The 267,344-nt window shown below is 44.5% G+C and overlaps 6 protein-coding genes, 4 long non-coding RNA genes, 2 other non-coding genes and 4 pseudogenes across 25 annotated transcripts, besides 1 other annotated feature; 11 read left to right on the top strand and 5 right to left on the bottom strand.

The window, feature by feature from the left end:
* Nucleotides 1-35,926: 35,926 nt before the first annotated feature.
* Nucleotides 35,927-36,004, top strand: Mir1945 (microRNA 1945). Its single transcript, NR_035466.1, has one exon. It is a non-coding gene; the product is annotated as a microRNA 1945 (primary transcript).
* Nucleotides 36,005-36,046: 42 nt separating this feature from the next.
* Gspt1 (G1 to S phase transition 1) lies at nt 36,047-74,132 on the top strand. Of its 2 annotated transcripts, none has more exons than NM_001130008.1 (15): nt 36,047-36,729; nt 49,532-49,567; nt 49,665-49,706; nt 51,276-51,500; nt 52,808-52,841; nt 54,929-55,006; nt 57,660-57,840; nt 59,381-59,535; nt 59,722-59,862; nt 61,070-61,163; nt 62,177-62,257; nt 65,779-65,952; nt 67,071-67,160; nt 67,619-67,787; nt 69,493-74,132. In NM_001130008.1, exons 1-15 carry the CDS (start codon nt 36,375-36,377, stop codon nt 69,543-69,545), a joined length of 1,908 nt encoding a protein of 635 aa, NP_001123480.1. In that variant the 5' UTR covers nt 36,047-36,374; the 3' UTR covers nt 69,546-74,132. The 2 variants fall into 2 exon arrangements, with proteins under 2 accessions (NP_001123480.1, NP_666178.2); NM_146066.2 differs by having other exon boundaries at nt 51,273-51,500.
* On the top strand, nt 36,736-48,142 carry LOC115488671. Its single transcript, XM_030249388.1, has 2 exons — nt 36,736-38,147; nt 39,450-48,142. The coding sequence occupies exon 2, from the start codon at nt 40,872-40,874 to the stop codon at nt 41,892-41,894; it is 1,023 nt and encodes a 340-aa protein (XP_030105248.1). The 5' UTR covers nt 36,736-38,147; nt 39,450-40,871; the 3' UTR covers nt 41,895-48,142.
* Nucleotides 64,576-86,989, bottom strand: 2610020C07Rik (RIKEN cDNA 2610020C07 gene). Its single transcript, NR_038156.1, has 3 exons — nt 86,625-86,989; nt 67,017-67,135; nt 64,576-66,247 (listed from the first exon to the last, which is right to left on the bottom strand). It is a non-coding gene; the product is annotated as an RIKEN cDNA 2610020C07 gene (long non-coding RNA).
* Nucleotides 86,990-87,079: 90 nt separating this feature from the next.
* On the top strand, nt 87,080-97,335 carry Rsl1d1 (ribosomal L1 domain containing 1). The gene is made up of 9 exons (NM_025546.2): nt 87,080-87,221; nt 87,915-88,054; nt 88,942-89,077; nt 90,653-90,801; nt 90,886-90,987; nt 93,806-93,899; nt 93,976-94,098; nt 95,661-95,912; nt 96,635-97,335. The coding sequence occupies exons 1-9, from the start codon at nt 87,117-87,119 to the stop codon at nt 96,890-96,892; spliced, it is 1,359 nt and encodes a 452-aa protein (NP_079822.1). The 5' UTR covers nt 87,080-87,116; the 3' UTR covers nt 96,893-97,335.
* Nucleotides 97,336-98,079: 744 nt separating this feature from the next.
* 4930509G22Rik (RIKEN cDNA 4930509G22 gene) lies at nt 98,080-112,196 on the bottom strand. Its single transcript, NR_151506.1, has 4 exons — nt 110,860-112,196; nt 110,601-110,737; nt 110,044-110,239; nt 98,080-98,890 (listed from the first exon to the last, which is right to left on the bottom strand). It is a non-coding gene; the product is annotated as an RIKEN cDNA 4930509G22 gene (long non-coding RNA).
* Nucleotides 99,113-100,119, top strand: Gm6305 (predicted gene 6305; annotated as a pseudogene).
* On the top strand, nt 104,476-105,247 carry Gm7638 (annotated as a pseudogene).
* A 1,782-nt stretch (nt 112,197-113,978) lies between the features above and the next one.
* On the top strand, nt 113,979-153,778 carry Zc3h7a (zinc finger CCCH type containing 7 A). 5 transcript variants are annotated; one of them, NR_027502.1, is given in 23 exon segments: nt 113,979-114,152; nt 125,679-125,780; nt 127,693-127,732; nt 129,171-129,368; nt 131,248-131,406; nt 131,609-131,689; nt 131,780-131,818; nt 133,811-133,844; nt 134,072-134,352; nt 137,109-137,313; nt 138,442-138,506; nt 139,047-139,233; nt 139,616-139,777; nt 140,965-141,161; nt 141,827-141,927; nt 142,922-143,103; nt 143,929-144,005; nt 144,593-144,726; nt 145,087-145,130; nt 148,601-148,709; nt 149,522-149,655; nt 151,188-151,351; nt 152,887-153,778. NR_027502.1 is itself a non-coding variant. In NM_145931.3 (23 exon segments), coding segments are annotated over 22 exon segments (2,913 nt in total). In that variant the 5' UTR covers nt 114,031-114,152; nt 125,679-125,712; the 3' UTR covers nt 153,077-153,778.
* On the top strand, nt 123,105-123,267 carry Gm24145. The gene has a single exon (XR_003951998.1). It is a non-coding gene; the product is annotated as a U1 spliceosomal RNA (small nuclear RNA).
* Nucleotides 153,779-155,726: 1,948 nt separating the features above from the next.
* Txndc11 (thioredoxin domain containing 11) lies at nt 155,727-215,461 on the top strand. Of its 8 annotated transcripts, NM_029582.2 has the most exons (12): nt 155,840-156,104; nt 161,669-161,885; nt 167,605-167,702; nt 173,448-173,577; nt 185,713-185,806; nt 196,444-196,556; nt 198,586-198,786; nt 201,803-202,595; nt 205,479-205,621; nt 206,055-206,164; nt 210,588-210,668; nt 214,730-215,461. In NM_029582.2, exons 1-12 carry the CDS (start codon nt 155,863-155,865, stop codon nt 215,352-215,354), a joined length of 2,847 nt encoding a protein of 948 aa, NP_083858.1. In that variant the 5' UTR covers nt 155,840-155,862; the 3' UTR covers nt 215,355-215,461. The 8 variants fall into 8 exon arrangements, with proteins under 8 accessions (XP_030104771.1, XP_006521722.1, XP_006521723.1 ...); XM_030248911.1 differs by lacking the exon at nt 196,444-196,556 and having other exon boundaries at nt 155,727-156,104; XM_006521660.4 differs by lacking the exon at nt 161,669-161,885 and having other exon boundaries at nt 155,747-156,104.
* Nucleotides 212,622-213,913: an enhancer, named in NCBI's record as "nonconserved acetylation island sequence M94 enhancer". NCBI's record gives its function as "enhancer in mouse EL4 T cells" and the evidence as "EXISTENCE:reporter gene assay evidence [ECO:0000049][PMID:17135569]".
* Snn (stannin) lies at nt 215,387-224,074 on the bottom strand. Its single transcript, NM_009223.3, has 2 exons — nt 223,925-224,074; nt 215,387-218,140 (listed from the first exon to the last, which is right to left on the bottom strand). The coding sequence occupies exon 2, from the start codon at nt 218,051-218,053 to the stop codon at nt 217,787-217,789; it is 267 nt and encodes an 88-aa protein (NP_033249.1). The 5' UTR covers nt 218,054-218,140; nt 223,925-224,074; the 3' UTR covers nt 215,387-217,786.
* Nucleotides 224,075-224,103: 29 nt separating this feature from the next.
* Gm9861 lies at nt 224,104-236,833 on the top strand. The gene is made up of 2 exons (XR_003951968.1): nt 224,104-224,374; nt 232,680-236,833. It is a non-coding gene; the product is annotated as a predicted gene 9861 (long non-coding RNA).
* On the bottom strand, nt 242,440-243,437 carry Gm18724 (predicted gene, 18724; annotated as a pseudogene).
* On the bottom strand, nt 252,300-258,540 carry Gm10832. Of its 2 annotated transcripts, none has more exons than XR_003951970.1 (3): nt 258,495-258,540; nt 254,267-254,535; nt 252,300-254,175 (listed from the first exon to the last, which is right to left on the bottom strand). It is a non-coding gene; the product is annotated as a predicted gene 10832 (long non-coding RNA). The 2 variants fall into 2 exon arrangements; XR_003951969.1 differs by lacking the exon at nt 258,495-258,540 and adding an exon at nt 258,209-258,416.
* Nucleotides 253,034-253,885, top strand: Gm3919 (predicted gene 3919; annotated as a pseudogene).
* Nucleotides 258,541-267,344: the final 8,804 nt, after the last annotated feature.

Here is a 267,344-nt window from a genome sequence, read left to right as displayed (position 1 = left end):
GGAGTTGAGTGGGAGTTTCCCCACTAGGTTCTTTCAGTTCAGCAGTGCTGGGCTGGGACACCTTGTACAGGGCCCTGGGTTCTATTCCCAGCAATACAGTAATAGTACTCTACTACCAGTTGAGCTACCTCCTCAGAGTTTGGTTTGTTTGTTTGTTTGAGACAGGGTCTCATGTAGCCCAGGCTCTCCTCACACTCAGGTAGCAAAGGCTGACCTTTAACTGCTGATCCTTCTACTTCCGTCTCCCAAATGCTGGAATTACAGGTATGTACAACCACCTAGCTCAACACAGCACACTGTAACCACAGCACACTGTAACCACAGCACACTCTGACCACAGCATACCCTGACCACAGCACACTGTAACTGAGAAACCCTAAGGGTTTTTTTCCCAGTTCCACACCCTCCTTACAGCTTCCCCCTCTCCCCTGAGGTCTAGGCTAGGCCAAGTTCTATTCTCCACCTACAAGAACATTCTTGAGTATAAAATTCTCAGAATGTATTGACTGATGGTCACCTGACACTCTGGAAAGTTCCAGGTAGAGTTCAAATGCCTGTCATGCTTGCTAGCCAATAGATTTAAAGGTCAGCATGCTTAGCCAATTAAGTTTGAACTGTAACTTTGCTGAAGTAACTTGTGCCTCTAAAGAGTATTAAAATCTGCAAGCACAGAAGTGGATGCTCACAGTCAACTATTGGATGGATCACAGGGCCCCCAATGGAGGAGCTAGAGAAAGTAGCCAAGGAGCTAAAGGGATCAGCAACCCTATAGGTGGAACAACAATATGAACTAACCAGTACACCCCAGAGCTCGGGCCTCTAGCTGCATATGTATCAGAAGATGGCCTAGTCGGTCATCAATGGAAAGAGAGGCCCCTTGGTCGTGCAAACTTTATATGCCTCAGTACAGGGGAATGCCAAGGCCAAGAAGTAGGAGTGGGTGGGTAGGGAAGTGGGGGACTGGGGGGGGGAGGTTCTGGGGGACTTTTGGGATAGCATTGGAAATGTAAATGAAGAAAATACCTAATAAATTTTTTTTTTTTAAAGATTTATTTATTTATTATATGTAAGTACACTGTAGCTGTCTTCAAACACTCCAGAAGAGGGAGTCAGATCTTGTTACGGATGGTTGTGAGCCACCATGTGGCTGCTGGGATTTGAACTCTGGACCTTCGGAAGAGCAGTCGGGTGCTCTTACCCACTGAGCCATCTCACCAGCCCCCTAAAATTTTTTTTAAAAAATCCTTACAAACGGAAAAAAAAAAAAAAAAAAAAAAAACCTGCTTGTAATAGCTACTCCCGCCGCCTGCCTTCTCGTCACTCGCCTTGAGGGACTAATAGGAGGTCAAACCCAATATGCTGGAAAAAAACCTCTTGCATTGGTCTGTGTTTCAGTGTCTCACTCAGGGATGTCTCAAAGTAAGTGCCACTCACTGATAAGAGTTGAGGGTCTTACATAACCACAGCATACTCTGACCACAGCAGCAGTCATTTTGGTGTCAGTTATACAAAGTTTCCCCTTGGTAGCCCATGTTGGCTTCAACTAAGTACAGGAATTAGAGATATGAGCCATTATTCATGGCTGAAAATAGACAATTAACTTTATTTTTACTCTAGTTTGCTTTCTGATGCTATGATAAAACCCTGATCAAAAGCAATTTAGGGAAAGAAAGAGTTTATTTGACTTATGGACTACAATCCCTGCTCAGGGAAGTCAAGACAGAATTGTGAAGCAGTTAAATATGGAGGAAGGTTGCTTAGTGCCTTCCTCTCCCCTGCTTGCTCACTTAATTTATTCAACCCAAGACCACCTGCTCAAGGACTACACCGCCCACAGAGGCCTGGGTCTCCTCCATCTCTTGGCAATCAATACAAAGCCCCCAGAACATACGACAAAGTAATTCCTCCATTGCAGTTCCCTCTTCTAGGCTAACAACCAAGATTAGCCACCACAGTTCCTCACCCAGACCACTGGGACATTCACTGATTGTGAAACTCTCAAAATCACAGACCTCGGGATAAACAGCAGTCCTTTGAAAGGCAGCAGAATACCATTAGGTCCTATTGCTACCCAGGCAGTAGCAGCATCAACATCCTGCAGAGTAGCACAAGCCTTCACCTACTATCTACACCCTAGCATCAGCCAAGGCCAAGCTTGCGTTTTCAATCCTTCTAGATACACTCCTAAAACTGTTGCCAAGCAAATCCTGATAGCTTTTTAAATTTTTTAATTTGTTGAGTAATGGTGGTGGTGCGTACCTTTAATCTAGGACCCAGGAGGTAGATGCAGGCAGATCCCTATGACTTGGAGGTCAGCCTGATCTACAGTATGAGTTCTAGGATAGCCGGGGCTACACAGAAACCCTGTCACAAAAATAAATAAATGAATGAATAAATAAATAAATGAAGAAATAAGTGAATAAATAAATAAATATGTATATATGTATGTATGCATGAATGTGTATGCTATAGAGTAAGTGTTGTGTGTGTTGTTGTTGTTATAGATGGAGTTATAGGCAGTTGTGAATTGTGCTGCTTGGGTGCTGAGAACAGAACTCAGGTCCTTGGGAAGAATACCAAGCACTCATAACGGCCAAGCAATTTCCCTCTTCAGGTCTCAGGGTTGTATCTGTTAAATGGAAGTATTCCAATATGTACCTCTGGGGCTGAGAATTATAGTGTATGTCTGTAATATCAGAACTCTAAAAGGCAAAGGCAGGAGGAAGGGCCACATGAGTTCAGAGTCTATCTGGTTCTAGACCAGTCAGAGGTTTTCTTTTTGGTTTTTTGAGACACGGTTTCTCTGTACAGCCCTGGCTGTCCTGGAACTCACTCTGTAGACCAGGCTGGCCTCGAACTCAGAAATCTGCCTGCCTCTGCCTCTCGAGTGCTGGGATTAAAGGCATGTGCCACCACACCCAGCTTAAGTCAGAGTTCCTTAGGGAGCTCCTGTCTCAAAAACAAACTGGCCAGGGAGATGAATCCACAGGAAAACTTGTTTGCAACCAAGCCTCACACCTGAGTTCTGTCTCAAGAACCAATATAAAAGCCCCATACAGAGTCACACGTATGTAAATCCAAAACTCTTACAGTGAGACAAGGTGTGTGTATGTGTGTGTACAGAAGCACTAGCCAGAAACTCACAGGCTGCTAGCATGAAGAATACTGCATGGTGACAGAAACCCTCTCAGCCAGGGAGAGTGTGGGACCAACTCCTGACGATCATCCTCCAAGCTCCATACAGGCTCCTGTCATACTCACACATGATCATTTTTAAAATGATCAGGTGTACTACTCAGCAAGGCCTCAAGGCAACCAAATGTATCTCCTTAGTTTGCTTTTTTTTTTTTTTTTTTTTGGTTTTTCGAGACAGGGTTTCTCTGTGTAGCTCTGGCTGTCCTGGAACTCATTTGTAGACCAGGCTGGCCTCAAACTCAGAAATCTGCCTGCCTCTGCCTCCCAAGTGCTGGGATTAAAGGCGTGTGCCACCACGCCTGGCCTTAGTTTGCTTTTTAAAGACAGGGTTTCACTGTGTAGCCCTGGCTGGCCTCAAACTCACAGAAATTCAGCTGCCTCTGCCTTCCAAGTGCTGAGATTAAAGAAGTGTGCCACCACCACACTTGTTCCCAAATAAAACTTTTCAGATTAATAATTAAAAATAAAATTATAGGACAGGTAGTGCTTCCCTTAGTAAAGTGTTGGCCTAGCACTCACAAAGCCTTGGGTCGGATCCTTGGCACTACATAAAGCAGGCCCAGCCATAAAGCAGGCCCAGCTGGGAAAATAGGTGATCCGGAAGTTCAAGACCATCCTCAGTTCTAGGCCATCCAGGGATACAAAGAAGACTCAGAAAAGTACCAATACCTCCAAAACAAAGAATTCCTGGCCCAGATAGATGACCTTGCAAGTGGATTCTAAAGCTATCCATAGCATACAATATATGTCTATTCTTGATTCCAAAATGAGATTAAAAAAAAATAAGAGACTAGTAAGACTAATTTTCTTATGAGAAGAAAAGCTAAAGTCCTAAATACAGTATTCTAAGTAAATCTAACAGGTTTTAAGGCTACAGTATAGGGCTGGGAAGATGACTCAGCAGTTAAGGCTCTTGCTGTCGGGCCAGATGACTACAGCTCAGTCCCCAGAATTAAGGTGCTATAAGGAAAGAACCAACTCCTGAAAGTTGTCACACACACACACACACAGACACACACACACACGCAAAATAATACATATAGTAGAAAAGCCCCTCCTGACTCATGGTTTCACTCATGGTTTCACTTTCCAGAACAGTGACTCATGGTCAATTGTGGAAAATATTAAATGGAAATTCCAGAAGCAAGTATAAATTCTAAATTACAGGCCATTTTGATGAGCTTAATGTGACATAATCCAGGTGTTGCCCCAAATATGACTCTGTCAAGTGTATCCGTGCTGTGTAATGAGCTGCCCACGGGTTACTTAATAGCCTTCCCAATCTGACTGACCACCACAGCATTACAATGCTTGTTCACCTAACACTTTCATTATCAATGGTCCCTAAGAGCAAGAATGCTGGTGCTGTTATCTCACACATGACAACAAGCTGCCATACTATTCTCTTTAAGAGAAAAGGCAAAAGGGCAAGAACATATTTTGAAAGAGACCATATTCATATAACCCCATTAGCACACATGGTTGTCTTACTGTCATTTATTGTTCATCCTTGTCCCTATTTTGTAAGTTAAACTTTAACAATAGGTATGTGTGAAAACGCCCAGCATGTACTGCATCAGTACTGTTCACAGCTTCAAGCAAGCCCTGGGGGACTGTGTACCACAACACTTCAGTGTGGTGCCGGTAGGCATTAGCGTCCCTCTGAGCTGGTGGGGAGCAAGCTCTGCCTCTCTGGTTCCTTGTTCTTGTCATGGGCTCATTGATTCTCACATGGAGTGTTTTTCTTCCATAGTTATGGTTTGTTTTGTCTTTGTCGTATTGGAGTCAATGTCAGATCCAACACAGGCCAGGAAAGTACTCTCCCACTGAGCTATGCAGCACACCCCTTCACAAGTGTTTGTCTCTCACAAGAAAGCCAGTCATACTAGATTAGACCCTGTCCTAATGGCCTCACCTTAACTTGATATTATCTAAGAAAACTGCAAATGAAGTGACAAGTCACAATGGCAGGTCCACAGGAAGGAATTGGAGCTTCCACATATCTTCTGAAAAGAAACAGCTCAACCATAATTATCTTGATAAACGGGGCCCATCTCAGGAAAGCAAGTGGAGCTACTCACAGGTTTACCACTGAAGATCACCGCAGTGATAGGCTAAATGGGGAAACCATGTTTGCCACAACTAAGACAGAGAGAGGATATGGTTCATTTAGTCCACAGTGTTTTGAGGGCCAGCAAGATGACTGAGAAGGTAGAAGCAATTGTTACTAAGTCAGGTCACCTGAGGTTTGTTTCCAGGACCTTTTAGGTAGAAGGAGAGAATCAACTCCTGCAAGTTGCCCTCTGACCTCCACACAGGCACCATGGCATGAACACACACACACACACACACACACACACACTAAATAAATCTAATTTCAATAATTAAAAACAATGATTTAATGCTGGACAAATTGGTGCATGTCTTAATCCCAGTATAGAAGCAGAGGATTGTAGGTTCAAGGCCAACCTGAGCTACATAGCAAGATCCTATCTCAGGCAGCCATCCTTGGTCTACTCCAACTTGGCAAAAATGCTAAACCCTCCAGAGACTGAGCACTGTGAGGAGTCCCCGGTGGCTGTTTCCCAGGAGTATAGTGGGAAGGATGGGAGCGACAGGAAAACCCCCAAGGCCGAGTTGTACACCTGCAGAATTCAGAGCTGACAGCCTTCACAAGGGAATAGAAGGATCCTGGTGTTCTTCACCACACGATGAAGAAGCTGAACTCCCACAGGGGTAAGCAGCTAGAATGACCTTCCAGGAATGTCTTAATCGTGCTGGCCACTTAGCTGTGCCTTGCCATGACTTCTGCTTCAAGTGTCCCTTTCCCTTCTGACCACCTGGTCATCACATTCTCCTGAGCCCAAATCAACACTCAGCCAACCATGCCCTCTGTGCCATGCAGCAGCCTTCTGGTGATAAAAATGAAGTGTCTTCTTTTTTTAATTCTAAAAGAAAGGTAGACAAAGAACTAGCCTTGCCTTGTGCCTGCCTGTCTCCTGAGTGCTGGGATTAAAGTCATGTACAACCATGCTCAGCTTTAAAACATCTTACCCGAGGCTATCCAGTCATCTCTACACACAGGTGCACCTGACCTGCACACATACACATAAAAATGTTATTTTAAAAGTGAAATATAGCCGGGCGTGGTGGCGCACGCCTTTAATCCTAGCACTCAGGAGGCAGAGGCAGGTGGATTTCTGAGTTCAAGGCCAGCCTGGTCTACAAAGTGAGTTCCAGGACAGCCAAGGCTACACAGAGAAACCCTGTCTTGAAAAACAAAACAAAACAAAAAAAAAGTGAAATATGAAAAAGAAATAAAAACAAAGACTAAAAAGTGGACATGCTTATAATCTCATGACTCTAGAGGCTGAGGAAGGAAGATCTCACTTTAAAAGCCCATCTGACAAATCTAATAGCTAGTCTCTAAACAAACTACTAAGCATGGTGGTGCACACCTTTAGTTCCAACATTCAGGAGGTGGATCTCTGTGAGTTTGAGGACATCTTCATTACAGAGTGAGACCCTGTCTCAAAACACAAACTCGGAGAGAGATGTCTCAGCAGCACTGACAGCCTCTTGCAGAGAACCCAAGTTCAGTTCCCAGCACCCACAAGGTGGCTCACAACCTTCCTTAACAGTTCCAGGGAATCTGAGCATTAACAGAGTGAGAATTCTCTGGAGTGAGAATTCTCAAAGGGCACCAAGCACACATGTTCTATACATACGTACAAACAAGCAGAACATTCATACACATAAAATAAAAACAAATAAAATCATTTATTTTAAAGTTGTAAGCAAATACATCCTCCTTGAATCACATCGTAAAATGCTTTCATTGAACACGTCTGTGTTGCTAAAGACTATGCTCCACACCCTTCTTATATGGGGCCCTGTGCCCTTCATGAAAGCCTGTTTGAGGGGTTCTGTGATGAGCCCCACATACACAGGCACAGCATAAAGTTAGCTTTGCCTCTGTGAGCCACAGTCCTAAGGCTACAATCTGCCTCTTGGCTCTGCTTAGCCATGGGAACAATGAGTTTGCTGATCTCTGCCAGAGGCTCAGGAGGGCATTGTTCCCACTCACTGTGCCAAGACACAAGGGTCAGCAGAAACCAAGTCTGGACATCAGCAAAGAGGAAGGTTGGCAAGTTTGGGCTGTTACCACTGTTCTCGCCTGCGAATTCTCACTCTAGGCGGAACCCCAACTCTATTATTGACAACTCTCAGATCACCAGCTTGGGGTGGGTGTGACAGCTCTGTTGATGTTTGTAGAAGAGGCAGCTGAAGTCTAGAGAGCGTCTGTACTGTAGTTAGCTGTCAGGAAGTGAAACTGATGACCCCATGTCCAGAAGCAGAGCCCTCATAGACCATGGGGAGATGCTAGAAAATCTAGGGCCCTGCTCTTAGAAATACCCATAACTGAGGTTCTAACCTTGATTGTTTTGTTTTCTGAGTCTCATGTAGCCCACACTGAAATAGGTAGCTGGGAATGGCCTCGAAGCCCTGACCTTTCTGCCTCTGCCTCCAATGTGCTGGGACTACAGGGTAGCATCACTACTCCTGAATTGGTTCTGTCTTTTTTTGTTTTTTGTTTTTTTGGTTTTTTTTTGTTTTTTGTTTTTTGAGACAAGGTTTCTCTGTGTAGCTCTGGTTGTCCTGGAACTCACTTTGTAGACCAGGCTGGCCTCAAACTCAGAAATCCACCTGCCTCTGCCTCCTGAGTGCTGGGATTAAAGGCTCGGTTCTGTCTTTTTTTTTTTTTTTAAAGATGTATTTATTTATTATGTGTAAGTACACTGTAACTGTCTTCAGACACTCCAGAAGAGGGAGTCAGATCTCATTATGGATGGTTGTGAGCCACCATGTGGTTGCTGGGATTTGAACTTAGGACCTTTGGAAGAGCAGTCAGGTGCTCTTACCCGCTGAACCACCTCAACAGCCCCTGTTCTGTCTTTTTTTTTTTTTTTTTTTTTTAAGATTTATTTATTTATTATATGTAAGTACACTGTAGCTGTCCTCAGACACTCCAGAAGAGGGCGCCAGATCTCATTACGGATGGTTGTGAGCCACCATGCTGGGAATTGAACTCAGGACCTTCGGAAGAGCAGTCAGTTCTTTTAACCACTGAGCCATCTCTCCAGCCCCGGTTCTGTCTTTTTAAAGGATCTCTACACACACACTTTATCATCCATGCTGCAAGAATACAACTATTCCTGGCTTTACATCTTTCCTCAACAATCCAACACAGGGTTCAAATCCAAGCTCAAACAAATCTAGTTATGTGGAAAAAAAGACAGTATCTCCAGGGGGTCTCAAACTTCTAATCCCTCCTGCCCCCCTTTTTCCCAAGTGCTGAGATTATAGCAAATAACAGTCTGGCTTTATGAGGTACTCAGGATGAAGAAGGATCCCGGGACTTCCTTCCACATGCTAGGCAAGCCTTCTACCCACTGTGTAGAAGTTCTTTTAAATTAGCCATCCATCAAAAGTCACACAGAGAGGGCAGGGGGACTAAAGGGGTGAGCCTTGATTGAGAAGCCCACACTCACATTCCTTGTTGGATGTCTTACTTTCTTCCTAAGCGCTTTTCTTTCTCTTAACCAGAGGGCTTAAATTCTTTTTTTTTAAAAGATTTTTATTTATTATTATTATATATAAGTACACTGTAGCTGTCTTTAGACACACAAGAAGAGGACATCAGATCTCATTACGGATGGTTGTGAGCCACCATGTGGTTGCTGGGATTTGAACTCAGGACCTTTGGAAGAGCAGTCAGTGCTCTTAACCGTTGAGCCATCTATCTCATCAGCCTTCTTTAAATTCTATATTAAAATATCTTAATAAACTCCAGGAGCTGGTGAGATGCTTCATCATGTAAAGATGCTGTCCTCAACACGAATATCTGAGTTTGGTTCTTGGTAGAGAGAGAAAGTTTCTTTCTAGCCACATGAGCACTATGGACATGCACACCTATACAAGTACATACATACTCAAACAAAAGAAATAAAAATCTAAATTAAAAATGTTTAGACCCTGTGACTGGCCCAGTCTGTAGCTCTTGTCCTTAATCAGAGACTCAGATGAAGACTGTTGCAAACATTCCTACCTGGTCAAAATGTAGAGTAAGGAACTATGGGGTGCCCAAATCCAACTGATAGGTCTGCAATGCAAGCCCTACACCGAAGGCTCAAGGAAAATCACCAAAGGGGGCGTACAAGGATTGTAAGAGCCAGAAGCCTAGAACACTTGTTGCTAGATGGAGCCACCTAAGCATTATGGGAAAAACACACCCATAAAATCTCAACAGTGTGGTTGCCTGAACAAGACCGGCATAATGACACCACCAGTTGAGGTGCTGAGATGGACAGAAAAAATTCTACACCGTCTTATGCCTTTCTGATAATCAATGGCTGCTGACATGTTCACAGAAGCAAAGCTAAAGGAACTGTCTCCTGAGTGTTGGGATTAATGGCGGGTGTGTGTCACCATCGCCCAGGAAGACAGTGAGTTTGGGATGGAAAAAATGAGAGTTTGGAAGGAACAGAGGGAGCAAGAATAGTGTAGATGTAGAAAGCTCTCAAAAAAGAAAAGAAATAAGCCGGGCACGGTGGCGCATGCCTTTAATCCCAACACTCAGGAGGCAGAGGCAGGCGGATTTCTGAGTTCGAGGCCAACCTGGTCTACAAAGTAAGTTCCAGGACAGCCAGGGCCATACAGAGAAACCCTGTCTCGGAAAAAAGAAAAAAGAAAAAAGAAAAAAAAAAAAAAAGAAAAGAAAAGAAAAGAAATAAAACAACAAAAAATTAAGCCCCCAAAACTAATTAAAAATGATGAAAATAATAATAATAAATAAAAATAACTAACCTCCATTATGTTTAAAAAAAAAGGAAAATTAGAGAAGCCCAATCAAAAAATTTCTCAGGCAAGGAAGATTTGAGAGGAATGTCAAGGTGTTGGGAGCCCAGTTGGAGTGGTAAAGTTATCCAGGGTGTGAATCCTGTCAGTGATTGAACACTGAGGGTCAGTAGATTCCATATGAAGCTTTGCTGGAGCCCCTCCAGACATTTTCCTAGAAGCTTCCTTGCCCAACACATGCAATGATGTGTCTTATCGGTCCTGATGCCAGGAGGCAGGATGGCACAATAGCCGTGGACAGTGAAGGAACAATGGCCATGGCTGCAGGGCAGTCCATTTGGGAGAGCATGAGCCTCTGCAGTTCACTCTGGCCAGCCAGGAGTCCTGACGTGGGGCCCAGCTCCACAGACAAACAGGATTATTGTTTATTTCTGTTGTTGTTGTTGTTGCTGTTGTTGTTATGACAGGCTCTCTCTGTGTTGCCCTGACTGTCCTAGAACTCACTATGTAGACCAGGCTGGCCTCAAATTTTCTGTGTCTGAAGGTGGTCTTGAACTTTTGGTTCTCCTGAGGTCGCCCGTGAGAGGGAAAGACAGTGCAGGGGTTCCTCCATATTGTCTTCTTCCTGAGGGCATGCAGTAAGAAGGTTTAACTAGAACTGGATCTCCTTGATGGCGCCCATGGAAATCTACCCCACTCCATTCTAGGAGCCAGCTGTCAAGGTGCCCCAGCTAACTCATCTCAGTTTCAGTTAAACTGCCTGCTTGTGCAGAACTTCCATGTAGCTGCTCACAGAGATGACAGGATTTGGACTTTGCCTTCCAAAACCCTGTGCTCTAGACATTTGGGACCACACATAGGTCCCCAAATTCCTGAATGTGCTCCTAATCAGCTGGACTGAAGATTTTCACTTGTCTATAAACTGGGTCTGAGTGTTCATCTCTAGTGGGTCACCTGTAACGTACCTCCTGAGTTCTGGAATTAGAGGGCTGATCTTCCACATCTCCTTTATGTGATGATGGGGATCAAACGCAGGCCCTTCTGCGTGATAGGCAAGACCCCAACTTCCACCCCATAGAGGTCTTTGTAGCCATCTCTAACCCCTCAAGAGTGACAGATGGCATAGTGAAGACAAGCACCCCAAGCTTTGTAAAAAACAGAAACCGCTGAGTAACAGCTATGCAAATATTGACCCAGTGTCAGAAGTGACCATGCTCCAAACCTATGTTTAATTAGAAATTAGATTATAGAAGCAGTACATTTATTATGAACAAACAAAATTTACCAATGACTACCGTTTGTCTAGTCAGTTAATGGGAAATCAGCTGGTCTTTCTGCCCGGCGATTATCATCAGCTCCTAATCGTCCTGCTGGAAATGAAGGCTATCAGGGCCTGGCCTCAATACTGTGCTGTTATTAGCTCAGTAACATTAGCAGTATTTAGTAACAGCCTTGAGGATTAGCGGCCACCAGCTGGGCTAATCTGACAACACAATTTCAACCTCAAAGAAACAGAATGTAATTATATTTGTAGGGGATAAGTAAAAAATAAAAATGTGTCTCTAAGCACTAAACTAGTACACCACCTCCTCTCTAACAACATGGGAATAGTTGGTGAAGCCGTGTTCTGGCTCCAGGAAGTATTAGACAGTGTGGACAGAAAAGCTCTGAAATGTGGGCTGGGGGTGTGGCTCAGATGGTAAAGGGTCCGCCTTGTAACCCTGGTGTCCATTCCTAGTATCACATTGAAGAGATCTGGTGGTGCAGGCCTGCAATCGCAATATTTGGGAGGTAAAGACAGGAAGATAAGAAGTGTAGTGAGCTTTTTCACTCCTATTTTACGGGAGACCTTATCTAAAAAAAAAAAAAAAAAAAAAAGTGGAGGAACCCTGGAGAGATGGTTTACCATCAACAATGCTAGAGGACCTAAATTCAACCCCAGGGCCCTCACAGTAAAGGAGGCGAACACCCATAAGTTGTCATCCTACCTCCACATACATGCAGTAGCTAGCACACACACGTGTGATACACCAACATACAATAATTGTCATCCTACCCCCACATATATGCAGTAGCTAGCACACACATGTGTGGTACACCAACATACAATAACTGAATGGCTTTTTCTTGTTGTTTTTGTTTTTTGTTTTTTGAGATGTGGTTTCTTTGCATAGCCCTGGCTATCTTAGAACTAGCTCTGTAGACCAGGCTGGCCTGGAACTTAGAGATATGCCTGCCTCTGCCTCCCAAGTACTTCCCAAGTATGCACCACTATGCCTGGCTGAATAGCATTTTAAAAAAAAAAAAAAAAGATTTTTAGGCCAAGCATGGTGGCACACACTTTCTGTTTGTTTGTGGGTTTGGATTTTTGTTTGTTTGTTTGGTTGGTTGGTTTGCTTTGTTTTGTTTGTTTGTATTTTGTTGTTGTTGTTGTTCTTTTTCGAGACAGGGTTTCTCTGTGTAGCCCTTGGCTGTCTTGGAACTCACTCTGTAGACCAGGCTGGCCTCGAACTCAGAAATCCACCTGCCTCTTCCTCCCAAGTGCTGGGATTAAAGGCATGCACCACCACACCCGGATTTTTGGTTTTTCGAGACAGGGTTTCTCTGTATAGCCCTGTCTGTCCTTGAACTCATTCTGTAGACCAGGCTGCCCCTGAATTCAGAGATGCACCTGTCTCTGCCTCCGCACTCAGGGCATGGCACACACTTTTAATCACAACAGTCAAGAGGCAGAAGCAGGTGGATCTCTATGAGATCAAAGCCAGCCTGTCTACAAATTGAGTTCTAGGAACTGTGTCTTGAAAAACAAAACAAAACAAAAAAGATTTTTAATGTTAACAATACAAAGAATGTCTGAAGGACAGCTATACTAGTTTACCCTGATCTGGTTGTTATAAATGTCATACATGCACTGAAGTGCTACACTGTTGCTGTGTATTCAAATGCTAAATACTGGCCCCAAACATCCTGTACACCAAGTGACACTATGTAAACTTTGCTCCCCAATTTAAAATTATTGGTTCAATAAAGGTGGCTACAGCCAACAGGGGAGAATAGAAGAGGTGGAGTTTGAGTTACCAGGCTGGGGTTACAGGTAAGGACCACGAAGAGAAGAAAGAGGAGGAAGATGGAGAGGACAGGAGGTCTCCAGGTCTTGATAGACCAGGAGCATGCACCCAAGTGAAGTACCCACCCCCCCAGGACAGACTGCTGGAGCAGAAGTAAGCCCGGGGAGACTCAAACAATAGGCACTGAGTAAAGCAGCGGGGAAGGAGACAGTCTGGCCAATAGAAATGCAGATTTAGGGGCAATTCCCCAGTAACTGTGCAAAAGCTAAAGAATAAATCATAGCCTGAGAGTCATTCATTTGGAAGCTAACAGGAATAGAAATAAACCAATTAACCTACACTATTCTGTGCTCCATAAATACCTACAAATGCTACATGTATCAACTAAAAACACATACATGACTAAGTATGCTGACTTATACATGAAATTCTAGCTCTTGGGAGGCTGAGGCAGGAGGATCATGAGTTTGAGATACACAGGGTGTTGAGGGTCCAGGAGTTGCCCCACCAACCACTCGAACACTATCTTACTCAGACAGGGATAGGTTATTGAGCACCCATCCCAGGACTGATTGATCATGGACACAGCCTGGGCTCAGAAGCTAGACTGTGACTCCAATCCAGAATCCCACAGAGATTTTAAGCCTGAAATCCATGAACATCTGTGCCAAGTTACTCCACCAATCAGCATTTAGTGATAGGGGACTTCCTTAGGAACATGTCTTGGTGGTACATTTAACCTGTTCTCATTGGTTGGGTTATTCAACTGTGGGCAACTTGACTTGCCTGGCATTCATGTCCCAACTTGCCAACCAGGATGTCAGTTAGCCAGGTAACATGTCTCTTTCTGCCAAGTAAGATGTTAAATCCCAGGGAGGTATTGGGTTCAAGCCTATTGTGACTATTTATACAAAGCAGCTCTAAATGACCGCTATTGTGATTGGTTTCCAAGTACACCAAAGCATAGAACATAACAGAATTTGGGTTAGCAGTTAACTCAGGCACGAAGACGTTCCTAGTAATGGAACATGAGAAAGTTTCCTTGTAACAGCATAAAATGGCTGGCAGCAGTTGCCCAGGCCTTAATACAGGGAGATCTTGTTTTGTTTAAAAACAAAACAAACAAACAAACAAAACACATGGCTAGGGGGCTGGAGAGATGGCTCAGTGGTTAAGAGCACTGACTGCTCTTCCGAAGGTCCTGAGTTCAAATCCCAGCAACCACATGGTGGCTCACAACCATCCATAATGAGATCTGACTCCCTCTTCTGGAATGTCTGAAGGCAGCAACAATGTACTTACATATAATAAAAAAAAAAAAAAAAAAAAAAAAAAAACATGGCTAGCCCTTATTAGTATAGTGGTGACTATCCCCACCTGTCTGTCACAAGGGAGAGTGGAAGCTACCCACTGGATTTGCTGGGCACTGGTGTTACACAGTGTTCAATCCCAGCACTGAGGAGGCAGAGGCAGGCATTGAATCCAAGGTCACCGTGGTCTACAAAGTGAGTTCTAGAACTACACAAAGAAACCATGTCTCAAAAAACAAAAATAAAAACAAAACAAACCAGAAAACAAAAAAACAAGCCAGGCATGGTAGTGTATGCTCCTCATCCCAGCACTTGGGAGGCAGAGGCAGGCAGATTTCTGTGAGTTTGAAGCTAGACTGGTTTACATAAAGAATTCCGGCCCAATAAGGGCTCCATAGTGAGATTCTATGGAGGAAGGAAGGGAGGGAGGGAGGCGGGGAGGGAGGGAGGAAGGGAAGGGAGGGAAGGGAAGGAGGGAAGGAGGGAGGAAGGGAGGGAGGGCTTGTTCAAAGTATTTATAAGATGATTAACTCATAAGATGTAACTGTGCTGGATTCCAGGTCCACATTATTTATCTAAGTATTTAACAAGATGTGTCAGCTCCAAAATGTGCTACTTCCTTCCTTCTTTTCTTTGGTAACACGTAGCTCAGGCTAGCCTTAAACTCACTGAACATTGGATGATGACCTTGAATTAATGATCTTTCTGTCTTTACTCCCCAACTGCTGGAGTGGCAGACATTTGACACCACGCCCAGTGTCTGTGCTGCTGGGGATTGAAACCAGGGCTTTGTGCCTCCCAGGCAAGCACTCTGCCAACTGAGACACATCTTCAGGTCACAATGGTATTTTCAAGGTGGGATGTGGTGGGAGGCTGGGAGGTATCAACCAGGAAAAAAAAAAAAGCAAGCAAACGAAAAACAGTTCCCACCTCAAAGAGAATAAGAGTTTGTTCTAGAGCTAGACTTGAGTGACAATGGCCTGGGAACACAGATTTTGGTACCCCAAATTCCATGGTCTCATGTGGAAGCAGTCCATGGAGTTTTCATAGTGACAGAATAAAGAAAGCCATAAATCAAGACACATTCCAAATACATTGGTAGATACACAAGAAAGGAGGTTACAGCAAGATGGGGACGTTTTCCTCTAGGTTTCAGATGTTATCTGATGACATTCTTACCTTCTAGGTTAGTGGAAGCTAGAGATCTGCTAAATTAATATATTCCAAAGGGTGTGTCTACCAGTTACAGGATATTCTGACACAGAGGTAGGCAAAGAGTCTAAAGCTATGCAGGGATCTAAGCCTAGCCCAAAATAAGGAAATTATCCCCTTGACCTGTAACATCCCAACCTTTCTTTGTCTTGTTCAGATCAGTCTCTGGAACATAGTTTATGTCCAGAATTTCTCACTGTCAAAGAACTGCTATGGGTTCAAGCCAACTTGGACTGCATAGCAAGGTCCTTCCCCCCAAACAAAACAAAGCCTGAAAATCTAGAAGCCAATACTATCTACCAGACAGAGCCAGGTCTCCATCAGCCTTGAAGCACCATGCCAGAAAAATTTACTAGCAATTCCTCCATCCTTCCTCGCAGCTTCTCTTCCTCCAGTCAAGAACTCTTGACAGATATCCTCCTCCTTATGACTCATTTTCAGGGCTTTTCCTTAAGGAGCAGGGTAAAAACTACTGCCTTCAAAAGTTTGGTTGTGGGCTGGCGAGATAGCTCAGCAGTTAAGAGTGCCGACTACTCTTCCAAAGGTCCTGAGTTCAAATCCCAGCAACCACATGGTGGCTCACAACCATCTGTAATGAAATCTGATGCTTTCTTCTGGAGTGTCTGAAGACAGCTACAGTGTACTTACATATAATAAATAAATAAATAAATAAATAAAATATTTTTAAAAAAGTTTCGTTGTAGTATTAAATCTTCCTGACTTAAAAAAATGCATGCTGACAAAATATATAACACATAATTTGCCAATTTAACTACTTTTTAAACATTTTTTTGCATGTTTCAAGTAGTCCAGGCTGACCTTGAACTTATGACCTCCTGTCTCCTCAGGAGGTCATAAGTCTGTCTCCTCCCCAGGGCCAAGATAACAGGTACAACACCCTATTTATGCAGTAATTGAGATGAAACCCAGGGCTTCATAAACACCAGGCAAGCACTCTGCTGATCTATATGTCCAAGTCCGTTTTAACTACTCTCTCTTTCTCTCTCTCTGTGTGTGTGTGTGTGTGTGTGTGTGTGTGTGTGTGTGTACACTCAAAAGCATGTATGTGGAGGCCTGAGGTCAAGGTCAGGTTTCTTTTATATATCACTCTCCACCTTATTTATTTGAGGCAGGGTCTCTCAGGCAATCCAGCTACTGGGATCCTCTGGTTTCTTCCTCTCTAGCTCTAGAGTTACACCAAGACCATTTCTTTATGAGAGTTCTGGGAGCTGAACTTCGTGCCTGAATGGAAAGCACCTTGTCAAGTTAGCTACATCCTACTTTAACAATTTTGTACATTTATACAATGTATATCGATTGTATCTACTCCCTCATTCACCCCCTATACGTTTCCTTCAACCTTCCTGTCCTTTTTTTTTTAATTCATAACACTCTGAATTCAATTAGTCCCGCTTGCTTCTGAATAGACTGGAACCATTCTCTTCCAAAGAAAAATGACAAGCATTTGTTAGGGACAGAGACACGGGGACTAACCATTTGAATAATGCAGGATTTCCCAGGCCCCTAAGTAGAACCCTGTGTTTGAAGAGAAGGGGGAGGGGTAACCACATCTGCTTGCAGTTCCCTCCAGTTGTCTCAATCCAAGGAGTCTTCCCTATTCTGCTCATTTGCTAGAACCTCCCACTCTCACTGGCAACCACAATCTAAATAACAATCTAAATAAATTAAATTCATTTAAATAAATATTCGATTTCTCAGTGTCTCCAGCCACATTTCAAGCACAGTCCACTTGGCTACTGGCACATCTGGCGCATTTCATCGCTGCAGAAGTTTCTAGGACACCTCCCTGGCTTAGAAACATGCGTTTAAAAAGCATCATGGATCACTAACAGAAGCCAGATACTGAACTGCAAGAACAGCTGTTAGAACACAATCTGCAGAGGAAAGGTTCTCCTGATGATGAGGGCGATCCTCATGACTGTTCTGATGATATAGCTCTCTCCTCATGTGTTCCTTGACTGTGATCCCTAACTGCTCTGGAGATCTGAATGAGCATCTTTCAAGTTGAAAGCTGTCATTTTGGGATATGGTTTCCCCAAGTGATGCCTTAGGATGCTTTTTTGAAAAGAAGACTTTTGGGCTGCGAATTTTTAGCATTTGCCTAGTATGTGTGTGAAGCCCTCTGTTCCATCCTCAGTACCAAAACCTAAATTAACAATAACAACACAAATAAGCAGAACTCTGGCTTTCCCACCAGCAGGTTCCTGACCCAGACTTGGTATTATTCATAAACGCTTAGGGCAGTTTGCCTGTTGATAGGAACCGGTAGCCAGAAAGTTGGAGAAGACCTGCACTTTCCACAGGTATAATGCTACAATGTAGCAGGTTGTGGGGAACAGTTTAAATAATGCACTCCATCTTCTAGATGAGTGTTTTGTGCTCTAATTGATGTTAAAAGACAAATTTTCAGCCGGGCTGCTAGGGCACACCTTTAATCCCAGCACTTGGGAGGCAGAGGCAGGCAGATTTCTGAGTTCAAGGCCAGCCTGGTCTACAGAGTGAGTTCCAGGATCGCCAGGGCTACACAGAGAAACCCTGTCTCGAAAAACCAAAAAATAAAAATAAAAAAATAAATAAATAAAAAGACTGCTAGGCACAGTGGCATAGGCCTTCAATCCTAGCACTCAGGAGGCAGAGGCAGGTGGATCTGTACAAGTTTAAGGCCAGTCTGGTCTACATATCAAGTCTGAGACTACCCAGGCTACATAGTGACTATGTAGTATGATCATGCTATGATAGTAATGATATTATCATTATTATTAAAATAAAACAAAAAATCCAACCAATTTAGCTTCCTGATCCAGTTGTTTGGGATTTGTGAAGCAGGTATAGCTGTCTAATCTGAGAATAGGACAGTCTGAGTCTGATGGCACAGGCCTATAGCCCCAGTGCCTGGGGACAGGAGGAGCTCAGCTTCAGCCTCAACAAGTTAGAGATCCTGTCCCAAAACTGACCGGAAAAGAGGGCCTGATTGTTGCTTAGTGGCAGAAAATTTGCTAGTATATGCAGACTTTGGGTTCAGTCCCCAACACTAGATGAAGAAGAAAAGAAAAACAAGAAAAAGTAATGAAAATGAAAAGGGCAGAAGCCAGACCTCTCCTTGTGTTGTCTTGTCACACACACACACACACACACACACGAAAGTTTGTACATGCACATACATGTAACAGGTGCCCAAGAAGTCCAAAGAGAACATAGGATCCCCCAGAATTAGAGTTAGAGGGGGTTGTGTATCATCAGATATGGGTATAAGCACCTGAACTCTGGTCCCCTGGAAGGGCAAAAACCATTCTTTTCAATTTTTGTATGACTTATGTCATTTTCAGTGTGTGTGTTAGGAGGGTATGTGAGTGTTGGTGCCCAAGGGGCAGAGGTGTCAGATCTCTGGAGAGCTGGAGTCACAGAGCTGAGAACTGAGCTCAGGTCCTCTGGAAGAACAGCACACAGTCTCCACCTTTGACCTCTCTCCTGCCCCATAGAGCTTTGTTGGTGTTGCTCTTGGGTTTAGTTTTTCTGCTGATTTTGTAGTGGTAGGGGTCACACCTATGGCCTCCTGAATGTAAGGCAAGGGCTCTGTAGCTGAGCTATAGTTCCAACCTGACTTTGGGGTTTTATTTCATTTTTTGTTTTATTTATTTATTATCTTATTTATTTACTTGCCTTATTTTGTAATTGTATTTGACACTCAAGTAGTTAGTTTTCATTGACTGTCGGCTTTTGAAAACAGTGACAGGAGCCCAGCCCAGCCCAGGCCAGCACAGAGTATATTGCTGAGTGACTGTAAGTTCCTTACCCCTTTAGCCCAGACAACTCATTGCGCTTGTTGAACTGATATCAGTGCACATGCTGGCTCCCTCTCCACCCTCCTCTTCTCCTTTTGGGGGAAAAAAAAATACAGCATAGGGCTGGCAAGATGACTCAGCAGCTAAGGCACTTGCTGCCAGGCCAGATGACTACAGCTCAGTCCCCAGAATTAAGGTGCTATAAGGAGAGAATCAACTCCTGAAAGTTGTCACACACACACACACACACACACACACACACACATGCACACACATGAACACAGAGACACTCGCCCCTACATGGAGCCATTCTTCGGGACCCAGATTGGAAAGCTTCATTTTCTGAAATTATGATAAATTATCATTATGTAGAAGAGACTTAAACCAGGGGATCTTGAGATTGAGGCCAGCTTGAGCTACATGGAGAGACCCCCGTGAGAGGGAGGGAGGGAGGGAGGGAGGGAGGGAGGGAGGGAGGGAAGAACAAGAAAGAAAAAACCTTTCCCAGACATACCTGTGAATATCTATGCACAAAAAAATAAAATAAATCTAAAACACTTAAAAGTTGTACACATGTATGTGTGCTCCTGGGGGTCTGGGCATGTGGCTGAGGTTCCTGTAGAGAACAGAGAGAGACACTGGATCCCATGGAGCTGCAGTTACAGCCCATTGTGAACTGCCTGAGATGCGGCTTGAACTTAGGTCCTTATAAGAGCAGGAAGTGCTCTTAACTATTGAGCCATTTTACCAGCACCAAACTTAAAAGTTTTTATTAAAATTAAGAAAGAGAGAGAGGGCTAGAGAGATATCCCAGGACAGGCGAGCTGTAAAGGGCAGCAACTTTGCAAAGACGGAAAAGAAAAAGCCAAGCCAGTTGAGCAGGCCAGCATAGAGGTCAGAGGTCAGCCACACGTGGACAAACACCACAAGGCAGGCGGGAGCTCTAGACGAAGGGAGGAAGGAAGCCGAAAGTACTGGCAAAAGCATACATAGGCTCTGGCAAGCATCTACTAGAGAGAGGCAGAAGGAAAGGAAAAGGGAAAGTTACCTTTCTCAGTCAGGACCCAGAAGGCAGACTCAGCTAAACCTCAAGGCAGCTCATGGGGGCTATGCTGCCAGGTGGGAGCTCGGAGAAGAAAGAGCACCTGGAAAGTGCTCTGAGCCATCTCTCTAGCTGTGAGATTTTAAACTTTTATTAGTATATATCAATCATACATAATAATGGTTTTCACTATGACATTCTCATGCACATATATATTTTGATCTTATTTACCTCCTCTTACTCTTGAGGCTTGTCTGGGTCTGCCCACTTTACCCTGAGCTATCGTGACTTTCTGTAGTGCGTTTTAAGTAAAAGCACACCTATTTAATAATGACTGTGGGGGATGTTGACAGGCAGGATAGATGGATTAACTTCAACTCCCCTGCTTTTCTCCTCATAGTTGCTCCAGTAGTTTTCCCTCCACGCATCCAAGCCACTCAGTTCTGACTTCAAGCCCTGGGGGTGTGGGACCCACTCCACCCCTCCATATGCTCCTCTGCATCACCGTGCACTGTCAGGTTCTCGACCTCCAGATCTAGGAGCCCTGCACTTCTCGAGACCTATAACCACCTCCTCTGTACCTCTGTCCTCTTTGCACAGTGAACACTTTGATTTGTCCTTATGGGGTCTGAGAAGGACACCGACAGTGCATTGAACTGAAGACTTGATGCTGCTGTGTTCAGGAAGGCTTCTCATAGCCAGTATCTGTAGTGACAATCTGGGCATTTTGCTTTCTTTTAAAAACACAGAAATATCATAAGAATATGTTTTTGCTTTAATCCCAGGTGTGGGATATGGCACTGCTTCGGATTGTCCACAGCAGCTGACTATGATTTGCCTCATGCTCTGGTAGGGGCATGATTTTGCCAGGTGCAGATAGTTTCTGCAATTGAGTGACATTTGGAATTCTGGGAACTTTTCACAGGGTATATGAATGCTAAGGCCCCAAGAGGCAAAGTGGGTTACTGGTTGTTTGCTGTTGGCTATGGTTTTAAAGTCATTGTTTGCAAAGAAGAATGAAGACGTTAGATATCCTGACAGCAAACATCAAACTTGCCCCCAAGGAACTCAATGCTGCTAATCAGCAGAAGTTGTTGGCTTAGATCTTTCAAAACCTACTTTCAGGGATGGAGAGATTGCTTAGCGGTAAAGAGCGCTGACTGCTCCTCTGAAGGTCCTGAGTTCAAATCCCAGCAACCACATGGTGGCTCATAACTATCTATAATGGGATCCGGTGCCCTCTTCTGGTGTGTCTGAAGACAGCTACAGTATCTTCTATTCTGTGTCTTCTATCCTCCTGTCCTGGCCTCATGAGTGCTGGAATTACAGGTGTAACCACACTCCTGGCTACAGCTGAAACTCCTGCAAGGCAGTGGCATAGTTGGCACTATCAGTCATTTCTGGGCCCAGCTGATTGGTGACAATGGGTCTATGAAAACATTCAAGGAGCCTTTGTATTGTGGGGCTGCCGCCAGAGAAGACTGCTAGCATGTGGGTTTCAGCCAACAGAAAGTGTTTATTAGCTGGTCGGTGAGTACACATGGGTCTTTGGGATCCCAGTATATCTCTGTGCCTTTCTCAAGGCGAGCTTTTAAGCACAAAACCATGTTCTGTATCTACATACCTCGGTTAACAAGAACAGTTAGCCAGCTCCAGAACTACAGAAGCTAAAAAGGAAGGTTAAGGACTAGAGAGATGGCTCAGCAGGTTAGAACACTGACTGCTCTTCCAATGGTCCTGAGTTCAAATCCCAGCAACCACATGGTGGCTCACAACCATCTGTAATGAGATCTGATGCCCTCTTCTGGAGTGTCTGAAGACAGTTACAGTGTACTCACTGTAAATAAATAAATAAATCTTAAAAAAAAAAGGAAGGTTAATGCATTTGGAGACTCTCCCAGAACTATAGACTTCAATGAATTATGCCTTTGTTTTCATTTTGACAGGTGGTGCTGTTGAATCTGATTTTACAGCCTGCATGGCACTTCTATCATGGAGTCACCGGTCTCAGTGAATGAGTCAAATAGTCTACTCAGCCTGCTCTAAAGAGGTGTAGTTGGTGCTGGGCAGTGGTGGCGCACACCTTTAATCCCAGCACTTGGGAGGCAGAAGCAGGCGGATTTCTGAGTTCGAGGCCAGCCTGGTCTCGAGGACAGCCAGGGCTGTACAGAGAAACCCTGTCTCAAAAAAAAAAAAAAAAAAAAAAGGTGTAGTTGGTCCAAGGGAACATTAATTTACTAAATTGATATATAATTGACCATGTAGTTTAAGATTCGGGGCCCATCCAGTGCTGATAGCAGAATGGTTAGTCAAGGTGACCAAGAGAACCATTAACTTTATCCCTAGGGTTCTTTCCTGTGGCATAGAGTCTGAGTCCCCAGGTTTTTCCTGTTTCTCAAGGGCCAGAGAGACTGGTACCAATTATCTGATTTCTCTCTCTCTCTCTTAGCTTTTTTCCAACAATGGCAAGATTTTTAAAATTACTCCTAATCAATTAGCATAAATTAGAAACAACAAATTTCCCCCAAAGCCATATATAGTTGTCTTTATCTCGTGAGGAGTAACTAAGCCTCTCCAATTCTGTAGGAATTTTTTTTTGTAAGGGAATCTAACAGTTGTTTTAATTCAATAATGGAAAGGTTCAGCTCCTATGGTCCTCTATGTTTATCTGCACTGCCCCCAATCACTGCGAGTTTTGTCAGTCAGTGGGCTGACAGTCTGGTTACTTCCTATCCCTAGGTAGTACAGGGGCCAGGGGTCTAATTATAACCGGCAGTCCTGGCTGACTTCTGGCTGGGGATAATTAACTTTATCCCTAGGGTTCTTTCCTGTGGCATAGAGTCTGAGTCCCCAGGTTTTTCCTGTTTCTCAAGGGCCAGAATGTTTTCAGGAAACCTCAGTTTCACAAACCTTTCTCCAGTACAACTACACACTTAAAAGTAGACATCAATGGGCAAAAGTCAAGATGAATATGGGTTGCTGGTCTGTAGTCACATTAGCTTCCCTGTATCTGTCTTCTCCAGTTTCTGGTCCAGGCCTGAAAGGGGTGGGGGTTGGACCATGACCTATAGTACAAAACACAAGGCTCAGTCAGAAGGTGGCAGAAGAGCAGGAATGAAACCTTAATTTCCATGGGTCCATAGTACAGAGAGTCCATTTGGCAGCAGCATCTGTGGCTTTCACTTGTTTAACATTGGTGTGGAGAATCCATGGTGCAAGCCATGGAGTGTTGGAGCCACAGCGTAGGAGTGGAGAGAATCAACATGACTAGGCTTTCCAGGCTAGACCCAGCGCCCCCTTGGCTACCCACTTGTCCCAGATGGACTCAAATAAGCTGGGTTTCTCAGATAGTCTGATGAATAGCCTATATGGAGAACTGGAGGGCCTGTGGTGATTTGAAAAAGGAATGGTTACAGAGTTCTGTCAACTGCTGGTCTCTGAGCCTGGAAAGGAGTGGAGAATTCCAAACATAACCTCCCAGGGGATGTGGTGGTTTGAATATGCTTGGCCCAGGGAGTGGCACTATTAGGAGATGTGGCCTTGTTGGAGGAAGTTTATCATGGTGGGAGTGGGCAATAAAACCCTCCTCCTAACCACACGAGGACCAGTCTTCTCCTAGTGGACTTCAGGTGAAGATGTAGAACTCTCAGCTCTTTCTGCACCATGTCTGCCTGGACACTGCCATGCTCCTGCCTTGATGGTATTAGACTGAACTTCTGAACCTGTAAGCCAGCCCCAATTAAATGTTGTCTTTATAAGACTTGCCATGGGGCTGAAGAGATGGCTCAGTGGTTAAGACCACCAACTGCTCTTCCAGAAGTCCTGAGTTCAAATCCCAGTAACCACATGGTGGCTCACAACCATCTGTAATGGGATCCGATGCCCTCATCTGGTGTGTGTCTGAAGACAGCTACAGTGTACTCGTATACATAAAATAAATAAAATCTTAATAAAAAAAAAAGACTTGCCTTGGTCATGGTGTCTCTTCACAGCAGTAAAACCCTAACTAAGACTTAAGACTGGGGGGAAATCCATATAGATGGGATACAGGGTACGTGAAGCAGAGGAAAAAGGTCTATCCACACTTCCCTGAACTGTAATGAGAGTTCTATTAAAATTTCTTTTAATGTCCTATTTATTCTTCTTACTTGCCCAGAACGCTGAGGTTTATTTGCACAATGAAGTTTTCAATCCATGTATAAAGATTTAACTATTAACTGAAAGGTTTTGGCTATGAAAGATAGGCTATTTTGACTCCATTGCTAGGGGAAGACCAAATTTGGGAACAGTTTTTGGAGGAGCTTTTAAGCTACTATTTTAGCAGTTTCAGTCCAGGTGAGGAACATTTCTACTTACCCAGAAAAGATATCTACAAAAACTAGCATGTACTTTTATCCCCCCCTGGCAGGCCAATCTTAGTGAAGTCAGTTTTCCCAGAGTTTGCTGGGGTATTGTTCTCTCATCCAGGCCCCTTCGTGGGTGAGGGTGCTCTGTTTTGAATATACTTGTGCACAAACCTTGCACCTGGCTGGGCAGTGGTGGCGCATGTCTTTAATTCCAGCACTCAGGAGGCAGAGGCAGGTGAATCTCTGAATTCGAGACCAGCCTGGTCTGCAGAGTGAGTTTCAAGACAGCCAGGGCTACACAGAGAAACCCTGTCTTGAAAAAACAAACCCAACAAACAAGACCAAAGATCAAACCTGGAATCTGGCTGAGACCTCCTGCACTAGGCGGTCTGGTCTAGGTATGACAAACCTTGGTCCGAGCAACTCAGAAGGTTTTGTAGCATCCAGCTGAGTAGCCTGATGAAGGTCAGCTACATGGCCAGCTGTTTCTGGGAAGTTGATCTTTCCCTCTGCTGTCCTCCATCAGCCTGTGGTTAAGCTGTCCATTTCTTCTTTACCATGGAGTCTCAGCAGTGTCACATTGGGCTAACTCTCAGGATGTCAATAACCCACTGGTCTCAGGGCCATCTGTCAGGCAGCCAGGCCAGTGGCCCATTACCCCTTGCCTCAAGGGAGTCATCTTTTTTATATCCTCCACCGTCGAGGGTAGAAATTTGTGGGGGAAGCCAAATCTAGGAGGATCAAGATTCCCTAATGTCCTTTTTCTCAACAGTGACAGTCTTGGTTTCTCTATAGATGATGCCATGGGCATGCCCAGAAGTAGAAACACAGTGACTGTCCAGGTGCATGGTGGTGGACTTTCCTTTCCCTGTCTGAGAGCCTGGGTCAGATTCATCTGTTCTGCTTTCTGGGCTGAGGTACCTGGCTTGGGCCCAAATAATTTCAGTTAAACTAATAGTGCAACTCCCACATTCCTTGTTTTATCTTCCGTCTGTGACAGTCATGGATGAGCACTTCCAGGTTGTTCTCAGGTAAGAGGGTAGCAGGACCGATGGTGGTGGGTTTCTCAAAAAGCAAAGTTAGTACATTTACAGACTTACCCAGAACCACTTTGATGGATTAGGCCTTTGTTTTCATTTTGGCAGGTGCTGTTGTCTGTGTGCTGAGTTTTATGGCCTGAATGGCACTTCCATCATGGAATCAGTTGCGCTGGGGCCCTGTTATACCTAGCATGAGAAGAGTAAAAGTCAGGCTCTTGGGCATACAACATGAACAGCAATATGTCGATGACTCGGAATCAACTGTCAGGCTGTTTCTGTGCTCTCTATTAAGGGCTTGTGCATGTAAAGAAGGATACAGCACACACAGCGACAGCCATTGCCAGCACAGCACTGTTTCCAGGGTGGTCATGTGCTACTTAGACATCTTTTTTTTTTTTTTTTTTTAGATTTATTTGTTTAATTTAATTTTATTTTATGTAAGTACACTGTAGCTGTCTTCAGACACAGCAGAAGAGGGTATCAGATCCCATTACAGATAGTTGTGAGCCACCATGTGGTTGTTGGGAATTGAACTCAGGACCTCTGAAAGAGCAGTCGGTGCTCTTAACCGCAAAGCCATCTCTCCAGCCCTTCAACATCTTTCTTTTTTAAAGATTTATTTATTTATTATATGTAAGTACACTGTAGCTGTCTTCAGACACACCAGAAGAGGGAGTCAGATCTTGTTATGGATGGTTGTGAGCCACCATGTGGTTGCTGGGATTTGAACGCAGGATCTTCAGAAGAGCAGTCGGGTGCTCTTACCTGCTGAGCCATCTCACCAGCCCTCAACATCTTTTAAGAGCTCATTTCTGCTACTACTGGGCCAGAGCTGGGCACAGCTGGTCAGGTTCCTAGGTGCTATTTTAAAACCATGATCCTTTGAAATACTAAAGACCCAGGGAGAAGTACTGCCTACACTTTAGCTCCAGATGACACTGCAGTTCTATGGCTTCATCTCACCCTTATTACAGAAAGGAAGTGTGCTAAGTGAGGAGAAAGGGTTGCTGTGGGAAACCTCCCTGATCCCTGGGGAAACCAGAACAACTGGTTTTTTTGCAGGAGTTCACTGACAGGCTGCTCACCCACAGACATGTGTGAGGAAGCCAGTGGTTGGTGCAGTGTTCCTGTGGTTACTATCCTGGCAGTTCCTAGTCCAGCAGCAGCAGCAGTACTTGCTACCAATCCACCTACCTTACATTTTTGTTTGTTTGTTTGTTTGTTTTTCAAGACAGCGTTTGTCTGTATAGCCCTGGTGGTCCTGGAACTCACTCTGTAGACCAGGCTGGCCTCAAACTCAGAAATTTGCCTGCCTCTGGTTCTCAAGTGTTGGGATTAAAGGTATGTGCCACCATACCCGGCTACCTTACACTTTTTTTTTTATATAAATTTTTTAAAAAAGATTTATTTTATTAATATATGTAAGTACACTGTAGCTGTCCTCAGACACTCCAGAAGAGGGAGTCAGATCTTGTTGCGGATGGTTGTGAGCCACCATGTGGTTGCTGGGATTTGAACTCTGGACCTTCGGAAGAGCAGTCGGGTGCTCTTACCCACTGAGCCATCTCACCAGCCCTACACTTTTTTTTTTTTAAAGATTTATTTTATTAATATATGTAAGTACACTGTAGCTGTCTTCAGACACTCCAGAAGAGGGCATCAGATCTCATTATGGATGGTTGTGAGCCACCATGTGGTTGCTGGGATTTGAACTCTGGAAATTCGGAAGAGCAGTCGGGTGCTCTTACCCACTGAGCCATCTCACCAGCCCCGCCCTACACTTTTTATAGATGTATTTTGTAAATGTTTTTCCTATGGATTGGGCAGGAATGAGACAGGTCATATTCTGTAACTCCAACAGTCCTGGAACCTACTATGTAGCCCAAACTTAACACATACCTGAAGCCATCCACCTGCTTTAGCCTCCTGAATGTTGAGGTCATGGGTTTGTACCACCACACATGGTCTTATTTTGTGGCTCATTAAGATCAGTTTTCTCCCCTATTTTCCTGCTTACTGTCTACTCTAACAAACTGTATCTCCAGTGACATAGCTTACAAATTCACCCCAGTGGAACTGGATTTGGTGATGCTTAGACAACTGTGACCGTACGAGAACCATTGATTTGACTGAAGTGGGTGAACCATGTAGCCTGTGAATGACAGCCACACTGAGATGTGAATAGCAACCCATATAAAACCAGAAAGTTAAGCCAAATACAGGACCAAGTTATCACAGTATTTGTTTCTTACACTGGCAAATGTTTGCTGGGTTAGGAAATTAAGTAGCAAACACAGAATCCTCTGTTCATTCTAATATTACTAATATTACTCTGGTCCTCATAATTCTGTATGTCTTTCTGTGCTCATGGATGCAGAGATCAGAGGACAACCCTACCTGTGTCCCTTAGCTTACATCTTGCACATGACAGGGTCTCTATAGACCTTCAGTCTGTCTAGTTCTAGAGCTTCTGGGAATTCTCTGGTCTCCTCCCACATCGCAGAGGATACACTGGGATTACAGGCTAGAGATGAATGTCTGGACTCAGATCCTCTTACTTAGATGATAAATGCTACATGCACCAAGCCACTCTCCAGACCGCAAATGTCTATGAAGAGTTCAGAGCAGACTTTATAAAACCCTGACTGAGGGGCTGGTGAGGTGGCTCGGCAGGCAAAGGCACTTGCTGCCTAGGGCCAACAACCTAACTTACATCCCACAACTGACCTGAGCCTTGAAAGTTGTCCTTTGTCTTCCACATATGTGCTATGGCATGCATATGTGCACATATATAGGCGAATCAGAAAGTTAAAAAAGAAAACAAAACCTTGAAAACTCTATAGACTTTTTTGTTGTTATTGTTTGTTTGTTTGTTTAACAGTTTCATGCAGCCAAATGTAGTCTTGAACTCACTATTTTGATTCTTCTGTACCCCTCAAACGCAGGCATATGGCACCGTGCTGATTATTTTTGTTGTTGTTGTTGTTTCAGCCAGACTAAACTGGACATGGTAGAATATGCCTGTGTAATCCAAGGCCTTGGGAGGTAGAAATAGGAAGGCCTGCAGCTGAAGACAATATTCTGCTATGTAGCAAGTTTGAAGCAAGCTTGGATTACATGAGACCCTGTCAAGGCACACAAAAGTGCTGGGTAGATATGGAGAAACTGGAAAATGTGTGCTTTGATAATGGGCATATACAAAGAGACAATTACTGTAAAAACAGGTAGTGCTCTCTCTCTCTCCCTCTCTCCCTCTCTCTGTGTGTGTGTGGTAATAAACATTAATTGGGGGTTTCTACCCCACTTTAGATCATTTGATTCCCAAATAAAAGACACAAAACCTTTATAATTATAATAAGCCCTAAAAGCACTAGAGCTGGGCAGATATCTACCCTCTAAGTTAGTCTACTTCTCTGTCAATAACATTACAATATAACTTGCCATGTTCTAGCTACTAGAACGAGTTCATACTCCAACTGGGCGACCTTCATGGCCATGCTCTCCCTCCACTGGCGTCTTTTTCCTAATCCTTCTCCCTCTCCTCATGGTCTCCTCAGACCCCCAAGCCCAGGAACCAAAGCCCCACCTACTTGTCTTCTGCCCAGGTGTAGGCATCTTTATTAACCAATAGTTTTAAATTAAGGAGCAAGATTTGCACAACAATAGCTGGTAAATGTACATTATAATACATAGCAACAGACCAAACATCAACATGTGTAGGTTGTTTTTGTCTCTCTGTAGAGCCCTAGCCATCTGGGAACTCACCATGTAGACCAGGATTGCCTTGAGTGCCCAGAGATCTGTCTGTCTCTGCTTTCTGATGAGTGCTGAGATTAAAGGCGTGCACTGTCATGCCTTGCAATGCTCCTTTTGATTGATTTTGTTTTTCAAGACAGGATTTCTCTTGTAGCCCTGGCTGTCCTGGAACTCTCTTGTAGACCAGGCTGGCCTTGAACTCACAGAGATGTGCCTGCTTCTGCCTCCTAAGTGCTGGGATTAAAGGCGTGTGAAACCATGCCCAGCACTTTGCAATGCTTCTTTAAAAAAACACAACCTCTGATTCATCAATTCTATTTCTATATAGACACTTCAAGAATTGAAAGCAGGGCTGAAGGGATGGCTCAGTATTAAGGGTTCTTACTGCTTTTCCAGAGAACCAGAGTTCAATTCTCAGAAACCATGCTGTGTGGTTTATAACCACTTTCTACTCCAGCTCCATGGAATCCAGTGTTTCTAGCCGTTGCAGGTCCCTGTACATAACTGTAGGACTGGTTCTGATGTGAAGGTCCTGTTCTCCTATTGGTTCTTGATCTATCAGTAAAGAAGCCATGGGCCAATTGCTGGGTGGAAGGAATAGGCAGGACAGATGCAGGAGAGGAAGGGAGAGTTCACCATGCTTTGGAGAGAGAAAAGCCAAGCAGCCATGTGAGATCTCAGGTGGAGTGGCCACAGGCCACTTCTACAGGTGAGCAGTTGTGAATGTTGAGCTGAGACTAAATGTAACTGAGCAACTAAAGTTGAGGGCAGGTGAAGAGGTGCAGAGCTAAGAGTATTGATAAGGGCACTATTCTCCAGGCAGGAGATAAGTATCGCCTAGCAATTGTGCCAAAAAGGCAAGTTGGCCAGGCAGTGGTGGCACATGCCTTTAATCCCAGCACTTAGGAGGCAGAGGCAGGCAGATTTCTGAGTTCGAGGCCAGCCTGGTCTACAAAGTGAGTTCCAGGACAGCCAGGGCTATACAGAGAAACCCTGTCTCGAAAAACCAAAAACCAAAAACAAACAAACAAAAAAAGACAAGTTGAACTTGAACAACTGTGTGTGTCTATGTTTTTCATCCACAGATCCAATCAATATCAATCAATATCCTTTGTGTGGGGGCTGGTAGTGTGATCAATTCCTGGAGTTCATTCACAACTGCTCGCCTATAGAAGTGGCCACTCCAACTGAGATCTCACATGGCTGCTTGGCTTTTCTCTCTCCAAAGCATGGTGAAGTCTCCCTTCCTCTCCTGCATCTGTCCTGCCTATTCCTTCTACCCAGCAATTGGTCCATGGAGTAGCAAAAGCCACATGTAACACATGTCTCTACACACAATGACTCTTGGTTAAATGAATAGAGGCACTTGCCACCATGCCTGACCACTGAGTTTGATCCCTGAGATCCACGTGAAAGGAAGGAGAGAACTGATTGTCAAAGGTTGCCTTCTGACATGCACCATACATTTCAGGTATACATGCACTAATGTGTATGCACACAAACACACTAAATAAGTAAATAATAAAATAAATTTATGAATAAAAAAGATAACAGTTCTTTTTAGTAAAGACAACTCTCAAGATGGAAAGATGGCTCATCAGTTAAGAGCACTAGCTGGTTTCCCAGAGGATGCAGGTTTAATTCCCAGCACCCCACATGATGGCTCACAATCACCTGTAACTCCAGTTCCAGGAGATTACACGTGTAAAGCCCTGGGTTTGATCCCCACTTTCACACAAAACAAATGAAAACCGAAAAGAACAATTCATATAGATGTGTATATGTACATATACATAGCAGAACTACTAAAAGTCAAACGGTACAACCAGCAAAATGACTGGGTAAATAACATGGTATATAAAGACAATGGAATTATTATCTTTCAAAAGAAAATTCTGACACATTTGACATGTAGATGATCTGTAGGACATCATGCTCAGTGAAAGTAAGACAGTAAAGCAGAGGTTCTATCTGACTTCACTTTCATGAGATTCCTAGAATAGTATCTGTACAGGCAACAAACAGAAAGGCACTTGCCAGTGGGCTTAGAGAGGGACTATGAGGTATTATAAGACACCTTTCAGCAGAGTCAGATGCAAAAGGGATCTGGAGAGGGTTGGTAGGGAAGGTTGCAGAACAATGCAAACAATTGTCAGTTTAGTGGATAAAACGCCTCTGTCCAGCATGGCTTGACTAGCAGGCGGTGCAGGCTTGTAATCCCAGCAATTGGGGGGCAGGGCATGAGGATTGATGTCATCTTCTTTTACAGGAGTTTGAACTTGGTTTGGGATCAAAAAGGCAATGTAGAAGTGAAATTGTTTTGTTTCTGATCTTAAAACATGAAACAAAGTATCAAGGTCTATTAAAAAAATATTGGCAACCTTGAGGTTTCAGGCAAAGTATGAGCACTTGGGCTTCTCTGTGCTGTCACTTATTTCTGCCTCAAGTAGGGGGAACCTCTCCTTCTCCAATTCTAGTTCTGTTCCAAATAGTTTTCCTTAAGAGAATCATTAAGGCCCTTTGGTAGAGATGTGGGAAGCCAGGATGAAGTCTACTTTTACATGGGTTCCAGGTGGTCACAAAACATGTTCTTTTGCTAGTATGAAAGTTTTTAACCTTTTTACTTTGTATTTGGAAATACTCATCAGCCATACTACAGGCAAAACTACTTTATAACTCCAGTGGACTTACTATCTAGCATCTTGAGAGCTAATATCTGACACACCAGAGATTTCCAGAACTGGTCTGAAACAATGCAGTTAACTAGATCATATTGCACTAGTTTATCAACTTCACTTCTTTTTGCTCAAAACCAAAACAAAGTACCATATGGTTGAATTAAAAGACTATATGGAAACCCTGACTTAGTTTTGAAATACAATGGTATTTTATGGAGAATAAAAAAGACAAAAAGAAGGACTAGAGGCACGTAGCTCATTGGTAGAATGTGCGCCTAGCATGTGCAAGATCCTAGGCTCAATTTTCTAGCATCAAATTGGGTGGGAGAGAATGAGATTGCTAGCAATGACAGCTAGTGAGATTTGCAGTGGAAAATAGGAATTATCTGTTGTAGTGTGGTTCAAGCCTAGAAGAAGCATAGATTTGCTAGGGAAAGGAGCTGTCAAACTAACCCATTATATACATCCCAGCAAATAGCGTAAGTCTTTGGAAAAACTGGCTCTTAAGCCAAAAGATGGATAAAAGTACTTGCCATACAAGTCTGATGACCTGAGTTTGATCCCCAGAAACCAGATATTTTAGTCAATGTTCTGTTGCTGTGAAGAGACACGAGATCATGCAACTCTTATAAAGAAAAGCATTTAACTGGGGCTGACTTACAGTTTCAGAGGTTTAGTCCATTACTGTCCCAGCAGGAACATGGCAGCTTGCAGGTAGACATGGTGTTACAGAACACCTGAGAGTTCTACATCTGGACCCACAGGCACCAGGCAGAGTATGACACTGGTCCTGGCTTGAGCTTTTGAAACCTCAAAGCCCATCCCCAGTGATATACTTCTCCAACAAGGTCATACCCACCTAATCATTGTCAAATAGTGCCACTCCCCAATGACCAAGCATTCAAACATGTCAAGTTACGGGGGCCGTTCCTATTCAAACCATCACACCAGATAAAAAGCTGGATATAAAACTGGAGAGATGGCTCAGTGGTTAAGAGCAATGGGTGTTCTTCTAGAGGACTGGGGTTCAATACCCAGTACCTAGTTGGTGGGTCACAACATCTGTAGGTGCAATGTCCTCTTCTGGCTTCTGTGGGCACTGGGTATTCACAGACATATAAGCACTGAGACACACATTAAAAACAATAACAACAATAAACAAAGCTCGATATGGTGATGTGACTCTGTGATCCCAGCACTCCTACATCGAGGCATCACAGAAGAACGGCACAGAAGCCCTCTAGCCAGCTCGTCTGCAGGACAGGGCATTGCAAAAACAAGACCTTGCCTCAACAACATGAAAGGTGAGAATAACTCTAAAGTTGTCCTGTGATCTCCATGTGTGTGTTCTCTCTCTCTCTCTCTCTCTCTCTCTCCCACACACGTAAAGAAAATGAGTTATTGCTCTGTACTTGAAAAGTCCTAAGTGCTTATAAAGGACAGTAGTGACACTTTACACTTACTGCCTGCATTTACTTGTTTAGCTTTATGCTAGGTGGTAGGAACCAAGAACAGTCTTCAAGTTGCTCACTTTTAGCACAACAGCGGTGTTTGTTGACAGACTCTCATTTTCTTGTTGAAGCTTGCACAGGTAGGTCAATGCCTTTGAAAACCAAAGAAAGTCAGAGTTGTGGTATATCTCTATAATTCCAACACTGGGGGTTGCAGACATTGATCCCAGATTAAATAATGGCTAATCTTGAATTTATAGGGATCCTCCTTGTTTACAGGATTGAGCCAACACACTTGGCTGATCAAAGGCTTTTCCAAACGACACTTTTCTGACACTGTCTCTAGAAAAAGCACCATGAACAAAGAAACTGTTCATTCAACTAGCTGTGAAGAGCTAACATTCTCAGAGTGTGAACACCCGGAGCCCTAGGGGTTGGCTCTATCCAGTGATAGGCTGTGGTGAGCTAGTTCAGTCAGCCGCATGCAGATGTTGAGCTGTCTTTGGAGTGGGCTGGGGCTTGCAGATCTCCCATGAGGTATGAATTTATTAGAGACAGATTTAAAGATGAAAACTGTGGTGCTGTACAGGTTCCAGCAGTTTCAACTAGATGATCTTGAGTCCAAGTCAGTCTGGATCACACAAAGAGGACATCTTAAAACACATGCAAGAAAAAAAAAGTCATTTACAAAAAACCAGTTCAAGCTGAGCTTGGTGGTAGACAGGCAGAGAGTTCCAGCACTTGGAAAGTAAGATAAAAGGACTGGAGTTCAGGGCCAGCCTGGGCTTCATTTGTCTCTGCTTAACCAACCAACCAACCAGCCAACCAACCGACCAAAACCTAACTAACCAACCACAAAAAGAAGAAAAAAAGAGCTAGTTTGAAGCCTTGCTTTAAAAAGTAATTGACAAAGCCGGGCATTGGTGGTGCTGGCCTTTAATCCCAGCACTTGGAAGGCAGAGGCAGGTGGATTTCTGAGTTCGAGGCCAACCTGGTCTACAGAGTGAGTTCCAGGACAGCCATGGCTATACAGAGAAACCCTGTCTCGAAAAACCAAAAAACCCAACAAAACAAAAACAAAACAAACAAAAAATTATTGACAACTTTGTCTATTACCTCTCTCGTTAGGCCAAATTCTCACTTTTTATTATACAAATGTTTAAAGTCAGCATTCCAATTTAGATATCTTAGATCCAGATTTAAAAAAAAAAAAAACTCGTTGTTTGAACATTTTGAATATGTTACTCTGTAATTTCCAAGTAGGTTAGTTGCATTCTGTCTAGACTCTTTTCAGAGCAAGTAAAATTAAGAGTATACTTTTCTTTGTCTTGGTCTCCATGGGTGAATTACAGGAGCATTTAACAGGTATTTAGAACAGGTATTCCTACTTCGTGCAGTAAAAAATAAAGGTGAATTTTATTTTTTCTTGCTTGTCACTTACCCCACAATTACTAAAATGCAACTTGAAAGTGTGAGATGCCCTCATTATTAAAGGACTGTAAGAATAGCTGACAGATGCGGCCTTTCAAAAGAACAGCACTTTACCTAATGGCAGCTAAGGAACTGGAAGCACCAAAATAGCCACTATTAGGTACCGCTGGGTACACTAAAAAATATGGCAATCCCGATTAATTTGTAAATCTCCTGGCAGGGAGGATGAAAGGACGAAAAAACATTTTAGGTGCGGGCTTTTAATGACTAGTCAAACATAACATGAGTCACTGAAATTTTCCAGTTAAGGATCCTTTTGCCGGACATCCTTGGACCTTTATGAGCCACACGCAGTTTCAGCTGTAACATCTCATGGTTTTACTGCCTCTTCCAAAAATGAATACATAAAAGGAAAGACGCCTCCCGCCGGCTTTGAAATGTAGGGCAAACTCTGGCTGCGGGTGGAGAGAAAGAGAATAAGGTATATAGACTGGGAGACAGAAAAGGCGCCGAAAAGGGAGAAGAAAAAAAAATTCCTCTAGGTTAGGCCTGCGGACCGGGTGTTCTCACAGGCTAGGGTGGATCGTCGCCTCGTGCGGAAGGGCTCGGCCCACCGTCTTGCCCTAGCCGAGTAGAGCCTACCCCTACCCCCACCCTGCGACAGATGGGCCACCAGACTTCTGCCTCCTCGCGCTGCCTGCCGGGAGTTCCAGCCGCTTCCGGTGACGCTTGAGCGCTGAACTCCGACTCCCGTCAGCCCCCGAGAAAACCGCACCGGGTCTTCGCGGGTACTGTCGGGACTTGTAGTTTAGCTATCGGCCGCGCTTCGTAGGCGGAAACGCGGGCGGACACAGACGGGAACTACCGAGGCGAAGGTACGGGTGGTAGCGAGAGGTCAATTCTCTCCAAACGTGGGGTTGGCGGTGAGGCCGGCGGCGGTAGTTGGGGTTGGGTGGGAGGAGATCCTTTCGCACACACGAGGAGGGTTGAGCCGCTGTCGACCTGGTCTCGAGTGTACTGTCTGGACTGTAGCTGCTGCCCAGGACGCCGGCGAGTGAGTCATTGACTGTCAGCTCCCCAGTCTTGCCGTCCTCCCCGGGTCAGCGCGGCCTGCTCCTCCCCGGTCGGCCGCCCCCGCCTCCATTTCCCGCCCTCTCTTCACCACACACACGGCCCCCCCGATCATGGATCCTAGCAGCGGCGGTGGCGGCGGTGGCGGCGGCGGCGGGAGCAGCAGCAGCAGCGACTCTGCGCCCGACTGCTGGGACCAGACGGATATGGAGGCCCCCGGGCCCGGGCCTTGCGGCGGCGGCGGGAGCGGCAGCGGCTCCATGGCCGCGGTGGCCGAGGCCCAGCGTGAGAACCTCAGCGCGGCTTTCAGCCGGCAACTCAACGTCAACGCCAAGCCTTTCGTCCCCAACGTCCACGCCGCTGAATTCGTGCCGTCCTTCCTGCGGGGTCCGGCCCAGCCGCCGCTATCCCCAGCTGGCGCAGCCGGAGGCGACCACGGAGCAGGCAGCGGCGCGGGAGGCCCTTCGGGTAAGTTGCCGGGCTGGATATCCCCAAGGCACGGGCGGCGGCCTGGGGCCGGAGTTCCGCGGTGGGCTGGGTGGAGAGGACGGGAGGCCGGCCGGCCCGCACGTGGGGCGCTGACAGCGGCGCCGGCTGGTCTGGGTGGGGCGCCTCCAGTCTGGGAGCTGCTTGGCTTGGGGCGCCTGGGCCAGGAGGAGCAGAGACCAGGGGACCCGGGGGCGATTGCCCCGCCGCGGAAGGCCGCACGCGGTTCACCCCTAGGCATAGGAACTGTATGGGACCCTGCCAGCCCTGGGCCAGTCAGTGCCACGAGGCCCAGAAGTGGGGACTGATAGGGCTTGAAGTCCGGCAGGAGGAGGGTGTGAAAGTCTAGGGTTTGGGGGACAGGACTTGTCTCTTCGCTGGCCCAGAGAGCTGCTCCTACTGTAGTTTCTACGTTTGGAACTGTAATTGCGTTTTAAGTATCGGTGGCACTAAAGCGACCTGAAGGAATCCCAAGATGCATTGCAGGCTTGTGATCCGCCAGAAACTGTTGGCTGTCAATACAAAGACCTTTTTTCACCCTTAACATTTTGAATACTTGAAAAGTTTTTTAAATGTCACAAGGATTCCTCAGTACTAACATGTGGTAGTAAACCTCATTGATTTATGTGCGGTTTTAAGCGGGATTTAAGACTTTTTCTGAATGGCGTGTAGACTTTTAATTGTTTTAAAAGTATGGCCCTTATAAGGGTTGCTTATAAAAGCTTAGTTTGCGTTCGTGTATTAGTCTAGTCTGTTACTTAAATACTTCTGATAACTTAATATTTGTCACATAAAGTAGCTACTAAATACACTTTCTGTCGTTTCAAACTGCAGTCTTTAAACACCTTTTTACAAACGGGCTGTATGTTTGGTAGCCTGCTTTCAGGTACAGATTTTGTAGCAATGCTGTTGAGTGAACTTAAGTATTGCCTTCATGCTGATGCTTTTTTTTTAAATTAGGTATTTATTTCATTTACATTTCCAATGCTATCCCAAAAGTCCCCCACACGCTCCCCCACCCATGACGATGCTTTTTTGAGTAAATATGGTATTGTCCTAAAGAAAAAAAGAAAGAAAGAAAGAAACGGGAAGGGAAAAGGCCGAGACTTTGATTATTTAGCAGGGACATTGGTGGGGCAGATAATTTGAGCTTATTTCAAGTGAGAGTATGTTTTAAGTTCTGGACTTAGGCCTGGTGTGGTGGTACACTAACTAGTTAATGCCTATAGAGTCCCAGAACTCTGGAGGCTGAGGTAGGAGAATGCTTGGAAAAAGCAGAGAAAACAAATGGCATTATCACCTCGCTGCCCTCCCAGGTGAGGTTGCAACCCTGGAACTCAGGAAGTGAGGGCAGCAAGATCTTTAGGTGAAGGCTACCGGGACTGTCTGGCAAATAATAAGTAAGTAAGTAAATAAATAAATAAATAAATACGTTCTTGGAATTTAGTTTCTTGGGAAACGTGCTTCACTTTGCTTTTTAGAAGTGAGAGGGTGTTGGACTGTTCAGGGAAATGCTTTTGTGAGGAGCTGGGTCTGTATTAGAGTGGGTTTTGGGGGGCAGTGAGCTTTGGGGCTTTTATTGTGCAGGAAGGAGGGATGCTGCCCTCCTTCAAACCTGGGGATTTGACTTTTATTGACTGGCATTTCTTTTATTTGTGTGTGGTTGATATTTTTCTTTTCAAACAAGGAAATTCATTCAACTTTTAATTCTTTTAGACATTAATCTACTTGTTAGCTTCCTTACAAATTGCTGGAAGTACTTGTTTCTACCTTATTTTAGAGCTTCCACATCTCCAGCCATTGTCTTTCTTGGCTCTCCTTCATCTGGAACTACCAGCTTTGAATAGACTGGAGACTGCATTTACAGGCACTGATCAGATTTTAACAGGGATAATCATCCACAGGGCCATGGTTTGGAGTGGTCACTTTGAGTGTCTAGGCATTTTGTTTTGTGCAGGAGTTTTTCTTTATCTATTACTTGCTAATTTGTGGTTTTACTAAGTGTAGGAATATGTTTGTCAGAAAGTTTCTAAATTATAGTATGTGTGAACTTTTTTTTATAATCAAAAATGGTCTTACTGCATCAATTGTTTCTAGAAAAATTTTTATATATATTTTATTTTATATTATTTTTCCCTTCCTAGACAGGATCTCACTATGTATCTCTAGCTGTCCTAGAACTCAAACTCCCAAGAGATCTACTGGACTGTCTCTTGAATTCTGGGATTAAGGGTGTGTGCCACCATCACCCAGTTTAAATTTTGTTGTGTGATTGAAACAGTTGAGAAATTGAAGTCAGCATGGGCTAGAGTAAGAACCCATACCCAATGAGAAGGAAGAATAATAATTCTGTAAGCATTCTGTGTCTGATATCTGGATGTTGCCTAAGTAGAAGACTAGAGCTATATGGGACGAGTTTGGGAACTTTGAATCCATAAATGTTGCCATCATTCTTACTGGGGGAAAGCAGAAAAAAGTAATGGCAGGAGAGCACCTAACCTGTAACTCCCTAAGGGGAATCCAGATGTTTTTGGTGGTGAGGAAGGGGTCCATAAGATAGTGACTGTTTCCTTTGTTGTTCCTTTCCAGTCTGTGGTAAGTGGGCTCGGGACTAACCTTTAAGGGCTTGTGGCTAGATACTCCTTTCTCCTGGAATGATTTGCTCTTTATTTTGTTTTGTGTTGTTTCTCTTTGAAATACAGCACTGCCTAGAGCAGCCAACAGAGGAAGGGGCCTTGGTGGTGAGAGTCTTCACAGATATGCCTGTGTCCAGCCATCTCAAGTCAGAGCTAGGGAACTGGTGCTGACCTTGTTCTCTTCGAAAATGTAAAAACAACAAATTCCAAACAATGACTAAGTAGAACTCTTTTAAGTGTAATTAAGCATCATCCATTTAAATGCAACTTTCTATAGAGCCAAGTAAATTGGGCAAGTGATTATCAATGAAAATAGAAATCTTAAAAATCACTGGGGGCTGGAGATGGCTCAGTGGGTAAGAACACTGATTGCTCTTCCAAAGGTCCTAAGTTCAAATCCTAACAACCACATGGTGGCTCACAGCCATCTGTAGTGAGATCTGATGCCCTCTTCTGGTGTGTCTGAAGACAGCTACAGTGTACTCATATAAATAAAATAAATAAATCTTTATAAAAAAAATCACTGGAAATTTTTTTACTTAAGTTTTAGTAAATTCTCAAGGTTAAGCAACCATTATCACTTGATTGACTTTTATTGTCTCTCCATGGCTGCATAGCCAAGACTTTTCTGATTCTCTTTCCAGCTTAGGGTACTGAGATTACAGGCTTTCGTCATCACAGACAGTTTACATGCTGTATATGATGTTGGGACTCGAACCCAGGGATTTGTGCATGCTAGGCATACAATCTTATCACCTGAGCCACATCCTGAGTTTTGTTTTGGATTTTTTTAAAAAAAAGTTAAGTTTCACTATAGAGCAGAAGCGGTCTTCTCAGCGTCCCAGCATGCTGGGAGCAGTCAGTGATGCTTGCCTGTGCCTGGCTGGCTTTCTGGTCACTGAATAGTTTTGAAAGTTACTTCTGTAGGGCTAGAAAGCAGATTGGAGGTTATCCAAAATCAAAGGTACAGTTATTTGTATATAATTTTTTTTTTGTTTTGTTTTGTTTTTTTTTTCGAGACAGGGTTTCTCTGTATAGCCCTGGCTGTCCTGGAGCTCACTTTGTAGACCAGGCTGGTCTCGAACTCAGAAATATGCCTGCTTCTGCCTCCCGAGTGCGGGGAGTAAGGGCGTGCGCCACCATGTCCGGCTTGTATAGAAAACTTCATACTTGATTTATGTTAACCAGTTCCTGTTGAAGACTAAATAGACGGTCTTGTATTTTTAATGGTGCTGATGGTGAAACTCTGAGCCTCCTGTATGCTAGGCAAGGGTTCTACATCTCCCCAGTCTAAGAGAGTGGGGGTGTGTATGTTTCCTGTGTGGGGTTCATGGAGACTAGAGGAAGACATAGAGGGTCTTTCTTTATAATTCTCTGCCATACTCCCTAAAGACAGGATCTTTTATGAGCTTGGAGCTAGGCTGGCAGTGAAAAATCCCAAGCAGTGTTCCTGCCTCAGTACCTACAACACAGAGGTTACATGCTCCTATGCCCATACAACACAGAGGTTACATGCTCCTATGCCCATACAACACAGAGGTTACACGCTCCTATGCCCATACAACACAGAGGTTACATGCTCCTATGCCCATACAACACAGAGGTTACATGCTCCTATGCCCATACAACACAGAGGTTACACGCTCCTATGCCCATACAACACAGAGGTTACACGCTCCTATGCCCATACAACACAGAGGTTACACGCTCCTATGCCCATACAACACAGAGGTTACATGCTCCTATGCCCATACAACACAGAGGTTACACGCTCCTATGCCCATACAACACAGAGGTTACATGCTCCTATGCCCATACAACACAGAGGTTACACGCTCCTATGCCCATACAACACAGAGGTTACACGCTCCTATGCCCATACAACACAGAGGTTACATGCTCCTATGCCCATACAACACAGAGGTTACATGCTCCTATGCCCATACAACACAGAGGTTACACGCTCCTATGCCCATACAACACAGAGGTTACACGCTCCTATGCCCATACAACACAGAGGTTACACGCTCCTATGCCCATACAACACAGAGGTTACACGCTCCTATGCCCATACAACACAGAGGTTACACGCTCCTATGCCCATACAACACAGAGGTTACATGCTCCTATGCCCGTACAACACAGAGGTTACACGCTCCTATGCCCATACAACACAGAGGTTACATGCTCCTATGCCCATACAACACAGAGGTTACACGCTCCTATGCCCATACAACACAGAGGTTACACGCTCCTATGCCCATACAACACAGAGGTTACATGCTCCTATGCCCATACAACACAGAGGTTACACGCTCCTATGCCCATACAACACAGAGGTTACATGCTCCTATGCCCATACAACACAGAGGTTACATGCTCCTATGCCCATACCTTCTTAAAGTAAATGCTAGGCATTTGAACTCAGGTCTTGTTTGTTTGTTCATGTTTTTGTTTTCAAGACAGCCCTGGCTGTCCTGGAACTCACCCTGTAGACCAGGTTGGCCTTAAACTCAGAGATCCGCCTACATTTACCTCCCAAGTGCTGGGACTAAAGGTTTGTGCTATTACTGCCCTGCTCAAACTGAGCTCTTACCTATGATAAGCCTTCTGACACACTGAGCCACTTGCCCAGCCTCCCAACCTATGTTTTGATTTGGGTTTTGTTTTACAATTTAAATGCCTGCAGGAATAAATATGTAAAGACTCTCATAGGCCTCATTGGAATACTAAGTAGAGGACGGTAGGAAGAGATGGGTGGTGAGAGCTGTCTCAGGATGAGTGGTAGATCTTTGTTCTCAGGTCATGTTTTCTCACATGGGCAGCTTGAGTATGAGCATTTAGGGAGTACTACCTAGTATTAGGATGAACAGCTGTTTAGATGCCAAGGATCTAAATCTAACTTAGGGCCTTTTGCTCCCCAGACAAGATTTTACTTTCAGAACTGTTTATTACTACTATTGTGTGTGCACATGATGCCACAGCTTGTGTGTGAAGGTCAGAGGGCAATTCTGGGCAGTTGGTTCTCTCTTTTCCGCTTATCTATATGGGTTCCAGGAATCAAACCGAGGCCAGCAGGCTTGCCTGGCAAGTTCTTTTACCTACTAAGCCATTGCTTGCTCTGTAAGGAAACAGTATCCAAAATTTCTCCAGACAGGGAAATACTGGAAAAAACAAATCAAGCCTTGATTTGCTTTTGTTTGTCAGGGAAGAAATATCTTGTTAAAAATAGAATTATCTTTCTGGTTGAAGAGAAAGGAATGAAAAAAAAAACTTTAAACTTTTGAGGTGAGTTAACAAATTAGAATGGAATTTTTTGAAGTGGAATTTTTTGTTCAGATATCCATTCTAGATGTGCACAGGCACTTTCCTGTCTACTGCGTGTGGGATGCTGTGCAAGGCACTGTCAGGAGGCTCTTGTAGGAAGGAACCTCAGTATAAGGAATTACAGTCTTGGAAAGAGACTAAAAGAAGCCAAGGAGGGTTACAGTAGTGGAAGACTGCGGATGTGCAAAAACATGCAAAGGATGTGGAGGCAAGACATGGGTAAAGATTCAGGATCCCTCCCTCCCTCAGTAAATGGTTTCAACCTTGTCACTCCAATGATTAAACTGAATTAAGCCAGGTGTCCTTCATAAACGCCTTGCTTTTGTTCTGAGGCTGTGTCACTGCATTTCCCAGGCTGACTGGACTTCACCCATCCCTGCCTCAGCCTCCCAAGAGCTGGGATTACTTTTAACTTTTCCAGGAATTTGACAAAGTAGGACATTAGCCTTCAGCAAGTTTGGGTACCTAAAAGTTTTGTCCTTGTTTTCTCTAGATTTTAACAAAGTTAGTAGCTTGAGAGTAGATATAGTTTGTATATTCATAAAATAGCTTTGTTCTAAAGAGAACTTGTTCCTGTTATCCATTGTAATTCTTTCAATGGGAAAGAAACAGTAAGAATGTTTTAAGTATTTTCCATTACTGTAGCTTAGGAGTGGTTATGTGTGCTTCTCAAATACAGTCCAACTAGATGATTGTCGTTTTACTTGAAGAGAAGAAAAGAGCAAGTGTGTTACTGAGCAATCTGTGTCTTGTCTTTGGGTAGTTCATTTCGGTGGTAGGACAATATTTTCTCTTTTCATATCTTATTGACACTATCTGAAATGGCTTTGGTATGTATTTTAATATACTTTTGTTTTTGAAGTAGATGAGACATAAATTGTAAACACAACCTTAGGATTACATAAAATGTAGTGGAGTTTGTTATGATACAGAAAACCACATCAGGTTGATATGTGATGTTGTTTTAATGATGTAATAAATAGGTTCGTTGGTTACAGCTAGAAGTAACTCCGGCAAAAAGACAGCCTGTGTTTCGGATAAAGAAATTGAAGCGTAAGCAGGCTAAGTGGTTGTGTGAAATCACTCCCAAAGTTAATGAAACAGTTGGGTCTGAAATCCTGAATTGCCAGCTGATAGTTTAGGTCTCTCTCTGCCATGCCATGCTTTGTAATTAGTGGAAGAAGGGAATCTATAGACAGTTTCTATAACCAGTATGGATTTCTTGACAGTAGCCCTGGTATTTTTCTTTCTAATGTTTTCATTCTTGTAATAAGTACAGGACTCTGACATGCTTGTTGTAGGTTTATAGAGCACTTAACTGCAGCTTACCTCTTAGCCTTCACAGCACCTTTTAGATGCTTGGATACTACTAACCCATTTTATAGAAGCAAAAATTGCAGGTTAGAAAAGCTAAATACTTTAGTAAGATTATGCCCATGACTAAATGGAGGAGTAGGTTCTGGTTTCAAAGCTTAATTTAATGACAGTAAAGATCCTGTAACTTAATTTTATCAATCTCTTCGAGACCCTTTTCCAAAACTGGCCATGGATTTTGTCGTTATCACCAATCATCTGTCTCAGAGCAGCAGAATCGTGCCAGGCACTGCTCTAGTTTCAAGAGCTGCCTCTTCCTGGTGTAGATGACTTTGAACCGTTTCTTTGTTGTCTCCCACTCCTCTTCCTCCTCTACACCTCTTTCTTTACTTGAACTCTTGGACTCAACTTGTACTTCCACGTTCTGAGCTCCTGGAGCCCAGGTGCTTCGGCTTGCATTGGTTTGTCTACAGGTTCTTGCTGTGGTAGCCCTTGCTTGCTGCCTTGAACTCACCAGGAATCCCAGACTGGCCTCAAACTCGGTGATCCTCCTCCTGAGTGAGTGCAGACTCGCTACCGTATCTGCCTGCCTTTTCATGTCTAGAACATTTGACATGTTTAAGACAAACCATTGGCATTTTTAAGTGTTCAGCAGACTTTCTTCTGTTGTCTCCTTACACTGTTTTCCAGTACTGCCTGTGGGGGAAAGAAAGAGATTGCAACATGCAATTTTGGGAAGATAGTTTGGTCTCCTGGGTACTAGAGATGTTCAGTTCAAAACCGCCTGAGTAAGGTGCTTCCGAAAGGCCTCACTAAGAAAGCCGGCAAGTTCAAAATGGCTCCTACTGTATTCAGTCACAGTAAAAACTCAGCCGATGGCATGGCATCAGAAAGGTGCAGAAAATCAGTGTGAACCCAAGTGAAGCTAGGTCTGGAGGAGGGACATTTGTATAATCCAGGCTGGAAGATTGCCACTGGGTCAAACCTAGCCTGGGCTACATTATACATTCAAAGCCAGTCTGAACTCCAAAGTGAGACCCTATTTTTTTTTTTTTTTTAAAGTGGGCCAACTGTGACCTCAGCTCAGTAGATCAAAACGAAATAAAGTACTTGCCACATAAATCCGACAACCTGAATTTGATTCCTAGAACCAATGTTGAAAATTCAGATGTGGTGCTGTGTGTATCTGTAATCCCAACATTCCGACGGCAAAATGAGAAGCCAAGATAGGAGACAGGAGAATCACCCCAAAACGCATGAGCCAGGATAGCTTGGGGTACATAGTGCAACAGATTCAAGAGAGACCCTGCCCCAATAACATGTAAGGCAAAAATCAGTCTCCCCCCCCTCCCCCCGAGACACTGCACGGCTAAATATTTAATTTCTTTTTAACTATTTTGATTATAACAATTTATGCTATTGTGAGTATAGATGTGACTCTGATTTCGGCGGCAAACGCCTTTAATCCCAGCACTTGGGGGACAGAGGCAGGCGGATTTCTGAGTTCCAGGCCAGCCAGCCTGGTCTATAGAGTGAGTTCCAGGACAGCCAGAGCTACACAGAGAAACCCTTTCCTTGGGGGAGGGGGGTGGGAGGGATAGCCATTGTTCTTTGTTTGCATGCATATTGCCACTATAGCATCTGTTTGTGTTTATTCTCTCTCTCTCTCTCTCTCTCTCTCTCTCTCTCTCTCTCTCACACACACACACACACACACACACACACACAATTAATACTTACATATAGGCAGGTATATTTTTGTGAGTTCAAGGTCAGGCAGAGTTAAGAGAGTTAACTGTGGGGGAGAGGACTGTTAATTCATTAAAGGTTAACTATTCTGGGCTGGAGAGGTGGCTCAATGGTTAAGAACACTGTTCTTCTAGAGTTCCTGAGTTCAATTCCCAGCAACCACATGGTGGCTCACAACTATCTGTAATGAGATCTGATACCCTCTTCTGGTATGTTTGTAGACAGCTACAGTGTACATTAAATAAATTACATACATTAAATAAATAAAATACATTAAATAAATAATTAAGTCTTTAAAAAATATTAAGTGTTCTGGCCAGCCAGTACTGGCGCACACCTTTAATCCCAGCACTCAGGAGGCAAAGGCAGACAGATCTCTTCAAAGGTAGACTGGGCTGTACCCAGAAACCTTGTCTCAAAAACAAACAAACAAAGAAACAAACAAAGTTCTACCTAGGCAGTACAGATTTAAATAGCTAAGTCATGAAGTGTCTGCACTGAGCTTTGTGTGTGCACATGTGCTTTAATCCAGAGCCTCCTGAGTGCAATGGATTGCCACCGAGACATCACACCTCAGCCCTTTTGATTGTTGTTTGGTGGGCTGTATTTAACTAGCACTATCAAACTGTAAACCACGTAAGCACCTGGAAAGGAGACCTGTCCTTCTTAAGTAGCGGGCACTGCTTGCTGTTCCCTGCTTTCCAGACTAGAGTCTGACCAGTTCTGAGGAGTTCAGGTTAATGAAGCCATACAATATGTAACCTTTGGGGTTTTTTGTTTGTTTTCAAGACACTCCCCCCCCACGCCCCCACTGTGTAGCTTTCCTTGAGCACAGAGATCCATCTGTCTCTGCCTCCCAAATGCTGGGATTGAAGGCCACCCTTCCCTGGTGGTTTTTTAAATATGGCTTATTTTCTATGACAAGTATAAGACAATATCTTTTAAAAGTCTTGTTACATAGCCTTGGCTGGTCTGGCATTTGCTGTTTTGTTTGTTTGTTTGTTTGTTTGTTTTATTGCTTTATTTTTATTGCATTTATTGGGGAGTGCAGTCCATGGCATATGTGTGACAATCACAGGACAGCTTTTGGGAGTTGGTCCTCTTCCTTTCACCATCTGAGTCCTGGGGATTGAACTTTAGACAGTGGGTCGTGGTGGCCTTTACCCATTGAGCCATCTCACCAGCGCAAGAGCTTTTCACTATTGTTTTTATTTATGTGTATAATTGTTTGCCTCCACCTATGTTTCTGTACTATGTGCATGCTTGGTGACTCTGAAGACCAGAAAAGCGTGTTGGATCCCAAGAACCAGAGTTGTAGGTGGTTGTGAGCCACCATATAGGTGCTGGAAACTGAACTTAGGTTCTCTGGAAGGTAGCTGAAGAGATGTCACTTTTCACTCAATACAAAGTACTAACAGTTCAAGTCTATCAACTGTCATAGGTCAAGTACCTATTAAAGCACTCAGGAATCCATACAGTTTTAGAATAAGAGTGGTGGTAATTTAATGTCTCTGTTTTTTATTTTGTTTTGTTTTTTTAAAAGCCTCTCATTAAGTAGCCCTGGCCAAGCTGAAACCCCTATCAAGCTGGCCTGAAACTCACAGTGATCCTCTAGCTTCTTGCCTCCTAAGTGTTGATTATAAGCAGGCACTACTGGTTTTTACTCAGTTTTACATGTTGATTTTCTATTATTTTAAACTTTCAAAAAGTTCTAGACCCCAAGACCAAGTTCTTAGCACAAAAAAGATTTATTGCACCAGAGGAACAGAGTTCGGGGATGAAGGACAAAGACAGGAGACAGAGAGTAGGAAAGGGTGAAAGGAACAAGGAGGAGGGGGAGTACTTCTCTTAGAGAGTAGGCAGATGTGACCCATGGAAAAATGGTAGTTTATAAAGGTAAAAAGGGAAATCTCATGTTAGGATGAGTTTGAATTTTAATTGGGCATGTTAATTAGGTGAGCCAAATTGCTGGACTTCAATACTTTTAGCTGAACCTTGGTAGTCAGCCTCAGGAGGAAGAAGTGGCCAAATAAAGGAATGGACCTTGGTAGCTAGCTTTAGGAAATGTAATCTAACAGAGAGAAGGACAAGGCCTGTCAGAGCTATGCTAGCCATGCTCGAGCTAGCCAGAGTCCCTTCAGTGCACATACATCCATGCAGGCTAATCATTGATACAGATGAGGACTTAGCAAACTCTAGGTCTTGGGTTTGATCTCTAGTGCTGACAAACAACAGCAGTTGTAGTGATAATAATAAACTTGACAGCAATTATTTTCTTCAACATTTTGATGGTATTGAAAATGTATTTTAGCTGGGCGGTGGTGGCGCACACCTTTAGTCCCAGCACTCGAGGGGAGGCAGAGGCAGGCAGATTTCTGAGTTTGAGGCCAGCCTGGTCTACAAAGTGAGTTCCAGGACAGCCAGGGCTACACAGAGAAACCCTGTCTCAAAAAACCAGAACAAACAAACAAACAAAACAAAACAAAGAAAAGAAAAAAATTTTTGTTTTGTTTTTTATCTAAGCACAATCTCATGAAACCAGGGTGGCTTTAGATTTGCTTATTAGCTGAAGGGATCCCTCCTGCTTCTGGGATTACAGTCCTCTGCTGCTAAACCCACTGCCCTGTGTTCATTTTTGTAGGTGTTGATATGTTATGGGCAATGGTTCTAAAGATGAAATTTGTAAGTTACAGATTTCACTATTTTGTTTGTGTCATATGACTTCAAATTCTTTGGAGTGTTTCTTCGTCTTGGAAAACCTATAGCTGTGTCAGCTGTGCTTCAGGGGTAAAGAAATCAAACCCACATATTTGTATAGCAGAATGCACATCTCCTATAGCTCTACAGGGGTGCCCTAAGCAGTTTGTAGTTTGGTAATTGCAAACTGACCTGTTACTTGATCTTTGAGTTCTAGAACAGGACCAAACTGACTTCATCAGAATCACTTTTTAAAAAAATAATAATTCTGAGATAGGGTTTCTCTGTGTAGCTCTGGCTGTCCTGAAAATTGCTACGTTAGTCCATTGTTGCCTTAAACCCAGAGGCCAGCCCGCCTGAGTGTGTTGGGATCCAATCCCAGCAAGAGCCACCGTTTCCGAGTGTGTTAGCTTATGTGTTCCAGAGGCCTCACAGACTTGTCTTTTATGTTAGCATCTTGGATGTTTGCTACCTTGACAGTCACAACCTTCTTGGGTTGAAGGATTATCCCAAGAGGAGTAGAAAAGTTATGTTGTGTAAGTTCAGTCCAATTAATTTGTGTTATATTTTTAATATCTGTGAAGGAAAGATTTGAAAGAACATATTTTTAAAACATTTATTTCCATTCTTGAAAGCTGGTTGTTGTCTGTGGAGTTTTTTAATTAACCATTTTGTGTAAGTGTAGGTTGAACATTCTATGGCATATGTGTAGAGGCCAGAAGCCAGCGCTGTGGAATTGGTTCTCTCATTCCACCCTTTTTGAATGCTGGTATTAAAGATGCATCACGGCAGCCAGGCTCCTTCCACAGTTCTGTGGCTGAAGCATTGAACTCAGGTTGTCCGGTTTATGTGGTGAGCTCTACCTGCTGAACCACCTTGCCTGGTGCCCAGATTTCTTTTAGTTGTCTGCAATTGGTAGAGTTCTGAAAAGTAGGCTAAACAGAGTTGTGATTTGAAAGCCACTTAGCAGCCATTGTTCTGAGTTGCTGAGGCCTGTGATGTCATTGATAAGCAAGGAAGATGCAGCTTCATTTCTAATAACACTCATTTTTCTTACCTAGAACCTGTAGAGTCCTCTCAAGACCAGTCGTGTGAAGGTAAGTTTTTAAATGTCTGACTAGGAAAACATTAAGTTGTCTGTGATGTAAAATTAGATACTGTTATGAATGTATTGTGTTTCAATTTTTTCTCTAGGTTCAAATTCTACTGTTAGCATGGAACTTTCAGAACCTGTTGGTAAGAATTTCTGACCATATTAATACAGTAATATGAAACTTTCACTCTGTAGATTTAAGATTCAAATGTAAGTGTTCTGATGACTGAAATGCCTGTGCTTAAGCCACACTGAATTTTTTTGCTATTAGAATTTAGAAGGTGTAGCAAATTGAGCATTAACGTGGCCTTAACAGATTAGTGACTGCAAATGGAACTGAGCAGAGAGGAGTTCTAGCTATTTGAAAAGGTTGTATTTGTTCCTTTGACTTCTTTTGTTTCTTTCTTGTGGGGAAGGGGTATTTTTTTCCAGACAGGGTTTTTGTGTGTGTGTTGCCCTGGCTGTCTTAGAACTCCCTTGGTAGGTAGACCAAGGCTGGTCTTAAAGTCACAGAGTGCTGGGATTAAAGGTGTACACCACCATGTCCAGCTTTGTCTTTGTTGCTGTTTCCTGAAACTGGGTTTTTGTGGCCTAAACTAGCAAACTTGCCAAGATGGCATTGAACCACTGAACATACTGCTCCGACTTTGAGAACACTGGGATTACAGACATACTCCATTAGGCCTAGCTCTAACATTTTGTCAAACATTTTCATCCTTTAAAAAATAACTTTTTGGTGCTGGTGAGATGGCTCAGCGGTTAAGAGTATTGACTGCTCTTCCAAAGGTCCTGAGTTCAAATCCCAGCAACCACATGGTGGCTCACAACCATCCGTAACAAAAATCTGATGCCCTCTTCTGGAGTATCTGAAGACAGCTACAGTGTACACACATATAATAAATAAATAAATCTTAAAAAAATAACTTTATTCGTGATTCTATGCCCCATTATAGGGGAATGCCAGGGCCAGGAAGTGGGAGTGGGTGGGTTGGGGAAGGGGTAGGGGTAGGGGATGGGGGATTTTGGGAGTGGAAACTCAGAAAGGGGATAACATTTAAAATGTAAATAAAGAAAATATCTAATAAAAAAAATTTAAACTTTTTTACTCTTAAACCTTTCCAATTTCTTTTTTTTTTCTTTTTTTGTCTTTTTTGTCTTTTTTTTTGTTGTTTTTTTTCGACAGGGTTTCTCCGCTTGCCTCTGCCTCCCAAGTACTGGGATTAAAGGCGTGTGCTACCACCGCCTGGCCTGAAAATTGATCTCTTAAATTCCTTCACACTCCTTATTCTAGTTTTCATGCTTTCCTTTTCTGCCCATCTGCTAGGACATCTTGACACTAGAATAGCTGGGGTTGGGAGTAATGGCCCTCTTGTTTACATGTGGCCTACTCTTAGGAAACGACATCTTAGTCTCTCTAAGTGACTTGTATTTGCTGCTTTAAAGCCTGTGTGCTTAAAATGCACGGAGGTCTTTTTTAAGATAATGAATTAAGGGGCTGGAGAGATGACTCAGTGGGTAAGAGCACTGTCTGCTCTTCCAGAGGCTCTGAGTTCAAATCCCAGCAGCCACATGGTGGCTCACAGCCATCTGTAATGAGATCTGATGCCCTCTTCTGGTGTGTGTCTGAAGACAGCAGCAGTGTACTCATATAAATAAAAATAAATAAATCTTTTTAAAAAGGATAAAAAAATTAACATACCTTTCTTTAGTAGAAAATGGAGAGACAGAAATGTCCCCAGAAGAATCATGGGAGCACAAAGAAGAAATAAGTGAAGCGGAGCCAGGGGGTGGTTCCTCAGGAGATGGAAGGCCACCAGAGGAAAGCACCCAAGAAATGATGGAGGAGGAGGAAGAAATACCGAAACCTAAGTCAGCGGTGGCACCACCAGGTGCTCCCAAGAAGGAACATGTAAATGTAGTGTTCATCGGACATGTTGGTAAGTTGTCTTCAGAGAACTCATGGGCAGTGACCAGTTACTGAAGACTTCAAAGTGTGGAGCATCTTGTTCAGCTACTTGGAGATGAGGAGCAATTCTTTGGGTTGTGTGCTGTGTGTGTGTGTGTGTGTGTGTGTGTGTTTATTTATTTATGCAGTAGGGTAGTCCCAGCTGTCTTGGAACTAGATCTGTAGACTAGGCTGGCCTCAAGCTCACAGAGACCTGCCTGCCTCTGCCTCCAGGTTGCTGAGATTAAAGGTGTGTGCCACCACTGCCAGGTTATTTTTTTTGTTAGGTTTTGTTTTTGAAGTTTAGGTAGATGAACTATTTTTTAATGGCATAGAGGTTGGAAGAAAATAAGCTTCACCATGTATATAATGGATAATTAATTAGTCTGTAGACACTGGGAATAGTTTGTCATGCTGTGGTATCTCTGAATTAGTATCCAAGAAATGTACATATGTTTTGTGTTATCTGTAGTTAATATGTTCATTTTAATGGGCTCAACATTATTAATATTCAGCTTAATTTTATATGAAGTGAGAAATTCTTAGGTAACTTCTGGGTGCTTATAAAATAACTGATTTAGCCAAAGAAACAAGACCTTATTTTATGTTTTCTGACTTACCAAGTTGTAATTAAAAAATACTGTATTGTGCATTATCCTTGTCTCTTGAGACAGGGACTCACTATATAGTAGTCCAGGCTGGCCTTCAACCCAGGCTCTTCGTGTGCATCAGCCTCCTGAGTTAAGAGGGTTGCAGATATGCCTCACCATGCTCGGCTCATCTCCCTTTACAGAAGACTAACTCTGAAGTCTGTGAAGGAATGCCTGTTCTGTTTCCTAAAGTGAAAGGAGGACCACTCACAGCCTGCAGTGGAGGTGCATGCCTGTACTCTTGGCACTCAGGAGACGGAGGCAGGAGAATTGGGTTCAAGGTTAACCTGCACTGTTAACACAAGGTCTTTAGCTTCTTTTGCTGTATTCTAAGGCTGTCTGGGGAATGTGTATTCTCTGATACTGTGCTGCTAGCTGAATGTCCACAGCAATCTTTTTTTTTTTTTAATTATTTCTTTTTTATCAGGTAAGTATTTCTCAATTATCATTGCTCTATAGGGAATCACCCTTGTTTATTGTACATGGGAGAGGGTCCCTAGAATTTAATCCCCAAATTCTATTACAGGTTCATTTGCTTTTGCAAGAATGGATTATACCTGATTTTAAAAATGACTGATGTTATATTTGTATATATTGTTTGATTTTTTTTTTTTAACCTATGTTCCAATATTTCTGCTGCTCCTTTTAGATGCAGGCAAGTCAACCATTGGAGGACAAATAATGTAAGTCTCTAAGTCTCTCTTTCATCTAATGATAGTTTTTTTTTTTTTTTTTTTTTTTTTTGGTTTTTTGAGACAGGGTTTCTCTGTATAGCCCTGGTTGTCCTGGAACTCACTTTGTAGACCAGGCTGGCCTTGAACCCAGAAATTCGCCTGCCTCTGCCTCCCAAGTGCTGGGATTAAAGGCATGCACCACCACCACTCGGCAATAGTTAATTTTGATTGTGTAAATTTCAGGCATTGTTTTAAGTGTCCATGTTGCCATGCAGTTGTGATAAAATTGGTCACCACCTCAAGTTAGAAACTTTAAAGACAGATGTCAAGTATTTTGCTGAGTTTTTCATTACTGCCAGATTCAGGGAACACTGTGGTTCTCTAAGCTGTCAATAAGAAACAAAACAAAAAGTGGTGTGTGTGTGTTGGTGATGTTTGCACACGAGTATTAGTGTATACATCTATGAGCCCATACGTGTAAAGACCATAGCAGAACATCATGTGTCTTGCTGATGGTGTCTCTGCTATATTGCCTTGAGATGAGTCTCTGACTAAACGGGAGAGTTCCAGGTTTAAGGTATGGCCACCTAGCTTTTGGAATCTCTCTGTCTCTATCCCTTCCCACCCTGCTTAGTGCTGAGCATACAGCTGTAGGAACCCATGTCCAGCTGTAGGTTTGTTTGCTTGTTTATTTTGAGGCAGAGCTGTGTGCCGCCAAATCTATCTTCATGCACAGTTTTTATGTAGATTCTAGGAGTTTGAACCTGTTCCTCATGCTTGCAGAACAGGAGCTCTTAGTGGCACATGACCTTCCCATTCCCGCTTTAAAAATATTTTTTCCTTCTTTTTGAAATTTCATTTTATATACATTGGTGTTTTGCCTGCTGTATGTGTGTGAGGGTGTCAGATTCCCTGGAATTGGAGTTGCAGGCTTGAGTTGCCATGTCGGTGGCGGGAATTGAACCCAGACCCTCTGGAAGAACAGCCAGTGCTTTTAACCATTGAGCCATTTTTGGGGTGTGTGTTGGTGGGCTAGGCATGGCATAGTTAGTGCCACATACCTTTCAATTAATCCTAGCACTTGGGAGGCAGAAGTTTGTTGTTACATGTAGTTGTGAGCTCCCATGTAGGTGCTCTGTAAATACTCTTAAGTGCTGAGCCATCTTTCTAGTCCCTCCTTTTTAAAAACTGTATGTGTGTGGGAGTGTTGGCTCTCCTGGAATTGCGTTCCAGGTGATTGTGAGCTGCCTGATTAGGGTTCTGGGCACTGAACTCAGGTCTTCCAAAAGGACAGCAAACTGCAGAGCATCTTTCCAGACCCTGACATCAGTAACTGAAAGAATTTGAACTGGTTAGTTCATGTTTTGCAGTTTGCATATGACTGATACTTCCTTGTATTAAGAATATCAAAGAAGTTGGGCAGTGGTGGCGCACGCCATTAATCCCAGCACTTGGGAGGCAGAGGCAGGCGGATCTCTGAGTTCAGGGCCAATGTGCTCTGCAGAGTAAGTTTCTGGACAGCCAGGGCTACACAGAGAAACCTTGTCTCAACAAAAAGAATACAGAAAAAGAAAAAAAAGAAATACTGTATTTTGTGTCCTGTGGGGAATTGTGATATCAACAATGTTTTACATATTCAGGCTGTTTTATAAAGTACTGACAGTGTGAGCTGAGGATACCTTGGTAAGGTACAAACTGTCAGTTTTCATTATGAAGTTCTTTTGGTTTTTTGTAATAATTTGAAATGATAAAATACTCTTTATATTTAAACTAGCTCAATGGATGGCACATTTACTTTAGAAGAGCTGGGGTTTTGTCTGGTGAGATGGTCTAGTGGGCAAAGGTCATCAACGCTAACTGCCTGAACTCAATCCCGGGGACCCAAATGGTAGACGAGGAAGACTGACTGCTCCAGACTGCCTCTGACTGCCGCCTACATGGACGCCATGTTTGCACACACAAGATACAGAAAAGGAAATCGATTTTTAAATAGCTGTTTTTCTTCAATGAAGGAAGTGGATAATGAAGTGCTCTAGCACCTTCCTTATTTACTGAGTAATTATCCATACTCTTTTTCTGTCTTTAACCATTTTCAGGTATTTGACTGGAATGGTCGACAAAAGGACACTTGAGAAGTATGAACGAGAAGCTAAAGAAAAAAACAGAGAAACTTGGTATAGTAAACTTTTATGACACTATCAGTTAATTTTAAGGAAATAGTACCCTAGTGTTCTTGTAATCTGTTCAAATATGTATTTCTAGCCAGTATGCCTATGGTCCCATTACTCTGGATGCTTGAGGCCAGGAGTTTGAGGCCTGCACAAACATCATGACCAAGAAGCAAGTTGGGAAGGAAAGGGTTTATTCAGTTTACACTTTCCACATTGCTGGTCATCACCAAAGGAAGTCAGGACTGGAACTCAAGCAGGTCAGGAAGCAGGAGCTGATGCAGAGGCCATGGAGGGATGTTCTTTACTGGCTTGCTTCTCCTGGCTTGCTCAGCTTGCTCTCTTATAGAACCCAAGACTAGCAGCCCAGAGATGGTCCCACCCACAAGGGGCCCTCCCCGATTGATCACTAATTGAGAAAATGCCCCACAGATGGATCTCATGGAAGCATTTCCCCAACTGAAGCTCCTTTCTCTGTGATAATTCCAGCTTGTGTCAAGTTGACACCCAAAACTAGCCAGTACACAATAGTAACAATAGTGAGGCCCTATGGAAATAAAATGATTTTAAACAAATTCTTCTGTTTAAAATACTGCATATTAAAGGTAAAATTCTTTTTTTTACATCATTCATCAGATACTTGCTCCTGATGATTCATTAACATATGCAAAGGAAATTTGGGAGTCATGTAAACATCTAGTAGTGAGAGAAACATTTAATAAATTATAAGTCATCCATTTAATTGAATAATTATATAACTATTAAAAGATTAGAATTATATTGCTAGGCTTTTCATTCCAGAACTTGGGAGGCAGAAGCAGGCAGCTCTCTTGTGAATTCCAAGACAGCCAGGTCTACACAGAGAGATCCTGTCACGAAAAACCAAAGGGGAAAAATAGATTCTATTTATAAAACTTATAATAAGCAGGAATGAACTTAATGTTGCAGTGGCATTTGGAGAGAAAAGAAATATAGTTGTGCATAGGATTTGTGATGATAATGTGTAATGTAAATAAGTACTGGAAGGGAAAAGGGAATTATTGATAGTTCTTACCTTCCAGTAGCAAAGAAAAAAGTGTGTGGGTAAGCTTTGCAACCTTACTTACTGTGATTTTAAACTTTATGGACCTGGGAGTACAGGTACCTCGTAGAGTAATGCCTGGCTGAGAGAGAAGCTTGGGTTCAGTGTCTAGCACTTGAGAGAGAAGGTTGCAGCCCTTATTTCACTGGGATACCACATTCTCTGGTCTTTCCTTCAGAAAGGACCACATTTCTCTGTTTGATGATTTGATTATTGTTGTTATTGGAACAAAAGTCTATTTCACTCTAGTTGGCCTGGAACTCACTACATAGAGCAGGCTAGCTTTGAATTCAGAGATCTACCTGTCTGTTTCCCAAGTGCTGGGATTGAAGGGGTGTGCCAATACAACTAGCAAATGAAACAAATCTTAATTAGTATTAAACTAAAAAGATTACAAGCTATTATCATATGTGTTTTGAAATAATTTATATAGAATTATATAATTCTTACACAGTGAAATAATATCAATAATTTTAATTAGTAACCACAGTTCCAACATGATGTGAATGGTGGTCTTCTGGGAAAAAATATGCTGTTTTGAGATAAGTTCTCATTCTGTAGCCTGGATTGTCCTCAAATTTATTCCTTCGTAGTCTATAAATGATTATGGTATTGGGCTATAGATAAGAACTACTCTGTCTGGCTTTAGTGCCCTTGTTTTTGCAATATTTGTATTCTTTCATATAGCTAGAAAAGTGAAGAAAGGACGATCATCTCACTCTGTGATTTTGGATTTAGTTGTATTAATTATTTTTCTCTTGCTGTGATTAAACACTGTGACCAGAGGCAACTTATTGAAGGAAAAATTATTTGGACTATTGTTCTAGAGGGATACAAATCTATTGTGCCTGGGAGGCTTAACAGCTGGTATCCACTGTGGGTTTGTTTTTTGGTTTTTCGAGACAGGGTTTCTCTGTATAGCCCTGGCTGTCCTGGAACTCACTTGGTAGACCAGGCTGGCCTTGAACTCAGAAATCTGCGCCTCTGCCTCCCGAGTGCTGGGGCTAAAGGTATTCGCCACCACGCCCGGCTGCCACTGTGGTCTTATCAGCAAGCTGAGAACAAACCAGAAGCAGTGTAAAGCTTTAAATTCTCCAAGACAGTTTTCAATAACATTTCACTTCTGGCAGAGCCATACCCTCTTTAGGCCTCCCTAAACAACACTGCTGTGGACCAAATAGTCCATGCCCAAGACTGAGGGAGGGAGACAGTTGATTCGAAGCACAATGTTAGCACTGTGACTCATCCTTGTTTTTCCTTCTCTCTGTCACCTTTCGTATAGATTTTGATACGTAGCTCAGGATGGTCTCAAACATTCTATATCCTCTTGCCTCAGTCTCCCTGATACTGGAATTAATCATGCCCAACACTTTTACCTTTATGAATAATGTTTGCTTATAGACTAGTTGACTATTGACATGCTCTGTTCAACTCATATTGAATTCTCTTTTTTTTGTTTTACTAATGTTATGACACAGATGAATAGTGGACATGAAACTGGTTGTTACATTTAATCACATATTTAATTGTAAAGAATATTTTTAAAGATAATCATATATTCTTTAAAAATCCTTCCAGGTACTTGTCTTGGGCCTTAGACACGAATCAGGAAGAACGAGACAAGGGCAAAACCGTGGAGGTGGGTCGTGCCTATTTTGAAACGGAAAAGAAGCATTTTACAATTCTAGATGCTCCTGGCCATAAGAGTTTTGTCCCAAATATGATTGGTGGTGCCTCTCAAGCTGACTTGGCTGTACTGGTAAGAAAGACATTTCTGTTCTGTACATCTTTACTAATAGCCCAGGTTGTATCTTTTCCATTGAAAAGGCTTGAATCTATGGTCTTTGCTTATTGCTGTGTAAGTTTTCTATCACTGATTTGTGAAACAGTCTCACCATGTACCTCTGGCTGACGTGCTGTCAGATCTGCTTGCCTCCAGTTGAAGGTGTGCTCTACAACTCTTAACTCTTAATATTCTAATCACTCTAAAAGCTGTACTGCATTATGACCTATACATTACTCACAGTATTCATTTCTTTTTTTTTTAAAGATTTATTTATTTATTATATATAAGTACACTGTAGCTGTCCTCAGATACTCCAGAAGAGGACATCAGATTTCATTACAGATGGTTGTGAGCCACCATGTGGTTGCTGGGATTTGAACTCCGGACCTTCGGAAGAGCAGTCGGCGCTCTTAACCACTAAGCCAGCCCACAGTATTCATTTCTGTCACGCTTATCTGCCCAAGAACTGTTTATAATTTACTTCATTTTTTTTTTGTTGCTGTTATTCATGTATCTAAATTTAGTGTTTTCTTGAATGCTAGCCCCATGCTTCCATTTCTCCTTTCCCCTTCCCTTTCCCTTCTTCTTGGTGGTACATTCTCTCCTTAAACTCATTATCCTCTTGCTTTAGACTCCCAAATGCTAGTATTACAAGTATGCATCAGCTTACATGCTAATTAGAGTTTTTTGTTTTATTTTGTTCATACTATTGAAGATTAAATCCAGTAAGGGCTAGGGAGATGACTTAGTTAATAGCACAAAGCCGCTCCTGCAGAGGACCTGAGTTTGATTCTCAGCATCCACGTTGAGTGATTCACAATTGCCTATAACCCAGGATTCAAGGGTGTCTGATACCTCTGGCCTTAGCAGGAGCCTACACTCACACAGACTAGATATTGAACTGTTCCCCGATATTGCTAAATACATATTTTATCACATCCTTAGCCTGAAACATTTGAAGTAAATGCACATGTATGCGAGATTTAGGGAATTTAAAGGGTTAGAAAAAGCATCCCGGGCTGGTGAGGTGGCTCAGCGGTTAAGAGAGCGACTGCTCTTCCAAAGGTCCTGAGTTCAAATCCCAGCAACCACATGGTGGCTCATAAACATCTGTAACAAAATCTGATGCCCTCTTCTGGAGTGTCTGAAGATAGCTACAGTGTAATTACACATATATATATATAGTGTAATTACATATATATATATATATATTTTTTTTTTTTTTTAAGAAAGAAAAAAAAAAGCATCCCCCTGCTCCCCCTGCCCCACCCCCAAAAAAAGCTGGGTGGTGGTGGCTCACGACTTTAATCCCAGCACTTGGGAGGCAGAGGTAGGTGGATTTCTGAGTTCGAGGCCAGCCTGGTCTACAAAGTGAGTTCCAGGACAGCCAGGGCTACACAGAGAAACCCTGTCTCAAAAAACCAAAAAAAAAAAAAGAAAAAGCATCCATATTTATTTGTTTTGATATTATGGCATAGCACATGGAAATAAATTACTTGATTTCTTGGAACAGGTAATCTCAGCCAGGAAAGGAGAGTTTGAAACTGGATTTGAAAAAGGAGGACAGACAAGAGAACATGCAATGTTGGCAAAGACAGCAGGTGTCAAACACTTAATTGTGCTTATTAATAAGATGGATGATCCAACGGTAAACTGGAGCAACGAGAGGTAAGCTCAGATGCTCTGCTGTTTGTTTTTTGCTTTTTTTTTTTTTTTTTTTTTACAGACATGTCAGTGAAGTTACTGTTTCGTTATTGCTTGCATTGTTTCTTCCAGTTTAAGCTTTAATTTGTTTACTGATGAAAGTAGAGTTTGTCTAGTTGGCATAATTGATTTATTTCTAAATATTCATAGATATGAAGAATGTAAAGAGAAACTAGTACCATTTTTGAAAAAAGTTGGCTTCAATCCCAAAAAGGACATTCATTTTATGCCGTGCTCAGGACTGACAGGAGCGAATCTTAAAGAACAATCAGATTTCTGTCCTTGGTACATGTGAGTACCTTTCTGACTTTTGTTTTAAAGGGAGGATGGACATATCTTAGTAGGAACTGAAAGGAGATCTTAGTTCTGTAGTCTTGCTTACAACTTGGAAATTGGATAAAATTTTGCTTTATTTTTTTTCTTAACTCTTTTTTGTTTGTTTTTTAAGATTTATTTATGTATATGAGTACACTGTTGCTGTCTTCAGACACACCAGAAGAAGGCATTAGGTCCATTACAGATGGTTGTGAGCCACCATGTAGTTGCTGGGAATTGACTCATAACCTCTGGAAGAGCTGTCAGTGTTCTTAACCACTGAGCCATCTCTGCAGCCCCTCAACCCCTTTTCTTACCTCGCTTTCTCTTTTTTTCCTCTCCTTTTTCTTTCTTCTCTTTGGCTATTGTGAGTCTCCTGAACTTATACACATATTATTTTAGGATTAGTTTGTAATTACTCTGAAGCAGACAGCCTTGCTAGACACTGTTGCCACACAGAGGAGAAGTTGGGTTATGAAACCCTGATTTTAAATTTTACAATGCATGAAATCTGGTACTTGAAAGTAGAAATAGATGATAGGCATTTGGTGCCTGCCTGTAATCCCAGCACTTGAAGCAGGATTGAGCTTGAGGCGAGTCTAGAAGACACAGTAATGCCTTATGTTCCCCGTCCGTATGGAGTTGATATTACAGGGTAGCCTGTTGCAGAACCTTTCTAAGGTCATGTAAACCCTTGGAAAACTGGGCTAGGACAGCTCAGCCACTCAGGGTGCTTGCTGCCAAGATCCAGACCTTAAAGGAGAGACTGACTCTTCAAACTGTCCTCTGACCCCATATGCACAGGACACACACCTACACACAAACACGCTCAGTAAGTCAATTAGTAAACACTCAGAGAAGTTCTGGGTGTTCTATTTTGAGACAATAATCTCACTATGTAGCCCAGGTTAGCCTTGAATTTATTACCCTCTTGTCTAAGTGTCCCAAGTGCTGGGATTACAGGGTTGTATCATATCTGGCCTAGGGACCTTCTTTTAAGAGTAAGGTATTTTGTTTTATTTTAGTTTTCTAAGGTGTAAGTTTCATGAAAAGGAAATATATTAAATGAAAAAACGTACACGGGAAGAATGTCATTTTTTGTTTAAATTATAATAATGTAACTTCTTAGATTTTTAAAAATTATTTTGTTTACTTTCTTTAATTGATATTGTTCTGTTCTCAGTGGCTTACCATTTATTCCATATCTGGATAATTTGCCAAACTTCAATAGATCAGTTGATGGACCAATCAGGCTGCCAATTGTCGATAAGTACAAGGTACCGCAAATAACAAAGTTACTGTATTTTAGGGGAGATGAAATCATTGTCTTTTGTTATAAATTATAGAAAAAATTAATAATAATATAACAAATGTTGTTGTTATTATTCTTTTGAATGTTTGCTTATGGAAGGCCATGACTTTCAGCTTAGCTTGGATATTTTCAGTGAGTCATTTTTTTAGCTGTAATAATAATACAATGAAAATGCTGTTCTGAAAGATTTTCACATTAAAAGTGGTAGCTATTGATAGGTAACCTTGCAAGAAGAGGAGTGCGTTTAGTTATAATAGAACCAACACATGAGGGGTTGTTTTTGTCAGAGTGAAGTGCATTGGGTGTGGTGCTACATGTATTTAATTTCAGCACTTGGGAGGCAGAGACAGGTGGATCTTTTAACTCAAGCCTGGTCTACATAGCAATTCTAGGCTAGCCCGGGCCACACATTGAGACCCTGTCTCCACAAAAACAATCCCATACATCTCAATCATCTACAAAAACAATTGGCTTCCTTAGTTTCAGTTGGACTTTCAGTTGTTTCTTAGGTACAGAGGCTTGAGTAAGCAGCGCATCAGGCAAGCTGTCTGCACTGAGCTACATCCCAAGCCCTCAGCTTGACCTTTTTAGATTGCGACAGTAACAATTCATGTCATGTATGTCTTATGTTGAAGTCTTTTGTCCTTTGATTAGTTTACAATTAAGTAGTTTTCTAAATTTGTACAGATAATTTAGATCTTCCAACGTAAAATTCTGTGCTGTTTGGAGCTTAAGCATTCTTTATTATTTAGTTTAAGTGTACTCAGGCCTAAGATACAAACTATTATGGAGTATTTGTTATCTTGTCTGTGTTTAAGAATGATTGGAGGCATTCTATCACTTACTAAGCTACATCTTTTTCCTTCATAGATAATTCCCATAGAATTTCACTTTGGGTTATTCACCTGCTATAATCAGCAATAAAAGTCTTGAAAGGTTTTACTTTTTTTTTTTTTTTCTAATCCTAAATTTGAATAGGATATGGGGACTGTGGTCCTGGGAAAGCTGGAATCTGGATCTATTTGTAAAGGCCAGCAGCTTGTAATGATGCCAAATAAGGTAAGTGTTAGTATGTGTTGTCTTACTTTAATCTCTTGAAAATGTTCACAGAGCCAAAACTTTTTAAAAACTTAGGAGTTTCCACTAAAACAAATAGGTTTTATAAGTAATATAATTTATAAGTAATAATTATTTTGTTAATCATAGGTGAAATTAAAGAACAAATAGAAGCTGGAGTGGAGGTACACCTTTAATCCCAGCATGTGGGAGGCAGAGGACAGCTTGATCTGTAAAGTGCCAGGACAGCCAAGAACCATGTAAAACAATTAACAAACAACAACAACAACAAAACCTTGTTTGTTTGTTTGCTTGTTGTTGTTTTTTAAATCAGTTACAAATAGTTAGCTGACTCTGTTAGAAGGTACAACATGAGGCTAGAAAGATGGCTCTGACTGCCCTTCCAGAGGTCCTGAGTTCAATTCCCAGCAACCACATGGTGGCTCACAACCATCTGTGATGGCATCCGATGCCCTCTTCTGCTGTGTCTGAAGACAGGGACAGTGTACTCACATACATATGATATATAAATCTTTTTTTTTTTTTTTTTTAAAGAAGGAAGAAGGTACAACATGATGGTGTGAAACTATTAACCTGTCTCATTCTCAATAGAGGGAAATAAAATAAGGGGTTTGCAGTGGTTAAGTAACTGCTTTACTTAACAACAAATTAAGTGAGCCATGGAAGAAATCTTAGGCTCTCTATCCTGGTGTGCCTATGTGTCTCTGTGTCTGAGGCCTATGCCATTCAGATGCCACAAAATAGTATATCCACGGCTGTACTTTCAGGAAATTATTATTAATTATTAATTTTGGGGTGTTATTGGTAAAACAAACAAACAAACAAACAAACAAACAAACAAAACCTCCCAGCCCCAAACTAAGGACCTATCTGAGCTCTTTCTAGTTAGGCACCTTAGCATTTACCTAAATCCCCAATCCTTAAAGATCATTTTGTAATGTGTTGGTGGAGAAGTTTCTCTGAACCTGTAGTGTGCCTGAGCTATTTGAATAACTATGCTCATAGTAGCACTGCTCCAAAATGGCCAAAATGTGGCATGTATGTGCAGTAGAAAACCATCCAGCTATGCACTGGGATACGTGGCAGGTCATTCAGGACCCTCTCATTAGCTGAAAACTTTGTTAGTTTTTTCTTTCTTTCACTTAATAAAAGCCTTGATCTGTTAGGACTATAGCGATAGCTCAGCATTTTCAGAATATCTGAGTTCCATTCCCAGCACCCATGTCAGGTGGCTCACAACCATCTGTAAAAGATTAAAAAATAATGCCACTATCCTTTCAAGAAAAGAAAACTATAACATGCTCCAACACGGACAAACTAACGAAGGCATTATGTAAAGTGAAAGCCAACTACAAAAAATCAGAGATTATTTGTGTTTATATTTGTGGTGCTGGAAGTTGAACCGAAGGGCTTGTATGTGCTGAGCAGGCATTCATTCTGCCACTGAGTTATAGTCCCAGCCCTTTATGTGAGATCCCTAGAAATAATGGTATGGTGAAGTGCTTAGAGATAATGTATTGTTGTTTATTGACTATGTGTAATTTCACATTTGCAACATGAGAAGAGTCCAGTTTTGAATTGCTTAGCAGTGTTAACTTCACCCGTTCATTTATGACCTTACTACTACCAGCTTTATGCTTAAAGACAGTAAATTTTAGGGGGTCAAGAGTTGGGTTGATGACTGAGTGCTTGCTGCTGTTGCAGAGTACCGGAATTTAGTTCCAGCAATTTGGGCAGCTTACAAATCTTCTTGTCTCTGGTTCCATAATGTTCTCTGGGTTTTCTGGGCACCTGTACTCACTTGGTATACACATCAATATAAATAAAGCTTTTTTAAAAATGTACTTTACAATTTTTCACAGCTGGGTGTGGTAGTGCAAATCTGTAATCTCAGCACTTGGGAGGCATAGGGAGGACATTCTGGAATTCAAGGTCATAGTAGGTTATAAAGTGCTTTGAGGTCCTTAGGTAACTTAAAAAATTAATTAATCTCAGCACTCAGGAGGCAGAGGCAGACTGATTTCTGAGTTTGAGGCCAGCCTGGTCTACAGAGTGAGTTCTAGGGCTATACAGAGAAACCCTGTCTCCAAACCATAAAAACAAAAACAAAAAAATATTTAAGGGCTGGCAGGATGACTCATTATATAAAAGATTTGACCCTTGATACCTAGAATCCACATAAAGAAAAAGGAGAGAAACACTCCACAGTTGTCCTCTGACCTCTGTTCCATATGTACCATGCACACCAACACCTACCCACGCCCAAACCAGATATACAGTAAAAACAAACAAATCCTGTTAATGGGTTTAAAGCTAGATTTGATGATTTTTATTTGATGTATTATAAAATTATACCAAGAAACAAATTGATGTTTTTAATGCTTTCTAGGTAAATACCTCCTTAATTGAGGATTGACCTGCTGTGGGGGAAAAATTCTTGAATTCTGAAATTTAAATTTAAGAGAGTTAAAAATCCAGTTATTAAATTTGATGTTTGTCTTAGTTTCCTGTGGTTGATAAAATACTCTGAGAGAAACAACTCAAGGAAGAGGCTGGAGAGGTGACTCAGCTCTTAAAGGGAACTTGATTCATGCAATACACGGCACTCTTCACACAGAGATGAGCACACACCTATATATAAATGAAAGTAATTTTCTAAAACCAAAGCAATGAGGCTGGAGAGATGGTTTAGTGGTTAAGGAGCTCTTTCTTGCTCTTGCTGACGACCTGGGTTCATTTCCCAACAGTGACACAGTGGCTCCCAGTGAAACATCTCTCCAGTTCCAGGGCATCTGATGTTACCACTTCTGACCTTTCAGGCACCAGGCACACATGTGGGTAAAACACTCATGCTTAAAATCAATAGTTTTGGGGAGCTGAGCGAAGCAACTCAAAGGACCAAGGCTTTATTTCAGCTCTTCTTAGTTAAAGGGTACAGTCCATCAAGGCAGGAAAGTCAAAGCCACAGAAGTTCGAAGGCACTGATCTATCACAATGCATTTGTGAACAGAGGAGGATAAACACTAGCGCTCCGCTCACTTTCTCCCAGCTCAGAATGACCTCGGCCACAGTAAAGCGGATTCTTCCCACATCAGTTAGCTTAAGGGAATTGTGTGCAAGCGTGCCCAGGGACTGACCCTCACAGGTGCACCTGGGCATTTACCTCTTAGTGATTCTAGATCTTGTCAGGTTGACAGTACTAATCATTACAATGGTTTCATTCTGAAAATGAAGTTTGTTCTGTATTCTACTTAGAAGTTGTTAGAATGTGTTGTTTAAAAACAACAAATTGTGACATCTGCAACCGCAGCAGGCGGCAGAGTGCTTGTCTGACAAGCCAAGATTGACCCCCTTTCTTTTCCTCAAAAGTTTATTTCTGGCTAAAATATTTTATCTTTATTTTGACTTTTAGATTTGTAGCTTCTTAATAAGCATCAAGGTAATTTTATATCTTATAAAATGTGCATGTGTCAGAAAACTTCCAACTTTGGTTTCTTTTTAAGCACAACGTGGAAGTTCTTGGAATACTTTCTGATGATGTAGAAACGGACTCTGTAGCTCCAGGTGAAAACCTCAAAATCAGACTGAAAGGAATTGAAGAGGAAGAGATTCTTCCAGGATTCATCCTTTGTGATCTTAATAATCTTTGTCATTCTGGACGCACATTTGATGCTCAGGTAAAGATCATCTTCATGGTTGTTAAAACTTAATTTCAGTGCCTTTGTCCTGAGTATTTGTGACATGCCACATGACCTGTATCAGAGGGACTCATTTGTACATTACAACTATAGTATCTCACAGTTCCAAGATGCTGTAAAAATTTACCAGGTAGGGGCTGGAGAGATGATTCAGCGGTTAAGAGCACCGGCTGCTCCTGAAGGTCGTCCTGAGTTCAAACCTCAGCAACCACATGATGGCTCACAGTCATCTGTAACGAGCTCTTCTGGATTGTCTGAAGACAGCTACAGTATACTTAAATATAATAATAAATAAATACATCTTTTTTTTTTTAATTACCAGGTAGTATTTTCTTGTAAATTTCATTTTATTTTTGGTTTGTTGGTAAAATTTAAGTAATGTTTACTTTGTAAAGGTTTTAGACTTGGGTCTGCTTATATTTAACCTGACCATCTTGGGAGAGTAAGAACAAATGACTGGTACCATTAACAGAACTTTTTGAGTACTGTTAAATAAACCGGAGCTAGAGCGATCTCTCAGTGGTTAAGAGACTTGCTGCTCTCACAGCAGTTCCAAGTACCTGCAGGTTAGAACTACCTATAATTCCAATTCCATTGGTTCCAGCACCCTTTTCTGACTTTCTTATGTACCAGGTTTGCAGGTGGTGCACAGACAAAACAATGTAGGCAAGACTATGACTCAAGACACATAAACTCAAATAAATCTAAATCCTTCCCCCAAAAAAGTATGACTTAAGCTTTTGTTGTTTTTTTTAATGCCAAATACATTCTGTTGTTTACTGACTGCCTTGAGTATTGAGAAATGGTTAAGCTATGGGAAGCTCACGTCTAGGTAATGTGCTCCTGTGTTCCATGGGTAATGCACAGTGTCGGCTTCCTAGTCTGCCTGGTGAACTGACATCTACCAGGCCCTTGCCCGTTTCCATACAGGGCACTGGGTATCGTAGAGCTGAGGTTGGACAACTTGAAGTATCCTAGCAACAAAATAACAAGGTAGAAGTAGAGTAAAAGAAAGTGAGGACTGTTACTGCTTGGGATATTACCTTTAGAGCATTGAAGATAGTTCTGAGGCTTTTCTTTTGTTTTTATTTTGACAGATAGTGATTATAGAGCACAAGTCCATCATCTGCCCAGGGTATAATGCGGTGCTGCATATTCATACCTGTATCGAAGAAGTCGAAATAACAGTGAGTTTGGTTTTTAGGATAACACATTTGTTTATTTGTTATTTGGGTTTTAAGAATGTTGTGTCCGGATAACTTCTGATTAGCATTATTAATAGATTTTTTTTTTTTTCCCATTCTGGGAGGAGGGAGTGTGGTTCATGGACAGAGGTCAGAGGACAACTTTTTGGAGTCATTTGTCTTTTTCCACTTTGAGGACCAAACTCAGGTCAAGAGACTTTTGTGGCAAGTGCTTTTACCTGAAAAGCTAGCATGCTGTCTGTCTTTTGTTTTTGTTATTTTGAGACAGGGTCCCTCTATGTAGCTTAGGCTGGCTTAGAACTTATCATCCTCCTGCTTTGGCTTCTCAAGCATTAGGATTACAGGTATTCAATACCATGCTCAGGCTACATTTATTTATATTTTTAGAGTTACTTACATTTAACATTTTAATTTTTTTCTTACCCTCTTTTCTTGGCTAGGCCTTAATCTGCTTGGTAGACAAGAAATCAGGAGAGAAAAGTAAGACTCGACCCCGTTTTGTAAAACAAGATCAAGTATGCATTGCGCGTTTAAGGACAGCAGGAACCATCTGCCTGGAGACCTTTAAGGACTTCCCTCAGATGGGACGTTTTACCTTAAGAGATGAGGGTAAGCATTATTCAGTGTCTCTGATATCAGGCTTTAGTAATCAACATTATGTAAGTACTGCTCTTACTGCAGTAGATTTCAAACAAACCCCAGATTTATGTTCTGTTCTTGAATAAACAGAATTATCATACACTACCAGTAATGTTCTATGTTGGAAAAAAATTAAATTTACTAAGACATTTCTATAATGAAGACTTTTATAGTAAGTATGAAGAATAGAAGGGTTATGTGGCTTAATTTTTTAAATTTTAATTTAATATGTAATTCACATTCTGGAGGTCATCCATTTCTACACTACCTTTGATTGATAACTTTTTTCTAATGGTCCAAAAATTCCTTGATATGAAAATGGAATGATTGTTTTGGAACATTTTCTTGTGGTCTAATGTTTCTAAGATTTTGTCTTTTGTTTGTTTGGTTGGTTTTATTTTATTTTATTTTATTTTTTAAATGAGGTCTTAAGTAGTCCAAGCTGTCCTCAAACTTACTGTCTGGTCTCAGATGATCTGATAACCCTGAACTTGTGATCTTCTTGCCTCGCCTTTGCCAGTGCGGGGAGTCTTTCATGCCCCACAGCACTCCACAGGCCACACTGTATGCCCAGCCTCATGTGTTGTTTTGACGCAGGGTCTCGTAGTGGAGCCTATGCTGGCCTCCAACTCACTGCAATCCTGCTGCCTTGGCTTCCTGAGTGCTGGGATTTCAAGTGTGAATCCCCATGTCTGGCAACTAGAAAACTACAGAAAGCTCTGTAGTTAAATAGAAAATACAGATAACCCTGATTTAACAAGGTACTTTCCAATATTAAACCATGGTGGAGAGCACAGAATAAAGCTCTTGATGCTACTTTTTCCCCACAAGCTCGATTAGCTCATGGCTTCACTGTAAACACTTTATCTTCCAAACTTGTTGATGACTTTTTTTTTAAATGATTTATTTATTTTATGTATGAGTACACCAGTGCTTCAGATACTCCAGAAGAGGGCATCAGGCCCCATTGCAGATGGTTGTGAGCCACCATGTGGTTGCTGGGAATTAAACTCAGTACCTCTGGAAGAGCAGTCAGTGCTCTTTAACCACTGAGCCATCTCTCCAGCCCCGATAATGACATTTTTATACTTAATGGTTTAACAGGTTTTTGCTTGTTTGTTTTTGAGACATCCTTTCTATGCAAGGCCCAGCTAGCCTGACAAAATCTAACGGGAAGAAGAAAAGAAAGGAAGGATGCAGGAAGATAACAGTTTAGGCTTTTCATGAGTCCTGAGTAATGAATCATGAATGTGGTTTTTGTTCTTCTACACCCTTAAGTCCCCAGGCATGCTCCTGGAGATTGTTTTCACTGAGCCACATGCTCTGTCTTTATAAAAATCACATAGGGATAGGTTTCCTTTTTAGTTGCTATACAGATATATGTGATCCTTTTTGTTTTGCTTTATTTAGCAGATTCTTTTAAGTTTAGCCATGTTGTTGAATGTGCTGTAATTAATTTTATCATCTAGTGGTATTCTGCTGTTGTACACCACTTCCAGTAAGACTCACTTAAAATGACCTAATGAACTACCATGGTTTGGGTGAACCAAAGATAGTAAATCAGGAATTTGCACAATGACAAAATTTTCTTTTGGTTAATACATTACATAAATTGCTGTTAACTACTTAAAGACGTTTTCTATTTCTCCCCCCCACCCCCCAATTTCATTTCTAGGTAAGACCATTGCAATTGGAAAAGTTCTGAAACTGGTTCCAGAGAAAGACTAAGCATTTTCTTGATGACCCTGCACAATACTGTGAGGAAAATTGACTGCAAAAGCCTACTTCACACCGCCTTCTCTTACTTTCTGCCCATTGACAAACCTCTCCCCATACTTTGCAAAGAAAATTCACAGCAAAAGTCCACATTATGTCAGCTTTCTCATATTGAGAGCTCTGCTATGCCACTGTTGAATTTTCCCAAGATTTTGCCCCCCTTTCAAACTTCGCTTCCTTGGACAGATTTGGCAATAGCTTTGTAAGTGATGTGGACATAATTGCCTACAATAATGAAAACCTACAGGAATTTTTTTATTTTTCATTTTCTTCTTAGGCATAGTTAGTCTTTTTCCCCCAGGCAGATGATTCTGAGTGTGGGAGTGTGTCTGCACATGTTAAAAAGACAACTACCATATTAATAAAATATTCAATTTGAACCCTTTCGGTATTTGAATTGCTTTTGAATACTGTTTTTTATCTTAATGTAACATTGTTGCATTAGCTTTTTAACTGCCAAGTAATTGAATACATTTTATTACTTGGATTTTTCTAAACTCTCCCTACCCACTCACTTTGAATGGAGCATTTACAAACACTGCTCAAGTTTGTATTAAAGGAAGGATTTTGGTTGAGCCCTTATATTGATGGTTAATGCATACATAAACACCTTTATGCAACTTTAACACTGCTTTACTAACTATGTCTATTGGTTATTTCCTGCCAATTAGTATGATTTCTTAAAGACAGTAAGTTGTTTGCAAATTAATAAAACAGCATTCCTGTCACCTTTGTAAGTAAAGCTTAATGAAACTATATCCCTGTGGACAGCTCCATTAGCTTGTTACATTAGTGGAATTCTGAGTAAAGCATGGGAGACTGGCAAACCCTTTGATTTCTCTCAGAGCTGCATGCATCTAGTATGAAACCCTGTCAGTTCCACAGGTTACCCACATTGTCAATAACGTTAAAGGATGAAGAGCCTTGCTGCTTCGGGCCATTTCTCAATCCAAAGACTAAATATTTTAGTCATCACAAACTGCGTACACTAACATAAACAGGAATAGAATCAAGTACAGAATAGGTTTTATCTCAATTATTTCTTAACTGTAAGCTGGAATTTGCTAACCATGATTTGGATGAACCACGTGCAGCATTGTGGTGTGGTGGTTTCAGCTCGAAGGATGACTTTCTACTACAGCTATCATGCCTGAAAGTTTTTGTGAGAATGAATGGGAAGTAGAAGAGGTTTGTCAGAGGCCTCCTTTGTATGGAATGTGCTTCCATTTGTGAGAATGGCCTCATTGTGATTGTCCATTATGATTCCTAAGATATGTTCTGACGATATGTTTAATGGTCTGGTCCGTCCCTGTAATCTTGTTCTCCAGAAAGAAAAGCCAACTGTATTTCCAGTCATAAACCAAAATACAATGCAATGCCAACTGCAAAGATGAATGAGTTGGTGTCTCAAGGACAGGGCTAAGGTTGTGCCTACAGCTTCTTTGAACTACACATATGGCTATTAAATTACATAAAATTTAAATTTTATGATGTCTGCAAATATCTGGGCTTTTATTTTCTGTGATATATGGAAGCTCTAATGAGAACAAATCCTTCTTATATTGCCATGCTAATAAGGAAAAATATTAGCAAATGCTTGAGTCTTAATTTCGAAAGATTTCCCTTTTGAAACAAGTTCTGTCTGCTATTAGAACACTTAGACTCTTAGGAATGTTGTGTGCGTGCTGCCGAGGTTCTTAAGTCCCAGGGCTTGGCCAGCACCTATGAAAGGCCTACCTCTACAAGGCAATAGAAGGACGAAGGTAATTCTTAAAAGTTTTCATTGGAATTATATCACATCAACAGAATTAATCAACACCATACATTTTAGGGACTTGGAAGTTTGAAAGAGTATGTATTATCATTTCAACCCATCCATTTTAAAGCGATGGTCATATATCAGCTTGTCATTTCAGTAAGGAGGTAAGATGTCTGAAGTGAACATGAAATGTGTGCAGATGTTGGATTGTGAAAGAGCAGTACATTTTTGTGCTATCATTCTGCCTTCTCCAAGTTTAAACTTTACGTGGTTTACAATGCAAAAGGATAATATATTCTGGATTCTAAAGAGCTTATGCTTTTCAGCTATACTTAACATAGGCATGTTAGCATCATGATTTGGTTTGCCCCATTTTACATTAATGATCATCATATGACTTTTATGCTAAGTTATTTAATCTTTCAAGTAAATACATTGAATTTTAAGAGATGGTATTTAAAAACAATGTAATTGTCATCCTTTTCTTACTGTGGAAGAGGAAGTACAGCATTTTGTTGTTGTTAATAAATAATTTGCTATCCAGTAGGGGGTCAGGAGGGTATATAAAACCAAACCATCAGAAGTTGAACTGAGTGTATATTGCCTGAAATTTAATGACAAAGCAACATGTTTATAAATGATTAAACACATTTTCTCCTTGTTTTTTATTATTAAAAATCTTGAAATACACAGTAATTGCATGTAAGAAACTATAAACTGATGTCAAGCTATTTCCTGTAACAAGATAATTCATTTCTGAAACCACTAGATCTACTTTTACAATGTGGGACTTTGAAAGTTTGATTGGACAGTTCCTGTCATCAGTTGAAGTACTGCAAATATTTTGGCTTATACTTGTAACCAGATACAGTTTTACAACTTAGGGATCCATGATGAATGAACATTTGGAGAAAAAAAAGTCACCCAAACTCTTTGGCAAAAATGCTAGTAATTCCTTCATGATCTTGGATGACTGTTTACACGTGACAGCACTCTAGCACCTTTGCTCACTGGCGTGGACTTGCTCACTGACTCCTGCTTCACTGAATGATGACTTCATTGCTTTGGGTAGAGATTTAGGTAGTCAAGGGACAAAGCTGTAGCTTTTAATGTTTAGAAGACTTGTGAAGATTCCAGTTACAGTCCTGTAACTGACTAGAATGATCAGATGTTCTACCATTGTTGGCCGACCTTATGAGAATAAACTTCAGTTAATCCTCTCACAGACCTATATGTAAAGTAGATAGATAGCAGTCAACTGTATTTTGGGGATTATCTCCAAATACTGTATTTCTTCCAGCTAATTTTTCAGTGATTGTAACAGATGCCATCTAATTATTCATGATCATGTTTCTTAAGAGATCTTGCCATGGCAGCAACTTGGTTAAATAATTACATATGCACAATTCATAACTTAATAGGTTTAAATCTAGTCATTGATTAGATTTTGTAGTATTCGGAATAGAAAGTGTTATTTTCTAGCAGCAATTTAGTCAATTGTATTTGAACCAATTTATTGTCAGAATTCAGATAGGGTAGATTTGATACTTGATGTTTCTTGTTCTGGGATATTCGTAACTTTTAGAATCCTAGAACACCATTAATGAGTCTTCCCTTCAATAAATGTACTTCTCACATACCTCTAATCCTATGCTTCCTTGAAACAATAATACGCTAGCCAGGTTGCTTACTAAGGATTGTTAGGAGGGCATGGAGGTACTGGGAGGGGTAAATATTGAAAGCTTGATCTCTGGTGCAAGGGGAAAATAAATAGGCACTAAGCCTGCACAGGCAGAAAACACGGATTTCCTAAGTAGCCCAAAACAGTATTGCTTTCTCTCCCTTTTCACATATGCCACTGTGCCCTTTAGATCTTGACCTGGAAACCTCAGGTTTGTGGACTGCGCAGCTGAGTGGCATTTTGTGCTTCCTGAAGCTCCCCTTTGCTAGGTACATTACCTTAGTGCTTCAGACGTCAGCCTGAGGCCTTGCTACCTCCATTTGCTGCCCAGGGAAGAGTTTGTGCTGGAGCTGGGTGGAGCTCTGGCCCTCCTCACGTGATGGTCTGAGTCTGCATTTTAAGGGACATGATCCCAGAAATGTACACACTTATCTAGTTTTAAAGGAGAACTGTGGATCTCTCAGGCCAGGATTTTGTGACTGATTTTTAATTACTTGGTTAATACCTAGAGCCCATTATAAAAAAACAAGATTAATGAGAACTGGCAAGATTTGATGTTTTTGGCCTAATTCCAAAGCATGGATGCTTTGGAAGGTAGGAAGAAACCCTGTTCTTATGATTTGTAGCTACCTTCTGCGCCTGACTTGGTGCCGTGTGAGAGTTAAGCCCTTAGTCTGCTCTTGCAATTACTCAAATGACTGAAGTTTAAATTTTTTGTTTTGTAACAATAAAAATTGTCATCTTTCCTTTTGATGTGCTTGTCTGTTTATAATCACATTGCTGTACTCTGTGTTACTTTCTCTATATTTTTGTATCAGGCATTGGAAATATCTAACAGACTTGTTGGATGGACCTAACAGGTTGTTACCTCCGAGTTTAAAACATGTTTGCTTGGTGTGTGAGGCTTTTGTATGGTTATATATATAATGACCTTACAGAACAGAAACAAGCCTCCAGGAAGGGTTATGAGATACTTGATGATAAATAACATCACAGTGTAGTTTTCTATGAACAGTAGAACTGGAGAGATTAAAGATTATTCTGTCCAAGCTATGAACCTTAAAAATTCAGGATTTTTAATAAAGATCAAGAGACCAAATGGCATGTGCCTCTTTTTTATTGTGCAAGGGTGAGTGCAGAACTAGTTTATACAGTGGTTAACTGAGTGACAGCAATGTGTTTCTTGTACACTCATCTTTGGTTAGGGGAGGTTGAGAATGGGCTTATGTAGCCTCAAACTTGAAGCGACCTTCAAGCTTCTGCTTCCTTATTTGCTGGGATTACAGGTATGTCCCACCACAGCCTGACTTGCAACTGTAGTTCATATCTTGAGACAGTGAGTTGCTGCATCAGCTGTGAAAGGCCAGATTTTTGGTAACAAGTCTTATATTAGACCACTCTTAAAATTGGTAAGCAAGAGTGTGATAAAGCAGGGGCTGGAGAGATGGCTCAGTGGTTAAGAGCACTGATTGTTCTTCCTGAGAACCTGAGTTCAATTCCCAGCAACCACATGATGGCTCACAACCATCTGTATCAAAACCTGATGGAGAGATGAGCGGATGAAGCATCCCTCACACAAGCTATAAATGTCTATGGGTATTCGTAGAAATCTTTTTCAGGAAGAGTTAAAGCTTTGCTACACTTAGGAAGAAACTGCCTTGGTGTTAATCAAGAGTCTTGCATGTTGCCAGGCAGTGGTGGCGCACGCCTTTAATCCCAGCAGTCAGGAGGCAGAGGCAGGTGGATTTCTGAGTTCGAGGCCAGCCTGGTCTACAGAGTAAGTCCAGGACAGCCAGGGCTATACAGAGAAACGCTGTCTCGAGGGGAAAAAAAAAAAAAAAAAAGTTCCTGTGATCATGGTATCATCTCTTCACAGCAATAAAACCCCAAGACATGGCTATAGCACATATAGCATGGCTGTAGCTAACAAAAGGAGGCTATTGTGAGGTCACTGGGTTCAGGTGCTTAGCTAGCTAGGTATGCCATGGGTCTCCATCAGGGTCCAGTGTCTGAGTCAAGATATCCTTTCAATGAGTTTCAAAGATGAAAAAGTGGAATGACTTAATGACATCAAGTCAAGCCAAAGCTTGGGGTTAGGGCTCATATTAAGTCTTGGAAATCCCATCCCCCCAACCTTTGTCTAATTGAAGAGCTGGAATTCATAGCTGGCAGCTTCCTGCTCCCAAGAATTCACATACTTCATGGTCTGAGATGTGGCAATCCAGATAGCTGTCTTGCAAGAGGCAATGAAAGTTCTCTTACCTTCTGTGACCTCATAGCCCAAAAAAGAGACCCCCATTTTACAAAGTTGAGGCTGTTTCTTTGAGACATATTATTCCAGTGTCTGGAGTTACTTGATTAGGTCCTTGGTGTCATCAAGCAGCTAGTGGAGGTCAGGTGAAGGTCATCCACATATTGGAGCAAGATTGAATTAGGGTAAGATAGCCATAAGTTAGTTCTCAACCTGTGGGTCCAAACAGCTGGGGGGTGGGTAGGATGGTCCTTTCACAGGGATTGTATATCAGATATTCTGAATATCAGATATTTATGATGCATAACATTACTGAAGTTAACAGTTATGAAGGAGCAAAACAATAACGTTATGGTTGTGGGGTTGTTACCACCTGAGGAACTGTATTGAATGTCGCAGCATTAGGAAAGCTGACAAGCACTGTGTTACGTCTTTTTAGTGGGCTTCTCCTAATAATGCCAGATAATTTCTAAACCCTTGGGGTAATCATGTCCAGGCTAACTAGCTCATCTGGCCAGACACTGGATCTGTCTACTCAAAGGCAAATATGAGCTGGCTCAATGCTGCCAGGGTAATGGAGAAGGTGGTTTCCTTTAGGTGAAGGACCGGATGGTATGCTGGGAGGAAGCTAAGCAAATTGTACAGGTTAGGGAGAGTTGGGTGGCCTCAACATAATTATATATGTACCAGAGATCCTGGATCAGCAGCTAATCTGGGGTCTCTGGCTTTTGGAATGACAGGAAGGATGTGTTCCAGGCCAACTGGTATGGGAATGAGGATGACTGATTCTAACTACATTGATATGAATTGCAATCCCTAAACCTAGCCTTTGACTCAGAATACTGTCAGATTCAATCCAATTGTTGTGACTATAGCCAAGAGACTTACCACGACAAGTAGGTGGTGGGCTCCCAAGCTCAGAGGGTTTGTTCCTTCCTATCAACTTCACAGAACTGTTACAGATCCTAGAGCAAGTTCTTGGGATCAGGGGTTGCTTCCACTATGGAATCTAAAAAGGCTAGGAGATATTTTTCAGACATAGGACAGTTGAGTTCTTAAGCAGATACAAATGAGATTCAAGTCTCTAGAGGAGTAAAGGTGACAGTGATGCTCAATTTTCATAGGATGTTGTAATCTAAGTATGGGCAAAGCACCCAAGGACTTCCATGAAGGAGTAGGTCAAAAGCATGTTGTCTTCTCCAGTGTGGGGTAACAGTCCTTGACCACACTTGGGACCCCTGAACTGGCATTTCTGTTTGCAACTGGACTCAACTGAGGTGTTGTTGTTGTTGTTGTTGTTTTCTGAGACAGGGTTTCTCTGTGTAGCCCTGGCTGTCTTGGAACTCACTCTGTAGACCAGGCTGGCCTTGAACTCAGAAACCGGCCTCCTAAGTGCTGGGATTAAAGGCCTGCACTACCTCTGCCTGGCTCAACTGATTTCTTAAAACAGACATTTACCATAGTTACTACCAGAAACTAGAAGGTGGCATTCCACTAATCCTGTGACCAATGGTTCTCAGAGGCCTAAGAGAGTAGAGCCCACTGTTAATTTTCCCTGCAGCCTAGAAGTACCTTCTTTTGGTTTGGAGCCTCTAAGAAATTCATTTCTCCAATGTTTCTTTTATTTACAATAAGTATACTGGTCTTTTTCTAATGGAGGCCTCTCCATCTTCACCAATTTTTGTATTACAGGCTTGACATGGTCAGTTTGAAGGGTCAGGACTAGAGTGTGACCATCATGTTATTGGCCTGTCAGAGAGTGGCTTCATTGGTGCCTGGGCACCCTATCCTTGTCTTTACATGTCTCAACTATTAAATACCTTCTGGGCTACTTCTTAGAAGCCATAAAATATTCATGCATGCAAAGCATTTGAGTCTCTGGAGTTATTTTCTAATACCTGGAGCAGATTCAGGAACAAAATCCAAATGTAAATAACTCCCCAGCATTTTCTGGGTATAAAAGGCTGAAAGGATAGGTCCCAAACAAAGGCTCAGGCAGACATTCAATGAACACCTCAGGGTTCATTTAGCTCTTAGAGAACCTCGGTGAACATTTTTTTTGTTTTTGTTTTAAAAATCAGAGTATTGTTGTGTGCCCACAGTTGTCTAAGAACTTACTAATAGACAAGACTAGATTTAAAATTAAGAGATCGACCTGACTCTGCCTCTCTAGAGTTGGGATTAAAGGTAGGTACTACTACGCCCAGCTTTTTACTGTCTGTATTTGTCTGTTTTGTTGTAAAACTATGTCTCACATAGTTTTGCCTCTACCAATGGCTTACATAGACTATATGATTAAGCAGTTACAACAAACTTTGCTTGTTTGATTAAGGCATTTTTTGTTAAAAAGAAAAGTGTTTACCAGGTGGTGGTGGCACACACCTTTATCCCAGCACTCAGGAGGCAGAGGCAATGGGATCTTGTGTTTGAAGCCAGTCTGGTCTACAGAATGAGTTCAAGGACAGACAGGACTACACAGAGACACAGAGAAACCCTGTCTCAAAAGAAAACCAAAAAAAAAATTGTTGCTAATTTGAATTTAGTCATGAGTTGGGCTACTGATGATGGAAGGAATGTAATGGTAAATGGCATATTGGAAGGGCACAATTATGAAATATCACAATTGTTTGGTATCCTCAAAAAATATTTAGGCTCAAAAGCCACCACTGCCTGGCTCTGCCCCCCCCCCCCCCACACCCCAAGGGTCTCACTATGTATGTAGCTCTGGCTGTCCTGGAACTCTATGTAGATCAGACTGGCTTTAAACTCACAGACATTCACCTGCCTCTGCCTCCTGAGTGCTGGGATTAAAAGCATGCCTCATCACAAATGGAAATGTTTTGTTTTGTTTTTAGCAGAGCCTTATGTTTTATTTGTCTGTGTAATGATACCCCTGTTTCTACCACCTAGTGCTGGGAAGAAATGAAAAATTCTGAAAGAAAAGGTGTAGAATCAACATCAATTTAAAAAACCTTTAAGGGACTGGAGACATGGCTTATTGGAGTTCATCAAAAGACCCTCACTCACAAAGACCACAGAGACTGCCATCGCTGCAAGCCACATGAGGACTTTTATTAATCCAATATGTTGGGGACTCCCTTCTCAGTATGCAGGCTAGAGGAGAGACCCAGAACAAAGAAAGAACACACTTTTTATACCGTAAAACAACAGGGCAGCTGTCTTATTTTCATTGGTGCAGCAAGTAACCTTTCCAGGCATTGGTTGGTTTGCATAGTGACTAACTCTGGCCTAGTGACTCACTTTGCTTGCCCCCAATGGTGGGTTACCATGATTTGGTCAGCAAAGCAATAGTACATTTTGAACCTATGGGTCGGCTACTGATGTGCCAGAAAACTTTGTCAGCAAGGTGAGGGCAGTATGTGGTTTATCTTGGAATTCAAACTGAAGCAGGGTTTCCAAGGACTGTAATCTGTGTTATAGCTAATTTTTGAGAACAGCTAATCTTGCTCGGGTCAACTGTGGTCATCATGACCTCTTAGTCAGTCCTCTCAGATGGGGAAGGGACCGGGTGGTATTGAACTATTGACCTTGCTTACATTGGCAGGGAAAGGGAAACCCTTCAAGCAGCAGGGAGAGGGAAAAGCTTCTGCAAACAGCGTTGGTGCACATAAGCCAAGCAGAAACTCTATTTCTTCAGGCTCAGTGGTTAAGAAAGAGCACATACTCCTTCTGTAGAGGACCTGAGTTTGAATCCCAGCACCTACATCAGGTAGCTCACAAATGCCTGTGACTCCAAGTAATCAGATACCTCTCAGATCTTCCTGTGTGTGTGTGTGTGGGGGGGGGTACCCACACCCACACCCAAATAAGTAGTAATTAAAAGAGAGAAAAAGAGAATGTTTCTTTGTTGAAAAAGAAAATTGGGAAGGGATGGAGGAAGGGAAAGAAAAACAAACTTGGTCAGTATGACACCATAAGCCTTCAATCCATTCTAGAGACAGGGAGATCTTTGAATTTGAGGCCAACTTTGTCTATAGACAATGAATTCCAGGTCAGCTAGGGCTACATAATAAGGCACACCTTGAGAGAAGGTAGGAGTAAGAGGGTGGGAAGAGAGAAACACAAAGAAACCCTGACTCAAAAAAAACTCAAAATATAAATAAAAAACCCACCAGTCCTCCTAACAGGCATAGAAATTTAAGGGACTAAAAATCCCTTGGGGAACCATAAGAATAGTTTCAAATTCAATAATCTCTGGACACAGTGGCATAAGCCTATTATCTCAGTACTTAGAAAGTAGAAGCAATATCAGTAGTTCAAGGTTAGCCTCAGGTAACCCAGATCAAGTTCTGAACCAGCCAGGTTCTGACCCTGTCTTAAAAACTGCAACTCCAAAACAAAAATAAAACCAGACTGTGAGGGGCCAGGAAAAACTGAAATCATTTTCAAGAATTTTACTACAGAAAGACTTGCCACACAAGGATTAAAGGCCTTGTAGTTTGGAGCTGGAGAGATGTTTCAGTAGTTAAGAGCACTGTCTGCTCTTCTAGAGGTCCCAAGTTCAATTCCCAGCAACCACAAGGTGGCTCACAACCATCTGTCATGAGATCTGATGCCCTCTTCTGGTGTGTGTCTGAAGACAGCTGCAATGTACTCATATGCATAAAATAAATCTTAAAACAAAACAAAAAAAAAAAAAACCTTGTAGTTCATGCTGGGCTATTATAAAGTTTGAGATTACCAGGAAAGGACCACAGACTCAATCCAGATTATAATTAGATAAATTCATTAAAACTGCTAGCTGGGTGGGAGTCTTAAAGTCAAATCAAAAGCATACCACCCAGAGAAGGGGTTGAGGGAAGGAATTTTATTTTGTTTTTTGTTTTCGTGTTTGTTTTGAGACAGGATTTCTCTGTGTAGCTCTGGCTGTCCTGGAACTCACTTTGTAGACCAGGCTGGCCTCCAACTCAGAAATCCACCTGCCTCTGCCTCCGAGTGCTGGGATTAAAGGCGTGTGCCACCACGCCTGGCTTGAGGGAAGGATTTTTAAAGGCAAAACCCATAATTACTTAAATTTTCTGCAGAACTTCAGCTATATTAGAAACTCCCCCTGCATACAGCTATAAATAGGTAACAAAAGCCTAAGCCAGTAGCTAATCATTTTACAAGCTGCACCATTTGGGGGAGGGAGACAAGTGTCAGGAGCTTATCTTTCAAGAATTTAAGTCAGAGGACAAAGCCTACTAAAATTGGTACCGGGTACAAAATGGAGTTTCCTTAGCCATTACACTCCCCACTGGCTCTTGATCTTATGAACTCAATCACTGATTTGTGTTGAAGTACACAGAGTTGGTTTATTTTTAATGTACATCAGTCACCAATTTAAAATGTGGGAGTGGACTGGGATGCCAAGGAGCAGTAAAAGACTAGGCCCGGCTGTGGCTGTTAAAAGGGTGGTAAGCAGGCTGGAGAGATGGTTCAGCGGTTAAGAGCACCGACTGCTCTTCCAAAGGTCCTGAGTTCAAATCCCAGCAAACACCCATATGAGATCTGATGCTCTCCTCTGGTGTGTCTGAAGACAGCTACAGTGTACTTACATATAACAATAAATAAATCTTTGGATGGGGAGCTGGAGAGATGGCTCAGCGGTTAAGAGCACCGACTGCTCTTCCAAAGGTCCTGAGTTCAATTCCCAGCAACCACATGGTGGCTCACACCATCCTTAATGAGATCTGATGCTCTCTTCTGGTGCATCTGAAGACAGCTAAAGTGTACTTAGATGATAAATAAATCTTAAAAAAAAAAAAAAAAAAGGTGGTATGCAATGGGGACCAAGAAAAGGGAGACTGGTTCCAAGCAGAAGAAGCCTCAGCTCGCTCCTTTGCCCTTACAGCTTAAGTTTTTCTGAGCCATATCTAATGTTTCCCATAAATCCCTGCGTTATTGGCATAGAAATATTTTTCACCTGAGGTAGCACAACAAATGTCCTTCCTTCTTAATTAAAATCTAGTCCTCAATGGTTCTGTAAAACCATTTCTGCTAGGGAAACTACTTGTTTTTACAAGTCACCTGATGGAGTCCTTTAGGTGCTATGTCTTGGTCTACTTCATTACTGAGCAGGTTAAAATTCTGGTCTTGAATAACTAGAGCTGTCATTCCCAAGGCACCTATGCCAGTGATTCTTGGGCTCTTGGGCCTGAGCGAGCAGGCCTGACCGAAGTGAGCAGGGCTTACTGGAGTGAGCAGAGGTCCTAAAAGTCAATTCCCAACAACCTCATGAAGGCTCACAGCCATCTGTACAGCTACAGTGCACTCACATGCATAAAGTAAATGAATAAGTCTTAGAAAGAAAGAAAGAAAGAAAGAGAGAGAGAGAGAGAGAGAGAGAGAGAGAAAGAGAAAGAAAGAGAAAGAGAAAGAGAAAGGAAAGGAAAGGAAAGGAAAGGAAAGGAAAGGAAAGGAAAGGAAAGGAAAGGAAAGGAAAGGAAAGAGACAGAGACAGAGACAGAGACAGACACAGACATACAGTAATAAAAGTCTGGGCCTCTGCCCCTTCCTCCAGCAGGAGGTGCCTCTGTCAAAGCAAGAATAGCTAGGGTCTGGCTTTGTTAGAGTGGAGCACGATCCCGTCCATTGAGTATACACAGGTGAGAACCAGTCAGGTGGAGGTAAGGACAAATCAGGATAATTTCTTGGGGCTGCAGGTGTAGAGTCCGCTCAGACAGAGTCAGGTTGTGACTAGCTGAAAGTGTGGAATATCCTCCTCCTCCACAGGTGCTAGGACAGAGTCCAGCACTTTACTAATGCTTGTACTCACTCCTCCATGGCCTTAGCCGTCAGCTCCTGCCTCCTGGTCCCTGCCCTGTTTAAGTTCCTGTCCTGACAGTGATATGAAAGCATAGGTACAATAAACCCTTTCTTCCCGAGTTCCTATGATCGTGGTATTTCACAACAGCAATGGTAACCTTAACTAAAAGACACTTCATTCACTGTATTTTGTCCAAAGTTGTAAACTATGAAGGGGAAGTGCAAATTCAGCCCTACTGATTTAAGGATGAGGTCACTACCTTGAAAGGTTCATTTTGTGCATGGTAATGAATGCTTTTACTCCCAGCACTCAGGAGGCGGAGCCAGGAACATCTCTGTGAGTTCAAGTCTAACCTTGCCTACACAGTGAGTTCTAGGACAAACAAGGCTATAAAAAAGAGACCCTGTCAAGAAAAAAAAAAAAAGGAAGGAAGGAAGGGAGGAAAAAAAGAAAATCTTTTTTCTTTCCTTTTCTTTTTTTTTTTTTTGGTTTTTCAAGACAGGGTTTCTCTGTATAGCGCTGGCTGTCCTGGAACTCACTCTGTAGACCAGGCTGGCCTCGAACTCAGAAATTGCCTGCCTCTGCCTCCCAAGTGCTGGGATTAAAGGCGTGTGCCACCACGCCTGGCGAAAATCTTTTTTCTTTTCTGGGCAAAGTGCTTATAAATAATTCAATAAATACTACATAAAGGACTCAGTAAGTATAGCGCTTGCTACATTTAGATTTGATTCTTAGTACTCACGTAAAAAGCCAGACATGATAGTGCATGTCTGTAACTCCAGAGCTGGGAGACTGAGACAGGCGGATGGCCTTGCTGGCTAGTCAGTCTACAAGAAACAGCAAACTTTCAGTTAGTTAGAGACTCTGTCTGAGAAAATATGATGAAAAAGCAACTGAGGAAGACATCTGTCTTTAATTTTTACTACTGGGATAAAACACTGACCAAAATACATGGATTAATTTCATTTTCACGTTGTGTTCCATCACTGAGGTAAATCAGTGTAAAACCTCAAGGCAGGAACTTGAAGGGAGGACCGGAAGCAGAGACCATGGAAGAATACTGCTTACTTAGTTGTTCCTCTTACCTTCAGGCCCCCTTTTCCTAGGGTAGCATCACTAAGAGTAGGCTGAGTCCATCCACATCATTATTTCAAAAAGTGTCCTATAGACTTCCCTAAGAGCCAGGTCTATTGATGCAGGTATTTCCTCACCTGAGATTTCCTCCTCCCAGATGACTCTAGCTTGCATCAAGTTGAAAACTATGAAACTGTCTTCGTCAATGTTCTATTTCTGTTAAGAGACACCATAACTTCCAGGCAGTGGTGGCACACACCTTTAATCCCAGCACTTGGGAGGCAGAGGCAGGCAATTTCTGAGTTCGAGGCCAGCCTGGTCTACAGAGTGAGTCCCAGGACATCCAGGGCTACACAGAGAAACCCTGTCTCAAAAAAAAAAAAAAAAAAAAGAGAGATCCCATAACCAATACAACTCTTATAAAGGAAAACATCTAATTGGAGCTTGCTTACAGTTTGAGGGGGTTATCAGTCCATTATCATGGCAGGAGTAGGGCAGAATCCACCCAGATGTGGTGCTGGAGAGAAACACACCCAGATTCCACAGCCGCAGGAAGCAGGGAGAGAGAGACCCTGGCCTGGCTCGAGCGTTTGGAACCTCAAAGCTTACCTTCAGTGACACACTTCCTCCAACAAGGCCATACCTCCCATTATTTCTAACAGTCCTGCCCCCTGTTCATCCATCAATTAAAATGTGTTCCAAATATGAGGAGATACTGGAGGAGGTTGATATGAGATATTGTGCTAGCTGGTGTGGTAGTTTGGATGAGAATGGCCATTCTTATGCTGGGTCTGTGTCCCCAACCCACACTTTCTTCTCTTTTCCTTAACTCTCTTCTCTTCTAATCCACAATTAAAGATTTCTTGATGGCTCTGTTTTGGCTCTCTATTTCTCATCTACTTCCACAGCTGTAACCATCCTTATGCAGATGATGTTTAAGCTTTCTTTTTTTCTCAGAAACATCTTTCTCCACATCCCAGAATTACTTAGATATAGCACTGGAACTTTAAGCTTGAAATAGTGAAAAAGAGTATTTTTAAAATTGTTTCTTAATTGCATTTTCTTGTGTGTATGCATTCACGTGGGCACATCTGTGCCATGGCTCATGGGCCAGAACTCACATGTGGAAATCTGAGGGCAACTTGCAGGGGTCTGATTTCTCTATTCATGATGTAGATTCTTTGAATCAAACTCAGGTTACAGGTCTGATGGCAGGTATCTGGACCCACTGAGTCATCCCACCAAAGAACTCATTCCGGGGGGTGGGTATGGGGGACCTTTGGGATAGCATTGAAAATGTAAACGAGGAAAATACCTAATAAAAAAAAAATTAAAAAAAAAAATTAAAAAAAAAAAGAACTCATTCCAATAGCTTCCAAATCTGTTCCTTTTTCTTCATTTTTAAATCTTATTAATAATTATTAGTATTGCCCATTTGTCCAGTAATTCATGCTCAGGAATTTGTGGATTATCTAGGTTTCCATGTATCTCCAAGGCTTTATTTTGAAATGGTCTCATGTTGCTTAGACCGGCCTTAACCGTGCCAGGTGGCTAAGGCTTACGTTGAAATCCTTAATCCTATAATTCTGAGTGTTGGTGTTAGGGATGTGAGCCGCCAAGCCCACACTGCAGACTATTATTCATCAAACTGAGGGATGAAGAGAAAAGACTTACAAATAACTCTCTTTGTCTTAGAAGTATTCAATACTGAGAAAGGAAATACAAGGGCAAGCTGAGGGCATCATATGAGATCATGGTAAAAATGGTGAATGGGAGGTACAAAAGTTCAAATATTAATTATACAGTTGAATATGTGAGTGGGAGGGCTATAAATTTCTATCAAATACCTATTGATAGAGAACGGCAGCTAAAATTAGCAAAGGCTTATTTGTGTTTTATGAGAAAGCTAGGAGCAGCACAGCTAAAGGGCTCTGACTTGGAGTCTCTCTTGTGTCTACAAAGAAGGCTTTCCTTCCACCTTCATGCATGTGGTTACTAGCTGGCTGCCCACGTAGTCTCACAGCATAGCATCTGGCTTCCCTCTCTCTAGGGAGGGCCACCTTACAAATGAGTGAATGAGAGGGAGTTGTAAAGACAAAAATTACACGCCTAACAGTAATCATAAGTCTAATTTCAGAAATGACACTGAGATGAGAGTATTGTTCTGTAGCCCAGAATGTAAGTGAAGTTTGGTAACTAGGCCCCCTGTCAGTTTTAAAAGCCTATTTCTTCAATTTTGCAATTCTTTGGCTCTAGACACTTACTGTTTCCAATCGCCTCAAGGATCTATCATCTGAATTCATGGAATTTCCTTGGCTCAAAAGTCTGGTGCTTGGGGCTGGAGAGATGGTGTCAAGAGTACTGCTTGCTCTTCCAGAAGACTACAGTTTGATTCTCAGCATTCGCACGGTGGTTTCCAACCATCTGTAATTCTAGTTCTAAGAGGATCTACACTAGCACTTCCCACATGTGGTGTACAGATACACAGGCAAGTAAAACATATACATAAAATAAAAAAGCCCTACTCCCAGCACTGGGAGGCAGAGGCAGGCAGATTCCTGTGAGCTAAAGGTCAGCCTGGCCTACAAAGTGAGATCCAGGGCAGCCAGGGCTGTTACACAGAGAAACCCTGTCTCGAAAAACCAAAAACGTCTGGTTCTCAAACTTGAATACAGGCAAGAGAACACCTAAGACCACCAATGCTCTTTGGAGTGTGTTAGCCTGCATACCTCAAGCCCAGTGTAGCAAGTCACTGCAATATGTTAAAAGTCCATCTTATACTAGATTCTAAATAGCCAAGTAGAAGCAGGTGCCAAGGACTTGTATTCTACAAGTTAAATTAGGACAAGGTCCTCCCTCAACAGACACTAGCAGAGCATGGTCCCTTCACAGGAGCACTTTTGGAAGACATCTGACAATGGAGAGCATTTTATTCCCACACAGCTAGCTGAACCTGTCACTATCCTTAACATTCACATAAAAATTTCTAAATAAATTATGTAACTGTGCCGGTACAAGGTGGGGGCAGGGGACTCGCTCACTCTTGTAAATCTAGCATCTGAGACGTAGAGGAGGAGGCTCACTCGGGTAACCCTGGGTGATATAGGAAGAGTTTGACTTAAGTGGGGGCGTATTGGTGGATGCTTTTAATCCTAGCACTCTGAAACCTGAAGCAGGAGGATCTCAGTGAGTTCGAGGTCAGACCTGTCTATATAGAGTTCCAGAATAGCCAGAATTGCCATAATAGAGACCCTGTCTCAATAATAGAGACCCTGTCTCAATAATACTCTGTCTCAATAGAGGCTCTGTCTCGAACTAATCGAAAATAAAAACTGGTGGTACTATTGAGAGCTCCCTGAACTGACTGAGAACAACCTCGAATACGGGGTATTGGGCACGGTCACCACAGTGGGCATGCTTGGCAACTACTCATAGGACGTTCTGGCGTATTCTCTCCTACACTAAAGTTATCCCTTCACACTCACGCAAGGTCTTACCTGGGCCGAAGCTCCTGAGAGACCGACTCATTTTTTCGTTTCTCGCGCAGCATCCCGCGCCTAGCGTTGGCAGTTTCTCTTTATTTCCTGGGAATACCACCAATTTGGGGAAACCGACGCCTGAAGCCAGAAAGGAATGGAGGAGCCACGGCTTCCCGCTCTGCAGAAGACAGCACGGGATTGAAGAGAGGGCTTTAGTCTCTCCTTAGGGCGCTCGCTCGGTGTCCTCCGGAAGGAGCGACAGGGTTTTTCAGGCCTGCAGCCTTAGAAAGAGTCGGAGGCAAAGGAGATGCTGCCGCTAGAATAACTCTGGGCACAGTCTACGACCGCAACACCATCTACCCAAGAGGGCGGGCCCAACATCTAATTTCGCGCCTCGCCGGAAATGACGTGATACCCCTCCCCCTCGCAGTGTTACTGACTGCTTTCCGGTTCCGGGCCTCCGGGCTGCGCATGAGCTCTGACTTCTACAGGCCTTCCACACGAGGCGACATGAAGGGCTCTGCGTCCGAATCTCCCAGTGCCTCGGTCGCTGAGGCGACCACCACCGACGTGCAAGTGACCCCGACCGCTCTTTTACAGCTGGACAGAGAGCAGGCGAGTGGCTTTTGGGGACGACGATTCGGGAAGCAGGGTGGTTAGGACCCGCGTTCGGCGCAGGGTGTGGGGCGAGAGGCTGGAAATGAAGTGGGCCCGCGACCGCGTGGGCTCTCCGGAGCTCGAGGCTGGCCTCTGGGAACGCACCCAGCGGGCTCGCTCTTCTCACACTTCTGGCCTGTTTGCCTCCTGTGGAAAGCGGGCTTCTGCGCTCGGTTCTGCAGCATCACAGGTCATGTGTCCGTGCACAAAGTGTTGGTAGCAGGGCCAACGCGCCTTTCCTGACCGCTTCCTTTCTCATAGAGGGCAGGAGAAGCTTCCGAATAGTCCTCTTACGTAGAAAGGACAACCTGTAAACAGATTTTGGAAGCAAGTCCTTAGATGTTTTAGACGGGTTCTTACATTGCAATGGGTACAAATTGTAATATCCCGATACGCTGATGAAATTTGCCCAATAGAAAGAGGAGCGCCAGGCTTTGTGGCGCACGCCTTTAATCCCAGCACACGGGAGACAGGCGAATCTTTTGAATTCGACGCCAGCCTGGACTAAGTATTCCAGGTTGGCCAGAGCTATATAGGAAAACCCTCTCTTGAAACGCCCCCCGCCCCCCAAAGGAGCAAAGGAAGCAGATATGTCTGTGTGGGAGCAATTAACATAGATTGAGAAAATTAACTTATTCTCTGTCTCTGCAGATTAGAAAGGCAGTGGAAGTAATATCTAATCGCTCAAAGTCCAAAAAAAACAATAATGAATTGCTGTTGAGTGGGAGCGAAAATTTATTTTTAATGGTGATATTATGGAAAATTCCAGAGAAAGAACTTCGGGTCAAAGTGTAAGTAATTATTTATCTCTTGAGAGTTGTTTGGTTGGATTTTTTTGTTTTTTGGCTGTTTTTTTTTTTTAACATTTATTTATTTTATGTATGTGAGTATACTGTTGCTGTCTTCAAACACACCAGAAGAGGGCATCAGACCTCATTACAGATGGTTGTGAGCCACCATGTGGTTGCTAGGAATTGAACACAGGATCTCTGGAAGGGCAGTCAGTGCTCTTAACCGCTGAGCCATCTCTCCAGCCGCCCACCCCCTTTAATTTTTAAAACTCAGAGTGTGAGTGTAAGAATGTGGGCCACATGTGTCCAGTGCTTGCAGAAGCCAAAAGAGGATGTCAGACCACCTAGACTGCAGAGATAAGAGGTTGTGAGCAGCCCAGTGTTGGTACAGGTGACAGAAATCAGATCTCCTGGGAAAGCAGCAAGTGCTCTTAACTGCTGAGTGTGTACAATCCTGCATTTGGTCTCTCTAGCCCAATATTTTCTCTTTTAGAGCCAGAAGTGGCAGAGGCAGGCAGATCTCTTGAATTCGAGGCCAGCCCTATCTTCAGAGCGTATTCTAAGACAGAGAAACAATGACATGAAAACAAATAACTAAAAATATTTTTAAAGAGCATTTATTTGTGTTTGTCTGTCTGTCTGGAGTATTGGGTGCACGCATGTGGCAGTCAGTGCCATTTCTCCCTACCATGTTGGTCCTGGAGCTTGAGCTCTGGTTGTTAGGCCTGGCACTGAGCACAGGTTTTCACCCACTGATTCATCTGGCTTGCCTGCATGTATTGTATGTTCTCCTTAGCTCTCCTAGGTCAACAATGACCTTGAATGAGAGTAAGCATGTGTTGTGAATAACCCACGTACTTTCTGGCCTTTTTTGTCGTGTTTTGCAGACCTTTGCCTCATAGCATTCTCTCCGAATCCTCAGATGTATGTCTCTTCACAAAAGATGAATTCGATTCACCTGAACAGACAGAAGGTTTCTATAAAAAGCTTTTGAAAAAACACGGAGTTAACACTATCTCTCAGGTAGGTGTGCTGATGCGTTGAAGTCCTTTCAAAGACTTCATAGAAATGAAGTACGATACACTGCTGTAATTCTTGATCTTTCAGGTCTATTTTCATTGTAATTTTATTTTATTCTTTTATGGCTATGATGTGTGTTCCTAACATGCATGCACCGTGTGGATGCAGGTGTCTTCCATGGCCAGAAAAGGGTTTGAAGTCTCCTGGAGTTAGGGTTTCAGGTGGTTGTAAGCTGCCTGATTGGTGTGGGAAATAAAACGCAGGTCCTTCAAAAGAGCGTCAAGTTCTCTTAACTACCAAGCCATCTCTCCAGCCCGTTTTTCTCTTTTTAATGTAATTGCCACTGTAATGTCATTGTTGGCTGTATTTGCTTTTGCTAAAGGTGGTATTCTGATTGGTGTCTGAAAAGCTAAATGCATGTCAGATTTCATATCTTATTTTTAGTTGTCTTGAGCAGAGTGCCTAAGGGAGAATGGGGTTCCCCGCAACTGGAGTTGTAGAAGGTTGTTTTCATGTGTTCTAAGAGCAGTCGGCTCCAAAGCACTGAGCCATCTATACTCCCGTTGCAGATTGCTTAAAAACCTAATTTTTTGTGTACTTGTAGAGCATCACATGTCTGGCTCTGGCTTGTGATTATTTGTTTATATTTGTAGTCTGTTTCTTTATATTTCTCCTGGTAGTAGGAATTGAATCCAAAACTTTACACATGTTAGATCAAACTTACACATGCTAGACTCTACCCCAAACTTGAAATGTAGACCAGGCTAGCCTCTAACTCAGAATAGATTTAACTTTTACACCTCTATATCAAGTGCTGCTACCTCCCCACCCACAATACCCTTGCTTTTTTAAAAGTGGGTGGTTTTTGGTTTTTTTGGTTGGTTGGTTGGTTTTTTTTTTTTTTTTTTTTTTTCTTCGAGACTGGTATTTTTTTCTGTTTAGCCCTGGCTGTCCTGGAACTCACTTTGTAGACCAGGCTGTCTTAGAACTCAGAAATCCACTTGCCTCTACCTCCCAAGTGCTTGGATTAAAGGCATGCGCCACCACCGCTCAGCCTGGGTGTTTTGTCTACATGTGTCTATGCACCTTATATAAGTACCCATGTAGATCAGAAGAGAGTCTTGAATTCCCTGGACCTGGAGAGAGATACACATGGCCACGAGCTACTATGTGGGTGGTGGAATCAAACCCAGGTCCTCTGTAAGAGAAACTAATGCTTTTAACCACTAAGCTGTCTGTCTCTGCAGCTCGTTTTATTTTGTTTGAGATAGCATCTTGCTCAATTGCTGGGCTACCCTCAAAGTTAGTATTCTCCAACCTGAAATTCCCAAGAACAAGTTATGTCATATACTTCAGTGCCTGGCTGACATGCTGGGATTTTATCCAGGCTCCTTGATCGTTCCTCTCAGGGTCTCCCACCATCTGGCTAGGCCTCTAGCATATTTTAGCTGCTTAGGAATTTATTAATCCGAGAGGGGCATGGCTCTAGGACCAGTCTGAATCGGAAGTGTTAAATATTTCTCCTTCTGTTTTAGATGCTTAACATTTTATGGTTTTGGTCTTGTTTCTGTATTCTAGATTATCCCTTTTAAAACTTTAAAAACAGAATATAAAGCCTATGAAGCCAAGCTCCGCCTCCTGGGTAGCTTTGAAGTCTTTATTACTGATGCGAGAATTCGACGGCATTTGCCCTCACACATAGGGAGGCATTTTTATCAGAGAAAGAAGTGAGTTTATTTGCAGTGACTGGACTTGACTGGTATGGGGTTTCTGTGTGTCTCCAATGTTCTGATGCCTGTGTGCTTTTATAGAGTTCCAGTGTCTGTGAACCTTCTGGCAAAGAATCTGTCCAAAGAGATTAACCGATGTATCACAGGGACCGTCTTAAACATCTCTAAGCGTGGTTCTTGCAGGTAACAAGGAACATTTATATGAGATTTCTTTAAACTTTACATGTCAGGGTTTTGTAATCCTCTCCTCTCCCCCCTATCCCCTACCTCATTTAAGGATCTTGTTAATAAAACTAGGACCTTCTAGCCAGGTGTGGTGGTGCATGCCTTTAATCCCAGTGCTCCGGAGGCAGAGGCGTGTGGATTTCTGAGTTCCAGGACAGCCAGGGTTATACAGAGAAACCCTGTCTCCCTGCCCCCCCCCCCCCAAAAAAAAAGAAACTAGGACCTTCTATTAAAACCTAAATGTTTTGTTTTTAATAAGTCTTCTGGGGGGAAAAAGCTTTAGAAGTAATTTTAATCCCCCATTAATGAGTTTGTTGTCTTTTTTTTTTTTTTTTTTTTTTTGGTTTTTTGAGACAGGGTTTCTCTGTGTAGCTCTGGCTGTCCTGGGACTCACTCTATAGACCAGGCTGGCCTCAAACTCAGAAATTGCCTGCCTCTGCCTCCCAGGTGCTGGGATTAAAGGCGTGCACCACCGCAGCCCGACTGAGTTCATTGTCTTTGTTGTCTGATTTTCCTGGAGAGAGGTGAAGATATGTGTTCACCCTGTGTAGGGCAGAAGGAAGTGATTGTACAGGTCTGTCTTGATGAACAGTGAGTTTGTTGTGCTGACCTAGAGTGGCACATATGGTGTTACTTACAGCCCCGGCCCCACCCACACATGGGGTTGTCATGGAAACTGTACCACTGGAGTTCTGTGCAGCTGCTGGTAACTCCCTAGAAGGTGCCTGGAGCTCAGATAGCCTTGGGGTGGAGCCTGTTTGGTTTTGTGTCTGTGGAGGAATGTTTCAACTGAGAGGAAGTAGCTACACATTGATTCCTTCAGTTCATCCTCACCCAGGATCCTGAGCTAGGTAGAGCCTTACACCTAAGCTAAGGAAAAAACCTTTGGAGTCAACCAGGTGGTTCAAGTTTAAGACACCTATCCACCAAGCATGACAACTTGTGTTTGGTTCCCAGGACCAACACTAGTATAAGGAGAGAACCAATACTTGCAAATTGTCCTGTGACATACAGAACACACACTAGAGAAATAAAAGAACTGGAGAAATGGCTCATATATTCTTCAGAGAACCCAAGTATGATTTCCAACACTTGTAGTACCTGTGGCTCACAACAACCTGTAATTCTTCCTCTAGGGATTGAATGTCTCTGGCCCTAAAGAACACCTACAGGATTTGGGATTTAGCTCAGTGGTAGAGTGCTTAAGGCCTGGGTTCAGTCCTCATCTCTGAAGGGAAACAATAAAAGGGCAGGCACATGTTCACATGCACAGACACACATACATGTAAACCAGGCATGGCAGCACATCCCTCTAATCCTAGCACTGAGAAGGCAGAGACTGATATATCTAAGTCTGAAGCAAACTTTTAGTCTACATAAAGAGTTCCAGCCCAGCTAAGACTATATTGAGACCCTGTCTCAAAATAAATTATTAAAATAACAGTTCTTGGGGGTTTTGTTTGTTTGTTTGTTTAAGATTTATTTTATTTATATGAGTACACTGTAACTGTCTTTAGATGAACCAGAAGTGGGCATTGGATCCCATTACAGATGGTTGTGAGCTACCATGTGGTTACTGGGAATTGAACTCAGGACCTTTGGAAGAACAGTCAGTGCTCTTAACCACTGAGCCATCTCTCCAGCGCAGTTCTTGTTTTGACATAGGGTCTCACTGTAATTCTGGATGGCCTGGAACTCAGAGATCCTCTGACTTCTACCCTGAATGTTGGTGTTGAAGGCTTGTCTGCCACCACACCCAGCTTTAAAAACAGGATAATAATTGCTTTCCAACCTTAAGTGGTCAAAGATAGGGTCAGTGTGTGGGTCCAGGCTTAGCATATCAAGCAATAGAGATAGATTCCCATTGCATGCTGTCTGCAAGATGGAAGTCCCTTGATTGCTTCAGTTAAATAACTAAGGAGTTGTCATTGGGCCTGTCATTGCCTCCTACCCTTGAGTTATAGGCTGGTGTCAGAGAAGGTTAGAGATACCAAATATAATGGCTCACATTATCCGACCACAGGGGAGCCTGGGCTAAGAGGTCCTCTGGTTTGAGGGTAGCCTGTACTGCATGGTGAGTTATTGTTTCCGTTTGCTTTGCCGAGCACAATGGCTTCCTGTCTTGTCTCTTCCTCTTCTTTTCTTCACCTGGGCAAACAGCTTTACACACCTGCACATACAGAGTAGCCAGCCAGCCAATGTCTGACTAAAGAAAAAAAAACTGGGAATTGCTATTCCCTAAGATGCCTCCGCAGTGAGCCTCTGGTGAGGGAGTAGCTCCAGTGCTATAGGAGCCCTACTGGGCTTCCCATTCATTTCCTGGGCCCTGTCCGTAACTGCAGAGATGCTTTGGTCTCTGCTAAAAATAAGTTATCCATGAGAGACGAGAACTTCTTACTTCAGAAGGACTCAGCTGGATAGGACATGCAAACTAGGAGGTGTCGATGGCTTTTGGGAGTGATTTCTTCCCAGAACAGTTTTGGGGTCAATGTGGGTTTTCCTGTTTTGTCTTATTACTATTGTGTATTTGAGTGTAGGTGTCAGAAGGCATTTTCCAGGGTCAGTTCTTTTACACTCAAGTCACTGGGATTGAACTTGATGGCTTTAGCTCAGGCTGTCAGGCTTGTGTGGGAAGTGCCTTTACCCACAGAGCCATCTTGTGGTCCAACCTGTGGGTGGGTGTTTCTTTCAGCATGGTGGTGTTTTACCTCAGGGAGTGGAGTTTTAAAATAAAAAAGTTAAAGATTAAAAACTATATTGCTTTATTAAATTCTAGTACGATCCGTATTGGTCACACTGGAATGGAGACTGAGCACATCGTTGACAACATCCTAGCTGTCTCAGAAATGCTTTCAGAAAAATTGCCAGAGGTACAGTATGGCAAGTGCATGTTTTCCATTTTAAAAAAGCAGAGTGTGTATAAATGACATTCTTTCTTTGTTTCAGAAATGGCAGAGTGTGAAACTGTTGTTCCTGAAAACTGAGAAGTCGGTTTCCCTGCCCATCTTTTCTTCATTTGTCACATCTCAGGATGAAAACGCTGTTTCCCTCCGTAGTTTGAGGAAGCAAGTTAGTATAAAAGTTATAATATTGGGTGGGGCTTAATAATGTGTAGCCAAGAGAGATCACAGCAAGTTCAGAACTAACTTAAGCTATAAGACCCTGTTTCAAATAAATTAATAAATTAAGGTATAGATTCAATCTTAAGCGGGGTGTTCAGGCTTATTTTATGTGCCTTGGTGTTTTGACTGCATATGTGTTTGTGAGTGTCAGATCTTCTGGAGTTGGAGTTGTGAGCTGCTGTCTTGGTACTGGGAATTGAACCTGGGTTCTCTGAAAAAACAGATGGCTTAACCACTGAGCTTTCTCTCCAGCCCTAACAAGACTCATCTTCATTTTGTGTGCTAGACAACATTGAATGTCTTCCGCTGTTGCTATCCATTGTCGTTTTTGAAACAAGATCTTTCAATGGATGCCACTGATTGGCTGGACCAGCTGGCCAAGAGCTCCCAAGATTCTGGCCTGTAATTAAGATTCAGATGCCAAACATTGTGTCTTTCTATGTGTCTGACATGTTTGCATACTTGGCCTACTGAGTCCTCTCCCCAACCCCCAACTTTTGATACACACACACACTTACAGGCTTAATACTACAGGTGATATTTCCAAAACAGAATGAAGGGTGATGAAGAGGAGACATATAACTGATTAGAGTGGGGTTGTTTTGAATTCTCTTTGGCCATGCTAATTGTCTCTACTGAATTTTTCATCTCTGTGTTTTGTTTCATGTCTTTTTTTCTTTATTTCTAGGAGTTGCATATTGTCTTAGTATTCTACTGCTGGGAAGAGAGTGAAAGGCATTCTGCTAAGTAATGATTGAAACCAAAATTGAGCTTAGTGGCCATGGGCTCTGCTTCCTGCTTATATTTATTCTGGAGTGTAGCTCCTAATAGGAAAGGATTCCGTAGACTTTTTTTTTTTTTTTTTTTTTAAAGACAGGGTTTTTCTGTGTAGCCCTGGCTGTCCTGGAACTCACTCTGTAGACCAGGCTGGCCTGCTCTCTGCCTTACCTTCCACCTCTCTTGGTTGCATGCATACATTCATTTTCATGGTAGGTATTGAGTATGGGACCTTGGACACAGCAGATGTGGTATAACACGTCTCTCTTTTAGTTTGAAACAGAGTCTAAGTTTTAAACTTCAATAACTATAGCTCAAACTGGCCTTTGAGGTTGTCATCCTCCTGCCTCAGCCTCCCAGGTAGTTAACATGCTGACGGGTACTGTTTTCAGCTTTCAGCTACACTGTGTGTGTGTGTGTGTGTGTGTGTGTGTGTCTGTCTGTGTGTGTGTCTCCGTCCGTCCGTCCCTGTCCAAGTCAAAATAGAAAGCTACGTGTTGAGCATGTAATTGTAGCGCATGACAGGCAGGTGGAGAGGGTTATCTTCAAGGCAAGCCTTTCTGAGCTACAGATTGAAACACCTCTGACCCTCCAAACAGACTGAGGTATAACTGTTTGCGTGGGTCAAAGATGTTTCAGGGAACTTGTGAATCCTCGGCTTCAGCTTCTAAACCTGTGCCATCTGTTTTCTGTGAATGATTCCTACTAAAATTTTATCTTGTGTTCTGGTAGGAACTAAAGAAAAGAAAGCGTGAAAATGCAAAGTTGAAGAAGGAAAGCAAAATGTTAAGGAAGAAGTCCAAGAAGGCTACATCTCTTTTAACTCAGAGTGGGTTAGCTAGCAGTGCTCCAGCGAAGAGCCCAGGAGCCCAGAAGAAAAAGACCAACAAGGCGCACAAAAAGCAGAAAGTTACAGAGGAATGTGAAGAAGCAATTCCACAACTGGTACCAATAGGAGAGACTCCAGATAAAGAAAATGTAAAGGTATTAATAGTGGTTATATTTATAGCAGCTGCTGGGTTTCAGGCAAAAACTGCTAGGTGATGCGGGTGGGGTCCAGCACTTGTGGTCCAGAGGTGGGAGGATCTCTGCATTTGAGCCTGGCCTACAGAGTGACTTCCAGGACAGCCAGGGCTACACAGAGAGAAACACTGTCTCGGAGGGGGAAAAGTAAAGTAAAAAGTGCTAAGTAATGAAGTTGAGAGTTAATTCTAGGAACCAGAAAGGCAGTTACTGGTTTACTTACTTGAGCATCTTGAGTAATCTGAAAGCCTGCGCTACTTGACAATGGGGCATCTTCTCCAAGTGTATCTCATGTAGATGTCATTAACAGGACATACAAAGTATCTATCAGTCCATGTGACTTCTCACAGAGTGTGGCTGCTGCTAGCACAATACAACCTACTGGTATAATGTTTCTAATATTGAAGTAGGAGTATACTCTAAAGGCTACACATGTGCCTGGAACCTCAGGCTGAGGCACGAGCATTATCACTTTGAACCCAACCTGGAATACATGATGAGTTCCAACCAGGTAAGACCCTGTCTCAAAAAGAAAGAAAATATGTCTGGTGCTGGAAAGAGCCCCTCATTCTACCACACTGAATACACGCAGGGTTGCAAGCACAGTAGTGGCTCCTTAGGTTTGATTGTTAGATATTGTTCTTTATTGTTCTAGACTTAATTTCCTCTCTTTCTTTTTTAAGATGCAAGAAAATATCACAGGGAAAACTCCAAAATCGAAATCTGATCCAAGTACACCTAAGGGTAAGAAAAGGAAGGCCTTGCTGGCTACAGAGACTCCAGAAGCCTCCGCCCCTGGGACCTCAGGGAAGAAGCAAAAAAAGGATGTTCAGGAATTCAGAAAGCCAGAGGCCAGTTCCTTCTCTACTCCCAGGAAATCTGGAAAGAAGGCTTCCAACACACCCAGAGACAAAAAAACCAAGGCGGCCCACTCAAACTAGAATTAGTGCATTGGCATGAAGGACATCAGAGTTAACCTAGAGCTTTTCAGAATAGTTAGACAGGGTGTGGTGGCACACTCACACACTGTGGAATGCAGAGATAGGCAGATGTATGTGAGTTTGAGGCCAGCCTATTTTCTACAAAAGCATTTGGTCACCTGGGATAAAGCAGGATTCAGTATTTAAAGGCCAGATTTAAGTCCTGGGCTGATGGTATAACACTTTGCCAGCATATGCAATATCCTGGCTTCAGTACCCAGGACTGTCAAACAAAGCCCACCCAACAAAAGGTACTCTGCTGCTGGTTCCATCACTGCCTTTTTAACAAGGAGTCTGGGACTTAAATGGTTTTTGAGAAGTTTCTGTGGGTGCCTCTGAATTTAATATTTCTATTGTACAAACTAGGGGTTTGAGACAATAAAATATTTTTAAATTGTTCAGTGTATTTGCTGATGGTTCTGTATGTTTGCTTTTTTAAAAATTAAACTATTACATCCCCTTCTGTGTAAAGTCGCTGTACTGTTGGTATTTCACATCTCACCTGACTACTTTTGTTTTTGTTTTTTGGGGTTTTTTTGTTTTGTTTTGTTTTGTTTTTTTGAGACAGGGTTTCTCTGTATAGCTCTGGCTGTCCTGGAACTCACTTTGTAGACCAGGCTGGCCTTGAACTCAGAAATCTGACTGCCTCCCGAGCGCTGGGATTAAAGGCGTGCACCACCACGCCCAGCACCTGACTAGTTTTGAAGACATGTTGGAGCAGCTTTCCAGTTGGGCAGGTCAGCTAATTTCTGCAAACATTCCCTGAGTGGTTGGTGAGGGATTGAAACATAAAAATCAACTCCAGGGGGACTGGAGAAATGGCTCAGTGGTTAAGAGCACTGGCTGCTCTTCCAAGGGTCCTGAGTTCAATTCCCAGCAACCACATAGACAACCATCTGTAATTGGGTCTGATGCCCATTTCTGGTATGCAGGTGTACGTGAAGATAGCGTACTCATATACATGAGGTTTTTTTTTTTTTTTTTCCAACTCCGGGACAGGAGACACAGTTCAAGTGGCCCTGCTATACAGAAGACTCAGGTTCAATTCCCAGGACCATCATTTTGGCTCTCTGCCACAAACCACCCCAGTCAGGTATGGGGGTCCTAGAAGGTGGGTAAGGATTTGGTGTTGACAGACAAACACAGAGGCAATTTGAATCCGACTGTATTTTGGAGCTCTCAAGCAGGGGATTTTATACATTAAAATCCAAACATTGCATCTCTTAGAAACTGTATCCAGTGAATCAATCACAAATACCAACAAAAATCATCCAAGCATTACAACTCTGAAACTATGTATTCAGTGAATCACATACAGAACAGGTAACATCATTATTAATATAAATCATCAAAATATAACAATTCTAAAAGGATGTATTCAGTGAGGCAGTCATTCAAGGCTACTGGCATATTTGCAAGAGCAGGTTAATCTTTATGATAGTGCTCTTAATCACTGAGCTAGCTCTCCAGCCCCATATGGTCAATTATTCAACATCTAGTGCCTGATTTTTTATAAATCTTCAATGCATAAATTTAAACTAATTCTTTCTAATTAAGACTTTCTTTACCATATACCAAAACCCACCTCTGATAACACAGGTGTAGCCATATGAAATTTTATTGTTGGGAAAGTTTTTAATCTATCATAACTGTTTTATTGTTGTGTCCGGCCAGCAGACCACAACCTGGGTTCTAGCCTGGAAAGGCATTTTGGAAACCTGGAAGAGAAGAGGGGCTAGGTGGCGAGAGAAAAGAATGTAGCCAAGACAGTTACTCTGATCAAGGCTCAAATTTTATTGTTGCGACACTAGTTATGAAGGAAAGGGGAGGGGACCCGATTCCCGCCGAATAATCTCTGGTCCAGTAGAAAGGTGCACGTGTGTGGCTCCGCAGGTTCCAGCAGTGGGCGTGGCAGAACGAATGAGCAGGAAGCTCCACCCTGAGCAAGCAGGTTTCAGGCTAGGGGAGGGGAGACTACATTTTATAAATGATATAAAAAGTCAAGAATTGATTTCCCTGGGGAATAAGGTCATACTAGTGACCCAATCTCAAGGGATGGTTTTTTTACCATTCTCGCTTAAGATCTTGGCCTAGGCTATCAGGAACATGTAAATAAAAGAAATAAGACCCTGGCTTCCGACCGCGGTGGCCCTAGCACCGCTCGACCTGGTTTCACAGACCCTCCTATCATGTAACCCCCATGGCAATGGGCTGCTGTACGCCGGCTTCAACCAGGATCACGGGTGTTTTGCATGTGGAATGGAAAATAGATTCCGAGTCTATAATACTGATCCACTCAAAAAGAGAAACAAGAATTTTTAGGAGGAGGAGTTGGCCATGTGGAAATGTTATTTTGCTGTAACTATTTAGCTTTAGTTGGTGGTGGAAAAAAAACTGAAATACCCTCCCAACAAGGTGATGATCTGAGGAAGAAGACAGTCATTGAGAGAATTCTCCACAGAGGTCAAGGCTGTCAAGTTGCAGAGATAGAATTGTGGTGGTTCTGGACTCCATGATTAAGGTGTTCACACTCACACACAATCCCTACCAGTTGCACGTCTTTGAAACCTGCTATAATCCTAAAGGCCTCTGTGTCCTGTGTCCCAACAGTAACAACTCCCTTCTTGCCTTCCCTGACACTCACACTGGCCATGTACAGTTTGTGGACCTGCCAACACTGAAAAGCCACCAGAGGACATTCCCGCACATGAGGGTGTCCTGAGCTGTATTGCTCTCAACTTACAGGGAACAAGAATTGCAACTGCATCTGAAAAAGGGACCCTTATAAGAATATTTGATACTTCATTGGGGCATTTAATCCAGGAGCTACGAAGAGGATCTCAAGCAGCCAATATCTATTGCATCAACTTCAATCAGGATGCTTCTCTCATCTGTGTGTCCAGTGATCACGGCACTGTGCACATTTTTGTAGCCGAAGATCCAAAAAGCAATAACAGTATAGTTTGGCATCAGCCACTTTCCTTCCAAAATACTTCAGCTCCAAATGGAGTTTTTCCAAGTTTCAGGTTCCTTCAGGCTCGCCATGCATCTGTGCCTTTGGAACAGAGCCCAATGCAGTCATCGCTATCTGTGCAGATGGCAGCTACTACAAGTTCCTGTTCAGTCCTAAGGGCAAGTGTGTCCTGGACGTGTGTGCACAGTTCCTAGAGATGACCGATGACAAGCTGTGACTGTGCCTGTGAGCGCAGGTGATGCCACCACCCAGTCAACCTGTGGACTCCTGGGGCTGGTGCCAGTGCCCCAGGCCTGTGGGTGAGGGGCTCAAGGCCCCCCCAGAGGACCTTGGTCTTGAAGCCATATGTGGTTGTCTGCCTTCCTGAGCAAGGCTTCTCATCCCATATTAAAGGATCATCATTATGGTTCTGCAGACACTCCGTGGCTCTGGGTGACTCGTGCCCTTTCTGGCCACTTCCCTTCAATTCACCTGTGATGCTAGCATTAGTGGCACCACCATATTCATGACAGTAGACTCCCTGCAATCCCTGGGAACGATCCAGGCACGAATCAACAGAAGCTCGTAGGATGAGTGTGTCGGGGCTCAAACACTAGACAGTTCTAATGAGATAACACTATCAGCTTGTCTGGTAGAGCACCCCCTGCCTCACATGAGGAGCACTATTCAGAGCACACACTGGGGAGTTCTGACTTTGGCCATTAGAGTGAGTCACATCCCAGACCTACCAGAGAGCAGAATGCTTGTGGCACCCATTTGAGGCACAGCAGGGTGCTGGGTCTTCTGGTTTTGTTTGGGTTAAAACAGAACTTTCCCATTATTTTTAGGGAACAGAGTAACACATAGTCTTTAAAAATCAGTCCCAGAAGAGAGCATTGCTTTACTGAGGAGCCTTCTCAGTGCAGTGTCCATGTGCCTCTACCTCCCGTCGGTGTGGAGGGTACTGCCTTGGCCTGTGGCGTTTGTCCTGTCTCATCTCTCCCAGCATCCATAGGAACACACTAACATTGGGATGGCAGGCACATCCTGGTACTGGCACAGACTGGAGAGTCTGTGTTTCTGTACCACTTGAGGTATATGTTTAGTTTTTTTACATATCTTCTAAGAAGCTCAGTTTTGCAGTTTTGATTTCAGGTTGCAAACATTTAAATTGTGCACAGCAACAGGCTCTCAGCTCTGCCAGTTCCTTTATGCTCCTGTAATCGGCTAACTGTGGATTTGACGTCAAGTATGCATGTTACCTTATGTGTATTTAATCATGAAACTTAATTTTTGCATACTTGTTTGTACTGTTTTCTTTGAAATAAAAGTGACTAATTTTGTCGTAAAAATAAATAAATAAATAAATAAATAAATAAATAAAGATAAAAGGAATAAGAAAACAAAATATATATTACCACAAGAACTACAGCTCAATAATTTTTCAAGAGTTCCACAACCGGTTCCAGGAGGCCTCCCCTTAACTACGGTTCCAGGGATTTGAAGCCTTCTGACACCAGCACAGAATGGTACACAGATTCGTGCAGGCAAAATACCCCAACAACAAATCAACTACAAAATGGAGCAGAGGGGTTTCTTGCTTTGTATGGCTTGTCTGGAAGGGTTTTGGTATAGAGTCTTAATGCAGTGCCTCAGTGCACTACAGTATACTCCACATAAACAAACATAAATGTGTGTGTGAGTATATTGTAGTTGCCTTTAGACACACCAGAAGACCCAAAACAGATTATCAGATCCCATTACAGATGGTTGTGAGCCACCATGTGGTTGCTGGGAATTGAACTCAGGACCGCTGGAAGAGCAGTCAGTGCTCTTCAACACTGAGCCATCTCTCCAGCCTAAGTCCTGGTTTTAATCTTAAGAGCCAAACAGGGAGCCAGCATTGTTACATAGTGAAATGCTGTCAAAAGAATATGGATGCACTTAAAAGGCTGCCTCTACTTCCCAAGTGCTTCTAAGCAGTAAAGCATTTTGCAGCACAATGACTTTGGCCTGTAGTTTAGGCATCTTGACTCCAACCCAGATGCTGTTCCTCTGGTCGTAGGTGAAATGTGTGCAGCCTTCTCTGTTTAAATAACCAGACAAATTTAGACTAAGTGGCAGTGTAGACAGTAGATTATAGATGCTTCTGAATTAAACTGAAAAAAAAAACCCACCCTAGGAAGTAGCCCATTTATAAGAGTTCTGCTCATGAGAGCATCAACTAATGTCCTTTGCCTATGATTTCACCATCACTTGGAAGGTGTAGGCAGGAGGATCAAGACTTCAAGGCTAGCTTGGGATAGACAAAGCTTTAAAATACTTTCTAGGACTTCATGAGGCATAAAAAAAGCTGCCTGTGTATTCAGGAACCAAAGCCTATGACCATAAGTTGTAGCTGGTCCTGGACCAGCAAGATAATTTAGCAAGTAAGACATGTTTTCCAAAAGAGTTAGAGATGTCTCAATTCTTGACGTCTGTCCTAAAAGAAAATATTTCCCATTTGACATTAAAATTTCTAGTTAATAACAAAACAACTAGAGAGCTAGGGAAGGAGAGCCAGAATGGAGCTCGGTATTAAAATGATCAGCATACATAACTCCCGGGTTTTGACATGGTGTGAGGTCTAATGTTAGCACTCTGTGCTGGTTGTTAGCTGTCAAATGATTCCTGTGCTCAAATTATATGGAAAATGCTGTGTAGGGCTTGTGTTAGCTGTAAAGCTCCTGGTTAGCAACATCCTGCCTAGGAGTTGTGACGAGGCATTTAAGTCTCAACACTCCTGAGGCAGAGGCAGAGAGGCAGAGAGAGAGGCAGAGAGGCAGAGGCAGGAGCTCTTGAGTTCTAGGCCAGCCTAGTCTACTTAGCAAGTTCCAGAGTTCTAGGGCTTCAAAGGCTCATCTTTGTTTGTTTGTTTTTAATTTAAAAAAAAAAAAAAGCAAGCTGGGGGGTGGGGAAGACTCTAGAGATGGCTCAGTGGTTAGGAGCACTGACTGCTCTTCCATAGGTCCCGAGTTCAATTCCCACCAATTACTTGGTGGCTCACAACCATCTGTAAGAGGATCCAATGCACTCTTCTAACATGTCTGAAGACAGTGAGTGTACATAAAATAAATATTTTTTAAAAAGTCATTTAAAAAAAAAAAGAAAAGGAAGCCCAGAGTGATAGTGCACACCTTTAATCCTAACACTTGGAAGGCAGAGGCAGGAGGATCTCTGTGACTTTGAAGCCAGCCTAGTCTACAGAGGATCTTCCAGGATAGCCAGTAAAGTACATAAACCTTAAAAATAAATGAATAAATAAATAAATAAATACCATCTTTACCAAATTCTCAGCAGGTGGAGACAACCATAAACTCCAGCAACGTCAAACCTCTTCCAATGTTAGAAATATCTCACATAGGCTTCTCTGGGAGCTGCTGTGTTGTGCCTTGAAGCCTCCCCCAGCCTGAAGCGGGCTTGTGCAGACCTTGTTGCCACTGAGGTGGGGCCACCTGCAGTACAGCTTTCCGACTTGGCTGGCTTCCTTTGAAGTGACAACTGCCCTGCTCTTCTCCGAGATGCTGCTACCTGCGGAGAAGCTGAACCTGTCTTCCTGAGACATTCCTGAATAAGCAACAGCCTGGCGACCAAGTGCTGACAGCATAGCGACAAAGCACCAAGGATGGACTGGCTGGGGGGGGTGGTGGTGGTGGAATGGGCCTTCCCCCTTTTAAGCACAGTCTCAGTAAACTCGCAGGCCTTGATCAGAGAAAATTTGTCTTGGCTTCATTATTTCTCTCGCTGTCTATTCTCTCTTTCAGCCCCAGCCTGCCTTCCAGAAATACCTGGTTCATGTAGGCCACGGGCCGGCTTACTACTACATTGCCTTCTCTTGTTAGGATTTTCTTCAGTCTCTGTAGAACAACTGACACACTCACATTGGTCAATAAATTAAGAGGATACTCTGTTTAGTGGAACGCCTTCCCCCACTTCCCAACCATGAGAGTTCAGGTTGCTTCAATTCTGCATTCAAGGGCCTATGCATAAAACTGAGTCAGCTCTGCCGACTCCCCACTGAAAGACACTTCCTTCTGAAAGTCCTTACTGCTTTGGAAGAAACCATTTCTGGTAATTGTTGGCTTACTTAAAACGTACCCATTGAGCCGGGCATGGTGGCGCATGCCTTTAATCCCAGCATTCGGGAGGCAGAGGCAAGTGGATTTCTGAGTTCACCACGGCCAGCCTGGTCTATCTACAAAGTGAGTTCCAGGACAGCCAGAGCTACACAGAGAAACCCTATCTTGAAAAACCGAAAGACAAAACAAAACAAAACAAAACAAAACAAAACAAAACAAAACAAAACAAAACAAAACAAAACGTACCCATTGGCTTCTTCTTTGGGAAAACACCAAATGGTGGATACCGCTGCCGGTACAGCAGAAGGACCCGGAGGACCCCCGGGGATGGGGGGGTGGGGCCAGGATTAGGAGGCCGCAGCTCTGCGGAGGATTTGGCAGCAGTCTTAGGGTTTGCGGCCGTGGTCGTGGCTGAGGCTGTGGCCATGGTCAAGGTTTAGGCCATGGCCATGGTCGAGGTCGAGGCAGTGGCCATGGTCAAGGCCTCGGGGCTCATGGAGGTAAAGCTGAAGATAAGGAGTGGAACCCCAGCCGGGCATGGTGGCGCACGCCTTTAATCCCAGCACTGGGAAGGCAGAGGCAGGCGGATTTCTGAGTTCTGGGCCGCCTGGTTAAGGACATGAAGATCAAGTCCTTCGAGGAGATCTACCTGTTCTCCCTGCCCATTATGGAGTCTGGGTGCATCCCTAAAGGATGAGGTTCTGAAAATCATGCCAGTGCAGCAGACCAGGTTCAAGGCATTCATCGCTCCTGGGGACTACAATGGCCACGTTGGTCTTGGTGTTAAGTGCTCCAACTAGGTCGCCACTGCCATCCGAGGGGCCATCATCTTGGCCAAGCTTTCCATCGTCCCTGTGCGGAGAGGCTACTGGGGGAAGAAGATTGGCAAGCCCCACATTGTTCCAGGCAAAGTGACAAGCAGCTGTGGCTCTGTGCTGATACGACTCATCCCTGCCCCCAGAGGCACTGGCATTGTCTCTGCTCCTGTGCCCAAGAACCAACTGATGATGGCCAGTTTAGATGACTGCTCCACTTCAGCCAGGGGCTGCACTGCCACCCTGGGCAACTTTGCCAAGGATACCTTTGATGCCATCTCCAAGACCTACAGCTAGACTCCTGACCTCTGGAAAGAGACTGTGTTCACCAAGTCTTCTTATCAGGAATTCACTGATCATCTTGTGAAAACCCACACCAGAGTCTCTGTTCAGAGGACCCAGGCTCCAGCTGTGGCTACCACATAAGGGTTTTTATGCAAGAAAAATAAATGAATTAAGTCTGCTAAAACAACAACAACAACAAAATGTACCCATTGTACCAGGTGAGAAAAGCTCATTTCTTTCATAAACTAGTGTGTACCTTGCCTAATGCCAGCTGAAAGTTCTGAAGACAGCTTTACATGTGTGCCTGTATGAAGAGGCCCTACTGAGCTTCACAGGTTATACATCCATGCATGCAAAGTTACCACTTGCATTTCTGCAGCTGCGAGAGGATGTCTGTCCTTATCCTGGACTATTTTTCTTACTACACTAAGATCCTCCATTTCCCAGACCTGAAGAGATGTCTCTGTGCTTAAGAACCTATACTTGTGGAGCACCCAGCTTCTATTCCCACCACCACATGGCTGATCACAGCTTCTCATAACTCCAATTCCAGGGGATATGATGCCCTCTTCTGAATACTGAGGGCATCCAGCATGCAAGTAGTACACCAAAAAACATGCAAAAACTAAAACACTCACAGACATAAAGTAAATTAAAACAAACAAACAAACAAACAAACAAAAACAGCCAGGCTTGGTGGCACACGCCTTTAATCCCAGCACTTGGGAGGCAGAGGCAGGTGGATTTCTGAGTTTGAGGCCAGCCTGGTCTACAAAGTGAGTTCCAGGACAGCCAGGGCTACACAGAGAAACCCTGTCTTAAAAAAAAACAAACAAAACAAAAAACAATTAAACAACAACAACAACAACAAAAAGGAATGCCCACCATGGCAAAGGTGGGGAGCATACGGAGAATTAACCTTTCTGAGTTTTCACCTGTTTGGGCTGTAGACCATATACAATGTATGTATCTATGGCAACAAAAACAGGTTTTGTTTTGTTTTTTTTTTGTCTATGATTTGGGGAATATGTGACATTGATTTGCCATAAGGCATTGGACTTAAGGCCTTGAGGATCGGTGCCCACCAACTGTAAAGTTGGGGTGGTAATGAGGGATGCACAAGAGGAACATGCCTTTATTGTCCTCTGAGCTGAACAAGAGGGGTATGGAGGAAGCAGATACATTTGTTCCTTTATGTTTGAGTGTGTGTGTGAATGGAACTGGTCTGCTTGCTCAGTGCAGGCTAGGAATGGTCCTGTTGAGGCAGTTTGGCCAGCGAGTGCATTTCCCTGAGAGATCTGGCCTGGCATGGAACTGTGAGATCTGACACGCCACATGTAGATGGGGGAGGCTGTTTCCTTTAAGAGGTGGAAACCCGTGTGATTAGAGGAGAAAGTGGGTTGGCATCTAGTTTGACCAAGGGTCTGGACAGTCAGGGGAGCAAATTGACAGCATATGCACTGTCTGAAAAGAGGTTAAGGGACCACTTGACTTCCTTTGGGACCCCTTAACCTTTCTATTGCAGAGAGTGATGGGGCATCTCTCAGAATTGTAGAATAGGGGGTTCATCCTCAGGGGAGTAGTATATTACTGCTGCAGCACCCCTCTTTCCTCCATCAGTAAATATTGAGGGGGCTCTGCAATGGAAACTTCTAGTTTCTTTGTAAAGTTACTTATGTCAAATGTCTCCCTGGGGCACACAGGTGAAAGGGTCTTGCTAAAAGCAAACATGTAGCTGGGCTGTAGTGGCACACGCCTTTAATCCCAGCACTTGGGAGGCAGACAGAGGCAGGCAGATTTCTGAGTTCAGTGCTGGCCTGGTGTACAAAGTGAGTTCCAGGACAGCCAGGGCTACACAGAGAAACCCTGTCTGGGGGGAAAAAAAAAAGCAAACACATGAAAGACTGTTTTCGGGGCTGGAGAGATGGCTCAGCAGTTAAGAGCACTGACTGCTCTTCCGGAGGTCCTGAGTTCAATTCCCAGCAAACACATGGTGGCTCACAACTATCTGTAATGAGATCTGATGCCCTCTTCTGGTGTGTCTGAAGACAGCTACAGTGTACTTACATTTAATAAATAAATAAATCTTTGAAAAAAAAAAAAGAAAAGAAAGAAAGACTGTTTTCCTGAAGCAGCCACAGGTGAAAGGATGTTTGGATATAGCAACACATGAAAGGACCCGTGATGAGGGAGCGTAAACACGGTGCCACAGACAGTGGGGGCTTTCCTTTGGTTTGTTTTGCTTCGCTATTCTTTACTAATGACACGGATGCATTGGCCTACCTTACAACTCATTGCTGAGCTCAACTCAGCCATTGAGAAAAACTCCTCCAAGAACTGCTCATGAGGTTCTTGAGGCAGCTTGCCACTTGTGAGGCCTCACCTCAGGCCAGTTGGCAAACCTGGCATTTTCTTCAGGACTGAACTACAGCTGACTGGTGTCTACTTGCTGAAAGACTGGACTGTGGCTGCTGGTTTGTGCCTGGTGTCGGCCTGCCTAGAGGACTGGTCTGCAGCTGCTGCATCATATTTGATGTCTGCTATGGGACTGAACTGCTGCCCAAGAAGATCAAGCTCTCAAACTCACCTTCAAAGAAAACTACTGACAAGCAGGTCCACTTCCCCCATATCTGAATAACTTTTCTCTTCCACCACCTCTGGTGGGTGGTTGGCTAGAGGAGAGGTTGAACCCTTATTAAAAGTAGGTTGCAATTTTTTTTTTCCAGGATGGAGAGATGGCTCAGCGGTTAAGAGGACTGACTGCTCTTCCAGAAGTCCTGAGTTCAAATCCCAGTGCCCACATGGTGGCTCACAACCATCTCTAGTGGGGTCCAGTGCCCACTTCTGGTGTGCTAAGACAGTGTTAGTGTACTCATATAAATTTTTAAAACTTTTTTTTTCCTATAGGGCTCCAATTATGTTGTTGTTGTTGTTGTCTTAAATAGTTTGGAGGCAGCCATTGCAACAGAGGGAGGGCAGAGGTCCATTTTTTTTGTCAGGATAATGGTTGTTAATTTGTCCCGGGAATCCTATTAAGCTGATAGCAAAGGGAGAGTGAGTTTTGCTTAGACATTGAATATTGGCGAGGGAAAAAGAGGGTGACAAGAATGTCAATTTCTTTTTCCAAAGTTTGTAGGGCTCTGACCCTGCCATTTTTAATCATATTAGCTAGTACATCCGCCTCATTTAGAATTCTGGGTACACTACCCCTTGGGGTGTGGAGCCATTTCAGCTCACCCTGGGGTTGATATGGGGCTCCCATGAGTGTAGGGGAGGAGTTAAAGACAAGGAGCTGTATGGGCATTGTTGGGTCATATCTGGCTCAAAAGAGTCATGTCTTTTATAGCTGCATTAACAGAATTTAGAGCTTGGATTGTGTCCTCAGGAGGATGGCTTTTTATACCAGTTGAGCAGTTTTGTTTCGAGTTGGGGTTAACATTAACAGGGACTGTTTGGGTGTTTTGGGATTCTGGCTTCACCTAGCAGTCCTTAGTAGAATGGGAGGAAGAGTTTGTTTTTGCAACAGAGTCATGAAAATTACAAAACTGTGGCATAGTAGAGAGTTGAGTGTGGGGAGCTGTGGGGTTATGTGGGTTTTTGTCTATGTTTTTGGTAGGTTTCTGGCTTTGTTCACTTAGGGAGGAGGGAGGATGAAGTGTGTAGTTTCTACTACCCTGCTTTAGGCTCCGGATAGACCACAATACCAGCTACTACTCTGGTTGCCTTGGATCTGAGGATGAAAGACACACACACACACACACACACACACACACACACACACACACACACACACAGAGAGAGAGAGAGAGAGAGAGAGAGAGAGAGAGAGAGAGAGAGAGACAGACAGACAGACACAGACACACACGCACACACACTCTGCTCATCTTTAACCTGCCTTACAGCTCAGTGGCTGGGGTCTTCTAAGCCTCCCATGGTTAGTGTGCCTTTTCCTTTACTCCTTCCTCAACTCTGTGTCTGCCCTTAGCTTAGCTGTCCACTTAACCTTCTCCTTGCTCAGCACCTGTGTCTGCCCTCAGCTTAGTTGAATTTCTTTTTTCTTTTTTAAAGATTTATTTATTTTAAGTATATGAGTATTCTGTTGCTGTCTTCACACACCAGAAGAGGGCATCAGATTCCATTACAGATGGTTGTGAGACACCATGTGGTTGCTGGGATTTGAACTCAGGACCTCTGGAAAAGCAGTCAGTGCCCTTACCCACTGAGCCATCTCTCTAGTCCTTAGTGGAATTTCTAATCTCCCGCCTGGAGAAGAAGCCAATGGCCATTCCACCCGAAATCTCACATGGCTGGTGAGACTCTCTCTCCCTCCAAAGCATGGTGAATCCCTTTCTGTGTCTCCTAGCCTGCCTGTAGGCTGGAGAGTCCCACTCCTTCCATCCAGTCATTGGGATTCCTCAGGGGTCCAAAAAAACTAAGCCTTCCCATAGATTTTAGTACTGGCAGCCACCTGGTATCTTTTAACTGGCTGCTGTTGTACCAGGGTTTGTTGATGTTCTGTTGTTTTAAGAAGTTACAGAGTTGGGCTGGTGAGATGGCTCAGTGGGTAAGAGCACCCGACTGCTCTTCCGAAGGTCTGGAGTTCAAATCCCAGCAACCAACCACATGGTGGTTCACAACCATCTCACAACCATCCGAAACGAGATCTGACTCCCTCTTCTGGAGTGTCTGAAGACAGCTACAGTGTACTTACATATAATAAATAAATAAATCTTAAAAAAAAACAAAGTTACAGAGTCTTTGGCAATGCCTGTTAGGGGCTGTCATGTTTTAGCAAGGGGCTAAAGGGACCTTCTGTCTACACCAGAGAGTAGCTCTGGCAAGAAATCTCAGTTGTCCAAATCCATATGATGGCACTGACTGAAAGCACAGCAGGAGAAGTGAAGTTGCTTTTCTCCAGAGTTGGGAGGGAGAGGGGCTCACCTTCAGTGTCCAATCAGAGGTCTTGTTGAATTTGCATGGATATCATTTTCAACTGTTTTGGCCCCATGACTGCCAGATGCTGGTCTTTGTACAGGGACATAGACTGCTGGAAATCCTTCACCCGACCAGCAGGAGTGAAAAGTCTCTTGGGGCCAAACCAAGATAATCAGTCAACCCCTTGAGAGCAAAACCAGACCTGAAACCAGACAAACCAAAAGCAAAACAGAATCAGAAGGTGGTCTAATGGAGGACACACAAGTGAACAAGACAGACAGACACATAGACATACAGACAGACAGGCAGGGAGGGATTCCACTTTACCTCCAATGTACGGTGTCTGTGTCCCATGACGAAAACCACAAACAAAAACAAGACAGCAACAGAGAAAAAAGACACCAGTATATCCAAGCACACTCATTCTCTCCTGGACTTGTACAACCAGCCAAACACTACTTGATGGGGGTCAGATTCCACATCGACTCCCTTTCTGGCAGAAAAAGCACCTTATTTTTCTCACTCTGCCAGATGACAGTCAGACCTTTCTGACTGTCCCTCACCCTGGGCACTTCCTCCAGGGTCACCCTTGGAACGTCTTCCAGAGTTGCAGCCTGTGGGGCCTTAGAACGTCTTCCTCCTGCAGCCACTAGGTCCTCACGGTCCAAAGTGGCAGCTGCCAGAATACAGAATACCAGAACTGAAAAACCAAGACACAAGGTGGGACTCAAACCCACAATCTCAGAACTGAAAAACCAAGACACAAATTCAGCGGTGCCACACTTAACAGACAACATAGAAGACTCACACAAACAAACGTACCTCCAAGGGGTCTTTCAGGGTTCCTGGGTGTCACGCAGATCTCGCTGGGGCCTCCAAATGATAGAACTTAGTGGGGAAACCCACACTCTGTTCCCGATTCGGTTCATGTGTATGCATATGTAAATGAAAGAGCTCTAAGGGGAAAGGTATCCTGGCAGTAAGGAGCCAAGAAATACCACAAAGTCACACTGTACAAGAAACCTCACATGGGAAAAACAGAAGAGGGTGACAGCCCTTGCTCTAGTGAGACCCAGCACAGGACTGAGCAGGAGGCAGGCTGTATATAGGGTTTCTAGTGGGACCCAGCACAGGACTGAGCAGGAGGCAGGCTGTATATAGGGTTTCTTGGGGGGAGTGGGTGAAGACTTACGAGGTGGTGTCAGATTGGTGGGATTTTGTGACCTGATCTTGGGGCAAGCTGAGGGATTGGTGGGATTGTATGGCTTGATGTTGGGCTTTTTTTTTCCCTTGCAGGGTGGCGTTTGGCTGCTTGTGTCTTGAAAGACAGAAACTTGAAAAGGCAGGTAAGCCTGTTCGAGTAGTCTTGGGGGTATCTTGGCACCTCTCCAGCTTCATGGGGCTTGTATGCCTACACACACACACATGCACATTAATAAAAATAAATTTTGGGGCTGGAGAGATTGCTCAGAGGTTAAGAGCAATGGGTGCTCTTCTAGGGGAACCTGGTTCAATTCTCAGCACCCACAAGTAGCTGCAACTCCAGTTCTAAGAGATCTGACGCCCTGTGGTCTGACACATAAATACAGATATATATGTAGATAAAACACCAATGCACATAAAAGTTTTTAAAAAATATTTAAAAAATAAAAATAAGCTTTAAAAGGTCTGTGGCTATAGCTCAGTGGCAGGGAGCTTGTCTAGCACATGCAAGGCTTTCTATCCCATCACCTGTTTGGGGGCATATAATTACTGGATAAACTGATGAATCAAATATAAAATCTGTCCCATTGACTCCTGAATATTCTCCCCTGTCCTTTGTGTAAATTGACCCTATTTCTAATGAACTGACTAATGGTTAGCTTGCATTTAGTTTCAGGTATAAATTGATGTTAAGGCAAGTCAGCATGTGGACAGTTTATGTTGTTTTGATACTGGGTCTCACTCCATTGCCCTGGCTAGAACTCTACATAGACCAGGCTGGCCTCAATCTCATAGAGATCATAAAACACTGTGTGTTCCGGGCCTCTGTAAGGTACCAGAGGATGGAAAACAGAATAAAGACTGGGATAGTGATGAACTTTTAATGCCAGCCCTTGGGAGGCAGGAGCCTAAAACAGTTCTTCAGCAAATGCACCTATCCGGTACAGCACCCAGGTAAGAGGCCGGGGACTTCCCCACTAGTATAGAAGACAAAGAAGCAGAGACCCTTACAACACACAGTATTCTTCAAGGCTAGAGAAGGTTCATCCATGCTCAGCCCTTCTTTTCCTTTGCTCCCTACAGTACATATAATGATGGGTTCCCAGATATATCTACTCTCTATCACCAGCAACTTGTGATTATTGCTACCTTGCCTGGAAAATCACTGGGAATCTCCAGGTGGGATCCAGGACCTCCTTGTTTCAAATGCAATCACCAGGGCCCTTTGAGGGACAACTGAAAGCAAAGACCCAGAGAAGGTGTGGCAAGGAGACCTCATTTAGAGGAAAATACTGGCTCTGGAGATGACAGGCATGACCTACGAGTCCAGGAGGCCTCTAGGAGCTAAAAAGAGGCAAGAGCTCAACACTAGTTTCCAGAAGGGACAAGCCTCGTCAGCACCTGGACATCACCAGTGAAACACCTGCTGCAGACTCTGGTCCTTTAGAACTCTTAAGTTTATGTTGTTTCAAGGCAACAAAAATGTAGGCCATTGGTACAGGAACAACAGGAAGTCCATACATTCTCATCAAGTTTCACTTTGTACTGGCCCAGTACTGACGACTTCCTGAGCTTACAGTAGCACTCTGGGTCCAGACAGAGTGCATCTCAGTGTCTTCCTTCTAATGTAAACTTTTCCCTCTGTCCCCAGTGGTCCTGGACCTGGGTATTTCTTGCTTCATAGCCAAAGAAGACCTGGAACTCCTATCCCCCCCCCCCCACCCCCATGTACTGCTATGACAAGGGTACCCCACCATATCCAGTTTATTTGGTGCTGGAAATCAAACTCAAGGCTAGGCAAGCACTTTGACAACTAAGTTACATCCTCAACCCCTTTCACTTTTCTGCTTGTCCTTTCTATATATCCGCCCAACGGCATGAAGAAACTTTCTAAAACTGCAAATTAGACCTTGTAATTTCCATCTCAGACACTGAATTCCAAATTTCATGCAGTGGCTCATCCTCTTTGAGCTTTCTACACACACACTTTGTCTTCCCTGTCCCTCAGCAACTTAGGCTCAGGATCTTTCCCACTGCCTGGAAGCACTCTCCCTTCTACTGCCCTGACTTGGAGCACTTTTCACATCTCCAGTCGCAGGGACTCAGCCTTACATTGTTCTGTCTGGGGTAATGTACACCTGACCACTGAAACACCGGTGAATACAGCGACATATAAGTTGAGATGAAGGCCAGGGAGAACAAGAGCTTGTGTTGGCTCTGAGATCCGTCCCTACATTCATTTGCAAAAATACCGCATTTTGTTTTCAAGATGATAAAAACAGTGACTGCGAGTAGGATAGGGAATTGAGGACAAGTTCCGAAGTGACGCTCCGGCGTCCGAATGAGTTTAGGTCACCTCCCTGTTCAACGCGGGTCCCTATGCCTGTCATTCATTTGAAAGGACACGACTGTATGGCTGTTTTCAGGGTGACGGTAACAGTATCGGAATGCAAAGCAGGACGCTCAGGATAAGTTACTGCAGAGAACAGATTCCGAAGGAAGTGACACCCTGGTGCCCAGATGAATCTAGGTCTCCTTCCAGTCCTACTTTGGTATCCAAGCGGTGTGGGAGAGGGCGATGATGCTGGGCTCAAGAGCTTGCGGTCTCTCACCCCCTTCCGTGTGGCCGCCCAGGGTTCCGCCTATCGCCGCCGCTTCCGCAGCCCCGAGGCCCCGACGTGGCGCCTCCAACCCCGGGCTGACACTGGCAACGCAGCCAATGGTAGCGTTTGCGGGGCGGCGCGCGAGGCCTCCCGCCGCCAGAGGGCGCCGCCCCGAGCGTCGCGGGCTGGCAGCTGCGGTGGGTCGCCCAGGGAAGCTGCGAGACTGTGAGAGCTCTTGAGCCGGTGAACGCACATCCCGCTGTCGCCTCCGCACTCCGCGCCCCTCGGCTCCTGGGTGCCGCCCCGCAGGTGAGGGAAGGGGACGCGCGGGCGTCGCGGGCAGGGTCGCGCTCTTCCAATCGCGTGCGTGCGCCGCGTCGCTTCGTGAGCACGCGCGGCCGTTAACGGACTTCAGGCGGGGGAGGGGCGCGGACCCCCGAACCGGCTGCACGGGCTCCTCGGGAGTCGTAATCCGGGCACGCGCGGCGGCCCCTGCCACCTGGACTGCCTGGCCGACATCCACGCACTAGCTTTTGGTGGTTTAGCATTTCGTTATTCCTGGGTGCTGGGTGATCGCGGGGCGTCCGTGTTAGTAAGTGTCTCGGTTTGGGGACGCTCGCGACGCCAGCTGAGTGCGCGCTCGCCGGTGTCGGGTTCGCCCCTTGCGGGTGTTATGCGCGGCCCACCCCGCGTATGGGTGGCGACTGGCTTCCGGTGTTCGGCCGGGGTTCGGAGACTGTACGAGGGTTCTCGGTTTTCCTTTCCCCACCCTTAAAGAATGGAGACCTGTCAGTTCCCATTAGCGGGAATTTCCGGTTAGGGGTAGTCAGCGCAGGGGTGTGGTCAGGTTGGAAGGTCCTAGCTGGGCCCAAGGGGTGGTGCCTGCGCTCTGACTGGGTGAATTTATTCCGGGGTTGGGCGTTTTTTGGGTCCCCAGATGTTAAGGGATCAAAGAGGGTCATAGTGTTAGGTATTTAAGACCAAGAGGGTCTGGTGTAGACCTGCGCTGTCCGATGGTAATGTGGCCACTGGTAAAGTGGGGTGGTCGAGCACTGGAATGTGGCAAGAATTGAGATTCACTTTTGGTTTCAATTTGTTTGTTTGTTTGTATGTTTGTTTCGAGACAGAATTTCTCTGTTTAGCCTTGGCTGCCCTGGAACTTACTTTGTAGACCAGGCTGGACTTGAGCTTAGAGATCTGCTTTCCCCTACCTCCCGAATGCTGTGATTTAAAAGCCGTGCCACCACCGCCCCACTCCGGTTTCAGTTTTAAAGTCTGATTTGAAAGATTTCGTTTGGGAGGAAGAAAAAGAACGAAAAAGATCTCCTTGGTAAACTCCTATGCTTAAATCAGCCAGTGTTTAGCAAGCAGTGTGTTATATACTTGAGGTGATACCTGTTGTGGCTACGTTAGAATTAAAACAATCTGTCCAGTTTCTTTTTACTATTTTAGTATGGCCACTTCGTAATTTAAAATGGCACGTACCGCCGGTATCGTATTTCGATTGGACAATGCTCTACTGGACTGGGGGAGGGGCTGGGCGCTCTTGCCATCTGCTCTTTTCCTGCTTCTTTTGGAAGTAGCTGCTTTTCATGGAGGTCTTGAAGGAATCCAAGGCTCTCTTCACCTCCGTTGAAATGATGAGCAGAGCTGCACTGTGTGTGCGTGAGTGTATGTGTGGGTGTGGACTTGGTGTTGGTGTGGTGTTCTTCATCTTTGGACTAAATCAAGTGCATGGACAGTTTTCTCTATTGAAAAATTTCCCCTTTCTGCTCTGTTAGACCAGCAGGGTGCGCTACAGATGTGAATAAGGTTGAGTTATTGAGGTTGAAAATGTCAGTATTTGGAGTGGGGTATTATGCAAAGAACAGGTTGATCAGTGTCCTCAAGATGTACCAAAACACCCCTTCCCAGCTGTGTTCCTGTGACTTTTGGTTGGGGGTTATATTCTATATGCCTACAGGCTCTTGTCTTGTGGTTCCAAGATCTATTAGTAACAATGTTCATTTGCCAGCTGTAAGGTTTTACAGTTGTCAATATTGACTGATTTTTGAAACTGATTTGGGTGTATTCAATCCATTTGTAAATGACTGGTTGATAGTCAACTATAGAAATAGTTTGAGTAGCTAGTTAAGAAGGAGATAGAAATCAAAAACATCTTTAGACAGAATACCTCGGGAGGAAAGTTGCTTTCTAGATAATACCTTTGTGTGCTTTGTCTCAGCAAACCCACATTTTCTCCATGATCTTCAAGTGAAATGTGTTTACAGTGCCGGGTGTCAGCTGCGTGCTGTGGCCTCGGCCACTTAGAGTGAAATGGCAGGGTGCCTTGGAGCCCTGGAGTTCCCCAGCCTGGGCAGCGGTGAGGTCTCACCTCAAACAGCAAACAACAAAACAATTGGAACAAACTTCTGAGATATATAAAAATGAAGAAAAAGTGATTGGTGAGCGCTAGTTCTCCCTCCCTTCCTACACACACACACTCACACACACACACTCTTTTTGTTTTTTTGTTTTTTTTGTTTGTTTGTTTTGTTTTTGAAACACACAAACTAGGGTCATCAGGCTCGGCAGTAACGACTTAACCTGTCTTGCAACTCTGTCATAGCTTTCTCAGTGACTTCATTGATGTTAAAAAAAAAATGGGGTTGCTTAACTTTGCCAGGTTTTGCCCCAACAAGAAGTTTTGCAAGTTTGCCTTTTAATTTTACAAGTTTAGCAATGTGTTGTCTAGTTAATTTCATAACATTATGGAAGATAAGAGAGGATGTGAATTTGGAGCCAGGGGTTGCTCGAGCATGCATGGTGAGAAGGCAAGAAGTGTCAGCCTTGAGCAGGAGGGCCTCCTGAGGATCGGAGCACAAATTATCTCAGTGAAATCTTTTCTTTTGAAGAATCCCAGGTTTATAGCTGAGATGCACAGTGAGTTGCTTTGTCTGGCTGGAGGCTGCTTCCCTTATAGAATCCAGAATCTCTTGGTTGCTTCAAAGTTCCTGCTTGGGGGGTGGGGGGTGGAAGGGGGGATTTAGCTCAAACCAGGAGTTACCTTTCTGGTGCTGTTTGTTGTAGTCCTTTGCACTTTATGAACAAGACCAATGTTGTCACCAAACTGATGCTCCGGAAACTCCAGTTTCCAGGAAAGGGAGCTATCTCAAGAAGAAAGAAGCTGACTCAAGGAAGAGAGAAGCTGTTTCAGGAAGAGAGAAGCTGTTTAGCAGGGTTTGTCTACCTGGATTGCAGCGGGCAGGGTGTGGCATTTTGCCCTCTTGCCCAGGTCTGGATAAGTGAAGAGTCAGCTAATGTGCACTGTTGCAAGATGGGTTCTCAAAATGTTACTTGAACCACTTGGCTTTATTTTGTTGGGTTTTTGTTTTGTTTTGAGGCTGGGTTTCTTATGGTTTCTTATATGTAGCCCTAGTTGTCCTGGAATTTATAGATCAGGCTGGCTTCCAAATCACAGAAATCTACCTGCCCCTGCCTCTTGAGTGCTGAGACTAAAGGTGTGTGCGCCACCATCATCTGACTTGGTGGTTGTTTTAAATCAGGAAGTCTGAGGAGAGAATTGCAATTAAAAATTTTACTTGAAACTAGGGACACTTGGGCAGGGAAATGACTCAGTGGGTAAAGGTGCTTGCTGTGCAAACCTGAAGACTCAAGTTCGCCCTCCAGAACCCACATAAAGGTGGAAGGAGAGAACTGACACCATCCAGTTGTTGTTTGACTGTGTGTGTGCCATGGCACACGGGCTCACATACATAGCACATACAAAGAATGAAGCCTTAGGAACACTTTTTTAAAAAGCAAAAATACAGGCAGAGGCAGGTGGATTTCTGAGTTCGAGGCCAGCCTGGTCTACAGAGTGAGTTCCAGGACAGCCAGGGCTATACAGAGAAACCCTGTCTCGAAAAACCAAAAAAAAAAAAACCAAAAAAAAAAAAAAAGCAAAAATGCAATAATACTGGACCACATTTTCTTACATTCTTTAAAAATATCTCTTATTTATATCTTGACAATTTCATACATATATCTTGATCATATACACATCCAGAATGCTTTGCCAGTCCCATAATGGAAGTTGAGTCAGGCCCACCTGGTAGTCTGTCTGTTGGGATGCCTTGTAAAGAAGGTTGCTTCACACAAGTATTTGTATCTGAATATGTCCTGGCCAAGCATATCCATGGAGCAGTTTTCTTGGAAGTGTTTCCTGGCCCCTCAGCTCCAGCTAAGATGTTTAATGACTCCACTTGAGTATGTCTATGTGTGCATATGTGTGCAGAGCATGTTTATGCCCTTCCTCTTGAGTGACCATCCAGTGTCCACCCGTGTCTGAGCCCAGGCCACTGGAGACAGGCTCTGACCCTCCTTCAGGAGTCAGGCTGGCTTTTAAGTATGGCTCTGTCATTTCCTTGTGCTGTGTCCTGAGGCTAGCTTTGTGTCCAGGGTCATTTTTTTTTTTGTGTATCCTCATAGCACTGAGGTCAGGTGACTTACTACAGGTAAAGTACTTGGCATAGCTTGGGGGGGGGAGGGGGAGAGTGAGAGAGAGCGAGCGAAAGAGAGCGCCTGCGCATCAGCTACCATTTCTGTAACATCTCAACTTTTCCTGGAATCTGTTCATAAGAGCTGTTTTCTCCCTGTGCAGTGAAAGTTGAAAGGCTGTGGATTTCTCCATACTGGGCTTGTTTAGACTGAAGGACAATCAATACCTTTCACCTAATAGACACTGAACAGGGGATTAGAACAGGGATCCAGGGCGATTTTTCTCCCTCCTCACATAACTTCACGCAAATAAAGAATTTTAAGGCAGCTGATCTCTAAAAGAGATCAGAGATTCTAGCTTGTTAGAGTTAATGAGAATAATTCCTACCTAACTTGATTTTCTGATTGGACGTGTACTGCAAACAGCCCTCTGTCAGTTTCTTGTTGGTGCAGGAAATGGATTGCCATACTCCTTGGGGTGTCCCTTACTGTTTTAGGTTCTTCGTGGCCGGCTAAGTCTGTTCCTAATCTTGACTGTTCCCGTGGCGGTTGGACTAGAGTCCCACCATAGCTGCTGTGCATTCGCATCAGCCATTTCCTGTTTGGATCCTTTCTTCTGGTGACTCACTTGTTTGCTTGTCCTTCAGTGCTTGTTTTGATTCAGTCTCCTCATGTAGCCCTAACTGCCTGGCATCCCCATCTTCCTGACTGTGTCCTCAGGTGTACGCTGCCCTGTGCAGCTACTCCACTCCGTTTTGTGAACAGTGCTACAGAGTTCTTGATGTCTCTGTTCATACAGCCGATGTCAAGAGACAAGGTCCCTGTTTAAGTGATTGATAGAGGCTAGGGTGGCCATTGTGACAATTTAAGGTGAGAAGGCAGGGTCTCAAAATGTGTCATTTAAGCCAGGACTCAGCATGAAAAGGAGCCAGCCCTGTAGAAGACTAGGGTGCATACTGGACAGAGAAAAGAGCAAACACAGTGCTTTTGAGTGTCGCGTACTTCAGGCAGTCTCACAGCCCACAGAAAGCCCACGTAGCCTGGAGGAGAAGGGAAGCTTCGTTAGTGCTTAGCAAGGGAGCAAGGTTGTCTTTCTTTTGAGTGCACTGATGGACGTGTCCCACAAGTGCAGTAATGAAGCTGAGGTGGGATGGGGTTTGTTTTGATTCTCTGAGATGTGGTCTCTTTTAAAGGAGAGACTGACCTCGAACTCCTGATGCTCCAGTATCCAGAATAGGACTACAGGAGTGCACCGTCATTCTCAGCTTCTACATTGTATTATTGCCTTTCTCCAAGTTCCCTGTGGGAAGTGGATGGGAACGGGCATGGGAGGAGGTCTTAGAGGTGTGGGATGCCCGGTGCTGCCATGCTGTCATTGGTGGGCTTTGAGAGTTGATAGGATGAGGAATTGTGAACAAAAGAGCTGTCTACACTGAGTTTCTGGACGGAGGAACTGGCTAGGTTTGGGAAGAAAACTTGTACTTAGTGGGGCCAAGTAATTAATTAATTAATTAATTAGCTCAGCAGTTAAGAGCATTTGCCTACTCTTCAGAGGACCCAGGTTTGGTTCCTAGTATCTACATGGTAGCTAGCTCACAGCTGTAAGTCCAGTTCAGGGGCCCCAATGCCCTCTTCTCCCATAGTCATGTACATGAAGCAACATGAAATTGTTTAAAAAAGAATTTACAAGGCCCATTGGACTTGCAAACTTTATATGCCCCAGTATAGGGGAATGCCAGGGCCAAAAAGTGGGAATGGTATGGGGACTTTTGGGATAGCATTGGAAATGTAAATGAGGAAAATACCTAATAAAAATATTTAAAAAATATTAAAAAAAAGAATTTACAATTAGAGTCATCAATGAAAAAGTATCAATAGTCCTAGAATTTTGTATACGAGAAAGATGACCTTTAGTATGTCAGTGTAAAATAGATGGAGTTTTACTAAATGTTTGGGTAACTGGAGAGTCCTTAGTGAGTGAGTTCTTACATTAATGTGTATTTTAACATTATTGCCTACAGCAAAATGGTAGATCACGTTTTAATTTAATGATTCCTATGTGTATGGAGGGCACAAGTTGTTGTTAGCAGGCCCCAGCGATCATCCTCTGTTGGCCTTGACAGCACTGGCATTACAGTGCGCATTCCTGGACCTGCCATTTATATGGGTACTGGGATCAAATTCAGGTCCTCGCGTGTGTGTGTGTGTGTGTGTGTGTGTGCGCGCGCGCGCGCGCGCACGCTAGTTTCTGTATTTTCTTTCTTCCTCCTTTCTTCTCTTCTTTCTTTCTTTCTTTCTTTCCTTCCTTCCTTCCTTCCTTTCTTTCTTTCTTTCTTTCTTTCTTTCTTTCTTTCTTTCTTTCTTTCTTTCAATTTATTTATGTGAGTGTACTGTTGCTGTCTTCAGACACACCAGAAGAGGGCATCAGATTCCATTACAGATAAGGTTGTGAGCCACCATGTGGTTGCTGGGAATTGAACTCAGGACCTCTGGAAGAACCGTTGGTGTTTTTGTTGTTGTTTGTTTGTTTGTTTGTTTGGTGTTTTGTTTTGTTTTGTTTTTGAGACAGGGTTTTTCTGTTTACCCTGGCTGTTCTGGAACTCACTCTGTAGACCAGGCTGGCCTCGAACTCAGAAATCTGCCTGCCTCTGCCTTCCAAGTGTTGGGATCAAAGGCGTGTGCCACCACTGCCCGGCTCAGTTGGTGTTCTTAACCACTGAGCCATCTCTCTAGTCCCCCAGATTTTCATTTTTTAATTTTTACACATTGAGGTGTTTTGAGTGTATACCTATCTGTGCACTATATGTATGCAATACCCACACAGGCCAGAAAAGGTCATTAGATATCCTAGGACTGGAGGTACAGATGGTTGTGAGCTGCCATGAAGATTCTGAAAATAGAATCAGGTCCTCTGGAAGAGCAGTCAGTGCCTTTAATAGCTGAGCCATCCCTCTATCCCCTAGATCATATTTTTAAAAAAGGTAATAAATACTAGAAGGACACATTTAAAGTTATTTTATAACTTCAGAATGAATATATTTCTAGTATGTCAGACTCTAATACTTGCTTCAGAGGCACACGCACTAAACTTGGAATCACAAGAAGGTTAGCAGTTAGCATGGCCTCTATGCACAGACGACACACAGATTCACAACTCTGTCAAACTCCAGAAGACACAAAGGGAAATATTGATGAATTTAGTTACTGAGAAATAAAATGCTTGCGGTGGAAAGTCCCAGGATAAATTAAAAAAAAAAAAAAGACATAAAATTGGGAGGCATCTTAGGTGTTTTGTCTCGGTCAAGAGTTTCTGTAAGTCGTAAACTCAGCTGGGAGCAAGTTCATGGAGGAGGCACAAGGAATGTAAGTCTGGAAAGGTCCTGGGCTCTCACCGCGCTCTGTACTCTTTAGCCTCCCTGGTTGACAAAGGTGACCACTCAGTTCCTTGGTGGCATGCTGGAACAGGAGCCCTTCTGAGTGTTGGTAGGCAGTGTTACTCCACACACCCATTCCCTTATCCTACAGAGATGAGTGATGCCGACATAGTTGTGATGCCCTGTGTGCCTGGGGAACCTGCAAGGTTGTAACAGCAGGAGATGCACACCAGGCCTTGGTTAAGTTGTGGTACAGCCTAATCACAGAGCATTGTCTATGGTATGTGTGGGTAGATATGGAATACTATTTGGTGCTTAGTGTAGAAGGCCAAGTGCAGAGCATCCTAATAGAACAAATAGTCGTGCACAAAATGGTTTTTCTTTTAAGAGACAATTATAGACTCCAGAAATCACAGAGGGAGTCTTTAGAGTCCCATGAACCTTTTACCCTTCTCCCTCTGGTGACAGATACATTACAAGTAGGCAAAGGCCATGGGTGTAAGACTGTTGCCCTTACACACTGTGCTGACTTCCCATGAACACTTTTGTGCTTGTGTGTACATGTGTCACATGCCATTTTACATAGTTTTGACTAGAGGTTCATAACTAGCACCTAAATTGGTTCAAAGAAGTTTTGTTGTTGCTGTTTTTTTTTTTTTTTTTCCTTTGAGACAGGGTCTCATGTAGCGCGGGCTCACCTTGAATGTACTATGTAGCTAAGGATGGCCCTAAAAGTTTTTCTTTCTTCCTGAATGTTGTGATTATAGGTGTGTGCCACCAGACCTGGTTTAGATAAAGAGTTTTCTATAGGGTATCTTTGGCAGGACACCCAAGAGACTGGAAGCAGTGACTGGTTGCCTTGGGGGAAGGTAAATGGGACAGGCAGACATGACAGTGTTGTTGGGAAGGAGGCATTCCTTTCACTGTCATAGTTCCTTGTAAACAGTTTAAAAGATCTCTGTGGCACCCAAGTGGAACTGTCAGAGTCAGAGAGCCATCTCCAACCTTTTCAGAGATGGATGGTGTGGTCAGGAGTCAGGGGTGGAGCTAGAGATCCTGTAGGGAAGAGAGATGAAGCTCCGTGCTCACCCAAGAGGAGGCTGGGTGAAGATGGGGTTCAGGCTGTGACGTTGATACAGTGGCAAGTGAGGTAGGGACAGCCTAGGAGTGGCTGTGAGTGAGGGTGAGGAAGGAGTGACATAATCTGGTATCATAGCTTTTATCTGTATGAGAGAAGCAGTGGTGGCACACACCTTTAATCCCAGCATTTGGGAGGCAGAGGCAGGTGGATTTCTGAGTTCGAGGCCAGCCTGGTCTACAGAGTGAGTTCCAGGACAGCCAGGGCTACACAGAGAAACCCTTTCTTGAAAACAAAAACAAAAACCAAAACAACAAAAAAAGAATTCTCATACTTGTCTGGCAGGGGAGATACCATGATGGAGAAGGTGGTTGTCCCAGGAGATGCTCATCTGTTGCACTTGGGGTTTGGTGACTCCTGAGATTTCCCCAAGTTCGGAAAACACAACTGCCTATTTTGTGGTAGTGGGGGATTGTATTTGTGTTCTTCTCTGTCAAGAAAAAAAATACTCACAGCTGCACATGGTGGCACACAATTTTAATCCCAGTCCTTGGGAGGCAGAGGCAGGTGGATTTTTGTGAATTTGAGGACAGCCTGGTCTACAGAGGGAGTTCAGGACAGCACTACACAGTGAAATCCTATTTTAAAACAACAGTGAAAAAGAAGAGGAGGAGGAAGAAAAGGAAAAACATTCTCTTTAAAACTGAGGTCTGACTTTGACAGGCTTGAAGAATCAGGTGGAAAGATGGGTGGGTGTGTCTGTCTGTATGTCTGTCTGTCTGTCTATAAGTGGGTATGCCACCTGTATTCAGGTTTCCTCAGAGACCAGAGAAGAGCACTGGATCCTCTGGAGCTAGAGTTAGAGGTGGTTGTAAGCCATCGGGTATGGGTGTGGGTAACTCAACTCAGTCTTCTGCAAGAGCAGTGTGCATTCTTCAGCTTTGTAACCACAGAGCCATCTGCCTAGCTTCTCTCCTTCCCACTCACACTCCCTCTCACACTCCCTGTACTGATAAATGATTCCAGGGCCTCATGCATAGTAGGCACGAGTTCTCACCAAGCCAGGTAAGGTTCAGACTCTAAGTCACTCCTGATAGGGCCTGGGATGTAGTCTAGGGGCAGACCACATGGTAGATTACATGTTTAGTCTATGTGAGGTCTTCCATCCAGCCTCTGGCACTCTCTGCCACACTCCCAACACACACAAATCAAGTAGGAGCTAGTGGGCCCTGGAGCAAGCAGAGCGGGAAGGGGGAGGGAACAAGTAAATGGTCCCATTCCAGAGAGAGAGAGAGAGAGAGAGAGAGAGAGAGAGAGAGAAAAGCTATGTCAATTTCTGAGCTATCTCTGCTGCTTCCAGACCAAACTGTTTAAAAGCTGTTTTAAAATTCCAGAAATAGAGCCGGGCGTGGTGGCGCACGCCTTTAATCCCAGCACTCCGGAGGCAGAGGCAGGCAGATTTCTGAGTTCGAGGCCAGCCTGGTCTACAAAGTGAGTTCCAGGACAGCCAGAGCTATACAGAGAAACCCTGTCTCGAAAAACAACAAAAACAAAAAACAAAAAAATTCCAGATATAGTCAGGTGGTGGTGGTGGTGGTGGTGGTGGTGGTGGTGGTGGTGGCTGTGGCAGCAGTGGCAGTGCACACCTTTAATCCTGGCACTCGAGAGGCAGAGGCAGATGGATCTCTTGAGTTTGAGGCCAGCCTGGTCTATAGAGTGAGTTCCAGGATAGCCAGGGCTAAACAGAAACCCTGTCTTAAAAAACCAAAACCAAACAAACCCAGCAACAACAAAACAAAACCAAAAACAAGGCTGGAGAGATGGCTCAGTGGTTAAGAGCACTGACTGCTCTTCCGAAGGTCCTGAGTTTAAATCCCAGTAACCACATGGTGGCTCACAATCATCCGTAATGAGATCTGACACCCTCTGGTGTGTCTGAAGACAGCTACATTGCACTTATTTATAATAAATAAATCTTTGGGCCTGAGTGAGTTGGATGAGCAGAGGTCCTAAATTCAATTTCCAACAACCACATGAAGGCTCACAACCATCTGCACAGCTACAGTGTACTCATATATACATAAATAAATCTTTAAAAAAAATCAAAAACAATCCCTAAATTCCAGAAATAATGTCATTTTATTGCTTCAGTGTCATGAAATTAAAAAAAATCTATTTATTGCATGTATGCATGGGTGTTTTATACAGGCAAAACACATGTGTGTTTACTGCTTGCATGCCTGGTTCCAGAAGAAGGTGTCAGGTACCTTGGGATAGAAGTTACAGACAGTTATGAGCCACCATGTGGGTGTTGGGACTTGAGCCTGGTTCTTTGGAAGAGCAGCCAGTACTCTTAACCATTGAGCCATCTTGCAAGCCCACAGAAATCCGTTTCTTTATCTCAGAGTCCTTCTCAGAGGTTGTCTTTAACTTGCTGGGAACTACTCCACGAAGGCTGCTCAGAGGGCTGGACAGCCATAGCATGCAGTTGCTGTATCAGACCTGGGCTGTCAGTACAGGTCAGCTCAGGACCTCTGGCCCTGCTTTCTCAGAAGTCAGGTCGCTCCAAGGCAGGCAGATGCAAAGGTTTCTTTTCTGGAGAGCTTCCAAAAGCTCAACAGGATGGAGATTGTTCTGTGGCAGTTCATGCATGTCAGTTAACAGGGAAGAATCAAACCTCTGTGTGAGGAAGGGCTATGTGACTTTGTGTGGAGGCCATTTATGAGAGGCATACAGGGTTGGCAGGATCACAAGACCACAGGGACCCCAAAGAAAGGCCTACCAGGCTCCTCAGTGTCTAGGATTTTTGGAGGTGGGTGTGTCCTGGCTTAAGTGAAGGGCCTAGAGTGTTTTATTGGGGATCCAGAATTGCTGGCAGTAATCTTGTGCCTTGTTTCTTTTCAGATTGCTCATTTAGCAAGTGGATGTGCAGGGTAACATGTCCAGTGTGTCCGAGGAGAGAAGAAAGAGGCAGCACAGCATAAAGGAAGGTCTACAGTTCATCCAGTAAGAGCCTGACCCGCCATGGCTGCTGTGCTTGCCGACGGCTGCCTACCCCTGTATCATGGAGTCTACACATGGAGAAAGAGAGCTCTTTTGGGTTTTTCTAGAATTGTGCTGTTCTGTTTTGTGATAAAATCTCACACTGTAGCCCAAGAAACCTGCAAACTCCTAGCAATCCTCCTGCCTAAGCTCTAGGCATGAGCCACCATACCTAGCAAGGCTGAGAAAGTTCATAGTGTTCAGGTTGGGTTAGAAATGACACATTTCCATGCTAACACTTTTTTTCCTTATTCTTGGATAGTTTCATATTATTTTTATTGCTGGTTTTAGGGCTAAAGCTACAAAATTACAGTGTCTTCTCATAACTTAGATTAAAGAATTGTGTTCCCATAGAAGCATTCTGGTGAATTAAATGTCTGAAGTGTACATCTGCAGCACACAGGACTTTTGCCATCAGACTTTACTGTTAGGAACAGACTACTGACAGACAGATTTTCCCGGGGCACATGTCCAGGCAGGAGGGCCCCCCTCTGTTCCTTCTGAGGAGGAGACAATGGCTTGCAATAAGTCAGATCAGAAAGTGTTAATAGTTCTGTATAATTTTTAAAAGGAATAGATGTAAAAGCAGTGTTGAACTCAGGGAAACAATAACTGTGACGGTCAGTGCTCCATGCCTGAAATTTGAGCACTTTGGTTAATTCCTCAACTTGGGAGCTACTGGTGGGACTAGGAGGAGCTCATAGCCAAGCTGGGCTATTTGAGACCCTGGTTTGTTTTTTCTTTTCTCTTCTTTTTCTTTTTCTTTTTCTTTTTCTTTTTCTTTTTCTTTTTCTTTTTCTTTTTCTTTTTCTTTTTCTTTTTCTTCTTCTCTCCTCTTCTCTTCTCTTCTCCTCTTCTCCTCTCCTCTCCTCTCCTCTCCTCTCCTCTCCTCTCCTCTCCTCTCCTCTCCTTTCTTCTTTCTTTCTTTAAAAAAAAAAAAGCTGAGCAGTGGTTTCGTTTCGAGAGTCTTTAATCCCAGCACTTAGGAGGTAGAGGCAGGTAGATCTCTGGGTTCAAGGCCAGCCTGGACTACTGAGTAAGTTACAGGACAGCCAAGACTACACAGAGAAATCCTGTCTCTGAAGACAAAAAAAAAATGTGTTTTGAACCAACACCAAGCTAAAAACAACAGTTTTTTTTTAAAGTTTATCTTTATGTGTTTTAAGTTTTTTCTTCATTTGTGTATGTACACTATATGTATGCCTGGTGCCATCAGAAGCCAAAAGAGTGTTGGATCTTTTTTTTAAAGATTTATTTATTTATTTATTTATTTATTTATTTAGTGTATGTGAGTACACTGTAGCTGTATAGATGGTTGTGAGCCTTCATGTGGTTGTTGGGGATTGACTTTTTAGGACCTCTGCTCGCTCTGGTCAACTCTGATCACTCTAGCCCAAAGACTTATTTATTATTATACATAGGTACACTGTAGCTGACTTCAGACGCACCAGAAGAGGGTGTCAGATCTCATTACGGGTGGTGTGGGCTACCATGTGGTTGCTGGGATTTGAACTCAGGACCTTTAGAAGAGCAGTCAGTGCTCTTACCCACTGAGCCATCTTGCCAGCCCGAGTGTTGGATCTTTGAGGTGCCATGCGGCTTCTGGGAACTAAGTTCAGAACACCAAGCATTCCTAACTACTCAGCCATCTCTCCAGCCCCGGAAACGCACAGTTTAAGATAACTTCTGGCTGAATTATGCTGATAGAGGGCCTGTCATGGTACAGCATGGTAGAGCGTTCTTGTAATCTCAGAACTTGGGAAGTGGAGGCAAGCTGATCTCAGTAAGTTCCAGGCCAATCAGGGTTGCTGCCTTAGAACTAACAAAACTTTTAGTAGAACTTGGTAATTACAGGAGATTTGCTTCTTCCTCTCAGGCCTCCGCTGTCATATCCTGGGACCCAGGAGCAGTATGCGGTAAGGATGTGGGGAGCCCTATGGCTGGGCACAGGGCCTCAAGAGCTGTAATCTGCAGCAGGATTTGGCAGTCTAGCCTTGACTCTCACACCTGACCAGCTGCCCTCCTTCATAAAGAGAGCTTTACTGGAACACCGCGGCCACAGGCGGTTGTTCATGGGTTCTCTGTGGTGCCTGTGTGAGACAGGGCAGAACTCAAATGTCCCACAGTGCTTTAAATATTCTCTTTGGCATTTACAGAAAAAGCTTGCCAATCTCTTCTATATAGTGTACCCTTTCGGGGCATTTCTGGACAGTTGTCCTGCATTTTCTTTCCTGTGTTAGTGTAGTTTGAATTAGTATGCATTTTTAGTCCTTTGCCAGTTAACTAACATTTTATCAAAAATAGGTGGGATAGAATTCAGCAGAGAATGTGGGGTATCATTATTTTTGTTTTTTAAGTCCTGAAAGCAGTGAAGGAGGATTGTCTACATAGGGAGGGAAGAGGTGCAGATGAACTGGCCAGACCCAGGGAGAAGGTGGCTATCCCTTTGGGCCTTGGACTACAGAATTGTGGCTTTGAATCTCTGAGGGTGTCTGTTTCCAAGTATCCACCTTCCTCCTTCCCCTGTGTTCAGTTCCTCCTCTTCCTTCTCTCTCCGCAGAGGAGAGTCAGAGTATCTGAGCTGAACTTCCCAGAGAAATGCTTTTGTTTCCCACATAGGAAGCTGGGGCCCACTGAGGTTAAGTGGTGTTGTCACAGCCACATCAGGTATCAGGGCCTGGTTTCTTCCATGGACCCCACAGGGTAGGAGAGCTCTGCCTCCAGCTCTGACCGATTGGCCTCCACTCATGCATAGTGACCTGCACACAGACATTCCTCCCAACCCCGTGAAGAGTGTAATGCTTTTAAAGAAGAAATGTAAATGGTCTGTAGAAATATGGAAAGGTTCCACTATACTGATAAAGACACGCAAATACTAAAGGGTTCTGTGCGCGTGTGTGTACAGCCCATGTACATGTTTCCTCATATGCTGCACAACAGTGTGCTGAAGGTATTTGTTACTGTTGCCTTATCAGAATACTAGTCAAAGCTTAAACTAAAGCTGGGTGTGTAACTACTGCCTGTCTGTAATCTCAGCTCTTGGGAAGCAGAGGCAGGAGGATGGCTGCAAATTTGAAGCCATAAGTATAAAATGGACTCTCTTGACTGAGTTCTTCCACTAAGTGTTATCTGCACAGAATCCGAGACACACATACAATGTGCTTTGGCCCTAATTTTCCTGATAAGAGGAATGCATTTTCTCTTGTTCACAGAGGCAAGATGAACTTCCTATCACGGCAGCAGTGCAGTTCTGCCCTTCTGTCCAGCGGTGCTCTCTGGGGTTTTAAGCATAAAGATGATATTTATTTTTGTCTTCGCTTGTTCTGGTTTCAAGAGGCAATTTTCTCTTTTTAGGTGTATTTGCATGCTCTCGTGAGAAATCTTTTTAATGAAGGAAATGATATTTATCGGGAATGTGACTGGCGTGGCTCTCTAATTCAGTACTCAGAAGCTTTGAGTATAGCTAATTATGCAAAGTCTGAAGAAATTTTAATTCCTACAGAAATCATTGAAAAACTTCGTATAAATCGTATTGCTTGCTATTCTAATATGGTGAGTTGGGAGTTTTAAAATAATTCTGGAGGGTTTTCTTCAGTGATTGTAGTACATTAATAAAAAGTCATTTTTCTAATTTTTGCCCTGCAAGAGGTATGAAACCTCTTTCTCTCTTTCTCTCTTTCTCTCTTTCTCTCTTTCTTTCCTTCTCTCTCTCTCTCTCTCTCTCTTTCTTTCTTTCTTTCTTTCTTTCTTTCTTTCTCTTTTTTATGGTTTTTTTCAAGACAGGGTTTCTCTGTGTAGCCCTGGCTGTCCTGGAACTCACTCTGCAGACCAGGCTGGCCTTGAACTCAGAAATTTGCCTGCCTCTGCCTCCCAAGTACTGGGATCAAAGGCGTGCGCCACCAACACCCAGAAGGCCTTGTGCTTTCAAGACCTTGGCATAAGCGTAGGCCATCCAGCCCTGAGCTGCAGCCCTGGCCCACTAGCTCTGTTCATGTGTGTTCATGGATAACCAATGTTGCTTTCTATAATGGATCATTAAGCTATTTAGGAGTTACATTATATCTCCCTTTAAAACTGACACATCAGTACTAGAGATTTGTGGTGTCGCATGTGGTATATCAGTGATTGTGTGTACACTGTACATGTTCATATCAGGGGAAGCCTTATTTGTTTGCAGGAAGAACATAGGCAAATCCTTCTTCTTCCTTTTTCTTCTGTTTTTAAATTTTTTTTTTTTTTACAAAGAATTGTTGTTTTACATAGAATTTTACATAGAATTATAGTTCTATGCCCCTGGAGGGCTTCTGGGTGCCAGCCAAGAGCAGTCTCTTGCAAGATAAATCTGCAGTATTTTTGTTACTGTTTTGTTTTTCTTTTTGGGGTGGGGTAGGGGTTCAAGACAGGGTTTCTCTGTGTAGCCCTGGCTGTCCTGGAACTCACTCTGTAGACCAAGCTGGCCTCGAACTCAGAAATCCGCCTGCCTCTGCCTCCCGAGTGCTGGGACTAAAGTCGTGCACCAGTGCACTGGCACTGTTTTGTTTTTCAACAAGAAGTTTTATTTTATTTCTCATGGGGCTGGGCTGGAATGTGGGGCCTGCGCATACTCGGCAAGCCCTCCATCACTGAGCTGTGTATTAGCCCTTCCCTCAGCCCTCTTGAAATACATAGCACACTGTCATTATCTAGACTTACCCACTTGGCAGAGAGAATGAACATAGAATTCAGAGGCCAACTTTTGGTCTTTAGTTGCACTGTGTGGGGGTCATCAGGCTACACAGCAAATGCTTTTACCTGGTTTGCCATCTCACCAATCCACCAATTGGCTTTAAAAATATATTTCTTAGATTGATTTACTTTGCTTTATGTTTTGCCAGAATGCATGTATGCACCATTCGTGTACAGTGTATATGTGTGTTTTGTCTGTGTGTCTGTGCACTGCCGTGTTTGCCTGGTAGAGGCCAGAGAACATGTCTGATTCCCTGTGGTTGGAGTTACAGGCAATTGTGAGCCTCCTGATAGCTGCTGAGAACTAAACCTGGGAACTCTCAGAGTGGCCAGTGCTCTTAACTGCTTAGCCATCTCTCGAGCCTCCACCTTTGTTATTTTTAATGGATTTAAAAGCAGTGATGACAGGGAGGAGGAAAACAGGGCACACATGTCTCAGAGGCTGTTTTCCTTGGAGACCTAGGACCCTATGACCAAGTACTCGTATCTGTCTGACATATGGTAGGGAGTATATAGATATTCATGATAATTTTTCTGCTTTTATGTATGGAATTTTCTAACAATCACTCAAATGAAAAATATCATTGTGAACTTTATTTTGAAGGTTATAAAATGGGGCCATACATTTGTCTTCATGTATGAAACAGGTATGGAGTACAATATTAACCTTGTGATTCTGGCTTTCTCTTTCGGCCTTTGCCTCCAGGGCCTCCGTGATGAAGTTTTAGAAGACTGTAACGCTGTCCTCAGTGTTAATGCCAGTAACTGCAAGGCTCTGTATCGGAAGGCTAAGGCTCTAAGTGACTTAGGGCACTACAGAGAGGCCTACGACGCTGTGGCAAAGTGCTCCTTAGCAGTGCCTCAGGTATGGGTTAATGCTTTAGCTTGTTTGTTTGCATCATGAGTGTTCTACGGCTCTCACGTGGAGAAATAGCCACATTTACGTGCAGCCTTCAGCTCACTTCAGTTGACTGTAATAGCTAACAAAGCAAGGATCCAGAGAGCAGTGTCACAGCCCTGCTTACTTGCTTCACTACAGATACATTCATGAATGTTGCTCTTTCCAGGATGAACATGTAATAAAATTAACTCAAGAATTAGCTCAGAAATTGGGATTTAAAATAAGGAAAGCATATGTTAGAGCTGAGGTAAGCAAAACTTATCTCTCAGAATTCTTTTCATTTTGTTTATAATCTGAGTCGGTTCTGTTTTGAAATTGTGTTTTCATTTTATTTCAGCACTTACTGAAAGCAGTTCCTGGGGATGGGGCTCCCAAGGTAGGGTTATTTATTTATTTATTTATTTTTAAAGATTTATTTTATTTATATGAGTACACTGTAGCTGTCTTCAGACACACCAGAAGAGGTCATCGGATCCCATTACAGATGGTTGTGAGCCACCATGTGGTTGCTGGGAATTGAACTCAGGACCTCTGGAAGAGCAGTTAGTGCTCTAACCGCTGAGCCATCTCCCTAGCCCCCAAGGCAGGGTTATTATCTGTACAAGATTCATGCTTCTGAGGAAAGCAGGAATGAAGGTCTTAGCAACTGTGCTCTTTGTATTTTTAGTGTGGTTCTCTTTGATGCCTTAAACATGAAATTGACCGTGGCTTCCTATCACTTTAGAGAACAAAAAACAGCTCAAGTCCTATACTTTAGTTTCTTTTTTTTTTTTTTTTTTTTTTTTTAAGATTTATTTATTTATTTATTTATTATATGTAAGTACACTGTAGCTGTCTTCAGACACTCCAGAAGAGGGAGTCAGATCTCGTGATCGGATGGTTGTGAGCCACCATGTGGTTGCTGGGATTTGAACTCCTGACCTTTGGAAGAGCAGTCGGGTGCTCTTACCCACTGAGCCATCTCACCAGCCCCCCCTATACTTTAGTTTCAACCAGCATTTCCTGCAAGCCACTAGAGCATGTGACAGGATGTGAACACTTAGATGTTCAGTTTTCTTTGAAAACTGTGGCTCTGGGCCAGATATAGTTTTGAGAATACTGGGGTTGAGAAAAGAAAAGAAGAGAAGAGAAGAGAAGAGAAGAGAAGAGAAGAGAAGAGAAGAGAAGAGAAGAGAAGAGAAGAGAAGAGAAGAGAAGAGAAGAGAAAGAATAGAGGCTGGAGAGTTGGCTCTTACTGCTCTTGCAGAGGGCCCATGTTCATTCTCAGCACTCATGTGGCTGTTCATAGCCATCAGTAACTCCAGTTCCAGGAGATCGGATGCTGTCTTGTGTCCTTCCAGGTCACCAAGCACACATATGGTGTACACACACACAGCCAAAACATAATAAAATGAACAAATCTAATCTTTAAAACTTTTTTAAACAATTAAACAAAACAACTCTCTCAGGAAATGGCTATATATGCTATTAATCTCAGGTCTCAGAAGCAGAGAGGCAGGAGAAACTCTGTGAGTTCAAGGCCAACCTGGTCTACATAAAGAGTTCCAGGATAGCCAGGACTACACAGTTAAATACTGTCTCATCCCCCCCCACCCCACCCCCACTAGGGAAGTGTTGGTTTGAAACAGGGTTATCTGTGTAACACTGGCTGTCCTAGAACTCACTCTACAGACCAGAACTCACAGAGATCTGTCTGTCTCTGCCTCCCAAATGCTGGGATTAAAGGCATTTGCCACCACTTCTGGCAATTACTCTTTTTTTACACTTGAAGTAAAATCTTGTTGTTGTTGGGATGGCATTAGCCATTGTGAAGGGCTGGTGGATGGTGATGAGATTAGTTTCTATTCCTTTCTAAATAGCCTTATGAGGACTGTCTGTCTGCTAAGTGCACAGTGCTTCCCAGTTTGACTGTGTACTCAGTGGTCTAGGAGTGAGGTGAGCCAGGACACCACAGTCTGATAAAGCCTGTGTAACCTCAGGGATGGAAGCAGAAAAACCAGACATTCAAAGGTCCTTCTCAGCTCCATCCTGAGTTTGAGGCCACCAGGGCTACACGAGACCCTGTTTTAAAGGAAGAAGCAGCAGGGCATGATGGTGCACTGTTTTTAATCCCAGCACTCAGGAGGCAGGCAGATCTCTGAGTTTCAGCCCAGCCTGGTCTACAGTGCAAGTTCCAGGCAGCCAGTGCTTCACAGAGAACCAACCCTGTCTGGAAACAAACTAACAAAATAGAGTAGAAGACTGTTCTTTTGATTTCTTGTATCTTCTCAAACGTCTTTGCAAATCTGCAAATCCTTTTAGGATTTTTACAGATTGTTTTAGAGTTTAGAATCTTAAAAACATGATTCATTGTTTGTTTAATTTCCAGGCTGTGAACTATTCTGTGGAAGATATTGAGCCAGGTACGTTTTTACTTTCGATCTTATCCCTCTGAAATATGCCTGCCAGCTTGCCAGGGCTAGGCTGTGCATATTCTATAGTGTTGTCCAGTGAGATGGCTGTGTGGGGGAAGCAAGGCTGGATTGCATCCATATTTTCATAGCATTCACGTCCTCTGTTATTGCCCAACAACACTCCTACTTTGTAAATACAATGTCTTAGAGTGAGTACATTTCTATGTATGTTTCAGATTTGTTAGCCCCAAGGCAAGAAGCACTTTCGGTTGCCTCCCTTCCTACATCCAGTTTTTCTCATGTCATTGGGAGTGAGCTGGCCTCTGTTCCTATTATGCCGGTAACTTCTGTTTTGCAACTGCAAGTGGATGAGAGTCCTCTGCCATCCACAGTGTTTGCAAATGGAGGGAAGATCCCCTTCACCATATCCGATGCTTTTCTGGATGATGACATTGTCCTTGGGGATGAAATAGATGCTCTTCTTGATTCTGCCCCAGAAACAAATGATGCTGTTATGGTGAGTTTCACTGTTTAGTTTCTCTTGTAAGAAACATGAGTGTGTGTGTGTGCCTGTGCATGTGTGTGTAATGCGTGTAGGTGCCTATGAAGGCAAGAGGACAAGATCCTGCAATTATAGATCCTGCAATTATAGGCAGATGTTTGTTACCCGCTATGGGTGCTGGAAACAGAACTCTGGTCTTTTGGAACAGAAATATTCTTAACTGATGAGCCATCTCCCCTGCTCTGTTTAGTCTCTGCTCTCCTCCCCTCCCTTTTCCTCCCTTCCCCTTCCCTCTCCTCCTTCCCTCTCCTCTATCTCTCTTTATCTATCTATCTATCTATCTATCTATCTATCTATCTATCTATCTATCTATCTATCTATCTATCTATCTATCTATTTTCTAACAAAGGTTCCAGGGATTGAAATTCGGTCCTCAAGCTTACAAGACAAACACTTTACCTGTTACCCCAGCCCCACTTTCTCTTCTCAAGGACATAGTTACCTCCCAATTAAATCAGAATGTGACATGCTAGGTAACTTGTATTGCATCTAGGATTAACTTTGGATTTCTTACCTTGGCATCTTATTTGCTTCTGAAGATAACTGGATAACTTGGTCCTTGCTGAAGACTAGGAAGAAGCACCCTGTCTAGAATGCAGTGAGCGTTTGTGGGATGGGAAGGTTAAGCATAGCACTCAGATAGAGAACAGGCATCGGAGGGCTCAGGAGATGGTTCAGTGACTAAAGAGTTTGCCATAAATGCTTAGGACCTGAGTTTGATCCCAGCACCAGTGTAAGAAAGCTAGGAATGGTAGTATAAGCATGGAAGCTCAGAGCTGGAGAGGTGGACACAAGCAGATTCCTGGGGCTTACTGGCCAGCTAGTGTAGCCTAGTCAGTGAGCCTGGATCCTACAAACAAGGGAGGGAGCTCCTCTGCAATAATACCCAAAGTTGATCTTTATCTTTGGACTCATGTGTCTACTCAGGGATGGCTACACACACACACACGTGCACAAACAATTAAAAAATGAACCTTAGCCAGGCATGGTGATGTGTGTCTTTAATTCCAACACTTGTGAGGCAGAAGCAGGAAAATCTCTGAGTTCCAGTCCAGCCAGGACTATATAATGAGACCCTTTCTCAACACAAACACACACACACACACACACACACACACACACACACACACACACACACACCACACACACTTTGGAGAAATGGCTCAGCAGTAAAGAGTGCACTGGCTGTTCTTCCAGAGGACCCAGGATTGAGTCCTTTCACCTATATAGCACTGTACAACTGTTTGTAACTTTAGTTCCAGGGGATCTGATGCCCTCTTCTGGCCTCTGAAGACACTGCACATGTGTAGTGCACAGACATACATTCAAGTAGAACATCTATACACATAAAATATAAACAAAATGTATTGTATATATTTATTTATGTTATCTATATGTGTTATATGTTAGACATATAATATTTTATACACACACATATATATATATGTATATATGTATACACACACATACACACATACAAATGCACACAGATTCCCTTAAAAACCTTAGCTATTGGGGCTGGCGATATGACTCATCAGTTAAGATTATTAGTTACTCTTCCAGAGGGCTGACAGTATGAACACAACTGTCTGGAACTGTCAGAGTATCTGATGACTCTTCTAGAAGATGAAACACCAAGACATATAAATAAGCAAATCTCTTTAAAAAAATGAAACCTAGGTGGGCAGTGGGTTGCACGCCTTTAATCCCAGCACTTGGGAGGCAGAGGCAGGAGGATTTCTGAGTTCAAGGCCAGCCAGGGCTACACAGAGAAACCCTGTCTCGAAAAACCAAAAAAAAAAAAAAAAAAAAAAAAAAAAAGAAAAAAGAAAAAAATCTAAGCCTAAGTTTACTCAGTGGGTAACTGCAAGTGTAAAGACCTGAGTTGGGAGCACATGCTCCCTGCCTTAAGCCAGAGCCAGAGCCAGGCCAGGCCCCGGGTCAGAATAAGGTCAAGCAATTGAGGACATGCTGACATCAGCCACTGGCCTTCATACATGCCCACATGAAGAGGCACACCAGCACCCGCACACATCTACATACACCACACACACAATCTTTATCTTGTAGCACTTACTTATTTGTGCGTGTGTTTGTGTGTGGGTATGTGGAGAAGTGAGAGGACAGATTACAGCAGTCAGTCCCCTTCTGCCATGTTGGGTTTGACAGCAAGTGTCTTAACCTCAGAGCCATCTTTCTGTCCCCTAGTCCTCTTTTTAAACAAATTTTAAAAGTTTAAAAATAATTACAAAATAAATAAAAGTGTGAGTTCAGGGCTAAGAATGTAACTCATGATTTGTAGCATATATGAAGCCCTGGGTTACATCCTCAGTACTGCATGGTGGCATGGGAGCTAGGGGCAACAGAATTAGAAGCCAAAGGCCATCTATGGTAACATAGTAAGTTTTGAACTGATCTACATGAGATCTTTTAAAAAGTCTCTACCAAGACTCTGTCTTAGTTGTGAACAGGATATTAGAGGAATCAGTCCATTGTGGTAGGGTGGGCATAGCACGGTGGGCAGAGAGCACTACTCTAAGACTGTTAACAGTGAACCTTCTTTTGGATGCAGGCATTCTGTGTGGCTCATTCGCTCAGTTTGGGGCATGGAGGGTGGTGGGGGAGGTCACTTTTGATAAGCTGGTGGTAAAAGCAGGAAGCTAAGCCAATGAAAGATGGTCTTGGATCTTGCTGCCATTTCTTCTCCTCAGTCCTCCACTCTGGTCAGAGGACCCCTCCCGACTGCCAGTGCAGCTCCGAGCTTGCCCTTCAGGACACAATCCCTGCTTGGAACCTTGCCCATGGGTACAAGGTATCCTGAGCCCTCCTTTGCAGACTTTTTTCCACCTCTGACTTCATCCTTGGAAGAATTTTACTCTTCTTTAAATTCATTTTCAGTGACTGAATCCAAACGAGGTAAGACTTTCTCCTAAATTATAAATAACTGCAGTCAATTTTCTAAAAATAAAAATGTGTATTGTAATTGTATAAAGCACTTTCAGGTGGTAGTCTCTTGAGTTGTTTTTTATTGTGATAAACTGTAGAGGGAGTCTTCAGGTTTGAACTTGGCTTGACTTAGCTGCCATTTTGAGAGGAAGAAGCAAGGCCACTTGCGTAGGCATGGGAATGTCACTGACTTTAGATCATATGATTGGCTAAGCTGCTGTTCATTGTTTCAGGGCAAAAGAATTAAAGTGTATTCTGCATTAAAAGTCGATTCCATCTTAAAGCATGTGTTCTGGGGAAACATTAAAACTGGCTTCACATCTAGGTTTAATATTTAATTATTTAAATATTAATTACTTAATTATTTTTAAATTTAATTTTTAAATTTTAATTAAATATTTAATTAATTTAATAACTTTTAGACTTGGTTGGGCCATCATCTGTTGAGCACAATGTCCTTATTTTATCATGGAGTACTGAGGTCTTGGTCTGACCAATACTAGGCAGAATACTTGGTTTTTGTTGTTAGTTTGCTTTGGTTTTCTGGCATGTTACACACATATATATTTAATATATAAAGTGCTCTATTGTTGAGCTATACCCGGGTATCTCTACATACCATAAATAGGAAAGTTTTCATATTTTTGGGGGACATTGTTACATAGTGAAAGGGTAAAAGTCTAAATTACTGTTTCAGAGATTTACAGTGAAGAGGTTGAAAACCGTGGGCTCCAGGATGACAGAGGGGAAGGCATTGAGTGGTAGGCTGAGCTGAGGCAGCCCGTGAGCTCCTGCTGCTTAGGGTCAGAGAGGAGGCGTCTTCTCAGTTGCTTGAATGTGGGTATTACTTTCTCAGGTTTCTCTTAGTCCTGTTCAGTAGACCCTGCTGTAGATAATTTTCCAATGATGGCTAAGGGTTATTTTTGCTCATGGCTTCTAGAAGAAAGACCCTAAGCCCTCTTTTGTCAGTAGTAAGAAAGCTTACAGGATCGGGATGGGAGAGCTGTGGGAAGCCATAGCTAGTCAGCTGCAATGCCCTTGTGTGCTGATTCTATGGTTAGAGTGAAAAGGTCTGTTGAAGTCTTTTTATTATTTTAGATCTGTGCACCTCAACTGCTAGAGAGGGAACACCGCTTAACAACAGTAATTCCTCCCTTTTACTTGTAAGTGTCACTTCCTCTTTTGTGAATTCCTCGCTAAGATTGAATATAGGCCCGCACTTAAGTAACTGGATTATGTGTTTGGAAATGAGAGTCTCCTTTGAATTTTCTGTGTGCTGTGGGGAATAGTATTATAAGACTCATCCCGAACATCCAGTATAAATGTTTTGAGTGTGTGACTGGATCTGTCAGAGCAAAGGAATCACCATTGTAGATAGTTCAAGCTATAGGGCAGCCTAACACAGTAAGGAGACATAGAGCACAGCGTGTAAAGACACGTGTCCTGTGGAAGCAGAACAGTTGTCATTAGTAACGGCCATCCCTAAAGCCATTGCTAAAGGGGCCCAGGGCTGAAAGATGAAAGTGCAGAGATGGACAGGTTGCCGTAGAGAAGTGCACGGACAGGACGGCGTCAGCCTTTGTCTGCTCTCCATGGGAAGTCAGGTCTTTTTTAGCGATAGTACAATATTTGTTGCCTGTTTCTGTTTTGTTTTTTTGTTTTGTTTTGTTTTGTTTTGTTTTGTTTTCTTACTCTTTTTGCAGATGAATGGACCAGGTAATTTGTTGGCCTCTGAAAATTTTCTGGGAATTACAAGTCAGCCTAGAAATGACTTTGGAAACTTTTTTGGAAGTGTGATCGCTAAACCATTTTCATCAGGGACTCCTAGGCATCCCCTCGAAGGAACCCACGAGCTGAGGCAAGCTTGCCAGATCTGCTTTGTAAAATCAGGTCAGCACACCAAACCAGCGGGCAACCGGTGTGAGCCATGAGGTGCTCGTGACCAGGTGGAACGAGACCTGGCTCTGGTGACTTTGAAATGTTAGGGAGGAAGCTGTGGAAAGAGCAGGCAATACCTGCTTTGGAAGCTATTCAAATTGTTGCCTGTCTCTGCTTTCATGAGCAGTTAGATTTCCTCTTGAGATCATTTCGGCAGCAATGCTGCTCCATGGACAAGGCACAGGTTTAGTTTACTCTGGCAGCCAGCTTCTTTCTGATGGGATCTCAGGGCGGTCAGTGTTCACCTGCTCATGACTGCTTATAAACGGCTGCTACAATTGAAAGCTACTTGTTCTGCTCAAAAAACGGACAATCTTCTTTATGTCTTTTTCAGGCCCTAAGTTAATGGATTTCACATACCATGCTAATGTAGATCATAAATGTAAGAAAGATATTTTAATTGGTAGGATAAAAAATGTTGAAGATAAATCATGGAAAAAAATACGTCCAAGACCAACAAAAACAAATTATGAAGGACCATATTATATATGCAAAGGTATTTTATTATAATTAATTAATTGTTGTAGGTTACATGACTTTACCATCTTTTGGAGAATCATTCTACTAACTTCAGGCCTTGTCGTCTGCATCTGTTGGCTACATTTGTTCCAGTATTTCCTGTTATTAAGAATGGTCAGGCAAGGGTGTGAAGAGATGGCTCAGTGGCGAAGACTTCTGACTGTTCTTCAGAGGACCTGAGTTCAGTTCCCAGGCAGCTCACAACTGTCTGTAACTTCAGTTCCAGGGAGTCTGGCATCCTCACACAGAATACCAATGCACAGAAAGACAAAAACAAAAAGTAACGAGAAAAATGTAATGAGTAATGAATAATCTTTTTTAAAAAGAACAAAAAGTAACAAGAAAAATAGTTAGACTGGGAGCACGGCATTGTGTTGAATCAGGTCAGGTCATAGTTTTGTTGTTTCTGCTGTTTTTTTTTTTTTTTTTTTTTTTAACATCTTGTATATATTTTATAGTCTGTGGAGACAAGGCCTAGAATGGGTTTTAAACATGGAACTCAGTTTCATCTCCATAGAATTACAGGCCTGGGCTGAAGCTGTGAGTGTGCTTCGGAGAAGACTCGAATTCAGTTTAGGCTTCATCTGAACGAGCTTTGAAAGCCACTAAGGAATAACGGAAAAAGAAAGGAAACTGCTATTTCCAAATGTGTTTTACTTTTTGTTTTTGTTTTCATTTATTTCATGTGTATGAGTGTTTACGTGGACATATGTCTGTGTACCTGTAAGTTCAGGGCCTGCAGAGTCCAGAGTAGTTACAAAGGTTCCCCGGCCACAGTGTGGCTGCTGGGAGTGCAGCCCCAGGGCCTCTGCAGTGCTCTTCAACTGCTGAGCCTTCTCTTCAATCCAATGTTTTTATGAGAGTATGATTGTTCACAACAGCATTTTCACACATATGTAACACCTGCTTTGATAATTTAACCCCATTTCCGTTCCACTTTTCCCATAAAATGGTTTTCAACCTTGATGCAGCCCTGCATCTTCTCGCCATTGCCATCAAAACAATTCAGCTGGAAGACAGAATCCTGCCCCATCCTGCACCAGAGTGACTTTCCTGCTTAGATTATGGGAATTAATTATCTGGGATGTTCCGCTGATGCTGTAATGTGCTTACCATTCATTGGCCCCGAAAAAACAGGTGTCTCTGTCTCTCCTGCCTCTCCAGATGTTGCTGCAGATGATGAATGCCGATATCCTGGCCACTGTACATTTGCTTATTGCCAAGAAGAGATAGATGTGTGGACCCTGGAAAGAAAAGGGGCATTCAGTCGAGAGGCTTTCTTTGGGGGCAATGGAAAGATCAACCTTACTGTGGTCAGAATTCTCCAAGAGCATCATGGAGAGTTTACATTCCTTTGTGAGGTGATTTCTCCACAATTCATTTTCTGCTGTCAAATTTGGTGAGAGTGGTGGAGAGTGTAACTCACTGAGGAGCCTAGTATGCATGGAGGCCTCAGCACTGAATTAAAAATATGGTTGGGGTCCATAGCATGTGTCTGTAGCCCCAGCACTTGGGAGGCAGAAGCAGACAGAGCTCTCTGAGTTCCAGGCCAGCCTGGTCTATATAGTGAGCTCCAGGCTAGCTAAGGCTACTTTTCTCATCAAAAATCAAATTGAAAGAAAGTGTGTTCAGGCATGGTGGACACACCCTTAACCCAGCACTCTTGGGAAGTAAAGGCAGGTCCATCTCTCCAAGGTTTAAGCCAGTGGCTACTCCTACTCTTTGAAAGAATGAGAGAAAGCTGGTCCTGGTGGTACATGCCTACAATACCAGTACTCAGAAGTCTGAGGCAGGAGCATCACTCTTAAGTTCAAAGCAAGTGTGGTGGGCTATAGAGATCATGCCTGAAATCAAGCAGAGCAGCGTGTATAGTAGTAAGGTTCCTGCTGAGTAAGTTCCTGCTTATAATTGGTACAAATTATTCATTATAAATGTATAAAGATACTGAAGCTAAGGCAGTATTCTGGGCACAAAACTTAGACTTGTGTATATTTGTGTGATAATCCTTCCTTTCTTTCTATTTCAGAAATGTTTTGATCATAAACCTAGAATGATAAGTAAAAGAAATAAAGATAATTCCACTGCCTGCTCTCACCCCGTCACAAAGCATGAATTTGAGGACAATAAGTATGTTGGTGATTTCTCATTTTTTATAGTGACAAAGACCCATGTTGTTAGATCCAGTAAAGGCAGTGGTAGACTAAACATAAAGGTGCACTGGCTACACAGCGAAGGACCTGGAGGCAGGTTACCTCTGAACTTGAGGGCAGCTAGGACTCCATAGTGAGACCACACTGCCTTCAAGAAAAGGAGACAAAGTCAGTAGAGGGGGTTTCTTTTGCCCTTCTGCAGTTTTGAGAAGTAATAACTATTTTAAAGTGTCTTTTAGCTGGGTGTTATGGCACATGCCTATAATCTCAGTACGCAGGAGGCAGAGGTAGGAGGACCACAAATTTGAGTCAAGCCTAACCTACATAGCAAGCTAGGGCAGCAGGTGTTATATAATGAGAAACCAGCAAAAAGCTAAACCACTGAGCTGGACAGTAGTGGTGCATGCCTTTAATCCTGTGTGTGTGTGTGCGCAAACACACACACACACACACACACACACACACACACACACACACACTAAATAAACATATTAGAAAAAGTTAAAAAGTGTTTTTGTTCATTTGTCTGAGAATTAAGTACTGAATTTCTAGACTGATTACTTAGTATAGAAAAGACCATTAATTTATAGCTTCTCATGACGTGCATTATAAGTTTTCACCATTAAAAGTTGCGTGTGTAGCCGGGCGTGGTGGCACACACCTTTAACCCCAGTACTCGGGAGGCAGAGGCGGGCAGATTTCTGAGTTCGAGGCCAGCCTGGTCTACAAAGTGAGTTCCAGGACAGCCAGAGCTATACAGAGAAACCCTGTCTGGAAAAACAAACAAACAAACAAACAAAAAAACACACAAAAAAAACAACAACAAAAAAATTGCATGTATAATTTTTTTCTAGTACTAATTTTAATAAAATGGCTTTTCAGACTAGAACTTGACATTGTACGTATATATGTATAGTTTTCAAAGTTGGCAGAGCAGTCAGTATTAAAATGTTACTTTGTTTTTGTCTTAGGTGCCTTGTCCACATTTTGAGAGAGACCACAGTAAAATATTCCAAAATACGTTCTTTTCATAAACAATGTCAATTTGATATTTGTCGACATGAAGTTCGTTATGGCTGCGTGAGGGAAGATGAGTGCTTCTATGCCCATAGTCTTATTGAACTGAAAGTCTGGATAATGCAAAGTGAAAGAGGTATGTGTGTGTGTGGGGGGGCGGGGGGCTTGTTACTGTCCCTGTGCAAGGGAGGAGTCGGGGTGTGGTGAGGACAGAATAGTAGTAAGGAGAATTACACTTCTCAGCCAGCTCATTCGATAACAGTTTGGGGCTGGTGAGATGGCTTGGTGGGGAAAGACACTCCTGCCAAGCATGCTGACCTGAGTTGGATCCTTTGAGTCCATGTGAAAGGAGAAAGCTGACCTGTATCCTGTCCTCTGAGCTCCACTTGCATGCTCAGACACAAAGTAAATAAAGAATGTAAGTATGCAGTTCCATCCCTCTGGTGGAATTGGTCTTAGGGCCGTGTGTACTCTAGGCAAACTCACAACCAGTAAGCTTTATCTCCTACCCTCTTTGCTGTTTATGTCAGTTAGGTCACTACTACATTGTCTGGCTGCCCTTGAGCTCACTCTGTAGGCCCAGCAGACCTGATTTGGAATCCTACCTCAGCTTCCTTAGTAGCTGATACTATAGGATGGGGCCACCTTGCTTGGCTACTGTAATGTTTGTTTGTTTGTATTTTTAAAGAATTGTCTATTTTGGATGTGTTTTCATGCAGTTTATGATTAACACAAATTTGTACATGCAGCATGGATTTCATGAGTAGGGGAAGGATTCCTCAGAAGACAAAGAGCTATGCCTGTTAAATACTCCATTTAAAAAATGTGATGCAATGTATATTCATCCCTGATGGGTCAGGCGGCCTGAGACCTGGAGAGCGAAGAATTCTCTTAGGCCGACTGAGACCAGATGAGTGGGTACTGTGATGTGTTCTTTAAGAGAAACTTGTACATTTCCTAGGTATCTCCCATGATGATATTGCTCAACAATCCAAACAATATTGGAGAAGTTTGCAAGCAAGCATGCCGGGAGTGCAGGTAACCTCCCCTCTTCCCTGGGAGCTGGGTGCCTTCCGGAGCTGCCTAGCTGGTGCTGGGTTTGTGATAGATTCAGGGTCATACTTGCAGTCCTTTACTTACTGCTTATTCCATTGGTAACTCTTCTGGGAAAACATACTTGCAGCTGGTTGATCGCCATGAACAGGCATATGGCAGCCTGTGGTATATATCTTCCAGCGATATAGGACACAGTTTTCCCGTTTAGCTCATTTGGGAAAACACTGGGTCTTGCCTTTGGCAATTCTTAGGTATGGGTAATAGGTTATGGTTTGGAGTTTTGTGTCTGTCCTACATGATTTAAATTGCTTATCCATTGTTCTCCTTGACCCACCCAAAAGCCACTGAGTTTCACAACTAGTTTCTCAGTTGAGGTTTGGCATCTACAAGTCTGTAATAATTTTATCAGATGCTTTTGCATATTTGAGACAGTTTAGTTTAACTATCAGCATATATGTATTTGTCAAGTCATAGAGCCAGACAACTATGCTGGTACAAAATGTATGGTGATTTTGTATGCTGTTTTTAGAAAAGTGTTTTCTATTATAATTGATCTTTCATTGTTCAAGGTCCTTGGTAATCAAATAATGCCTGGATTACTTAACATGGAGATAAAGTTTGTATGTGCTCAGTGTCTGAGAAATGGCCAAGTCATTGAACCAGACAGGAACAGAAAGTACTGCAGTGCCAAAGCACAGCATTCGTAAGTATGTGTGGACGCCTGTAAGTCCCTGTGCTCCATAGGGTCCAGTCACGCAAGTAGAGGAGAGCAGGACACTGAAGAGTCAGTAACTAGCTGTGGTAACAATGAAAAGCAAGAGGCTCTGGAGGATCTAGTAGCTGATATTTCTTGAGTAGCATTTTGTTTGGCTTTACCACTTTCTTTGTTTAGTTTGTACTGAATGCTGAAAAGTGTCAAGAGGAGGTGAGACAGTAGACACGCAAGGCATCTCTTAGAAGGGTTGAGAAGACTCTTTGGCCCTCTGGGTGCACATGCTGTGCTCGCTTTTTATGTAATGTTTTTTGCCCGAGTGTTGTTTTTTCTGAACTCCATTTTTTTTAGGTGGACCAAAGAACGTCGTGCAATGAGAGCGATGTCTTTTGAACGTAAGAAGTGGATGAACATCCGTCCTCTCCCCACAAAGAAACAAATGCCTTTACAGTTTGATGTACATACGTAATTTTTAAGCCACTTTTTAAAATTAGGCACTTTCAATTACTAGAAAGTAGTGCTAATTCATACTGAAGCTGAAAGCCCTTTAAGTACTGCTCCTCAGTTGGGATGAAACTGAAGCTGTTTGGTTTTCTTCCTTGCTCCATGGTGTATGTGTGTGATTAACAGTTTCATATTGACTGCTACTTCCTAGGTTACGTAGACAGAGTAAACAGATAACCAGAACTGAGGGAAAGTTAGGGCATAATTTAACTAATCTTTCAAAGGATTTATTTTGGGGACCGAATGAGGATTTCCTTTTATTTTATCTGAGTTGGAGGTGAAGCCAGGGCCACCTTTCTTGTCAGCATTGCTAGACACAGTTGCTCTCATTTTTCTTGTTGCACCTTGGTTGTTTCACTACAACATGGAATGCAAGCTAAAAGCCACTCAAAGATGCCAGGCAGAAGTGGCACACTGCTTTAATCCAGTAATCGAGAGGCGGAGGCGGAGGCAGGAGGATCTCTGCAAGTTGGAGGTCAGCCTGGTCTACAGAGGTCATTCCAGGACAGCCAGAGCTATACAGAGAAACCTTGTCTCAACCCCACACCCCAACACACACACACACACACACACACACACACACACACACACACACACACAAAGACACAGAGAAACCTTGTCTCAACCCCACACCCCAACACACACACACACACACACACACACACACACACACACACACACACACACACACACACACACACACAAAGACACTCAAAGATATAAGACTTGCTAAGGTGGCCCAGAAGAGAACGTCAGTGCCAGCGATGTACACGTACACTCATATTTTCCACACCATACCATCTTAGCAGAATTCACTTAGATCGCAGCGAGGGAGCTGCTCTGCTACGTACGAAACCCCGACCCAGAAGCAGGTCGTCTACGAATGGTTTAGCGCCAGGTTCCACACGAACGTGCGTTCAACGTGACGGGCGAGAGGGCGGCCCCCTTTCCGGCCGCACCCCGTTTCCCAAGACGAACGGCTCTCCGCACCGGACCCCGGTCCCGACGCCCGGCGGGGGGAGACCCCGCGCCGCCGCGGGGACGACGCGGGGACCCCGCCGAGCGGGGACGGACGGGGACCCGGCTATCCGGGGCCAACCGAGGCTCCTTCGGCGCTGCCGTATCGTTCCGCCTGGGCGGGATTCTGACTTAGAGGCGTTCAGTCATAATCCCACAGATGGTAGCTTCGCCCCATTGGCTCCTCAGCCAAGCACATACACCAAATGTATTTCACTCATGCAGTGGCACCTCTTGTTTTGGGAGGGACTTAAGTGGCCATGACAATACCAAAACTAGGCAGGTCAATTATCTATGGACTTGTCCTTTTTTTTTTTTTTTTTTTTTTTTTTTGGTTTTTCGAGACAGGGTTTCTCTGTGCAGCCCTGGCTGTCCTGGAACTCACTCTAGACCAGGCTGGCCTCGAACTCAGAAATCCGCCGCCTCTGCCTCCCGAGGGCTGGGATTAAAGGCGTGGCCACCATTGCCCGGCTGGGACTTGTCTTTTCACAAGACGGTCCAGAGGCGTCACACTGTGATGTGACAGATAGGGACATGTGGAGTATTGACAAGCAACATGCCAGGACGTCTCGTCCGAGAAGCCAGGCACACATCCTCTTTGTGGCTGGAGAGTGAAGGAAGCACACAATGAGCATTGCATCGCCTGTGTGTGTGTGTGTACCGCCTGTGTGTGCATCACCTGTGGGTGTGTGCATCGCCTGTGTGTGTGCATCTTGTAGCTTTGGAAAGCTTAGTGCGAGACACAAGGCCAGTCTTTGCTAGGCAGCGATCTGCTCTAACTGAAGGATGAGGATGTATTATTAGAGAGTTGGCTAGAACAGGGCAACTGGGTTGGGTTGTAGCTCAGTGATAGAGTACTTGTCTAGCATGTGTGAGGTCCTGAGTTCAATCCCCAGAACTACCAAAACAAATAACTTGTTCTTCGTGTAGTTCCTGAGGACTGCCCAGGACTGTTGATTTCTCTTTAAACTTGGATGTGGTGAGCTCTCTCCTGACACCACACTTCAGCAGCTTTATTGACTCTGGTACCCTAACCCATCTGATAGATGTTATAGGGACCCATTTTCTAGAATAAATTGTATGTATGTGCGTGTGCATGTGTGTGGTAGAGATTGGGGGGGGGAATAGAAACACCCTCTTTCAGAAGGGGCCTGTAACATTCTGTAGCTTCATTTGCCTATCTGGTAAATGGGCTCATTATACCATAAGGCCAGTGATCTGTTATGGGAGTCTCAGAAACGAAGTGCCCTGCCTGGCCCTGCACTCCCTGTTCCTTATCTTTGAGTAACTGGCTAAGGCAGGGATTGCAGTTCACACCTGTAACTCCAGCACTTAGAAAGCAGAGGCACAAGACTCACCACAAGTTTAAGGCTACCCTGGCTTAAGGCCAGCCAGGGCTACATAAACAGATCGTTTCTCAAAGTCTTAAACAAAAGAAAACAAAGAAAAAGAATGTACCCGAGTCCCTGATCAAGCTGACTTAACACATAGACTGCTGGCCGCATGTAGGCTTTCATGTGCGGTTACTGATTTTCATCCCAGGAGAAAATGTAGTGTTGAGAGTTTTGCAAAGCAGATACTGAGCATTCACTGTTCTGTAAGGGAAGTGGTGGGAAAGGCCAGCTCCGGCGAAGAGCAGCCCAGCTAGCAATTAAGGGTTTTCCCGCATCACAGCTAGCCGGCTGCTGAGACGGAGGGGTGAGCTTTCTTGGTGATGGAGGATCGCCTGTTTCCTGGTGATTCTCAGAGAACACTTGTCTGCTGAGTGCTGTCACTTCATTCTCCTACTCCCGCCTCCCTGCTCCTGTCGTTAGTTAAAACCCCACGTAACTAGAGGAGCGCTGTGGGAAGCCTCTCAATTCTCCCACCTGGTTAGTGCAGCAGGCATCTTCAGATACACGATGGATCTAGACTTGTGGCTAAGGTTAGCTTTCGGTGTGGGGTCATTAGCACTTTGAGTCAGGAAGCTTCCTAGCGCTGTCTGATAATCTGTGGAGCAAGCTGCGTTCTTTCTGTCCCCAGTTCTGGGGTGGAAGTTCTGTGGTTTTGTGGGAAATTTGTACTCCTTAATTCTGTGCTTCAATTTCTTTGGGAAACTTTCTGAAATAGAAATGTTTGCTACCACTATCATGTATTTTGGGCTTATGGACTATTTAAATAAAATTAATCTTAAAATTTTTACTGCTAAGCATTAGCACTCATTATAAGACTTATTTTGCTCTAATGTAAAATTAGTTATACTAAGCAATGCCCTGTCTTTAGTGTATATGTGTGTGCGCATGATGCATGTGTGCGTGCTGTGTGTGTGTGTGTATTTTATATATATATTTTTTTCTCCACACAGCTATGCAACCATATTGCTAATAGAAAAAAGTGTCAGTATGTTGGCAACTGTTCCTTTGCTCATAGTCCAGAGGAGCGGGAAGTGTGGACTTACATGAAGGATAACAAAAGTAAGTTCGTGCTCTCTGTCCTTGATACCCTTAGCACAGCATGCAGCGTGCACATTTCAGCTGCAGCTCTAGTGGTGCTGCTGCTGCTGCTGCTTGCGGGGAGCATAACCACGGCTTCCTTGGTGTGGAAGCTGACTGGTGCTGTGCATTTGCTTAGGCCACACTTGGTGTGAGTCTGTACTATGCATCCTGCATAGAATAGGTAAGTAGCCTCCTTAAAAGTTGTCCCATGTGACAGCTCGGCTCCCCTAGGACTCCAGACAAGATCAGTTGTGGCCATCAGGTAGATGGGAGTTTGACAGCTGCTTCAGACAACAGTTCACTTTTGAATCTAAATAGTTTTACTTCAGATTTTTTGTTTGTTTTGGTTTTTTTCTTTCTTTTTCTAACAGATGTATTTATTTTATGTATATGAGTACACTGTAGCTGTCTTCAGACACACCAGAAGATGCATTGGGTCCCATTACAGATGGTTGTGAGCCACCATGTAGTTGCTGGGAATTGAACTCAGGACCTCTGGAAGAGCAGTCAGTGCTCTTAACTGCTGAGCCATCTCTCTAGCCTTTGTTTTGTTTTTCAAGACAGGGTTTCTCTATGTAGCTCTTGCTGTCCTGGAACTCAACCTGTAGACCAGGCTGACCGAAAATTCAGAGATCCACCTGCCTCGGTCCCCCCCCACCCCCCGGAGTACTTGGAGTAAAGATGTGCACCACATTTGTTTTGAAGGTGTAGCAACAGGCAGGCAGTCCATGTGCTTATGTGGATTTGAATGGCATTTCGTAGTTTGCTGAACACGGTTCCTTTTTCTTCAGTACATGATATAGAGCAATTTTATGAACTCTGGCTGAAGAACCAAAAAACTGAAAAAAGTGATGAGACAGCCAGTCACTGTAGCAAAGAAAACGGGAAGCAGATCCATATGCCAACAGACTATGCTGAAGTCACTGTAAGTCACTGCTCACACGCCTGCTTCAGGGCTTACTCCCTTCTCCAAAGCTTGACTGTCTCTGCAGCCTGTCTCTGTCTGCTGTCTTTTTTCTTCTGTGCTTTTTTGCCATTAGCTTAAGTCTCCTTGTGCTGAAATGATCTTGCTTAAGTCTTAATTTTAAAACCATAAAGAAGCTAGGTTGGGAAGTAGCCCAGTTGGTAGAGCTGTTGTTTAACATGCATACAACTCTGGGTTTAATCTCCAGTACCGCATAAGCTGGATGTGGTGGTGCACGCTTTTAATCCCAGCACTCTTGGGAGTTCCAGACTGTAGGGCCAGAAATCGAAGGTCATCTTTGGATGCCTGCAAATTGGAAGCCATCCTGGGTTATATGAGAACCTATCTCAAAAGCCAAAAGTGACACGAGGAGATATACACCTTTCAGCTCATCACTTGGGAAGCAGAGGCAGGTGATCTCTTGAGTTCAAAGCCAGCCTCTTATAGCAACTTTTAGGTCAGCTAAGGCTCCACAGTGAGACCTTTGTAAAAAGTAAAGAAAACATGAATGGCTTGAGCCCATCACTCCTAGTTATATGATGTTAATGTGCTTTGTCTGTAAAATAAGCACTGTAGATAAAGTTGAAAGTATGTCTGTTCTTTCCAGAGGAACCAGATCCACTTGGCGTATTTCTCTATGCTAAGTTTATATACATCAGTGATGTGGTTCTCCTCTTCTTCCCCCCTTTAAATGAAAGGCAGAGGTTCACTCTGTAGCCCAGGCTGATCTTGAATTTGAGCAATCATCTTTACTTAGCCTCCAGAGCACTGGGATTATAGATGTGAGCTACCATACCTGGCCATTATTATGTGGCTATTGTTCGTTTGTAGTCAGCCTGGCATATTGAGCACCCGGCAGTTTTGTGTGTGTGTGTGTGTGTGTGTGTGTGTGTGTGTGTGTGTGTGTGTGTGTGTTCGTGTTCTCTGTGGGTGTGTGGGTGTGTTTGTGTTTGCATGCGCATGCGTGTTCCTGCCACTTGTTTCCTGTTTTCAACCCTGCATCTTACCCATGTCCACCACCACTGCAGGACTGTCTGTCCTGGTCTTGTGTGTGTGCTCAGGACACATGTGAGTATGGATGTTTTATGTGTATCTCTGTCTTTGCAGGGCCAGCATCTTTACTTTCTGGGTGCCTGATGCAAATCTAGTGTTGTTGAGAGACTCACTTGTGTAGAATTGCTGCTGGTTATTCTAGAGCTGGCCTGCTCTGACCTTGTGCTGCTCCTGCTTTTCCTCAGGGTGTTAATTCTGCCCAGAATACTTAACTGCCTTTCAAATGACCTAGTTTGTACAGCAGCTTCTCTGGATGAGCACTACTTAGCTTCTTGTGCTTTGGCTTCTGTCCCCATACTGTAGTTGGTCCTGTACTGATACTATGTCTGGTTTTGGATTATATGTCCCTTGCCTGGCTTCCCCAGAGTGAAGCCTGGACTAATCTCAGGCAGCAGTGAGAGGTCCAGGCTCTCAGGCAGCACATCTCCCTGCACTCTTAGGTGGACTTCCACTGCTGGATGTGTGGGAAGAACTGTAACAGTGAGAAGCAATGGCAAGACCACATCTCCTCTGAGAAGCACAAGGAGAAGGTTTTCCACACTGAGGATGACCAGTACTGCTGGCAGCACCGCTTCCCCACTGGGTACTTCAGTATTTGTGAGAGGTGTGTAGGCCCCTGAGGGTTCCCTGTGGAGAGGGCTGAGCCCATGGCCCTTCCATGGTCTTTTTATCTGCAGCTAGAGTAGGAAGTGGGTGGTAGCCTGGTGCTGTGACCTGGCAGGCGCTGGGGCCCCCAGGAAGGGTATCCAGGTGCACCTGCCCACACTTTCACCACCTTTGGAGTTTCAGAGCTCTGGCATGTCTTTGCTCATAATCAATGCTCAGAAAATTAGTGGCTTTTAAGTTATATTTTCTATATAAACTTAGAATATAGCATTGGGTTGGAGGGATGGCTTAGCAGCAGGAGTGGTTGGGTTGGGGAGTGGGGGGAGGGGATAGGGGATTTTTGGAGGGGAAACTAGGAAAGGGGATAACATTTGAAATGTAAATAAAGGGAATATCTAATAAAAAAAAAGAATATAGCATTGGGTTGGAGGGATGGCTTAGCAGTCAGGAGCACCTGCTGCTTTTTGAGAGGCCCCAGATCTGCTTCTTATTACACATATCAAGTGGCTTACAGCTACCTGTAACTTCAGTTCCAAGGGATGAGACATGATCTTTCAGTCTCATACATACTCAGGCATATTCATATACATATAAAATAAAAAACAAGTACTAGGTGGTGGTGGCACACACCTTTAGTCCCATCATTCTGGAGACAGAGTCAGGCAGATCTCTGAGTTCAAGGCTAACCTGGTCTACAGAGTGAGTTCCAGGATAGCCAGGGATGCACAGAGAAACCCTGTCTTGAAGAAAAAAAAAACCCTCCCTCAAAATTACTGTTTGTATTTACTTACTAAATTTAGAGCCTCTGACTTGGGGACACAATCAGAGTTATGGGATGCATAAGGCCCAATATCACAAGAAAACAAAAATAAAGAATCTTGTTGGATAATTTTAAATATCATAAAATCCTTAAAATATTTTTCTTTTTACATACCTTGCCCCCAAACTGAGGCAGGGAAGATGATCCAGCAGGTTTGAGCACTACTTACTGGACAGGCATGAGGACCTGAGTTCAAGCCTCCAAAATCCATGTGAAAAGCCAGACATGTTTGCCTATAGGAAGGGCAGGGACAGAGGGCGGTTGGAGCTTAGATCCCAGCAGCCTCACTTAGTTTGGGTGAGGTACTCTTTAAGGGAATCAGGTGGAGAGCAATGTAGCCGGGCACCCAGTGACCTCCTTTATGTCCAACACTTCTCACTGAGCTAGGCCCCCAGCCCTTGCAGGACTTGCTGACGGACAAACACTTTTAAATAGTTCATAGTACTAATTCCCTGTTGTGTATATTGTGTCCATAGAAGATTTATGTCCCGGGCTTACGTTTCCTAAGTGGGTCTGGGATGCAGCTCTGTGGTTAGGAACATGTACTTAGTAGGCAGGAGGCCCTCTGTTTTATCCCCAGCAGCAAAAAGAGAGAGGGAAAATGCCAACTTTATGACTGCAGAAGATGTATGCAGATCAGACACACAGCTGGAGGAGAATGTGTTTTCAAGAGTCATGACCCTATTTCTAATTGCATCATATACTCCTAACAGGTATATAAATGGCTCCTGCACAGAAGGAAGCAGCTGTAAATTTGCACATGGAAATGCTGAACTTCATGAATGGGAAGAAAGAAGAAAGGCCCTACAGATGAAATTCAAGAAAGCACGGAAAGATCACTTAATTGCCCCAAATGATAATGACTTTGGAAAATATAGTTTTTTGTTTAAAGATTTAAAGTAATATGCTGGCTTTTATGTAACCCAATCAGAGCACTGACCAGAAAAATTGCAAGTGTTGAGAGGCACACAGCAGAAGAGCTGCAGATTTCTGCTTGATTGGCATCTATCGTTCCTCCTGAGCAGCAACCCACAGTAGATAGGAAAAAGGCTGTTTGACAGGCCTGGCTAAGCTCTTGCGGAGCCACTGGCATCAGATGGCGAAGGGACTTGCTGCCAGGTTGCTGTCTGTTGGACAGAAGCTCGGATGAGGTGTGCTGGGGAAGGGGTAAGGTTGAGGATGACTCTGAGGTCAGAGCCACAGCAGTGAGTGTAATGCACAGTGGGATCGGAGTACATGATGGATGAAATTCCTTATGTGTTTTAGTGGAATGAAGTTATTTAATATAATAAAGTCTGCTACTTATCTGTATGTAGGTTGCTAAAAAGGATTTTCTTAACTCAGATTTTTAAGCCAAATAACCATTTAGCACTAGTGTCTGTTAAATGGGTTTTTCTGTATTTGTCTGTCTCACTGTGGCAAGGGAACCGATGATGATCATGCACATCAATATTTGGAAAATAATCAATTGACACAAATTTTATTTCTTGGTCTTTTGCTGTTTAAATAATGATTTTTGAAAGATTCAACTTGTACTGCTGGTATTGTGTAGTGTATGGACCAATATTGCTTGTAATAAAAGATCTTACATAGAGATGACTTTCATAGTTTTGGTGTGGTCCTTTCTCCTTCAGGAGTTATTGGAACTGGGTTTTAGAGAGGTTTTGTTTGCTTTTTGGTGTGTGGGGTGCTGGGGCTTAAGCCTAGCACCTTGTCTGTGTTAAGTGGACACTGTGCCTTTGAACATAGAAATAGCTATGAACAAGACACATAGAAAAGCTCGTCTCCCTGCAGCCCTGATAGCTTTCAGAGGCAGGGAGCAGCAAGGAGGGAGGAAAGCAGCAGGGCAGTGGTTGGTGGGCCAGGGTGCTCAGCATGCTGCCTGTGAGGCAGGGGCTCCACGAAGAACCAGTCTGTTAGTTGCCTGATCAGAATCACTTCCTCAGGACGAAGCTCAAGAGGTAGGATGCTGAGAAGCCTAGGAAAGAGTTTGGGCAAACTGCAGGTTGTTAAGGTGAGTAGTGTGTGGGGTGGGGGTGGGAGATGGGGGTCACCTCCAGGACTCTGGTGATAGTATGGAAAACTAATACTAACTGGCACATGTTAGGACTTGGTTATCTCCATTGGGTGGTTTTGTTAAAATAATCTTACAATTTTATGTGTACAACATTATAACCAGTGCCCATGGAGGTCCGATCCCCTAGCACTAGAGCTATAAACTTTTATGAGCCTCGTGTGGATGCTGGGAATTGAACACTGGTCTTCTAGAACAACCAGTGCTCTTTTAATCACTGAGCAATCTCTCCAGCCCCACATAGGAAACATTTGATCTAGATTATTTTGCCCTCCCTACCAACTTTACAAAAAGATTTTATTTTTAATTATATGTGTGTGTACCTTGGAGGACATCAGATTACCTGAAGTATGAGGTAGTTCACTACCTGTAATTTAGAACCAAACTTGGGTTTTCTGCAACAGCAGTATTCTTACTACTGAGCCTTGTCTCCAGCCCCAACCAAAACTTTATTTTGAAATAGGGCCTTGCTAAATTTCATAGTCTGGCCTTGAAAACTCTATGCAGTCCTGGTACAAGTGGTCCTCTGGTTTTCTCGAGTGGTTGGGACCACAGTTGTGTGCCACTAAGCCTGGTTTAAAAAATTATACACAACTCATATAAACCTAATTTTGGGAGGAAAAATGAAGATAATTCACCCTGTATCTTAGGCTGGCCTTGCATTCTTATTGCTTGGAGGCGTGAGGCAGACAATGTCCTGACTCCAATACTTTCCAAACTTTAATCACGTCTGCTATGTTTCTGTGGATTTGCCCATCAAGCATGGGTCATAGAAATGGGATTACACAATATACATCCATCCTTTTACTTAGAGCTGGGTTCTTTTGTTGAATGTAATTACCACTTATCAGTACTTGTCTCAAGGTTTCTACTGTTGTAATAAACACATGAACAAAAGCTACTTGGGGAGGGAAGGGTTTGTTTTGGTTACACTTTACCATCATTGAAGGAAGTCAAGGTAGAATCCTGCAAGCAGAAACTGAAGCAGAAGGCATGCAGCGTTATTACTACCCCATTACAGAGCAGCCCGGTCTCCGTTTTATTACTGTGTCCTCCAGTCCTTCTCGCCTCTGCACGAGGCCTCCCCGCCCCACTTTCTGAAAAGCAGAGATAACAAACTGCACCCATGTCCTGAAGGGTCTGTCAACAGTGTTGACGCACTAGCGACAATCTGAGCCCTAACAGTACCCGGAAGGGCCGACCAACGGAAGGACTCGCTAAGGAGACACCACCAACTAGCTTCCGGACGCGAGGATGTAGCGTCAGCGCAGTGAATGAAGGACAAGGTCTAGCTTGAGTGACTGCAAGCCTGCGCAGAGTCGCTACAAGAGAGGCGGGACCGGTGGAAGGCTGACGCGGCCGCGAGTGCTGCGAGCACCCGCGCAGACTCCATGGGCTCGAGGGCGTGGCCCCCAAAGGGCGTGGCTTCGCGGGAAGCCGGCATTCGCGCAGGCTCCGAGTCGGAGGGCGGGGCATCTCTGAAGTGTGGCTGACGTGGAGAGTCCGGGTTAGTGAGCGCCGCTGGCTGCGAGGTCCGGGAGTGACGTGCGGGGCCGGGTCCCCGGGCCCGAGGTGGCGGCAGCGACGGTATAAAGCCGGCCACGGGGAGCATGTAATGTCGGAATGCGGAGGCCGCGGCGGCGGCGGCGGGAACAACAGCGAGGACGCCGAGGACGAGGGTGGCGGCCCCAAGGGCTCAGGCTCCCTCAGCCCTGCCGGGGCGGCGGCGTCCTTGGAGGGCCGGATCCGCCGCGGCTTGCGCGGCGCCTCGCTTATGGCGCGCCAGCGGCCAGAGCTGCTGTGCGGGGCCGTGGCTCTCGGCTGCGCCCTGCTCTTCGCCCTCAAGTTCACTTGCAGGTGAGGCTGCCGGGACTCAGGCTCCGCGGCCAGAGCTATGCCACCCCGGCTGCGCGGGGCCAGCTCGGGGCCTCCGGGGTCGAGGGTTGTTTGTCTTCCTCGGGGAAGTCGAGCCTGACCTTGCCTGCGACCACAGGCTTGACCTTCCCGGCGGCCGCGGTCCCCCACTCTCCTAGTTCGGCGTGGAGGCGTTTCCAGGGTGCTGCTCTATATCAATTATGTACCGAGGGCGTTTGGCCCTGTTTCTGAGCTGCTTCTCACCTGTTGGGGTCTCTCGGGGTGCACATGTCAATTCTTGCTCAGGCTATAATGCTCAGTTTTAATTCATTCCATTTTCCTTAATGCTTGCAGTGTGATGATTCACAAGCCATTTAGGGGTCTTAGTCGCTTTTGGGAATCCAGGCAAGCCTTTGATATACTGACAGTGCACGTTTGTACTGAGCACCCGTTAATGCTGAAGACAAAAATCCCCGTTCCCTGGAGTTCTCATTGAAGTGATGATATACAATAAACAAACACTTCAGAGACCTTAATAAGTGCTATGCAGGGAATAGAAGGATGAGGTTGGGTAGGGCAGAAAGGGCCTTCATAGGAAAATGGCATTAGCCACTTACACAAGGAAAGGAAGGGGCAGAGGTGGAAGAGCTGGGGTAAGAGCTATTACAAAACAGTTAAGTGCAAAGATCTGGAGTCTGAGCAAGCTTGGTCTTTTTGTGAAACTTGGAAAAGGCCTGAGTAGGCTGGAGTTTAGGAAGAATGGAAGCTAATGTGCATCTTTTCAGAAAATTGTGTAGATAGATACAAAGTTTATATTTCAATTATACTCCTTGCCTCAGATCATCAGTATATCATTTGACATTGCAGTTTATAAAATCTGTTATCACTTGACATATCCTCTTGGCACTTCTGTCCAGAGGGAGATTTATGTGGGCACAGATTGAGTGTAATGAACACAATATGAGATCCCTGAGGTCAAGATGGGCCAAAAATTAGGAGTTTTAGGGGGAAGAGACTCGTTTTTTTAGTGTTTGCAATGTGTTAGGTGCTATGCTAAAGTGTTTAAAGCCAACTAAAAGTGTTTGTCACCACACCTGGCCTGGAGTTTGAATCTTGAGCAACTAGACTGGTACTGTCTTTATAAGGAAAATACAGAAAGTATTTTACAAGGTGGAATGTTGCAACCTGTCATTTGGATTCATATTAACAGTCCTTTTCCCACGTCAAGGAATTGATTTACTTCAGTTTGCCCAGCTGTGAAAACAGTGCTCAGTGTTTGATCTGAGACACGTGACTTGGTGGGTGACCTCTGAGAGAAGATTGAAGAGTTTAAATCAGTCTGAGGAGCTGTCAGGATGAGCTCCTCAACTGCTTTTGGCTGGGAGAGAGAGCCTGCAGCCTCACTTCCTCAAGCATCTTTCTATGGTGCTGGCAATGGGACAGCCCTTTTAATAAACTCAGATGAATTTTTAAGGACTTTGTTTGATAGGATGGTGTTAAGATATTATGGTACAACTGACCCTGACATCTTTGTTGCTCTTTCCTTAAGATCTTTAATAAGGACAGAGGCTTCAGGAAGAATATATCAGGTCTGTTTTTCAAATTTAATTTTATTCATAGTACAACTCTGAAATAAATGACTGCCCTCCTCAGTGTTGAGTGCTTAGCTTAGTTCAGAGTAGGTGGTCTATAAGAAGGTGAATTTGGAGTTGAACCACAGTGAGTTACTGTGGGTGTTCAGGGCCTCTGATCTTTGCCCACTTCTGTTTATGGGCACTCAGTCTCCATGAATCCATTCTGCTTTCTTTTCTGTGTTTGTTTATTAGGAGTAAAGTGGCATTGTGTATAGTTGCCTTTAGGAGGGAGATTTAAGGTATAGATTTCATTTCAATCGAATTTACAAGCTAGCAGTATGGCTTAGTGGGCAAAGCACTTAACTGCACAAGCCTGACAATGTGAGTTTCATCTTCGAGCTCACGGTGGAAGCAGAGAACAGATTCAGGTTATCTTTGACTTCCATGGGAATGCCTGCACTCACACACATGTGCACAGGCAGTAAACAATAGCTTTTTCTTTTTTTTTCTCCTAAGACAGGGTTTCTCTGTGTAATCCTGGCTGTCCTGGAACTCACTGTGTAGACCAAGCTGGCCTTATACTCAAGAGATCCACCTGCCTCTGCATCCCTGAGTGCTGGGATTGAAGGCCTGGGCCACCACACCTGGCCATCTTTTTTGTTTTTAAACATGCCTTTATTTTTCACTACCAATTCTTGTTTTTGTTTGTGCTACACAAACTTAAGAGTTGTAGGAAGTCTCTGATTTACATGTAATTTTTGAAAAATGTAAAGCAAAACTTGAGAGATTGATGAAAAGGGTCTGTGGTAGAGCAGAGGGCCGTGTTTCTCTTTCCTGGCTGTTTAGTTTTTGTTTGGTTTGTGTTTTATCTGACTTTTAACTTTAAGAACTCCTCTGCACCTGTAAACAAATAATAAGTTGATGTCACCTGGATTTATCCCCAGATTGCATTATTTTATGCTAAGCGTGCAGGTTTTCTTTTTGTTTCTTTTTGGGCCTAGGCCTCATGTAGTCCAAGGTGATTTCAGACTCCTGATCCTACTGCCTTCTCCACTCAAGTGCTTTCATTACAGGTGTGTATAACCATGCTTGGCTTTAAATAAAACAAAAACCAAAAAACCAAACAAACACTGAATTATGTGTGTATGTCTAAATGCGCATCTGTGTGGGTTTGTGCACATGAGTGCAAGTACCCACAGATCCCAGAGGCATTGGATGCCCCAGAACCTGAGTCACAGGTGGCTCTGGGCACACAGGTGCTGGGAAGCAAGCTTGGTACTGCTCTTGTAGGTACTCTCCTAACTGCTGAGTTTTTTTTTTTTTTTTTTTTTCCATTTTTTATTAGGTATTTAACTCATTTACATTTCCAATGCTATACCAAAAGTCCCCCATATCCACCCACCCCCACTCCCCTGCCCACCCACTCCCCCTTTTTGGCCCTGGTGTTCCCCTGTACTGGGGCATATAAAGTTTGCAAGTCCAATGGGCCTCTCTTTCCAGTGATGGCCGACTAGGCCATCTTTTGATATATATGCAGCTAGAGTCAAGAGCTCCGGGGTACTGGTTAGTTCATAATGTTGTTCCACCTATAGGGTTGCAGATCCCTTTAGCTCCTTGGCTACTTTCTCTAGCTCCTCCATTGGGAGCCCTATGATCCATCCATTAGCTGACTGTGAGCATCCACTTATGTGTTTGCTAGGCCCCGGCATAGTCTCACAAGAGACAGCTACATCTGGGTCCTTTCAATAAACTGCTGAGCTCTTAACAGTCCCCTGACTTTGTATTTGAGTCTCACTTTAACCCAGGCTGGCCTGGAGCTTATTGTCCTGTCTAGCTGTCTGAATGCTGGAATTATAAATGTGTGCCATCATGCTCAATTTAACTTGCATTTGAATGGTAGGAAAATAATTCCACCAATGAACAACCTTTAGAATCTCTTCAGAACACATTTCCTCACCTCTGTGTACAGTTATCTGCTTGTCTGTCATTCAGGCCTCACTTAAGAGATACTTGGTTACCACCTCATCAGAAGCTGCCATGTCCCCGAATTATAGCTCTATACTGAGTTCTCCCACAACAATGGCCATTTTGTGTAACTTTTATTGCTGATTGTTTATGTACCTGTTTCTTTGCCATCTTCCTCCTCTAGGAAGAAAGCTCTTGGCAGCAGCCTCTGCCTGTGTCTGAGCCATAGAGCAGTTACTCAGGCAGTTTGTCTTTGTAGGTATTTTGTTCCCTCTTCTAAAAAGGATGGAAGTATCCACACTTTGGTCTTCCTTCTGCCTGAGCTTCATGTGGTCTGTGAATTGTGTCTTGGGTATTCCGAGCTTTTGGATTAATATCCACTTATCAGTGAGTGCATGTGTATTCTTTTGTGACTGGGTTACCTCACTCAGGATGATATTTTCTAGTTCCATCCATTTACCTAAGAATTTCATGAAGTCATTGGGTTTTTTTTGTTTTGTTTTGTTTTCGAGGCAGGGTTTCTCTGTGTAGCCATGGCTGTCCTGGAACTCACTCTGTAGACCAGGCTGGCCTCGAACTCAGAAATCCACCTGCCTCTGCCTCCCAAGTGCTAGGATTAAAGGCGTGCACCACCACCGCCTGGCGAAGTCATTGTTTTTAATAGCTGAGTAGTACTCCATTGTGTAAAAGTACCACATTTTCTGTATGCATTCCCCTGTTGAAGGGCATCTGGGTTCTTTCCAGCTTCTGGCTATTATAAATAAGGCTGCTATGAACATAGTGGAGCATGTATCCTTGTTATATGTTGGAACATCTTTTTGGTATATGCCCAGGAATGGCATAGCTGGGTCCTCAGGTAGTACTATGTTCAATTTTCTGAGGAACCGTCAGACTGATTTCCAGAGTGGTTTTACCAGCTTGCAATCCCACCAGCAATGGAGGAGTGTTCCTCTTTTTTTACATCCTCCCCAGCATCTGCTTTCACCTGAGTTTTTGATCTTAGCCATTCTGACAGATTTGAGGTGGAATCTCAGGGTTGTTTTGATTTGCATTTCCCTGATGACTAAGGATGTTGAACATTTCTTTAGGTGCTTCTCAGCCATTTGGTATTCCTCAGTTGAGAATTCTTTGTTTAGCTCTGTACCCCATTTTTAATAGGGTTCTTTAGTTCTCTGGAGTCCAGCTTCTTGAGTTCTTTGTATATATTGGATATTAGCCTTCTATCAGATGTAGGGGTGGTAAAGATCTTAGCAGTCATTTCTTAGTTGAATGGCTTAATCTTTTTAAATTGTGATTATTGATACAGTTGTTTTCATTTGTACCTTCTGCGTTTTATTTTTTCTTTGCTCCTTTACTTTCTTTTGGTGTAATGTATTGTTTTAGGGCACTGTGGCAGGGCTTTATGCTCTAGCATTGTATCCATGTGCCTGATGGGAGAATTGTAGCCTCTCTGACTGTGGGGAACCTTTCCAGTTAAGGCTCTTACTATATTCTTCATCTTTCTTATCACGGATTAGTATTAGTGTGTAGAATTCTATGTTCTAGTTGCTTTTCCCTGAATGCTCTGGATAGATATAGGTCAACTCCCCTTAATAAATTATGTTTTCTAAAAGTTGAGTCACCTGTAAATGTCTCCTATAGGAACTGTACTCATGGTGCTGTATACGGTTTCCTCAGACTTGTGAGCAATAGAGCAGTAGCAGCAGTGCCTGGAGATCAGTGGCTTTTGTTGACTGTCGGGCTACAATGTTGAAATTTTGGGTTGTGAGCGGTGAGACCGTGGAGCGTGTCATTATTTACTGCTTCCCTAACCCACACCTGCAGGGACAATGCCCAGCATCTGTACTGTCCCAGCCAGGTGTTGCCTTAGCATGGTGTATTGGTTTCTGTTCAGGGCGGTGACTTGCAAGCTCTTAATTTCTTACTCAAAAGAGGCCTTTAAAAAAAGTCTTCTCTCTTCTTCCGTACAAAAGTGTAATGGAAGAAAATAAGTAAGTGGAGAAATTGTTTGTGTTTACTCTTTTTTAGTCGAGCAAAAGACGTGATAATACCAGCAAAGCCGCCTGTCAGCTTTTTCTCCTCGAGATCTCCGGTCCTTGACCTCTTCCAGGGGCAGCTGGACTATGCTGACCATGTCCGCCAGGATTCTGAGGTGGTGGTGCTGTTCTTCTATGCCCCGTGGTGTGGCCAGTCCATCGCTGCCAGGGCAGAAATTGAGCAGGCAGCCAGCCGGCTTTCTGATCAGGTAATGTGTGCTTTCACCCAAGCGGTGACTGTCAAGTCTATATTAGAGAAGATGGCCTCTCAGAGAAATGATGCCAGACTGGCCGTGATATCCAGGCAAACTCCGGGGCCTTGTCAGGTGCAAAGCTTGTGAAGAAACAGGAACAAGAATCCTGGCATGAGGTCAAGTGGCAAGAGTAAGCTTCAGTTCTGTAGCTTCAGGAGATGTGTGCTTGCCCAGGATACCAGGTTGTGGGATACAGTGCTGAAGATAGTAGAGACCAAGAACCCCAGCTCTCTCATGTCCAGCTTATGTGGCTTGTAAGCCTTTTATGTTGTAAGTGGCACACAGGCCATGGTGAATGTGTGGAGTTAGCAGACAGCTTGAAGGAGTCGGTACTCCTCTACTATGTAGCCAACTACTTAAATGTTTATACAGGAAAAATTCATGAATAAAAAGACTAAATGTTGCCAGGTGTGGTGACACACACTTTTAATCCCAGCACTTAGGAGGCTAAGGCAGGCAGACCCCTGAGTTGCAGGTCAGCCACATCTACAAAGTGAGTTCTAGGACAGTGAAGGCTACACAGAGAAACCCTGTCCAAACAAACAAACAAACAAACAAAAAAACAAACAAACAAAAAAACTGATTGAAGGTACTTCCCACCAAGCCTGATGACCTGAGTTAAAATCTTTGGGGTCAGTTCTCTCCTGCCTTTCTGTGGGTTTTAGGGATTAAACACAAGTCACCAAGCTTTTGTGGCAAGTGCCTTTACCTGCTGATCCATTTCACTGGTCCCTTGGTAATATAAAGTGTGTGTGTGTGTGTGTGTATGTGTGTGTGTGTGTGTGTGTATGTATGTATATATATATATATGTATATATGTGTGTGTGTTTATATATGTATACATACATATATATGTGTGTATATATATATATGTATGTATGTATGTATGTATGTATGTATATATATATATATATATAAAATTTTATGTGTATGGGTGTGTTGTCTGTATGTACCACATATGTGCCTGGTGCATTAGGAGGTCAGAAGAGGGTACCTTCTCTCCTGTAACTGGAGTTACATATTGGTGGTTGTGATCTACCATGTGGGTGCTGGGAACTGAACCCCCACTTTTGAAAGGGCAGCAGTGCTCTTAAATGCTGAGCCAATTACCAGCCCCAGTTAATTTTTGAGGTAGTGTTTCTTGTGGTGAACTCTGGTCTTGAGTTCCTGATACTTCTGCCTCATCCTCCTGAGGATTAGAGGTGTGTACCATGGCACACAAACCTGAAAATAACTATTTTGTGGTGCCTTCTTTTCTGCATGTGAGGCAACTTACATTTTAAAACTTCTCTATGCATATGATTTCAGAGTAATGTAGTCTTAGTTTTTTAATTGTAACAGGTGGGAACATGGAAAAGTAATCTATAGCTAAATCCTAGATATTTTAGTTGTTAGTACACAGGCAAAGCATTATGCTTTATGTAGAGCCACTGTGAATGGAGCAGTTACAGATGTAGAACTGTGGTAAGAAGTGATGAGCTGATGGCTCAGATCCCACAGGGACTTACTTTATAACTGGATCCACAATAGGAAGCAGCTCGTGGGAGAGCCCCTAACTAAATAGAGAGATTTCTGTCTCAGTTTATACAGTAGTCTCATTCCTCAGAATTTCCCTGAACCCTTGGATTCACATGTAAGATGGGCTTAGAATCTGGATTTGGATTGTAACAGAGCAGACTTTTCCTGGTAAAAAGTGCTAGGTAGGTATTTCAAACTACTACTACCCCGTGGGATGACAGGGTGACTTTGGCATAATCAAAGCAGATTTGAGCCTTGCAGGACTTCTCTCAGGACCTTGTTCTCCATGCATAGTAGCTTTGCGTAACCATTGTAGCAAGTAAAAATAGCTCCATAGATTCCCAAGGCCGCGCTGTTGTAGAACCATAATCTGAGCTAACTTGGACGGAGAACCCTGAGCTGCAGAAGTCATTCAGAACTCATTCTCAGTTGTTTTTCTAGAAATAACAAATATTTTTAAATGATGGCTAGGTGTCCTATCCAGTTCTGCAAAGCCTTTTAAGCTATTTTATACCTCAAGGTATACCAATAATAAGGAACTGTATTCCTTACACAGTTCACATTTCCTGAGAGGAATCTCAACATTGGGAGGTAGTGACAGGAGGGTTGGAGTTCAATGCCTTCATCATCTATATGGTGAGTTTGAGGCTAGCCTGAACTACATGAGACCTTGTCTCAAAAGAAAGACTATGTGAATGCATTTGTGTGTGTGTGTGTGTGTATTATGTGTGTGTGTAATGTTCCTGATACTTCTGCCTCATCCTCCTGAGGATTAGAGGTGTGTACCATGGCACACAAACCTGAAAATAACTATTTTGTGGTGCCTTCTTTTCTGCATGTGAGGCAACTTACATTTCATACATAACACACACACATAATACACACACACACAGCTGACAAGATGGCTTAGTAACTAAAGGTTCTTTGTGTCAAGCCTGATGATCTGAAAATGAAAAGTAATATATCACATCATTATGTCTTATCAACTTTTCAGGAAGGAAATGGGAATTCTAAGGGAGCCCTGGGCAAGCACTCAGTATATAAGCATAAAAAGAGCACCGCTTTCCTAGTCACTCCCCTGTTCTTCAGAATCTGGAGAGCAAAGGTCTGTCTCCAAGTAGGAAGCACAGAGTTTGGAAACTGTCTCATCTTAAGGTTAACTTAGTTTGTAACTGTTTAAGCAAAGTGTGCTGATTAGTGGGATAGTAACACAGTATTCCTCTGAGCCCCACCATGCTCATTTCACAGCAGTTCTTCAAACTGGTGTTTTAACTTTGGCTTTCTTAAGCAGAGTCTCTGGTTTGTAAAGGCTTAGCAGTCTGCTAACGTACTGGAGTTACAGATGAGGGCTTGTGCCACCCGCAGTGATCCAACCTGTTCATTTCAGGTCCTTCTAAATTGAGAACTTATAGTTCTATGTACATAGCAGGGAAAAGAGTGAATTTATTTTTAGAAAAAGATAGAACTCATTTGAGCCATATTAGTCAAATTAGCAAGATGGTATATTGTGCCTTTTGCTTTGTTATGTTTTTTTCCAAGACAGGGTTTCTCTGTGTAAGAAGTCTTGGCTCTTCTGGGACTGAGTCTGGCCTTACACTTACAGAGATCCACCTGCCTCTGCCTTCTGAGATGAGCTACCATGCCCAGCTAATCATGCCCTATTTTTAAGTAAAGAAAATGAGACTTCAATGGGTGAAGATTGTTGCTTTAGAAATGTCCCTAGAAGTGGACTCTCGGGGGCCAGAGAGACCAATCAGTGGTTAGGGAGATTGCTGTTCTTCCAGAGGACCTGAGTTTGGTTCTCAAAACCCACATCAGGGACGTCACAATTGCCTGTGCTGACCTCCAGGAAAATGCACATGCACATAACATACATTTACAGATATAAGTATATAAATACAACTTTTAAAAAATGGCCTCTAAAAACTCAGAAGAGTTTGAGCATTTGTACTGTATTTGTGGGCAGAAAGCATGTCAAGGTGGCTTTATGTTTGCTGACTTCATATTATTTTCTTCATATCCTCTTGAAAAACTTTAAAATGTGTTTTAATTTTGTGTATGTATGTTTCCCTGTGCCACACGAATGCTCAGTGCTCATAGAAGCTGTAGGGCACTGGGTCTCTAGGAACCGGAGTTGCAGATGATTGTGAGCTGCCATGGGTGCCAGAAACCAAACCGAATCCTCTGGGAATGCTGGGAATCATCTCTCCAGGCCTAGCACCCCAGCCTTCCTGGGTTTCGGTTGTGGGAGCTGGTTCATTCCTGTTGTGGGAGCCAGGGATGGAACTCAGACCCTTAGGCTTGCCCACTGGATCATCTCACTGACCCTGAATAACTTATGAAAAACTTGACACATACCCCAAAAGTCTGTGACTGTTGTCTTGCTTATTTTGTAATGTGATGTACCCCTCTATAGTCAGGAAGTCCTCCATAGAGGTAGCTCTGCTGCTGAGCTCAGGTCACAGAAACATTTGGTTGTGACACTTGAGAGGTAATAATGGTGTCAGGAGGGCAGCGGCAAGAAAGCTGCAAATTGCTCTACCCTAGTTCTAGGACCTCTTGTACCCAAACCAGACAATCCTGATCCTTCAGGACTACTTCAGTGTAGGGACACTTGTTCTGACTCTTTATTAACAGATTGGGAAACTTTCCTCTAAATACTCAATATCTACTTGTAAATGTGTATTTAACTCATGTTTCTACTTTCTAGAGCTTTCTTTTTACTTTTTAAAACATGGCCTAAATGTTATCTTTATTATTTTTTAAAATAGTCATTGGGCTAGAGAGATTGCTCAGTGGGTAAAGGCATTTGCTACCAAGCCTAAGGACCTGAGTTCAATTCCTAGGACGACGCGATGAAAAGACAGGTTGTCCTCTGACCTCTAAGAGCATGCTGTGGTGTGTGTGTGTGTGTGTGTGTGTGTGTGTGTGTGTGTGTGTGTGTGTGTGTGTGTGGTGTGACTGTCCTCTGACCTCTAAGAGCATGCTGTGGTGTGTGTGTGTGTGTGTGTGTGTGTGTGTGTGTGTGTGTGTGTGTATGTGTGTGTGTGTGTGTGTGTGTGTGTGTGGTGTGACTCAACCTAAGGTCTTTCAAAGGTTAGGCAAGTGCCCTAATACTGAACAACACTACTGACTCTCACCTAAAATATTCCCTTCAGCTGGGCATGATGGTGTATGCCTTTAATCCTAGAACTCTGGAGGCTGAGGCAGGTAGATTTCTAAGAGTTCAAGACCAACCCAGTCTTCATACTAAGCTCCAGGCCAGCCAAGGCTATATAGTGAGATCCTGTCTCAATAAATAAATAATAAAATAGAATTAAAATCAAATCCTTTCAAAGTACTGCTCATCCATTTTAACATTAAAAACAAATGATTTTCCTCTTGTGACAGGCGCGAAGAGTCCTAGGTGAACTATGGAGAAGGGTTTGTCTTTCTTTGAAATTTATGTATTTATTTTTAAGACGGTTTTCATATATAGCCCTGGCTGGCTTGGAATTTGCTTTGTAGACCTGGCTTGTTTCAAACTTCATGATCTGTCTCCTTTTGCCTCACAAGTCCTGGGGTTAAAAGCACGCATGGTTATTTTTCATTAAAAGAAAAAAGGAAGGATTTATTACTATTTTATTCAGACTGACTGACTGACTGACTGTTTTGCCTGTGCATATGTCTGTCCACCACATGCCTGGAGAAAGCACTGGATCACCCTGGGGGTGGAGCTACAGGACTTATAAATAGTTTCAAATCACCATATTGGTACTGGGAATCAAATCCATGTCCTTTGGAAGAGCAGCCAGTGCTCTTCTGAGACAGCTCTCCATTTCCTATTTTTTTATTTTTGCAATTCATTCTGTAGACCAGGCTAGCCTGTATATAACTCATGGTAATTCACCTGCTTCAGCTCTCTCACTGCCCTCACCCCACTCTACCCTGCCCCTTATTCCCATGCCCAGAGTTGGGATCACAAGCATGAACTACCACTGAGCAATTTTATTTAGTTGTAACTATCACCTTAGAAAGCTTGAAGCAGGGTTTATTTGTTTCTTGTTTAATACCTTCTGTTCTAGCACGGGGAAGTAGTTCTGTTTCTACAATTGTGAGTTTTGGTAACTGTTGAGTTGCTATTCATAGTCATATGAAACCTGTTTTGCCTCTGCAGGTGTTGTTTGTGGCAATAAACTGTTGGTGGAACCAGGGGAAATGCAGAAAACAGAAGCATTTCTTCTATTTTCCTGTGATACATCTGTATCATCGGAGGTAAGGGCTTGTGTTTCCAGTCCCACTTGTATTCATCAGTTGATCAGGGAACTTTTTTATCCAAAATGATTAGTCAATGTGGAAAATTAAGAAAATGCAGATAGGCAAAAATAAGTTTAAAAAAAGTAAGGGAGTTTGATGATTACATTAGCCATGTGCAACCTGGCTGTTTTGATTGTCCTTTTCTATAAATATATATGTCTGCCCTCTAGTTGTAAGCCTGAGATGTGATCGGAAAGAACGTAATATTATTTCTGAAATTGTTCTTCTGTGAACATAAGTATGTTTACATCAGTATATGTATGCTACACACTGTTTTTAAAAGATGAATTACTCCATTGTATGGCTGTACATTTTAGCTACTCAAAACTGTTAGCTACACAATACAGAAGTATACCCTGTTCCTTAGCCTGTTAACCTGATAGTGTAGCATGCTCAAGATAATAGCTTTTGCTAGGCATGGTGCCTATGCCAGTAAGCTAAGCTTCTTGGGAGGCTGAGGCAAGAGGATTATTTGAGGCCAACCTGGACAACTTAGTCTCAACCAGATAGCTGGGAATATTAATTTAGTAATAATGGGATTTCCTAACATGATCTTGGGCTTCTTCCCTAGCCTCGCAATGAGGAGGAGGGGATACAGAACCATTTCTTTCAGTTAAGAAGAAAATTACTAGTATTAATTACTACTAGTAATACTCAAGTGACAGAGGATGGAAATCCGCAAGTTTCATGATTATTTTATTTTATTGTTTCCAGTTGTATTCATTTTGCCTAAAGAGTCAAGCTACCTGTGGTTTTTATTTTAGACTATTTTGTTCTTGTTTTTTTAATCTTTATTTTTAGTTATATGTATCTGTGTGTGTCTGTGTGGTATGAGCACATATAAATGCAGAATGTCATAGCCCTTCGAGCTGGAGTTACAGACAATTGTGAGCTCCCAGGCATGGTTGCTGGAAACCAAACTCTCGTCCTTTGCAAGAGCAGTTACATCCTCTTAACTGTAGAGCCATCTCTCTTAGGCCCAAGATTTATTTTATTATCTATTTATTTATTCTTTATGTGTGTGTGCTTAATATATGTATGTATATGAACTATATGCATACCAGAACTTGAGGCAATCGAAAGGAAAACATCATATCTGGAACTGTAGCTACAGGGGATTCTGAGCCATCAAATTGGTGCTGGGAATCAAATCCAAGTTCTCTGGAAGAATAGACAATGCTCTTAACCACTGAGCCATCTCTCCAGCCCATCCATCCATCCATCCATCCATTCGTTCATTCATTTGTTTGTTTAATTTGTGAAGGGGTGACAGGACCTTACTATTTATTTATTTATTTGTTGGTTTGATTGTTTGTGAGTAGTGACAGGATCTCACCATGTAATCCTGGCTAGCTTGGAACTCACCATATCAGCCAAGGTTGTCTGGAACTTGGAAAGATTGGCTGGCTTTTGTTCCCTAGTGCTGAGGTTAAAGGCATTTGCAGTCAAGCCTTCCTTTGTTGGCTAAGGGGTCTCATGCTGTAGCCTAGCCTGGCCTAGAACGTAGTGGTCCTGCCTTAATCGCTCACAGGAGCTGGGAAAATGGGCATCTGCCACCACATTGGCTTTAAGCTAGTCGCTTCTGCTGTGTATATGTTAATGTTTGCTTTTGCAGGTGTACTGAGACCCTACTGTGGATGTTACGAGGTATTTGAAAAAGCTGGTGTGGGGCTATTTATGTAGAGACAGGGTTTCTCTGTGTAGCCTGGCTGTCCAGGAGCTCACTATGTTTAACCAGGTTGAATTTGGATTGAGAGAGCTCAGTCTGCCTCTTCCTTCCCAGTGCTGGGATTAAAGGCTTGTGCCACCCCATCCAGTTTATTCATCTTAATCTTTGAGGTGGTCTCATTCTGTATCCCAGGCTAGCCTTGAACTGATAATCTTCCAACCTTAGCCTTTAGAGCAGAAGATGGCATTTAGGCTGCAGTCAGTGTGATTGGTTTAAAGTCCATGAAAGGCCAATGGGTAAAAACTTGATTAGTGAGAGCTTTATTTTCAGGGGTTCCTTTCTCCTTCTCATGTACCTACCTCCTGGGCCTCATTAGTAGGGATTCACAGTAATCATTGACAAACTGTTAGTGACAGACTGACTCTCTATCCTTTTTCTTCTCAGTTCCACACCTCTGGCATAAACTGTTGTACATTGTAGTGTTTTCCTAAACAACTGATTTATTTAGGCAAGACTACATTTTCCACTTTATATGAAGTGCCTGTGGAATCAAAGGAACAAGCTAGCTTCTCTTGGTAACCATTTAGATTGGTTTCAAATCTCCCCACTCTGCTTCTTATTCAGTAGGTTCTTCCTCTGCTTTAAAGGCTCAAGTGGGGATTCTTAAATATAAGGTACAGTCCCAGTGACCCTCTCAGGCCTAGTTCCTACTTTATAGAGGTCAGGAGAAAGCAGTGTACTGAAGCAGGTGATGCATTTACCCTGCTAAGGTCCCTGTGTTACTCCTTGGCTTTGAACAGTGGGGTGGTTAAAATTTTGCACACTGCCAGAGGTGGATTCAAGTTGATGTGACATTAAAATGAGCATTCCCTTGAATTGAGATAAAGGTCATTTTGAGAGGCCAAGAATACACATTAGCTGTTTGTGTTCCCAGATTCTATAGATTTTAGAATCAACAGTCCAAGCCAGGTGTTTTGCTTCATGCCTTTAAACTGAGAACTCTGAAGGCTGAAGCAGGAGGATTGCTGTGAGTCTAAAGCTAGTCTGAGCTACTGTCTTAAGGTTTGTAAAGAGACACCATGACCACATCAACTCTTATAAACAGGAAGCATTTAATTGGGGCTGGTTTACAGGTTCAGAGATTTAGTTCATTATTGTCTGGGCAGAAGTATGGTAGCGTACAGGCAGGCAAGGTGCTAGAGAAGGAACTGAGAATTTGGATCCACAGGTAGCAGGAAGAGAATACCTCCTCCAAAAAAGCCACAACTACTCCAAGGTCACACATCCTAATAGTAGCACTCCCTATGGCCCCAGGGGGGCTTTTTTTAAAAACAAAAACAAAAACACCGCAGCTACTATGTGGAATTCTGTTTTAAATGGAGGGTACCTATCCGAGTGCCCTGTTTTCTGCACTGGGGCTTTGAAATGCCCACAATTCATCTTAGCTGCTTTACTTACTGAAGTCTGTTCAGATGCCTTTCTGCTCACGTGTGCTGGTACAGCAGTGCTGAGGCATAGAACCTCCCCAGATACCTGTTCATGTTCTGGGAGTCTCTGCCTCAGTTTTATATGTGATGTGCATGATTGCTCCTGGGCACTCCTGTCACTCACAAGCCTTTCCTGCTTACAGTGCTCACACTCCCACTGAGGCTCACAGCTGAGCAGATGCTGCTGTTTGTGTATTTTGTTGCTGCTGTTGCTCATATTTACTGTAATGCTTTTATCTTTGAGCTACTTAAACTAACAGCGTTCTGCTTTGTGGGCTAGGTTTTGGGGTGTGTATTGATGCCATCCCAAAGCTGATGAAATAGAGTTTGGAACATGGGGATGGCTTCTCGCCACCTGTTAGTGACCAGGAGCTCTAGATCAGCTCATCCTACACTGATGGCTACAGTTTGGGATTCAACACTTGTATATCTGCATCTTGAGATCTTGTTGCCTTTTACAATTCACTAGGACACTTTACTAGGAAAACTCAGCAAAGCCTAAGGCCTTGAATAGATGAGATTTCTACATGGATTGGCCTTTTTGCTGGACAAAATCTGTTATTAGATGCGTTCTTGATTTTTTTTTTAAATCTAACTCATTGATTCATTGATCCATTTATTCATTCGTAGTATATTTGATACAAGTTCTAATGTAGCCCAGGCTGGCCTCAAGTTTAATACAGATACAGATACAGATACAGATACAGATACAGATACAGATACAGATACACATACAGATACAGATACACATACAGATATATGTAGCCAGTCTTTGCTACTTTGTGAGTTCCTCTTTTTCCCCACTCTTTATTCCCCTGGTTCCACCCCTAACATGGAAGAGAAACAAGGATAAAAGGGAGTGAGGAAATAGGAAAACTCCTGAGTCTAACTTCTTTCCTTTTGTTCTTTGACCACAACTACTAACCAACCTCAACCAGCCTCCCTAAAGAGCCAACAACTATCAACCCTGCCTCTCGGAGGTCCTAGCACTGTGTGCCCTCTGGATAGTTCCCAGAATTCCAAGCATAACATAATCGCAGAAATGATCTGCAGATGGCAAAACCATGCTTCTGCTAGAGCATGAGGCAAGTCACGGTCAGCTGCTGAGAGGACAGTGCAAAGCATTCCCATATTCCTACTCCTGGAATTAAAATGAAGCCCATTCTTATAATCTGTGTTTGTTAAAGAAACACAAACTCCAGAATTGTCATTACAGATATAGATTTAGATACTGTTATAGATACAGTGTAGCTATAAATATATCCAAGGATCACCTTGAACTCCTCTACCTGGGAATGCTGGGATTAAAGATGTACACTATCAAACTTGGCCTTTTTTTTTTCTTTAAATTAAAATTTGTTGGCAATTAATAGGTTTGGTGATGATGTTGGTTACTGCAAATTTTTTTTAATTAATATTTTTCATCTATGTAGTTCTGGCTGTCCTGTAACTCACTATGTAGTTCAGGTTGACCTGAAACTATCCACCTGGCTATGCCTCCCAAGTGCTGGGATTAAAGGTGTATAGCACTGTGCCCAGCCACTTGAGTTGATGGTGCCCTTATTTCTGTCTCCCAGCCATGCTTGTAGAATGCTGTGCTTGCTTCTGTTCCTTTGTTGTTGTATCCTGCAGTGTTCACTGAAGAACTTGTTTATCTCATGTGTTTGAGTTTTTATAACTATGTTACACCATCATGAGTACAGCATGTTTGAAATTCTTTCCTGAGCTCTGTGCATTGCTGCTGTTAACAGTAAACTTAATGTCTGTAGAGAAAAGAATGGTTGCAGAATTGCTGAATTTCACATGTCCCTGCCCCCTGTCATTCAGTAACATTTGTGTATATTGTAGGCCATTGAGAGAGACTAGAGAGACTTTTGATGAGTCTGTGAGGATACTGAAGCAGCCAGGTGAAAATCTGATTAGTTTAAGAGGATCCCCGTGTTACTGTTTCATAGCTGGACCAGATTCCTGTGCATCCCAAGCATAGCCAAAAGGGACCAGGAGGAGGATCGTTTATACACCTCCTGGCTTTATCCTTGCCATTTTGTTCTGTGGTAATAACACTTGAAGCAGGTGTCAGGTTCACTTAGTTAGTGATCCTTTGTCTGAGTACCTTTAGGAATATTAGTAATTACTTTTTAATAGGCAAAGGGTCAACTGGCCAGTGTTCATTATTTCACAGCTTCATGTAAAAGGAATCTGTCTGTACATGCTGAGTATTATAGCAAAGATCCTGGAATTCTTTAGTATGTGGCTAGTTTCCAAGGCCAGCCACCTTTTTCTTTTTACTAGAAATATTATGGGAACTAATTTTTCTTTTGGCGAACAGGAGAGTTTAATTTGCAGCTGGATTAAGATTGATCTCATAGAAGTGCTTGTATCTTCCCTGCCTAAAATGCTGATTCTCTGTTTACCTCCTGAGCAAAGCAGGTTGCTTGCCTCTGAACCAGCTGCTAAAGTGAAGCTGTCTTCATTGTATGGTGTTGATGGCTTTTGTTACACGTTACAGGTTTAATGCATGGTGTATTGTTTTTATTTTGGTGCTAGTTTTGGACCAATCGAATACAAAGGCCCCATGAGTGCTGTTTACATTGAGAAGTTTGTCCGCCGGGCGATGAAGCCGCTTCTCTACATCCCGTCTCAATCAGCATTGCTAGACTTTCTCTCCAGCTATGAGGTACCTGTCTTTCTTATCGCCTGCTCCCAAGGCTTTTCACTTGCTAGAACTGGATTGTTTGTATTAAGTGAGTTTTAGTTTACTTTGTTTTATTTTGGTGTATATTAATTAATTGTACAAGATAGTAGGTTTTTTTTTTGTTTTTTTGTTTTTTTTTTTTCCAAGACAGGGTTCCTCTGTATAGCCCTGGCTGTCCTGGAACTCACTCTGTAGACCAGGCTGGCCTCGAACTCAGAAATCCGCCTGCCTCTGCCTCCTAAGTGCTGGGATCAAAGGCGTGCGCCACCACTGCCCGGCAATAGTAGGTTTCATTATGACATTTTTATACTTTTAAAAAGTCTCCTGGATTTTAGCAATTAAAAAACTTACATTGGTGGCTGGAGAGCTGGTTTAGAGATTAAGAGCACATACTGTCCTTTCTAAGACCCCAGTTTAATTCCCCACACCCATTAGGTGACTTGAAACTGACTGTAACTCTAGTTTCGGGAGATCTCATACTCCAGTTAAGAGCTCCCTGAGATTCTAATTTTAAGGACAGCTGGCTAAGTGAGCATTAAAAGGCCAGACTACTTGCAAAATCTTATCTCTGTTTTGTTTGGAGATTTTAAACAGATGTTGTTCTTGTCTCACAGTTGACTAGGATATGGAATTAGTTCATAGTTTCTATGCAGCTACTCTAAGAATATTCTGTGGCCTTATAATATTGCACAATGAGGACCTGGCTTTTCTTGTCAGTTTTAGTTTAGCTTTTGACTCCGTGGTTAAGAACACTTGTGCCTTTCCTACATAACTCAGGTTCAATTCTAGCACCTACATCAGTTGGCTCACAGCTGCCTGTGCCTTCAGTTCTAGGGTATTTGAAGCCCTCTTCTGGCTTCCATGAGCATGCCCACACATACACATAAATAAATAATAAAATAATTGTTAAAGGTTGATTTCGTATGTATGGGTGTTTTGTGTGCTTGTATGCCGGTGCACCAAATATCCCGGTGTCCACAGAAGGATGAAGAGGATGTTGGGCTGCCCTAGGACTAGAGTCACAGATAGCAGCACTGTGTAGATGCTAGGAGTTTAACCCAGATTGTCTGGAAGAGCAGCCAGTGTGCTTAACTGTTGGGACTAAACTTTGATCTTTTTTGCAAGAGTAGCAAGTTAACTGGAGCTAGCTCTCCAGCCCCTACAACAAATCTTTATTTAAAACAAAACAAAAAACCAAAATAACAACAACAAAAACCCTGGAAATATACTCCTTTCTGATTATTTAAGTCCTTTTGGTTTTTGGTTTTTTGAGACAGGGTTTCTCTGGGTAGTCCTGGCTGTCCTGGAACTCTCTATAGTCAAGGCCTTTTTAAATAGAAAATATTTTAGCTTACTAATATTGCTTTTTTTCCAGTGGCCCTGTTGCCAGCTTCAATACCTCTTAAATTATTGTTATTTTAAGATTTTATTCTCTTGGGTTGCTGGGTGGGGTAGTGCATGCCTTTAATCCTAGTACTTGGGAGACAGAGGCAGGTAGAGTGTGTTCGAGGCCAACCTGTTCTACATTGTGAATTTAGGCCAGCAAAGCATACATATTTTAAGAACAAAAACCTAATCCTTAATTTGCATTATCTTTTAAAATAACTTAAAAATTCATTTATTTAAATTTATTTATTTATTTATTTATTTATTTATCTTTTGAGACAGGGTCATCCTGACTAGCCTAGAACTCACAACGTAGACTAGGCTGGCTTGGGACTCATAGAGATCACCTGCCTTTGCCCCTTGAGCACTGGGATTAAAGGTGTGCACCACCACATTTAGGTTAAAATAGTTTTTAGAAAAAAATATTTTTGTCGTGTGTATGTTTGTGAGTCTGATGTCACTTGTTTATAAGTGCCTTTGGAGGCCAGAAGAGGGCACTGGATGCCCTGGAACTAGAGCTTCAGCACCATGTGGGTATAGGGACTAAACTTGATTTTTTTTGCAAGAGTATCAAGTGCTCTTAGCTGCTAAGCCATCTTCTCTCCAGTATCTGAGTTTTCTTCTTTGAGGTAGGGATCTCATGAGTCCCAGCTCAACCTTGAGCTCCGAGCACAGTTGAGTCTGATCTAGGGCCAGTGACCCCATTCCTCACCTCCTGAGTTGTTTGGGGACTTGAGATGAGGGCAGTGTTTTGTTTTGTTTTGTTTTTTTAAAGATTTATTTATTATTACACAGAAGTATACTGTAGCTGTCTTTGAACACACCAGAAGAGGGCACCAGATCTCATTACGGGTGGTTGTGAGCCACTATGTGGTTGCTGGGATTTGAACTCAGGACCTTCAGAAGAACAGTCAGTGCTCTTAACCGCTGAGCCATCTCTCCAGCCCCCTTTGTTTTTGTTTTGAGGGGGTCTTGGAAGTAGGGTTAATAGTTAGTCCAAGCTGACCTCAGACCCTCAGCAGTCTTACAGCCTCAGTGCTCCTATAGATTGGCAGTTAGCACCTGAGCCACTGGAGGTAGTTCTCCAAACTAGTGAAAAACCTGATGTCAGGTTTAAGTCAAAGCTTAACTCTGCTACTGCCTAACTCTATGGCCTTGGGCTGATGATTTAGTCTCCTTATTCTCATTTATAAAGCAGAAGTAATCTAGATAAGACAAATCTCTAAGCAGTGGGGAGGGCAGAGGCAGACTGATCTGCATAGTGAGACTCTCAGAAAACAGAAAAACAAGTAAAAATTAAGTAAAAAAAAAAAAAAAAAAAAAAGAAATCGTTGGACTTGGTGGTGCACACCTTTGATCCCAGCACTTGGGATGCAGAGGCAGGCGGATTTCTGAGTTCAAGGCCAGCCTGATCTACAAAGTGAGTTCCAGGACAGCCAGGGCTATGCAGAGAAACCCTGTCTCGAAAAACCAAGAAAGAAGGAAAGAAAGGAAGGAAGGAAGGAAGGAAGGAAGGAAGGAAGGAAGGAAGGAAGACAGAGGAAGAAAGAAAGAAAGAGAGAGAGAAGAAAAGAAAGAAGGGAAGGGAAAAGAGAAGAGAAGAGAAGAAAAAAATTTAAACAAATCTTATCAGTAAAAATATTTTGAGGAAAATTCTGGATGTTAGTATTGCAATAAAGACTTAAATGTTATAATGATAATATTGAAATACCTTATTCATGAGGATTTTTTTTTAATAATTAAGAGATAAAAAGTGATCTGCAGAGGTCAACAGCTGCCGTCCTTCAGTCTTGCCCTATTGGCATGTTTGTAGAGTACTTTGCCCAATTTTGTCTTATTTGGGTCTTCGCTCATCTTCTAAAAGGGAAAGGAAAAGAGAAATGGGAGAGGAGCTACAAAATAACAGCACATAGCATAAAGCTTCAGCAATCTACATATGTGGCAAAGACGATCTCCTCTACTCCTGAGAAGGCGTGAGAGGCAGCTCTGTCATTTTTCAGCTTTGGTTTTGTTGTTTATTTTGAGGCAGGGTTTAAGTCTAGCCCAGACTGGCTTCAAACTTGCTGTGTAACAAAAGATGACTTTGAATTTATGGATCCTTCTGCCTCCACCTCTGTGGTTCTGGGCTTATAGGGCAGGCATCAACACACCTAATATATGTTGGGCTGGACATTATCCCAAGGCTTCCTGAACCTTAGGCAAGCACTCTGCCAACTAAATTACATCTTTACCCCTCTGCTGCATTGATTTTTTTTTTCTTTTAAAATATATTATATTTAAAACTGGGCAGTGGTGGTCAATGCCCTTATTCCCAGTACTTGGGAGGCAGAGGCAGGTGAATCTCTTTGAGTTCAAGGCTTTCGTGGTCTACCTACTGTGTTCCAGGCCACCCTGGGGTCTCAAAAAAACCAAAACAACAAAAAAAATCCATGTGTATGGTTTTGTGTGTGTGTGTGTGTGTGTGTGTGTGAGAGAGAGAGAGAGAGAGAGAGAGAGAGAGAGAGAGAGAGACAGACAGACAGACAGACAGACAGACACAGAGAAAGAGAGGGGTGAGAGGTGGTGGTGTCAGTGTCACACAGGTAGAAACTTGCAACATGCACATATGGCTGTCCAAGGCCATCTTTGGAAATGAGTCCTCTTCCTCCATCATGAATTTAAAGGATGAAACCAAGGGCGGGAGTTTTGTGGACTAAATGCTTTCTTGAGCCTGTTGTTGGCTCATTCTGCTTCATTTCTTACAGAGGGCACATGTCATAGGTAAAGGGCTTAGCTGACTTCTCTAAATATTTGGCTAGACAATCCCTCTGGTACTCTTGCCTTCAGTGGTGTTTAAAGGTTAGAAAGAGTTTTCAGAAGGTTCACATATTTCTGGTCAAGGAAGTATTATTTTGTCTCATGTTTTTGAGATGATGGTCTGTGTTGCCCAGACTGGCTCTGAAGATCCTCCTTCCTCAGCCTCTCTAATAACTAGGACCACACAAGAAAGTAGTAACTCGGAGATGTTACAAGTCCTTTTTAGTGTCCACACTTCAGTCTTCATTCTTCTTGAGTTTCATGTGTTTAGCAAATTGTATCTTATATCTTGGGTATCCTAGGTTTGGGGCTAATATCCACTTTTCAGTGAGTACATATTGTGTGAGTTCCTTTGTGAATGTGTTACCTCACTCAGGATGATGCCCTCCAGGTCCAGGGACACTATGCCCCTCCTTAGAATTGGGAACAAAACACCCATGGAAGGAGTTACAGAGACAAAATTTGGAGCTGAGATGAAAGGATGGACCATGTAGAGACTGCCATATCCAGGGATCCACCCCATAATCAGCATCCAAACGCTGACACCATTGCATACACTAGCAAGATTTTATCGAAAGGACCCAGATGTAGCTGTCTCTTGTGAGACTATGCCGGGGCCTAGCAAACACAGAAGTGGATGCTCACAGTCAGCTAATGGATGGATCACAGGGCTCCCAATGGAGGAGCTAGAGAAAGAACCCAAGGAGCTAAAGGGATCTGCAACCCTATAGGTGGAACAACATTATGAACTAACCAGTACCCCGGAGCTCTTGACTCTAGCTGCATATGTATCAAAAGATGGCCTAGTCGGCCATCACTGGAGAGGCCCATTGGACACGCAAACTTTATATGCCCCAGTACAGGGGAACGCCAGGGCCAAAAAGGGGGAGTGGGTGGGTAGGGGAGTGGGGGTGGGTGGGTATGGGGGACTTTTGGTATAGCATTGGAAATGTAAATGAGCTAAATACCTAATAAAAAATAAAATAAAAAAAAAAACAAGTCCTTTTTATTTATTGCTTCAGTGTTGCTAGTGTATCTGTACCAAAGAGAGAAAGGTGTACAAATTCTTGGTGTTTTCTCTTGCATCCTTAGTATTTGCATTTCAGTGATACCGTCTAAGTGTTGGCATGGCCCTCCTGTGTGGTTCACCAGTGTGGAACCCACTTATGTAGAGTGATGTACCTCAGTAATTTAGTCTTCTTTGAAGCAGTAAACAAATGAGTGTTAGCCAGAGGGGACTTGAATTTTAAAGACTTCTGTTGTCTTGAACATAACCTGCTTTCTCCTAGAAGCTATGAATGACATTTGTGTGTTTGTGACATCTTTGTTAGACTTTTAAAAAAAATTATGTGTATGAGTGTTTTGCCTTCATGAATATCTGTGTACCATGTACATGCAATTCTTGTGCATGCCAGAGAAGGTGTTGGTCTCACAGGGCTGGAAATATAGGTGGTTGTGAGCTACCATGTTGTAAATCAAACCTGGGTTCTCAGATTTGTCATAGTGGCAGCTTTATTGATTTGCTATGACCACTGTAGGTGTATTTGTAACATAGGTCCTCTGTACAAATCAAGAAGCCAGGTAAGCCAGGAGTGGTGGTGCATGCCTTCTGTCTCCCAAGTGCTGAGATTAAAAGGCATGCCAGGCAATATTTAGTTTCTTTATGGCACTTAAAATCCCTTTCCTTCCTTTCTCCCTCCCTCCCTCCCTCCCTCCCTCCCTCCCTCCCTCCCTTCTTCTCTTCTTCTCTTCTTCCCTTCCTCCCTTCCTCCCTTCCATCCTTCTTTTTTTTTATGACAAAGATTCAGAAGGTGTTGGCTTTTTAATTTGGCTATAATTTTATTTGTTTTTATGAAAGACAAAAGACAAGGCCATGGCTATCAGTGCATATTAAAGCAACAGTTTGCTATTTCTGGTTACTGAGTCAGGATTTATTATGCAGAATGGGAGTGACCTATGTATGATAATCACAAAACTGAGATTGTAGGATCTTAGAATTTTCTTCCTAGATATGCACTAGCATAATGCTAACTTGAACCTCATGTGTGTAGCTAGGAACTGCAGTGAACTTTCCCAGGGGCACAATAGAGGAAGATGAGAGCTTCAAGTAAGTCATGTCCATACAAGCATATTAGACTGTGCTTCTTCCAGTTCCTCCTGCTGTAGCTCAGACAGCTCTTCTTGCCGACTTGTTTATAGACAGGCAGATGTGGTCAGACAGAATGTGGGTCCTAGTTATTTTAATGGTCTTGAAGTTGATTGAAAAAGGAGTAAGACAGTAAGTAAGATGAAATTTCCACAGGTTTTATGTCTTCTAATTTTAATGGGGTTTTGTTGTTGGTTTTGTTTTGATTTTTTTTTTAAGGTATTGTCTCTTCGGTGTTGGTAGCTTCCCTATCAAATGCTTTATTTTTAAATCACATCTGATTTAAATCATCTGATTTTTACCTTGCAACCTACCTACCAAATGCCAATAAATAGTACTGTTATTTAGAACTTTTATCTTATATTTGTGCCAAAATAGTTCCTAAACCTTTTTGTGAATTTCTGTAATTTACTTAAGATGAATTATTTAGCACATATCTATTAATTTAGTCTTATGATAAACTAAGTTGTTTTAAAATTAAGCAGGATGTAAAAAGGCCTAGGAATCTTGGAGGGAGCGGGTTAAGTAGGGTGTTGATAAATTGTTAGGTGAGAGAAAACCTGAGATTTTTGCCGGAAAAACTTCAATGCCCAGCTTCTAATATCATAGTGCTTTTATTCACAAGTCTGTCTGAGTGTTGAGCAAGTATGCAGCATTTCTGTCAGTTCATAGTTTATACTGCTGTGACTAAGAAGGCTTTATTATGAGTTAAAATCAAGGCAGAATGGTTTTAAGTGCCGGTAAGTAAACGTGCATGAAGGGGGCTGGAGAGATGGCCAAGAGGGTAAAAGCACAGGCTGCTCTTCAGAGTGCTCTGGTTCCATTCTCTGTGTCCAGCTGGTGATTCTCAACTGTTGGTACCTCCAGTTCCAGGGCATCTGATCCCTTCAGGCACCAGGCATACATGTAGTTCACATGCATGCATATAGGCACTCACAGACATATATGTCAGAAAAGAAAATTGTGGAAAAAGGGGGGAAATCTTTAAAGAAACACATCAAGGTAATTGCTAATTAGGCCACTAGAGGGTGTGTGCTATCTGCCAAAATCTACTCTAGTTGAAAATGGTGCCTGCATCCCTAACAGCTGTGTTGCAGGAGGTATGAGGATTTGCTGACCTAAACAGCTACTAAGAGTCTACATCGTGGCCAGGGGTGGTGGCGCACACAAGAAGAACAAAGACCAAAGTGTGGACACTTTGCCCCTTCTTAGAATTAGGAACAAAACACCCATGGAAGGAGTTACAGAGACAAAGTTGGAGCTGAGACGAAAGGATGGACCATCTAGAGACTGCCATATCTGGGGATCCATCCCATAATCAGCCTCCAAACGCTGACACCATTGCATACACTAGCAAGCGTTTGCTGAAAGGACCCTGATATAGCTGTCTCTTGTGAGACTATGCCGGGGCCTGGCAAACACAGAAGTGGATGCTCACAGTCAGCTATTGGATGGATCACAGGGCCCCCAATGGAGGAGGTAGAGAAAGTAACCAAGGAGCTAAATGGATCTGCAACCCTATAGGTGGAACAACAATATGAGCTAACCAGTACCCCCCGGAGCTCATGTCTCTAGCTGCATATGTATCAGAAGATGGCCTAGTTGGCCATCAGTGGAAAGAGAGGCCCATTGGTCGTGCAAACTTTATCTGCCTCAGTACAGGGGAACGCCAGGGCCAAGAAGTGGGAGTGGGTGGGTGGGGGAGCGTGTGGGGGACTTTTGGGATAGCATTGGAAATGTAAATGAAATAAATACCTAATTAAAAAAAAAGAAAAAAAAAGAAATATGTGTAGCTAATTTATGTTATTTTTTAAATAATGACATAGCTTCTGTTGAAGAGACATTGCAAGTTTGGTGAACTGTAGATTTTGCTTTACCTACAGCATGACCAGAGTTGTTTCATTATTTTGAAGTATTAATATTAGGTTATGTTATCAAGCATACCAGTTCTCACAACTCAGTACAGACTGCCACAGAATTGTATCTTAGCTAGCACTTAGGATAGACTATACCTGTTACAATTTATTTTAAATTTTTTTATTTTTAGTTATGTGCATTTGGAATGGCATACACACATAAATACAGGTGCTTTCAGAGGCCAGAAGAAGGTGTTGGAGGCCCTGGAGCCTGAGTTACAGGCAGTTGTAAAGTGCCCAGCGTGGGTGCTGGGAACTGAGCTCAGTTCCACTGCAAGAACAGTGTATTCTCTTAACTGCTGAGCTGACTTTGCCATCTCACAGGTTGTGTTTTAAATAGGTAGTATTTTAGAGTTTATTCAACTTTTAATCACCTCATACAGTGTGAAGCTTCAGTTCTTCATTGCTTTGACAGTGAAGAATGAAATGATTTTTGCTGTGTTCGCCATTGTAGTGTTTGGTGAGTTTCCTTGCTCAGACTACTTACTCGACAGTTTCAATGTCAGTTCCTCTGAAGACAGAGGTTCCTTCATCCAGACAGTATGTGCTGCAGCAGTAGAACTGGGAGTGTAGACATGAGTTAGAGGGTTTGCCTACTACACACAAAAGCCCTGGCTTTGATCCCACCACTGTCAAAAACTAAAACTTGCTGCAGTGAGAATAAACTTTATACGTACATGCTTTCAAAGGGCACTGCAAATAGTCCAGGAGTTTTTCATTTTCAAAGATTTAGTGTGGAAGCTGGTAAAGACTGTTCAGTGGGTAAAGGCACTTGTCCCCAAGCCTGACAATCTGAATTTGATCTGTGCTCATATATCAGAGAGAACTGACTCCTCTCTAAGTATTGTCTTCTGACCCCAAATGTCACCACAGCATGTAGACACTCACTCATATGTAATCAATAATTGCCATTAGAAAGAAAAGATTTAGTTGAGATTTCCCTTGAATCAGAGCTTGTATTCTGCATATGTTCATTTTATACATATGTAATTGCATGCACTCATGGATATAGATAACATACCTATGTCATAATACACAACCATTTCCATGAACCTCTCTAAGGTAATGTGATGTGGGAGGAGAGATAAAATTCACATGGAACATTTACTTATTAATATTTGGAACTATTTTACTCCATTGGCTTTGGCTTAGGAGAGTGATCAGAAATTAAAGAAGTTTAAATGAGTCGTTGTAATAGTTTTTATTTTTGGACAGCATTAACAGTTCCTAGAATTTCTGAAAGGTTGTCTTATGTTCATGATAGGAAAGCTTATTCTGTTGTGGAATGGCTGGAAATCCTTAAGAAGGTAAATGTGCTCTGGTGTAACTCTATTATAGGCTGGCTTGTTTAAGGAGTTCTGAAGGAGTAGGACAAAAACAAAAACAAAAACAAACCATTAGTTGCCAGTGTTTGCTTTTGTACTGGGGCTGGTGTTGCATGGGAGAGTGTGTCCTTACCCATGTAGGAGGTGCTGGGTTCCATCTCCAGTACTGCAAATGACATGAAACAACAGCTTCCTTATTTCTTCAGTTTGAGAATAGGCTATTTGCTAGATTTTTTTCTGGATGTTAGGATTAAACATTTCATCTTAGGGTTTGGTTTTGTTTTCCAGAGGAAGACTAGTTGACTTAATTGAATCTAGAGAGTTAACCAAATAGTTTAGCTTGAAAAGAAGAATCTTCAGTATAGACCAGAAACGTCCTCTTTCGTGCAGCATACTATTGGGAGGGATGTTGGGGGACCCGGTGGATTTTCTGTTGTCTGAAACAGTTTCCTGCAAGCCAGGCTGGCCTCAAACTCATACATAATAACTTGGAACTGGGGCTGGAGAGATGGCTCAGAGGCTAAGAGCACTGACTGCTCTTCCAGAGGTTCTGAGTTCAATTCCTAGCAACCACATGGTGGCTCACTGACCCATGCTACCATCTCGCCAGTAAAACGCACGCAGGCCACTCGGATCCTTCTGCAGTACAGCTTTAATACATCTCGAGAGATAGATGATCAGCTTCAGGAGAGGAGACCCAGAGAGCAGAAACCCTTCCCTTTTATAGGCTGCGAAAAAAACGGTTGGAGATGTGCACCACTGGGATTGGCTGCCCACTATCAGTCAGTTAACGCCACGAGAAAGGCAGGGCTCGGGTAATGGAACGATACCCTGACGCCTGCGCACATTTTACTACGAGCAAGGGATGTCAGCGCCATCTTGTAACAGCGACTGTGAGGGCGGCTACTCACATCTCCCCCTTTTCTTTTATTTTAGAAGCAACAGGCCACCCAGTACTGAGAGTGGAGATAGAGGTCAAATCCCCAGTGTGCAAGCATAGGGGCCTTACACAAAACCTCCTCCCAGGCTCGTCACCCGGAGGGGTTTTGGTCCGCTCCCGTGTCGTTTTTCCTGGGGGAAGGACACTTGGACACTCAACCTTCGTCAGCGCCATCTAGGCGACTGTGAGGGTGGCTCCTCACAGCTCACAACCATCTGTAATGAGATCCAATACCCTCTTCTGGTGTGTCTGAAGATTGACAATGTACTCATTCATATACATAAAATAAATAAATCTTTTTTTAAAACGGCAATGTGGAACTCTTTATCTCTTGTTTTTACCACCATGCTGGGCCTTTTCTTTGCTTATTAATTTTATTTTTACTCTTTTTTATTTTTTTGTGAGAAGGTCTCACTGTGTAACCCTGGCTGGTCTTCAAACTCACTATGTAGAACAGGCTGGCATACTGTCTGCCTTCTGAAGGCTGGAATTATGGGCTTGAGCCACCATGACTGGTTATCATTGGTTTTAAATATTATCAACATATGAAATTTCTGTGTCAAATTTTTGAATCCATTTTTCCCTAAGTATCTGTCTTTCTAGTTACCTATAAGAGCATGGTGCTGAGGGCACCAGAGCTAAAGGGCTCATCTGTATCAGACTAATGCCTATAAGTAAGCTTTTCCTTCACTGTTACCATGTGAAGAATTAGCACTGCTTCCAGTAAGAAACCATTGCTTGCATGATCACCACAAGGCCATATATTTAGCTCCTGGAGCCTGGGCTTGAGCTTAAGTCTTCTGACTATAGCTCTATCATTCATCCCTCAAGGATCTCTAACTGCTAGGGTCTTTAGGCAGATGTGATTGTCACAGAACCAAACCAGACAGGGGTGCTGTGACACCTCAAAGACAGCAAGCAAAGCAGATGTATGGTAGGGAACAGCTAATTGTTTTGGCATATGGAAGGGCTATTCTGTGCTAAGCTTACAGGAGTAGATTAAGCAGATGGATTGAGTTTGAGGATAGTGGAGGAGGGCCAGAGTTTCTTTGTAGCTAACCTGACCAGAGAAGGCCTTGCCATTCAGTGGTATTGGATGTGGAGAAAAAGAAGGGACCAGGTTACAGGTGAGGCCAAATATAACCTGATTTCTACCAAAGGGAGAAAGTGATTTTAGAGAGGAAGTGACTGATAGTGAAACCCAAGAAAGATACAAATACAATGATGTTACTGGTCTAATATAACCAGAGTACTGGTTAATACTGATACAATATACCCAGAACTACAAAGAATGAGAATCTGAACCTGTGGGGTTTGCTGCCAGGGCTCTGTGCTGCCAATTGTGGTGGGAAGGTCCGCTTAGGGTTGGGGGAACCCAGTGGGAAGGCTGCTGCACTCCTTCCCTCACCCCAGGATCTGGCTGAATGGAGAGGAAGTTCACCACAGCCCACACACAGCCCTCCTCAGGTGGTCAGATTTAGAAATGAAATGTGGCAGTATATTCACCATCCATTCCTGGCATCACAAGATTTTCTATACTTAAGATAACAGCTATTCATCATTCAGCTGACAGTGCCTATGTCACCAACTGTACTCTTGCCCCTGCAGCCTGGAGTACTCGGATACTTTGAATTCAGCGGTTCACCCCAGCCTCCTGGTTACTTGACCTTCTTCACCTCAGCACTGCATTCGTTAAAGAAAGGTAAAACGAATGTGTATTAAGACATTGGCACATTAAGCAGAGATGTACTGATTTTTATATGTTTTGGCATATAGTATCTTTATGATTATATTTTCTAATTTGCTAGATTCCTTTTCTCAATGTATTTTTAATGAATATTAACTCTCGTTTAACTTCGATTAATAAAGCATTGTACTGTACCAGGTATTTTCTTGCTGGGCATGGTGGTGCATGCCTTTAATCCTAGCACTTAGGAGACAGAGGCAGGTGGATCTCTGTGGGCTCCAGGCCAGTTTGCTGTACATAGGGAGACCATGCCTAAAAATAAATAAATTAATAAAATAATCAGGTCTATTGTTTATTAGATGTAGCATATTATTATATAGAGTTTGACCCTCTGGCGCCAAACCATGTTCTAAGTTTTGTTTGGACTGTTGTTATGTTTTATGTGAAGTGACAGGTTTTGATCTGACTCAGTGCTTACCTGGTCAATAGTTGAGTATGCTGTGCCATATAACTCAGGGCCTTTCCTTCACAGGGTGGTTTCCAAAGGTCACAGGTATGCCACAGAACATCATGAGCCTGCATCAGTCTCACTCCACATCTGTGTGCTACTCCCATATCCTCTTCCTCTTTCCATATTGCTTTGTGTTCTCTCAAGGTCATGGCCGAGTCTGTCTTGTCAGTTCTGTTGGATACATCCATCTACACACTTGTCTCTGATTCTTTTGTTACCATGGTGGTGCTTCACTCACATCTGGACTAGACAGTGGGCACTTAGCTGTTTTTAGTCTCTGCCCTCCTCTTCCCATGATACTTTTCTAACTTTACAAATGTTAGTCCTTTCTAGAAGGCAGAAGAGCCCTGAGACTGTTAGACTCTTATTCATCCCTCAGGGTCCAGCTCAAATACCAATGTCCAATGAGCCCCATTCCTGAACCTAAACTGTTCCTTGTTGTTTCTCCCTAGTAATTATGGATACCTTTATGAATGTAATTATAAAATAATTTGTTGAATGTCTTTTTAAACTTAAATTTCTAGGGGTGGGAGCATGAGTTTTTTTCTAGTGGCTGGGTATTTGCCAAGTGAGTGATCTCTTTAAATGCTGTTACACATTATCCCAATAGATCAACCATCTATTTTTTTTTTAACTGGGTATTAGATTATTTCAGGCTTAAAAACTTACAATAGAGCCGGGCGTGGTGGCACATGCCTTTAATCCCAGCACTCGGGAGGCAGAGGCAGGCGGATTTCTGAGTTCGAGCCCAGCCTGGTCTACCAAGTGAGTTCCAGGACAGCCAGGGCTATACAGAGAAACCCTGTCTCGAAAAACCAAAAAAAAAAAAAAACAAAAACCAAAAAAAAAACAAAACTTACAATAGTACATCATTATTATATCAAACAATTATATGACTGACTACTTTACTGTGCATTGTTTTGGGGTTTTATGCACAGAGAATTGACTCTGGGAGATACTAAGGGGGAAGGTGACCTGTTGTATAAGTGTGTCCTGTCGTCTTATGCCCTTTCACTGAGCTACATCCCCAACCCTCCTCACTGATTTTATTTTGAGACAAGGTCTCACTAAGTTGTCCAGGCTGGCTTTGAACTTGCAGTTGGTCTACTGTGGCTGCCACAGAGGTAAGATTGCAGAGCTGTATCATTAGGTTTAGCTCCAAGTTTGAATTCTAAAAGTAAAATACAACTTAAATAAGTTTAGAAGCACACATTTAAAGCTCTTCATGAAAGAACATAAATAAAGTTGTATTTGAAAGGGAACCCAGTAATCCCTGAAATGAAGGCAGCATTTAATTCTTCAGCTGAAGGGCTATTTTGGGATCATGAAAGATTGTTTTTTGTTTTGATTGCTTATATTCTGTTATGCCACCTTAGTAAGTCATTTATTTTAAACTGCTTTTTCATTTGCAGTTTTTCAGAAGGAAAAGCCTTTCCAGATACAAGACGGTAGCCTTCCTTCCCTCCCTTTCTTTCCTTCAAGCTAGATGAGAACAAAACAGGGATAAATGACATGGGGGGGGGGGGGTTGGTGGCATTTACAGTCTGAGCTACTTAGTGAGCTGAGGCAGGGGGACTCATTTGAGACTAGTCCTAGAAAACAGCAAGACCCACATTCCAGTACAAAAATGATAAAACAGAAACTGGGAGAAAGGTATAGCTGGTAGAGCCTCCCCTCTAGGATGCTCAGGGCCCTGGGTTCTTTCTCCATATCACAGAAGCAAACCACACAAAGCCAAGATGAACATGCTTGGTAATTCCCCCGCACCCTGCCATCTCTGATGACCTGTGTGGTTGGACTTACCTTTTCTCTCTCCTCCTACAGTGCTTCTAGCCAGGTCTTAGAATCCTGCTGCATACAGTGTTAGGAGCTGAGATTCCCACTTGCTCATCCTAAGTGACTAAGTTCCCACTTACACTTAATGAACCGTTTTCTTAAGAAGAAGACACGTTTGGAGTTATTTTTAACTTAATCTGTATACCCTGAAGGAGAACCTGAGATGAGTCTTACCCTGAGCATCTGGATTTGCCCTCCCTTTTCTCTTGCTGACTCTAGGACTTATTGTCCTTATTGTTAATAATAGGTCACATAAGAGAAACGTGTGCATGCTCTTTTTAAAATTTATTTATTTTTTATATATGTGAGTACACTGTCACTGTCTTCAGACACACCAGAAGATGGCATTGGATCCCATTACAGATGGCTGTGAGCCACCATGCTGTTGCTAGGAATTGAACTCAGGACCCCTGGAAGAGCAGTCAGTGCTCTTAACTGCTGAGCCATCTCTCTAGCTCAAGGTGATCATTTTTATAGACATAAATATGATGAATATATGGCTTTCTAAGCTGTTACTACTTGGTAAAGTGTAGATAGATCCTACTTCCCCTAGTTCTTGTGAAGTTTTTTTTATATACATCCATGCCTTCCGGTGGATTAGGGTTGGGATTATGTTAAATATGGGAATGGGTTTGAAGTCAGTTCATAGGCTCATACTTACCTTCCCTTTCTCACGCATAGCATGGTTATTCATTTAGTTACAGCTTCTTTTGGTTCTTCAGTGTAGGTCTTAGTGGGTTCTCATTAATGCTTGGTCATTTCCAAGTATTTAACTGTGGGCCTGTACCTGGTGCTTCTAGGACCTAAAGAAAAACAGCCTTATCCAGACAGCAGAGTCTTGTTCTTAGAGCCATTCAGTGTCAACAGTCTTTATTATTCTTTTGCTTAAAGAAATGTGCCAGCTGGTAGGGGTGCGCACCTTTAACCCATGCACTCAGGAGGCCAGCCTGATCTATAGCATGAGTTCTAGGACAACCAGGGCTACACAGAGAAACCCTGTCTCAAAAAACCAAAGGAAGAAACATAATAGTTGGTGATGGTGGCTCATGATTATAATCCTATAATTCTAGAGGTGGAGGCAGGAGGTTTCCTGTGAATTAAGACCAGCTTAGATTTCAGAAGGAGACCTTGTCTTTAAAAAGAAAAAGATGAAAATTTAGTAGTGGGCTTAATGGCTTACATGTATTTTCTTTTTTTTCATCTTAAAGGAGCTTTGTCCTAGTAGCCTTTGAAGGACACTTCAGCTCTAAAATGCCGAGATCCTTCTACAGTAATTATAGGCCTGTGAAGCAAGAGTGCTTCTCATGTCTTTAAAGGGTTGTCTTGAGGGAAAGAAACACCTCATGTGGATGACTTGATTAGCACATAGTACAGCCTAAAATAGGTGGAAGAGGGCTTGTAAGCCCATGTTCAGACTGGCCACCTTCTCAGAGGGTGGAAAGGAAGGAGTTTAAAGGGGACTGTTTGAGCACTTCACACTGCTTTGGGATCTGATGAACAGGACTGCTGCTGTGAGAGTGTATATTTTCCTGTCATGGAGATGCGTGACAACAGCTATTTAGCTCTGTAGTGTATGTTCTTCTAAAATAATATATCTGGAACTGCATCTTGCTTTTCCTCTTTTTCCAGCTCACAAGAGAGGATTCTCTGTGTTTAGTGGTGTCTTGACAAACACTGACATGTGTTTATGGTCTCCAAATGCCAGATTTCTTTCTACACAATTGTTTTAGTCTTTATGTGAAGAATCATAAAAATATATAAACCTCAAAGTTAACATTTCTAGGGGAACATACAAATATTGCGGTAGTTTATACATAGCGAACATTTCTGCAATGTGTCCTTTTTTGCTGGGGGATGGTATTTTGAGGCAGGGTTCTCTGTGTAGCCTCACTGGCCTAGAACTCACTCTGTAGACCAGGCTGGCCTCAATCTCAGAGATCCACTTGCCTCTGCCTCCTGAGTGCTGAGATTAAATTGTATGCCACTACCTACCACTTGCCTACTCTGCCCTCTCTCTCTCTCTCCCCTTTTTTTTTAAGGATTTTCATTTGATAGGCATGTCTAACATTGGAGTATGAAGTCGTCATCATAAGTGCACTGAGGAAGGAGTCCCCAACTACAGTGGGACAGTTGTTATCCTCTTTTAGCATAATCTTATTTTCCTTTTTCCAATTTATCTAAAACCCTGAAGAAGAAAAAGAGAGAAAACCAGAAGTTAATGAGAATAAAATAAGGGCTATTTCCAGGCCACACTGGTTTGCCTATTGAAAGGTCACAGTTAACCAATGTAAAGAAGTTTAAAAAAAAAATGCCCAGAAGAGAAATTTCCCTAGAGGTAAATCATGTTTCAATCGTGCCGATTAAATACATGTAGCTTAATCTGCTGATACTTAGTTATGGAGTAGACCAGGACATCCTTATCACTAGGTGTCTGCATCATTTTCTCTTGACCCAGTGTTCCTCTTTGTTCAGACCCTGAGAGATTAGCTCATACAGAGCTCTCCTGGAGGTCTAAGAGTCCTGCCTTGTTCAGCCCTGGCTTGTTTGTTCTTTGGGGATCCTGGGGTACAGTACTCCCAGAACACCAGGTGCTATAGGTGTCTGAGGCAATTAAATTGTATCAGCTCAGTTTCTAGTTAGAATGTCTATCTCTTTCTGAAGAAGTGGGGAGGAAATGTCATCTTTGATGGTAATTTTCACAACGTTTGAGGAATGAGGAAGTTTAGGAGATACTGTCTTGTGTCCTGGCTGTCCTAAAACTCACTCTGTAGATCAAGCAGGCCTGGAACTTAGAGATCCACTTGCCTCTGCCTCCCAAGTGCTGGGATTAAAGGTCTGAGCTGCCATGCCTGGTCTTCTATTCTGTTTTCTAATGAATGAGGCTATTCTTACTCTTCCTTTAGCATTTGAATTGATGTAGTTCATGGCTCAGAAGAGGTATGTTCTCTTTAATATAAAATTGGTTTTGATATTTCATACTGACTTTAAGGGAAATGGTACTAAAAAAAACAGACTGAGGTGAGAGCGTTCAGAAACCCCCTAACAGAATTCTGATGCGAGCATGAGAGTCCAGATTGACCTGGAGGGAAACCTCAGGGAATTTCACCTCCTTCATTCTCCTTGCATCCTTAGAGAGCAAAAGTGGTGGGTAAGCTGGGCAGTGGTTGCACATGCCTTTCATCCCAGCACTTGGGAGGCAGAGGCAGGCTTATTTCTGAGTTCCAGGACAGCCAGGGCTACACAAAGAAACCCTGTCTCAGAAAAAAAAAAAAGTGGTGGGTCTTGACAAATGTGTGTGCAAGGAACAGGAAAAGTGACTAAAGCTGTCCCTAGGTTACATGGGAATTGGGGTGATGTAGTCTGTTAGTGGCAAAGAGCCCCAACCTTCTAACAAATGGCCAGAAGGTGAGATTGAGAACTCAAAGCAAGATAGCTGACCACTGAAAACCCATCAGACTTTGTGGACACACCAGTGCCTTCTGTTGTTCCCTTTGTGCAGTGTTCATGGAACATGTCCTATCTTATAGTGTGCCTAAGAGTGGCTCAGTGAGCTCTAAGGACACAGGGTCCATGCCTCAGCTCTTACAACAGGACAGTTAGTCTGAGTGTTTTCCTGTTCCCTCCTAGAGAGAGTAAATGGCCACAGTTCAGGCTCTGGTCACCTTTATCTGATTAGCTATTGGCACATGCAGCTGTTTCCTTGCCCAGATGTTCTTTTAAGAGCTTGTCACATTTATAGTCACTTTTGCTACCATTTGCTGCTTTGTGGTTACTGGGGATCTAAAGCTGGCTAAGGAAAAGGCTAATAAATAGACTGTATGAGACCTATAAGAATTAGTTGAGAGGCCTGAAGAGATGACTCAGTATTTCAGTAAGTGAGCATACTGCTCTTGCAGGCAATCTAGGATCATATCTCAGTATCCATGATAGGGACTCACAGCTGCTTATAACTGTAGCTCTTGGTGCATGTACCCAGATACATATAGAAACAGATTTTTCTAATCTTTTTTCTTTTATTAAAGATTTATTTATGTATTTATATGAGTACTATGTGCATGTACACCTGAATGCTAGTAGAGGGCATCAGGTCCCCGTTATAGATGGTTGTGAGCCACCATGTAGTTGCTGAGAACTGAATTCAGGATCTGAGTTCTGATTGTGCTCTTAACCATTGAGCCATCTTTCCAGGTCCCCTTTTTTTCTGATCTTAAAAAAGTAATAGAATGTGACTTTTCTCATGTTAGATTTATTTGGGGTTGGGGGTTCAAGACAGGGTTTCTCTGTATAACCCTGACTATCTTGGAACTAGGTCTGTAAACCAGGCTGGCCTAAACTCAGACCTACTTGCCTCTGCCTACATTAAAAGCATGCACTACCACACCTGGCTCTTGGTAGATTTTTCTTGGAGGGGGAAAGGGAGGAGAGAATATGAGCCTTAATTTATTTTAAATTCTTTAACATATTCGAAGTTGTTTTGTTTTGTATTTTTCCATTAGACCCTCTCATGGAGCCTAGGTTAACCTCAAACTCCCATCATAGCTAAAGATGACCATGAACTCCTGATCGTTGTACCTCCTATTACATCTGGCTTTCATAATTCTTAATTAAAATATTGGAGCCTCATTGCTTTTAGAACAAAAGGATCCATTTTATAAGTGACAAAGAGGACATGTGTAAGACGTGCCAGTGCCTGCTTTAACATGGTGCACTCACATTATTCTTAGACTGTAAACTGTAATCCAAATATTAATTATTGCACAAGATCGCAAACTTGATGTACTTCTTTCTGGAAAATTTCCACCATGTTCACAAGTTTCAGAGTTGCAGTGTGTTAGGCTGTGCTTTGTGCAGACAACCTGCTTCATTCATGCTGGTGCAGTTAAATTGCTGTTGAGTGGCCCCATTCAGCCTCCAGGCAGGCTGTCACTTTTTATTCTTCTGCTGCAGCATATCATGCTGGAGACACCCTTTCCTGTGCAGTGTCACATAGGCTCTGGAAACTTCAACTGTAGCTTAGGTGCTGCCTTTTTTTTTTTTCCTGATATTTTTATCATCTGAACTTAATGTGTCGAACCATTTAAAAGAAAGTGGCTCATTGGTAAGAGTGTCTGCTAGCATGTGGAAGACCCAGGGTCCATCCATAGGACTGTAACACACATCTCTCCCTGCTTTTTTCCCTCTCTTCAGCCTCTTCTGTAGGAACCTGGTGCCTTCTGTGGAGACTGACAGTTGGGGAGAAGGTCTGAATGCTGGGTATACTCTTTGGTGGCTTCCAGCCATTCTTAGTTCAAGGTCTCAGCAGATAGAACCAGGAAACACATGCATTTATACCTATATGTGAAAGCATCCATGTATTATCTTAAAGATTTATTTATTTATTTTATGTATGTGAGTACACTGTAGCTGTCTTAGACACATCAGAAGGGGCCATCAGATCCCATTACAGATGGTTATGAACCACCATGTAGTTGCTGGGAATTGAACTCAGGACCTCTGGAAGAACAGCCAGTGTTCTTAACCGCTGAGCCATCTCTCCAGCCCCACATCCATACTTTTATATCCTATACATAGGTGAAAATGAAAAGCTAGCTTATACAGTTATCTCTGATTCCAGGCTGACACAATAGTATTCATTTTAGCCTTCTTCTCCTACAGTGTAACTTCTTACCCCAGTACTAAAAATCCTGGTTCCCATGATGGCAATATACATGGGTAAAAAGGTGTGTTAGTAGTTCAGGACTGCCAGTTACATAGCCTCGTGGGAAGCATTTTTAATGAGATTCATGGACTTAGCCCAGTTCTCTTGACCCTTAGTTTTACAGTTCTGCAGTTACTGGGGTTCATTGTCTCCCTACCCTCACTGTGATGCACTGACTTGCAGTTGGATTTTTTGCTAGTGATTGCTTTCTATAGTATCTTCCCCACCATTTTCCTTGCATGACTGTGGCTCTGAGTCAGATGCCCAGGTACATGCAGCCTCCCCACAAACCACTATTTTGCTTTCTAGTCTATTCTTTCTGTGTTTCTCTTGAGTCACTTTAAGTCGTCAGGTTTGTGTTTAGGATTGTTCACCTAGAGAGGCATCCCACTGTTCCAGTCAGCTGCTCCTCACCTGATGGTTAAGGCTGGCAGTGCTGGAAGTGGGACTTGGGATTGAAGAAAACGTTTTCCATTTTTGAGACAGGATCTTATTATGAAACAGCTTAAGCTGGCCTGGACTCACTCTGTAGACCAGGCTGGCCTCAGACTCACAGACACTCACAGACACCTGTCTGTCTCTGCCTACAATGCTAGGATTAAAGGTGTGTGTACCACAGTGCCAGGCTTTGAAGGTGATGCCTTTATGTGTTGAATTTGTTCAGATTTGTATATTGGCTACTTGGTAAGCTGAAATTTAACTGATCTTATTTAACATCTACAGTAAGGAAGGAGAGTGGGAAAGGACGAAGTGTTCCCTACACTATCTTCTACATCCCCCTTCAACACTGAACTTTATTTTATAATTGTTCAAACTTTATAGTATGCATGGTCCCTGAAAAATAAGGAGGACTGAGCAGGGAAAGCTAACAACCTGGATTCTGTCCCCAGAACTTCCCTTTACTCTCTACAGTCATGCTATGGCAGATGCACACACAGCAGACTAAAGCCTATTTAGGTATTCATCTATCTATCTATCTATCTATCTATCTACCTACCTACCTACCTACCTACCTATTTTTAGTGATGAAAACATCACATGGGTGGATGTGACCCTCTTTGTGCCCCAACACCAAACTAAACTTTACTCTCCTTTCAGATTCTTCTTGCTCTGTTTGAGGCATGTCTCCATATTTTGTCCAACTCAGTCTTAAGCTCTTCCTAGGCTCAAGCATTCCTCTTCCTCAGTCTTCAGAATATCTGGGACTATATGTGGTATGCCTCTTCACCCTCTTTCAGGTTCTTTATAGATTTCTACTCCCCTGTGCCCATTAGGAAAGAATACTGTTTTCCAAGCATGAGAGATGTTGTTTTAAACCTTAAACAGAAGTTGTACTGTGTTGGAGGTGTTTCTGTTCTTCTCCTTTCTTTTTCTCCTTCTCTGTCTGTCTCCCTCCCTCCCTCCTCCCTTCTTCCCCCTCTTTTTCTCCCTCCCTCTCTCCTCCCCCTCTCTGTTTGCTAAGACATGGTTTCTCTGTGTAACAGTGCTGGCTGCCCTGAAACTTGCTTTGTAGACCAGACTGGCCTCGAACTCAAAGAGATCCACTTTCCTCTGACTCCTGAGTGCTGGGACTAAAGGTGTGCGCCACCATGCCTGATGTGCTGTCCCTTCTTTGTTGCTAGCAGGCCACAAACTTCTGTTGTCAAGTGTCGAACTTTACGATCTCTGCTTGTGTTATTTCAGGGCCCCCGGTGTTCTCCTGGTCATTGATACTCTATATTCCCCATGCCTTACATTTCAGGCTCAGTTTGAAGGTCAAAAGTGGTATTATTTTGCTTTCCTCAGAGTGAGATTGGGTACTTTTTGATGTAATGATTATCCAGGTCCATTCCCTTTCTGTGGTGTGCACATTTCAATCATTTTTTTTATTGTCAATTTGTGTGAGTTGTTTGTATATGCTAGATTCACTCATTTCACATATAGTTAGTGGCATGCGATGCTGCTCAGTTGGTAGAGTGCTTGCCTAACATGCATAAAACCCTGGGTTTGCTCCCCAGCACCCTATAAACTGCTTGTGGGGACACATTCCTTTAATCAAGTATTGGGAAGGTGGAGGCAGGAGGGTCAGAAGTTTAGAGTCGTCTTCATCCAACTAGGGTAGCAGCAATAAATAAGAACTTAAATTCCTAAGAGGAATTTGGATAAAGTAAGATGTAAATAAATGAATAAGACAACATAGGTACTTACAGGTACCATCAAAGTAAGAAGAAAGTCCCGCCATCTCCCCAAAACTTCCCTCCCCTGAATACTTGATACTAGGCAGGTAGTGGGGGAAAGTGAGCGCACAATGAGTAAGGCGAGGAGCTGGATGTGCTCAGAGACAGCAGCGTGTGCCTCCCCAGAGATAGGCTTGTGTGAGCAAGGAAAACAGGGTGGCTAGGCGGACAGTCAGATAGCTGCAGGTGGATGTCATGTGGCAGTCTCCTCACCCCGGCTGACTGCGAGGGAAGGGTCTAGCTTCTGCAACTGCTCCTTCCAGGGCCAGGCCAGGTTAGCAAGCAACAGCCGTGCTCTCGGGGCTGGTGCATTAGGACTGGATCAGTGGGTTTGTGTTGTTGTAAGGCCTGGGCCCTCTCTTATTTAATAAAGGAACATTTTCTGTTTCAGATTACCTAGGAACAGTGCGATTTGGGGTTATCACAGATAAACACCTTGCGAGACTGGTATCCTTAGTGCACTCTGGAAGTGTGTATTTACATAGACATTTCAACACATCACTTGTAAGTATTTTAAAATCACATTTGTATTAGCGCAGCGGTTCTTAACCTTAGTAGGTCACAGACTCAATTAAGAACTGGATGAAATGTATGAGCCTCTCCCTCGGAAAGAACATGTGATTTCATGTACAAATTGAGAATTCCTGTAAGCCCACTCTAGAACCTAGTCCTGATTAAGATCCGTGCCTTAGAGGACTCTTAACTGTGCTGTCTAGAACCTGTTTGCTTAGATTTTAGAGTCTGGAATAGCTTTGCTGGGTTGTTGCCCTTCTTGAGTGAAGCTGCGGCTACTCAGTGGTGATCTCTCACTCTAGGTGCATGATCTCTGAGATGAGCGTCTACTGGGCAGTATTGTTCGTGTGTTCTTGTATGACGTGCAGGGGCATGAGCAGCTTATCCCTGCACTAATAGTGCAGTGTTGAAGTTGTTGTCAAGACACAGTGAGGAGCTGATAGCTTCTCACCTCAGAGGACCTGGTTCTCACCGTCTCCTTTGTCTCCTGACTTCCTTTGCCTTTGTGCTGAGCCTGCTGCCACTCACCCACTCTGAGCATTGAGCTTCACAACTGTGTTCTTGCTACTTAAATAGTCGTTGCTGACAGGATATTTTCTGAAGTATTTTATTTTTAATTATATTTATTTCGTCTCACACACGCCACGGGTCCAAGGACAATTTGTAGGAGTTCATTTTCTTCTACCACAAATGTCGTAGGAATGGAACTCAGGTTGTCAGACTTGGCAGCAAGTGCCTTTATCCACTGAGCCCTCTGGATGGTCCTCTGAAGTGTTTTCATTGCTGACAGGATCACTGGTATTTGGTTTCAGTGGAGATTTCTTCAGGTCTTTCTAGATGCTGTCGAAAACTCAATAGGGATTGCCCTTGCTTGCCAGTCATTTTAGCATCTGTCTAATTCTTAGAGCTCACAGATATTGTGCTTTTTTTCTTGGTATTCATATTCTGTTAAAATGTATTTTTGTGTTTTCCAAATAGAAATGTTTTAAACCCCCACTGTCCTCCTCTGAGCATTGCTGCTGGCTGCCTCTCCACAGCCTGCCCACTCTCCTTGTGCCTGTCTCACTTTTTACTTCCTCTGCTTTGCTAGCTCTCATTTTCTCACACCATCGTTTTAGCCGACGTGTATTTATAGCACAGAACACTGCAGAAGAGTAAGGGGGAAAAGGAGAACTGGGCAGTAGTTCTGGGCAGTGTTTACCAGCATATATCTTTTATCAAATGAAGTATTATTGGAAGGTTAGAGTCTTAAAAAGCAGTAGGCACATTCATGTGAAGTCACTTAGGTCTCCATTCTAGTGTTCCCAACGCTTCATTTTGTGAAACTTTCCAAAGTACCACTCTGGAAATTGTTTGAAACTTGTGATTTATATCAAGTGTCTTTCAAAAGTACTTTTATATTACAAACAACAACAACAAAACCCAAAGGGAAAACGCCTCCAAGTGTCTCTTTCCTGCTACACATGATGTGATCTACAGCCCGTGTAAACTCAGGTCACTCTGCTGAATCCCTGTTCAATGCCAGGAATGTGTCCAGCTGCTGGGGTGACCTCGAACAAAGCCTTTAGAGCTTCTGCCTAGTGGATGCTTCACTCTGGCCTCTGGGACAGAATCTGACAAGCTAAGATTAAGATATAACATCCTGTAACAATAGACAATGGACCTAGATTATTATAAACACCACGTGGTGCTCTGTAACTCTCCTTAGGGTGTTTAGAGGTCATTACAGCCACCTGAAGACAGGGAGAGTGTCTGGATAGTTGAGTCTCTCAGGGGACAAAAGGTGAACCCAGTGATATGAAAGTCACCTCTTGCTCCCATGGTGGCTTTCAGCCCACTTGTTGAGACTGTGTGGAGAGGTGGGCTAAGTGTTGGCTTTATGGCCCGTAGTCATGGCCTCTGGGTGCCTTTTCCTCCCTTACAGTGCAGCTTGACCCGGCCTCTGGAGTGCGGTACTAGTCTTTCGCTCTGCCTTGTCTAACACACCTCTACATTATTCTGTTATATTTGTCCTTGGCAGGTCTTCCCCAGGGAAGTCATGAACTTCACAGCTGAGAACATCTATAAGTGGGCCTCAGAAAACCAGGAGACCCTCTTCCGATGGCTACAGCCTCATGGAGGCAAGAGTCTGCTGTTGAACAATGAGCTGAAGAAAGGACCAGCACTCTTCCTGTTCATACCGTTTGATCCCCTAGCCGAGAGACATCCTCTTCTAGATGAGGTAAGAGGCCTAGTGATTCTGACACCTGTCAATAGATCTCCTTCCACGTTAAAGGGCACTAACTAATCCATCATCACAAGGAGTCATCAGGAATAGTTGCTGGGGCTCAGTGGCTTTTGCCTGGGACCGGGATTCCCCAGCTTCTCTTGTCTATTCGTTGCTCCAGTCTGGGGTGAATAGCAGAGAAGGGAAATGAACTTGTTTCCCCAGAGACCTAGTAAACAGCACTTCTTCAGATGGCTGCACTGACCTTCCTGTTGAGGGGCGATGGGAGCTCAGGCAAGCTGGTAAAGCCTAGGGCCTGCCACTTTTGGGGACCTCGCCAGGCACAGCTGCACTGATGATGTGTGTCTTTCTCTAAACCTTATAGGCAGGTTTCCAGAGACAGCTGCCCTGCCTGGAGTCTTCCCTCCCTCCTGCCTTGCTTTCTGGGATATCCGTTCTCTCTAGACATGAGTTCATTTTACACGTGAATCATTTGGAGGCACTTAGAGGGAGCAATAGCAATCAGCAGAGAGCCTGGGATTGCTAAATTGGATTTACTAGGCTTTTTTTTCTTTCCTTCAAGGATCCCTTAATTGGCCCAAACTATAATCTGAATCACTGTAACACAGCCCAGGCGAAGCAGACAGTGCCTGTCCCTGGGCCTCTCAGCACTGCTCTGGAAGCTGGGGAGGAAGTCACTAGCCAGGCTCGCCATGCTGTTCTCCAGCATTTGTTTCAAGTTGCCATCCCGACTGGGAGCTTTCTAATGGCTGCACAGCCTGGCTTTAAAGGAAAAGTAGAGAGAAGTGAAGCGGCTCTGTTCCTCCCACTGAACTGAAGTGGGACTCAAGGCTCCATTCTTTACAAAGTGTGCACTGCATGAATGCTTTATGGTCCAAGAAGCTCTTTCCATGCCCAGGCCTCTGTACCATCTAGATTAAGAGTTGACAAGGTCTTTGGAGGTTTTTACTTTAACTTTTGAGACGTGACTTGACTTGAGCATGCAGGGTGCAGGGCAATGTTGGCAGGAGTCTAGTCCCTCACTTCAGAGGGCTGAGGTTAAATTTGGCACCAAAGGGAGGCTTTGCTTCTAGCCTCATGTTCTCAGATGATCATGTCCCTACACCTTCTGTTTCTATAATCTACTAACAGGCTTTAAAAAAAAAAAATTCAGTTTCACCTGTGACTCCATTCCCCAAGCTCTTATGGGTGCTCTGAGGTAGGTGGAGTCTGTCACCTCCCCTCCACATATGGCTGGTATGGTCCTTAATATTATGCATTTCTGCGACAAGCAGCATCTGCTCAGCACTTTCCCTCCACGTGACAGGTCAGCCTGGCCAGTGTTCATTGAGTACTGGGAGCTCATGGGAGAGGAAGTATGTGGCAAACACTGGCATCTGGTCTCAGAAGATGGTCTAATCTAGAATCAAGAATCTGCTTATAACTCAGGCAGAGGACAGTCAGGCTCAGCTAGGCCAGGGTCAGGAAGTGGAAGAAGAGGGCAGGAGAGGCTTAGAAGGAAGCAGGCACACCGGGTAAGGAGGGAACTCAGGTAGCTTTGTTTTCCATTGCCATTGTGGGCCTAGGTCTGGGCAGACACTTAAAAGCACTTACACACCTGAGGGCATACTAGGCAAGGATGCTAGTAACAGTTGTAGGCTTTGTGTAGTCCAGAAGTGACCAGGTGGTGGCTACACCAAGCCTAGGAGTGCCAGCTGCCTTACACATGTTCTCCACGAATGCACACTCCATCCTGCATGTGTACACACAAAGAAAACATACATCTTGACACCAGGAACACCAGCCCCTCATGTCCCTAAGAGCATTCTTGAGACACCATGCTGTATATTATGCAACATGCTAAAGGAAGCACTTGTCTCCGCCTCCAAAACCCCTTTGACTTGTTTTCTACTCTGAGTAGTCTTTGGGAATTGGCACATGTGCTGTCAAGAATCTTGTCCAAAAAGATAATGATGTTTATATGGGTCAGGGGTCATTTAAAACATCTAGTTTACCTTCTAAAGTGTCTTTTTATTCTAAGAATTAGTCTGTAAATATGTTTTGAACTAATCTTCTATAAATACTGTTATAGAAGTTATATAAGTGGAAAATTATTCATTAAATGGTTCATACATACTGATAGACTTTTTGTTTGAGACAGTCTCACGGGCTTTGAACTCACTAAGTAGCTGAAGATGGCCTTAAACTTGAAAGTAAAGTGGTTCAGGAGTTAAGAAAAAGGAGGGTGTGGCCTGAGAAGACTGGGCAGGAATAGAGGACTAGCTGGTTTCTAGCTTGAGGCTAAAACCTAGCAACTGTGGTCCAAGGAGGGGAGAGATGCTCTAGAAAGGAAAGATGGGTGTGGACTATTGGGAGCAGGGTGGTTGGTGATCTCCTGTGTGGCATGGATGTATTTGGAAGAATATATGCTGTAAATTTACTTAAATGTCCAATGTGTTTGAGAAGTTTTCAGACTTACTGAGGACTAGAGAAAAATGACAGCATTGGAGAATGTTAAAGGTATAAAGAAAGAATGCTCACCTGAGAGGCAAGAGGGCTCCATTTCTTTCTGTCGGGATACATTCCTGATCTGAACAGTTTTGCCTGCTGGACTTTATCTATCTATGGTGGGCAGGTATCTCTAGAACCTTCTGACTCAAAGTAGTGGTTCATTGTGCGCTGAACCACACAATGTTCAGAGGGGAATGTTGTAAAAAAATAACTCAAGACTCCTGTATTAAGAGTCTGGTGTGAGCTGGGCAGTGGTAGTGCATTTCTTTAATCCCAGCACTTGGGAGGCAGAGGCAGACATATCTCTGTAAATTTGAGATATGTAGATATGCCGCTCTGTAGAGAACTGTCTGTAGAGAAACCCTGTCTCAAATAACTAAAAACAAGACAACAACAACAAAAGTTTGTCGTGACTACTTCTCTCCTGCCTGTGACTCAGGGATGCCATCCAAGCAGCAGAGCTGCCATTTTCCACATCCATAAAATTTGGGCCTCTTACCACTTCTGCTCTGTCTTTCAGATCACCGAAGTGGCCTTGGAATACAATAACTGTCATGGGGACCAGGTGGTAGAGCGCCTCCTTCAGCACCTGCGGCGGGTAGAGGCACCTGTGCTCCAGTCCCTGGCACCAGAGCTGCCAGCTTCACTGCCTGATACTCAGCTGATGGCAGCATCCCCCTGCTGTAACACGGTGGTGCTGCCACAGGGGCCAGCCCTCTCCAGGACTCACAATGTCTGTGAGCTGTGTGTCAACCAGACAGTGGGTGGTACCAGGCCTAGCTCAGTGAGTGTGCCACAGTGCAGCTTCTTCGAGATGGCAGCCGCTCTGGATTCTTTCTACCTCAAGGAGCAGACTTTTTATCATGTGGTGTCGGGCAGCATAGAATGCAGCAATTTTTTAACCTCCTATAGCCCTTTCAGCTACTACACTGCATGTTGCAGGACCATATCCCGGGGCATGGCAAGCTTTACTGGCTCTGAACAGAATGTCTTGACAGCCCCAGCCATCGAGTTCTCTTCCTTAGAGAAGAGCTGTGAGGCCACTGCCCCGAGCTCCATTCCTCACATTGAGGAGAACAGGTACCGCTTTCCTCAAGTGGGCCTCACTAGCACAGCCTTCACGGGCCTGAGCTGCAGAACCAACAAGACCCTGAACATCTACCTTTTGGATTCCAATTTATTTTGGTTATATGCAGAAAGACTGGGTGCCCCGAGCTCTGCTCCTGTGAAGGAGTTTGCCACAATTGTTGATGTGAAAGAAGAATCTCACTATATCCTGGATCCCAAACAAGCCCTCATGAAGTTCACTCTAGGTACTGTGGGTGGTTTGCCCTCCTCCGCATAATCAGCTTTACTTAGCTTAAGAGCTGTCATTTGCACTGATGGTCTCATTATTCCTAATCATGGGGGTGACACCAGCTTCAGAGCTCATGTTAAGTCTTCAGACAACTGATGGAAAAACTGTCTTTATCTGTTGGTTGGTCAGTTTGAAAAGAAGCTAGTTTGTCCAGGAAATAGAGCAGAAGCTTCTGTCTATCAAAATTTGGTGCAGTTTGTCAGCTAACCTGTAGGGGCTAAGAGTCTAAGACTGGCAACTTCTGTCACCTTTCCAAAGCAGAGCAAATGCTAATCACAAGGAACCTGGCTCCCATGCCAGACAAAGTGGTGAGAGCCTTTCTAGTGGAGTGTGCAGAGGCTGATGGACTTGGCCAGTAATGGCACCACAGTTGAAAGGAGCTGAAGCAGAAAGAAGTGCACTTAGATTGTCTTGCTCACTCTTGCTCTATGGGGTTGAATGTATGAGTCTCAGGGCCACCAGGCCCCATTTGTTGTGCTGAACTTTTATAGCATGTTGAAGAAGCCTGCCTTATCCTCCAGTGCCTACATTGCAATATACAAGTGTTGAGAGCACGTGCAGTTAAAAACCACGGGAGGTGGCCTAAGCCTTTTTACTGTGGGAAAACAGCCCAGCGTTGACTCCCAGGGCTTGGCAGCAGCAGCAGCAGCTCATGCTGCCCTGTCCCCAGACTCTGCCGAGGTTTCTGACACGCAACACAAGAAACTAAGAATTCAAAAGCCTTGTTAGTTCAGCATCACTGGAGGTGCAGGGAGAGCCAATGCTTGCCAAGTGGAGGAAGGAGGAGTGTGATAGTGAGAGGAACTTGAGCTCTAAGTTTAGAGACTATGAAGACAGGGTGAGCATAGCTCCTTAAGTCCTAGTCCTTTTGTCTGTCCAGGTGAAACGTTCAAATTAGCCACCTTCATGAAAGGACTCATGAAATGTTGGTTATTCTGTGTCAAATTATATAGTATAATCACAAGAGCTCTTTGATGCTCAAAGCAAACCTGTGGTCAGCCACTTTATGGAGTACAGTTACTCCCAGTTTATGATGTGTTGGTATATTTGGCTTTCTTAAAATGAAACAAATATGTATTTTGTTTTTATGTATATTTTTATTTTATGCGCATGAGTGTTTTGCTGCATGTCTGTCTGTATACCACATGTGTGCAGTACCTGCCTAGGCCGTAAGAGGATGTCAGGTCCCCTGAATCTGAAGCTACAGGTGGTTCTGAGCCACTATGTGGGTGCTAAGTATCAAACCTGGGCCCTCTGGAAAAGCAGTCAGTGCTCTTAAGCCATTTCTCTGTCCCCCAAGCATGTGGTTTATGTTTTATTTTTATTATTCTGTTTTATGTATATGGTATTTTGCCTGCATGTATGTATGGTATCCAGAGAGGCCAGAAGAGGCATTGAATCTCCTGGAACAGGCGATTGTGAGCTACCATGTAGATGCTGAAAACTGAACCCAGGCCCTCTGAAAGAGCAGCCAGCTATCTCTCCACAGCCCCCAGCTATGTTTTTTTGTTATTGTGATTTGGTGTTTTTCCTCCTTTGAAACAGGGTCTATCTTAACTTTGGCTTAATAGAACTCACTGTGTAGAGCAAGCTGGCCTCTGCCTCCCAAGCTCTAGAATTAAAGGTGTGTGCCACCACACCCAAATGAACATGTAAGTTTTAAAGCAAGTGGTGATTGGTTTCTCTGGATTCTGTGAGTAATACTCAGCTCAGAGAAGCTCATTACACATTGCTTTGAATTTACAGGTTTTCTGAGAGACTCCCTCTTGAGGTTTTAACTCTGCCCAGCAGTTTTCTCTGTTCTAGACTTTGTAGCAGATTTGGGAGTGGCTTCAGAATTTAGGCTTCATTCAGATTAGGAAGCCATGGTTTCACAGTTCAAAACTATGGCCAGTTAAGTTTTGCTGAGCTATGATAAAGACATGTTTTTAGTGTTCACGCACTCTCCCTATCTCCCGCTTCTACATTATGAGTCACTGCTAAGACCTCCATTGGAGGGAGTTGGAAGAAGGGAAGTTTATAGACTAGTGCTGCTTCACTGAGGCAGAGGGCTCTGAGATGTGGCATTGGTGGCAAGGGTGAGATTGTTGGTGTAAGTTAAGACTTTTTTACTTACAGGTTTATTTATACATTTTTCACTATGTATAATTGTTTGTTTTTGTTAGCTTTTTAAAAAAGGAAACTTAAAGAACTTTAATAAAGGAAACAAAAAGCTTCTGGTCTGAGATTAATGAGCTCTAAACACCTTCATATTGTCCTGGCACTGCATTTGCAGTGATGCTTAAAGTCTTAGCGTTCAAGGCTGCCACTTTCAGAGGGGTTGGTGTATGCCATTGTGTGTGTTTTCATGGTGTGTGTCTGTGGCAGTTTCTGTGGAAAAGAGCAGGGATGGATCCCCACAATGCATTGAGCACCCTATGCACACACTGTTTAGTTAGTAAAGGACTGTCCTTAGAGTGACTACTGCCAAAGTCAGGTCTGTTGGTACCCTGGGCCCTTGTGTTAGGTTCTGCTTAGTTGAGGTGATTAAAACAAACAAACAAACAAACAAACAAACAAACCCCCATAAATATGGAGACACAGGCCTTTGCTCCTATTACTCAAGAATCAGGTAGATCTCTGAGTTCAAGGCCAGCCTGGTCTACATAGCAAGTTCCAGTTAGCCAGAACTATAAAGTAAGACCTTGTTTTATAAACAAAACCAAAAGTAAAATAAAGCAATAATAAAAATATACACATGGGAAATCATTTCAGTTTTGAAGTGTTTGAAATTTAAAGTAGGCCACCTATTCTGCTTGCACCTAGACCACCACTGATCTCATTTTCTCTTTATTTTCAGAGTCTTTTATTCAAAACTTCAGTGTTCTCTACAGCCCCTTGAAAAGGCATCTCACTGGAAGTGATTCTGCTCAGTTTCCCACTCAGCATTTGATCACGGAAGTGACGACTGATACCTTCTGGGAAGTAACCCTTCGGAAACAGGTATGAGGTGGGAGCTAGGGCTTCATGGAGAGCACTGTGAGGCCCCACAGTCGTGGGAGTGAAGACCGCTCCATGGAGAGTGCTCACTCTGTAGTGACCCGTCCTGATCACTACAGGAACAGGATTAGGAGTGCCAGAGAGGAACAAAAGTCAAGCCCTCTATCCCTCTTAGTTCCTACGCTGTGGTTATTTGAGGGAAAACGGTCTGGTTTTGATAGGCAGATTGGTTTGTGGTGGAACATGAGCAGATTACATGGTGCTTTTCTAGTTGTCCAAAGACCATAAACAAAAATCGCAATTTTAACTAAAGATGAAAATCTCACCATGATTTCTGCACAGGCAGTCGAGTTGACTCAATGCCTTTGGAATTCCCAGCCCAGCAGAAAGTGAGGGCCAACAGCAGGTGTGAGTAAATACTGTCCCCTTCCCACAGGACGTTCTGCTGCTCTATTATACACAGTGGTGTGGCTTTTGCCCGTCTCTCAATCACATCTTCATCCAGCTAGCTCGGCTCCTGCCAGAGGACACATTTACTGTGGCCAGGTAAGGACACCAGTCTAGCATCACGGGCCATGCTGTTCTTGGTTGTTTGGTTTTGGTGTTTGTTTGTTTGTTTTGTTGTTGTTGTTGTTGTTGTTTTCACGACAGGTTTCTCTGGCTGTCCTAGAACTCACTCTGTAGACCAGGTTGGCCTCGAACTCAGAAATCCGCCTGCCTCTGCCTCCCAAGTGCTGGGATTAAAGACGTGCCACCACTGCCTGGCCTGCTGCTCTTTTAATCCTCTCTGCCAACCCACCCATGCTGGGTGGGCTGGAAGTTAATGATCATAAAAATGCTTATTGCTGACTGGAACACATAGGAAAACAGGTCCAGGTCTGGCTGCTTAGACGTCTTGAGAAAGTGGTTCCCAGAATTGCAGTCCAGCCCTGGACTCAGGGCCTTTGCCCTTATTTTCCTCTTTATTGGTGTAATAAAGAGGAAGACTTTGTTGATAGCCATGTGTCTAGTTATGACTGTGGTTGCTTTATGTGGACTTTTGTATAAACACATTTTAAATCTTTTGTTTTGAGAGAGACTCTCACTCTAGTTCAGGTTGGCTTGAGCTTACTATGTAGCCTAGGCTGGCCTTTAATTCTTGGCAGTCCTGCCTCAGTCTATCAAGTGCTAGGGTTACATAATTCTTGGCAATCCTTCTGCCTCAGTCTACCAAGTACTAGGGTTACAGGTGTAAGCTACCATGCCTGCCTTCAAACACCAGTTTAATTACATGTATTCTTTGACAGTTGGGTAGGTGGGAGATGTTTGCTTTGTTCTATTTTGTTTTGAGACAGTCTACTATGTAGCCCTGGCTGGCCTGTAACACACTGTGTAAAACCACGCTGACCTTGAACTCAGATCCACCTACATCTGCCGCAAATGTGCTAGGAATGAAGGAGTGCACCATTATACCCAGCTCCTCGGCAGTTTTATATGTGGATATATGGTACACCCTGAGTACACTCAATGCACACCCTTTTTCTACCCTCATGCCTGTTAACCTTCTTTCTTTCTTCCCTGTAAGTCATGTCCTACTGTTTTTGTTTTGTAACCGAGCTTAACCAGAGTCATCCACATGCTCATGGGTGTGGAGCTGTACCCTAGAACATAGAGGATATACCAGTGGCTACACTTCTGAAGCTGAGGACTTCCCTTCCCTGGGCTAATGAGTCCCCAGGAGGGACAGGCCATGAGCCCTTCCCATATCCCTGAGTAAATGTTATATGTTCATGAATGCAGTGGCTGTGTCATGCTCAGAATAGAGCAGAGCATTTCACATCCCTCCCCCAATCATCAGTTCTTACACTTTTCCATCTTCCTGAGTTCCTTCATCTACCACCGTTGGCTGCAGAAAGAAGTCTCTCTGATGAAGGCTGAGAGCAGCATTTGCCTGTGGGTATAAGCATACATATTTACAGAGCATTTGCACATTTAGTAAATTAACACTAGCAGGTTCCCCTCTAGGGCCTGTGACCTTCATGGCCATGGCCTTTTGATGAATTTTGATGGTCTTTTTGAGTTATGAAGCAGGCCTCAAATCTAGTCAGGAAATAGTCATGCCACTGATGTGCTTGTGGGCCACATCTTGTCTGGAGGTCAGCATGGCGCAGGCAAGCTCTGCCATTGCGTAAGATCATTGATGCCTTTTCTTTCCCAGCTGCCTGATGGCATTTTATGGTCCTGTGACCTTCCACTTCTTTTCCAGCTTAATTTCTCTGTCCTGCAACTGAATTGTGTTGTGTCTACAATAGGTTCTAGTCTGGTCAGCAACCAAGAGCAATATATAATAAGCACTTTAACAAGACCTCAAATCCAGATCATGAAGTGAGCAGTTTAGACCAGATCATGGGGAAAAAGCAGAAGATAGAGATAAAATCTTTCCAGTGAAAGATAATGAAAGGTAATTCATATCCGCTAGAAGGATATGCAGTGAAAACAACATACTCGATGTGAATGGTGTTCTTTCTTTCTTTGTTAGTGACAGGATTACACCTAGGACCTCATGCATGCAAAGCAAATGTTCTGCCACTTAGCTATATTCCTAGCCATAATTTAAATAAGCACATGTATATTTATATTTTACTTGCTGCCTGCTATTTACTCTCAGAAGTGACTGTGCAAAGAGATTGTTATATGCATATATACTTATGCCTCAGAACACTAGGCGGGTGAAACTGCTGACTCCATCACTTTCTTTTGATTTAAGGCACAGAAATATTAGGCAACTTGTCCAGAACTGTGCAGCATGTAAATTAGGGGCCGGCATTCAGACTCGAGTTGACACTATAGCTCCACCACATTTCAAGTGGGCCGGAGCTTTAGTGTGGGGTGCAGTGCTGTCTGGCATGCACAGTGCCTGCCTTATTCCTAAGCTCACCTTTAATCCTGGTACTGCACTAGGGAGTCAGAGGCAGGCAAATCTCTGAATACAATGCTAGCCTGGTCTACAGAGCTAGTTCCAGGACAGCCAGGGCTACAGAGAGCAGCTGTCTCAAAAAAACTAAGCAAACTAACAAAGCCAGGTAATCAAATGTGAACAAAGAGCACAGGCCAATGACAGAGTAAGCAAACAACAGGGGAACCAGTCACCTAAGAAATGTAAATAAGGTGTCATTTATGCTTACTAAATTAATAAATGCTTTCAAGTGACAGGATCTAGTATTGATAAAGGTGGCATAGTCCGACAACATTTACATTGGCAACATTTGCAAGAAGTCACAAAAAAGTTATACATTTCTGATTCAGTTAATTTTTCTTTGGGGACTTGGGAAAATCCTTACAGCAACAGATAAGGCATGTATCAGTGATGCTGGCATAGTGGACATTTCTGTCCATTCCTAAATCAGTATTTCCCTGAATTAATGGAGAAGGGTAGGGTAGGCTGTGTCAGCTCATAAGCCACACTGAGAGGATTCCAAGAAGGAACCCTGGTAGCTCGGTGCAGTTCCTGTGGATTTGAAAGGATCTCACTTCACAGTGAACTCTTTATTGAAGTACACAATTGGAGGGAAAACGCATTCAACTATGAAGAATGGTGGCCAAAACCACTTGGCTTTCACAAGCAGAGGCAGACATGCCATTTTGTTAAAAGATGTGGAGGAAAAATTTGCATTTGGTTGTGCCAATTTTAGACTTTTCTGTATGTATTTATGAAAGTATCCCAGGCTGGCCTCCAAATACCTATGTAGCCAAAGATGACCTCGACCTTGTGACCCCCTTGGTTTTGTCTCCTGAGTGTTGAAGTTATAGGTAGGTGCCGCCATGCCTGGTTTAAGAAGGGCTTCGGTATAAATTATGCTAAACAAGCATCCATCACCTTGTCTTCTTTAGGGTTTTACTGCTGCGAACAGACACCATGACCAGGGCAACTCTTATAAGGACAGCATTTAACTGGGGCTGGCTTACAGGTTCAGAGGTTCCGTCTTTATCATCAAGGCAGGAGCATGGCAGCATCCAGGCAGGCATGGTGCAGGAGGAGCTGAGAGTTCTACATTTTCATCTGGAGGCTGCTAGGAGAAGACTGGCTTCCAGGCAGCTTGGACAGGGGGTCTTAAAGCCCACATCCACCATGCTACACCACCTAATGGTGCCAAGCATATACAAACCATCACACACCTCATCCACATTCCTTGGCCATATTGCAGTTTGTACAAATACATAACACTGGTTTATACTGCCTGATCATCCCATACTACTTATACCTTTTGAAAAACCCCACCAAATTAATAGGTCCAAGGAAGATGTGCACTGATCATGAATATCCTCCCCTTAAAGGATGCCATCAGCCCTCTGATGGATGGGTCAGCGCACGTGCTTCTCATCACCTGCCCAGCTGCTGCTGGAGGGAGTTCACTCACCAGAGCAGTTGTAGTCAGTTCTACACTATACATAAATTTGTATACATAAATTAATCTACTGTCCTCGGTGGCACATTCCAGTAATCCCAGCACTAGGGGTGCTGCAGTAAGATGGCTGCTGAGTGGTTGAAACCATCCTGAGCTAAGCTAGCTGAACTAGACCAATTGCAGCACCAAGGCCCCTGGTGGGGAGAAGAGGAGGGGTGGGGTTGAATTGGCATTCTGTTAAGACAGTACATTGATCTTGGCCTTCATATAGATTTATCGACTATAAAGTATACTCTTCAAAGGGACCTACTGTGTGTGCTGTACTCAGTAGCTTTCCTTTTCTAGAACTAATGCCAGATCCTGATGAGTAGATGAAGTACTTTCATCGAGACAACTCGGGATTTATGCTCCGTTTCTATTACTCAGGGTACACAGTGACATGTTTATAAAGTGTAAATGCCTTGACTTGCACCTGTAGTAGGGGTCGGTCTAGCCTGGGCCACAGACACACTCCAGATTCTTCAGGTTTGGGGCTTGTTTGGCCAATCACTCCTTACCAGTCATTTTCTCTTTGCCTCCGTCAGGATCGACGTGTCTCAGAATGATCTTCCTTGGGAATTCATGGTTGACCGTCTTCCTACCGTTTTGTTTTTTCCCTGCAATAGGTAAGGCTGGATTTTTTTTCAATATTGTGTAACTGAGCTTCCATTGTAAATCACTCATCATGTTCTAAACTATTGTTAAAGTATTACTATTAGAGATAGAGTAGAAGAGCTTTAGTGTTGGAATGTCATGTATTAGTATGTTTATTATTTGTTTTTGTTTTTCTGAGACAGGGCCTCACTATGTAGCTCTGGCTGTTCTAGAACTCATGTAGACCAGGCTAGCCTTCACTTCAACCTACCAAGTAGCTGGTGATACCTATAAAGTATCACGAGATAGCTGGTGTGAACCTATAAAGACGCTACAGTTGACAGGAAAGTGCTCATGTTTGTGTGGGATGAATCCTGCTGTTACTTATGTGTCCCTCTCACCCAAGGGGCACTGACAGTTCTCTACCCACTGCTCTATTCATAGAGAGATGTCTCTGCATGTATACAGTCTGCTCTGAAGTTGTCTGTCACCCAGCTGTGCTGAAAGCTCCACCAAACAGAGATGGGACGTTAGCAAGGAGGGTTGGACTTAGAAGTGTAGATCCGGGCTGTCGAGATGGCTCAGCGGTTAAGAGCATTGACTGCTCTTCCGAAAGTTCTGAGTTCAAATCCCAGCAACCACACGGTGGCTCACAACCACCCATAATGAGATCTGACACCCTCTTCTGGTGCGTCTGAAGACAGCTACAGTGTAGTAATGAATAATAATAATAAATCTTTTTAAAAAAAAAAAAAAGAAGTGTAGGTCCAAACATTTCCACAAAGAAGGAAATGAACTCTACTCTAAAGCCAAACAAGCTGGATGCTGGCTCCCTTGTCACTCACACACAGCTTCCCTTTGGATACATAATAGAGCCACGTGGGAACTGCTCTCACCCCTGTGGGTGTGTGGGAAATGCAGGGTCCTTTCAGGAGGGCTAGCCTTGGCACTTACAGGTCACTGCAGCACTGCTGTGCTCATCTGGCTTCTCTGCCAGAGGGCTTCCTTGGACTTCCATTGTCTCTGTTTTTTTCCCTTTATCTCAGAGAACGTGTGCTAGAGTACTTCCTGTGGTAGGTAGCTTGTCAGATAACACACTAAAAACAGAGTGACTCAGTCTGTTCCATTGTTGGCTCTAACACAATGAACTCTCTTCTTTCCAAGGCATGTTTAAGCTGCCATATAGTCAAGAAACCATGGGCACAGCCACCAGCAGCTCCATCTGTGTGTGACCCAGCTGGGCATGTAGTGTAATGATAGTAACGTTACAGCACATGGTAAAAGCCTTTGCAGGCAGAGGCTCCCAGCAAATGGGCTGATGAGCATGTGTATGTGCAGGGCAAGTGCACCATAGGAGCATCCATGCCCAGCATCCCACTCCTGGAGCTGCCTTGTATAGTAGAAGACCAAGTGCAGGCCAGGTATGGTCTTGGGAGGCAGAGGCAGGTGGAGCAACTTGGGTTGAAAGCTAGCAGGAATTATAAAGTGAGACCCTGTGTCAAAAAATAAACAAACAAACAAAAACCAACAAACCAAAAAAAAGTGAAACCCTAGGTCCCTGCAACCCCTCCTTTGTCCCTTGATACTGAAGAGCAGAAGACTGTCACATCTGTTAAACACAGAGAGCTTAAATTAGAGTCTCTCGCTTTAGAATGAGATTTTCCGCGTCTCCTAAAAATGGGCACAAGTTAGTCACTGGTCCAGAGAGCATTACTAGAAGCTTACCCAAAAGGTAGAAGAGAAAGGCATAATGTGACTATTTATTGCCGGTACAAAAATAAAGGGGGCAGCGGTGCTAGCCTGGCAGGGAGCAGTCGTCTGAGGACTGTGGGGGCCACTAGACAGCTTCTAAGAGCTGAAAGTGGTGCAGGACTATCAACTATCACATCCAAAGGTGCACAGAAGAGGAAATGAAACCACTGTGGGTGGGGTCACATGTAATAAGACTTTTCATGTTCACCTGATCCTGCTATTTTTAGTGAAAGTTTGGTGCACTGTGGAAAATGCAAATTCTGTGCACAAAGTGGAGATGTGCAGCGAAGAACGCTAAGGTGTCAACATGGCTGCTTCTGAGGTGTGAGGGCTGCGAGCATTGGAGGATGCTGCTTGTATGTTCTCTACATCCCTGCTGTCTACCTTGACTGTGCCCCACTGTTGAGAGCACTTACCAGATTATTAATAGATACAGTTGACATGTACACTTTGAAATTCTGTGTTGTTACATGAAAGTCTTAAAAATCGTAAAAAGCTACCTACAGCACCCCCCCCCCCCATAAACGTTACATAAAGGGGTCTGTAATTTAGTTTCTTTTTTGTTGTGAAATAGGATCTTACAGTGTAGTCCAGGCTAGCTTCAAACTTTGCTTTTGCCTCTTAAGTGCTAGGGTTACCAGTGTGGGTCACCATGTGTAGTTTGGCATATCTAATTAGGTCTCTAGTGATTTTTGATAGGAAGAGTGTTATCTATTAATAAAACATGTTCTTTCATGTTTAGTATTTGTGTGTGAAAAGGTTATACAAGTTTTCAGTTAATGCATATTCCTCTTTCCATTTTAATTTTGTTTAATTTATTTTGGTTTTTTGAAATAGGGTCTCTAGGTAGCCTTGGCTGGCATCAATGTACTATGTAGACCAGGCTTAGCTTCAAACTGATAGAGATCCACCTGCCTCTGCCTTCCTGATGCTGAGATTAAAGGTGTGTGCCAACATGCAAGGTTTTTTAATTTAAAAAAGATCATATGTTGTGTGTGTGTGTGTGTGTGTGTGTGTGTGTGTGTGTGTGTTTTATCTACCTGTATCTGTGCAGCATGTATTTACAGTACCCTCAGAGGTCCGAATATGGCATCAAATAGCCTAGGGATGAAATTTTAGACAGTTGTGAGCCACTATGTGGGTGCTGGGAATTGAAGCCAGGCCCTCTGAAAAAAGTAGCCAGCAATCTTAACCACTAAGCCATCTCTCCAGCCCCAGCTTCGTTGGTATATTAAGGAACAATGCAATTTTTTTTTTCTTTTTTGAGACATAGTTTTACTGTATAGCCCAGGCTTGTTTCAAACTGTGGTCTTCTTGCTTGAGGGATTATGTGTGATACCATAAGGGTTAAAAATGCAGTTGGGAAAAAGCTGGTGTTCGACACTCACTTAACCCTTTAACAGCCTTGTGAGGCATGGGACACTCCCACCACCACCCCATTTTACAGAGCTCAAGCCATTTGTCTGAGAATAGATGGCACTGAGCAGGGCAACATAAATGCTGCCTTTGGGGTCCTGTCAGCTCTGTTCCTTACTTTCTGAGGGTGCTGATCCCTGCCTGTTGACTAGCTAAGGGAGGACTGTAGAAAGATGTGTTTGAGTTACCGTGGTTAGACTGCCTATGCACAGTACCTGTGAGAGAAACTTAGGAGGCTGGGCAATTAGATGACAAGTCCTGCGTTAGAGCATGGGAGATGTGGGGACCCCTTTCAATGTAACCATCGTCAACTCTTGTGCTGTTGGGGTTGAGCTGTAAGATGAGTGAGTAGCTGTGACTCATCTTAGTCCTTCGGTTGATACGTTGGCTTAGCAACTATCCAGGTTTGAGGCCAGTGTCCCCTCTCTGGAGTACAGTCCCCTCAGTTAAGAACACGTTGTGCTGTAGGTACTGTACATTAAGTGTATACTCTTGCTGGTTTTGTTTTGTTTGTATTTTCAGTTTTACTGAGCACTCTTGATAGCCATGGTAACTGAGGACAGCCCTGTGCCAGGACTGTGTTCACCAGCTTTGTAGCTCACACAGAGCGACACCATTCTTCCCCGTCCCAGATGCACTGGGTTAGGGCTTAGGCCTAAGCATGCTTATCTCTCTGAAGGTTAGTACAGAAACAGCTCTGTCCTTAGGAACAGATATACTTTATTCAAATGGCCTTAATAACTGCAGTGCAAGTCTGTTGGGCTCCTCAACTCTACAAAGAACCACTTGCCCAGGCAGCATTGCCTGCCTTTCAGCAAGAAGCCAGCATCTTTTCTTGGTCAGAATAGCCAGTCTCACATCCAGTCCCATTTGTCTCTATTGTGCCTATTGAGACCCTCACTTTTGGCTTTCCCTTCCTCTCCAGAAAGGACCTAAGTGTGAAATACCCTGGAGACCTCCCTATCACCCTCCCGAATCTGCTGCGGTTCATTCTGCATCACTCAGACGCTGCCTCTGCCCCCCAGGACCCTGGCATCAGCCCTCCTACCCAAGACTGTGTCCAGAGCAAGGCAGTGCTGCAGCGCGAACACATCTCTCACGTGGAGAATGCGATGCAGAAGCTGAGATCTGAGATGAGCAGCCTACGCCGTACACAGGAGCAGGTGGAGGGCAGGCTCCTTAGTGCCCGCAGGGATGGGCACCGCCTGCTGCGCCGGCAGCGGACCCTGGAGCAGCAGCACAGGCTACTCCGGCGCCACAGCCAGAAACTGCAGGCTCTGTATTTAAAGAAGGCGCGAGAGCTCCAAGAGCTGGCTAGAGCCTCAGGAACCCCCCTCCCCGAGCACACATGGCTCAAGATCCTTGTGGCCACTATGGAGAGGGAGCTGGAAGGCCAAGGTGGGGCTAAGGAACCAGCCCCTCTGGGAAAGGCTCGACCGAACCACTCCAAGTCCATGGGTACAACTCAGTTACCTGGTGACACCCCTCCGCCCTCCACCACCAGCTCCACTTTGGCTTCAGAGACGAAGCATGAGAATAGGACAGACTAACTTTTGAAGGAGCCAGAGGTGAAGACTGTACATTGGGAATATAGTTATGCAAATTTTATTGAAATTTATTGTAAATAAAGATCTTTCTCAGTGGTCTACAAAATGAACTCGAATGTCATTTAGCATTTATTGATCAGGAATGGCATCCCTTCCACTTATTGCACACACTGGTAGCTTTGAGACACAGCAGTAGCACAGTCCATTTGAACATATATCTAGGAAAGTCAGTTCTTGCTTCAGTGGCTTAGCCTCGGAGTTCCTGCAAGCTCCCCAGGATGAAAGGCTAGCTTCGTAACCATCAGAAGACCTGACCCTGACCCTCAATAGTTACACTATTGGGAAAAAAATCTGAAGAGAAGTTATGACTTACTAACCATTGGAGTGTACGGCTCTGGTATACACTTAAAAAGGTAGCCAGTGATAGCCAAGGACAGGGAAGACTTGCATGGTTGTTCAACAGTTCTATAGGTGTTCGTTCTCCATATGACCTCACCAATGCCCCACAGTGCCTGAACTTACTCGTCCCTCTCTGGATGGACTGACTCAAACTTGAAAGACCCCCTGGCAACAGGGGGTGATAGGAAGCTCCCCCAAAGTGTAACTGATAAGAATGTGGTGATGTCTGTTTGAAAAGCCAACTTCATCAGCATAGTACAAGCTGCGGCCTGCATCTGACCCTGCAGCGATGAACCAGCTCAAATTTCGGTGTAGATCCAAGCTGGCCTTGGATCCATGGATGATGGAGAAAAGAATCAGCAGTGTTTAGGCTGCTGGCTGCAAGACGTAGGAGGTAGAAAGGTGGATGTGGGGTGGGAATCGGTAAAACCCCTCCGCCTCAGCCAACTCCAGGTAGATCCTTTGATACCTTCTGTTCCCCTCCTAGACCTACAGAGTCACTGCTCCCAGGACTAACACACATCCAAGAACTCCTTAGCAGCCTCTGTCCATGGCCAGTCCATCTTTGACTACCTCTGTGTAACTAAGGTGTTTAACATCTGCCTCCCAACCCCATATTGGTATACACTGCTAAGAAGTGTTCCTTCCCTACAGCTCCTCCCTCGGGTTCTAGGAAATGGATTAGTTTCACATGCTTTTCAAAGCTGTCTCCAGACTAGCCTGGAGCTCTCTGCTCTCTGCATCACCAAGGGTACCAGCATAGTCAGGTTTAATCATAATGGTTCAGAATGCTTACGGTGATGGGATTAACATCTGAGCAAGCTTATAGACATAAGAAATATCCTGGAGACATGTTGCTGGTTCCCTTACCTGTGAGAACCAGGCCCTGAACCTGAACTCTTGGTGACTCTTGTAAATGCTATGTGCACAATAGAAATGACCTTCTATAGCACAGAGTGCCTTGAGAGCTGTGTCAGGAAGCTCTGACTACAAAGCCCCAAGGATCAAAGTAAAACCCAATACCCACTGGAGAAGAAAGGAAGCTCACTTGTGAAAAGGTGGGGTGTGGGGATGTGCGGGGGGGGGGGGGGGGGAGGGAGCCACTCCTACCCCCAACCCCCATTCCAGTGCAGAAAATATTAAATACAAAAACAAAACCTTGTCTTCTTGAGCCAACTGGGTTTCAGACTTCAAGTAGCCTCCACAGGCTCTGGTGTCTGCAGAGGACCAGAGCAGTTTCTGCAAAGCCTGGGCTGAAGGGGTGTACTGGGCATGCTCAAAACCAAAGGGCAAGAGACTGCTCTGCCAAGCTGCCTGGCAACCCTCAGGACTCATGAGGTCTCATCCTTCACAGGCTTCCAAGCAAGCGCAACAGCTTCCTTGCAGTGACTCCGCCGTCTACACACACTGCTCTTTTAACAAAGCTGAACTAGAGAAAGGGAGGGGTGGGGTGTGGTTTTCCTCCATTACGAAGCAAGCTGAGATTACCCCAACACCCCAGCTTCTTAACCTCCTTTCCATACGCATCACTAAGGCCTCAGTGCACCCTGCCGAGGGCAACTGGGGCCTGACCAGTCCAAGACCCTCCATGGTCGTACCTCAGCTTACGTTGAGTACAGTCATTATCAAGCCAGTCCACGGGCTCCATCTGGTATTTTAAAAAAATCAGCAAAAAGGCTTAAGCACGTGCTTCTGGGCCTATTTACAGTTCACAGGTTGGTTAGTTCACGCATTACAGTAGTAGCTCCATCAAAAACAGGCTCAGCTAAAACATTCAAGTAAGGAAAGCGCTAAGGGGCCAGGAGCCCCAGCAAGGTCAGGCCTGCCCACTGCCTGCAATGGACAGCCCACCAGGAGGCGGAGGGGGAAGGCCAGAAGAGCTGGGACCTGGAGCCAGTGCATGCGATGACAAAGCCCGAGGAGACCATGCCAGCAAGTGTCAACCCCTCTCACAGAGCAACGTGTCTGCTTCCACCCTCTCAGTGCTTCTGGGCTGGCTGCAAACAGAACCATGGCCTTGGCCTTCACAGCCCAGCTCAGCCATGCACTTCTGGGCTGTTGGCGGTCATCAACTTGGCCTTTCTTTCCACACATGGCCCCTTAGCAGAGTACTGCACCAGTAGAAAGGGCTCCTTTGTCTCGCCATCACCCACGATGCTCTCCTCATCCTCTGACTGGCTGATGCGCTGCAGCCGCAGGTAGCACCAGCAGCCCAGGATCAAGGCCCCCAGGGCAGCTATGGCGATGAGGATGACAATGACCGTTACCACCCCGGTGGTGGGGCTGTGGTCCATAATAGACATGGTCAGTGCTTGGAGGGGCTTCTTTGGTGGAAAGCTCTTGGTGTGCCTGGCTCAACGAGGCTGGAATTCGGGCTGCACAGGACAGTCCTGAAAGACAAAGCCAGGAGAGACTATACAAGGGGCTCTGTAGGGGACAACCCAGTGACAACCATAGGATTGGCTTTCCACTGTGTCTGCCAAGATGCTTACCCAGCCTACTTCCCCCAGCTACTTCTGCCACCCAGGTGCTTCCGCTGTGAGTGGAAAGGGAAATGGGCACCATGGCAGTTGAGGCAGAAGCTACAAGAGGACTGGCCACTAATCTGGCTCTGCTGAAGGTATACACTGTCTCCTCTTTGAGACAGAGGCTCACTCTGTATCCCAGACCATCTCAAACTCATGATTCTCTAGCCTTAGGATCACAGGCATGAGCTACGAGTGTGCATCCAGTACTGGTCCAGAAGGCTGGAGAGGAAGCACCCAGAAGCAGACACACAGCATCAGCTCCTGTGGAAGAGTCGGGTAACACAGAACGCCTCAATCTTCAAAGTCTCCAGCGTCTGCGCTTCTAGAACCCAGGGGGAAAGTCACAACAGCAGACAGATTTGCCCCATGTAGCCACAGCTTGTCAGTGAAGACCCCATTTTTCAAGAAGTCTATGGATGTAGGGCAAACAGGTCCTGGAAGACATAGGTACTGGGAAAGCTTCAGGAAAGACAGGAGGGATGGATGAGGGAGTTAGCTCCTTCTGTATATAGCTTACCATCTAGTATAGAAACCATATAGCCACGAGGTCAACACTCTAAAATGTCAGTCCAGCTATGATCACATCAGGAGCACAAGGGACCAGGTGCTATGGGCATTTACCACAGGGGGAGCAGCATTGCTAGGCCTCTGAAGGCAGGAGAGAGAGCCTGGTGCATCGCCCTGTTAGAGTGCCAGCTGGACTCATGCATGCTGAGGGAGTGATGCCAGGACACGGAGAGCTGAGCTGTTCCCAGCTCCTTGATCTCAGATAACTCCAGGTCCCAGTCCTCATCCTTAGCCAAGGCTGCGAGTGGTAAAGGAGAGAGAGAGAGGTTGTGGGATGCACCCAGGGCCTGGAGAACCTGGACTCCAGCTTTCCTCTTAAACGGTACCCCAGAGCTCAGCCAGCCACAGCCCCAAGGATTGCTAACCCTAAGCTTTGCTACTGAGGCCTCCCAGGTGCTGAAGTCAGCAGCAGGCTGCTCCAGTCTCTTACAGGCACCTACTTTCTTACTAGTGCTTGTCAGTAGTGAACATTAGAGTAAGTGAGAGGGATGAAGACCCCATAGGCATGTCCTGCACAGGCCAGGCACAACCTACACTGAGGATGCCATAAATGTCCAAAGTCTTGCCATTCATGTCACCCAGGTAGATGGCACTGTAAGATTCACACTCCAAATGTGATGCATCCTTGAGTAATAATCCCCTTAGTTAGAAATGACTCTCACGGGGCTGGCGAGATGGCTCAGTGGTTAAGAGTGCCGACTCCTCTTCCGAAGGTCCCGAGTTCAAATCCCAGCAACCACATGGTGGCTCACAACCATCCGTAATGAAATCTGATGCCCTCTTCTGGAGTATCTGAGGACAGCTACAGTGTACTTATATATAATAAATAAATAAATCTTTAAAAAAAGAAAAAAAAAGAGAGAGAAATGACTCTCACTCAAGCATGGAGGCTACCAGGAGTCAGGTCTGCCTAAAGGTCACAGGCAGCCAGTCAATTCCCTGGAATGTCCAGGAAGCAGGCCGCATGACCAAAGAATACCATCCTCATTGCCTGTGCCAGTCTTCAGGGAAGCTCCAGGGAGGGGGAGCACCCTCTGATTCTCGATCTTCAGTCTCTAGTGTCTGAGCTGCCCGGCTCCCTCTCAACTGGCTCCCCGTCCACTCTTGCAATCAGAGCACACAGAATGTACCCAAGTGCTTCCCCATTCCCGCTCACTCCTCTCCAGCCATGTGCCTTCCACTGTCCTTCTGGGCCCAGACCTTTGGTCACATAGTTCTTTCTGCCCAGGGTGCTCCATTCCCTGACCTTTGATCACTAGGTCTCAAGTTGAGTTCAACTATGCACCTGGCCACACTTCGGCAGGCAGAGTCCAAAGATTCTGCTCCATACCCTTCAAGGCATAGGATAGTTCCCAAAACCTTAGTGCAGAACAGCTTGGCCCCAAATGGCACCCACATGGAGGTGGAGGAAGAAACTCTGACCTAGTTTACACCAGCCAGGAAGGAAGCCTCTCTCAACCAGAAAGCCTCGGCTGCCTGGCCCCTGGCTTCCCCACATTCCCAGAGCTGCGTGTCCCAAGAGAGCTCTGCTGGCTCCATCAGTTCCCACAAGCCCACACAGCCAGCCCACACAGGACACCCACTCCGCCTCCACCTGCACGTCTTCCTGTGGGCTGGACCAGAAGGCAAGGCAGTGGCAATTCAGAAAGGGAAGTTTGTGTTTGGGGTCTGGGGTGGTTCTGGGATCGGAAGTGGAAAGTCAAACAATGGCACCATGATCTAAGGGAAACAGCTGTTCTGTGACTAATGAAGAAACTGAGGCAGCTCAAACTCCTGCTCACTATGCCCACTAGGCTTGGAGGTGGACAGAACCAGATATATGCCTCTCACCTAAAAGCACAAACAATGACTTTTGACCCAGCCAGTCATGCCTGCTCTGTGGCCTCCATTAGGGCTTCTGTTTCTTTTTTCATTTAGCAAACGTTTCCTGAGAAGTTCTGGCCAGACATGATAGCCTCAGAAGGGAGGGCTCCTGAGATTGCCCCGGCATCCCCTGCAGGTCTGGCTACCACCCATACTTCATGAACATGCCCGGTGGTGGCCTCCGTCCTTAGGACTGAACTTAGCACTTTCTCAGCAGTGACTCCTGGAGCTGCTTTCAAGACTCCCGATGCTACCTCTTCCCACACTGGCCAGCACCTACACCCCTACATGCACCATCTTTCCTAAGGCCCTCAGCTCTCTGCAGTTCTGGTTTACAGAGTAGTACCCTGGCTGTCATCTTCTGGCCTGTGCCCTCCCGAGAGACTAAGAAAAGGTCACTGCCCCTCAAGTTCACAGCTATGTTCTACTGCATACATACTCAATAAAGACTGACTGAGTATACCAAGGCCAGGCATGTGATGATGAGCTGAAAGAGAGCTGGCTCTCATGGGATCAACCAGAGGACCCTATTTTTGAGCCAGCTCCCTAAGTCCAGACTTCTCCCAGTTGCCTACTCACAGGTCCCCATGCCTGCTAGGAAGCAGCCATGGGGAATAGAGGATGTAACCCAAGTTCAGGGCAGGGCCAAGGCATGGCAGTAGAGGATGGCAGGTCTGACAGCTAACTGACAGCTAGCTCAGTGGTTCTCAACCTTCTTAATGCTGCGACCTTATAATACAGTTCCTCATGTTGCGGTCACCCCCAACCATAGCATTATTTTCCTTGCTACTTTGTAACTGTAGTTTTGCTACTGTTATGAATCACAATGTAAATATCTGTGTTCCGGGTGGTCTTAAGTAACCACATATGAAAGTTTTGTTCTACTCCCAAAGGGGTTGTAACCCATAGGTTGAAAACCAAGGTAATTCTTTATGCTTGGGGTAAGGTAGGTGGTAACAGGGAAGCAGAACCCAGAGGATGCTGGGATGCCCTGCATCTGGCTTGTACAACCCTCTGCATAACCACTGACCACCCCATTTCATTCACCAAGGCCCATGGGTCAGGCATAATTTAACCCAGCTGAGGGAAGTTCCAGGACCACCTCAAAGCTATGCCATTACATCCACCTTACTCCTCTCTACTTGCCTTGATCATCCCATTCTGCTTATGAGGAAACTGAGGCACAGGGTCAGACCACAGACCATCCCACGTACCCTGTTCGGGAGCAGCTGCAGTGACAACTTTTAGGTGAGCACTGGTCAATGTGGGTCTGGGCACACCACAGCCAGTTCAGTCTGCAATGCTGAGAATTGCTGGGCCTGGTTTCTCAAGGCCCAGACCAATGGGTAACTGGTCCTAGAACACACTGGTCTCAAAATGACATACAGTGTGGTGACCTCTGGGCAGAGGTCTCCTAAAATTCACACTCTCCTTTAGGTCTTCCTTGGAAAGGCGTCTGTTATCCCTACCTCTTCATGGGATCCCAAAGCTAACCTTTCACCCCACCCAGAAGGCAACAAGGCAGGCCAGGTTCTCACCACTCTTATCCACAGCAGGCTGTTCTTAATGTCTTGCCTTTTTCTCTGTAACTTCTTGTACCTCAGGGCACAAAGCCTGGCCTGGACCCATGTCACAAATAGCCTCTTCTCTGGGGACATCCTCTGCCTACTCATCACTTAACTGGGCACATCACCAGTGCTATTGTACTCAGCTGGGCACCACTCTGCCACTCCATCCAAAGCTTCCACCTCCCAGGGCCTCCAAGGCAGTGAGAAATACTGCCCTGCTTTCAGGGCCAACTAACATCCAGGGGCTTCCTGCACTGCTCCATCCTCCAGCAAGGCCACCTTCCAAGTGTCCTCTTCAGGGGACCCCAGACCAGAAGTATTTCCTGCTCAGGGTTCTGCTTGGTCAAACCCCAAAGGCACCATCACCGAGGGCTTCTGCCATCCAAGAGCTTAGATGGAGGACCAACAGCAACAGGAAAGAAAAGGGAACATCTATCATGGCTGTGCCCATTGTCCTCTCCCCTCCCCTTCCTCCTCCAGAAGAGAAATCTGCTCCAGATGCCACCCTACTCCCAGTTCTTATGCCAGGAAAGGAAACTAAGACTAAGAAGTTTGGGAACTGCCCGAGGTGAGCTGCAATCTCATAGTCCAAGCCTGAATTCTGCCCCCACTCGTCAGGGTCCCATCTGGCCATACAACTCTGGCGGTGATATAATAGTCGATGCTGAAAAGTTCCTTGATGCCACACTTTTGAGCTCCAACATCTCATGTGGATCTCTCCAAAACTTCTGCATCAAAACAATCCTAGAACCGAATGACTGCTCTTCCTACTTGACAAATAATCTGTAGCTTAGAGAAGTTAACTCGGTCCCCAAGGTCACACAGTTTAAAAAGTGGAGGTGCAGATACCCAGGAAGCCCCGATCCTAAATAACCGATTTCAAACCTGATTCTAAAACGTCATATGTCTGACCTGTCTTCTTTCTCCTGAAAGCTGAGCACAATGAGTCTGTGTTTGACCCCTCCTTAGGAGATAGTCTAGGTGACCTGGGTCGAGAGGACTGGACACTAATGACAAGCGTCCCAGCAGCTCCCGCGTGCTGAGCGCGGGCGGTGTGCAGGCGCGGTGCCAGGCGACGCCGCGTCTCTCCCACTCTATCGAAGGAGCAAGGCGAGGCGCTAGGGAAGTAGGGGCCTGTTCAGGGGGCGACAGCTGAGGAGGAAACGACAGCTGAAGACAAATCAAGTCCGCCTGACCCCAGTTTTTTTCCCTGGGGGGGGGGTCCCAGAGACCCATTCAAGCCCACGCCGCGCAATCACTGCCGACCCGACCTGGGACCAAACGCTGCGGCTCAGCCTCAGTCTCCCCACCAATGAAACGAGCGCCAGATTTTCCCTGGGCCCCCGTTCCCCTCGATCCCATCTTGACCACGCTGGGGCGCTGCCAGGAACCCCGTCAATGCGGAGTGAGTGTTCCGGGCAGCCCGGAGGATCCGCGCAGGACATAGAACCGTGGGTCACGGAGAGGGGCAGATGCCCAGCCAAGCAGCCTCCGCCCCCCGCTACCTCCTTTGTCCCAATCCCGCGGCGGAGGACAAAGAGCCCCCGCCCGCGCGCGGCATCTGCCGCGCCGACCCGCCAGCGCCGCACCCCGATCCATCCGGCGCGTCCCTTCCCCCTACCCGCCTGCTCTGCCCATCCCTGCTGACCATGTCGCGGCCCGCAGTCCTGTGCAATTAGCCAGCAGCAGCCCCGCCGCCCCGGCTCCGCCTGCGCGCCAGCCGGGTCGGCCGCGGAGCCCTCGCCAGACGCCAGAGCCCGATCAGCAGGGGGCGAGGTGCTTGGGCTCCGCCCTGATTGGGGGCGGGGCGCTCTGGTGCGACCAACTGGAGATCGCGCTGGGACGGCGGGGCGGAGCGGAGCGGGCTGGGTGGAGTCACGTGCGCTCTGGGCCCGGAGGCGCACAATGGGCAGAGGGAGTGTAAGCAAGGGGGTGGGTAGTGTTTCTCAGCTGGCGGCTCCCGGAGCTGGGGCAGAGAAGGCGGGAGGCCAGGCTTCCTTGAGCGCTTATTGGGTGCCGGCAGTACTGGGCCTGCGCCTGGCGTCCTCTTTCTTCGAGGGTCAACCCAACGACAGAGGGGAAACTGAGGCGCACAGCGGTAAGAGTGTGATACACCGCCCGGAGATTACAGGCAGAGACGAATGATTTTCTTTCCTTTTCTCATCTTTTCTTTTCTCTTCTTTTCTTCCTTCCTTTTTTCCCCTTCAATTCCATCATTATCCTTTCATCTATCCACCCTTCTGCACTGATCATGTATCTTGCTGCGCCCTTGAGCCACTAGCCAGACAAACCAGGTCCTGTCCTCAGGGATGCGGACTCAATAACCTCTTAGTTAAGCCTTCACCAAGTGCCGTACTCTGTTCAGTCCACTCAACAACATCAAAAGAACGCCAAATAAAAACATACCGACCCATTTGACATGAGGAACTCAACACTCCAGAAGACTTAAAATACTCTGATGTGCTGTCCTGGAGGCAGGATTTGAAGCTAGACACAACTGGCTAGGAACACAAAGGTGCTAATTGGTGTACTGACTGCCCCCCAAAAAGAGTCTGAGAGAGGATGGGACACTCCGTGATGGCCACCAGGAACTCCACAAAGAGTTTGAAGACCTCTGAGGCCCAAGGTACTTGGGAAGCCAGGAAGAAATAACTTGGTTGGGGCAGATAAGACTGGGATATCCCCCTGGGAGCTGGGAAGCTAGGGACTGCTAACTTTCTTAAGGTCCTGCACACAAGCTGAAGTGTGGGAACTCCCTCACTTCACCTCAGCAGAGTGATTCCCCTCCATACCTCTCATCCTTTGGCCCATGTCATTTCTTTTATCTTAAACGTTCTTCCACACCATCTTTCAGATCTCAGCTTCACACCCTTGCTCTCTTTCCCAGTCAATGGACTTTCATGTCCATTGGGAAATCGTGTTTTCTAAGGGCATCTCATTAGCTTTCAGTCTCCGTTTCAGGACTAAGACTGAATCGTTCACTGGTGAGCCTACAGAACAGTCAGTACACAGTAGGCTCTTTATAAGATATAATGAATGAATAGTAAGATGGCAAGGCTGTCTCTGCTGCTGAAGGACTGGGCTGAGGAAGTAAGCTGGCTTTGGTGTAGAGAGGCAGAAGGAAGCAGGGCTCTGGGCCAGCTGCCGTAGAGCCTAGAGCCTGATGGCTCTGAACAGCTCCTGTTCACAGACCTGCCCATCGCTGTGCGTCCTCAGAGCTCCTGCCTCTCATTAGTGGTCTAGGCCTGGAATAGGTAGGTCCAGAACTCCAGAGCTGGGGCTGGCAGGGAGATAAACACGAGCAGGTATATATATGACTGAGGGGAGGACGTGGGGAGAGGTGAGCAGCATACCACAGAAATGACTTCAAATCTAGCCTTGCCTACTGGAGGGCTAACCTAACCTCTGTGTCTCACTTTTCCTCATCTGAAAAATGGGGTCATCAGCAAACAAACCTCATGGAACTGGGAACCCATCAAGTAATGGGCACAGGGGAAGGACGCCTACCTGCTCACTGGTTACCTTACTAACATGGGTAAGTTTAGAGAAGACTCAGATCACCACATTTGGATTTTGGCCGGTGACTTCACCTCTCTGAGCCTCAGCTCCTCGGCTTCATGGTGGGTCTCCTGCATCCCACTGTTGGAGATGGTGAGAAAGGCAGTGACTGGCAGAAACCCAGATAGCTCTGTTACCTCGCTGGTGCTAACAATAATAGACAGGACTAATTTCAAAAGTGGCAGGCTAATAGAACACTTGTCTAGCATGCAAGAGGACCGGGTTTCATCCCCAGGACTGCATAGAGAGGACACAGCAGCACACATCTATAATCTCAGTATTTGGGAGATAGAGTCAGAATCAGGAACTCAAAGGTCTTCCTTATCTACATTTTGAGTTTGAGGCCTGCCTGGGCTACATAAGTGCCAGTCTGGCACTTAGAATGAATTGATTACTTTACTAAACACTGCATATTCCCAAACCCAACCCCTAATGTACAGATGAGGACACTGGAGTACAAACAAGTATATGCCTCAAAGTCACCCAAGAGAGTGTCACAATGCAATAGTTGCTTTGAACCTGAGATTCTGTTTTGTTGTCATTGTTGTTGTTTTATTTGTTTTTGGCTTTTTGAAACAGGGTCTCTCTGTGTAGCCCTGGCTGATCTGGAACTCACTCTGTAGATCAGGCTGGTCTCGAACTCACAGAGATCTGCCCACCTCTGTCTCCTGGGTGTTGGAACTAAAGGCATGAGCCACCACCGCCTGGCCTAGATTTTGCTTTTCTTATGAGCTCCCAGGAGTGGGTGATAAGTGGAAAACACACTTTGAGCAGTCAGTGGGTAAGTCAGCTACTGAAGGTGGCAGAGGCTGCAGGCATCTTGCCTGTGGTTGAGCCACGGGGGCAGCTGGGAGCCCTGCACTTATAGCCAGGAGCCTGCTTTACCCAGGCCCTTACTCTCTCTCCGTGACAAGCAGGCAGGATGTCTTGCTCTCCTCTGGCAACCCGCATCCTCTCTCTGGGCCCCTTCTTTCTCTATGGTGACATCTGGCCCAGGGTCTTCCCAGTGGGACTGGCTGGAGGTTCTCAGATTTTCATTAACAAGAAAGATAAGGGCTCGCTGGGGCCCAGCTGGGCCTGCTGTGGGCCGGCCTGGCCCTGTGCCCACTTCCCCAGAACGCCAGAGGCACTGGGACAAGACGTGGCTTGCTGGGGCTGGGTGTAGAGAGAGAGGCCTGGGAGGAGACACCCTGCAGCAGGGCCTTCCTGCACAGCCAGCAATTAGGAGGCTGAGCCGGTCAGCTGCCTCCCAGGAATTCCCAGGAGAGGCTTAAGCCTAAAAACAAAGTGAAACTTAGTTGCCCACAGGGAGTTTCCTGGCCAGGGAGAGGAGAACCGCTGGTGAATTCTACAGAATGAGGCTAGGTGGAACATAGAGAATTTCCCCTTCTGCGAAACAAAAAGCAAAGCTCAGGCCTCACTGAATGCTGAATAGCCAGCTTCATTGTGTTATCTGTGGCGGGTTCTGCCTCTTACATACAGAGAGAAGGCTTCCTGGCCCATCTCAGACAGCTGACACTCCTGAGCTACAGGTGTTGTTTTCTAAGCATTTATGCCTCGGTTCCCTTTGTCTTATGAGCCAGATGTTGCTTTCTCATTTTTGACAGTAACACACTGGTCCCTTTTTAAATGGTTCTATTTCGGGGAAAATCACTGAATGTTAAACAGGTATTGCTTACTTTCCTCCTTGCTCAAGTGCTGAGACTTCAGGCTTGTACCACAGGCCCCAGTTTTTGTGGTGTTTAACTGAGTAGAACCAGAGTTTTGCCCATGCTAGGCAGGCCTCTGCTGACCAGCTGCATCGCCAGCATAGCCAGTAGTCTTGTGTATTTCACAAAAGGCTCTTAGCCCTGCGTTTGTCCTCCATAGTCCAGAACCATAACTGAGGGGGCAGAAGTGCAGCTTGCCTAACCCACATCTGTCGTCTGGCAGGGGACTCGAGGCCAGGAAGACTGAGAGTTTTGGACCATCCTGAGCTACGTAATAAGACTTTATCTAAAGGAAAAGAGGAGGAGAGAACAGAAGGAAGGAGGGAAGGGAAGGAGAGGAGAGGAGAGGAGAGGAGAGGAGAGGAGAGGAGAGGAGAGGAGAAGAGAAGAGAAGAGAAGAGAAGAGAAGAGAAGAGAAGAGAAGAGAAGAGAAGAGAAGAGAAGAGAAGAGAAGAGAAGAGGACGTCCTCATCCTTGGATAACTGTCAGTCACAGTGGAGATGAATCCCTGCATGTGGTGGACTGCTGTCCTCCAGCATAACAGACATTGCCATCTTTATCAGCGCAGTTGCTACTATCCTCAAGAGATCTTCAAGAAGAGACCTGTGACCTTTTACAGATGGAAGGGATGGGAAGAGTCATTACATTCTCATCTGAGGTCCCAGCCACTCTGTCCTGCACCTCTGCCCCAGCTATTCCTGACCCTCTGGAGGATCTAGAGGGTCTCAGCCTATGGGTGGTGACTCCTTTGGGGTGGGGTCCAATAACCCTTTCCAGAGGTCACCTAAGACCATCTTGCATATCAGATTATGCATCACAACAGTAGCAAAACTTACCGTTATGAAGTAGCAAGGAAAATAATTTTATGGTTGTGGGTCACCACAGTATGAGGAGCTGTACTACAGGGCTGCCCGTTGGAAAGGCTGAGAACCACTGCTCTGGCGTGTTCAGAAGATGGAAGATTGTCTGAAAGGAGATCAGCTGAACAGCTACAGGAAAGTCAGTACCCATGCTGGCCTGAGACTTTTCTGTGATGAGGGACGGAGATCACGGGCGCTCCTGTAAGGAACCCCTCAGCCATGCTTCCGTCAGAAAGCCAAATAAGCTCACTGGTTTACCAAGCTAGACTTGAATGGAATTGCTTTTCCGTCTATTCTGTACCTCATTTGAGGCAAGTAGACATTTGCTCACAGTCCCTCCTCCCCACATCCCAAGAGCAAATGCAGCCTCAGTCATGTGTTCACAGCCACCATGTATCTATCAGGCTGGGGCTGCTTTGAGATCAGGCAAGAGCTGTTCCCCAGACCCATCTCAAGGCTTTGATCTCAGCTCAGAATGTCCTGTTCTCTGGACCCAAGCCTCGGGGCTTCCAAGGGACAGGGGCTAGTGAAACAAGATGGGGCTAAAGCCAGTGGACCACTGAAGATGCTCTGACAAAAGATTGGAGCCACGTAAGAGCCCAACATTAACATTTGGCCACTGTGAGACTTAGGACTTACACATACCGTTTCCAAGCTGGAATTTCCTCGTCTATAAGATGTAAATCCATAAGATGTAGATGCCCTAGCTTGCTAAGAGCTTTAGATATACTGTATTCATGAACCTGGAACAGCTGTGTTAGGCTTGGTCACAGGAGTTTTACACCCAGTGGTTTTTGTTTTTTGTTTTTGTTTTTTTTTTTTTTGAGACATAGTCTTATGTAGCCAAGGCTGGCCTTGAGCTTGTAATCTTCCTGCCTCTATGTACAGAGTGGTTTGATTTTAGGCATGTGCCAACATTTCTGACTTACGCTCTTACATCTTCCAAGATGGCTCATTCCTTGGGGCCTCAGATCTTTGCTGTGAGCAGCTTTCTTAGGGCTGCTTCGGTGGCTTTGGCTTGACTGCAGTGGGCAGCTTCCCTATGGGTAATTCCCCACAGAACTCAGGGATGCCTTTTATGACCTCACATCATCTCCTCCTCAGTCTCTTCCTTAGCAGTGAGACACCAAGCCAACTCTGTCTCCATACGCACTCAGCATGGTTTTTAACCCACAGAACAGCCCCCGCCCTGACAGAGTCTCTTTGTTTATCCCTGTCTAGCTTGGAACTCCCTATATAGATAGACCAGGCTGGCCTCACACTGAGAGAGCTCCTGCCTCTTCTTCCTGTGTTTTAGGATTAAACAGATAAGTAGTACATATGACAGGTATTAGTAGGGCATGGGAGCTTCTGAAATATTCTTAAAAATTATGTTAGAGAATTGAGAAACAAATTCAAAATGTACGCCTGATTTGGACATTAATTATGTATGTGTGTGTATATATGTGTGCAGACACATGTATGTATGTATGTATGTATGCATACATATTTTCTTATTTAGGGCTACTGTTTGTTTGTTTGTTTTTGTTTTTCCGTTCAGCATTTCTATGTGTAGCCCTGGCTGTCCTGGAATTCCCTCTGTAGACCAGGCTAGCCTCGAACTCAGAAATCCGCCTGCCTCTGCTTCCCAAATGCTAGGATTAAAAGTACCTGGCCACCACCACCTGGCTAGGATTACTATTCCTGTGATGATACACCATAACCAAAAGCAAGTTGAGAAAGAAAGGGCTTACTTGGTTTACCTTTAAGTCATTACAGTGGGGGGTGTTTCATTTGACTTCATTTTAGATCTTTCTGTTTCAAAGAAGATACTTACTTGTGATGAATATAATCAAACTTATATTTAAATCAAAGAGAATATAGCATTCCTGTCCTGCAATCATTCTCCATTTTTAAATGACAAGAAGTGTGTGTGTGTGTGTGTGTGTGTGTGTGTTTTAAGGAGAGGAATGGACCTGTAAGAGAGTGCAGTGAATAAATGACTTTGCATGCAATCTTGCCAATCTGAATTTGATCCCAAATCCCAAGGTGGAAGGAAAGAACTCCTCTGACCTTGACTAATGCCATGGCACATGTGTGCCTACATACACACATATCGTATACATATGTGCACATATTAATAATAAATTAAAAATAAAATGAAAGGAGCTGGAGAAATGGCTCAGCAGTTAAGAGCTCTTCCAAAGGTCCTGAGTTCAGTTCCCAGAAACCACATGGTGGCTCACAACCAGCTGTAATAGGATCTGATGCCCTCTACTGGTGTGTCTGAAGCAGCTACAATGTATTCATATAAATAAAATAAATGAATCTTTAAAATAAAATAAAATGAAAGAACAGATGAAACTTATTTTAATAATGTATTTTCTGTAACCTATCCATAGTCAGTACACGGAAACAACAAAAATACATTATTAAATTATTATTAAACAACAATAAAAATTATTTGTGTATGTATAGTGTGTGTGTGTGTGTGTGCACACATGTGAAGACCATAAGTTGAGACCCAGTGTCTTTCCATCCCTTTCCACCATCCTTTTAGAGACAGAACCTCTCTTCGAAGCTGGGGTCTTGCACACCTCAGCTTTAAACCTCCAGCCCATAAGGGTGGAGAAAATAACTTTCTATTGATTGAGCCAACCAGTCTTTGGTATTGTTTTGGCAGCTTGAGAAAACAAATATAGTATGAGAAAGAATGTAAACTCTCATTCAGAATATCAGGGCGGAGTTCAGTGGTAGAGTGGGCATTTAGCATGGATAAAGCACTGGGGTCTGGTCCCACCATCAAAGACAATAATTGAGGAGGCCAGGAGATGGTTCTGCCAGCCCAAGCAGGAGAGTTGGAGTTTGAAAGCCAGTATGCTTGTGTGAGCTGGGCACGGGCCTGCCCATGCTGGGCGAGAGGGGCCCAAGTTGAGACAGGCCTTAGTACTGAGTCATCAAGAAGGTCCATTTTTCTCTTTAAAACATACATATTTTTAAACTTTATTTTTTGCCTCTGGGGAGGCAAGCAGGTGCCATTTCCTGGATATGGAGGGCAGAGGACAACTTTCGGGAGTTGGTTCTCTTTCTACCATATGGGTCCCTGGGGTAGAAGTCCCTTTACTGTGTTGGCAGCAGATGGCCTCCTAAAGCTCCCTGGTCTTCTTGATGACCCCAGATCTTGTATTTTACAAATATTTTAATTGTATTTGTGTAGGTAGGTATGTGCATGCTTGTGTCTGTGTCTGTGTGTGTATCTGTGTGTCTGCATGTACCACATGTGTGCAAGTGCCCAATGAGACCAGAAAAGGGCATCAGATTCCCTGACATTGAAGTGACAGGTGGTTGTAGCTGCCAACATGGATACTGGGAACCAGACTCGGGTGTTTTTGAAGATTGGAAATTGCTCTAAACCACTTAGCCATCTCTTCAGTCACTGGATTTTGGATTTTAATAGATAGTTTGAAACAGATAAAGATACACTACATTGAGCTAGAATAACAGAAGCTGGTGTTTGGCACCCATATTCTACCCTCACCATGGCTCTGTGCTCTCCCCCAAAAGCAACTGAGGCATGTAGATGGTGTCTATGAACAAGTGAAAACTACTAACTGAAGAGAAATGGCAAGCTTTGGATTTTTGTACTAACAAACGGTTGGGTCTGAGAGATCTCCTTGTCATAAAAAAGACTGATGTAGAGTATTATAATGTATAATATTAATATGTGCTGGAATATATTAACATAATGTGTTTAATATATCAAGTATATATGCTAGAGCTAATGATATTTCATGTTATAAATTTGTAGTGTATATAAGAAAATATGTGAAATCATAAAATAACAGGAAATTAAATAATTAAGGAAAATTACTGGGAAAACAGCCAAACTAGGAAGAGCAAAAAAACTTTCTCAGACCCTGAAGGGTGGGGCAGCAGGTTCCAGCAGTGGCTCTAGACAAGGGTGGGGACAGGGTCCTGGGGTTTGGAGTCTGGCAGATCTGATCTCAGGCAGAAAGAAGCTTCCAGAAGTGAAGTGGTGTGTGGACTGAAGGTCGAGCTTTCCTGTTGGCCTAGGCGCTTATGAGGCAAGAGGTGGTAATTCCAGTGATGCTTCACTGCAGCCAGACCCTCCTTCCTGTGTGCAGTGGCCCAGTCCTCTACCACTGCTGGGTGCCTGGCTGCTTGTTTGCCAGGTGATGGACAACCAGGTGTCTGTACAGTAGCCAATGGGGTCGCAAAGCTGCCTGCTTCTCTGGCTAGGTGAGATCACCAGACAGTGTATAATGTGCTAAAACAGGCCCTGCTGCTGCTGCCGCCGCTGCTGCTGCTGCTGCTGCTGTTGCCCTCTGCACCCTTAGAGGCCCTGAAAATCTCAAGGAGCTGCCCTGTACTTGAGGCTACCTGTCCAGGTGGGTCCTACTACTGATCCAGCCCAGTGTTTCTGAGCCCTAGTCTTCCCATGTGTAGTGTGGGCTTGGGATGCTGGCAGACTGGGTAGTTGCTCAGAGCCTCACCTGGGTGGTGCCTGTAACAGGAATGGAAGGGTGTGGAGGGTGAGAGCATAGTCAGGGAAGTATGTGTCACTCATGAGAATCCAGATGTGGCAGAGACAGGAGGATCCCTGGGGCTCGTGGGCTAGCTAATGTTGACAACTGTAGTGAGTGACAGATATCCCATGTTGACTTCATGCCTATACGTGCATGTGCACATGACCATACAGCACACAGGAAAATAAAACCAGGCTGAAGCTTGGGTGGAGTGATGCTCCTGATGCTCATCTTAGAGTTGCTGATGCTGCCCTGAGCTTCTGCTGAGCCTGTCTTCACTGCCGCTCTAGTTCTGGAAGGAAAAGAGGGAGCAGTTGGAAGAGGTTTGGCCCTAGGTCTCCAGTTCGTCCTCAAACTCTTGAAGCCACGGAATTCAGCGTCAGCAGCGCCATCTGCCCCCATGTCCCCTGCCCCATCCCTCTACTACAGCCATGCCTCCTCTAACATGTCTTGTCCACCCTCCCAACCTTTCTGTGAGCTGTTTCTAGGCCTCAGATGCTGTTCTTAGCTCCACTAACTCCTCCCTTCCATTCAAGTCTCTGCTCTGGAAACATGCCCACACCCTGCCCTTCCCCACACTTTATGTGCCCAGCCAGGCCTTACCAGGCTCTGGAACAGACCCCTGAGGAACAGGAGCCCATGCGTTCAGTAAATGTTTATCATAGGCAAACAAATGCACACGGGCCAGCAGACAGGACAGGAGAATGAAAGAGAAAACAGGACCCGATAAGCCTCCGTCTCAGAAGGCAGAGAGGCTGTCTACCTGCCTCTATGGTGTCCAGAGTTGGTGCTAAATAGTAACTGGTTGGTATTTAAAAATCTGGCCTGAAAACACTCATGAAGGGCAGGTGTGGGGTGAAAGCCAGACCCTCCCATGATGTGACTGGACTGTTGGGCCTTTGGAAAGTTCTTTGAGAAGGTACTGAGGCAGCCAGGGCTCCAAGCAGTGGGTAGGTGAATGAGCATAGCCAGAGTCTAGGTAGGATAGGACACGAACCCTAACCATTTGTAAGCCCTGGCTCTGGCTCAGCCATCTCTGCTCTGCAGCTTCACCTCCCGACTCCTGCCATCAAAGAGCTCACCCATCCTTTGTCTTTAAGCAGGAACCAGGTTACCTGGAAGCAACTTAGCCCAGGAGCACAGGACAGCAGAGTGTGGATGCAAGAATCCATTGCAGCAGACATCAAGCTCCGGCCTGGACAGTGACCTTCCCTGCCTTGCAGTGCCTGAGGGACCCTAATAAGCCTAGCCCAGACACAGCCTGGTCCCAATTAAATCTCCACCCAGCCATCTAGGAGGCGTATGCCAGGGCATGGAGACAGACTCCAGGCACCATGGCTGCCATTCCAAAGGGGAGGGACATGAGTAAATGAGCCACATGCTGTCATCCCCTGAGAAGAATGAAGAGACCGAAGTGGCAGGGCCTGGAGACTGCATTTGAAAGATCAGGGAGGCACGTACAACTCGGGCCTAACAAATGCCAAGGAATCTTCAAACATTCCAAGTAAAGAAACCAACAGGGCAAGGGATTGGAGGTGATGTAGCCAGAGAAGGGAGTAACAGCAGCAGCCCCACAGATGGCAGGCCCTAGAGAACATGGCCTGAGAGCTGTCTAGGGTTGCCAGCCCAGGAACTCTATCTTTCCCTCCACTCCCAGAGTCTCTTCTCCCTAGAGCTGAGAAGCCCCTGACCATGCTGCCTGGCTTCACCCTTGCACTTCCACTTTCCTTTCCCCTCGGCACGGGCTCAGGTGCTCTCTGAGCCGGAGTTGCCCTATGGTGGCAGTCCTGAGGGCTTGCGTCCCATAAGGTTCCTGAGCTTCCTGCCTACTGTGTGCTGGCCATGTCTTGGGGGTGATGTAGGTCACAGACCCTCAGAGCCCACCTATTGTAGCTAGGCTCTCCTAGTGTGCTGTACACACAAGGGTATCAGGCCAGAGATTAGGACATGGTGCGGGCACAGCTCAGTTGTGACCTTGCTCTGCCTCACGAGGTTGGGAAGAGTGTTGGGGAGCTTGTTAGTCCTTTCCTATCTGTCCCAGGGCAGCTCCCAGTAGCTGAGCCTGACACCTGAGAGCTGTCCTCATGTCCTTTGCTGTCTTTTGTTCCAAGGGCCGTCCCTAAGTGTCCTTCTTGGACCTGGTAGCAGCCTTCATCCCAGCTATATATACACATCCAGTGTCCCTCCCCCTGGAGGAGGAAGGAGGACATTAAACTACAGGTTAGTGTTGATCTGAGGAGGCCGTAGTGAGGCTTGTGGGTGCCACTGTCTAAAGATACACTTCACGTGACTGCAGTAAATGCAGTGTCTAGAAGCTGGGCCAGCTGGTGCCTTATAGTGCCGGTGATACCTCAGGGCTGCCTGTCACTCCACCCTAGTGGAGCAGTGGGAAGGCAGCAGTCTCCAGGGTAGATATTTTTGTCATGGGGAAGCCATAAGCAGGTCCAGAATAGTCCCCTGGGACCTCTCTAACCGTGTCTGAAATGTGGATAATGGTGCCAAACTTCGTTCTAGGCACAGTCAGCAACTCTATGGATGTGCTAAAAAAAAATCCACCACGCTGTATCCTTCAAATGGTGAATGGTAAGGGATGTGAACCATAAATAAGCCCATTAAGCACCCTCAGTAAACTGAGGCTGCCGGCCGTAATTCCAGCACTTGGGGTGAGACAGCCTGGGGTACTGCTCCCCTTTCCTGTCTGTTGCTGTGATGAACCCTGGATACAAAGCAACTGAGGGAGAAAGAAAGGAACTTAAGCTCACACTGGAAGGCCACAGCCTGTCACTGAGGAAGTCTGGGCAGGGACGTGAGAAACCACTGAGAAATGCTTCTCTCCAGACTCGACAGCCTGACTAGAGATGGCCCCGCCCACATCAATCAGCATTCAGACAATCCCTCACAGACAGGTCTGCAGGTCAGTCTGGTTCAGAGAGGCAGTTCCTCCCCGAAGATTCTAGGCTATGTTAAATTGATTATTGCTAACTCTCACAGCTGCATATTAAGACTTTTACCACAAAGAACAACACACACACACACACACACACACACACACACACGTGGTAGTACTCAGGAGGCAAAGGCCGAAGACTTACCCAAAGTTCAAGTCTTGGTCTACATAGTGATAACCCGTTCCCCACCAGCACCCCAAAAAGGTGGTTGGCAATTCATATACTCCAGGGCCTTATAGCAAAACAACCAAAACAATACAGGAACACCCCAGATATCCTACACCCTTCCCCCAAAGTGCTAGAGTCCAGATCTGCTCAGATAAATAGAAAGTTAAAACAAACCATACAACATTGCCACTTCAGAAATAATGACCTCAGTAGCAGTAGCCGGAGTAGCCGTTCCCTAGAGCCTGGAACACGCTGAGTCTTGTTCGGTCCGTCAGCCTTCCCCACCCCCTCGACACTGTGACCTCACTTGATAGGTGAGGAATCTGACGCACAGTGGGCACTTGTGAGGTCAAGGTTTGACCCGGCAGTCAGCACTAAAGCGTCCTCTGCCCCTCAGACACACAGAAGTCAACAGAATGAAGAAGTGCTTAGTGGGCAAGGGGAAGAGACTATCGTGGTTTGGGGTTTGTGTCTCTCTGTGTGTGTGGTTGTTGTTGTTGTTGTTGTTTTGTTTTGTTTTTGAGACAGGGTTTCTCTGTGTAGCCCTGTTATCCTGGAACTCACTCTGTAGACCAGGCTGGCCTCACACTCAGAGATCTGCCTGCCTCTGCCTCCCATTTTGCTAAAATCAAAGGTGTGTGCCACCACCACTTGACTGCAATTATAGTTTTATTGTTTTATTTTTTCAAGATAGGGCTCACTATGTAACCCAGGCTGGCCTGGAACTCACAGAGATCTTTTTGCCTCTACTTCCTGACTGTTGGTATTAAAAGACCTGTGCCACTGTGCTTGGCTGTGTCATTTTTAAATTAGATTTATCTGGGGAGGGTGTCCAACATAAGGACAGGTGTGAGTGCCACAGCTTGCCTGAGGGGGTCAGAGGACAGTTTTCAGGAGTCGGTTCTTTCCTTCCACCATGTGGGTTCTAGGCTGGAGCTCAGTGTGCTGTACTGTTGGCAGGCGTGTTTAGTCTCGCCAGCCCCCATCAGAGCCGTCACTACTGCCCAAGTTCTAGACATTGTCTGTTCACAGTGATAATGTGAAGCTATTATTTAGTAGTAGTAGTAGTAGTAGTAGTAGTAGTAGTAGTAGTAGTAGTAGTAGTAGTATTTTGCACAAGGTCTCACTGTATAGCTCAAGCTGGTCTTGATTGATTGATTGATTGAGACAGGGTTTCTCTGTGTAGCCCTGGCTGTCCTGGAACTCACGCTGTAGACCAGGCTGGCCTTGAACTCAGAAATCCTGCCTGCCTCTGCCTCCCAACTGCTGGAGTGTGCCACCACTGCCCGGCGTCTGACCTTGAATTATTGATGTGGCCAGAACTCACAATCCTCCTGCCTCAGCCTCCTGAGTGCTGCAACTACTGGCATGTAGAACATGTTGGGTCTGGGAATCACTGCCCAAACCATTCAGACACTGATCTCAGTCAAACAGGGCTGGTTTATTGATTGTACACCCCAAGACTGATTGATCAGGGATATAGTCCGTGTAGTCAAGAGCTGAGCTAAGATGCTCAGCCAGAATCCTACAGAGCTCTTTAAGCCTGAAATCCACAAACATCTGTGCCACGTTATCCCACCAGTCAGGGGTTAGGGATGGGGGATTCCTTAGGAACATGTCTTCGTACATTTACCCTGTTCCCACTGGTTCGAGTATTCATCTGTGGCAGGGGACTTGCCTTGTCTAACATTTGTGTATTACCTTGCCAGCCAGGATGTGCATGTCTCTTTCTGCCAAGCAGAATGGCAGTTCCCAGGGGTCCTGGGAACTTAAACTTTATTCAACCCCTACTCAAAATGGAAGCTTCCTCCAGTAGCTTCTGAATTGGTGCGGGTGTTTCTCTTATGCTGGGGTCCATCCCAGGGGCAGCTTATAAAAGCCAGTACCACAAAGGCTCACACACAGGTGCAGGAAGTGCTGCTGGGTGGTTGGTTCAGGTCCAAGCTTATTGTGGGTAACTATACAAAGCCGCTCTAATTGACTGCTATTGTGACTGGTTTCCAAGAACACCAAAGCATATCCTAGTAATAGCATTAACAGCAAACGAGAAAGTTTCTTTGTAACATTAGCAACAGCACAAAATGGCAGGCTAGACAGGCAACAGTTACCTATAACACCTCTTAGAGTATGAAACTACTTTTTTTTTGGTTTGGTTTTGGGTTTGGGTTTTTTGTTTTTGTTTTTGGTTTTTGGTTTTTGGTTTTTGGTTTTTTGTTTTTTGTTTTTTCGAGACAGGGTTTCTCTGTATAGCCCTGGCTGTCCTGGAACTCACTTTGTAGACCAGGCTGACCTTGAACTCAAAAATCTGACTGCCTCTGCCTCCCGAGTGCTGGGATTAAAGGCGTGCGCCACCACTGCCCACCGTTTGTTGTTGTTGTTTGTTTGTTTGTTGTTTTGTTTTGTTTTTTGTTTTTTTTTACACAAGGTCTCACTGTATAACTCAGGCTGGCCTTGAATTATCAATGTGGCCAGAACTCACAATCCTCCTGCCTCAGCCTCCTGAGTGCTGCAAATACTGGCATGTACAATATATCTGGCTGACTAAATATGTTGTGTTAGCTGCTTAGCTCAAGCCTAGAGGCGAGCTGCATTTTGTGTTTGGTTGGCGCGCCTCTTGCGTTCCTTTGAATCCAGAACCAGCACCACCCCTTTAGTCCCTGCAACCAAAGGGTCGCTGCAGAGAGTATGCAACCCTCTTTCCTAATCATTGACTTGTGACCTCTAAATGGTCCCCAGCTGAAGCCAGAAAGGTTTCCCCAGCTTTGACCTTGAGCTACACCTGGGCAGAAAAGGGATTCTCATAGATTCTTGCCAGAAGCTAAATTAGTCATCTCTCCATTTTGTACAAAGCGCTGTCTGCTCAAAACATCTCTCGGCTCTGCCTGTATTTCTTGTAGAAATCGGAGTAAGAGAAAAGAGGGAGGAGACAGGTATGGGGCATTCTGCCATGGGCATTAATCCCTGGCACAGTGGTGGGTAGACTCCAGGAGTGAAATGTCCTGGAGGTAGAAGAGGTCAGAGGTTCTGGCGGAGCGAGGCAAAGGGCGGGCGGAAAAGAGCCAGCGAGCACCCTTCTCCTCTGGCTGGGAAAAGCACTACTCTTATTTCCAGCTCATCCGGCTGTTGCTTTTTCCAGCTGCAGCTCGGAGATGACACACACAAAATGAGGACGATTAGCTCTTGTAGACCCCAGCACTCACACCCTGCCTAGGAGGCTGAGCGGCCTGGCAGAAAGAGCCAAGATGCCACAAGGGCACAGATACCAGGGCTAAAGATGTGAGCTCCAGCAGTTAGTGTTTTATCCAGCCTCAGTATTCCTATCTGGGAAGTGGTACCTATTCCTCTTTGGCTGTTTCCAGGAACTAAATGACAATCCTTACTAATGAAGACGGTCTATAGTTTATTTTTTAATTTATTTATCCAGGTGAGTGGAATAGGGGCTTGTGAGCCACAGTGTGTAAATGTGGAGGTCAGAGGACAACTGTCAGGAGATGGTTCTCTTCTTCCACCATGTGTATCCCTGGGATCCAGCAGGTTGTCAGGCTTGGTGGCCACCTCCAAGCCATTCTAATGGCTCCTTGAAGAGTGGTCTTGAAGAACAGAGCCTGCAAATGTGACTGGCAGGGAGGAGCCATACACCATGCACCTGGGTTCTCACTGGTGCTGGCCTCTGAACCCCCGGTGAAGACACAACTGAACCAGGGTGGGGTACCATCTGTGGCTCTGAACCCACTCTCACTGGCTGCCTGTGAGTCTTGGGGGTTGCCTGGATTTTTCATTTCTCTCTTGCTGCTGAAGGCCCTGCATTAATGAAGAAGTAGCTTAGAAGACTGCAGAGGCATACTGCCCGGATTTAAATCCCAGCTCAACCGCCCACCAGCTGCAAGACTCTGGGAAAGTTTCTTAGTTGCCACCCAGTGACTCAGGGTTTTTCTCCATAAAACTAGCCTAGACATATGCCCTTTTTATACACTTGCAGTGGAGACCAAATGGACTGCAGTACTTTTCCTAGTCTGAGCTAACCCTTTCCAGTGCTCAGAACTGTGCTCAGTAGAAGCAGTCAGGAGCCCTCTGCTCTGGGATCTCACCTCTCCTAAGACAAAACCTATTGTTTGTTAGTGATGACGAGACACAACAGACGAATCTTATACATCTTCCACACAAAACCAGTCATTTCCCCAAGGAGTGGGGTTCCTTTTAGTGACAAGAGTGAGTTGGGGACCATAACATCAGCACCAGGGTCTCTGTGATGCTGGGTTGTGACTACACGTAGATTTGAAACTGGAAAAACTCATCTTTGTTTGTTTGTGTTTGTTTAATTGTAGGTACCATTTAATCAGCTTGATGACCTAACAATTCAGGAATTGAAATATCACTACTTAGTCTTTTTTGAAAATGAAAAAATAACAATGACACTGTTAGTACTCCATTGAAGTGGAAAGTTATGGGTTCTTTGGAGAGTCAGTTGTGTTGATGGTGTATGGCTGGGGCAAACACGTAAGGAGTGTTTTCCTGAAGCAGACTAAGGCTAAGGCAGACTTGAGAAAGAACGTTTCACTGAAGCAGACACAGGAGAGAGAATGTCCTGCTAAAGCAAGCACATGAAAGGACACATGATGAGGGAGTCTTCGCTAACAGTGCATGTATTGGTTCACCTTACGTTGTGTAATTGAGCTTCATTTGTCAGGACTCCATAGAGAGAAATGCACCAAAAAACTTCTGGTGGTGTGCTGCAGCTCTTCCTCAGACTCAGGCTCATTGGCAGAATGGGACAGGTGCTCATTGAGGCAAGACAGAAGCAGGACCTGTAGAGGACACATAATGTTTGGAGGGAGTATAAATAGGACTCAGTGGATAATGATGGAGGCTGAGCTAGGCTTGCTTATAGAGGTAGCAGAGCAATGCCCGTGGGTCTCATGTCTTCTCTGATCTTTGCTTCCCCTTGAGAGGCACAGAGGAACTTCTGGTGTCCCTCCCGGTCTTTCCTGCCAACTTGTGCCGAGGCTGAGGCCTGGCTGTCTCTGCTAGGTCATGCTACAGTTGCTGATTCGTGCTTGCTATCCTGACTCTACTAAACTGGACTGCTGGTGTAGCCATGAAGTGTTTGTGAGTGGATTGAGCTGCTGCTAACCTGAGAAGTGAACTGCTGATTTCCAGACAACAAAGATGGAAGTTGAGCCAAAGAACCTTTCTAAACAGGTACACACACACACACACACACACACACACACACACACACACCATCCTTTTCTAATACCTCTGGTGGGTGGTGTGCTAAAAGGGAGTTTAAAGCATTTAAGAGCCATCATTGAAAATAAGGTTTGAAAAAATTAAAGTTATACTCCATAGTTATATAACATGTAATAAGAAATGAAGTCTTTGCTTTCTGAGACACCTACTACCAATATAATCAATATTTAAATAAAATACCAAGCTAGGACTGTTAAGAAACTTTTCATTGAAAATCTTTAAAGAAAAAAAAATGGCCCATAGTTGGATTTGGATATGTGATGGTTTTATTTACAACTTTATTGGCAAAAAAAGGGGGAGAGCTTTAAACAGCTTTGGTACAGGGCACTGTAGCTGACCCTGACAGATTGGATAAATCTCATTCGCAGGATTAATTTCATTGTCCACAGATGTACATTACTAAACCTGCATATGCTGATTCCTTTATCAAGTGCAGTGCTCACCTTTCAGTCACTCCTCAAAACATAAATACAAAGGAAAGGGAACCACTCGTTGCAAATGGCATCAAATAGAAAGTATTTTAAGTCAGGACCTCTGGAAGAGCAGTCAGTGCTCCATCCCTCCAGTCCCGGCCATTCTTTATTTATCAACTACTCTAATTTACTATGAGATGTAGTCAAAGTCCAAGCAGAGACACCCTTTTTTGGAGGACAGAATTCCCCCAGAACCATCTGGGGAAATAGGCATTCTGTTGATTGCAGGTGGCGAAACAATTAACACAGTCAACTTGAATTCATGTTGCTCACATTGAATTGATCTCATTTTCTTCCTCCACTTGTTTGATGTCATTCTTGTAAATCAGTATCTTTAATTCTTCTTCTGGCTCATCCCAATCTCCCCCCAGTGAACAGATTTTCATCAACAAGATCAACATTGAGCTTGTCTTTTTGTTCATTTTCTTTCTCTTTCTTTCTTTCTTTCTTTCTTTCTTTCTTTCTTCCTTTCCTTTCCTTTCCTTTCCTTTCCTTTCCTTTCCTTTCTTTTCTTTTCTTTTTTTGTTTTTTGAGACAGGGTTTCTCTGTGTAGCCTTGACTGTCCTAGAACTCACTCTGTAGACCAGGCTGGCCTCGAACTCAGAAATCCGCCTGCTTCTGCCTCCCACGTGCTGGGATTAAAGATGTGCACCACCATTGCCCGACAGTTCATTTTCTTGTCCCTCTACTCTGCTGTCTTTGTCCCAATCACTCCCTTCACCATTTTCAGCCCGAGTTCCAGAAACTTCTCTTAACTTGTTTTTGTCTTTATCTGAAATATGTGTGCTGAATCTTTCAGGACTGGCTACAGTGAAACCTGTCCTTCTACATCCTTTGGAACATGCAGGCATAAGTCTGCGTCACTGCACGCACAGAACCATCAACCTCGGTACTGTCTGGCCCCTGGCTGTAACGGGTATCATCTGAGTCCTCATCACGGTCCCCAGTCAGCTCAGGAGACCGCTGATCACTGGGCTTTTCCCGGCTTTGAAGTCAGTTTTCTGTCTTCCCATATCTTGTTCAAGTTTATCAATCTTTCCTTGTCTTTTTTCTCTCATGAGAGAAAATATTCTAAAGTGATTTTTGGTAACATTTTGGACCTAAGGCTCTCTGTCAATTATATCTTCTGGTGAAATCTCATCTTATTTCTCTTCTCTTTTTCTGTCTTTCTCAGCATGAATCCAGGAGAAAGCATGCATGCCAGCAGTCGTCCCTACCTCTAGCACGCACCCAAACCAGCCACACTTGTTCCTTTCAAGAGCTTCCAGGGAATGTGTGCACACTACTTGAGGTTCTGGCTTGACTCCTCATTATCAGCTGTCCGGCATGAGTTCTGGTGGTGTTGAATTCTTCATCTCTTGCAGCAACGCAGACACTTCCTTTTTTCACATTTTCTCTCCAAAGTAAGGCCATGAGAGAACGAACATCATTTGTCCCCGCTAGTGCACACCCTTGTTTGAGGACGCACAGCCCACAGCTGTGGGACACACACCTTTACTTACTTGTGCAGCGACCATGGGCCGAAGCCCTTCACTCGAATCTTGTCCCTTTCTTCTTGTCGCCATTCTTCAAATTCTTTTCAGCTCCACTTTGTGCTACTTAGTGTGGATTCTGCTCACCCCATCTCACATAACGTGACCGCCTTCACACCCTCCTGTTGCTTCTCTCTCTCTCTCCCTTTATTGATTTTTTGAGAATTTCACAGCATGCACCCCAGTCCCACTTACCATCCCATCTCCTCATATCCACCCTCCATCCTTGCAACCTTTCCCCCAAAAGAAAATAAACTCTTGTCATGGGCGCTGTTCTGTGCCGCAGTGTTCTCTTTTGTCCACACACTTTACTTGCGAACATTCATTGCAATGAGTCATTGGTCTGTTTTCCAGGCCTGTGGCTTCCGCTACACTATCTGGACTGGATCCTCATGGGGACTCCTTCCGGATATCCTGCTGTTGCCCTGTGTCCTGGAGGTCCTGCAGCTTTGGATCTGCAAGACCCGCCCTTTCACACAACCCAGCAGTTCATAGATGAAGTGGATGTTGGGGTGGGCCAGCCCAGAGCCCTGGGTCTGGGCCTGATTGATAGCTGAGCCTGCCAGCTCTCCTGCACCCGCTTCTCCAGGGCAAGTTCTCCAGCACAGTCCCAGGCTAGCTCACCCAGTGCCTCAGTCAGCAAGGGGCAGTCAGCAAGGGGCAGGCTAGCTCACCCAGTGGCTCAGTCAGCACAGTCCCAGGCTAGCTCACCCAGTGGCTCAGTCAGCACAGTCCCAGGCTAGCTCACCCAGTGGCTCAGTCAGCACAGTCCCAGGCTAGCTCACCCAGTGCCTCAGCCAGCACAGTCCCAGGCTAGCTCACCCAGTGCCTCAGCCAGCACAGTCCCAGGCTAGCTCACCCATTGCCTCAGTCAGCACAGTCCCAGGCTAGCTCACCCAGTGCCTCAGTCAGCACAGTCCCAGGCTAGCTCACCCAGTGCCTCAGTCAGCACAGTCCCAGGCTAGCTCACCCAGTGCCTCAGTCAGCACAGTCCCAGGCTAGCTCACCCAGTGCCTCGGTCAGCAGGGGCAGGCTTCCTGCTCTCAGAATCTCGGCACTTTGTTCTCACTGATCCTCTCCTGTTCCACCTTCTTGCTGCCCCCACTTGAGCCTGGAAAAACTTACTCTTTTTTTTTTTTTCCATTGTTTTGTTTTTTTTGAGACAGGGTTTTTCTATATATTCCTTGCAGTCCTAGAACTCACTCTGTAGACCAGGATGACCTCAAACTCAGCGATCTGCCTGCTTCTGCGGCCCAAGTGCTGGGGTTAAAGGCGTGTGCTATCACTGCCTGGTAAAAAATTTACTCTTTAAGATAATATTTTTTTTTGAGGTAGGATCTTGCTATGTAGCCACAGCTGTGTTGAGATTATTGGTTTTCAGTCTCTTTATCCTGTGTTAAAAAGCTACTATTTTAAGCTAGTCTTTTTGTTTTGTTTCGTTTTGTTTGTTTTTTGGCTTTTCAGTACAGGGTTTCCTCTGTGTAGCCCTGGCTGTCCTGGAACTAGAAAAGGATCCACCATTTCCATGATGGGTATAACCAGGAAGTTGCAAGCACTTATGCTCATATTCCATTGGCTAGAATTCAATCATCTGGTCCCCACCTGGATGCAAGGGAGCTGGAACACATAGTGTTCCTTCTGGGCAGCATGTTCAGCCAGGGTTCAGAGAGCGTGGATACTGAGGGCAGCCAGCACCGGCTGCCAGTGTGAGCATCAGAAAAGTGGGGGCAACAAACAGGAGTAGTGAGACTCTTTTCTCAGTCCCAGCTTGCACATACTGAGTGAAAGTGCTTCTCTCAGAGGCAGGAGCGCAGGGCTGGTTCTTTCTAACCTGCATTAGCTACAGAGCTGGCCTTTGTATGTGGTGGAGAGAGTAGCAGGGATCAAGGCCCTAAGAACTAAGGCCAAGACATAACCCAGTTATAGCCAACAGGAAGATATGTTGACCCCAAACTGATCTTGGAGAAGTGACAAGAGTCTGGTACTGTGCTTCCTGTAACAGGTCTGCCTAAACATCTCCAGGAAGAAAGCAAGAACCCATGGTCTCCCTTTGCTGAGCCTTGTCTGGGATGAGAGTATCTGGGAAAGTAGCCTGAGTTTGCCTGGGACCTGAGAGACATTGGCTTGGCTTCAGATTCCAGCTGTGCCCTATGACCCTGGGCAAGCTGCTTAACATCGCCGACCTTAGGCTTCCTATGTGACATGGCTTTATGGTGAAAATGTCACTGTAGAATAGCCCATGTAGGAGTCTGGCCAAGGGCCTTCCATTCAGTAGGTACACAGGAGGAAGCTGGCTTCCTGTAGAGCAATGGTTCTCAACCTGTAGGTCAAGACCCCTTTGGGAGTTAAATGGCTCTTTCGTAGTGGTCACCTTAAGACCATTGGAAAAACAGATATTTGCATGTGATGCTGCATAACAGTAGCAAAATTACAATTATGAAGTAGCAACAAAAATAAATCTATTGTTGAGGGGGTCACCACAACATGAGGAGTTGTATTAAAGGGTCACAGCAATTAGGAAGTTTGAGAGCCACTGCTTAAGGAAGTCTGCCCTCCTGTCCCATGGCAGCATGAGGGCTCTGAGACAGACAGCCATGCCAACCATTCCCAGTGCAGGGGATGTTTGAAGGCAAACCGGGTGGTGAGGCATCAGTTACACCAATGGTCTCAAGTCTTTGTCTCTACGTGGAGATGAGGAAGATGCTCCAAATAAGACCTCTCCCAGACAGACAGACAGACCACTGTCCCTTCGATCTAGATCTAGGAGTTCCCATAAAAATCCATTAGCATCTAGATCCATGGAGGAACCCAGACTACTGGGGTCCAAATCCTCCTTCTATCCTTTTCTCTTGAACCCTCAGTCTGTCCCTCTGTTTGTTGGGGGTCACAAGATCACCTGTCACTTGGGCATGCAATGAGCTCAGAGGGCTGGATGTGTGACAAATGTGTTGATATGGTAGCTGACATCCTGGCACTTGAGACAAAACCAAACCAACTAATCTTTGAGGACTACTCACAAGCCTGCCCTAACACCCTTCATGTCACTGGCCTGTCCAGCTGGCCACAGACAGCAGCCCCCTCAGACAGAGAGGCCAGACAGACCCATCTATCGCTCTTTGCTGTGAGTTCTGTGCTAGCAGAGGCTGGGATGATAGTTCAGTCAATAAAGGCCTCACAAGCATGAGCTTGCTGGTATATTCTATTTAGTTTTGAGGACTAATAGTATTTTACTACTAATCAAAGCAGCCATTGAAAGTGCTGAAAGGCGGTGAGTTCTAGATCAGTCAGGGATACACAGAGAGATCCTACCTTAAAAAACAAAAGACGGAATTTATATGTAGATGCAGAACTGGTCTTCTGTGTGTGTGTGTGTGTGTGTGTGTGTGTGTGTGTGTGTGTTTGGTTTGGTTTTTTGAGACAGGGTTTCTCTATATATCCTGGAACTCACTTTGTAGAGTAGGCTGGCCTCGAACTCAGAAATCCTCCTGCCTCTGCCTTGCAAGTGCTGACTGAGTGCAGTCTTATTTGCATCCAGTTTCTGAACAATTTACTGTGTTGTCAGCTTGGAGGGGGAGGGCTAAGGTAACTCAGAAGCCTGCACCAGAAGGACATGGGGTGGGGTGGAGTTTGCGGGTTTCCAAAGCTTTCATCATCATCTTCCTGAGGGAACACCTCCGGCTCATACACACAGCTCATCCTGGCAGCACGCTGGCTGTTCTCACCCATGGCCACACTCCCTTTCTACAGCACACCCTTGCTGCAGCTACTGTGCTGCCACCGTGCTTTCTTGCTCCTCATCCACTGTCTTAGTCAGGGTTTCTATTCCTGCACAAACATCATGACCAAGAAGCAGTTGGGGAGGAAAGGGTTTATTCAGCTTACACTTCCATACTGCTGTTTATCATCAAGGAAGTCAGGACTGGAACTCAAACAGGTCAGGAAGCAGGAGCTGATGCAGAGGCCGTGGAGAGATGTTCTTTACTGGCTTGCTTCCTCTGGCTTGCTCAGCCTGCTCTCTTATAGAACCAAGACTACCAGCCCAGGGATGGTCCCACCCACAAGGGGCCTTTCCCCTTTGATCACTAATTGAGAAAATGCCTTACAGTTGGATCTCATGGAGGCATTTCCCCAACTGAAGCTCCTTTCTCTGTGATAACTCCAGCTGTGTCAAGTTGACACAAAACTAGCCAGTACAATTGACCCCTTGTCAACTTGACACACAAACACATCACTAATAAGCCTCAACCCTTACATTCTTATTCATCCCCAATATCTAAATAACTTTAAACATCCTACAGTCTTTACATATTCTTAAATTTTCAATTTCTTTAAAATATCCATCTCTTTTAAAATCCAAAGTCTTTTTACAATTAAAAGTCTCTTAACTGTGGTCTCCACTAGTTTCTTCCTTCAAGAGGGAAAATATCAGGGCACAGTCACAATCAAAAGCAAAAATCAATCTCCAACCGTCCAGTGTCTGGGATCCAACTCACGATCTTCTGGGCTCCTCCAAGGGCTTGGGTCACTTCTCCAGCCATGCCCTTTGTAGCACACATGTCGTCCTCTAGGCTCCAGATGCCTGTACTCCATTGCTGCTGCTCTTGGTAGTCATCTCATCGTACTGGCATCTCCAAAACACTGCATGACCCCTTCAGTCCTGGGCCATCAATTGCAACTGAGGCTGCACCTTCACCAATGGCTTTCCATGGCCTCTCACAGTGCCGAGCCTCAGCTGCTCTGCATGACCCCTTCATGCCTTCAAACCAGTACCACCTGGGTGACATTACCAAGTCCCACTGCAGCACAAGGTACAACCTTGGCTATCTCTGGAACACAGCCTCTGTGCTCTCAGAAAACACTTCCCAGATGTCACCTCGATGATGCTGGTCTCTTCTTAATCACCGCTAATTTCTTAGCTCCAGCTAACCAGCATCAATAGTCCCAGTAATGCAAAGATTTTGCTTTAGTAGTTCTGGTATCTTGCTAACCACAGCTGATTCTTCAGCCCCAGCTAAGCAGAACTACAGAATCTTCACAATCAAAATATCAATGGCCCTGAAGAGTCTTTAATCTTCCCTCTGAAATTTCACAAGCCAGGCCTCCATCTTCTACACTCTTCTCAACATTATCTTCCAAGCTCCTACACAACATCCCACAGAGCTCTTAACACCAAATGGATCTTCTGGCCCAAAGATCCAAAGTCCCGAAGTCCTTCCACAGTCCTCCCCAAAACATAGTCAGGTTGTCACAGGAATACCCCACTCTGCTGGTACCAATTTGTCTTAGTCAGGGTTTCTATTCCTGCACAAACATCATGACCAAGAAGCAAGTTGGGGAGGAAAGGGTTTATTCAGTTTACACTTCCATGCTGCTGTTCATCATCAAGGAAGTCAGGACTGGAACTCAAGCAGGTCAGGAAGCAGGAGCTGATGCAGAGGCCGTGGAGGGATGTTACTTACTGGCTTGCTTCCCCTGGCTTGCTCAGCCTGCTCTCTTATAGAATCCAAGACTACCAGCCCAGAGCCTTTCCCCCTTGATCACTAATTGAGGAAATGCCTTACAGTTGGATCTCATGGAGGCATTTCCTCAACTGAAGCTCCTTTCTCTGTGATAACTCCAGCTGTGTCAAGTTGACACAAAACTAGCCAGTACATCCACCAAACAACATCTTACCCACCTCCAAGCCCCATCTCTGAGGGTCCCGGTCTAGCAGGCTTATCTCCTGCCTCCTTCGGAGCATTGGCTGGAAAGCAAATAGGCTCCAGTGGGCTAATCTGGTTTGAGTTCAACCTGGTACTTCTCAGACTTGAGACTGGACAAGTCTCTGAGCCAATCTCATGGAAAGCTGTCTTTGCTCACTTTTTATGATTAAATTTGCCAGGTAGTGGTGGTGCTCTGAGATCGGGAAAGTGTTAGGCAGGTCCTCAGAAGTCAGCTGGTGCTGGGGAGGAGTCTCAGCTGAGAAAGTGCTCGCAGAACATGCACAAAGCCCTGGACTTGGTCCCCAGCACTCCACAACTTACTTACTGTAACCTTACAATCAGGAGGTAGAGGCAGGAGATTCAAGGTTGCCCTGTGAGTTTAATGCCAGCCTGGCCTGAGACTGTGGCTCAAAAGAAAAAAGACATCAGCTGTTTCTAGCTTTGAGAATAAATAAGGGCCCCATGGGGTTCTGAACCTCATGCCTGCAGCTGGGCCACCATCTGCAGGTCCCTGGGGCCGTAGTGATGGATAGGGCTCAGCTGGCAGAGGGAGGCTGTTGGGAGACATCTGGCTATGGATGGTATGGGACACCTGTGCATAGGGATGAGAAGGTCAATGCCTGGAAGAGGGGCAGTGCCAGGCACAATGAGTACTGAGGGTCCCATACCAAGGCCTCCCAGCATGTGCCCAGATCATGGGCACAGCGTGTTCTAGAGCCTTCTTTCCCTGCACCCTATCCATCACACAGATATTCCTTCAACATCCAGTGAACATAGACCTAAGAGATTGGAGCGCAGAATGTGTGATCGTGGTCAAGTCACTTTGCCTGTGTGGGCCTCAGTTTTTTCAGAGGGCATGAGGCAGTTAACTTGAGTGTCTCCCCCCTGGGCTAGGAATGCCCCATAGCTGGCAAAACACAGTCTCTGCTGCATGTTTGAGGGCTTCTGGAGAACGAGGTAAAACTTGAATTAGTGCTCCAAGTACAGAGATCCACCTTCACTGTTAGCGAGATCTACTCTTGCCTCCAAAGCTGAACACCTCTCTTATTCTCTCTTTGGACATAAGAGCTCTGGACTCTTAGGCATATGGACTCCAGTACTTAAATAACAGCCCCAGCCCCAGCCCCAGCCCCAACCCCAGCCCCAACCCCAGCCCCAGCCCCAGCCCCAGCCCCAGCCCCAGCCCCAGCCCCAGCCCCAGCCCCAGCAAGATTTCTCAGGAGGGAGAGGTGCTTGCCACCAAGGCTGACAACCTGAATTTGATCTCTGGAAAACATGGTGGAATGAGAGATTGACTCCTGCTTGCAAGTTGTTCTCTGACCTCAGTGTGTGCCATTACACACACACACACACACACACACACACACAAGCCCACCCTCACACCAGCACTCACTCTAAATGTAATAATAAGCTGGGCATGGTGGCACATGCCTTTAATCCCAGCACAGAAGGCAGAGGCAAATTGATTCTATGAGTTTGAGGCCAGCCTAGTCTACATAGGGAGTTCCAGAACAGCCAGGGCTACATAATAGAGAGATCCTGTCTATAATCATAATCATAATCTCCCACAGGAGCTTCACGTGTCTGGGTCTGAGCCCTTTGGGCTTCTGTGGCTCGCAGATCTCAGGACTTCCTGGCCTCTGTGGCTGTATGTCCATAATAAACCATATCGGACTTACTTACATGGAGAATCCTTGCTAACAAAGGGCTAGTGTGTGCCTCAAACCACAAGGTGTTTAAATTAAGGACCTGACACAGACTGAACCTATAATTTTGTTACTATCAAGAAGGCCTGAGCTTGGCAGGGCTGTGAGAGCCGTGGGGAGAGCACAGACCCCTGTGCTGGCTCGATTTCCATCTCCTTCCCTCTTGTTCTGAGCAGTGGTCATCAAGGACCTGGCGCATAGATGTGCTCAGGGGTTATGGGGAGAGATATAAGAGAGGGGAAGTGACGGATGTGTAGGAGGCTACATGGTACTCTCCCAGGTCTGGAATGTAGCTCAAAGATAGAGAGCACTTGTCTAGAATGCATAAGGCCAAGATTTCATCCCAGTACCATAAAATATGAATAAAGACCTAGTTATGAGCACTTGTTCCTCTTCCAGAAAAACATGGTTCAGGTCCTGCCTGCCAACTAACAATTGGAATTCCAGTTCCAAAGGCTCTGACACCCTCTTCTGACCTCAGGCACTGCAAGTATGTGGTGCACAGACACACATATAGCCAAAAACACCCACACACATCAAATAAAAAGTGTGGTGATGTTAAACAGGGTGGATGCAGTGGTGCGTGCCTTCAATCCCAGCACTCAGGAGGCAAAGGCAGGACGATCTCTGTGAGTTTGAGGCTAGCCTGATCTACATAGTGAGTTCCAGGACAACCAGAGCTACATTTTGAAACTCTGTCTCAAAATAAAGCAAAACAAACAAACAAAACAACAACAAAAATTGTAGTGATACAATATGATTTAATGTCTCTTACATTCTAAGTCATGGGAACTTTCCTAGACCTCAAAGCCAGAGTTTTCAATACACCTGAGACCACTTAAGACAGCTGTCCTACTGCATACTCAGCCTGTTTGCTTAACCTGCCTTCAAGAGAACAATGTAACAGCGAACATCACTTGCCTTGGATTTCCCATTTAACTGACTGCTCTTTCAAAGGTCCTGAGTTCAATTCCCAGCAACCACATGGTGGCTCACAAACATATGTAATGGGATCTGATGCCCTCTTCTGGTGTGTCTGAAGACAGCGACAGTGTACTCACATGCATAAAATAAATCTTAAAAAAAAAAATCTGTTCTTCCTGAACTCAGAGTAATGTTCTAATAATCATTTGCCAAAAGGAGCAAAAAGAGGTCAAAAGTGACGTTATAAAATGAACATCTATTGTAAATGCTGAACTCACATACAGCTAGCGCCTGACAAACAGACGCTTGTAACACTGTTCGCTATCTGGGGCAGATGCAGTCAGTGACTTGATCCCTTGTAAAATTCTGCTTGAGGTTTCTGTAAAGTCTCCCTCACGCCTTCCCCATGTGATGCTTTCTGTGTTGTGCAGTAAGAACATAGCAAAGCCCTTTGTTAGGGACAGACGCACAGGGACACAGTCACACGGCAGCCTTCAGGCAGGCACAGATTCAGACTCATACAACAGACAGACAAGAGGACAGAAGACACAGGGAGACTGAAATGGGAAGTTCTCATCTAAGCTCACTCTTGGTTCAGTGACCCCCAAGGCGAGGGCTTTGGTTTCTTTCCTTAATTTGATATTAATACATTATTGGTGACTCAGAATTAATCACTAATGTTTTTAATCCACACAAAAACATAAGCAAGTAGTGTTAAATTTTTAAACTGAAAGGAAGGAAGGAAGAAAGAAAGAAGAAAGAAAGAAAGAAAGAAAGAAAGAACCCACATAAAATCAGACATGAATAATGGCCCCTGAGAACTTCCAAGTCCTCCATCCAGTGCTCAGGGTGCGTCAAAAAGGACTTCAGGTGTTGTTAAGGAGCCAGGGAATCTACCATAGTCACAGAGATACTCCCATAAGGCAAGAATTGGGAAGGCGCCAATAGCAGGAGTTACAGAAGAGACCTAATGAAGGAGCCTTGAGCCAAGGGAGGCTGAAGCCTCAGGAAGCCGGAAGAGCCTCCCAAAGGCTTTTATCCACAAGCAAATCACTGTGGATTTCTGCCTCTCAAGGACTACAAATGATGCAAACCCCAGAGTGTGGTCAATTGTTAGTGCAGCTTCAGGAAGTTAACACAGTGGGAGAGTGGCTGCCTGTGATTTCTTTCCATCCCTGAGTGTGTAGGCTTAAGTGGTAGGGAAGTTGGTTAAGTGAGGTGGTATTGTAACTAGGTGTGGGGCTGAGTGTGTGAGTGTGTGTGTGTGTGTGTGTGTGTGTAGCATAATGTGCCCGAGGATGGACAGTTGGGTAGACCGTCCCTCCCATAGTGCTCTAGAACTATGAGGACGCTGACTGAAGGGCTCAAGAGGTCCAGTTGCGGTACATGCCTTTAGCACAGTGCCCAAATTCAAGCGAAACACGAAAGTTTCCTTAACAGAAACTGCCAAGGCTTGTAACTGAAGCAGAACCTGATAGAACAACTTTGGAAATGTGTGGGTGCCTACAAGCACCTCTTTCTTCATCTTCTCTGTGGCTAACATGAGGAAGAGCAAGCTGAGGGACATGGGAATGCCTGGAAGCACAGCAAACACAAGGTGATGATGGTGGCCTTGGGTCGAAGCCATCAGACAACCTACATCAGGTCAGCAGGGAGTTGAGAGGTGAAGCTGGGCTCCTTTTTACCACCCGCAGGAAGAAGGCGGTGAATGAGTGGTTCACACAGAGCTGGGAACAAGGCAACTTTAACTGCGCTGGATCCAGGGCCCCTGAAGCAGCTCCCTCATTCCACGGAGCCACAGCTGAGGCAGCTGGGGCTGCCCACTGCCCTCAAGAAAGGTGTGGAGACCCTGCTGTCTGACTATTAAGTACGCAAAGTAGGTGATGTGCTGACCACAAAGCAGGCCCATGTCCTGAAGCTGTTTGGGAATGAGATGGCTGAATTCAAAGTGACCATCAAATTCACGTGGGATGCCAGGTCGGGAAGATTCCAGCGGGGAACCGGGAGGATGACCTGCCCAAGGTCGCACGTGAGTCTGAGGGAGAGTCTGAAGAAGAGGGTGACAGCTGACTCTGAGAGCCAGAACTAAGGCCTTCCAGCAAGTCCTCCACTGGGCTCCAGTGCTGCTGTCACCTCTCTGGAGGGAGCAGCTTTTTATTTTGCTATGGATAACAACAAGGGAGGGTGTTGGGTAATGATTCTGTTTCTTTATAGAATAAAAGTCTGTCCACAAGGTGCTCCCTGTAGACAGCAGGGGGAAGAAGAGTTCTGGGTGCAGGTCTAACTCTGGTTCTCAGTCACCCATGTGACCTCAGGAAGCCGCTGTCTGTCTTTGAGTCTTCGTTTATTCCTCTGTCAACCACAAAAGTTGGACCTAGAGCCTCCATCCCTGCCGTCCGGTAGCAGGCGTGAGTGCTTGATGTCTGGGTGAGGCTGTGCCCCTCAAGGAGCTGAGCACTTCCAGGGTGGCTGAGCGCCCTCTAGAGGAAGACTCTGGAGTGGCCGAGAATCTCTTCCTCATGGGAGGGATGAGGGATGGTCCCCTGGAAGAGATCGAATGCGTCTCAGGAAATACTGAAGGAGGAGGGTCCCTCCAACACAGTGCAGGCCCAGAACCCCCGGGTAAGACCTTACTTGGAAATTGGGCCTTGCCAATGGGATCAAATAGAAATGGAAGATCCTGGATCAAGCTTCCCACCAGTGTCTGTGGTCCTCCGACCCGGGGAGAAGGCCACGTGATGACATAGGCAGAGACTGGGGTGATGGCATCAGGGAGCCCAAATCTGTGACTCATGATCCTCCTGCCTCAGCTCCCTGCTGAGATCAGGGATGTTCCTCGGTCTGTTCAAGAGGAGTTTCGATGGCTGCTGCTGTGATTCTCTTTGGACTCTCATTAGTGACCTCTGAGAGAAAAGTGTAAATGATTTAGGATTTGGAAATCCTGGCTGCACTGGGAAGAGGACCGACCAAGTGAGTATTGAGGGATTTTCTGGTTTCGCACTGGGAAATTTCAGGGGATTTTTTTTTTAATGGGGGGTTTTCTGAGCTGGGCACTCGAGGTGGAGACCTGCTTTCTCAGAGGTTTTAAACCTCTATCAAAACGAAAAAGGAAAAGGGAGGAGGAGGATGGAGAGTCAGCAAGATGGCAGGTGAGGATGCTTGCAGCTCAGCCTGAGGACTGATTTCCCACGAGAGAACCAAGTCGTCCTTTGTCCACCGCTCTCCACATTTGCAGTACCTTGCACACGTGCATACACATGACAAGTGGGAGCGGGAGTGACGCAGGACACACAAACGCATATTGGGCATGGTGGCTCATGCCTGTAATCTCCAACACTCGGGAATATGAGAAAAGATAGTAGCTGAAGGCTCACAGCCAACCTGAACAACAGAGTCTGTCTCAAAAAAGAGGAAAGAAAGAAAGAAAGAAAGAAAGAAAGAAAGAAAGAAAGAAAGAAAGGAAGGAAGGAAGAAAGGAAGAAAGACAGACAGACAAGACTAGGTGATAGACACTTTAGGCCCAGCACACGGGAATCGGAACAAAGAGAATCTCAGTGACTTCAAGACCAACCTGGTCTACACATCGAGTTCCAGGCTAGCCAGAGCTACAAAGTAAGACCTCATCCTAAAAGAACAAAACGAAACAAAACAAGACAAACAAACGAGGGCTGGAGATACGACCCAACAGTAAGAGCACTTACTGCCCAAATGGGTTCTTAGCACCCACGGTCAGCTCAGAGACCCCTGTAATTCAAATCCTACGGGATCTGGGATCTTCTTCTGATCCTTTCAGTTACAGGAAACATACACAGTACATGGACATACTTGCAAGCAAACAAGAATATAAATAAAATAAAAAGGAATAAATATTTTCTAAAAAAAACCACAGAAGTTATGCATATTACAGATAAGCCTTGGTCTGGGTTTTGAGCAGCTTCACAGCACACTTGAGGCCCCCTTCTTAGTAAGTGGAGGGGCTAAGACTGGAATCCAACTTGACGGATACCCAGAGCCCAGCTCTAAATCCCAAAGGCTGACCTCCATAGATCAGCCAAGCTGCCCTTCCCCAAACCGCCTGTAGGGAAATCAGAGAGCACCAGGCGTTTCCTGGCCAGCAGGGGGTGCCGCAGTCTTAGGCAATAGGAGAACCCTGGGTAACCAGGACAGGAGTCTAAAGGGAAAAAACAAAAAACAAAAAACAAAAACAAAAACTAGAATCAGCCCAATCCCCATTTTACAGAGGAGGAGTCTTGGTCCTAGAGAGAAGAGGAGAAAGGGCCACTCTGGGGTGACTCAGTATCTCTGACCTTCCTCAGCTGTCAGCATTCCTGTTGGGGAACCTGAGTTTTTTCAGCTTGTGGAAACAAGGAGAGGACAAGGGAGGTGACAAAGATTGGCCAAGGTCCAAATACACCTTGTGGGCTTCTTCTTCTATTGGTACTGCAGGTGTTGAACAGAGGACAAGATGACATCATCCTACAGCACCTGAGAAGTTATTTCTCTGCTGGGGAAACAAGCCAGCCAGTTCAAGCTGAATTAGAGTACATACGAAGGCAGGTTTATTGGAAAACCACTCTTGGTCGAGTTCTCTGGTCCGAAGGAATGAAGCCAGGGAAGTTGCCATGGAGAGGGAGACAGAGGGAAGGAGACAGAGGGAGAGAGAAAGAGCATGGGCAGCAGAGAGAGAAAATGCAGAGATGGGGAGAGAAGGGAGTGACCATACAGGGAGGAGCCTCTGGGGGGAGAGAAGCCCAGCCACTGGGCTGGAAAGTTTAGGGTAGAGGGCGGGTATACTAGGTCAGGACTGCGGGGAGAACCTGGAGGCTGGATCAGTCTTGGTATGCAAAATATACACCTCAGTCCCTTATCCTGGCCTGAAACCCAAGAGCACCTGTCTTCCAGGCTAAGGCAGCCATTTGTTGGCTCTTTTGTAGACAGGGTCGGTCTCACTATGTAGCTCTGGCTGTCCTGGAACTAGCTATGTAGACCAGGCTGTTCTTGAGCTCACAGAGACCCTCCTGCCTCTGCTTCCAAGGGCTTGTGGCTTGTGCCACCACACCTAGCTCAGACTAAGGCATCTTGAAGCCTATTTTGGACCTTTTGCAATTTAGGCTCAGGCTCTTTCTCTGTCTCTCTGTCTCTGTCTCTGTCTCTCTCTCTCTCTCTCTCTGTGTGTGTGTGTGTGTGTGTGTGTGTGTGTGCATGCACATGTGTATATGTGGAGACCTGAGGTTGGCATTAAATATCTCTTTAATCTCTCCCGCAGCCCACTCATCCCCCGCATTCCTACACTGAGAATGGGCAGAGGCAGGAGAGTAAACCAGAAGCTTATAGGCCAGTTAGCCTGGAGTAAGGTGCACTGCGGCAGAAACAAGGGACCATGCCTTTACAAGTTCCAGGAGGGGGTTAAGAGAGTGCTGCTCTTGCAGAGGGCCTGAGTTCTGATCCTAGCACCCATTCTGGGTTGCTGCAGCCACCTGAAATGCCAGCATCAAGGGATTTGACACCCTCTTCTAAAATCTGCAGGCACTGACACTCACATGGACAAAAATGGGCAAAGACTCTCTCTCTCTCTCTCTCTCTCTCTGTCTCTCTCTCTCTCTGTCTCTCTCCTCTCCTCTCCTCTCCTCTCCTCTCCTCTCCTTTCCTCTCCTCTCCTCTCCTCTCCCCTTCCCCCAACACATGCTAAAAAAAATCTTTAAAAACAAAGATTACGTGGGAGCATTTCCCAAAAATTGTTTTCCTTTGACTCTCACACACGAACCTATATTCACACATACACTTGCACAAAATAAATACATAAAAATAAATATTCAAAACATAAGTTCATTCAATAAATGTAATGTGTTAGGGATACTCTGCAAAGACTGAAGCATTCTGAATCAAGGGTGGATCTTAATTAGAATTGGCGTTAGGCCTGGGCCGATGGCCCCAGCAACCACATGAAAACCTGGCAGGTGGCATAAGTCTGCATTCCCTCTGCTGGCGGCAGAGACAGGCTGATCACAGAGACTCAGTGGCTAATCCATAAATCTTCAGTCTGAGGGAAATCCTGACATAGTCAACAAGGTAGAGATCAAGAAGAAGACATTTGAAATTAAAGTCAACCTCTGTACACACAGGTGAGTATAGCTGCAAAGGTACCTACAGAGACACATGTGTCTCTCACATGCTCTCATGTACACACAGACATGCATACACACATAAACATATACATACACACACTTACATAAACATACACACATACACATGAGGCTCACAGACACATGCACACACACATGTAAGCACATAAGACACTCACACACACATCCATGCACACACACACACACACACACACACACACACACACACAAATGCTCAGACACACACATGCACACAGGAACACATGCACACATACACACATATACATACATATATATATACACACACAGCAGACACCTGAATGCCTGTACACACACACACACACACACACACACACACAGAGAGAGAGAGAGAGAGAGAGAGAGAGAGAGAGAGAGAGAGAGAGAGAGAGAGAACAGTTGGATAAAGTGTTGCCTGTAGTTTTGGGATACCCACCTTTGCTCCAGGAATGGAGGACAAGCTACCAGCCCCTGCCTGGCTTTCCTTAAATCCTCAGATAAAAACCACCCACACAGTTGTTCATTTTCAACTTGTCTTCTTGGCACAGTTGCTGGGCGCTCTACCTCCCACCTGGAAAATTCGCCCTTATTATTACTCTTAGCTCCACTCCTCCCACCTGCCCTAACCTTAGTCAGGTCAGTTTAATCTAGTCCCTGCTAGACATCTCTGACCACCTCCCTATAGGAGCGGCCACAGCCCACCGCTCCTCCCAAGACCTCACATGGTTGGCTGGTTCTTCTCTCTCCAAGGCATGGCGAACTCCTCTTCTCCTTCCTTGTGTTTCCTGCCTTCCCCCCAGGAACCTGGAAGTCCTGCCTGTACCTTCCACCCAGCAACTGGCCCACGGCTTTCTTTACTGACAAATCAAGAACCAATTTGGGCAACAGGACCTTAACATCAGACCTACCTCTACAGTGGAGATGCCACCCATTACCCTCTCTAGCCATAAACACCAATGCAGATACTTTGGTGGCAAAACACAGAGACCTGCAGAGCCTGAGAAGACCAAGGCCGAACTGAGGGATGCAGCAAGCCTGTCTGCTCAGATGTTTCTGGTCTCTCCACGTGGAGTTCTTCCTCCAGAAGGTGGTGCAGGATCCCTGTGGAATAAGGATCATATCAGTTGGGACCAGACAAGGAAGATGGAATAGCTCCTCACAGCTGGCTGCTACAGGGTTAAAGAGATTGCCCCGGGTCCTATATCACCTTGGGGTGGGAGTTGGGGGTGAGGGTTGAGTTCTGCTTCCTACCTTGGTAGAGGAAGGGCAGTAGGAGGGAGAGGGACTAGCCAGAGGGACTATGCTTTTTTGTTTGTTTTTTTTTGTTTTTGTTTTTGTTTTTGGAGACAGGGTTTCTTGGTATAGCCCTGGCTGTCCTGGAACTCACTTTGTAGGCCAGGCTGGCCTCAAACTCAGAAATCTGCCTAACTCTGCCTCTTGAGTGCTGGGATTAAAGGCGTGCACCACCACGCCCGGCTGGGACTCTGCTTTTAAGAGCCGGCCAGCATCTCCTGCAGAGGCCCTATCAGGCAGACCCAGCACAGCTTGGGACCCAGCTATCAGTTCCTATAGCCCAGCACTGATGATGATGTTGTAGAAGACAGTGATGATAGGGACATTGCACAGAGAAGTGTGTTAACTCTGTTACCTTTCCAACTTGACTGTGAACCTAAAACTATTAGGAAGTTCATCTAAAGCATTGAGGGAGGACACAAGCTGGCTGACTTGTGAAGAGTACATCTCAGCACACTACCAGGCCCAATAAAACGCTATTGGGAGTCACAGATGGGAATAAAAGATAGGAACAGGGCACATCTGGCCAAGGAGCACCTCAGACTCCTCACATGTCTCACCTGTTGTAGAAATTTTTAATTTCCAATCCAGGCAGGAACCAAACTCAGGTCCCCTGAGAGAGCAGTGTTGCTGCCGAGCTAACTCTTCAGTCCAGCAGATGAGCCTTTATGGGGTCTGTACAGGCCTGTGGGCACGCAGCCTCACACATGCCTGGTGCTTACACCACTGCTCATGGCAGAAGCCAGTGCTCCCTGTGCGCCAGCCAAGTGCTTTCTGGTCTATCTTCACAGCAACACTGGTGCCCGAGACAAAGACAGAGAGCCTCATCTTGTAACAGTCAGCCCCTGACTGCCTGGAGCCAAGCTCAACCACATACAAATGTAGAGCCCACCTCCTGGTGACCCTTGGAGTCTCACCCAAGTGACCAGTCTCACTTGAGAGACCATTGCTGTTTGTAGCATCACTCCTAACAAGACAAAATTCAGCCTGACCCCTTAGGTATGGCCTATGAGACTAAGTAACATCCTTCAACTGCTACAAAAGATTTGCACAGCAACCTCAAGGCCCCTCCTTGTGGAGCCACTGGTCACTGTGCTGGCAATGTGTTTAATAAACTCTTTACTCCCGCCTTTACTCTTTGATAATTTATTTGTACCACTGGCCTGCTGCCATCTTTCTGGGAGACTGAAGAACCTGAGGCACAGAGAGGTTGAGTCGTTGGCCTAAGGCTGCCCAGTGCAGGTTTGAGCTAACTTACTGCCTTCCTGTGCAGAGGCCCTGGGTGCCCTGTGTCTTCCCTCGGGGAACATGACCGAAATCACCATGCAGTGATGTGTGCACGGGGCAGCGTAAGTCTGGCTCCTGTGTGCATGTGTCGTCTTGTGGAGATGTGGGGCAGGACACTCAGGATAGGGTAACAATCTTCTCCCTCTACTGTCCTGTGGTGGGGGCTGCAGAGGAATCATAATGGCAGCCTGGGGAGCCCCCAGCCACTCAGAAGAGCCCTCCTACCAGCCCCTCCGGGTGGCCTTTACTTCTGTCACCAGGGGCCTAGCATGGGCAGGCCTGTGGAATCCTAGGCACTTGTCCTTTCCAGGGGGGCAGGGAAGAGACCCACAGAGAACCTTACACTCTGACTCAGCCTTAGGGCTGTGTGCAGTAATGAACATACGATCTACTTTTTGTTCTTAGAGCAGGTAGGACTGGTGGTGTTTTCAGAATCCTATGGACCTGCATAGATTGTGTCTGCTTCAGGCCTGGAGCCTGGCTCAGTGGGGCTTCCTCCAGACCAAGTCAAGGGTCCCACATGCCAGGACCCCCAGGCTAGCAGGGGCCACACAGTCAGTTGGTAGCCGGTGGCACTGGGGCTTGGGCGTCAGGCATAGCTGTTTGCCTTGAGTGGTGTGCAGAGGGAGCTGTGAACAGACTCCTTCTGTGTGTGACATTGGGACATCATGCTCTCTCCAGCCTCTCTCCTCAATGAAGGAGACCACCTTGAGAGGTTGCTGACTGCCCAAGCCTGCTCCCATCTCCACTGCTACAGTCCCCTCCCACCCTGCACCTGGAGGTGAGACTGTATTTGAATAGGTCTGGTGGGTACAGTGTAGGAAATATCAGGTTTGATCCCTAACACACGGGTATCAGCACTCCTGAGGTGGCAACAGGAGATGAGAAGTTCACGATCAAATCTGAGCATGACGTGCAGGCGATCGTGTCCAAACAAAACAGAACAAAATGAAAAAATGGCTTGCTTCTGCACATGTAAGCAAGCCAGGATCCCTTTTTGACACATATCACCTTGCAGCTCACACTGGCTTCAAAACAGGAGCCTCTTGCCTCTGCTTCCTGAGAGCTGGGGTTGTTGGCCTATACCACCACACCCTGCTATATCTTGGCTGCTCTAAGCCATACACATTTGGTCATTTATCATAACAGCCATAGGACTGTAACAGCATTATTGCCCCACCACCACTCCATGAAACAGGGTCTCACTGTATAGCCCTGGCTGGCCTGAGCTGTCCTCTCTTATAGCATAATTAGCAGTCAGGCTATGTGTGTTCTGTTGCCCTCAGTTCAAATCCCGAGTCCACCATATGCCATGAGCTAGAGCCCTGACCAATTTCCACAAATGTAAGGCAGGGACAGTCGTAGTCAGGGATCATACTGCTGTGATAAACACCCTGACCAAAAGCAACCTGGGGAGAAAAGGATTTATTTCATCTTACATTTGCAGTTACACTCCATCACTGGAGGAAGTCAGGGCAGGAACTCAGGGTAGGAACCTGGAGGCAGGGACGGAAGCAGAGGCCATGGATAAACACTGTTTATTGGCTTGTTCTTCATGGTTGGCTTAGCTGGCACCTACCCCTGCCCCATGGCGTAGGCCCACCCACATAAACCATTAGTCAGCAAATGACCCACAGGCTTGCCCACAGCGGATCCGGCTGGAATGCTTTCTCCGTAGAGGCTTCCTCCCAGACGACTTTAGCCTGTGTCAAATTGACAAAAACCCCAACCAAAACAACAACAACAACAACCAGCACAGATAGTGATGTCAAAACAAACAAACAAAACGTAGTGTCTTGCCAAACTGGGCTGAGGGAGAGATGCTGTTGCTCCTTTGTCCCGGAATAGAAGCTGGCACCAGATCTGTGCACACCAAGCCAGCCCAAGGGCTTCCTGGAAGAGTGGAAGAGCCATCTCAGTGAGGGTGTGTGTGGCCAGGAGAACAGATGAACAAAGCAGAGAAATGCTCTGCAAAGGGAGACATGTAGAGAATAGGAGGGGTCCACCAGAGGTGCTGGGGGCCAGGAAGGATTACTGGGGTCAGAGGAGGCCTGAGGCCAAAAGAGAAGGATCAAAGGTAAAAGAAAGGCATTCTAGGCTGCTTGAGAACAGTAGGTGCAAAGGCCCAAGGTGTTGGATAATGTGATATTTTTGACAGCCAGGGGACAGGATGGTTTGTGTTGAGGACCAAGAGATCTCCCTCTAAAGCAGGTATTTCTTTGGGTCTCAGGACATCATTGGGAAGTGTTGTTGGTGCTGTTTCTGTTTTAAAACAGAATTTCATGTATCCCAGACTTACATCATATGCCCAGTGTAGTTGGAGATAACCTTGAACTCCTGATCCTTTGAAGGGACTTGTGGTGGTTTGAATATGCTTGGCCCAGGGAGTGGCACAACAAGAGTGTGGCCTTGTTGGAGGAAGTTTGTCACTGTGGGTATTGAGACCCTCCTCCTACCTGCCTGGAAGTCAGTCTTCTGTTTGTCTTTGGAATAAGATGTAGAACTTTCAACTCCTCCTGCACCAAGCCTGCCTGGGTGCTGCCATGCTTTCTGCCATGATGATAATGGACTGAACTTCAGGACTCTAGCCAGCCCGAGTGTGGCAATCACAGCTCTGGCAGGAGAAAGGCCTTTCCCTTCTCCCCCTTTCCCTCTGCCTTAATCTAACCATTAGATTACATCCCTAGAGCTAGTCCCCAAGTCTATTCCCCTATTTGGCCACTTCTTCCTTCTAAGGCTGACCACTAATGTCCAGCTATCAAAGTATTGAAGTCCAGCAATCAAAAACTCCCTTTGGCTCACTTAATTAACATGTCCAATCAAAGTTAAACACCTCATCCTAACACGGAGTTTGCCCCATTCACCTTTATAAACTGCCATTTTCCTAGGGGCCACTGATGTCTCCTCTCTATCCAAACCCAATCCTTTGTCCTCTGGGACAAACACCCCTGCTTCCTCTCCCTTTCCCTGTCCTTTTCTCTCCCATCTCCTTTGTTCCCTTCACCATCTCTCTGCTTCTCTACCTCCTGCCTTTTTCCTTTACCCCTGCCCTCTGCTCCTCTGGAGCAAATATACCTCCTTTGTGCTGAGAACTTGGTCTCGGGGTGTCCTGAGCTGACTCTGAGGCTCTCTACAACCTCTAGTCTGCAAGCACTAGGGTGGCAGACGTGTCCACTATGCCCCACTGCCTCTGGGTGGTTTGAAGCAAATTCATACTAGGACCTCCAATTAATGAGTTGTTCCTTAGACAGTGCATTCTAGACCAGCTGACCAGTCTGCAAACCAATATGCCAGTTGGGATATTTCCCACCCACTGGGCTGAGGGTAGAAAGAGACGTGGAGACTACTTGGATGTGCCTCTGCTGACCTCCCTGCTTCTGAAGTCCCGTAGTCCTACAAAGCAAAGCCAAGATTGGCTTGGATGGAAGCCTGTCAGGCTCTGTGAATGCTGAAATACACCAAGAAGGCATTTTACACACACACACACACACACACACACACACACACACACACACACACACACAGAGCCTCCAACTAGTAGTTGATGCTGGACATTCTCTCAGGGCTCAGGCCAGTGACACCTGGAGACAGGCAAAGCTGAAATAAGTCAGTGATGACTGCCTGGGCTCTGGGCTAAAACACGCATTTGCTCCATGTTCCTACCCCTAAGCCAGCATCCCCCGAGCCCCCAGCTCCAGAAGAGGCAGGATGAGAACCTGCCTCTGTGTCCCCCAAAGCCTAGGCATGCAGGCACCAGCTCCTCAGGTTTTTTGTACTCTTCTTAAGCAACAACTTTCAAGTGTTTTGTCTGGAAGCAGGTGAGCAGGCAGAAGAAGGGATAGCCAGTATATGGCCTCTACTGCGTTCCTTCCAAAAAGCCACCTGTACACCCAGTGCCTGACTCAGGAGCTGCCTCTATGACCCAGTCTAAAATGACGTCATGTTTGATACCCCCACTGTGTGTCTTTCCGAAAGTCTTTAGAGGAAGTCTCTGGAAATTGTCCCTTGTTGTCTGACCCCTGCTGACTCCAGAGTTTCTGGGGTCTTGGTGGGAGCTCAGTGCTTGGTAGGAAGGGCAAAGGCAACATCTGCTTCTCTTTGGTACCAGAACTTCCTGCAGAAGCCCTGTCGGTCTTTCTGGACAAGGCAGTACTGTATGGGGGGCCTCCAAGCTCTCTTCAGTCTGGACGTGCATTGTGTTGGTTAGGTTTGGGTTCTGTAGTTTTGTGGTTTTGTTTTTTGTCAACCTGACACAAACTAGAGTCACTTGAGAAGAAGAAACCTTAGCAGAGAAAATGGCTCCATCAGGATGGCCCATGGGCAAGGCTGTGGGCATTGTTGATGTGGAAGGCCCTAGGCCCTAGGGGCAGTGCATCGTGGGCTGGTGGTCCTGAACTGGCCACTGATGAATGTGGAAGTGTAAGGATAATCCCTCTCCATCCTGGTTTGCTATTGGTCATGGGGTTTCATTGTAGCAATGGAAACTTAAGACAATGCACAAGGTGTTTTCTGGAAGCTGTAAATGCACTGCTGGGCTGGAGATGGAGCTGTCAGTAGAGCAAGCACTCAGCATACACAAATCCTCTAGGTTGCATCCACAGTGCCACATAAACCAGGCACGAGGGCACACATGCAACTCCAATAAATGAGAGGTGGAGACAGGAGGACCACAAGTTTAAGATCTTCCTTGGCTACATAGAGAATTTGCAGTCTTCTTAGGTTACACGAGGCCCTATCTCAAAACAAAACAAAACAAAACAAAACAAAACAGTAAAATAAACCAGAGAAATCTAAAAACAACCCAGCTCCTGAGGCTGGGGGCTGAGTCCAGGGAGATGATATAGGCAGATTGTGGGAGCCCTGGGAAGGCCCCGCCCTCCTGGCTGGTGCTGATGTGAGTCCTGTGGTCAGGCAGGATGGCACACTTGGGAAAACAGCTTGCTCTACTTTTATCTTCTGATTCATCCCAGAAGAATGGGAAACATCTTCCCCTCCCACATCTCCTTGAAAAGCACCATGTCTTTTCTCAGCAGCTGTGCTTGCTTCAGGCCAGTGAAGAACGTGTGTGTGTGTGTGTGTGTGTGTGTGTGTGTGTGTGTGTGTGCACGCATGAGCTGTAGCATGCTATTCAGGACTATTAATGGAATGTTGCAAAGAACAGAATCAGAATTAAATTGACTTATGTGCAAACAGAATTGGTGATGGGATAGCTTCAGGCATGGCTAGACACAGGCACTCAGGCAGCAATGGAAGATCTGTGCTTCCTCAAGTGGTCAAATTCCATCTGCTGGGTGAACGAGTCCTTCGTGCTCCCAGCTTCCCTCTCACTGACCTAGGAGAGAACTGCCTGTGCTCAGGAGCTTCAGTGAGTCTCAGGAGTCTCACTAGCTAGATTTGGATCCCACGGCTTTGGATTAGATGATCCTGAAAGCCATGCCGCCATTGACTAGCCATGGCTGCATGCTGGGTGTGGTTAGAGAGCCTGGGTTGGGGCCAGGAAGGATGAACACCCCACAGCTAAGGTCAGTGACACCCAAGTTTCCAGGAGGGTAGAGGTGGGCTGGAAGGGGCTAGTTGGAAGTATTGGAGGTGGCGTCTAAGTGGCCAAGGCCTGTCTCTTAGAAGAAGGGTTCAAATCCTAATTTCATCAGATTGGAAAAGTCATCTCTTTCCCAAGTACCAAGAACCAGTTCACACCATTTGTGGGGACAAGCTCTACACTCTGGGAGTCTCCTCCATTGTCCTTGTCCTGGAAACCACTGGGAACTGGCAGCTAGAGACAGCTGTTGAGTTCAAATCCCACCCATGCCTTGATGACTTCTGTGACTATGGGCTTGTTTCTCAACCTTTCTGTGCCTGTGTTCTTTTTTTTTTTTAAGTTTTATTTATTATTATACATAAGTGTACTGTAGCTGACTTCAGACACACCAGAAGAGGGTGTCAGATCTCATTATGGGTGGTTGTGAGCCACTATGTGGTTGCTGGGATTTGAACTCAGGACCCTCGGAAGAGCATTCAGTGCCCTTAACTGCTGAGCCATCTCTTCAGCCCGCCTGTGTTCTTTTATCTGAAAAGTGAGGATCCTGAGATTTCCTGCCTCCTGGAGCCATTGCCAGGATTCACTGATGCTCCCAGAGGCTAGATAGCCTGTGTGTATGTTGCAGCTGAAGTCAGATCCAGTTTGGCTGACTCCCAGTTCTGAACTTTTTATCTTGGCCAGCAGCGGGAGCTTGCTGTTTGAATGAATGTGTGAGAGAGTGGATGGATGCATGTACGCATGCATGAGTGGATGGGTGGATGAATGGATGGATGGATGGATGGATGGATGGATGGATGAATGGATGGATGGATGGACGGGTGGGTGGGTGGGTGGGTGGGTTGATGAATGATGAGAAGAAAAGGCTGGCGCTATCTGTGAACCATTGAGAAGTCCCTTTGACTCCTACATGGGGGAGCTTGGCCTTCTGTTACAGACTCAGTTCCCCTGCAGCAGATATGGGATGGCATTAGGCTGTGGCACAGGCTTATGGTGCCTGGCCATTGTGACTGTCAAAGACTTGCACTGTGACTTGATTCTCTTCCCTGTGTCCTGGGCTTCTTTCTCTTCCAGCCAACTCTAACTGGGCATCACATGAGGGAAATTTGTGAACACAGTCTGCTCAGTTTACACAGAGCAGCATGGCACAGTTCTCCCAGTAGTCTGCCCACTTCTGGGTCCTCTCATTCACAGGTAGGCTGCTGTGCACTGTGACTCTTGTCTGCAATAGCCCCATGCTTGTTAGAATGCTGCTCAGTGTGCAGAGGGTCAAGGTAGGACTCAGACTCCTGGATCTTGAGACAGGGTCTTCCTTTTAGCCCAGGTTGGGTCTAGATTCATGATTCTCCTGTCTCTTGTTCTAAGGGCTGGGATTACAGGCATCTGTGATCCTGCTTGGCTGAAACCTAATGGCTGCAGCAACCACTGCTCCTCTTAGCCTCGTTCTTCTTCCCTT

The sequence above is a fragment of the Mus musculus genome, chromosome 16 (genome assembly GCF_000001635.26).
Source record: "Mus musculus strain C57BL/6J chromosome 16, GRCm38.p6 C57BL/6J".
In the NCBI taxonomy this organism is placed as follows: domain Eukaryota; kingdom Metazoa; phylum Chordata; class Mammalia; order Rodentia; family Muridae; genus Mus; species Mus musculus.
Note: the sequence above shows the minus strand (reverse complement) of the source record. Positions and strands in the feature narration are given on the sequence as shown.

Bases quoted from the DNA above. Each gene is read 5' to 3' on its own strand.
- Gspt1 (NM_146066.2), top strand. From the start codon at position 36,375: ATGGATCCTAGCAGCGGCGGTGGCGGCGGTGGCGGCGGCGGCGGGAGC. The intron at 51,501-52,807 runs GTAAGTTGTCTT...TGCTCCTTTTAG, and splicing joins AGTGTTCATCGGACATGTTG to ATGCAGGCAAGTCAACCATT. The intron at 59,536-59,721 runs GTAAGCTCAGAT...AAATATTCATAG, and splicing joins GTAAACTGGAGCAACGAGAG to ATATGAAGAATGTAAAGAGA.
- LOC115488671 (XM_030249388.1), top strand. From the start codon at position 40,872: ATGCCCATACAACACAGAGGTTACATGCTCCTATGCCCATACAACACA.
- Rsl1d1 (NM_025546.2), top strand. From the start codon at position 87,117: ATGAAGGGCTCTGCGTCCGAATCTCCCAGTGCCTCGGTCGCTGAGGCG. The intron at 90,802-90,885 runs GTGAGTTTATTT...GTGCTTTTATAG, and splicing joins CATTTTTATCAGAGAAAGAA to AGTTCCAGTGTCTGTGAACC. The intron at 94,099-95,660 runs GTTAGTATAAAA...GTGTTCTGGTAG, and splicing joins TCCGTAGTTTGAGGAAGCAA to GAACTAAAGAAAAGAAAGCG.
- Zc3h7a (XM_006521665.3), top strand. From the start codon at position 125,713: ATGTCCAGTGTGTCCGAGGAGAGAAGAAAGAGGCAGCACAGCATAAAG. The intron at 129,369-131,247 runs GTGAGTTGGGAG...CTTTGCCTCCAG, and splicing joins TTGCTTGCTATTCTAATATG to GGCCTCCGTGATGAAGTTTT. The intron at 138,507-139,046 runs GTAAGTGTCACT...CTCTTTTTGCAG, and splicing joins GTAATTCCTCCCTTTTACTT to ATGAATGGACCAGGTAATTT.
- Txndc11 (NM_029582.2), top strand. From the start codon at position 155,863: ATGTCGGAATGCGGAGGCCGCGGCGGCGGCGGCGGGAACAACAGCGAG. The intron at 173,578-185,712 runs GTACCTGTCTTT...TTGCCCCTGCAG, and splicing joins ACTTTCTCTCCAGCTATGAG to CCTGGAGTACTCGGATACTT. The intron at 198,787-201,802 runs GTAAGAGGCCTA...TCTGTCTTTCAG, and splicing joins GACATCCTCTTCTAGATGAG to ATCACCGAAGTGGCCTTGGA.
- Snn (NM_009223.3), bottom strand. From the start codon at position 218,053: ATGTCTATTATGGACCACAGCCCCACCACCGGGGTGGTAACGGTCATT.